The sequence below is a fragment of the Physella acuta genome, unplaced genomic scaffold (assembly GCF_028476545.2).
Source record: "Physella acuta isolate Inbredline_101_S28 unplaced genomic scaffold, ASM2847654v3 ptg000019l, whole genome shotgun sequence".
NCBI lineage: Eukaryota > Metazoa > Mollusca > Gastropoda > Physidae > Physella > Physella acuta.
Window position 1 is genome coordinate 547,611 of NW_026731539.1, and position 277,721 is coordinate 825,331.

General features: G+C 40.1%; 8 protein-coding genes, 1 long non-coding RNA gene and 1 pseudogene across 16 annotated transcripts; 2 read left to right on the top strand and 8 right to left on the bottom strand.

Moving 5' to 3' along the window:
• Positions 1-17,682: 17,682 nt before the first annotated feature.
• On the top strand, positions 17,683-122,512 carry LOC131939734 (uncharacterized). Of its 6 annotated transcripts, none has more exons than XM_059298226.1 (17): positions 17,683-17,777; positions 19,250-19,497; positions 66,640-67,593; positions 67,999-68,106; positions 69,145-69,336; positions 70,242-70,355; positions 70,964-70,984; positions 72,102-72,399; positions 73,424-74,049; positions 110,601-110,796; positions 112,118-112,267; positions 113,392-113,518; positions 114,008-114,113; positions 114,693-114,784; positions 115,651-115,797; positions 116,158-116,248; positions 116,923-122,512. In XM_059298226.1, exons 3-17 carry the CDS (start codon positions 66,675-66,677, stop codon positions 117,141-117,143), a joined length of 3,408 nt encoding a protein of 1,135 aa, XP_059154209.1. In that variant the 5' UTR covers positions 17,683-17,777; positions 19,250-19,497; positions 66,640-66,674; the 3' UTR covers positions 117,144-122,512. The 6 variants fall into 6 exon arrangements, with proteins under 6 accessions (XP_059154209.1, XP_059154204.1, XP_059154241.1 ...); XM_059298221.1 differs by having other exon boundaries at positions 19,340-19,497; XM_059298258.1 differs by lacking the exon at positions 70,964-70,984 and having other exon boundaries at positions 19,340-19,497.
• Positions 122,513-123,592: 1,080 nt separating this feature from the next.
• LOC131939769 (uncharacterized) lies at positions 123,593-127,777 on the bottom strand. The gene is made up of 2 exons (XM_059298272.1): positions 127,716-127,777; positions 123,593-126,289 (listed from the first exon to the last, which is right to left on the bottom strand). Exon 2 carries the CDS (start codon positions 126,277-126,279, stop codon positions 123,595-123,597), a length of 2,685 nt encoding a protein of 894 aa, XP_059154255.1. The 5' UTR covers positions 126,280-126,289; positions 127,716-127,777; the 3' UTR covers positions 123,593-123,594.
• A 4,648-nt stretch (positions 127,778-132,425) lies between these two features.
• On the bottom strand, positions 132,426-135,365 carry LOC131939780 (uncharacterized). The gene is made up of 2 exons (XM_059298276.1): positions 135,153-135,365; positions 132,426-133,634 (listed from the first exon to the last, which is right to left on the bottom strand). The coding sequence occupies exons 1-2, from the start codon at positions 135,330-135,332 to the stop codon at positions 132,462-132,464; spliced, it is 1,353 nt and encodes a 450-aa protein (XP_059154259.1). The 5' UTR covers positions 135,333-135,365; the 3' UTR covers positions 132,426-132,461.
• Positions 135,366-140,940: 5,575 nt separating this feature from the next.
• LOC131939789 (uncharacterized) lies at positions 140,941-144,259 on the bottom strand. Of its 2 annotated transcripts, none has more exons than XM_059298290.1 (3): positions 144,138-144,259; positions 143,734-143,818; positions 140,941-141,300 (listed from the first exon to the last, which is right to left on the bottom strand). In XM_059298290.1, exons 2-3 carry the CDS (start codon positions 143,785-143,787, stop codon positions 140,998-141,000), a joined length of 357 nt encoding a protein of 118 aa, XP_059154273.1. In that variant the 5' UTR covers positions 143,788-143,818; positions 144,138-144,259; the 3' UTR covers positions 140,941-140,997. The 2 variants fall into 2 exon arrangements, with proteins under 2 accessions (XP_059154273.1, XP_059154282.1); XM_059298299.1 differs by having other exon boundaries at positions 144,134-144,196.
• A 3,122-nt stretch (positions 144,260-147,381) lies between these two features.
• LOC131939583 (uncharacterized) lies at positions 147,382-149,159 on the bottom strand. The gene is made up of 3 exons (XM_059297991.1): positions 149,130-149,159; positions 148,676-148,761; positions 147,382-147,702 (listed from the first exon to the last, which is right to left on the bottom strand). Exons 2-3 carry the CDS (start codon positions 148,727-148,729, stop codon positions 147,382-147,384), a joined length of 375 nt encoding a protein of 124 aa, XP_059153974.1. The 5' UTR covers positions 148,730-148,761; positions 149,130-149,159.
• Positions 149,160-156,019: 6,860 nt separating this feature from the next.
• Positions 156,020-157,833, bottom strand: LOC131939800 (uncharacterized). Its single transcript, XM_059298310.1, has 3 exons — positions 157,714-157,833; positions 157,342-157,408; positions 156,020-156,433 (listed from the first exon to the last, which is right to left on the bottom strand). The coding sequence occupies exons 2-3, from the start codon at positions 157,393-157,395 to the stop codon at positions 156,107-156,109; spliced, it is 381 nt and encodes a 126-aa protein (XP_059154293.1). The 5' UTR covers positions 157,396-157,408; positions 157,714-157,833; the 3' UTR covers positions 156,020-156,106.
• Positions 157,834-216,689: 58,856 nt separating this feature from the next.
• Positions 216,690-223,699, bottom strand: LOC131939595 (mucin-2-like). The gene is made up of 3 exons (XM_059298002.1): positions 223,575-223,699; positions 221,376-222,378; positions 216,690-217,145 (listed from the first exon to the last, which is right to left on the bottom strand). The coding sequence occupies exons 1-3, from the start codon at positions 223,694-223,696 to the stop codon at positions 216,690-216,692; spliced, it is 1,581 nt and encodes a 526-aa protein (XP_059153985.1). The 5' UTR covers positions 223,697-223,699.
• Positions 223,700-230,422: 6,723 nt separating this feature from the next.
• Positions 230,423-234,076, bottom strand: LOC131939484 (mucin-2). Of its 2 annotated transcripts, none has more exons than XM_059297811.1 (3): positions 234,017-234,076; positions 233,710-233,908; positions 230,423-232,529 (listed from the first exon to the last, which is right to left on the bottom strand). In XM_059297811.1, exons 2-3 carry the CDS (start codon positions 233,829-233,831, stop codon positions 230,930-230,932), a joined length of 1,722 nt encoding a protein of 573 aa, XP_059153794.1. In that variant the 5' UTR covers positions 233,832-233,908; positions 234,017-234,076; the 3' UTR covers positions 230,423-230,929. The 2 variants fall into 2 exon arrangements, with proteins under 2 accessions (XP_059153794.1, XP_059153801.1); XM_059297818.1 differs by having other exon boundaries at positions 234,032-234,075.
• A 6,949-nt stretch (positions 234,077-241,025) lies between these two features.
• LOC131939603 (prefoldin subunit 6-like) lies at positions 241,026-242,306 on the bottom strand (annotated as a pseudogene).
• Positions 242,307-255,344: 13,038 nt separating this feature from the next.
• Positions 255,345-257,051, top strand: LOC131939573 (uncharacterized). Its single transcript, XR_009386439.1, has 3 exons — positions 255,345-255,430; positions 255,996-256,181; positions 256,939-257,051. It is a non-coding gene; the product is annotated as an uncharacterized LOC131939573 (long non-coding RNA).
• Positions 257,052-277,721: the final 20,670 nt, after the last annotated feature.

Genomic DNA, 277,721 nt, shown 5'->3' on the forward strand with positions numbered 1-277,721 from the left:
TGGCCCCTACCCAGAGATCTTTTTGGCACTGGTCAAACCTGCCAGGAGCACTGGACTTAGCTCCATGGGTCACAGGGGCGCTCAAGCCATCCCAAGGTGAGGTGTCTTCATAATGGCCCAGGGCCCACAATCAGGGGCGAGGAGGTCAGCATTGGGTGCTCTGTCCAACCACGCTAACGTTGATCCGTGAAATATTTTAATTTTATTTTAAATTATTTAATACTTTTGATAATAATACTTTTGATTTAATACCTGTTTAAAAGGCAGGGAAATGACTCCAGTAAAATTTATGAAATGAGAATAATAATCAGTTAATTCCCCTTTTAAGGAAAATGTTTTAGGCCTTCTCTTGGTTATTTGTATTTTTAATTGGGTATTACCTACTACAATACCTATTTAAAATAATTAGGCTAATTAAAAGTAAAATTTGATATAGATCTACATCTAATTAAATTTATAGCTGCGTTTCAGAATCAATAAAATAAGATTTATCGGCTTAATCATCCTTTTTTTTTGGCTTACCATATTTTGCCAAATGAAAATATGGAATATCACTACAAATAATGGGATTTCTAAAAAAATAAAAATATCTGTCTTATTTTTTGCAATGTCACTAGATCTATTGACACTTTAAAATATTATTGTTTAAAATAGGGACTAGATCTAGATCTAGATATAGAATCGAGATAATCTAGTTATTTTATTAAAAAAGAATGCAATCTTTTCTTTTGTTTACATATTAAAAAAATTAGATACTGCTGCAAACTGCACTGCTACCAAATATAAATACAACAGGTCGGTTTCGTTTTCTACAGATTGCTAGTATTTGGAACTGTGGTTAGTTTACTAACTTCTAGTTTGGTTATAAATAATAATATAGTACTAGTTATTAGGCTATTTAAGACTTATTAAGTTATTACTATTAGGCCTATTAAAATTTATTTAATGTAGGTCTAAATTAGTAAATAGAGAAAGTAAAAAACAAAACATCAGATGATCAATGATCAACAATCGCAGAGCACAGGCACACAGTAACAGTTACTAGGCTAAGTAAAGTAAAATTTTTAGTAAATGAGTGAACTTACGACTTACAGTTTACAGTAACACTGAAACGACTGAAGCACTAACAGTTTTTAAATTTTTTAATAATGAAATTTTACTTAGAGGTCTAGATTTACTTATGTCCCACCAGTGACCCACCACTCAAACTTAGTGTATTAATATTTAGTTTACTAAAAATTATAATTAATAGACAATAATAGTTTGTGTAGTTGTTAGTAGTTTGTAAACACGCAAGAGGAACTTTACTTTTTACTATAGGATTATAGTGAAGTAGTACTAGAATCTATATCTAGACTAAATTTATTAATCACCTAGGATTGTAGATCTAGTACTTTATTACTGGTACTATTCTAGTAATCTATTCTTCCCTGTGTCATATAGGCCTAATATAATATATGAGTGATCAACATAGGCAGGTGAAATAAAAAGCCATAGATCAGCAAGGTCTGGTGTGCCTTTAAAGGTTGACTTAAAATGTGACATCTATTGCAATATTTGTATTCTGGCACATCTTTACAACAATTTAAGTTTTTTTAATTACTTTACATTTTCAACTTTAAAATTGGAGTTAAAAAAAACCATCGACCTCATTTGGGTGAAAATATTAAATGGCTTCTGAATTGTGTTTTCTTCTGATAAGTTGCATTATTTCTATTCTGCATAAATAGTAATCCAGAATTCGTGTTTTATTAACATTTTGCTGAGACACATACAAACTAATCTGCTCCATAGCCAAATTACTAGGTTTGTGAAGAGGAGACTTAACCTTAGCTCATATAATTTGGACCAGGACCTGTTGGAATACTACTTGAGATTGTACCATGGGGCTATAATAAGTTTTTTTTATTAAGGTATTTGAAGCAAAGTTTCAGACTTAAAATAGTATCAAATTGATAAAAGACAAACATATGTATGGATTGGCTTTGCCAGGTTAGACAATTAAAATTATTGAAAGCAATCAATATAACTTGTTGCCGTTTAATTCCACACATTCATGATAGAAGTAATTTATCGGGTTATTTATACTCCAAAGCAAATTTATGCAATGATTGAATAAGTAAGGTACACTAAACGCTGATGCTGTTAATGTAGTATTAAATTTCTGTTTAGCTCAACTTTGATTTTCATAGACATAAAGTAGAATATAATATCTTCATTATCTCAGTACTGGATTATGTTAAATAATTTAGTTTGGTTCACATTTTTATATTAATTAATATTTTCTAACTTCTTTTGGAATTCAAAGTCTTTTTAAAAGTTGATAAGTGAATGCTAACTCTAAGCTTACATTATAGTCCTAATGCTATTATAGTTTAGGGTTTGTTTAAAGGTTATGTTTCTATATCACTCAGTTCTTTCTCACTCTAGTTATGATATTTACCACACACTAATTCATTTTAAATGAGGAGATATTTACTAAAGGATTTATATATTGTTCATGTTTAATGATATTTGCCTATGTATATTAGTATTTTTTTCACTATTTAACTTAAATAATTAAAAAACAAAACAAACAAAAAAATAAAAATAAAAGTTTACATACAGAGTATGTAAGCTTTGTATAATACATAATTCTAGTGCAAGCTAGTACACAGGTCTACCTTTTCACCTTTTCTTAAGGCTAGCCTACCTGTCATAACCTTGTCATATTTTTATTTGACATTGTAAGCCAAACTTTAAGCTCATAAAAAGTCATCATTAATGGTCGCTGTGTTTTGGCTCTAGTCCAGTTGATCATCAATTCTGTTTGTTTTAATGTTTGTACCTCACTGTGTTAAACTGTACACATCTAATCCCTCTCATAACCCAGACTTGAACTCATCATTCTTTTCTTCCAACTCTGTTTGTTTAGCCATAAAGGACAAGTGTCATCTTGTATGGATGATATAACACAAGGGTGTGACACTAACGCAAGCCATCATACTGGGTAAGTGATCAGTGTGTTTGTTGACCTGTAAGCATTGTTGGAAGCCACACATGACATCATACATTTAAGTGGTTTTAGCTCATACATTCACATTATATTGGCTGTAACTACTCAATGGTGACCAGAGGCACAACGACCCATTTCCGGCGCCCGGGGACAAACTTTCAATTTGACACCCCCCCCCCCCTCCCCGGGACAAACTTGCAAACTTGCAATTTGGCTCTCCCCCCCCACCCCATATATTTTTTATGTTTGTAATGCAAAACTACAACTAAAATTAGCTTTTAGTTTTTTTTCCAACTCATTTTGACGCTCCCCTAGGGTCGGCGCCCGGGGACATATGTACCCCCCCCCCCCCCACTCCCCCCCTCACTACACCCCTGATGGAGACACGACCAACTCAAGTAGCTATTGTGTGTACATTAATTACATTCTCTCTGACTGGCTTTTAGTTTGTTTCACTGGGATTTTATGTTTAGATTATCCTTTACTTTCATGATTAGGTTTGTATAATGATATAACTATCCTACCTTACCACTGGTTTTGTTATTGTTATTAATATGTTAGCTCATAGTTTAGGCTATCTGTTATACATTAGCTCACTATTTAAGCTGGCTGTTATACATTTGCTCATTATATCAGTTGGGTGTTATATATTAGTTCATTATATCAGTTGGGTGTTATATATTAGTTCATTATATCAGTGGGGTGTTATACATTAGCTCATTATGTCAGTTGGGTGTTATATATTGACTCTTTATATCAGCGGGGTGTTAAACATTAGCTCATTATATCAGCTGGGTGGTTGAAAAACCTAGTATGCTACTTTGTATGACCTGGTAACAGCCTAAGTAGTGCTACTGTACAAATGTAACATTCTGTACATTCATTGCCTGTTGGTTTAGGTACACAAAATCAGATACACAAGTTCTGCAATGTTAGTTGACAGTTTCCACAGACACTAATGATGGAGCAGATACAAAAGTTCTGCAACTTTAGTTGACAGTTTCCACAGGCACTAATGATGGAGTAGATACAAAAGTTCTGCAACTTTAGTTGACAGTTTCCACAGGCACTAATGATTTTATTAACTTAACTTCCTGCTTACTGGAATTACACATTAGCCAAGTTACCTGTATGTTTACCTCCAAGTTACCTTTTTGTACACCTCAAAGCTACCTTTGTGTTTACCTCCAGTTTACCTGTATGTTCAACTCCAGATTACCTGTGTGTTTACCTGCAAGTTACCTGTATGTTTACCTCCTAGTTACCTGTATGTTTACCTGCTACCTTGCTCTATTTCTTGGTTTGTTAATTCCTACCAACTATCTTAGGTAAAATAACTTGAAGTTAAAGTTTGGTTTAAATTGAAGTCATTATCACTATATGCTTGTCCTGTATATGCTTGTCCTGTATATGCTTGTCCTGTATATGCTTGTCCTGTATATGTTGTCCTGTATATGCTTGTCCTGTATATGCTTGTCCTGTATATGCTTGTCCTGTATATGCTTGTCCTGTATATGTTGTCCTGTATATGCTTGTCCTGTATATGCTTGTCCTGTATATGTTGTCCTGTATATGCTTGTCCTGTATATGCTTGTCCTGTATATGTTGTCCTGTATATGCTTGTCCTGTATATGCTTGTCCTGTATATGTTGTCCTGTATATGCTTGTCCTGTATATGCTTGTCCTGTATATGTTGTCCTGTATATGCTTGTCCTGTATATGCTTGTCCTGTATATGTTGTCCTGTATATGCTTGTCCTGTATATGCTTGTCCTGTATATGCTTGTCCTGTATATGCTTGTCCTGTATATGCTTGTCCTGTATATGCTTGTCCTATATATGCTTGTCCTGTATATGCTTGTCCTGTATATGTTGTCCTGTATATGCTTGTCCTGTATATGCTTGTCCTGTATATGCTTGTCCTGTATATGCTTGTCCTGTATATGCTTGTCCTGTATATGTTGTCCTGTAAAATGCTTGTCCTGTATATGTTGTCCTGTATATGCTTGTCCTATATATGCTTGTCCTGTATATGCTTGTCCTGTATATGCTTGTCCTGTATATGTTGTCCTGTATATGCTTGTCCTATATATGCTTGTCCTGTATATGCTTGTCCTGTATATGCTTGTCCTGTAAAATGCTTGTCCTATATATGCTTGTCCTATATATGCTTGTCCTGTATATGCTTGTCCTATATATGCTTGTCCTGTATATGCTTGTCCTGTATATGCTTGTCCTGTATATGTTGTCCTGTAAAATGCTTGTCCTATATATGCTTGTCCTGTATATGCTTGTCCTATATATGCTTGTCCTGTATATGTTGTCCTGTATATGTTGTCCTGTAAAATGCTTGTCCTATATATGCTTGTCCTGTATATGCTTGTCCTATATATGCTTGTCCTGTATATGTTGTCCTGTATATGTTGTCCTGTAAAATGCTTGTCCTATATATGCTTGTCCTGTATATGCTTGTCCTATATATGCTTGTCCTGTATTGACTATATTTTTAGTGCTGTGTCAGGGCACAATGCTATTTGTGTAGAGGTATAACCACGACACAATTACATTTATTGTTGTGGCATGAGTTTTATGCATAATGACGTTTGTTGTAGGGGTATAAGTTGGGCATAATGCCATTTGTTGTAGGGGCATGTGTTGGGCATAATGACATTTGTTGTAGGGGCATGTGTTGGGCATAATGACATTTGTTGTAGGGGCATGTGTTGGGCATAATGACATTTGTTGTAGGGGCATGTGTTGGGCATAATGACATTTGTTGTAGGGGCATGTGTTGGGCATAATGACATTTGTTGTAGGGGCATGTGTTGGGCATAATGACATTTGTTGTAGGGGCATGTGTTGGGCATAATGACATTTGTTGTAGGGGCATGTGTTGGGCATAATGACATTTGTTGTAGGAGCATGAGTTGGGCACAATGCCAATGGTTGTAGAGGCATAACCTGGGCACATGCTGTCTTACAGTTAGATGTAACCTCCTCACATCCTCTAACTGGCCACTTCCAGGGAACCTGGATAAAAAGTTGGCAGCTTGTATTTTTACCTGAGAACAACTTGCTCCCCTCCCCCCTCCCCCACCCCTTCATCACCAGTCAGAGCTCAGGCGATGTTTTATTTTTTAAAGTTTGTTCGTTTTTTAAGTGGAAATGTCAAACTAATAATATTTAGGAGATCTTTTTAAAAAAAAAATAATTAAAACTTCGACTAAAAATATGTTAGAAATTTCATTAAATCATTTTTCATGCTGGATATTTGAATCTCAGTCAACAACCAGTTATTCCCACGTTAAGATTGTTCTAAGGCCGACTACTGCTGATGATTTTATCAGTCCATTGAGGTGACCTCCCTTATTTGCGCCTGAAGCTAAAGAGACCGTTTTATTTTGATCTCTCAGCGGTTTGTTATTAATCTCATAGATCTCTCCATTTGAAACCTATTGTAATTCATGCTAATCACTGTGATTTTATTAAGTAAATGATGGCTCACCCAATTAAAAGAAACTTTAATAAAAATCAGTGGGGTTTTTTTTTACATCAAGGGCAAAACTTTATTTACCACACGAAGTCCTGAGCTAACACACAGAAATTGTGTTGAGTTTTTGAATGTTGACGAACATGTAGAGGACGGAAGAAAACATTTCTAAGAAAAAAAAGCACTTGATTACCTACAGGTAGCGATGTTTGCTTCTTCATGTCCGATCAGCTTAACAATTCGTTGTTTTGTGTGCAGTTGAGTTTTTACACGGCGTTTTTTGTGTGTCGTGAGGTGTGTGTACAGGGATGTACATAGTGTACACAAAGGTTTATGTGCTGTGTCTGAAGGCTTGTGAGGTGTGTACATGGATGTACATGTACACGAAGGTTTATATGCTGTGTGTGAAGGTTGTCGGGTTGTGTACAGGGATGTACATGTACTCAAAGGTTTATGTGTTGGCTGAATGTTGACGGTATGTATACATGGATGTACATGTACACACCTATTGTTTACGTGTTGTGTATACTAGTGTACGCAGTACGCCTACGCTGTTACGTCGAACCTGTCAATAAAGTGCTGCTGGAGTTTTCCTTGCCAGCTGTTTTGTTGTATTATTGTGACGGCCAACGTTGACACTGTGGGTGTATACATCATCACAGTGGTCACGTGAGTTAGTCTTAAGCCTGTCTGACCCCTGACCTAAGATGGATGGTGATGATCATTGGTTGACTGCACGCCAGCATTGGTTTCTTTGGTGGTGCCCATGATTGGTTACTTTGGTGATACCCAGCATAAAATGTGGGAAGCACTGGCTTAGTTTGACGTCATTTTTCTGTGTCTTTTACGGCTATACACAGTGTGTTTAGCTAAGTCACATTCAACGAGATCACGTTCAACTAGCTCACGTCCGACGAGATCACGTTCAACTAGTTCACGTTCAACTAGATCACGTTCAACTAGTTCACGTTCAACTGTCTAACGAGATCACGTTCAAGTAGTTCACGTCTAACGAGATCACGTTCAAGTAGTTCACGTCTAACGAGATCACGTTCAAGTAGTTCACGTCTAACGAGATCACGTTCAAGTAGTTCACGTCTAACGAGATCACGTCCAACTAACTCACGATGTGTCCGCCATTGTAGGAGTTATGTGAGCCCTAAACACTGATCACGTGATCTGGTCTATTTTCGGCACGCGTCACGTGACTTGGGTGCACATATCAACTCATCTTTAAACAATGGCTGGCATTGTTCGTCTGCCATCTTTACACGCTTCCTTGTCCCAGTTTTATCTTACAATCGTTAGGTGGGGGGTGGGGGTGTAAGGGCATGGGGGTGGGGGTGGTGGTACGAGGGTAGGGGGAGCTGTGTTAGGTAAACGATATGTGCACTCTGGCTTGGTAACACGCTGAATGGAAAGTTTTTCTGTTGAGTTGCGTCATGTCTTTATTCCTGTTCTGTGAAGTTGACAGGGGCACACAGTTTAGCTGCAGATTGACCGCACGTCTCTGTGTCTTGGAATGGTTTTGGGGGGGGGGGGGGGGAATGGGACGGGACTCCACTGATACAATGGCTGACTTACGATGCTTCCAGTTATTTAGTTATTATTTTACACACTACTAAAACTTTTTTCATCACCTTTATATATTAAATTTCCATATTCACAAATACAACGAATAGACAGCTGTACATATATATTAGCCCTTATCTCTTACGATGTTCTGTTTCTATCATACAACCTTACCTTCTGACTTGTTTGATTGGCTGTATCCCATTTAGTCAGCGTAAACTACTTCAAACATAAACTTTAAGACGGGGGACAAGATACCCCCACCCCTTCCCACCAGCTCATATTCTAGACTCCCCCCCCCCCCCCCCACCAGCACATGTTCTAGACTCCCTGGCATTCAGTAACCGAGTTATTTCCCTGTTCTTATCTGCAAGTGTCCAGGTCATTACCTGCCCCAGACCCCCCTCCCCCCCACACACACACAACTCGTATGACATAAAACTCATGGGATGTACGCTCGTGACTCTAACGTGAGCATATCTTTATTTAAGACATCATCGTGGGGGTGAGTTTAGACTTTATAAGACTTTAGATCTTCTCGTATGTTTCAACCAATATCTTGATGCTTGACAACTAACTTGTTTCTTGACATACGTGCTGTTTCTTATAATCTCTACTCTGTGTCTATGCTACCATCTTGTTTCTTGACATGCTGTGTCTAAGCTACCATCTTGTTTCTTGACATGCTGTGCTATGTTTCTTATACTCTCGACTCTGTGTCTATGCTACCATCTTGTTACTTTCTCGTATATACGAAGTATAGAGAAAGTCTTGTAATCGTGCAAAAAAAAAATCGAGATTTTTGCAAATCTCGACGTTTTACACCTCACTGATACGGAAAAACATAGTTTTGCAATCTTGTTTACAGATGTGAACATAAAGCAGTTAGCTGAGTTCAGTTTGTCTCGGCAATAACAACACTCATCTTAACTCCCGCACTAATCCTAAACCAAATCGTCACTTATCCCCTTAATCTCACATTCAACTTTAATTAACCCACTTCTCACTAAACCCAAATCTCACGAACACACTCGCTCTTATAAATTTAAACAGTACTATTCTCGCTATAATCTTAATCCATACCCAAAAAAAACTATGTGTGGATTTATTAGAAGAAAAAAAAACACGCCAACGAATCAATTGCTAGGTGAAAAACTATAAGCCTTGATACAGGAAACACACGTTTATCTGATATATGTTTATTACAACTGGTTGGGGGGGGGGGGGGGGGGGTTATAGGCTTGTATGTTTATTAACGAACAGACACATCCATTATTTCACTGATTACATCCACTAATTAAAACCGTAGAAACGTGACTGCTAACAAATAAAAATAAGAAAAAAATGGTTGTACTGACTTAAAGCTTTGACTGGGTCCTGTAGCTAGCTTATATAATGAACTAGACACACTGCCCAGCTTTGTACAGGATTACGATAAAGATTCTTTAGCCATTACATAACTAAGTATAACAACAATAATCAGTTTACGATATCCCATACCTTTAATACCGAACTACCCACTAATTATGCATAATACCATGCCTATGCTGAAAATAATTGCTCTTAAAACAACAGCATACAACATAAAGAGTGAATGAAACAACATACACCATAAAGAGTGTAATATTATGTCTCATTCTTTATGAATGAAACAATATTTAATCTTTTAACCATAACCAATATTTTAAACTGTTTAAGAATTATAATTTTTTAATTACAAAGAAGCATTTTAGCTTAATAGTATATAATCTTAAATTGGCGCGAACAATCAAAGCCCCGCTTTCTTTCATAAAGGTAGGACGTGGCCGGGCGATAGAGCTCACGATTGCTACCCAGAAGGTCTTGATTTCATATCCCCCAGTAGGGCGGCCCTGATCTACTTTCTACTTAAACTCTTCAAAGTAGCCAGAGTAAAGCGGTGAGTGGTCAGTTTTGACCTCCATTGATATTTCCCGATCTAGATGCTAGTGGTGTTGTACGTCGAGTATACCGGCTAGAGGGTAGAGAGCTAGACTGCTAACCCGAAAGTCTCGAGTTCGTACCCGGGTCCCTGATCGCTGATGGGTACTAACTCACGTTTGGGAAAGCTGGGTATATTGCTGACCACACTATCCCATCCTATCCCGATTTCTCTGAAACAGATGAGCTCTACTGTATCTACCCCGTGTGTCTTGACCACGAACGGAAAAAGATGAAGCCATGCATAGAGTCCTATAGTTAAAAAAACCTATTATGTTTTTACAGTGACAGTTTAAAAACATTATGTTAAAAAATTCTTGGTTGCTGCTATAAAACATTGAACGTGACGTCATGGTAATGACATCACATAATAGCATTTCACAAAAAAAAAAAATCCGTGAAGCGGATAATGAGCTTAAATGAATTCAGAAATCTGAAATCAATATTCATATTTTATTGAGTAAAAATATTTAATCATTTATAGCTAACCACACGGTGTTTTAAATGGTTTTTAATTTAGCTGATGGAGTTATTTTTCACGTCAGGGGAGGTAACTCTCTCTACAACAGATCTTTTATATTATTTTATAGCAAGGGAAGCTACTCAACTGACACAGCGCAAGTTTTCACTATATCTATTTGGATCGACCCTCACCCTCCCCACCTATAGTTTTCTAAACATTGCTGTTTAAAAATGGAAATGGTAAAATAGCTGCAATCAAGTTTTTTTAGCGTAAGATTTAATTTTTTTTTTTATTTTAATATACAAGCGACGTGACTTAATTTGTTGCCTTTGCTGGACATTATTTGTATGCATTTGTTGAATGTGTTTACTCATACGATATGGGGTAAGGAGCAGGGGTTAAATGATTGAAAAGAGTCACGAGTTCTGATCACGTGCCATTGTCAAGATGAGTTACAGGCTAGTGAAGCTCAGTGTTGACATTAGGTGGAGATAGTAGCAGATATATCATCCAATGTCACGTGTTTACCTAGAGAAAAGACTGGATGACATGTACACCTAACATTTGTTTAAATAACATTTCTCTGTATATTGTGACATGACGTATTGGATCAGAGAGAATTATTGTAAATCTGCTTTTAACATCAATAGATTCGCGACACCTGCTCTGAATATCACTCGCAACCCGAGGTCCACCCATACCCTCTGTTTGAGACCCGCTGATGTTGTGATTGTCCTGCACACACTGTCAAAGCCACACCCATTAACCCCCCCCCCCCCAGATGTAGCCACACCCCCCTGCCACCTTGAACAGATCAACCAATACCCCCCCCCTGATGTAGCCACACCCATTAACCCCCCCCCCCCCCAGATGTAGCCACACCCCCTGCCACCTTGAACAGATCAACCAATACCCCCTCCCCCCTGATGTAGCCACACCCATTAACCCCCCCCAGATGTAGCCACACCCCTGCCACCTTGAACAGATCAACAAATAACCTCCCCCCTGATGTAGCCACACCCATTAACCCCCCCCCCCTGATGTAGCCACACCCCTGCCACCTTGAACAGATCAACAAATACCTCCCCCCCTGATGTAGCCACACCCATTAACCCCCCCCCTGATGTAGCCACACCCCTGCCACCTTGAACAGATCAACAAATACCTCCCCCCTGATGTAGCCACACCCATTAACCCCCCCCCCCCCCCCCTGATGTAGCCACACCCCTGCCACCTTGAACAGATCAACAAATACCTCCCCCCTGATGTAGCCACACCCATTAACCCCCCCCCCCCCCCCCAGATGTAGCCACACCCCCTGCCACCTTGCACAGATTAACCAATACCTCCCCCAGGTGTTATTGGTGATCAGATCGACCCCATGTTTACCCAGGTAATGGAAGTTTCATGTGCCAGCCCGACCCCCCCCCCCCCCCCCCCAATGGTACCCTCTGTGAGCTGACGTCTGCTTGTGCTCATCTCGGCACTCTATCTCCTGTTGTTGTGAACGTGTTTGAAATCAATTACCATTGTCGTGTTGTTTGTTTGTCTCGCAGATATGTCAGGTCCCATAACGTAATATTGTGTTTGCTTGATCTCCACATATTTTCTAAACCTGCCCTTACTCTCGTGTTTATTTACTGTATGTATGCTCTAGGTCAAATGTTTGTTTTTCCGTCAGATGTAGTGTACTTGAGGCGTAGAGGGCAAAGTTGGGGGCGTGAGAATTTGGCACCATTCTTTTATACCATTGTCTGAAGTTCTAGAATGATTCTGCACTTACAAAGGTGCATTTTTGTTGTTGTCAGAGGTCCTCACATTTTTTTGGTCGGTGTTTGAGATTTATTTGTTGTCAGGGATTCTCAAGGGTATCAGTTTATGATGTCAGGGATTCTCAGTTTTTGAAGACGAACTATGACACGAAGGTCAGTGTCCAAAGTTAAAAAAAATGTTTTTTATCCGGGTCGTCTAACTTTTGAGATCCGTTCCTGTCCTGTCGGCCATCATGACAACTGATTTCTTTGGTTCATGTCCTAATCTTCCAGCATCAAGGAACTACAGTTAAATAATCACCGACTCACAGTTTACTGTCTTCTCTAGGGTAGTTCACACCACACCACTCTGTATTTAGATGAATCAGAACAATGCGCAACGATAAACAAACGCAACTGAAAAAGACGCACAAAAACTTCGCAATGAAATCTTGCTCGCATAGAAAACAAGCCAAACATAAAATTTCGCAATTAAATCCTGCTCGCATTGAAAATAAGCCAAATATAAAACTTCGCAACGATATCTTGCTCGCAGAGAAAACAAGCCACATATAAACTTCGCAATGAAACCTTGCTCGCACATAAAACAAGCCAAATATAAAACTTCGCAATGAAATCTTGCTCGCACATAAAACAAGCCAAATATAAAACTTCGCAATGAAACCTTGCTCGCACATAAAACAAGCCAAATATAAAACTTCGCAATGAAACCTTGCTCGCACATAAAACAAGCCAAATATAAAACTTCGCAATGAAACCTTGCTCGCACATAAAACAAGCCAAATATAAAACTTCGCAATGAAACCTTGCTCGCACATAAAACAAGCCAAATATAAAACTTCGCAATGAAACCTTGCTCGCACATAAAACAAGCCAAATATAAAACTTCGCAATGAAACCTTGCTCGCACATAAAACAAGCCAAATATAAAACCGCCCTTCCATACAATTCCACGTTTTTCTATGTGCGGAGATTCTATTGTTGTGGTCGTTCTCCCTGATTAGTTGCCTGGTTTCCCCTTTGTTCTGTGAGCGGAAGTTTATACTTTCGTTCATCTTTTATTTCCGCATTTTCTTTGTACATTTTTGCTGGGAGCCATACGGGATTACGATGCTTAATATCTACATACGGTCTCTTCACAACGTAGAAAAAAATGTGTCTTAATCCTGCGATAAAAACGTGGGAATATTGCAGTTGATTGAGTTGTCTTTGATCGCCCACACACTAGGCACGCCGCAATCAACTTCACCAGCCCATGATCAACACTAGCTGTGCGCATGCGTGAAGGTCCCGTCTAAATATAGAATGATGGCTGCACACCTTGTCTTATTTCTGGAACTTTCCTGCATCCTGGTGTAGAGAAGAATTTGGCAACCACTTAAATACCAACACATTGCTGCAATAATGTTTTTTTTTTTGGCTCATTTGTCGAGTGACCTTGACTGTAGCCTCGGGTTTCCCCGATATTGTCACAACATCGTTAGCCTGGTATCTGATAAGTGAAGTCCTTCCATTGTTTACTCTCGCCGTCTCATTAGACTTTCTACTTGCATACCGGAACCTATGTTTTTGTCTGCTTGTTTTCAAACATCAACTTTCTACTTGCATACCGGAACCTATGTTTTTGTCTGCTTGTTTTCAAACATCAACTTTCTACTTGCATACCGGAACTTATGTTTTTGTCTGCTTGTTTTCAAACATCAACTTTCTACTTGCATACCGGAACTTATGTTTTTGTCTGCTTGTTTTCAAACATCAACTTTCTACTTGCATACCGGAACTTATGTTTTTGTCTGCTTGTTTTCAAACATCAACTTTCTACTTGCATACCGGAACTTATGTTTTTGTCTGCTTGTTTTCAAACATCAACTTTCTACTTGCATACCGGAACCTATGTTTTTGTCTGCTTGTTTTCAAACATCAACTTTCTACTTGCATACCGGAGCTTATGTTTTTGCCTGCTTGTTTTCAAACATCAACTTTCTACTTGCATACCGGAACTTATGTTTTTGCCTGCTTGTTTTCAAACATCAACTTTCTACTTGGTGTAATATGATGCATAGTTAAAATATCAACATTCTAAAAACAACAACATTCTCCTTGGTGCAAAACGGTGCGTGTTTAAACATCAACATTCTACTTTGTGTATATTGGCGCGTATTTAAAACATCAACATTCTACGTTGTGCATATTGGCGGTTATTTAAAACATCAACATTCTATTTTGTGTATATTGGCGCAACATTTTGCTATGAGCAAAACAAGTGTTTTCATTTATTCATGAAGTTGAAAATAACTGTATTATTGATGAATATATAAGCCTACTATCCTTTAACAGAGATATTTTTAACACAACAATATCGAGGGATGAATCACGAGTATTCCGTTGAATCGTTCGTCTTATGGTTCTGTTATAGGTGTTTGTCCAGTACTTTCTCTAACGTGTTTCTGTGTAGTCTGCCAGTTATCTTGACCTGCTCCTATCTCCGGTGTTCGACAAGATTTTATCTACCAGCGACAGCGCTGTGAGGCATAGTAATGCTATCAGATGTATGTGAAATGTATCCTCTTGTGACGTCATGTCTGGAAGTTCTAGAAGTCTGTGACGTCATGTTTGGGTGGAGTATTAACTTTTCATGTCGGGAAATGTTTTTTTTTTCTAGGGTTAGGAAGAACTTCTGTAGTTTTTTTTTAAAAGACTTAGGTTTTTTTTTGTTTTTTTTTTTTTACAGCTGCTTCACGTTAAAAAATCGACTTCGTTAATTAAGTACTCTAACTTTCTTAAAGCTTAATTAATTAGCTAACAAATAAGAAAGTCAGATAATTTAATTTTCTAAAAACTTGATTAGTTGAAATATTTATTAAAAAAACATTTACAGCTCAGCTAATTAATAATCTAACTTTCTTAAGCTTAATTAGTTCTATTTAATTCCAGCAGTATTGAACTAAGTTTTTCTCAGTCCTTAGCAGCAGATTAGTAATGCTAATTAGGATCACGCACCCGCCACACCACACCCACCCCTGACCAGACCCTACCCACCCCTGACCACACCCAACCATCCCCTGACCACACCCCACCCACCCCCTGACCACACCCCACCCACCCCCTGACCACACCCCACCCACCCCCTGACCACACCCCACCCACCCCCTGACCACACCCCACCCACCCCCTGACCACACCCCACCCACCCCCTGACCACACCCCACCCACCCCCTGACCACACCCCACCCACCCCTGACCTATAAGGTAGCCTCTCATGCTCACCAGCACATAAAACATGCATCACGTGATCAAGCATGGCCGCTGGCACGCTCACCTGCCGTCTGCTCACACAAAAGGTCTCGCCATTCAGTTTGTGTTTCCCGCCATGTTTCCGTCGGTTTCCGCCCAATTTAAAGGGCATTGTGTCTGGCTGGCGTGGAACGACACCAGTACTTGTAATCGAACTGTAGTGGGGGAAATAGGAAGGGATCGATATGGTCCGTATCGCTATACTACATTATTAGTTAACGAGCGTAATTTTTAAAGATAGAATAGAACGATACCAATGTGGTGCCGATACAAAGTTTGGGAATGTTTGATTCAACTTGTCTAAAGCAATGTGTAGCTTGTCTCGTCTAATGCGACGTGTACGATTGGTTCTCTATACTAAACTCTCATTACCTCACCAATCCACCTCATATCTACCTCACCCAGCCACCCCCCCCCCCCCATCTACCTCACCTCACCAACCCCTCATCCCATCCACCTCACCAACCCACCTCATCCCATCCCATCCACCTCACCAACGCACCTCATCCCATCCCATCCACACCACCAACACCTCATCCCATCCACCTCCCCAACCCACCTCATCCCATACACACCAGCAACCCCTCATCCCATCCATCTCACCAACCCATGCCCCCCCCCCCTCCCCATCTACCTGTAAACCCACACCACTAACCCATGTGTCGCCCCCCCCCCATCTACCTGTAAACCCACCTGACCAACCAATTACCACCTATTACTTGAGCTATCCCACGCTCCAATACCACACTTTACATGTCTGCTCGAACTGCATTTTTATGCTGGAGTGGAGGAATGCGATGGGAGGGTGGGGGTGGGTACAGGCAGGGGGTGGGGGTGTAAAAAAAATAGCCCACCTGTAACACGTGTTGCCAGGAGAACTGCGCAGTAGCGGTTGGTGCACGTGCACATATACTGGTGCTGTGTAAGCTGTTGTATCATCCATTGGTCAGCTGTTTGTTGTATCATCCATTGGTCAGCTGTTTGTTGTATCATCCATTGGTCAGATGTTGTATCATCCATTGGTCAGATGATTGTTGTATCATCCATTGGTCAGTTGATTGTTGTATCATCCATTGGTCAGTTGATTGTTGTATCATCCATTGGTCAGTTGATTGTTGTATCATCCATTGGTCAGCTGATTGTTGTATCATCCATTGGTCAGCTGATTGTTGTATCATCCATTGGTCAGCTGATTGTTGTATCATCCATTGGTCAGCTGCTTGTTGTATCATCTATTGGTCAGATGATTGTTGTATCATCCATTGGTCAGTTGATTGTTGTATCATCCATTGGTCAGCTGATTGTTGTATCATCCATTGGTCAGCTGATTGTTGTATCATCCATTGGTCAGCTGATTGTTGTATCATCCATTGGTCAGCTGTTTGTTGTATCATCCATTGGTCAGATGATTGTTGTATCGTCCATTGGTCAGCTGATTGTTGTATCATCCGTTGGTCAGATTATTGTTGTATCATCCATTGGTCAGCTGATTGTTGTATCATCCATTGGTCAAGTTTTTGTTGTGTCATCTTTTTGTCAACTTTTGGCAGTATCATCGATTTGTCAACTTTCTGTTAAAGTTTGGAGAATATTCATGTCGCTAATAACCAGCAAATCATTGAAATTACAAAGACCAGAATTTCGTTTTTTGTTTCACATTAAAACAACAAATGAAACATGTTGCTAATATTTAAAAATAATGTGTAGCGTTTTTTAAACTATATGTTTTAATTAGCGTTAATTAGTTCGCTAATCTGATATTATACACTTGAGTAGTATATTTATTTTTACATTGTGATCGATAACTATTTTTTAAATTTTATCATTACAACCAACGTTTATTTCCGCTATTGTTGAGTTTATCTAGCTGTGAGTTGTGTATGCAGTTTTCGATGCTATGTTTTTAATGTTTTAACCTTATATTTTTGTATTCGATTCCGCATATGTCGGTTGAAGCAGAACAAAATATCCTATTGATTAACCGTACACCTCAAACCCCCCCCCCCCTCTCTTTTCCTTCTGACCGGACAATTCACCTCGCGGGGGTTTTTTCCCCCCTCGCCTCAGCGCCTCGCTCACCGCGCAGCTGTTTTGAGCTAGGTCGCCAGGCAGGGGACGGTACTCTGTTTACATTCAGTCTTGAGTCGCGTCCCATCGGGAAGTCTCGTTCAAATATTTTCTGCACTTTGTGGACTATCGCAAATTTTTTTGGATTCCCCCCACATCACACGCTGTGAGTTGACCGGTCGTGTTGCTAGACGTGAAACAAAAAATGAAACGTGTGCCGCTGTGTTTTTTTTTATTTCCGTGTTGTGTGTTGTTTTAGACGAGTTCGATAACACACCTGATAACGTAAGCCTCTGCTAAAAATCTACGGATTAGATTAAAATTTAAGTAGTTTTTTAATGTGTTTATTTTCATTACGAGTAAATACATATAGATCTACATCTACCAACTAATACTAAATCTGTTTATACAATGTCTATTAAAGTCCGAATTTAGTTTACTTTTTCTCTTACTGGTATAGATAAAACGGTTCTGTGAAGCAGCATTCCTTTACAGCCAATATTACCATAGTAACAAGAGGATAGCATCAACATCCGGTTTCGATTTGAACATTCCGATCTTATTGATGGCGAGTTGAAAAGGTCGCGTCTTCACGTCCGGGCGTGTTATACACCTGGATTAGCCAGGTTAGTTTAACCGATCAAATTCTTCCATACCTGGATTAGCCAGGTTAGTTTAACCGATCAAATTCTTCCATACCTGGTTTAGCCAGGTTATTTTAACCGATCAAATTCTTCCATACCTGGATTAGCCAGGTTAGTTTAACCGATCAAATTCTTCCATACCTGGTTTAGCCAGGTTATTTTAACCGATCAAATTCTTCCATACCTGGATTAGCCAGGTTATTTTAACCGATCAAATTCTTCCATACCTGGATTAGCCAGGTTATTTTAACCGATCAAATTCTTCCATACCTGGATTAGCCAGGTTATTTTAACCGATCAAATTCTTCCATACCTGGATTAGCCAGGCTAGTTTAACCGATCAAATTCTTCCATACCTGGATTAGCCAGGTTATTTTAACCGATCAAATTCTTCCATACCTGGATTAGCCAGGCTAGTTTAACCGATCAAATTCTTCCATACCTGGATTAGCCAGGTTATTTTAACCGATCAAATTCTTCCATACCTGGATTAGCCAGGCTAGTTTAACCGATCAAATTCTTCCATACCTGGATTAGCCAGGTTATTTTAACCGATCAAATTCTTCCATACCTGGATTAGCCAGGTTAGTTTAACCGATCAAATTCTTCCATACCTGGTTTAGCCAGGTTATTTTAACCGATCAAATTCTTCCATACCTGGATTTTTTTATCCTTCTACCTCCACACAGCTCTACCTTAAGCTGATTTAGCTCTCACACATTTAGCTTGTCAGTGTTAGACCATGGGGTATTGGTAAAAAACTTGGGTTAGGTTTAGTTTGGTAGAGGGTTATTTTTCATATCGATACCGATCGACATGGGTGTGGTCGACAATCTTCTTTATCTTTGATTATCGATTGGGTCATCGATCAATTTATTCTGGTTCAACTTAATATTCCCTTGGTTGTTTTTCGTGTGATTATATAGCTGTTTAATTTTACGGTGCTTATAAAATACATTGACGTAAGATTCGTTTTTGCTTTAAATTAAAATAGATCGATTGAACATTTAAGTGAAACTTGTACCAACTTGATTTGTAGTAACTAGTGACTTTGTAAATTAATCTTACTTTTACCTCTTTCAAGTGGGTCACCTGTGTTCTGGATTACTCCACCGTGAAGGATACCATCTAAACCAAGTGATCTAACCCTGACAAAAATAACTAACTACCTGGATCAGTTGTGTTCTGGATTACTTTAGTGTGCAGGATACAATCTAATCCAAGTGATCTAACCAGGACAAGGTAAGTTCTTGCAGTATTACTCACGTCTGACATTTTCTAGAACTCCCCAATTACCTGACGTGCCTGCTGTAGCATACAGCACACGCCGGCCTGCACACGGCTGTGGGTTAATGAACTCACCCCACCAGGCTTGTTGTGTGGGTTGTGTGGGTTAATGAACCTCACCCTACCAGGCTTGTTGTGTGGGTTAATGAACCTCACCCCACCAGGCTTGTTGTGTGGGTTGTGTGGGTTGTGTGGGTTAATGAACCTCACCCCACCAGGCTTGTTGTGTGGGTTGTGTGGGTTGTGTGGGTTAATGAACCTCACCCTACCAGGCTTGTTGTGTGGGTTAATGAACCTCACCCCACCAGGCTTGTTGTGTGGGTTGTGTGGGTTGTGTGGGTTAATGAACCTCACCCTACCAGGCTTGTTGTGTGGGTTAATGAACCTCACCCTACCAGGCTTGTTGTGTGGGTTGTGTGGGTTGTGTGGGTTAATGAACCTCACCCCACCAGGCTTGTTGTGTGGGTTAATGAACCTCACCCTACCAGGCTTGTTGTGTGGGTTGTGTGGGTTGTGTGGGTTAATGAACTCACCCCACCAGGCTTGTTGTGTGGGTTAATGAACTCACCCCACCAGGCTTGTTGTGTGGGTTAATGAACTCACCCCACCAGGGTTGTGTGGGTTAATGAACCTCACCCCACCAGGCTTGTTGTGTGGGTTAATGAACCTCACCCCACCAGGCTTGTTGTGTGGGTTAATGAACCTCACCCCACCAGGCTTGTTGTGTGGGTTGTGTGGGTTAATGAACTCACCCCACCAGGCTTGTGTGGGTTAATGAACCTCACCCCACCAGGCTTGTTGTGTGGGTTGTGTGGGTTAATGAACCTCACCCCACCAGTCTTGTGTGGGTTAATGAACCTCACCCCACCAGTCTTGTGTGGGTTAATGAACCTCACCCCACCAGGCTTGTTGTGTGGGTTGTGTGGGTTAATGAACCTCACCCCACCAGGCTTGTTGTGTGGGTTGTGTGGGTTAATGAACTCACCCCACCAGGCTTGTGTGGGTTAATGAACTCACCCCACCAGGCTTGTGTGGGTTAATGAACTCACCCCACCAGGCTTGTTGTGTGGGTTGTGTGGGTTAATGAACCTCACCCCACCAGGCTTGTGTGGGTTAATGAACCTCACCCCACCAGGCTTGTTGTGTGGGTTGTGTGGGTTAATGAACTCACCCCACCAGGCTTGTGTGGGTTAATGAACTCACCCCACCAGGCTTGTGTGGGTTAATGAACCTCACCCCACCAGGCTTGTGTGGGTTAATGAACCTCACCCCACCAGGCTTGTTGTGTGGGTTGTGTGGGTTAATGAACTCACCCCACCAGGCTTGTGTGGGTTAATGAACTCACCCCACCAGGCTTGTTGTGTGGGTTGTGTGGGTTAATGAACTCACCCCACCAGGCTTGTGTGGGTTAATGAACCTCACCCCACCAGGCTTGTTGTGTGGGTTGTGTGGGTAGGCCTAGCTACATACGTTGGAATCTCTCTACGATACAGTTTGTCTACGACCTACTTGTAGACTTACTTAGTACCGAGTGATGGACTATCACAAGCTTGTTGTTCAAGAGGGTAGACTGAAATACAGGGGCTAGAGAAATACATTTGGAATTCTAGTGACTCTAGCCTTGCATTCCATTGATCTAGTGTCTCTTTTTAACAGTTCCGTGACTCTAGTGACTCTATCCCTACAGTCTTGTGACTCTAGTGACTCTACCCCTACAGTTTTGTGACTCTACCCCTACGGTTTTGTGACTCTACCCCTATAGTCCCGTGACTCTAGTGACTCTACCCCTACATCCCCGTGACTAGTGACTCTACCCCTACATCCCCGTGACTCTAACAGAAAGGACACGTCTAGACCTATCGGTTGCCGTGTACTTCAAGTCTCTAGCACCGTGTCACGTGCACGCACGCCGTAACGAGTGAGTACTGGCTGTGCAAACAGAACGCCACTACGAGCGTTGTCTGAGAGCTTGAGTCGACGTGTGCACATGCCACAGACTAGGTACTCACGCTAGACGTTTCAGTCCCCTCCCCCACTAGCTGTAGTATGTTAGTAGCCCCCCCCCCCCCTTTCCCTCCCACTAGCCGGAATGTGTTAATAGTCCCCAGACTAACCGGAGTGTGTTCAAAGTCTCGCTGCCTACAACTAGCCTGGGTAGACTACTCACCCTGTTTCAGTGTGTCAATAGTCCCCTTCACTAGCCGGAGTGTTCCTGCTGTTTAAGTAGCCACATCTAGTGCTAGCCAGCACTTTATTCTCTATTAGTTTACGTCCATACACCAATCACATACAGTCTTTTGTCTATGGAATTTGTATACAAGTTGTTTCTTTCATTAGCACCACCCCACACCATCTACATACTTCTCCTGATGATCAGATCTGTTATAAGCCTAGAATGTAAACAATAGATACCAAATGTATGACAGCCACACTTGTATTTGGTCTCTTCTGCTACGTAAATCGGTTAAATGTATTATAAAAATAGCTTTACCAATCAATCATTCAATGTGTACTTTTACTTTTACCTAGCTATAACAAAATTGACAACAAATTGCATTTACGTTTTTTTATCGTTAACATTTCCAGGGAGGAAAATATTTTTAGAGCAAATTCTAAAAAAAAAAAACGAATTCCTAAACAACTTTTTTTTTACTGTCAATGACTGCACTGCACTTTAAAAATTTCCTTTGTTTTCTTTCAAACCGTTTCATATTCCAGTTATTCAAAGCCACCAATCTTTTTTTTTTAAACAACCAACCTTGAAGTTTGGAACTATTTGCAACCTTACAGTGGCTAAGAGTTGTCGTTCTTGGCCCTTGAAATCCCCCCTAATCCAGCTTGCCAGTCCCAATTCTTTCACAGAATCAAGGCGCCATTAAACAAGGGACTCTACTCTCAAGTTTTTGCCGGCAATAGTTTAATATAGCCCGACGTATCGCCTCTATTGAAATGTCATTGACGTAGGGGTCGGGGTGTTTTGTATAGCACAAAGAGAACTTAATTATTCTCGCAATTATCACATACTTTAACTTAATTAAACCAAGCTATAAAATGCTGAACTGGGAAAAAAAGGCCAAATATATATATGTTTAATACAAACCTTTTAAAAAGATGACTTACAAACATTGTCATTCATATGTACTGGAGATTGCATGGAGATTTTACTTTTAAACATTCAATCATGTATTAGATTAAATGAATGTTATTTTACCATTATTTTTTCCCCCGTTCGTGCTAAGGCAGATGAAGTAGAGTTCATCTGTTTCACATACCTCGTCATATGAACGGATTGTGTGGTCAGCACTAGGCCCAACCACCTTTGCTTTCCTTAATGTTCGGATTCGAACCCAAGACTCACGGGTTAGCAGTCAAGGTATCTACCGCTAGACCACGCCGTCCCTTGAGGTGTTATAGCGATACAACTACCATTTTAAAATTTGACTGGTGTAGAAAACCGTTCATGTCCACTTTTTTTCTTTATGAGTTACTGTGAAAGCAAATGTATATTTACTTTGGTCTAATTAAACAGATTATTTTTCTTAATTACTCTATTCGAGGCCACACTTAGTCCTACTAGCTTTCAGATGGGTATTATTTTGGGAACCCAATTTTCAGCTGATTCTAAAAGTCAACTAATATTAACCCAGATTAATGACACAATAAATAACTGGCTTAGACATTCACAGATCTCAGATCCGTATCTGACGGGTCAAATGATTAGTGCCGGCTAAAAATAGATGATCTGAGTCTGGCATTAGAACATTCTTGAAGGTATCGGAAGTTGAAGTCACGAGATGCAGGTCCTGATATAGAGCTGGATGGAAAGGTCAGCTCAATATCCCCCCCCCCCCCGTCGTCCCCTACACGCCAACCTCGCACGCTAAGTTCGGCCTTCACCTTGGCATCGGTCACACGGGAACCCACAGCCCTCCCCTCCCCTCCCCCATTTAGTGACGTCAGGATGACCACAGATTCCGATGTTATTTTTAGCGCTTTGTGTTCTTCAACCCCCGTGGGTCGTATCGCCCTCCCCGTCCGTCTCCTTGTGTCGTCTGGTGTTGGTCAAGTACCCTGGGGCTCACTAGGGTAGATGCTGTAGGTCATTGTAGGTCATTGTAGGTCCTTGGACTTAGGTCTGTCCAGTGTTCTACCGCTGGGTAACACTTTTTATATCAGTGTTCTACCGCTGGGTAACACTTTTTATATAAATGTTCTACCGCTGGGTAACACTTTTTATATAAATGTTCTACCGCTGGGTAACACTTTTTATATAAATGTTCTACCGCTGGGTAACACTTTTTATATAAATGTTCTACCGCTGGGTAACACTTTTTATATAAATGTTCTACCGCTGGGTAACACTTTTTATATAAATGTTCTACCGCTGGGTAACACTTTTTATATAAATGTTCTACCGCTGGGTAACACTTTTTATATCAATGTTCTACCGCTGGGTAACACTTTTTATATCAATGTTCTACCGCTGGTTAACACTTTTTATATCAGTGTTCTACCGCTGGGTAACACTTTTTATATCAATGTTCTACCGCTGGGTAACACTTTTTATATCAATGTTCTACCGCTGGGTAACACTTTTTATATCAATGTTCTACCGCTGGTTAACACTTTTTATATCAATGTTCTACCGCTGGGTAACACTTTTTATATCAATGTTCTACCGCTGGTTAACACTTTTTATATCAATGTTCTACCGCTGGTTAACACTTTTTATATCAATGTTCTACCGCTGGGTAACACTTTTTATATCAATGTTCTACCGCTGGGTAACACTTTTTATATAAATGTTCTACCGCTGGTTAACACTTTTTATGTAAATGTTCTACCGCTGGGTAACACTTTTTATATAAATGTTCTACCGCTGGGTAACACTTTTTATATCAATGTTCTACCGCTGGTTAACACTTTTTATGTAAATGTTCTACCGCTGGGTAACACTTTTTATATCAGTGTTCTACCGCTGTTAGACACGTTCTGTATCATTATGGAGGTGCTGCTAAATAACACAGAGGTGCTGACTCCAATATAGACACACTAACTCCAATATAGACGTACTGACTCCAATATAGGCGTGCTGACTCCAATATAGACACACTAACTCCAATATAGACGTACTGACTCCAATATAGACGCACTGACTCCAATATAGACGTACTGACTACAATATAGACGTACTGACTCCAATATAGACGTACTGACTCCAATATAGACGTACTGACTCCAATATAGACGCACTGACTCCAATATAGACGCACTGACTCCAATATAGACGTACTGACTCCAATATAGACGTACTGACTCCAATATAGACGTACTGACTCCAATATAGACGTACTGACTCCAATATAGACGTACTGACTCCAATATAGACGCACTGACTCCAATATAGACGTACTGACTACAATATAGACGTACTGACTCCAATATAGACGTACTGACTCCAATATAGACGTACTGACTCCAATATAGGCGTACTGACTACAATATAGACGTACTGACTGCAATATAGACGTACTCTCCAATATAGAAGTACCGACTCTAAAATACATATACCGACTAATATAGATGTGCTTTTTATTTTATTTTAGAGGTACTGATTTAATATAGAGGTTGTGGCTTTAAAATAAAGGGTACTGACACCAAAATACAGATAGCGACTCAAGCATATTTTTTACTGACTTATGCGCATTGTCTATGAAAACAACAACTATAAACGTGATTGGTTACAGCATCCTGTATTTCCTCAATAAATTCAATGCTTGCCACAACTAGTATTGATTCCAATCATCGTGTTAATATCTGCAATATTTGATGGGAATCGATAACTTGTAACATGATATGACGTGATATTACAATTTGTTATCACGATAATAACAGCCATTTTCAGAACCGCGTTATTCATTCCATACCCCTTTCTTTCCACATACTTCACCGACACCCCCCCACGCATATAGTTCGGCTTTTTATTCCAAACTGTTTTATTGAAAGATTCCAACACTTGCACACTTCCGGTTTAATCCAATTTAGATCCTTCCAGAACGCCCGCATCGTCCAGCGTTCTTTTATATGCAGCCCCAATTTTATTCTTTGTTTAACGTCCCGACATTGGCAGGTTCCGACAACATACACCATCACTAGCAGGTTCCCACAACCTACACCATCACTAGCAGGTTTCCACAACCTACACCACCACTAGCAGGTTCCCACAACCTACACCACTAGCAGGTTCTGACAACCTACAACACCACTAGCAGGTTCCCACAACCTACACCACCACTAGCAGGTTCCCACAACCTACACCACCACTAGCAGGTTCCCACAACCTACACCACTAGCAGGTTCTGACAACCTACACCACCACTAGCAGGCTCCCACAACCTACACCACCACTAGCAGGTTCCCACAACCTACACCACCATTAGCAGGTTCCCACAACCTACACCACCACCAGCAGGTTCCCACAACCTACACCACCATTAGCAGGTTCCCACAACCTACACCACCACCAGCAGGTTCCCACAACCTACACCACCATTAGCAGGTTCCCACAACCTACACCACCACCAGCAGGTTCCCACAACCTACACCACCATTAGCAGGTTTCCACAACCTACACCACCACCAGCAGGTTCCCACAACCTACACCACCACTAGCAGGTTCCAGCAGGTTCCCACAACCTACACCACCACTAGCAGGTTCCCACAACCTACACCACCATTAGCAGGTTTCCAACACCTACACCACCACTAGCAGGTTCACACAACTTACACCACCACTAGCAGGTTCACACAACCTACACCATCACTAGCAGGTTCTGACAACCTACACCACCACTTGTAGGTTCCCACAACCTACACCATCACTAGCAGGTTCCCACAACCTACACCACCACTTGTAGGTTCCCACAACCTACACCATCACTATCAGGTTCCCTCAACCTACACCACCATTAGCAGGTTCTGACAACCTACACCACCACTTGTAGGTTCCCACAACCTACACCATCACTAGCAGGTTCTGACAACCTACACCACCACTTGTAGGTTCCCACAACCTACACCATCACTAGCAGGTTCCCACAACCTACACCACCACTTGTAGGTTCCCACAACCTACACCACCACTATCAGGTTCCCTCAACCTACACCACCATTAGCAGGTTCTGACAACCTACACCACCACTTGTAGGTTCCCACAACCTACACCATCACTAGCAGGTTCTGACAACCTACACCACCACTTGTAGGTTCCCACAACCTACACCATCACTAGCAGGTTCCCACAACCTATACCACCACTTGTAGGTTCCCACAACCTACACCATCACTAGCAGGTTCTGACAACCTACACCACCACTTGTAGGTTCCCACAACCTACACCACCACTATCAGGTTCCCACAACGTACACCATCACTAGCAGGTTTCCACAACCTACACCACCAGCAGGTTTCCACAACCTACACCACCCTAAGCAGGTTCCCACAACCTACACCACCACTAGCAGGTTCCCACAACCTACACCATCACTAGCAGGTTTCCACAACCTACACCACTAGCAGGTTTCCACAACCTACACCATCACTAGCAGGTTCCCACAACCTACACCACTAGCAGGTTCCCACAACCTACACCACAACTACCAGGTTCACACAACCTACACCACCACTAGCAGGTTTCCACAACCTACACCACCACTAGCAGGTTCCCACAACCTACACCACCACTAGCAGGTTCTCACAACCTACACCACCACCAGCAGGTTTCCACAACCTACACCACCAGCAGGTTCCCACAACCTACACCACCAGCAGGTTTTGACAACCTACACCACCACTAGCAGGTTCCCACAACCTACACCACCACTAGCAGGTTCCCACAACCTACACCACCACTAGCAGGTTCCCACAACCTACACCACTAGCAGGTTCCCACAACCTACACCACCACTAGCAGGTTCCCACAACCTACACCACCACTAGCAGGTTCTGACAACCTACACCACCACTTGTAGGTTCCCACAACCTACACCACCACTAGCAGGTTCCCACAACCTACACCACTAGCAGGTTCCCACAACCTACACCACCACTAGCAGGTTCCCACAACCTACATCACCACTAGCAGGTTCTGACAACCTACACCACCACTAGCAGGTTCCCACAACCTACACCACTATTAGCAGGTTCCCACAACCTACACCACCAGCAGGTTTTGACAACCTACACCACTAGCAGGTTTCGACAACCTACACCACTAGCAGGTTCCCACAACCTACACCACCAGCAGGTTTTGACAACCTACACCACCACTAGCAGGTTTCCACAACCTACACCACCAGCAGGTTTCCACAACCTACACCACTAGCAGGTTTCGACAACCTACACCACCAGCAGGTTCCCACAACCTACACCACCAGCAGGTTTCCACAACCTACACCACTAGCAGGTTTCGACAACCTACACCACCACTAGCAGGTTCCCACAACCTACACCACAACTAGGTTTTGACAACCTACACCACCAGCAGGTTTTGACAACCTACACCACTAGCAGGTTTTGACAACCTACACCACCAGCAAGTTTTGACAACCTACACCACCAGCAGGTTTTGACAACCTACAACCTATATTGCCATAGCCCATCTATAGCCAGCTGGCCCGCTAATGTATTCCGAAAAGAAATTGAAATTGATCCGAAACTTTTCTCGAATAGTAAAATCTGACCGACGTGAGTCATGAAGAAATATTGGGGATGGGGGTGGGGTGCTAGAAGGGGGTGAGTGCGATGGTTTGATTGTTCGTTTCACATTTGTGGATGTGATGGAATGATCTGTGTGATGGATAGTTTCTGGGGGTGGGCGCTAGGGACGGCCAGGACATGGGGGGGGGGGGGGAGTATTGATTCTTTTTTATGAGAATTTATTCCTCAAGTGTTTGCCGTACAATTTGGCTAGGGCCATTTGGCAGTGCAAGTTTCGTCAAGCACGAGTCACGTGGTTCCCGTATCGATTCGCACGCTAGAGGAAGTGGAACCGTTTTGTGTGGAGGAAGGTCAGGAACTAATCTGGCTATAGCAACCTGGAAATGTGGAACAAACTTAACAAAGCAACAACTCATAGAAACAACAACAGGAGATGTAGAACAAACTTAACAAAGCAAGAACTCATAGAAACAACAACAGGAGATGTAGAACAAACTTAACAAAGCAAGAACTCATAGAAACAACAACAGGAGATGTAAAACAAACTTAACAAAGCAAGAACTCATAGAAACAACAACAGGAGATGTAGAACAAACTTAACAAAGCAAGAACTCATAGAAACAACAACAGGAGATGTAGAACAAACTTAACAAAGCAAGAACTCATAGAAACAACAACAGGAGACGTAGAACAAACTTAACAAAGCAAGAACTCATAGAAACAACAACAGGAGATGTAGAACAAACTTAACAAAGCAAGAACTCATAGAAACAACATCAGGAGATGTAGAACAAACTTAACAAAGCCAGAACTCATAGAAACAACAACAGGAGATGTAGAACAAACTTAACAAAGCAAGAACTCATAGAAACAACAACAGAAGATGTGGAACAAACTTAACAAAGCAAGAACTCATAGAAACAACAACAGGGGTTCCCTGACAAGCAACAGTTAACAAAGCAACAATATAAAGAATCAACACCACCTGACAGACAGACACACCAACAAACTAAGACAATGAGCATGCAAGCCTGCACTTTAAATTATACCAAGTTAGTTGAGCGAGGATAACTTTGATGTCATACTCTACCAGTAGATCTACTTGCAGCAGGACCACACGTTCCCTACCACATTATCAGTGCTGCCCCCTGGTGTTAGCCAATAATAACGGAGATCGGAAGCTGTTTGGCCGCCATGTTGATCTCCCGCTGTATTTAAAAAAAAAATGCTGCTATAATTTGATGTTATGATTACCTACTCTATGCTGTAATAGAATAATTTGTCGGACACCTACATTAGTGTAGATCAGGGGTTCCCAACCTTTTTTTTACTCTAGAGCACATTCTAAAATATCGGTAGGGTGGCGGGCACCACCTATTTTAAATCGACAAACTCCTTCCAGAGGCGTAGCGACCCTTCCCGTCACCCGGGGACAAAACTTTCGATTTGCCCCCCCCCCCCCGCTCAAACTTTCGATTTGCACCCCCCCCCCCCCCTCAAATTTTCGATTTGCAACCCCCCCCCCCTCAAACTTTCGATTTCCATCCCCTTCCACCTTTCAATATTATTTATGAAAAAAATTCTGTCTCTGTCGAATAGTGAGAGGCGGGCACATACGAATCGTTCGGCGGGCGCCATGGAGCCCGCGGGCACGGGGTTGGGAACCCCTGGTGTAGATGTTAGTGTAGTTGCCTATGTAAAGAAAATAACGATCATTGTATAAGGGTATGGCGATCTTTATGTAAAGGACGCACGGCCTATGACTGCTTCAGTCAGCACACGGTCGATGATTGCCGCAGTCATACAGTCAGCACACGGTCGATGACTGCACCAATATACCAAGCTGAGGTCATATGAATAATGAATCCGACAAGATCGTGTCCAGAAGAAACTTGTCCCAACATTTCTCCCACACCAGCGGGGTGTTGGGTCTTAGGGGAAATGTATACAATCATTTCTCCATCGGCTGTATCACTGGGGCTGTCTGCTATAAATGTCATTAGCAGAAGAGGATCTCCACCCCTCAAATGTCATTTGCTGAAGAGGATCTACATCCTACAAATGTCATTTGTTTAAGAGGATCCCATCTTACAAATGTAATTTCCTAAAGAAGATCTTTGTCTTACAAATGTCATTTGTTGAAGAGGATCCCATCTTAAAATGTCAGGTGAATTGATTTTTAATTACGGGAATTAAAAAAAATTGCCAAATTATGTCTAAATGACACCAAGACATTTTTTCCTGATTTACATATGTCATCAAAAAAAGCTTGATCAAGATCTGAACCAGCACGTTCATGTACACGTGAGTGCTAGAGCTAGATCTGAACCATGATGATACATGTCTTAGAATGGACAGCCAGATGTTCATTCAGACAGATTTAACAACTCACAAATCCCAAAGCTCATATCTACATGTCCACATGTTAAGAGATTCATGTTCGATAACCCTCTACCAGATGCTGTTACAATTCTCGTCTAGTCCACTCAATGGTATAGGTAGTCGCTGGTTGGCATGTGTTTCTAGTGTTTCTATGAAAACTACTCATTAGCTTCTCCTATCAATGCTTCTAGCATCAAGTTCAAAGTTTAACTGAAGCAATGAAAGCTGTCCTCATATCTACATAGATGCCTACCCCTGCGACCTAAGCAGGAACAGTCATACCTAAATTGAGGAGTTTCAAGCAAAAAAGAGGAACATGCGCGCAGATGAAACTTTACTAAGCCGAAAATAAATAATTAAAATAAGTCTTTTGACATCATACACAGTAGAAACAAAATGTGTTCCTCTATGTACGCTTCTAGCACCACGTTCAATGTGTTCTTCTATGTATGCTTCTAGCATCAAGTTCAATGTGTTCTCCTATGTAGGTATGCTTCTAGCACCACGTTCAAAGTTCGACCTTAGAAACGAAAGGTGTCCTCCTATATATGCTTCTAGCATCATGTTCAAAGATTGAATGAAGAAACGAAAGCTCATCTATTCTTGAAGCAGCCCTCTGACGAATCAGCCCCTGCATGTACCGTGTTTGTTTTCCCTAGCATTATCTCCAGCCTCTAGCACTGGGCACCAGCCATGTCCCCCACCCATGTCCCCCACCCACAGGAAAACAAATAAACCCCACCAGCTTCTTGTTTCATAGACGACTGTTTCTGGCCTTGAACTTTGACCTACCCATTCATCCTACCCTTGCTTTAAATAGCTCCACGTGTTGTTTTGTTTACGTCTCAGTGAATTCGGTTGGCTTAAACGGCAGGCTAAACGATGCAGGTTTTATGGCTAAACGGCTACACTGCATCACATGACTAAATGGCTATATTCCAGCTACTGCCTGAATAACCATACACCAAACACTGGCTTAATGGCTATATTCCAGCCACTGCCTGAATAACCATACACCAAACACTGGCTTAATGGCTATATTCCAGCCACTGCCTGAATAACCATACACCAAACACTGGCTTAATGGCTATATTCCAGCCACTGCCTGAATAACCATACGCCAAACTCTGGCTAAATGGCTATATTCCAGCTACTGCCTGAATAACCATACGCTAAACCCTGACTAAATGGCTATATTCCAGCTACTGCCTGAATAACCATACGCTAAACCCTGACTAAATGGCTATACAACCATTGGTTAAATGATTATACTTCAATTCCTATCTAAATGCTATATATTCCACCCATTGGCTAAATGACGCTACTCATCTAAGTGGGCCAGGATAAGTGTATGGGCCAGGATTATGGGCCCGGATAAGTGTATGGGCCAGGATAAGTGTATGGGCCAGGATAATTGTATTGGACATAATAAGTGTATTGGCCAGGATTATGGGCCCGGATAAGTGTATGGGCCATGATAAGTGTATGGACCAGGATAAGTGTATGGGCCAGGATAAGTGTATGGGCCAGGATAAGTGTATGAGCCAGGATAAGTGTATGGGCCCGGATAAGTGTATGGGCCATGATAAGTGTATGGGCCAGGATAAGTGTATGGACCAGGATAAGTGTATGGGCCAGGATAAGTGTATGGGCCAGGATAAGTGTATGGGCCAGGATAAGTGTATGGGCCAGGATAAGTGTATGGGCCAGGATAAGTGTATGGGCCAGGATAAGTGTACTGGCCAGGATAAGTGTACGGGCCAGGATAAGTGTACGGGCCAGGATAAGTGTACGGGCCAGGATAAGTGTACGGGCCAGGATAAGTGTACGGGCCAGGATAAGTGTATGGGCCAGGATAAGTGTATGGCCCAGGATAGGTGTATGGGCCAGGATGACTACATCAAACGGAGCCACCAGGTGCTGGCCCAGACAAAATGGCCCTAGAATAAGATTACCCCCGGCATAGACGTCATTGAAAAAATAAATTCAAGTGGATGCTTACATCAAACGGCTTTTGTTTACCTGCCTTTCGAAATGACTTACCTTTTCGTATTTGCCCGTCTTCATAAGTTCAAAGTTCGTTTGATCTGAAATTTGGTTGATGTTTAAATTAACACATTCATTTCAGTTTTCTGGAATAAAAAAAATGTGTATATGGTCTGATTGTATTATATTAGTGATATAAAACATAGTTGGTGTCTAGTTAACCTGCTCGTTTACAACTCTAGTAGCCGTGGGTTCGAATCCCATACGATGAACAAGCTTGTGGGCTTAGAAAATAAACAGGCGTGAACAAGTGTACACTGGAGGCTGGGGGCTGTTCGGTAACACGGTACTTCACACATGGTGAAAGGTCCCATCAAATTGTTAAATGTCCCATCAAATGGTTCAAGGTCCTATCAAATGGTTGACGGTCCTATCAAATTGTTGAAGGTCCCATCAATTGGTTGACGGTCCCATCAAATTGTTGAAGGTCCTATCAAATTGTTATAGGTCCCAGCAACATCTCCTCCCTATTCTAACCACCAGTATCTGGCCAGCTGTCCACCTGATGTGGTCCGTGACTTACCTGACAACTGATCAAGTTGGTTTGTTCTGTCAGGTGACCTCGTGCTATTGTTTGGGTTGTAACCCCTTTATTTACTCTTTAAATTACTTTCAGCCCGCCCTCAACTCAACCATTATTATTAGAATAAAGTGCTAGAATTTTCTAATTCACCGTCCACCCCTTCTTATTTTAATAGTGTTGTGATTACCTCTTCCTCTAGCTTACTCTCACCCCCCTCCACAATCCCACTCACCCAACCCCACACAGCCAACCCCACACATCCAACCCCACACATCCAACCCCACACAGCCAACCCCACACAGCCAACCCCACACATCCAACCCCACACATCCAACCCCACACAGCCAACCCCACACATCCAACCCCACACAGCCAACCCCACACAGCCAACCCCACACATCTAACCCCACACATCTAACCCCACACATCTAACCCCACACAGCCAACCCCACACAGCCAACCCCTCTCAGCCAACCCAACTCAGCCAACCCCTCCAAGCCAACCCCTCCACTGTAACTCCCCTACACCACCAGCGACCACAAAAGCCGTGTTTTTCTGCATAACTATGTACATTTGTATGCAGCCGATCGTGAAACAGCTGTCTGTATACCTCGGAGAGGGGGGTGGGGGGAGAGGTCAACTATACCAGGAGTATGCAAAGCTGGGGGGGGGGGGGGGGGTCAATTATACGAGAGGTATTGATCGCTTACAACTTGGCGAGTACGTTTACGCTACGGTTTACTCACTCGGCTGCTTACGTCTTAGTCAGCTGTAAACACGTACCCAGCATGTGTTGGCGTCAGTGTGTGTGGTGCGGGGGGTGAATATATGTTTTATGTCTCGGTGGTGTTTTGACTGGTATATTTAGCTAGCATGTAACTTGTAAGTTAATGAATGGGCGGGTAGTGTTTTGTTAGTAACACTTGGGCTAGCTTTACAATGTTGGGCAACAACATATGGGGAGAACTGAAGTAACCAAGGGATAGTTGAGTGAACCAGGATATGTATATGAGCTATGATACGTGTACCGTAATTAGTGTATGAGCTAGGATATCTGTATGTTCCAGAATAAGTATATGAGTCAGCATAACAACAGGGTAGTCATATGAGTCAGTAAATGGTATCAGCCAAGTAAAATGTGTGTTTGGTACACCATCGATGATTCACACTTGACCAGCTATAAATTAACAGTTTGAATAAAACGTCGATGATGTATAGAACAGTTGAAGCCCCCCCCCCCTCACCACACCTCCCTTTGAACCATACGATGTGTCTGTGTATTCTGTCTACATGTATGTGTTACCTGTCTGCGTATGTCCCTTTTTCACATGTTTGTCTTTCAGTGTAAACTAATTTGCTGTCTGTAAACTAATTTGCTGTCTGTAAACTTATTATGGTCTGTCTATGTAAACTATTTACACTGTGTCTATATAAATTAATTGTCTATTTCTCTGTCTAAACTGTGTATATGTCTATACTGTCTGTCTGTTTCAACTCTTTATCTGTCTATATAAACTAATTGTATATCTGTCTGTCTAAACTGTGTCTATAAAAATTGTCTTCTCTGTCAGTGTAAACTAATTGCCTCTCCGTATAAACTCTGTGTGTGTAAACTATTAGTCTGTCTCTACTCTCTGCTAAGAACCTTATAGCCTGCTCATCCCGTCCATGCTATAACTGGTCTGTAACTGGTCTATTAACCTCCCAACTCTTAACTCACATACCTGCCCGTCACGAGGCACCGAATGCCGTCATTACTTCCTGTCTTAAACCTCTAGAGACTCACCTGTACCCAGTTCTTTTCTTCCCCTCTAACTCAGATAATTGATGGGAAGAATTCCCACAGCCAACCTGGCACAATCTATAATTACACGTTTGAACCTGGCCAGGATTTTTCCCGCGTGTCGGCCAGGTGTGGTTAGATTAGAAACCAAATCTTCCACCCTCGCGAGTAAATAAATATGTTTAAACCTCGCATTTTTAAGCCCTTGTTCCCACGATATTTTAACTAGAGTAATTCACGACTCAACACTGAGTTTCTTTTTGATGCGTGTAAAAACAAATAATCAGCACATAGAAGGTGTGTTGACTTCAGTTTAGTATTTTATATTGGGTATCATACACTAAAGAGACAAACATGACATTGGTCATTCCAATTATCTTATGTGACTATTGTCACCCCCTGAATGAGTAAACTTAATGAATGCACCCCCTCCCCACCCCTGCTATTTGTTGTGATCTATGTGTTGTGATCTCCCTTGTACCCTGTGTTTCAACAATTGAGTGATCTCCCCTCAGGCCCTATTTACAGACTTACACTACACCACCCTGTAAACATATCCTGTGATGTTGTGGGTGGATTGGGGTGAAGGTGGAGGAGGGATAGGATGGATTTATGTACACACTTACACAAATTACCTCTAGTGCCCCTTTTTGTGTACACACATTAATTATGACGTCACGGCTCTTGTTTCCTGTTGGAAGCACACACACACACACACACACTAAAGCTTATTTGCTTAAAATTACTCATGACGTGTGTGATACAGATAAAACCCATGTTTATGAATCGTCTCCCTCAGCACTGTCCACAATACACCTAGTAAATGACGTCATAACACTCGGTACACCTGGATGACCTCTAACTCAAGAATATATGTCTACAGCTGCACAGACAAGACATATAACACGGATTATGACGTACTAATACTAATACAAGGCTGCACTTAAATAAAACTTCCGGGGTGGGGGGGGGGGGAGTGACGCACATAAAATACCCTGGGACGGACACTGGTTGAAGCATATATTTTCTAGATCTCTATAAGATATTTTTTTATTTCTTTCCATTTCGTGGGTAATGTTGACGATGGACAGTGATCAAATATCGATGAATTGATTAATTGTACAGGGAGCTGTGTGTGGAGGTTGGGTTATTTATGTTTCTCTGTCGCCTGTAGGTACACACTGAAGAGAGCAACACACATACGCGCGCTCGCACACACATACACACAAAGTATATTATATATATATATATATATATATATATATATATATATATATTATATATATCCTGTGCGTATGGAGATACAATTAATTACAGATTCTCTTCAAATAATGTGCGCGACTAAAGACATAAAACGCCTAACGTAAGAACGTATGCAAGATAAAACGAGTATCCCCCCCCCCCCCCTCACACACACACACTCCAAGTTTTAATTTTGCCATGACAACAAACATGGCGGCCCAGTAATTGAATAATGTTGGTGTCTTGTGTAATCAGCTCACACCCGAGTAACCTCCCTTGCCCCCATTTACCCCCAGCTGTAAATCTGTGCAGACAGCTCTGTGATGCTGCTCTCTCTCTGGTTGCCGGCTGTCATTAACACGTTAACCCTTTAACACCCGCTATTGCAGTAGATTCTTGTAGAAACAAAAAAAGACTTTAAAGGATATGGTATGCATCACTACAAATATTCTTCTTCCTGGTCAGTGTATAGGTCTTTGATTCTCTGAGATTTGGAGGTCTCTCAGGTGTCGGCGTGGTGGGGTAGGTAAGGCTCATTAGTTGCTAAACCGAAAACTTCCGAGTTCGAACCGTCAAGGGGGTGGGGGGATAGAGGCTCTATAGCTGTAGAAAGCAAATCCAGAAAGAAAAGCTAGCTAAAATCGGAGTCTATATTGGGCATAACATGTTGCTTAATTGTGCTGGAGGAAATCCCTTCCAATATTACACTCTAGAACAAAGAAGAAGGATGCCTCTGTCCTCTGATAATTATAGCTGTTTTCTTAGATTGTTTGCCGTATGGGTAGTTTTAAAATGTACCAAGTTAGAGTTCCTGTCTGCCAGAAATACTTAAAAAAAGGTTTGAGGTGGAAGAAGATCAGTTTCAAAGTTTCAAGTTTAGTTACTGTTTCTTGTCCAATTGTTTGAATGATCACACGACACATGTATTTACCAGTGCCATTTGCCCATATGTTTTTATTTGTCACATCTAGGCAGGCTTTTGCTCACAATGTGGCTATCTTTTTTTTCTTGTAAAGCTGCGATCCAGTAATAATGGGTAAAACAGTTACCGAGTCCTTATGGGCGTGGCCAAACCTACAGTTAGTGTAATATTCCCTTTTAATTTAGCACACGTACACTCACTGCCAAGTCAACAGCAAACTACAATACTAATTTAAATTAGCACGAGAGTACAGACACATATGTATACAACAATACCGCTTTATGTTTATAACGCTGGATAATTGTTTAGATTAGCCATGTCAATGGTCAACAACTAAAAAATGCATGGTTTACGCATTCTTACCCCCCTTGTTTACTGTCTGAGTACATGGCTGTTATTTCCATCTGTCAACACCTGCGTCCAATTTGTTTTGATCCATTTCTCTCAGGAAAGACCCATTTGATAGAGGGGGTGTCAGGATACGCAGGTACCTATTATCCTGGAGTAATTGGATTATCTGAAAATTGAAACTGTTGAATGGAATATCATTTACCTCCCCCCGCCCCCCGCCCTGATAGCGGGGTGTCGCTGGGCGGCCACGAGATTAAAGTCATTTCTCGCGTCATCAGGCGTGCTGATTGCCGCCCGGGGCGGTGCTGGTGGGGGATCAGAAGACGGGTGTCACGTGACCTGGTTGAACCTACCGCTTGTCGCATACCGAGTCAGCTGTTTTAATTTGTCAGGTAATTGCTGATGTTTTTTTTTGTGATTTTAGATGAGACTTTTTTCGCTTATCCTCTGTGTTTTTAATAGCTGTTTGATTTATTCACATAACACCTGTTTTAATAACTGACGTCACAACTGTGTTATTTATGACGTAACAACTGTTAACCCGAGTGACGTTACAGCTGTTTAATGAGTGACGTAAATGCTGCGTCAAATTGTGACAGTGTAAGGTAGTTGCGTGCCTTACATTGTCAGTGAATCTGATGATTGTTCTACACCCTATCCCATACCACTGTCAGTACTGGAACAAGTACTGGAACAAGTACGGCCTCTGCTGGTGCTATCCGAATTCGCTTGGTATTACAATAATACAGCAGTGCCGGTGCTCAAGGTGAGGCGAATTTGGTCAAGACCCTAAGAAACCTTTCTTTTACCCTAACCAATATTTACGTCCTCCTAACATGCCATAGTTGTATGCATGACTCAGGTTTAGAATCCCCCCCCCCCCCAACACACACCACCCTTCACTCTACGTGCGTGTAAGACAGTCAGAAGTAAACAAGCAATTAGCGCAAGAACTGTCACATGCACCAAATCCTCTAATCAGGTAACAAAATGTACACCCCCCCCCATTAGCCGCCTCTAAACCAACCATACACCAAGACCCAGTGAGTGACGACCCACTAGCCAAAGCAGTGATAACAACACATCTACATCTATACAAGTACGAGAAAAATGGCCCGTTGAGGAAGGATACACCGGGCGCTAGGTTGATAGTGCTGTCTCTTTTCTCTAAACTAAAACCAACCCACCCCCCCCCCCCCACACACACCACCCCCCCACCCCACCCCACCCCACCCCACACACCACCCCCGCCCCAACCCCACCCACCCCACCCCACCCACCCACCCCCACCCCACCCACCCACCCACCCCCACCCCCACCCACCCACCCCCACCCCACCCCCCCCCCACCCCCACCCCCAAAAAAACATGTCTACCGTCCCAATTAAACGAAATATAATTATATACTTTTTCCAGTGTCCGCCCCCTCCCCGAAAATTCTACCCCCGCCCCCGAAAATTTCAAGTACCCCCCACCCCTCTCCGGGGAGGAAAAAGTCTGAAAGAAACACTGGTGTCGCGCTTAGCCACTACGCGAAGAATTGCATTAAAGAAATTGCGAGAAAACCACTTTTTAGATTAGACACATTAATTAGGCGGTAATTTTATTATAGAGTATCGATGAGGAAATTTCTTTTGAGTTGGGGAGGGGGGGGGGGGGGGCTCAGACGTTCTTACGCGGGGGTGGGGCTTCGCCCCTACCCGAAGAATTATATGCAAGAAACTCTTCACGCAAACCATTTAGATTAGACAAAATTTCCTTTTTTTCAATGTTTACGCGAGAATCAATGACGTCATATTACTGTGTGCACTCTCTGGTTTGAGATTATGTTCTACTCTATGCTAAATGTGTCGACGTCATATTTCGTTTTCGTTTTACTGTGAAGGTTTTTAATTTCCTTGTCTTTTCTTTAGAGCGTTCTTGTCAGATAGATAGATAGAGAGACAGCGAAACTATTATTATAGAGATGGAACATGGCCGTAGTAAGCTTTAGCTCAGACCTTTAGTTATATGAGCTTAAAACAGATGTGCTGTTATACCAACGTTGGTTTATGCTATCAGCTGATTCAATTGATCTTGGTAAGTGGGTCAGAAGGTTAAGATGGTCAGTAGGTCACTAGGCTGAGTTGGTCACTGATTAAGTTGGTCACTGATTAAGTTGGTCAGTAGGTTAAGTTGGTCAGTAGGTTAAGATGGTCAGTAGGTCAAGTTGGTCAATAGGTTACTAGGCTGAGTTGGTCAATGATTAAGTTGGTCAGTTGGTTAAGTTAATCGGTAGATTAAGTTGGTCAGTAGATTAGGTTGGTCAGAAGGTTTAGTTCGTCAATGATTAAGTTGGTCAGTTGGTTAAGTTAATCAGTAGGTTACTAGGCTGAGTTGGTCAATGATTAAGTTGGTCAGAAGGTTGAGTTGGTCACTAGGCTGTGTTTGTCAGTGTCTAAGTTGGCCGGTAGATTAAGTTGGTCAGAGTTGGTCAGTGTTTAAATTGGTCCGTAGATTGAGTATTAGCGCCAGACGGCCATGGGGCTCACCCGTACCAAACAAAAAGGTAGAACTCTACTGCGCAGATTGATAGAAACCCAATTAGATTCTGGCACATTGTCTGGGAATCTGGAGAATTTGAAACGACTTCCGACGGGTTTAAAGGTCTGAAAAACGTTTCGTCTGCCAGTTTGTGCGCGTGCTGGTGCTCAGTCTGGCGTGAGCGGAACTTTTCTCAAGGTCACTCGATGTTTACCGGATGTTGGAATTTAAGGCTATTAACAGGGGCGGGGGGGGGGGGGGGAGGGGGGCAGGGGTAGAAGACCAGAGGGGTAGGGGCACAGAGAAAGGTGGTGTTAGAGGCAGGGGCACATAGGTGTAGGGTCAGAGTGGGACAAGGGAGCAGAGGGGCAGGGGCCACAATAGGTGGAGCCAAGGGCACTGAGGGGCAGGGGAACTGAGGGGCAGGGCATCGAAAAAATTGGTCTTAAGAGGTATGGCAAAGAGTAAAATATCTGCACTTGCAGGTACCAGCAGGTATATCTGTACCGTCAGGTATATCTGTACCAGCAGGTATATCTGTACCAGCAGGTATATCTGTACCCCCAGGTATATCTGTACCAGCAGGTATCTGTACCAGCCGTTACACCTTTATCCCCAGGTATATCTGGCCAACCCCCGTCTATTGCTGTTGTTGTCACACCTGGCTAACCGTTTGCCTGCCAGGTCTACCCTACAAACAAATGGCCCTCAGATGGTGGCTGTGATTACATTGTAGGTCTCCAGCTTGTGTTGTTGGTGCTGGTATGGTGATTACATTGTAGGTCTCCAGCTGGTGTTGTTGGTGCTGGTATGGTGATTACATTGTAGGTCTCCAGCTGGTGTTGTTGGTGCTGGTATGGTGATTACATTGTAGGTCTCCAGCTTGTGTTGTTGGTGCTGGTATGGTGATTACATTGTAGGTCTCCAGCTTGTGTTGTTGGTGCTGGTATGGTGATTACATTGTAGGACTCCAGCTGGTGTTGTTGGTGCTGGTATGGTGATTACATTGTAGGTCTCCAGCTTGTGTTGTTGGTGCTGGTATGGTAGCTGAGTCGTGTGACCAGCGCTTCGTTCTCTTCTACAGGTGTTTAGTCAGACACACTGTCATAGACACACCGTCATAGACACACTGTCATAGACACACTGTCATAGACACACTGTCATAGACACACTGTCATAGACACACTGTCATAGACACACCGTCCTAGACACACCATCATAGACACACAACCATGGACTCAATATCTGAAGAAAGAAAGCATTTTGTACATAGTGCTCTTGACACCAACTCTACCAAACAAAACATTCCACACCACACACTCTTGTATTGATATACATTATTAAATGATTACATGACATATTGCATTGTTATGTAAGTGTGGTAATGGTAGACAGTGTGTGGTAATGGTAGGTAGTGTGTGGTAAACCTAGTCAATATGTGGTAAAGCTAGACTATGCTAGATCCTGTGTAGCTAGGCCCAACAAAGCCTTACAGACAAGGACCAGTGTCTGACATCCTATTGTAGCACTTCTTATCTCAGGCCTGTTTTTCGTCTAACTCTACCGATATCTCGCTGTTTCCCGTTTAACATCTCGCAGTTTCCCGTTTAACATCTCGCCGTTTCCCGTTTAACATTTGCCGTTTTCCTGTCATTTCGGCACCCAGATGTAGCCGTCCCGTGCCCCATATCACACAGTACTCACCACATAAACACAGGGAACGTGAGCACGGTACCACCACACGGTACCACCACACGGTACCACCACACGGTACCGCCACACGGTACCACCACATTGTACCACCACACGGTACCACCACACGGTACCACCACATTGTACCACCACACGGTACCACCACACGGTACCACCACACGGTACCACCACATTGTACCACCACACGGTACCACCACACGGTACCACCACACGGTACCACCACATTGTACCACCACATTGTACCACCACACGGTACCACCACATTGTACCACCACACGGTACCACCACACGGTACCACCACACGGTACCACCACATTGTACCACCACACGGTACCACCACACGGTACCACCACACGGTACCACCACACCACCACACGGTACCACCACACGGTACCACCACACGGCTGAGAACAATCAGAGCAACAGCAACGGGCAGGTGCAAGCGTTTAGCTGACGGACAGGTCCGCAGTTAAGTTAAGAGGTCGCCGCTCGTGTGAGTTGTTTGTCTTGTGGTGAGAACTCACCCACTGTTGTAGCACATTCGCTCAGCTCCCATCACTGGTGGGGGGGGGGGGGGGGGGCTAATGTTGTCTCATCTCTGGTGGTGGTGGTGGGGGGGGGGTGTAATGTGGTATCACCTAGTACATTTTATAGTCGTGGTCATTTACCTTAGGTTTATAACAAATGTTTCTTTTTGATAACGACAAATCTCAGTGCACAATTCCTTAAACTTGACCCTTCACACCACACACATATAGAAGTTAGTCGTATATATAGATGTCTACTCACATACTAATAAAATAAAAACCCAATTAAAAAATATTATCATTGCATCGAATGACTCACTTCATGCAATGACCAGGATGGTAATTTCTAGGGAAATGATTGGTTAATTAGATTGGAATGCCCTAGGAAAGAGGAAAGTAGGTAGGCCAAAACGAATTTGGAATAAGTCAGCTGTAGGTGAAGCAGAAGCAACCGGAATATCGTGGGCCCAACTTGGATGAATCGTACAGAACCGAGTACGTTGAAGAGGTGTGGTTGTGTCCTATGCTCCACAAAGTGTCCACAGGAATGATGATGATGACTAGTGGCGTAGCCAGGATCGTCTTAAGGGGGGGGGGGGTTCCAATATTTACCCGGGACAAGCTTTTGATTTGCACCCCCCCTCAAACTTTCGATTTGCCCCCCCCCCCCCTCATACTTTATATATATATATATATATATATATATATATATATATATATATATATATATATATATATATATATATATATATATATATATATATATATACCGAGGGGTCTATGGGTGGGGGTTATGACCCCCCCCCTAACCCCCCCTGCCTACGCCACTGATGATGACAGAGTAATGTGACGACACGATTATGTCGATACTGCAGACACAAAGTGTTGAGACTTCTGTGGTGCTGTGGTCTTGTGTCATGTCGTGTCCGTTTAGCTGAACTGTCTTGAAATACCACCGAATGTTTATATTTGTGTACTGTATCTCACCCTCCTACCACTCTATCAGTGTAATGGGTCTAGAGGTTACAAGACTGACTTACTCCCATCATTTAGTTGTCCTCTATTTGTCTCGCTGCACATTTGATATAGGTTGTTTTTCATTGAACTATTAGAAATATAAATGAAATCAGGAAGAATAAAAACAAATCTCGTTAATGGTAAAAAAAAAAAAAAAAAAAAAAAAAAAAAAAAAAAAAAAAAAAAAAACAAGGCCGTGCAACAAGCGTCTGTAATCTCTGACCTTGGCCAGATAGCTGCTCTCTGACCTTGGCCAGATAGCTGCACGTGCTCGAAGATGCCGTCTGCAACAGGTGTCGGAATGTCTGGGATACAAGTGTGATATTTCAGGACGGGCTGGCATTGGTCCAAGCAGTCAGAGCACCACACTGTGAGGGATCCTCCCTGATAACTTGTTTTTTTTTTCATTAGATGGCGCACACTTAGATAGACGCTTCTACGGTGTTGGTAATGTGTGGTAATGGTGATAGGTTTTGTGTGGATGTGTAGGTTTACCCAGCCTACTGGTGTGTGTGTGTGTGGGTGGTATATGTTAATAGCCCGCTGATGTGTGTATGTGTGGGGGGGGGGGTATGTGTTAATACTCAGGCTACTGCTGTGGGAGTATGATTTAGTACCCAGCCCACGGGGTGTGTGTGTGTGTGGGGGGGGGGTTATGTTTGAGTACCCAGCCCATTGGTGTGTGTGTGGTAGGGGGGTATGTGTGAGTACTCAGTCCACTAGTGTGGAGTGTGAGTGAGTACCCAGCCCACTAGTGTGAGTGAGTACCCAGCCCACTATTGTGAGTACCCAGCCCACTAGTGTGAGTGAGTACCCAGCCCACTAGTGTGGGGTGAGTGAGTACCCAGCCCACTAGTGTGAGTGAGTACCCAGCCCACTAGTGTGAGTGAGTACCCAGCCCACCAGTGTGGGGTGTGAGTGAGTACTCAGCCCACTAGTGTGGTGTGTGATTGAGTACCCAGCCCACTAGTGTGGGGTGTGAGTGAGTACCCAGGCCACTAGTGTGGGGTGTGAGTGAGTACCCAGCCCACTAGTGTGGTGTGTGAGTGAGTACCCAGCCCACTAGTGTGAGTGAGTACCCAGCCCACTAGTGTGAGTGAGTACCCAGCCCACCAGTGTGGGGTGTGAGTGAGTACCCAGCCCACTAGTGTGGAGTGTGAGTGAGTACCCAGCCCACTAGTGTGGAGTGTGAGTGAGTACCCAGCCCACTAGTGTGGAGTGTGAGTACCCAGCCCACTAGTGTGAGTGAGTACCCAGCCCACTAGTGTGGAGTGTGAGTGAGTACCCAGCCCACTAGTGTGGAGTGTGAGTGAGTACCCAGCCCACTAGTGTGGAGTGTGAGTGAGTACCCAGCCCACTAGTGTGGAGTGTGAGTGAGTACCCAGCCCACTAGTGTGGAGTATGAGTGAGTACCCAGCCCACTAGTGTGGAGTGTGAGTGAGTACCCAGCCCACTAGTGTGAAGTGTGAGTGAGTACCCAGCCCACTAGTGTGGAGTGTGAGTGAGTACCCAGCCCACTAGTGTGGAGTGTGAGTGAGTACCCAGCCCACTAGTGTGAGTGAGTACCCAGTTCACTAGTGTGGAGTGTGAGTGAGTACCCAGCCCACTAGTGTAGGGTAATCAGTAAAACTACGTGGACAAGAGTCATGTGTGGGGTCGGCTAGGGATGATGGACGGGTTTGTCCACGAGCTTTTTGCACTACTATGTTTTGAGCATGAGTGTATGTGTGAGTATGTGTGTGTGTCTGTGTGTGTGTGTGGTTGAGGGATGTTATAAATACTCCAGGATCTGTTACAGTGTGATAGCATCAATAAATCCCGCGGTCACGTGATCTGGCATATCCGGTCTAAGGTCACTGGCATCACGTTACGGCATGTTTGTCAGCCTGTAGCACTAATGGGTACTCACACTTTTTTTATGGTCAAGTCTTGCATCAAATGACCAGCCATACCTGGCTTTTATAGCCTAACTCTTGACTCATAAAGATCAGATCTGACTGCCAAAGCTCAGCTATATCAGGCTCCAAGGTCCAGCCCCCTTATGCCCAGTTAAGCCTATCGTTATCCATGTTGATATTGATTTGACATGTGTCTCCATTTGGTCACGCCCCTAAACTTGTCCTTTAGGCTAATCCTGTGTCTGTTAGTGTCATCTATTTATCGATCTATCGGGTCATTAGATCATATTTGTGAGCAGCTTATCGACGCTACTAGACCCGATGTGGAAACCATTCATCGATTTCTACCGGGGATTTTTAATAATGGAACTACTCTACACAGGGGCGTAGCGAGGGGGGGGGGGCGGGGGGTGCGGACCACACCGGGTGACACCATTTAGGGGGGTGACACCAAGGCAAAACATAGCAAAATATATAGAGAAAAACTCGAGGGGGGGTGCAAATCGAAAGTTTGAGGGGGAGGTGCAAATCGAAAACTCGAGGGGGGGGTGCAAATCGAAAGTTTGAGGGGGGGGGGTGCAAATCGAAAACTCGAGGGGGGGGTGCAAATCGAAAGTTTGAGGGGGGGTGCAAATCGAAAATTTGAAAGTTTGTCCCTGGGAAGGGTCTCTATGCCTCTGGGGGGGGGGGGGGTGACACCATTAAGTGCCGCACCGGGTGACACCCGACCTCGCTACGCCACTGACTTTACACCACCTACTTTATACTCTCCCTACATCTCTGTTTCTGCAGTCAGTATCAACTACTTTAAAACAAAACTAGTACAGTTTCATACGACCCCAAAGCCCCTATCCTACCCCATCACCACCCTAAGCCCCTATCCTACACCATCACCACCCCAAGCCCCTATCCTACCCCATCACCACCCTAAGCCCCTATCTTACACCATCACCACCCCAAGCCCCTATCCTACACCATCACCACCCCAAGCCCCTATCCTACACCATCACCACCCTAAGCCCCTATCCTACACCATCACCACCCTAAGCCCCTATCCTACACCATCACCACCATCACCACCCTAAGCCCCTATCCTACACCATCACCACCCCAAGCCCCTATCCTACACCATCACCACCATCACCACCCTAAGCCCCTATCCTACACCATCACCACCCTAAGCCCCTATCCTACACCATCACCACCCTAAGCCCCTATCCTACACCATCACCACCATCACCACCCTAAGCCCCTATCCTACACCATCACCACCCCAAGCCCCTATCCTACACCATCACCACCCTAAACCCCTATCCTACACCATCACCACCCTAAACCCCTATCCTACACCATCACCACCATCACCACCCTAAGCCCCTATCCTACACCATCACCACCCTAAACCCCTATCCTACACCATCACCACCATCACCACCCTAAGCCCCTATCCTACACCATCACCACCCTAAGCCCCTATCCTACGCCATCACCACCCCAAGCCCCTATCCTACACCATCACCACCCTAAGCCCCTATCCTACACCATCACCACCCTAAACCCCTATCCTACACCATCACCACCCTAAACCCCTATCCTACACCATCACCACCATCACCACCCTAAGCCCCTATCCTACACCATCACCACCCTAAGCCCCTATCCTACACCATCACCACCCCAAGCCCCTATCCTACACCATCACCACCCTAAACCCCTATCCTACACCATCACCACCCTAAGCCCCTATCCTACACCATCACCACCCCAAGCCCCTATCCTACACCATCACCACCCTAAACCCCTATCCTACACCATCACCACTCTAAGCCCCTATCCTACACCATCATCACCCTAAGCCCCTATCCTACACCATCACCACCCTAAGCCCCTATCCTACACCATCACCACCCTAAGCCTCTATCCTGTCTCACCTACTTAGCCATAACATCAGACTTTTATTATCCCCTAGCCATAACATCACATTTTGTTCTCCCCTACCTAGCCATAACATCACATTTTGTTCTCCCCTACCTAGCCATAACATCACATTTTGTTCTCCCCTACCTAGCCATAACATCACATTTTGTTCTCCCCTACCTAGCCATAACATCAGATTTTGTTCTATTCAACCATAACATTAGATTGTGTTCTCCCCTACCTAACCATAACATCACATTTTGTTCTCCCCTACCTAGCCATAACATCAGATTTTGTTCTATTCAACCATAACATTAGATTGTGTTCTCCCCTACCTAACCATAACATCACATTTTGTTCTCCCCTACCTAGCCATAACATCAGATTTTGTTCTATTCAACCATAACATTAGATTGTGTTCTCCCCTACCTAGCCATAACATCACATTTTGTTCTCTATACCTAGCCATAACATCAGATTTTGTTCTATTCAACCATAACATTAGATTGTGTTCTCCCCTACCTAACCATAACATCACATTTTGTTCTCCCCTACCTAGCCATAACATCAGATTTTGTTCTATTCAACCATAACATTAGATTGTGTTCTCCCCTACCTAACCATAACATCACATTTTGTTCTCTCTACCTAGCCATAACATCAGATTTTGTTCTATTCAACCATAACATTAGATTGTGTTCTCCCCTACCTAACCATAACATCACATTTTGTTCTCCCCTACCTAGCCATAACATCAGATTTTGTTCTATTCAACCATAACATTAGATTGTGTTCTCCCCTACCTAACCATAACATCACATTTTGTTCTCCCCTACCTAGCCATAACATCAGATTTTGTTCTGTTCAACCATAACATTAGATTGTGTTCTCCCCTACCTAACCATAACATCACATTTTGTTCTCCCCTACCTAGCCATAACATCAGATTTTGTTCTATTCAACCATAACAATAGATTGTGTTCTCCCCTACCTAACCATAACATCACATTTTGTTCTCCCCTACCTAGCCATAACATCAGATTTTGTTCTATTCAACCATAACATTAGATTGTGTTCTCCCCTACCTAGCCATAACATCACATTTTGTTCTCCCCTACCTAGCCATAACATCAGATTTTGTTCTATTCAACCATAACATTAGATTGTGTTCTCCCCTACCTAGCCATAACATCACATTTTGTTCTCCCCTACCTAGCCATAACATCAGATTTTGTTCTATTCAACCATAACATTAGATTGTGTTCTCCCCTACCTAACCATAACATCACATTTTGTTCTCCCCTACCTAGCCATAACATCAGATTTTGTTCTATTCAACCATAACATTAGATTGTGTTCTCCCCTACCTAGCCATAACATCACATTTTGTTCTCTCTACCTAGCCATAACATCAGATTTTGTTCTATTCAACCATAACATTAGATTGTGTTCTCCCCTACCTAACCATAACATCACATTTTGATCTCCCCTACCTAGCCATAACATCAGATTTTGTTCTATTCAACCATAACATTAGATTGTGTTCTCCCCTACCTAACCATAACATCACATTTTGTTCTCCCCTACCTAGCCATAACATCAGATTTTGTTCTATTCAACCATAACATTAGATTGTGTTCTCCCCTACCTAGCCATAACATCACATTTTGTTCTCCCCTACCTAGCCATAACATCAGATTTTGTTCTATTCAACCATAACATTAGATTGTGTTCTCCCCTACCTAACCATAACATCACATTTTGTTCTCCCCTACCTAGCCATAACATCAGATTTTGTTCTATTCAACCATAACATTAGATTGTGTTCTCCCCTACCTAGCCATAACATCACATTTTGTTCTCCCCTACCTAGCCATAACATCAGATTTTGTTCTATTCAACCATAACATTAGATTGTGTTCTCCCCTACCTAACCATAACATCACATTTTGTTCTCTCTACCTAGCCATAACATCAGATTTTGTTCTATTCAACCATAACATTAGATTGTGTTCTCCCCTACCTAACCATAACATCACATTTTGTTCTCCCCTACCTAGCCATAACATCAGATTTTGTTCTATTCAACCATAACATTAGATTGTGTTCTCCCCTACCTAACCATAACATCACATTTTGTTCTCCCCTACCTAGCCATAACATCAGATTTTGTTCTGTTCAACCATAACATTAGATTGTGTTCTCCCCTACCTAACCATAACATCACATTTTGTTCTCCCCTACCTAGCCATAACATCAGATTTTGTTCTATTCAACCATAACATTAGATTGTGTTCTCCCCTACCTAGCCATAACATCACATTTTGTTCTCCCCTACCTAGCCATAACATCAGATTTTGTTCTATTCAACCATAACATTAGATTGTGTTCTCCCCTACCTAACCATAACATCACATTTTGTTCTCCCCTACCTAGCCATAACATCAGATTTTGTTCTATTCAACCATAACATTAGATTGTGTTCTCCCCTACCTAGCCATAACATCACATTGTGTTCTCCCCTACCTAACCATAACATCACATTTTGTTCTCCCCTACCTAGCCATAACATCACATTTTGTTCTCCCCTACCTAGCCATAACATCACATTTTGTTCTCCCCTACCTAGCCATAACATCACATTTTGTTCTCCCCTACCTAGCGCGACATTTCACCACTCTCTCTATCCGGCTATTCCCTGGCCCAATAAAAACTCAATTACTCACCGAACAATCGGCCATCTCGTGACCTTCAGGTGACCTTCACGTTTTGATCGATTGCTGCAATGTGAGTCCAGATAACTGGAGCTGTTATGAATTGGTGGTGGTTGAGGGGGAGGGGGGTGGTACCAAATAACTTGCTCAGCTTTGTTTAGACATGGGGGTGGGGGTGGGGGGGGGAAGAAGAAATGGGTGAGGGAGATAGCAATATCCATCCTACAATTTTTAGAGGGAACATGGAGCAGAATTGGGAACCTGGAAAGGAACTGTGAACATATTTTCACGTTTTTAAAAAAAAAAAAACTTGTGAACTCTTATGAACATAAAAACTGCATTAGACAATATCATTTTATGACCCCCCCCCCAATTATTCATCATTATATGCGATTGCTGCTATGTCTACAAGGGGGGGGGGTGTAAACATCGAATATTCTTAAGAGTTTTGGATGCTTGAATAAACGAATGCTGGCAAAGTTTAGAGTAGGGGTCTGGGTTAGGTCACAAAAGCTATAAATAACACACAGTATGCTTGCAAGATAACTCTTTAAAAAATTATTTTAATTTTAGGGAAATTAATTTTAGGGAAATTTAAGTTTAGGGAAATTAAGTTTAGGGAAATTAAGTTTAGGGAAATTAAGTTTAGGGAAATTAAGTTTAGGGAAATTAAGTTTAGGGAAAAGATATCTGCAGCGTTAAAAAATATCTTCACTCGATCAGCGACCCTAGAAGTTGATGTCACGAGACACTTAATAAATCTGTTGAGTTGTTCTAACTAGGGTTTTAAATCAGAGACCCTACCCCTTCTCTTTGACTTAGCTACAGAACTTGTTATCACATTTTTTTTCTGTTGAAAATTCGGCTTATCCCTTACATGGTAAGAACATAATCAATAAGATAGAATACGTGCTTGCTCTGTTTGAACCGGCAGATTATGTTTCTGATTGTAAGATGGATTTACTGCTCAGATTTATCCTTTTTTCTCCTGATAACTTTGATGCTACAAGATTTCTCTGATAACTTTGATGCTGCAAGATTTCCCTGATAACTTTGATGCTTCAAGATTTCTCTGATAACTTTGATGCTCCAAGATTTCTCTGATAACTTTGATGCTGCAAGATTTCCCTGATAACTTTGATGCTGCAAGATTTCTCTGATAACTTTGATGCTCCAAGATTTCTCTGATAACTTTGATGCTCCAAGATTTCTCTGATAACTTTGATGCTCCAAGATTTCTCTGATAACTTTGATGCTCCAAGATTTCTCTGATAACTTTGATGCTCCAAGATTTCTCTGATAACTTTGATGCTCCAAGATTTCTCTAACTGATGCTGCAAGGTTTTAATGATAACTTTGATGCTCAAAGATTTCTCTAACTGATGCTCTAAGATTTCTATGATAACTTTGATGCTCCAAGATTTCTCTGATAACTTTGATGCTCCAAGATTTCTCTGATAACTTTGATGCTCCATGATTTCTCTAACTGATGCTCCAAGATTTCCCTAACTGATGCTCCTAGATTTCTCTGATAACTTTGATGCTCCAAGATTTCTCTAACTGATGCTCCAAGATTTCTCTAACTGATGCTCCAAGATTTCTCTAACTGATGCTCTAAGATTTCTCTGATAACTTTGATGCTCCAAGATTTCTCTGATAACTTTGATCCTCCAAGATTTCTCTGATAACTTTGATGCTCCAAGATTTATCTGATAACTTTGATGCTCCAAAATTTCTCTGATAACTTTGATGCTCCAAGATTTCTCTGATAACTGATGCTCCAAGATTTCTCTGATAACTTTGATGTTCCAAGATTTCTCTGAAAATTTTCTTGATCCTCCGAGAAGTCAACATCTACCTGACCAAAGATCTGCCTCTATGATACTAGTTGCGCTACCCGTCTATTGCCCTAAAGGAACATCGACAAGATACCAGCTGATGTTGTTTGTTGTATTGATACACTCATAGACTCATGTTTTGCATTACACTCACAGCTTTTCTGTATTAAAGAATATTAAGTTTAGATTTGTAAATTGTATGTTAATGAATATTAAGTTTTTTAAAATATGTTTTTAGCGCAATTTCCATTCTGGAGAATTGCGTTTATTAACTCGTCATTTCTGGATGTATGAATGTATGAATGAATGGATGTGTGTCCGCAGCTTTAAGTCGTATCTCCTCCTCAACGAAGCAACATCGAGGACTAGTTCCAAAAGCAATTATGTTAAGCAAGTTACGAGGATGAACATAGGCCAAAAAAATTCCGGGTTTCTTTCATGGATTTCCCGGAAAAGCCAAAAAACCTCGAAAAAATGCAGTTTTTGGCCCATTTCTCAGCAACCAGACCACTTAGCGACTTGAAACATGTACCAATCGATTCCTGCCATAATTTAGAACAATATTGCCGAAGAAAGTTTTCAAAAATATCCTTTCTTTTGGTCACAAATTTTTTTTTGAATTAATTAAAATTTGGACCGAATTAGTAGGCATTTTTATCCAACCACACCACACGCGTCATCACGTTCAATAGCTGCGCCATCACGTTCAATGGCTGCGCCATCACGTTCGGTAGCTAGGCGCGCAATGGTTTTTAGTCATGTAACTCTATTGTAAATAAAACATGTAAAATACTGAATTTTATTTTAATAAAAAACGTTTTAATAACTAACCAATGGTTTTACTAACCCTGCTCTTGATTTACGCTACGACAGAACTATTTTTAGATAACATAAGGACATTTCGCTTAAATGTCACTAGACTTTTTAATTAACTTGTTTCTTTTTTCAATGCATTTGTATTTTGTATCTTTTATTAGTTTTTTTTTTGTTTTATGTTTCTGAGATGAAATTCAATTTCACGACTAAATAAAATAAATACAATAATCATTTATGATTTTAAATGCACTTATAACAAGAACATAAAACAAACTTGCTTTCGTCCCCCTCCCCCCCCCCCCTCCCCGAAGAGATGCCTGGAAGAAATACTGGTCGCTATTAAATGAAATCTCGTACACCGTATATTTGTATGTCGTAATATATTTTTAAAAATATTGCAATCTCAACCGAAAAGAAATTTCGGATAGAAGGTTTTACTGAGGCATTAAACATAAAATCATATCGATGCAATAATAATAAAGGTGCCCATTTATTATGTTCCATAACTCAATAGCAAAGCACCATTAGATTTATTGGTATAAAGCTCTACTGGATTGCTGGCCTTGTTCATCCGTCATGTCGTATCCCGCCGCTCACCTGAACAATGGACTTCCGCCAGGGGCATTAACTCCGTGGCCGATTCAATCAACAGCACTTGTAAAGTGATCTCCCCTGTTGATATTGGGCTTCATCACCTGCGTGTCAACACGGCAAGTCAATTCTGTTATGGTGCACCAAAAAAAAATCTGGCTCATTGTGACCTACCTATCGGTCAGCTTACGTGATACAATTTATTTAATTAATTGGCTGTTGGGTCGGGGCTCACTTCTGGGAAATGGCCTGGGTGATAGGGGGATGGGCTAGAGTCAAGGTCACATGGGGGAACAAATAGACACTTATTTAGTGTCATAAGGTTTAAAGTGTGACTGGGTCAAGGCCAGTAGTGGACTAGAAGGTCAGTGGTACGTGTGGGAGGGGCTCGAGGGTTAGGGTCACCAGTGGTGTGTGGGGTGGCGTGTGGGGGTGCCGTGTGGGGTGGCGGCTATAATGAGAAACACCAGAGGTCTGTGCTGGTACCCAAACATTTGCCCGCATCAGTGACGACAACTCGTGCCAACACATCATTCAGGGGTGTTGGTTTTTACCCATGTCCCGACAATAGATTCTTCCGAAAATAGGTGTGTTAGGTTGTTAGTAGTAATTAGTATTGTAATCACTGGTTTAGTTTTTGTAATCAGGGTTAGGGCTAAACTAACTTGGGTTAGGGTTTGGGGAAAGGTAAGTTTTCACATTAGCAAGACATTGTCTTTAATTAACTGTCGGTAATCTAACATCCATTTTTCAAGAAGATTCCATTGTTATATTATACAAGCACATACCCACTCTTTAAAAGCTGTGAACAACGTTTAACTATCTTGACAAGACCTAACCCACTGTCTTCGGTTGTTTTTTTCTGGCAAACTTTATTTACATTGCTTGGCTTATGCTACAGAAATTAACAGTGCGTTTAGAATGTCACAAAAGTTTTCACGACAGGACCTATCAGCTTCGTGTCCCTATTTCTACTCCGTCCATCTCAACCAACCCACCCCTACATACGTTCTCTATCCACCTTAACAGCCTTGTCACCATCCACCACACCCGTCCCTACTCACCCTAGCGTCCTTACTCCCCACCCCTTACCAGATATCACCGTGTACCAACATCCGGGTGGTACAGGCCTGTTGAAAAATGACTGACCACAAGACGTCTGGTCAGTTGCTTGGTTATTTCCAGCAAAGAGCACTACAACACATCTGGATGTGACGCAACTTCCGTTCTAACCGTCCCTACACTTGTACTGGCGTGTTCCCGGGTAGGATTTGCAAGCCTTTAAATTACCCAGTGGGCTAGGCTATGGGGTAGCCGGGGTGGCTATGTTAAAATTGTAAAGGTCAGTAAATGGCCTCATCCATTTTGCTGTCACGTAATTTAACCGCCTAGATTATAAAATAGTCTTTTCTACTAGTGGTCTCTGTCTGTTGTCTAAACTTTGACCGATATTTCATGACGCGTCAGTGTCTATTTTTAGATGACCTAACATTTCATAGTAGACGTGACATCATTTTGACAACTTGACGAGTAAAACAATCGAGAGTAACGGCCCCTTAGTTCAGAGGCCGACAGTACATCTAAATATAGAATTGCTTCGTTTTTGGACTAAGATTACATCAGCCAACGTGTATGATGACCCAGTTGTATTAAAACAAAGTTTTGGTTGTTTTGAGTATTTACATTTTTATTTTAGTCCGTCTATAGTTAGATACAAATTATTTTTTTATTATTTCTTAAGCAAATAGAAGAAAAAAATATAAAAAATCAAACACATTTGGTAGGCCGATTCATTCAAATGAATGCAAGTACATGCAATTACTTAACAAGGGACCAAAAATTACATGACTTTAACTGACTAATACACGATTGCTTCCATCGATTACATTCGAGTCGCGATTACATGACCACGACCAACGATTACACCAATGCGACCAACGATTACACGACCGCAGCCAACGATTACATTCGAGTCGTGATTACATGACCACGACCAACGATTCCAATGCGACCAACGATTACATTCTCTAGACGTGATTACATGACCTCGACTAACGATTACACATGCGACCAACGATTACACGACGCCGGCTGTAGATAACAAGACCGAGTCCCACCTTATCGTGTCAACCTGTTCCCCCCCCCCCCCCCCCCCCACCGGCTATTGAACACAAGCCAAGCGAATCTATATGATCCCACCATGAATTGAACCGTGCTTTAGGGCGTTACACGGCTGTGCAGGGGAAGTCACCCACGCTACTGTCGTCCACTGGAGGCCAGTGCTTGCTTCCACCTTGTCATGTTCTACGTTCATTGGGATCGTATGAGTTTCATCAACAGCTGAGGTGAACATTTTCATGTAGGATAAATTCACACACGTCATAAGCTAAGGGTGAGTCTAGTTATAGGCCTAACTACAGTGTAATAATTTCATCTTGTAAATAATAGTGTGGTTTTTATATTAAAAATACAGTGTGAAACTTTTCCTAAAATGACTTTTTTTTGTTATGATCGGGGCTAGGGTTAGAGTTCCCATCAAGTTAGGGCGGAGATAGCTTTACTTTATGAAATTGTTGGGATAGCTTTCAATGTCAATCCAATATTTTAATAGGCCTGCGTATCATTTATTATTTAAAAAAAATCAACAAACAATTACTAGAGATCGAGGGCTGGTTACGGTAGAATTCAGTTTGAGAGAGTTGTGAGGGGAGATCACTTATGTAAGATTGGGTGGCTCATATTTGGGTCACTGAGTCTCGTGTGCCACAACACACCGGTTGTTGTCAACACGCGAGGGCCGTCTGCTGGGGGAGAGTGGCGACACGCTTCGTCTGCGCTGTTGTTGTTGTTGTTGTGGGATTAGGTGATGGATGGACTAGTTCGCCATTTTAACAGGCTGTAAGACTATATATAAGTAAAGTAAGTAGAAATTATTGTCCCTGTTTCGTAGTGTGAATAATTTTTAAACAGGTAGCCTTAAATGTAACGTTCCTGTTATTTATTACTCAAATCAATTGGCCTACATGTTACAATATGCTCAACTGTTCTATGGGCCTGTGACTCACATTCGCTGTGTCGTACGTAATAACACGACTCCACTTTTATTACTTTAGAAGAGTTTAGATCGTAGGCCTAGATTTTTTATATTTACTAGAATGAGTTGCACTTTGTAACGTATCCTAGTGTTGGATACTTTTATATTTTTTTATTTACCGTAGTCATCAATCTGACTGGTGAGGGAACTGTTAAATTAACCTCGGTTTATGTGATGTCAACCTTACATTAGTATCACAAGTATTGGTATCATTGTTTAAACATAGATCCCGGTCTTACCCCGCTATTATAGTTAGCAGTTGTTGAGTTAGTGTTGTGTTATGTTGAACTACTGGTGTGTTTTGATAGAAATGCTATTGTGAGGACTGGAGATAACGTAGCTATACGATAATCAGCTGTGCTATTGACTACAGGGTACGAGAAGCAGTAAAGTACCTTTAATCTCTTTAATCCCCGTTAATCTGGTAAGTTAAGCCAAACCAACAAGGAGCAGTGGCGTGTGTTTATACTCTGATTCTTACACACCGCATGCACCCCCCACCCCCCCACAGCATGCTCCCTCACCGCATGCACCCCCCCCCCGACACACAACATACCCTTAAACCATATTCAAGTTGTCAACATGAAACTATTTGGCACACCATGCTCTATAAACCACTGTAAACAACGTAGGCTTTATTCGCATGCAGTTTGTTGAGCGTGGGAAGAGAAAATCATTCCTAGATCAATAATTAGATCGACATGTCTGCTGGTTTTATTTTATTCTGCTCTTTATTGCAAAATCTTTTTGATGGATATTCTCTAAACATATTCAATAGCACAGTTAATCACATCAACTCTTGAATGCTCGCTCCTTGTCGGCGTCTTATTTTTTTTTATACACTCACAAACTGTATAAATATATAGGCCTACACGTAACATCAGACCCAAGACGGGTCGATACTAATTTATTGATTTTCTATTGATTATATTGAGCTTAGAAACACCAGCTAAAGTATTCATTGAGTTCAGGGTGCCCCTGCACTAATTAGCTACACGTCATTACTTGTTTATTTTTGTATCCTTATTGTTTACAAATGTTTTGATGGTCCGACGGCCGATGGACCACGTGACCTGGATTAACCTTTAAGCTTTTAAATCACCTGCTTAAGGCAATACAGGTGAAGAGGACACGACGAAAAAATAGACTAGGATAGAACATATTTGTAATGAACTACGAACATTGGTATAAATTGTAAACCATATTTAAATCTAACTAGACATATTTTGTAGATCGAATTTGGAGAAAGTATTTGATTGAGATTTAAAGTAAACATAATAGAGAAAAAAAAAACAACCGTTGAAAATAACGAGTATTATTTTTATCAACCGACACAAAATTCAACGATTAACTAAGTACTTTAAATTTAGTCATTCTTAGTCAGCACTAGTTAATAGCGTTCCTTAATTGTCTGGAGATTGGCTTTTCTAGCGGTGATTGAATCTCATATTGCATTAGGACGCTAAAATAATATAATTTAAACTTAAGGTTTAAGGTGTGCTGAAGCGAATAAAGAAAAATAAATGTGGAAGACGTCACGGAAATCGCTATCTCAAACGTGAACATCATCTCCCGCATTAAAATAATTTTAACAGGTGCGATCTTTTTCCCAGTCACCAAGGGTAGGTGGTCACCAAAATGTCGACGTGATTAAGTCACGTGAGTGTATTACTCCGGTCCAACAGGCAGCCATACAGAACGTCTCAATCATTGGGTCCACGCCCCCTTCATGCTACGCTAAGGATATGAATCATATTTTAGCACAAACCTGTTCTACAGCCGTGGACACGTTGGCTTATAGTGCACCTGCACACTGTGGCAGTTATAGACGGTCTTGGGGGGGGGGGCATGGTTTTGTTAGCGGCACGTTCTACACATGCTTTCATACAGGTTCTTCTCATACATGTTCCTGTCTTGTCGTTATACATGTTATTGTCATGATACTTGTTTCTGTCGTCATACATGTTCTTGTCGGCATACATGTTCTTGTCGTCATACATGTTCTTTTCATTCATGATGCTGCCTTTATTGTGTGGACTACAAGTGCTCTGATAGAAGTTGATGTAGTTTGTCTCAATCCCGATACAATAATTTTATGACAAAAGTACACATACATTGACACAAACACCCTCATTGGACCTCATTGGACAGTTTGCCTCATGTGACCTAACACTCTACTGAACTCCATGGACAATTCTTCATTACCTGAGACTTAACATTAGCTCACGCACACCTTAGTTCGGCGTGTCACTAACACAAGCACGTGCACAATGATCAGTCCCTGCCCACAGACCGCCACCTCTGACACCAATCCAATTCTTCCCTCATCTTGTGCTTTTTGTTTTGTCACTTACATTCAACCAGGTTTTAAAACGTGTTTTCTTTTCCATCCGGTAAACATTTCACGTTCATGGACCACAAACACATTTATCCCCCCCCCTCCCCCCACCCAACTTCTCTCAATATCGAACATTTAAATCAAGGTAAATCCGTATACTGGACTGATTGCCTTCCGTTACTTTACTCTCTATCTACGGCTCCTAACATACCCTACACATTAACACCAAGTATTGAACTTGTCTAATTGAAAGCAAACGTGCTCGCCAGTTCTTTCTTAGCCGTCCCACTTTAGACGGCAGTTCTTTACATCAATTCGTCGCCTGTGTCAACACTGTTTGCCGTACGGCACGTGTATGTCAACACGCTTTGCCGTACGGCATGTGGATATCAGCAACGCGTGTAGTACAGCATGGCAGTCAATCGTTCCGTTTCTGATAGCGTCAGTAGGACATTCACACATTAGCGTCAGTACGACATTCACACATTGGCGTCAGTACGACATTCACACAGTAGCGTCAGTACGACATTCACACATTAGCGTCAGTACGACATTCACACATTGGCGTCAGTACGACATTCACACATTGGCGTCAGTACGACATTTACACATTGGCGTCAGTACGACATTCACACATTGGCGTCAGTACGACATTTACACATTGGCGTCAGTACGACATTTACACATTGGCGTCATTACGACATTTACACATTGGCGTCAGTACGACATTCACACATTGGCGTCAGTACGACATTCACACATTGGCGTCAGTACGACATTTACACATTGGCGTCAGTACGACATTCACACATCAGCGTCAGTACGACATTCACACAACGGCGTCAATACGACACACCATTTGAAGTTTGATTCAACGCTATACAATGAATGCGTGCTTGTCCAAAACTCACGGTCCAACATTCACACACCACCTGACCCTAGTCGATTTACATTCATTAGTTATCTTCTCTTTGTTCATTCATGACTAACTGGGACATCTATAGTTGGTTAAAATATTTTCTTACCTGTAAATGGTTTATTTTCTGTTTTCCGTTATTATTATAATTTTTTTTTCAACAACTTTGTGTTCTAGCGAGAAGTTACAGATGTTGTTGAAATAATCTTAATTGAAATCTATACTTGAAGCAAGCAATGTGGAGTTTCAGCCTACATTATTCTATCTTTTTTCTCACATTGTGCTACGTGTAAGGGGCCCGTACTCTAGTTTTAAGACCATAGTGATGTACTGTAAGTTGTGTAAGGGACCCGTACTGTAGTTTTAGGACCAAAGTGATGTACTGTAAGTTGTGTAAGGGACCCGTACTCTAGTTTTAGGACCAAAGTGATGTACTGTAAGTTGTGTAAGGGGCCGGTACTCTAGTTTTAAGACCAAAGTGATGTAGTACATACATCTCTAGGACAACGTAGCTACTGGTACCTGCCTCATGCCAGTAGCTAGTTCGTCAACTGCACACGTGGGAGCAACATAGTACACAGTACACTAACTGTAACTAACCCTCAGCCTATCTGGTAGGGTCTGTGGTAGGGTGTTTGGTAGGGTCTGTCTCGCAGTATCTTTTCTGCCACTCCCTGTATGCCACATCACAACAAAATACTACCTTAGACTCATCAGCTGGTATCAGCAGCACTATGCTGACCCCTCTTACGTGTCACACCCCCCCCCCCCCGTGTTGTTAACCCCAGGTGAGCGAGAACAAATGTTGTATGTGACCCGCCGTCCGTGTTGGTTCTGTACAAATTATGCGCGTTGTAATTGATTCGGTCACGTGACGAGTTTTAATTTTTTTTCAACAATGGTAGCCTGTAGCAGCTTGTGTCAGGTTTCAAGGATGGTTGGTGGAAGTCATTTGACTTCACTAAGTCATTTGACTTCACTAAGTCATTTGACTTCACTAAGTCATTTGACTTCACTAAGTCATCACTGGTTGGTGGAAGTAGAGCTGGAAAAATAACAACAACAAACAGAGAGACAATAAAAAAACACCCGTTGTCTTACTTACTAAACGCATTGTCTTTCTTGATCTAAATGAGATGGCCATCCATAGGTTGTATTCGATATTCGGCCCAGTACACACTTGAAGCACTTTTTCGTGCAACCTTTCCCCCCCCCCCCCCCCCCCCCACCCTCTCCCAAAATTCCACCTAATTCCAAGGAGATGAACACAGTAAATTATGCACATAAAACTTCTATATAAAAGGCCACAACCCAGTACATCAACTGTGTGTAAGTCTATTCTAGGCCCGCTGTTAGTGAAAAGAAGTGTATTGAAAGATTAGAGAAAGTGCAAGTTCATAAGCTTTAGAAACATGTTTGTAACCCTTGAATCAATAGTCAAACACTCAGTTATCGAACCTTACCCAAAGCGCGATAACTCAGCAAAACAAAAGTTGTGTCCGGTATTTTTATAAGATTGAATCAACTATAAATTCTGTCAAGGAAAATACGCACAGGTTTTATCATCAAGGGTTTATCATCAAGTTGGAATAACATTCCATTCCACTGGCCATGCTAAGTCCTTGAATATCCTCCATTATGCAAATTTGTTCCCTTCTAAAATCCTGAACAATTTTTTTGCACATCACATCACACACACGGCTCAGCTGGTTAAAGATGGAGTGAAACATTTCCTCGTTACTCGCTCATGCCGGGCTTAGGGTCGAGAGCCATCACTGGCAAGTCTTCTCACTCGTGTAGGGGGGGGGGGGGGCATATAGGGTAGCCTTGACAATGTGTATGTTGGGGCATTAGGTTAGCTTTGACAATGTTTATGTTGGGGGTGGGTGGGCATTTAGAGTAGCTTTGACAATGTGTTGGGGAGCATTTAGGGTAGCTTTGACAATGTGTTGGGGAGCATTTAGGGTAGCTTTGACACTGTGTATGTTAGGGAGCATTTTGGTAGCTTTGACAATGTGTTGGGGAGCATTTAGGGTAGCTTTGACAATGTGTTGGGGAGCATTTAGGGTAGCTTTGACAATATGTTGGGGAGCATTTAGGGTAGCTTTGACAATGTGTTGGGGAGCATTTAGGGTAGCTTTGACAATGTGTATTAAAATCGGGGCATATAGACTTGTACAAACTAATTAATTTAAGAAAACTTTGCAACTTGCTGGTAATTATAAAATTATAAAATCATCAAATAAATTAATACTTATTTCATATAAATTAAAAAGTATTAATTAGTAATTACGAATCATACAATGTCAGTTAGGAAAATCCTTTTATCCCTTCTATAAAAACCATATATCTGCTTATCTTAGTACGATCGGTCCCTGTATAAGAGGGTGTCTGTCTGTTTTAACGATGTTCACTCATTAAACTCCTGTCATTAGCATTTCACCCACTCTTCACGCCCCCCCCCCCCCCCACTATTTTTTACACATATATAGCACATTACGTTAGGCCTGGCCTGTCGACGTCACAGTTGACCTGGTTGATTGAACTTATCGCTGGTGAGTAATGCCATAGCTATGTGGCTGTATGTTCTGTGTGGCTGTATGCTAGTGGTATGTGGCTGTATGCTAGCGGTATGTGGCTGTATGCTAGCGGTATGTGGCTGTATGCTAGCGGTATGTGGCTGTATGCTAGCGGTATGTGGCTGTATGCTAGTGGTATGTGGCTGTATGTATGTTCTATGTGGCTGTATGCTAGCGGTATGTGGCTGTATGCTAGCGGTATGTGGCTGTATGTTCTGTGTGGCTGTATGCTAGCGGTATGTGGCTGTATGCTAGCGGTATGTGGCTGTATGTATGTTCTATGTGGCTGTATGCTAGCGGTATGTGGCTGTATGCCATCGCTATGTGGCTGTATGCTAGCGGTATGTGGCTGTATGTATGTTCTATGTGGCTGTATGCCATCGCTATGTGGCTGTATGTTCTGTGTGGCTGTATGCTAGTGGTATGTGGCTGTATGCTAGCGGTATGTGGCTGTATGCTAGCGGTATGTGGCTGTATGCTAGCGGTATGTGGCTGTATGCTAGCGGTATGTGGCTGTATGCTAGTGGTATGTGGCTGTATGTATGTTCTATGTGGCTGTATGCTAGCGGTATGTGGCTGTATGCTAGCGGTATGTGGCTGTATGTTCTGTGTGGCTGTATGCTAGCGGTATGTGGCTGTATGCTAGCGGTATGTGGCTGTATGTATGTTCTATGTGGCTGTATGCTAGCGGTATGTGGCTGTATGCCATCGCTATGTGGCTGTATGCTAGCGGTATGTGGCTGTATGTATGTTCTATGTGGCTGTATGCCATCGCTATGTGGCTGTATGTTCTGTGTGGCTGTATGCTAGTGGTATGTGGCTGTATGCTAGCGGTATGTGGCTGTATGCTAGCGGTATGTGGCTGTATGCTAGCGGTATGTGGCTGTATGCTAGCGGTATGTGGCTGTATGCTAGTGGTATGTGGCTGTATGTATGTTCTATGTGGCTGTATGCTAGCGGTATGTGGCTGTATGCTAGCGGTATGTGGCTGTATGTTCTGTGTGGCTGTATGCTAGCGGTATGTGGCTGTATGCTAGCGGTATGTGGCTGTATGTATGTTCTATGTGGCTGTATGCTAGCGGTATGTGGCTGTATGCCATCGCTATGTGGCTGTATGCTAGCGGTATGTGGCTGTATGTATGTTCTATGTGGCTGTATGCCATCGCTATGTGGCTGTATGCTAGCGGTATGTGGCTGTATGCCATCGCTATGTGGCTGTATGCTAGCGGTATGTGGCTGTATGCCATCGCTATGTGGCTGTATGCTAGCGGTATGTGGCTGTATGCTAGCGGTATGTGGCTGTATGCTAGCGGTATGTGGCTGTATGCTAGAGGTATGTGGCTGTATGTATGTTCTATGTGGCTGTATGCTAGCGGTATGTGGCTGTATGCTAGCGGTATGTGGCTGTATGCTAGTGGTATGTGGCTGTATGTATGTTCTATGTGGCTGTATGCTAGCGGTATGTGGCTGTATGCTAGCGGTATGTGGCTGTATGCTAGCGGTATGTGGCTGTATGCTAGCGGTATGTGGCTGTATGCTAGTGGTATGTGGCTGTATGTATGTTCTATGTGGCTGTATGCTAGCGGTATGTGGCTGTATGCCATCGCTATGTGGCTGTATGCTAGGGGTATGTGGCTGTATGCCATCGCTATTTGGCTGTATGCTAGCGGTATGTGGCTGTATGCTAGCGGTATGTGGCTGTATGCTAGCGGTATGCTAGCGGTATGTGGCTGTATGCTAGCGGTATGTGGCTGTATGCTAGCGGTATGTGGCTGTATGCTAGCGGTATGTGGCTGTATGCTAGCTGTATGTGGCTGTACGCTAGCGGTATGTGGCTGTATGCTAGTGGTATGTGGCTGTATGCCATCGCTATGTGGCTGTATGCTAGCGGTATGTTCTGTGTGGCTGTATGTATGTTCTATGTGGCTGTATGTATGTTCTATGTGGCTGTATGTATGTTCTATGTGGCTGTATGTATGTTCTATGTGGCTGTATGCTATCTGTATGCGACTGTGCAGCTGTATGCTGCATGTTTGTGTTGTCCAGCTGTGTTATCGGAATACGCTGTGCCCTAGAATCAGAAAGTTATACCTATCATATTAAATAACATTTGTAATAATAGGACTGACGCAGGTCTTAAATAGCCACAAGCGGCATACTTGCGTGTTGCTCCATGAATGATATGTTGTGATTCCTATTGTTATGCGCTCTACTTGGTCGGCTTTTCTTTTATTTCTGGATTTGCTTTCACAACCTTTGTCGATCCAAGAATGATCTACAACACTTTGTTTGATTTTGGGATTTTATCGCCTTGATGTATTGCCTCATCTGTCCGGGGTCCGAACTCAGGACCTTTGGAGTTATCACTCGTGCACTCTCCGACCCGACCACACCGTTCCTGTCAGTTATGCCTCGATTGGAGCACTCTTTTTAGTTTTACACAAATGTAATGGTTGCCGTAGTTTATTGTTTAGATGTCAATTTATCGTATGCCAGAACCGGCACACTTCTTTTAATATTGTTCAAACTGGTGTAAAAAGACATGTGATTTCCTCACACTTGTATCAGTTGTGTTCGGTCCAATCCATCACGTTTACCACACACGAGTAATGTCCCCTGCGCCGCCACCCAATCTTCAAATTTCCCATCATCTATCACAGGGTGTCATCAGTTCTCTCCCCTACCAAAACAACATTGGCCTTGACGCCATCTTGGTATCCCCCCCCCCCCCCCTCCCACCTCAACCACCACGAACGCTACAGGAAGACAGGTTTTTTTAAAAAAAAAAACCTGAGGTAATACCTGGCTAAACAAACATTTCTCCCTGGGATTTGCGCTTTTATTTTAAGATTAGGGAAGTATTTTTACACTTAGCCCAGGCAGGATATGGCTTGCGAAACATTGAATTAAATATTGGGGAAGTGGTTTCAACTTTGTTGACCTACGGTATTTGTGGCTTTGTGGAGTTGTAATGAAACAAGCAACCAAGCACTACACATGTAGTCGATTTAATTAAAAAATTTATTAACAGCGGTATCTCGAGATTCATTCGCTCCGTAACATTGCTCCTACATCAATTGTTCGTATCTGAAAGCAATTTTCTCCATTGACATTGTATGAAATGCTATTAATCCGTATCAACCTTCTAAATGTTTCGTAATTTTAATCAGAAAAATGTTATTATAAATAACCAACGTTGTATAAGAATATAATACAGGAGAATGTAAAGAAATAATTGGCTTTATAATGTTTATATTCTTTGGGAATCAACCGACTTCCTCGTTACCCTCTTAATACTACATTTTATTAAATACTGCTTAAAATCTATTTATTACTTCCCCTTAATTGTCCTGCCTGCTTTTCTACCTACCGGTCTTTGCCTTTCTCGCCCCACCTATCGTCTCTACAAAATCTCGTATGTCGGGGCACTCGTATGTCGAGGTACTACATAATATATGTATACATCACATAGCTTGTTGGTGTCTGCAGGAGGAGGGATGGGGAGGTTTCTGGCATTTGACCCACCTCTGACATTTGACCCACCTCACAACACATGCAAGAAACAAGTCAATAAACCAGGTGGTAATACAGGTAATGTGAGCCCCGACAGTCAATCAAGTTGATCGATTGAATTCCCCAGACTTTTGATCAGCATCAAGAAATCGATCGCTTCTGTAAATATCCCATTCATCTGTGCCATTCATGTTTTTAATGTTGGCTTCTCGTTTTAGTCCTACATTTTTTTCTAAAATCTTAATTAACTTTGTTATAATCTTTACTTTTTTTGTCGTATATGTTAAACTCATAATAATGGTGTGATTGTTTCCTTACATAACGAAAATATATGTATTGGCATTCACTTTTGAAACATGTGTATTGATATAAACATATCATATAACCATATAGTGGATAATTCCAACATGTTTAGTTCTACTTGAGCTGACATACTCACCGGGTGGGGTGACAGCCGATGGGTTATTCATAGCCACATCCCCATCCACATCGAGGCTAATACAGCAGTTGGCGGGATATTTGCTGATGAATGTAATTAGAGCCTTACCCCCCCCCCCCCCCCTTCCTGGCGACGTGTAGTGATGGGAGGGTGTCGTGTTTTCAAATTGCAGGAATTCGGAGAAGGAAATGGCCAGCGGTCAAAGCCCTGTTGGATAGAGCTGGGAATAAAGGGGGGGGGTGGTCGCAGGGGACTGGCATTGTTTAAAAAAAGAAATCGGAGACATCTGATTGATGGCATGCGACAAAGAGGAGGTAATTAGCATGGACCGGACTAAAAATAGCCATCACTGCCCGTGACGTCAGCGGCTGCCATCAGCATGCCGGGATACAGTAGGAGTGGGGTGGAGGGGGCACGGATCTGACACTTGTTATTTAACTGATTAAAAGCCGAACCCAGCATCAGGGCACAGTGACATTATCTGACGCTGTACCGACATGGGCGCTGGGTGTGTTGGCAGTTCTCTCAACACACACACACAGTTGAAGTAGTTTCAATGTCTAGATCTAGTCATTGCCCAACATTTCCAACATGCTCAGCGGTCGATAAAATTTGTCCTTACAGGATAGTTAATTCGTTGATGTTGCAGTTATCATAGAAGATTTTGAGTAACAGGAATTTTTTTTTTTTATCTTCAGCTTTGTACATAGTAGCTGGACGACCTTGACCTAGAATGGACACAGAAGGACCCGTGTCAGTGCTGGACAGGCGCACCAAGGCCTCCAGTCGGGACAAGGTCATCGCAGACCGCATCACGCGCCAGCGGAGCCCCGGCCCCAGCTTCCGGCACCAGCGCGGCCGGCGGGTCCCGTCCCTCGACGGCAGCTTCAGCGAGGACGAGCAGCATGACGTCATCTACCGGATCTCCCAGCCGTACCGCACCAGCTTCTCGGCCAAGCACTCGGTCACGTGGGGCAAGGCTGACCGCAGCCGCTCCCTCAGCCCCACCTCCAGCCTCAGGAGCGACGCCAGCTACGCCAGCGCGCCCCCCATCTACTACTCCGGGGGAGACAAGAAGCGCCCCAGGGGTCGCTCCAAGAGCCCCAAGCGGGTGACGTACAACAACCGCGTGACGGTCCGGCACTCCGACACCGAGGACAGCATGTTCACGGAGCTCTCCAGTCACGAGGACACGCCCCTGCGCCCCATCGTCTCCCCCTTCAGCCGCGCCCTCATCTCCCCCAGGTACAACGAATTCAGCCAACTCTCCCCCGTCTCCCTCAACCAGTCCCGGGCCTCCCCGCCCGACCAGAGACCCAAGGTCCGAGACGTGACCAACGTCAGGTACCGGCCCGGGGAGACGGGCGAGCTGAGCACCGACTCGGGGCTGGACTACTCCACGGAGCTCAAAGACTTGTCCGACCAGATCACCAGGATGCAGTGGAGCCCCAGGCAGAACCGTGCCACCCACACCCGGCCCCCACAGATACCCTACATCATCCACCAGCCCAACCTGTCGACACGTCCACCCCACGGGCCGCCCAAGTCAGGTAAAATCTCACCCCCGGGGATCCTCAAAGATTCCCAGAATTCCAGGTCGAGTTTGAGGGAAAACCCGTTTCCTGTTATGGCCAATGGAAGCATCAATGGAGGTAATCAGCAAATGTTTTGTTGTGTTCTTACATCCATTTGGTCTTTCTATTAGAACAGCTTGCCTGTTGTAGAAAAAAAAAGGAAGTTTTTATTTCAAAGTTATTTTTACTTTTCATGAACAACAGGTGAAAGCGTAATATATTTGAAATGTAACATTTACCAGGTATAGGCCTACATGTTACAGGTGTATATGTTTTTATTTTACTTATGCATATTTTATAAATATCTATTTTCACACATTTGTAATTTAAAGGTGTATTTTGTACAGGTGTAAATAGGTCAGGTGTATGTTTCACTGGCTTATATTTTACACATGTTTATGCTACGAGTGATTTGTTCTGCAGGTGTCTATTCTACAGGTGTCTATTCTACAGGTGTATATATTACAGGTGTCTATTCTACAGGTGTGTATCCCGTCAACCAGCCGCATGGAACAAGTCCAACATCAGCATCCAATGGTAGTTTGTCTAGAATCAACAAGGGCAAGGAGAACGACCCTCGTGTCTCCCCAGGCAAGCCTTCATGTCCCATCCAATCACATAGACACCCAGCAGATTGTAATCAATGGGAGCCTAGTTTAAACCACAGCCACACATTGCATCCATTAGTTCTGGCACATTTCTTTCTGGATCTCATTTCTCAACCTCATGACATTTCCTTCTGGGTCTCATTTCTCAACTTCATGACATTTCCTTCTGGGTCTCATTTCTCAACCTCATGACATTTCCTTCTGGATCTCATTTCTCAACCTCATGACATTTCCTTCTGGGTCTCATTTCTCAACTTCATGACATTTCCTTCTGGGTCTCATTTCTCAACCTCATGACATTTCCTTCTGGATCTCATTTCTCAACCTCATGACATTTCCTTCTGGATCTCATTTCTCAACCTCATGACATTTCCTTCTGGGTCTCATTTCTCAACTTCATGACATTTCCTTCTGGGTCTCATTTCTCAACCTCATGACATTTCCTTCTGGATCTCATTTCTCAACCTCATGACATTTCCTTCTGGATCTCATTTCTCAACCTCATGACATTTCCTTCTGGATCTCATTTCTCAACCTCATGACATTTCCTATCTATTTTTATTGCGTTTGGACACACATTTATAAAACTAATAACAAAAAAACCATTAGCCAGTTGTTTTCTTGTACATTCATCTTCTAGCTTATATTCTTAAAAAAAAAACAACTTTTTATATTAGAGGGGTGCAACAAAAAGTAATATTGAAGGGAAACAAATCTGCTGAATGCATATAGAGTTACCCTGAACATAGAGGCATAGCAACACCTCCCGGCACCAGGTGATAGACCTTCAATCCTTCAATTTGGTGCCCCCCACCCCTCCCACCCCTATATTTGTTACATTAATAATTCAAAACTGCAGCTAGAATGAGCTTTTAGTTTTTTTTCAACCTATTTTGGCACCCCTACGGTCGGCGCCTGGAAACATATGTACCCCCCCCCCCCTTCGCTACGTCTCTGTCCGAACACTCAAGTAACAACTACCATTGAGTAAAAATCTGACTTTGATATTTTGATTTTCCAGAGAAGTCAGCCGTGACAGATTTTATCGCCAGGGACTACGAACACGAGCGGCCATTCAACTACTCGGCTGCCCTAAAGGGTGACTACGGGGAGGACATCAGCAAACTGGCCCAGGAGGTTTTACTGGACGTCCAGCAAACTGACCTGGCCAATGAGAAGGGCTCTACAGAAAATGGAGGATTGAATCTCTTAAGTAAGTGGCTGGATATCCCAGCTCCTGTGGTCATTCAGCCATGCTTTGAGAACCCTTGCATCTCTGGGTCATTATAAGTTGCTTAGTCTGTCTTGCAGCACTCTCTCTCCTACATATATATATATATATATATATATATAATTCTCTATGTGGGACACCACCACTACTTACACATGCCCACTGGCCCCCCTCCCTCGCTCTCCAGCATGCGCAATAGACCATATCGCTACCACCCCCACCCCCACCAGTCTGGTGAGCTGTGGTTCACGCTGAATATTAGCAATGGTAGAGCTGGTTGAATTAGTGATGGCTATTAGGGGCAATTTAGTTATTAAACAACTTTAAACCAAGGGGAGGTAACAAGTTCTGCTTGATATTTTCATTGTCTGCAAACTGTCGTCACAGACGGCTGCTTTCACAGGGGCGGGGAGAAGGGGGTGGTGAGGATAATCGTCCTTCATGAGCTTCTGATAGTGTTTTAAAGCAAAATATTTTCAGTCATAGCATTGGCTGTGTTGAATTCACAAATTATGAATTACTTAAAAATAGGAAATAAAACAACTAAATAGCGGCGTATATTATGCTGCTGGATGCCGCTGGGTTCGTAAAATAATAACACTCCCAAGCTATGCTCATCATCCAGCTCACACAGCCAGAGGAAGTAGAGTTCAGCATTTCTTGGGTCTGTAGTGCCAGTTGACAGATCTATGGATACTCTTTGGTTGTTACTTCCTCCTTAAACTCTGCCAAGTCGTCATAATGTTTGTGTTAAAAACTTAGATGTTTTATGTAGCCACAGGTGCTGATAGATTTGTTCAACATTTGATTAGGCAGTTAGATCAGTCCTAGTCTAATTACACCAATTATTTCACTTATTTCCTGTTTCACATTTGAAAACTTTTCAGACACAAGTGATCCACAGTTGGCCAACAACGACCCAATCATCGTCAACAACATTGGTCAGCATGATGTGCCGAGCTCATCACCAGCAGACACATCACAGGGTGAAACTAGCCCAGGTAACATCATGATGTTCTTCATGTACACCACTCTGCTCCCTCTACCTGTACACGCTGGAACTGTACCTTCAGTACCTGCTCTCTTTCAATCTCAGACTACTGCTGTAAATCTCAGACTATGGTTGTAAATCTCAGACTATTGCTGTAAATCTTAGACTATTGCTGTAAATCTTAGACTGTTGCTGTAAATCTTAAACTACTGCTGTAAATCTCAGACTATTGCTGTAAATCTCAGACTATTGCTGTAAATTAAATCTAAAATTTGTTATCTATGATTTTTGTTGTAAAGCATTAACTTGGAAATTAATGACTTTTTGTTCCAACCTATATATCTTTTGTTGTAAATCTACAAGCACACAACAATCTTAAAATCAATTTTTTTTTTAAATCTGTAGAAACCCATTAACAGAAATGTTTAAAAAAATATTTAACATGTAAGGTCTACTATAAAAAAAAAAACAAAAAGCAATAACCTTGTCCTAAATGTTCAAAATGTAGATATCAAGTTTTATGTTCCATTTTAGAAGTAAATTAAAAAAAACAAAAACAAGAATCTTTACAAAAAGTGACCCAAACATTGAATTATTACCACTTGTTTCTCTTGCTAGGAGTTAAGAAGCTTAAAAGAGGTATGTACAACAACAACTAAGTCTCCGCTATTGCATCTTATTATCATAGTTCTCCAGTAGAAAATCTTTTATTCAAAAGGTAATGTTTATAAAACTGCTTTCAACATAGCAGTTATCACAGAAAGAATTTCTTTTGTTTAAGAAAGTTAATTAAAAAATAAAGATGTAAAAAAAATCAATAGGCTTGTTTGTTTTTGTTCTGTCAAATGTTAATTAAAAAACATACAAATGATTATCCTCTGATATACATTTAAGAAAATATGTTTCTTCTAACTTTAATTAGTTTATTAAAAGATAGAACAATCTCACATAACTACTTAAATTATCTAAAATTAAAATCTGTCATCAGTTCAGTTTTTTTCTCAAATCCTAATTAAATTAGAAAAAAAAATATTTAAAAGCTATTGGAATATAAAAAAATAATATCCTTTGAATTCCTAAAGCTTTAAAAAATCTTGTTTGTAACTAAATAGATGAAGATTTCCTTATCATAATGAGCAGATAACTCTTGCTTCTGGCTTCTCTCTCTTCTCAATTATACATTTTGACATTCTGCTTGCTAACATTTTTCACCATGTATATTTTTTCACTTTTGTACAAGAAGAGATATGTTAAAACATTTGGTGTATATTTCTATCAACAACTCTGTACTAACTGACAGGTGGAGATGGTGCACTCTATCAGTTTTTATCACTTCTTAAAATATTGAAAACTATATTTTTTATGTTTTGCAAAAGAAAATTTCAAAATATTTATATTTTTTGCAAAACACAAAAAGAATTTAATTTTTATTTCTTTTTTTTTTTTTTACACAACTAACAACTAAGGTTTTTAAATACTACTAAGCTAAGTAGTGTTTTTAGTTAAATATAAGCTAACCATTAAGCTTATTTAACTTTTGGTATATTTGTATATATTGTATATTTACTGATTTAAAAATGTAAACAATGTTGAAATGTTATCACATTTGGAATTGTTCACACAAAGTTGCCTTGTGACACATGAGACTCAAGTGTGAATGTAAACATTGATATTTACCATTACTTATTATTATTTATCATGCTAGCATGTTTTGATGGTACCGTTTAAACATGAACCTCCCCCAAATCTGTTTCAGGGCGTGGCAGTCCAGTAGAGAGTGGACGCTTGACCCCATCCAAACGCTCCTACAGTCTGAGCATCACCAACTTCCTGAAGCGCGTCTCACCCAACTTTGGCCGCAAGCGCTCCAAAGAGAGGGCCACCAAGACCAGGTCGGCTGAAGGCTCGGCCCAGAGCCTGAACAACACAACGTCAGACACGGACAGGGACAGCCCCACCAACACACTATCCGACAAACCTAAAAAATCTGGCAAGTTCTCACGGAGTCAAGTCAGGCAGTCGTTCATGAAGCTTGTCGGCAGATCAGGCTCCAAGTGAGGGATAGGTTTATAATCTAGAGATTTTCTTTCCTTAGGTTTACTACAGGAATGGTTTATAATCTAGAGATTTTCTTTGTTTAGGTTTACTACAGGAATGGTTTATAATCTAGAGATTTTCTTTGCTTAGGTTTACTACAGGGATTGGTTTATAATCTAGGGATTTTTTTCTGTATATTTACTACAGGAATGGTTTATAATCTAGAGATTTTCTTGTTAGGTTTAGAATCAGAAAAATGGTTCATGGTCTAAAATTTTTATCTTCTTGTGTTTAATTTCAGGGAAAGATTTCTAATCTAGAGTTCTTGTAAATTTATTTTTGTTGTTATAAAATGAGAAACCTACAGGTCTAAAGAATCAAATAAAAAAATAAATGACCACTGTACCTTTTTGTATGTAATCAAAATTTGGTTGACCCTTCTTGTTTACCTAACAGATACAGTAAGGGAAGTAACTCTACAATTTATTTCTAATTTCTAAAACACCCAAACTTTCTGTTACAAATTCTTTAATTTTCAAAATCGATAGTTTTATTTAAGTTTACCTTTGAAAGTTTAATTTGAATTGAATCATGGTGTTGCCTTAAGAAGTTTTTTAAGAAAAAGTTTTAATTATTTTGATTGAGAACTTGCATGTTAAGTTGTAAACTAGTGTAATAATATATACATATTTATATATCCAACTTTACACCTATCATCAAAGTAAGCCTATACACTGATATTTTCAAAATATAATATTAATATAATATTATATGTCAATGTATCTGTAATATTAATAAGTAGTTTAGATAAACTACATTTCTTCAGTATGTATGAATTAGCAATGTAGCACTGATGTAATGCAGATATAGCATTTTATGTAATGCTGATGTAGCACTTTATGTATTGCTGATATAGCATTTTTTGTATTGCTGATATAGCACTTTATGTAATGCTGATTTAGCAATTTACGTTATGTAGTATCCATATAATACTGAAGATAAGCTCTGTAAAATCAATACAATGTACACATCTTTCACCAGATTTAAAAAGAAAAAAAACCAGCCTGAGGGTGAACCGATCCCCACCCCCAGTCACTACACCATTGAGCTCCAGGACCCCGAGCGGACCACATCATCGGATGAAGTGGATGAGATCACCTCCAACGGATTTGTTCTAAACGCTTCTGAAAACGGCAACGGCAAATGCCACTTTGACCCCTCGACCCACCGCATGATGAAATCCATTGAACAAAACTCAACTGCTGACCAGGACATCTACCGGCGCTTCAAGGACCGTCACACATCCAAAGACAGCCCCACGTCAGGGGGAGACGACCACACACCCCTGGCCAAACCAGAGCCACTAAGACCAGACACGACAAACTCATCCCACGAAACATCACTTAACGAGTCCTTAGACGGTCCAATGGAATTCTTCACAGAGTCAGACATCAGCGCCATACTCCGACCTGATTTAGACTCTTCCTACCTGAGATCTGTTTACTTTAACACGCCTGAAAAAGTGGCCACGCCCCCACGGGCTGAGCCCCCTAGCACTCTGGACGTTATACCTGTGCGGAGTAAGAAGCTGCTGCAGACATCAATGATGAGCAGTATCTCAGGGGATGAGAGCATAGGGGACTGTTCTCTGGACGCCAACCTCACAGGTCAGTTAATCCATTTCTCTAAATACTTAGGGGTCATTTTATTTTTGGAAGCAACACATTTAAAAAAATTTCCACTCCCATAGACGCATCATTTTTGACATATCATAAGCAAGATTAATTAAGATTTGTTCTATTAACTAAAATTATCATCTTGTTACTAAATCCCCCCCCCCCCCCCCCCCCCCCCCCCCCACTCTCAGCTAATATGTGGCTGTCATAAATGGACGATCTCTTACAGTTTTAGTAGAAAGAAAACAAAAGACCCTTCCTGTTTCAGGCATAAGCTGGTTTGAATCAAAACGTAAAATTTTTTAAAAGGGGAGACAACTATGCATATTATTGCAAATGTTTTGATTTCATAGTTGTCTTTCTTTATGCGCTACTGTAGTCTACAGTAATTTTCTTCTTTTCGGGTATTCACAAAACCGAGTGTTTCTATATTTAGACATAAACCAACACCAGAGCATCATTATTGTCGATCTTATTCTGTATCTATAACACTACATATCTGTTATGCTGTCACTACCTGCCTTCTCTACACGATCTACAACTCTGTACACTGAGACCATGATTCACAATAGATTACCGCCCTTTTTATACAATTAATGATCTTATAATGTCAAACTTGATGGTATTAGTTAGATGGTTTGATTAAAGTTGACCGTATCTTTACTTTAATAGATACGATGTTTAGTTAAGGATGAACATAAAGACACGTTAGATACTGTTATGAAGTAGTCAAATAGATTAATACAATTAAGGGGATTTAAACAATATGAGTAGGATATGAGTAGTGTCCCTTTTAAAATCTGTTTAACTATATTCTGTTTCGGTTATATTTCGCTTAAAACGTCCATAATTGTACTCTTCTGTAGCTATTGGGAGGGAAGTGACATGTATTCAAGTTAGGCTTTGGGAGTATAAAAAGACAGGGAAAGGTTAGACGAGTTAGTCATTCTGTAGTTGTCGTTTGGTTTAGTTATCGAAAGGTCGTAGCGCATGTTAATGTTGTTATCGTCAAGCTAATATGCCAAGTGTTATTAATAACCAAGAATCGATATAATGACTATGTGGTGTTCAATTGGTTCTATATGTATTATATGTATCGTCGCCCCTGTACGACGTACTCACATCACAATACATACATTACAATGTAGAGAAACTCCATAATGTTCATTGTAGTGGTAAGATGAACGTACAGATAGATAAGAGAACGAAGTGGTTAAAGATCAAACTCTGTCACACCAAATGCAGCTAAGTATTGCTCCGTCAAGACCCCTGTTTAACCCCCGTTTACCCCCCCCCCCCTCGTCACCCCTCCCCATGACGTGTTTTCTAATTGGATCAAGTGCGTCATGCCGAGCCAGGCGAATGGTGTGAGAAGGTTTCTTTGTGTCGTCTGCTGTTGACATGCCCCGCCTGCTCCCGTTTGAGACGAATGTGCACACATTTCCTGCTCGGTCTAGCAAACACTTCCCATTCTCCTGATCCGCCCCTGGAATCTGTTCATTGGTGTCGCCTTGTTTTTGTGCTGACATTTGCTTGTTCTGAACATTTTGAATGGGAGTGATGGCGAGTAGTGGAGGCTCGGTGATTACAGTATACAGTTTATTTTTTTAAATGGTTGAATCATATTTTGACCGTAATTTGTGCATGAGCTCTGTTATCTGGACTGAGGGGGGTTTGTGTGACGCTCAACAAAATATGCCGTAAGCGCCAACCACTGAACAGAATTTAGCACTCAACAAAATATGACACATCTCGCAGATATCAAGCAAAATACCTAACAGTGAAATAATACGAGACATATAATAGTGACAGCAACAAAGAACAAAACCTAACCTTTACAAAACAGTAACAGCAACAAAAAATAATTAGACTTAACCATGACAAATATTGAGACGATTTGACCTGTACCTATGTGGCACGGAGCAAAAATGGATCAATCACTTGCAGCGTTTACTTGAAGAAAAGAAAGAAAAGTATCAGTTACTTCAACATTGTAATGAACTATCAAGCCAACGAGTTGGGCGAGTAAGTATTAAATCAACGTGAAGCTGATCTTTGGTAAACCTTTGATCCATGCAGTTAGCCAGCCTACTTAAAACGTTTTATGGTAATCATTTCATTCCCCTTAGGGCTGGGTGACGTCATGGGGATTTCCTACATGTCTGAAGAGTTCAGATGCTTACACAGCGCGTGTATTTATAGACGTTTGAAGGTGCATTTGAAACACATATTGGAAGCAAGGTAGGGCGGGGATTAGTTTAGAAACAATTATCTCGAGTAATGAGTCAATCTAAAAAAAAGTCTAATATTTGTACGGCACATAAAAACAAACTCAACCAAAATATTTTACCTCCCCATATCTTATAACCCCCCCCCCCCACCATTTCCATTGTGACGTCATTGATTGCCCATTTTTTTCCCCTCTCGCTCTTGAGTCAGTCCCGATGTTTTTTTTTACGCACGTTGGTGCGCACGATTTTAGCGCGACCAAGTGTGCAGGTGCAGTCAGTCCACACAGACACGTCCCAATGTTAGCACACCGTCTAGAGGCCCTAAAAAACGTAAGGCTGTCTCTCCGACTTCAAAAGTTGCTTTAAATTGTGAACCATTTTTTGTTTGGTTTAAAAATAATATAACATGTATTTGTGTTCATTGTTTACTAAAAAAACGCGATACCCAGAAACGATACTCACGCACAATTTTTGTTTTGTTTTAAAAATAAAATAACAGGTATTTTTGTGATCTTTATACGAAAAAAAGCGCGATACTTACAAACGATACTCACGCACGATTCTTCGTAACTCTAGGAACGATTCTTGAAAACTGTACTGCCTAAATCTAGGCTACGATGAATTTAGCACTTAAACACGATACATACATACGAAATATACACACTCTACTTGAATACTAATACTGTACTTAAACAAAAGGATATATATAGGGTTTCTGCGGTTCTTTCAGAATTTCTTTTCGTAGGTGGTGGGGGGGGGGGGGCGCTTATAGCTTCCCGGATGGCGGCTTAAAATTTACTTGAGAGGAGGGGGAGACGCCGACTTTATTTTCTAATAATTTTTTATATTTTCTTCTAATTCGTCCAGGAAAGGGGGGGGGGGGCAGTTTTAGCCTCCTCCCGTGGAGAGATGTTAGAAAGAAACACTGCCTATATAACCGCCCTGTTGTCTCACATCAGACGACTTCTACTTCTCTCTGATGTGTTTTCTCGTGCAGGAGTGAGTACACTACAGTCCAGCGAGCTGACTTCAACATGGCCGTTCTCTGTTCTCACCTGCCTTCACATCAACGCTCTCCTCACACCTCTGTTTTATTGTATCGGGACCTGGGGATTTAAGGGAGATGATTCTCATTACTCTTTGTAACAGCACACGATTTGCCCCCCTTGGTTGTGCTACCACAAACAGTAAATTTAAGCTTTGTTTAGTCTGTGAGCCGAAAAAAAATTATTACACCAGGATGTGGTGGTTTTTTTTATTGGAGGAATGAGGAAGGGAGGAGTTGACGTGTAGGAAGAGGGAGGAGATGAGAGGAATACCAGTATTATCTAATTGTCCTTCATGTGAGGTCTCTCCCTCCCTCCCCCCATCCTCAATTTTTATCTCACACGAAAGAAAATATCAGATTTTCAAAAAAATGAAATCGATATTTTTTGTCTGAGAACTTTTAAAAAATAGTTACTAAAGATTCTTGAATTTCAGAGATTTGAAATATTTACCTACCATTGTTCGGTATTTTCATAAGTCGTTAGTTTCTCCTACACGATCGGTATACTCATACTTCGATTGTTTTATTGCTAGGATATTTAGCTTGTTCCAGCAAAACAAAAAGCTTTGGAATCCGATATGTTGTAAGTAATATACATGGGATTACCGGAGTTATCTCATGGGTTGTCTGCAACCAGTCTCTGCTGGTTGTTACAATTTATCTGCTTCTCTGGTCAGATGTTGATATAATAACACACCACAGTTCTCAGTGTTGCCGTCTGGTGATAGAGGGTCGTCCTTGACCTTACCTCGGCCTCAGACAGCAACTTCAACTTCTAGACAGACAAGACACCAACTTATTGGAAACAAGACACCATAAAATTCACGGAAATAAGACGCCATAAACGTCCACACCACAATCTTCCCTACCATTAAGACTCCACCAACTTGAAGAAAGAACCCCCCCCCCCCATCCCTACACCTCACCTCTCAACATGCAGCCTGTCTCCCATCTTGTTGAGTTGTGAAGTGAGCTGTTCCTGACCAGTTGAGTGCTCACGTCATTTTGATTGGCCTACGTGTACAGTTTACCAAATTATTTGGTTCGATACACTCATCCTCGACACTGTGACCTTTGGCAGTGTGACCTCTGACTGTGACCCCTGACTGTGACCTCTGACACTGTGAAACATACTAAAGCCTTCTGTAAGTTTGTTACCACGTACATAAAATCCCGACAGCGGCCAGGCTTATTGGCATGCTGTGTCAAGTTGGTGACATACAACAAATGAAGCTAATTAACACGGAACTAATTTCAACTCAAGAGCACTCTCACAAGCTGGTGGATGTTCAACTTCCTGTTAGCCGTTAGCCGATTACAGTCTGTTGGCTTTGTTTACTAACTTTACTTTCAAATATACTGCACATATATTACCAGAGAATATTATCTCGGTATACATTAGTGACATAGCAGATAGTAAGGGATTTTGGGGTTTTATTTGGTGTGAGATGTGCATGGGCATGATGTTACCTGGGCATGATGTTAATTAGGCATTATGCATGTCATTTGGTGTCCTTGTCATAAAGTATACTTTAGCCGCAAGAAACACCTGACAGACGGCTTTTATTTAAAAAATCAAACCACCCTTCTGTCCAGATTTGACTTCAATATTTGTCCCGACGGCTGTTGTTCAGGTATTTGATACCACGCCCCTGTAAAATGTGTGTGTGTGTGTGGATTCTCGGGGTAGAAACAAAGGTAGCCGCACCATTCACTGCGTGCCAGTTGATTGAAGCAGTCAGTCCCACTTGGTCTGCTAGATCCAGTAGCCACTCCAGTATCTTGTATCTTATCGTCGGCCAGGGGTAGTGTACGCTAGATAATCAGCCCCATCGATCTGTCCTCAATCAGCGATAGATCGAACAATTGATAATCAAGATCACAAACTGTGCTCGCCGGTCTAGTTAGTCGGCTGGCGGTGTGTGGACTAGTCTCGGGGTTTCTCGTCAACATAACAGTTTGTGGCGGTAGCTAGACCGAGTTGTCGGATAATCGTTGGCTGGTGGCGCTGTTTTACAGGTGAGTGGTTTATTGTTTCTGTCTGCGTGTCTCTGTCTCTGTCAATGTCTCCGTGTGTCTCTAGCGCCGGCGACATGATACAAAACCTGATCTAATGTATAGAATATACCTGTCAATATGTCTGTCATCTTGTTAGTGTCGTGTTTAGTTAACACATTTATAATTAACACCGAATCGTGTTGTACAAACATGTTAACTAGTCAGTATAGAATCTAGTTGAGTGTGTACCATCATGTGCTGTCTATATCGTACAGCCAACAATGCTGACGGCAGTTATTGGGTCCATGACTACAACCACTGTACAGATTATAATTTATAATGAGTTTACGAAGATACTCTCTGAGATAATCTTATCAATAATTAACCTTGTATTTGTTCACGATATCACGATAAACATGTTTATTGTTTTATCATCGGTACTGTAACATTAAGGTGTATCAAGGTGTGAGATCGTAAGCGTGTTATGTTGATGTATAGTTGATATATAATCGCTACCTTAATGTAGGCCTATGTAAGCAATCTTGTTACTCTATATAGATGAGCATATTATGTTAAATCTATCGCTAAGAGATATGGATTCCATACATTGCCTGTCCAGTAGACATCTGACGATTTGTCCATTAATCCAGAGACTAATTGTCCGTTTGTTGCGGACGATTTGTCCGTTTGAGGCGGACAAATTGTCCCGTAGACCGGAGAGCAACTACCCCTGGCCTTATGAGGTCCACCTTAGCGTGAAGAGTAGACGTGAAGCCATCACATGTCAGCCGGTACATATAAGGCAATGTCAACAGATGCAGCCACCAACTTCCCTCTCCCGTACACACGGACTGTTTGTTTACATTCGTTACTCTCCTACCGCGTTTAACTGATACTTGATGACGTCTTGCCCCTATCCAGAACACATCTATGTGTGTGTGTGTGTGTGCTCATCTGTAACACATCTATGTGTGTGTGCTCTTCTGTAACACATCTATGTGTGTGTGCTCTAACACATCTATGTGTGTGCTCTACTGTAACACATCTATGTGTGAGTGTGCTCTTCTTTAACACATCTATGTGTGTGTGCTCTTCTGTAACACATCTATGTGTGTGTGCTCTAACACATCTATGTGTGTGCTCTACTGTAACACATCTATGTGTGAGTGTGCTCTTCTTTAACACATCTATGTGTGTGTGCTCTTCTGTAACACATCTATGTGTGTGTGCTCTAACACATCTATGTGTGTGCTCTTTTTAACACATCTATGTGTGTGTGCTCTTCTGTAACACATCTATGTGTGTGTGTGCTCTAACACATCTAGGTGTGTGTGCTCTTCTGTAACACATCTATGTATGTGTGTGCTCTAACACATCTATGTGTGTGCTCTACTGTAACACATCTATGTGTGTGTGCTCTTCTGTAACACACATGTGTGTTCTCTACTGTAACACATAAACTATGTGTGTGCTCTACTGTAACACATCAGCTATGTGTGTGCTCTACTGTAACACATCTATGTGCGTGCTCTACTGTAACACATCATCTATGTGTGTGCTCTACTACAATACATCGCTGCAATACATCTAGCATGTGTGTGCTCTACCATAACACGTATGTGCCATAATACAACACATCTACTATGTTTGTGCACCACTGTAACACACATATGTGTGTGCTCTACTACAACCACATCTGTGTAGTTTACTTTAACTGAACAACTATATGTGTGCCGCACTATAACAAATCTACTATGCACGGGTACCACCATAACACATCTACTCTGTATGTGTACCACCATAACACATCTACTCTGTATGTGTACCACCATAACACATCTACTCTGTATGTGCCACATCCAACACAATAGATTCTATGTGTGCTGGCCGCGTCATGAGTCTTGAGTCGCGTCAATACATCCGGTCTGATCCTGTTGTTTTCACTCCGACTAAAGGACATGTCGTCTGGGCAGGGAAGTAAGTCAGACAGAAGGCATTAGTGACGTCAGAGATGAGGGTTAACGTGGGGATGAGTAGAACAAATAGGCCGGTCCTTGTTGTAAGGCTAGAATACAAATGTCAGGATACACGCAAATAGGAGGCAACAACATGGTCCTTCTCGTACTGATGCTGTTATATGACTCAGTTAATGACGTCAACTAATCATAATTAACCGTGAAATTTAATTAGACAAGCTGTATACTTCCATGATTACAGTAATGTGTAATGGATTGTAGTTATAAGAGCGGTGGGGCAGGGCTGGGTCACAGTTGCTGATGTTGAATGTATGAATACAGCAATAGAGCATACATTGATATGCCTTGTGTTAAAGTCTTGACATGGTGCATGGACCCAGACTCATGACATAGTCCCACATAGACCCAGACTCATGCCCTATCCCCAGATACATGCCATAGACCCAGATATGTGACATAGCGCCCACCCCATACAGAGTGCCATAACCAGCTGATGTTTATACTGAGTGAAGTTTGATGCCAGTGTAAGGAGCTGGAGTTAGCTTATTGAATGAGGCGCTGGTGTTTCAATAAACAAACACATCAACATGACAACATGACATGACGGTGTAATAGGGACTACAGTACATCTCCCGGTATGTGCGTGTTTGATTGGGTCTACAGGTACAGGGGAGGGAGGAAGTTACTAGTCAATATCTGACTCTGGTCAACATGTCTAGTGGTCACTTGTTTAACGTCTTGCCAAGTGGTCACTCGTTAAACACGTGACCAAGTGGTCACATGATATCTTAAACCAGCCAGACCTCCAACTGGTTTCACAAGCTTAGACAAGTACTGGCTCGCGGCCACACAGACCGGCTCTTACAGCCGGACGTACGGCAAGGACCGGTCCCCAGCTAGACGCACGAAGTAGCACCATGCTATGACTTGTTGGTTGTTGTCAGTTGTTCCTCCACGCACCATAAACCGTCCACACCTGACACCGATATTTCAGCTGTCTTCACCCCCCATCCACCTATGAATTCCGTATAGAGCGGTAGTTGACTTGATTGTTTATCGATTTAAAATTATTCCCATTAGCTGATCGGCTTGTCCTCCTACAGTGAGTTATAACGTCTTTGATTTGATCCTACGTCCAGTCAATTGGTAGTTTTCAATATTTTACCTGATGTTGATCCAACGGTTACCTCAGAAATCTGAAAGTTGTATCAGACTCGCAGGAATAAAGGGACGTAATCAGTTCAACCAGCCCGACCTTTAGGGGTTATGGGACTTGGGTAGATCAAGGAGCGTCGTCTTTGTGGCTGTTTCCTGTTGTATGTGCTGTTGATTTACGCATGTGGTGTCATCTTGTATAACACAACGACACATACATCTAAAGACTACAACATCATAGATATTTGATAGGCTACAACACCATCTTCATAGATTTTAACACATGAAGAGATCACATATAAGACCCCAAAAAAGTACAGGCATATATCTAGAACATCACATACGATTTGACAGCGCTTCAACATCTGACTTACTACAGAGACTACAACAACATCAACGTAACGGTTAAAACAACATTACCATACAGACTACAACAACAACAACATCAACATAACGGCTAAAACAACAACTTACCAGCTACAACAACATGACCATACAGACTACAACAACATGACCATACAGACTACAACAACATGACCATACAGACTACAACAACATGACCATACAGACTACAACAACATGACCATACAGACTACAACAACATGACCATACAGACTACAACAACATGACCATACAGACTACAACAACATGACCATACAGACTACAACAACATGACCATACAGACTACAACAACATGACCATACAGACTACAACAACATGAACATACAGACTACAACAACATGACCATACAGACTACAACAACATGACCATACAGACTACAACAACATGACCATACAGACTACAACAACATGACCATACAGACTACAACAACATGACCATACAGACTACAACAACATGACCATACAGACTACAACAACATGACCATACAGACTACAACAACATGACCATACAGACTACAACAACATGACCATACAGACTACAACAACATGACCATACAGACTACAACAACATGACCATACAGACTACAACAACATGACCATACAGACTACAACAACATGACCATACAGACTACAACAACATGAACATACAGACTACAACAACATGACCATACAGACTACAACAACATGACCATACAGACTACAACAACATGACCATACAGACTACAACAACATGACCATACAGACTACAACAACATAACCATACAGACTGCAACAAACCAGACAGACCTGTCTAACAGTAACACAGAAAGACCGAAGAAAGAACGCCAGTACCTCACAAAGAACGCCACCGTGTTAGATTTCTCCATCACCTGTTGAAGTCAGCAACATTTCAGTCATGTCAACATGACTTGATGTTTGTAATTCCACACAGGTGGCCAGATATTTTTTTACCAGGCACAAATTCGTCATTGCCTGTTTGATGTGTGAGGTTTTAGGTTTGTGGGTGATTGTGAACAGCGTTACCATAACACGCTGGTAGGTCTTTATGTTGGCTGTACTGGTAGATGTAGGTGTTGCTGTTAGTTGTACCGGTACATGTAGGTGTTGCTGTTAGCTGTAATGGTAGAGCCATTTAGTCACTTCTATAACTTTACACTGACAGTTGTTGGAACGAAATCTCTCCTGATGCATGTAGCAAAACAAACAAGTCTGGAATGTAAAGTCATTCGGAAGTTACGTCATGCAATTTTTAAAACACCGCCCGCGTCCACCCCCGCGTGGTAGTGTTTGAGGCAAGCCATTTGACTTCTCTGAGTCAAGCCCCTAGATCTAGTTCTACTTTATAACCTATCTCCAACGTACAGACTGCGGCTCTCTAGGTCTTTTGAACTTTGTCACATCAATTTTTTTTTCCTTTTAGTATTTTTAAATATATCAACCAAAAAGTATTTTTATACGATATGAGTTTTGTCTCCCCCTCTACCCCAATCATAACCATTGCTTTGGCTGTTGTATTTTCCAAACGCAAATCATCTCCGCCCCTGCCCATCTTTACACCCCGACTCCCCCATCAACCTCTACCCCCCACAACACATTCTTGTCACCTCTGCACCAACACCCTCCCCTACCCACCTGTTGTTGATATTATCTTGACCGAGCACCTGCTACAGACAGCAAATCGAAACCTGCACACGATCTCTAGCCCGAGTTAGACATTCGATTAGCAATTAAATCTTTCAACTTAACATCACTTGATGAAATCGATGTTGCCTTATTGAACTGATGCACTCTTTATTCCTTTTGTTGTTTACAATTGATGTCAATATTTACCTCGTCTAGCTAGTTTACCCGTGTCAATCTACGCTCACTCGAGTGTCTTAAAGAGCTCTTACTTTTGTATGGAGTGTAACCGTTTATTAATATACAAGTCATTTTGTGTTATATTTTATTCAGTTATATATTCACTTGAAACTTAGTAGTATATAATTTTAAACACACTACCCACACTTTGTGTATTGCTAGTTTCCCCTCCCCCACCGTAGACCCACTGTTTATATATTGTTGATATCCCCTCCCCCACCCCTAGACCCACTGTTTATATATTGTTGGCATCCCCTCCCCCACCCCTAGACCCACTGTTTATATATTGTTGGCATCCCCTCCCCCACCCCTAGACCCACTGTTTATATATTGTTGGCATCCCCTCCCCCACCCCTAGACCCACTGTTTATATATTGTTGGCATCCCCTCCCCCACCCCTAGCCAAACGCTGATCTAGCGGGGGTGAGATCACGTGACCTAGCCTAGACTTCCGCCAATCACAGCACTAGCCGTGCTCCTGACATGTCAGCAGTCAGTCAATAGGTCACAGTGCCGCCTGCCTGACACACTGACACCACAGGTAAACTTTGTTTTGTCAAACTTTATTTTAGACGTGCTATTTAAATGTAGTTACAACACTGAGAATACCACAACAATAACTATTTTAGATGGTTGACTGCACATAAACAAACACTTTTTCTTTGTCGAAATGGTCAGTATTTTTTTTATTGTTATCATAATGGTCAGCTATTGACGCCGGCTTATGTAACGTTCCTATTATATTAAATGTGCATACATAATCTCTCTTGATGCATTTGGTCTTGTCAATGTGATCGTTGCCACTGTTATATCGTTGCCACTGTTGTAGAGAGAAGGTGTCTGGGGCTCTGTTAGCATAGGGCTGTCTGCTCAATCCCTAGTGACATGAGTTCACTGATATCAGTTTTACACTTCAATCAGAAAAACAACTTGTCCTGGCTTTTATCAGTCATTGTCTCCCAAGACATCAGTCAACCAGCCAACAGTCACTTGACAGAAGGAGGTGGCTAAAGATTGTTTTTGTTGTAGATTCTGTTTGATCAGCTTGAGAGGCTCGAGTACCTCGGTTATAGGTCTACCGCTGTGTAACATCTGGGGTTTGTCCTACAGAGGACATTTGTAGCTGGTCCTATTGAGGACATTTGTAGCTGGTCCTATTGAGGACATTTGTAGCTGGTCCTAAAGAGGACATTTGTAGCTGGTCCCATAGAGGACATTTGTAGCTGGTCCAACAGAGGACATTTGTAGCTGGTCCTATAGAGCACATTTGTAGCTGGTCCTACAGAGGACATTTGTAGCTGGTCCTAAAGAGGACATTTGTAGCTGGTCCTAAAGAGGACATTTGTAGCTGGTCCTAAAAAGGACATTTGTAGCTGGTCCTATAAAGGACACTTGTAGCTGGTCCTATAGAGGACATTTGTAGCTGGTCCTATAGAGGACATTTGTAGCTGGTCCTATAGAGGACATTTGTAGCTGGTCATACAGAGGACATTTGTAGCTGGTCCTACAGAGGACATTTGTAGCTGGTCCTATAGAGGACATTTGTAGCTGGTCCCATAGAGGACATTTGCAGCTGGTCCTATAGAGGACATTTGTAGCTGGTCCTACTGAGGACATTTGTAGCTGGTCCTACTGAAGACATTTGTAGCTGGTCCTACTGAGGACATTTGTAGCTGGTCCTATAGAGGACATTTGTAGCTGGTCCAACATAGGACATTTGTAGCTGGTCCTACAGAGGACATTTGTAGCCGGTCCTATAGAGGACATTTGTAGCTGGTCCCATAGAGGACATTTGTAGCTGGTCCTATAGAGGACATTTGTAGCTGGTCCTACAGAGGACATTTGTAGCTGGTCCTATAGAGGACATTTGTAGCTGGTCCCATAGAGGACATTTGCAGCTGGTCCTATAGAGGACATTTGTAGCTGGTCCTACTGAGGACATTTGTAGCTGGTCCTATAGAGGACATTTGTAGCTGGTCCTACTGAGGACATTTGTAGCTGGTCCTACTGAGGACATTTGTAGCTGGTCCTATAGAGGACATTTGTAGCTGGTCCCATAGAGGACATTTGTAGCTGGTCCTACAGAGGACATTTGTAGCTGGTCCTATAGGGAACATTTGTAGCTGGTCATTTAAAGGACATTTGTAGTTTGTCTTATAGAGGACTTTTGTAGTTGGTCCTATAGAGGACATTTGTAGCTGGTCCTACAGAGGACATTTGTAGTTTGTCTTATAGAGGCATTTTGTAGTTTGTCCTACTGGGGACATTTGTAGCTGGTCCCATAGAGGACATTTGTAGCTGGTCCTTTAGAGGACATTTGTAGCTGGTCCTACTGAGGACATTTGTAGCTGGTCCTACTGAGGACATTTGTAGCTGGTCCTATAGAGGACATTTGTAGCTGGTCCAACATCGGACATTTGTAGCTGGTCCTACAGAGGACATTTGTAGCCGGTCCTATAGAGGACATTTGTAGCTGGTCCCATAGAGGACATTTGTAGCTGGTCCTATAGAGGACATTTGTAGCTGGTCCTACAGAGGACATTTGTAGCTGGTCCTATAGGGGACATTTGTAGCTGGTCATTTAAAGGACATTTGTAGTTTGTCTTATAGAGGACTTTTGTAGTTGGTCCTATAGAGGACATTTGTAGCTGGTCCTACAGAGGACATTTGTAGTTTGTCTTATAGAGGCATTTTGTAGTTTGTCCTACTGGGGACATTTGTAGTTTGTCTTATGTCATGGCTGACTTGTTTTGTTGGTCTCTCTCTGTTGCTAGTTGAAGTACGTGAGGGTTGTCTAATGGTGCGGGGAATGAAAGTTACTCTAGGACCTGTTGGACTAGTCAACAGATGAGGGTGGTGATGACAAGGGAGATAATGCACTATATAGAACCAATTAGAATTGGATCAGTTGGGATGTCATGCAGACAGTGTTAACGAGGTGCTTATGGCTTCACATATTGTGTTAGGGGGCGTGGTTGTATAAATTGTTTTGCTACAAAATATGCGGCGTTTTTTTTTTTGTTTGTTCTAGAAATATTTATATCAGACACAAGATCATGTCTTATCGAGGCTGACAGCGTGTACATCTATTATATTTTGTTAGAAAACCCAAGGGAAATTATCCTGTCCACATATTCTCCCCCAATGTAGACGTCCTCAGCTCATTTATCTAACACACATCTCGCCCTCCCCAGCACCACCACCAGTTTTATCTAAGCCTTCTACTACCATTTTTAGTTTTTAAATAGTTCGATAAACCTCTCACCAGCCTAACTCGAGACCTAGCATAGAGCCATTAGGCCTGAGTAATATTATTAGAAGGGAAATAACCGTGCGTGGGGATTTTACTTTTTATTTCAGTGTTATCTTCCCTGGATTTGTAGTTCCCCGTCTCACACCCTCCCATCTGTGTTCACTGGTCGTAAAATAAAATAAATAACATCTTTAAAAAACACCAACTGCATGTATGCATCATTAGGTGTGGTTTGATTTTACTGCACGTATTTTTAACTTTGGCTTTTGATTTTCAAAGAGGTTTGCTTAATAGCATATGGGTGTGTGTATTGGATTAGACATAGCTGGCTGTTTATAGTAAGCATAGCTGCCTCTTTGCTTTAGACATAGCTGGCTGTTTGTTGTAGGCATACCTGTTTGTTGTAGGCATTGCTGCCTGTTTGTTGTAGGCATTGCTGCCTGTTTGTTGTAGGCATTTGCTGCCTGTTACTTGTAGACATAGCTGGCTGTTTGTTGTAGACATAGCTGGCTGTTTGTTGTAGACATAGCTGGCTGTTTATTGTATACATAGCTGGCTGTTTGTTGTAGATATAGCTGGCTGTTTGTTGTAGGCATTGCTACCTGTTTGTTGTAGACATAGCTGGCTGTTTGTTGTAGGCATTGCTACCTGTTTGTTGTAGACATAGCTGGCTGTTTGTTGTAGACATAGCTGGCTGTTTGTTGTAGACATAGCTGGCTGTTTGTTGTAGACATAGCTGGCTGTTTGTTGTAGCCACGGCTCTCTGTTTTTTGCATGTTTGAAGACTACATCTTGCCACAGCCAGACACGTTATATGTTGCGATGTTGGAACGTGACAGTAAATATTTAGTAGCGGTGTGTGTTTGATTATGCGACACACTGACTTAGCTACACATTACACTCGCGTGCTGTTTACATGGCTATCTCCGTGTACACACTACACACCTACCTTGTCTCCGTGCTAAACCATATTAATGCCACTCCTACCCCACCCCTCTCGTCTTGTATTATCTCAGTAGCTACCGGTACTCACGATGGAGTTCATTCACTTAGACAGCAGTGGACCCAAGGGAACTCACTCTCACAGGGAAAACTAATTTAAGTCCATTATTTGAGCCTTATTGACAGTGGCGAACGTTTCTATTAGAAGCATGAATCTAAATCTTGGGAACTACGTTCAACTTTCAGTTAAGTTTAGTATTTGTATCTTAAGAGTGCGTTCTGATTACCGAGTTGCTCTAGTAAAGTCTAAGGAACAAAAGTATCCAGAAGTGATTCTTGGAACTTACGTAGACAGTCAGGTTAGTTGCTCGGCTAGAAAAATGTAGCGACACTTGCGTAACACGTCACACTAATTGCTGTAGTCACGTGCCCGCCAGATCAAGCTGGCGTGTCGTCATTTTTTACCCCCATAGAACCCTTGTGTGTGATGTGCCGCTATCAGCAATCCCATGTTTCCTTTGTGGTCGTCACTCGTCAGCCATAGAATGTCTGTGTTTTAGCCGAACAAAAAAAAGCCCTAAAGTATGTAAGACAAACGTGTTTTGTTCTTTTAGTCCACTAAACACATCTCGATGTCGTTTTGTCTCTGTTGCAGTTTTAATTTTTTACACCTAAGCGAAAACTTTAGTATTTGCAGTGTATACTAATGTTTGAAAATGTTAAGATCCATTTTTTTTTAAAGAAAATAAGTTGTTCGCCTAACACTTCTTATGAAAGTTGGCCGATTCTAAATAAATCGCGTGGTCTAGTGTTGATCTATTTTACTTCATTTCAGAAGTTGATTAAATTTAAAAAAAAAAAAAGAAATGAAACCTCGAATAACAAAATTCCCACCAACATTTTCTCACGACCACCACTGCTACATAGCCTAGCTAACACCCACAACAGTGTAGTCAGTAGCCTGCGCGGTTATCTCTCTTTGATTAGTGGGATTAAACAGAGTGGTCGCGCCTTGCCTACAACCAGCACACACACACACTAGGCGTGTTCTCTCGTCCATTCAGCACACACACTGGGGCTTACCGTTAATAAACGTGTGTGTCGGCAGTCGGTGGCTGATCGTGTTTTCCGGTGGTGTTTCTCATAGGCAGATTGTGCACTTTCTCTTTGAACAAAGAAAACAAAAGTTGGTTTTTATTTTAAAACTTCCATTTTATAGTGTTTAGTGGTGTTAGTGATCTAGGCTGCTAGCAGCTAAGGCCAAGTAGAAAATCTAGTAGTTTTGTGTGCGTTGTTTGAAAATATTTAAATGGAATGTGTCAAAACTCGTTGGCCGGCGGTAACGACTGTCTTTAAAGTTTAAGATGTCTAACTTTTGTTTTTAGCTGGCTCCAAAAATTAAGTTTACACTTTATACGACTCTATGTTGTGTCTATACTGTAGTTATACATGGTAACATGCGCAAGACTATTTGTATTTTTTGGCTTGTTATAAAGATTCGTAGGCTCATCTTTTAATGCATTTTCATACATTCAACTAACGATTAATCAAATCAGTCTATGTGTATGATGCGTGGGTTTTACCGTACTTCATACTAGATCTAGTGTCTTTCTAAATCTATAGATCTAGGTCCAGCCCCCCCCCCCCCCCCCTCCCTTCACTCTTAATATACGCCTGAAAAAAAATTCTGGTAGGCCATGATTTTAAAAAATAAAGCATGTCATTTTGTATACAATAATACAAGTTTAAGTCATCAATTTAGCACAAATTTAGACCTGTAATGTAAACTGTAATTAAATAATTCATGTAAATACACATCACATGAGCCTAAAGTACACACACGAGTATCTTCCCCTACATAGCCCCATTCATTTAGCCGGCTGTGTCACATTGTCAACTTTAAGGATAGCCGCATTTTTGGCTTGCTACTAAATATAGCGCGGTGACGACAGAACTTCGGTATTTTAAAAAGCGGATTATTTCTTTCTTGATCTATTTTCGTCCTAGCTTTAGTGTAGTTTGTATAACTGCCAGCAACTAATAGTACTCAATTATTAACAGTTAGGCCTATAAAGTTCATATTTGAAATAGCAATACTATTCACTTGCCTTAAATCGTTTACTTTAATGATAGAATGATGGAACCAGTGTTTCTTCCAGACTTTTTTCTCCGGGGGGGGGGGGGGGCACTTGAAATTTTCGGGGGGGGGGCGGTAAACTTTCTTCGGGGGGGGGGGGGCGGACACTGTTAAAAGTATATAAATTATATAAATTTCATTCCGTTCGGGGGGGGGGGGGGTAAAAAATTTTCGGGGGGGGGGGGGGGGGCTTGGCCCCCCCCCACCCCCGTAGAGATGCCTGGAAGAAACTCTGGATGGAACTCATAGTTACAGCATAATTAGATTTCATCAATTAAATATTTTATCAAAGTATTTAGTACTACCTTGTATTACTAAATGTTATTAAAAAAATATTATGTAAACAACTATGACACTGTGTTGTGCACAAGTAAGCCGACTAACTTAATTGCCTGAACTTAATTTGTCATTAATTTTTGAACGTTGAATGCGTGTCGAGTTTGTCAGACGTTTACGGTATAATGGTCGCCTTTGTGTGCTGACGTTTGGACACTGGCACCGTTGTATATAGGGCTTTTTTTCATTCATTCACCCAGTCTTTACAGATGTAATTTGTGGTGCTAAATATAAACACGAGTTTTTGTTAGCCAGCAGTTATCTCCCTGTGTAGCCTACAACCGCGGGGGAAATGTATGAATGGCCTTACACTGGCAGTAATGTCGTGTTGTGATTTTCCTGCTTACCGTAGCGTACTGATTTTAACGTGACCGTGTGGCGTTATAGGGATCACGCCGAGGGGTTGATCACGCCATATTAACCGCTGACACAGCATGTCGTGTACAGCCACCTTGACCAACTAATGACCACATTTTCCCACCCATGTTCCCACTGTCAACACTTAGCGTGTTAAGTGTCGCACCAATAGAAGGACTAGGGGAGTCACGTGATACACACTTAGATCGGACAAGAAATCTTGTTGACGTTAAGAACATGACAAGTTATTTCACTGACCTTCACTGACAATTACAAGTGTTTGATGGTTAATTAAATAGAAGCGTTAATTAGGTTTCATTTGCATACGGTATTGCACATACGCATGTGGTGTTGTTTCGACAAGAAAGATAATTATTGCCTACTGCTGTAACGAGATAACTCGTGTTTTCCAACATCAGCTAGATGTAGATAGGCCGAGACAAGTGTATTTATTGTCTACTTGATGTCAAACTTTAACACTCGCACTTATCTGTAACACACAATCAGAGGTCATATAGAACGCTCTGTGTTGGTGGATAATTAACTGGATAGTTTGGTGGATAATTAACTGGATAGTTTGGATAATTTTGTCACTGGATAACGGTTGCTTTCAAAGGTGGAAATGGTGAATCAGGACAGTTTAAAAGGTGAGTTGTTTTATAGCTGAATGTGTTTGTTTTTTAAAAGGTGAGTTGTTTTATACCTTAATGTGTTTGTTTATAACCCCACTCGTGGTGTGTAGATGTTGACACGGTGTGTCGAGATAACACGTATACAACCATGTTCCTGGTCAGCTCTAAGACAAATATTAACATAACGTGGTTACATAGATCTACATCAGATGGGTATTAATCTCTCTTCTAAAATAACATTGTTAGACATAAGTGTACTCGGCTAAACCCTTAGTCAATCTAAAGGCTTGGTGGGTAACTTGTTTTAACTTGGCCAATATATTGCTGTTTTAGGGTAACCTGGTCCATAGGGTAATTTGAATTAAGTAACTTGGCCAATGTACTTGCCTGGTTTTAGGGTAATTTGGCCTATGTATTGCTGTGTTTTAGGGTAATTTGGCCTATGTATTGCTGTGTTTTAGGGTAATTTGGCCTATGTATTGCTGTGTTTTAGGGTAATTTGGCCTATGTATTGCTGTGTTTTAGGGTAATTTGGCCTATGTATTGCTGTGTTTTAGGGTAATTTGGCCTATGTATTGCTGTGTTTTAGGGTAATTTGGCCTATGTATTGCTGTGTTTTAGGGTAATTTGGCCTATGTATTGCTGTGTTTTAGGGTAATTTGGCCTATGTATTGCTGTGTTTTAGGGTAATTTGGCCAATGTATTGCTGTGTTTTAGGGTAACTTGGCCTATGTATTGCTGTGTTTTAGGGTAACTTGGCCCTTATATATTTGTAGATTAATTTGCCCAGATACTATTTGCAGGGTAAGCTTTGCCAAAAACTCTTTGTAATGTAAACGCTACTGTTGGAGAGAAGAAATCTCGTACATAATGTCGGTAGTTTTATCACGTCTCTGTGTACACTCATCAAGTCAGAGGAGGAGCCTCTCGCTGTTTGTTTGGGGGTGGGGGGGGGTGGTTGCTGTTTAATAGTCGAGTGGGGTCGTTGGAGGGAAATGTGTGTGTAGGGGAGGGAGGGGCCGGTGCACCATCTATCATTAGTTAGCAGCTGACAGAAGGTAATTTCCTGCGCGTGGGGGTCAGCTCGACCTTTTCTTTTAATTGGAAGCGCTCGTTAAAGTCCTGACCGCTGCTCCGACCCCTGGCTGTGAGCTGACCAGATGTGAGTCATGCACTGACCGCACGTGAGGGCGTTGCTCCCTCGCTGGGCATTCTGTAACGGTAAACACTGGTCACTGTAAGCACGTGATGTCCGCATCACGATGGTCAACAACTCACTAGATGGTCAAGTTATCATCTAAACATCTCATTTCTGCTTTCAGAATGTATATATATATATATATATATATATATATATATATATATATATATATATATATATATATAATGTGTCTGCACGCGCTGATTAATATGGGCCTACATTAATACTTTTTATGTTTACTTTTATAATATTTTAAACTGTTGAACCTTTTGTGCTTTTGGTACTTTACACATTGTCATGACGTAGATTTGACAGACAATTGGCGCAACATTTCGTACGCACTTGACATTTGGCTGCACGCCGCGGTTATGAAAGGAAATCCCGTTCCTATTTTCGTCCTGTTTGTTTAAGATAATAACCTCATCAGTGCAATTGTCTCCCTCGTCCTATCGTGTTCCCTGCCCGAACCTCTAGCATATTGGACACCACGATACAAACATACAGCCAGTTGGTAGAGCAGGCGACTCGATCTGTGGGATCGTTGGCTCCCGTTCTGCTGGTGCCAGCAAAAACACTGGATACTCCCACTGGTGGGAAGGCTGGCGTGAAGGCTGGCGTGTTTAAAGTTGTATCGTAAGCGTTATCGGTAAAGTGCTGGTGACGTCATCGGTATGCTAAACAGCGGGGTTAAATATTTGTTGTTGATGTGGTATAGTTTATGCTAGTTGATGTGGTGTAGTTTATGGTAGTTGATGTGGTATAGTATATTGTTGTGGTAAACCACTGTGGTGTGGTGTTTCTCTCGTGGTCGAGGGTCATGTCTTCATACAGCTGACGAACGTCTGTGTTTCAAATGTCCATGTGTTGAATGTAATGATAATCAGCTGTCAGTTTTCTGCCAGTTTGGCTGTTTGTTAGCTCCTGGCCACACTCTGACAAAACCAAGTGGCCAGCATCTGATGAGATACAGTGGCCATCGTATGATGTATGTCAAGGGCCACTCTGTTGTAAAACTACCTGGCCACCCTCTGGTTAAACTCAAGGGCCACAATAAGATAAATACCATGGGTATCCTGCACAGACAATAGCTGTATGGGCTGTATGGCTCTAAAATCCTTTTGGGCCGTATGGCTTTAAAACCCTTATGGGCCGTATGGCTCTTAAACCCTTTTGGGCCGTAGGGCTCTTAAACCCTTTTGGGCCGTAGGGCTCTAAAAATCGTTCAGGGTCGTTTGGCTCTGAACCCATTATGTTCGTATGGCCAGTGTGACTCAGCGAATTCCTTCGGCCAACAGACAGGACGCCCATTGTGTCAACAAGGTGGCCCTGAGTACCCCCACATCCGGTAACTTCCCCTTGTTTTCTAACCTCCCCTGACTCACGGGTCATGACCTCCCTTGATGAATACAAGAGGACGTCCCACGTCACGTTTGTTCGGGAAACCCTAGCCAATCACATCCACCGAGTAAACTGGGTCATATATCGAAATCAACTGCTCATTCTCTTTGGATTATTCGCATCGTATTTTCCCCACAACAGTAAATTTTACCTGTTCATACATTGATATTAAAGTTATGGGAATTATGATGACGAATTCACCCCAGTAAAGGGGAAAAAAAAAGGACAATCATGAAGTCCATTTCGTCCGTACTTTGTAGGGTTTTTCTGTGTGCAATATCACGGAATTTTTGTGTAGCTATTTTTATGCGTATGTTGACACGAATATTGATCGACACAACACAAGCAAACCGAGCTTCGCCGAGTGAGCAGAGTGAAATTGATTGGTCCTTGCACGCGAGCCAGCCAGCGGCGAGTTGATAGAAGCCAGTTTCCCTTTCCTAAAGCGACATTTCATAAACACAAGGATGCGACCGGACGCAGCGTTCATACATAGTTAAAGATCTCACGCATTGTTTGACACCGGCTGATAGCCTAGTATGAGCTGTTGGTTTTTTCATGTATTGCTAATCGAAATCTGTTATCATTTTAGTTCATGGACTCTATTTAATCTGTGATTTGAACTTTTTATGTTAATCAACTTTATTGTTGGTGGTGATGTGGTTTATAGGAGGCGTAATAGTTTTTATCTGGTGTTTTCATGAATTAATATTTGGTGATATACGGCTTGTATCTAATTTTGCTAATGGAGATTATTGGATATTTGTATACACATTATTAATGATTCAGGACATGAGGAATATTTTTATAATATTTTGTGATTTGGTTGTGACTACTGTTGTGATTACCGATGTGATTTACAATTCTTCCCAGGCACATGCGTGTCTACCTGACATTTAGAACATGTCATGAATTTTATGACATGTCATTTTACCTTGCTTCTATACACTATCAAGACAGTCCATAGCCGTATGTGTGACATTTATGACATGTAACATAGAAACGGGTACAAAAAAATCATAGAGTGAACGTTTTCCCCTTTAGTTATTCCTCCATGTATATAGGCTTGCCTCTAAACATGAACTACCGTATCTCTTCCAATAACTGCACGTAAAGCCACTGTATAAATGAGATCGTTGTCTATCAGCGATGAATCATGAGATAGGCACTTTTTATCTAGTAGGGGCTTTGGTTGCAACACGTTGGGTTGTCGACCTGTTGATGTTGTGTTTAACTATTGATCGTAGATGGCGTGAGTCTGTTAAGTCACGAAGGTCACTCACTTGTTTGTTAAGTCATGCACGTCACTCACCTGTTTGTTAAGTCATGCACGTCACTCACCTGTTTGTTAAGTCATGCACGTCACTCACCTGTTAAGTCATAAACACCACTCACCTGTATGTTAAGTCATGTACGTCACTCACCTGCCTGTTAAGTCATGCACGTCACTCACCTTTCTGTTAAGTCATGAACACCACTCACCTGTCTGTTAAGTCATGAACACCACTCACCTGTTAAGTCATGCACGTCACTCACCTGTTAAGTCATGAAAACCACTCACCTGTCTGTTAAGTCATGCACGTCACTCACCTGCCTGTTAAGTCATGCACGTCACTCACCTGTTAAGTCATGAACACCACTCACCTGTCTGTTAAGTCATGCACGTCACTCACCTGCCTGTTAAGTCATGCACGTCACTCACCTGTTATGTCATGCACACCACTCACCTGTCTGTTAAGTCATGCACGTCACTCACCTGTCTGTTAAGTCATGCACGTCACTTACCTGTTAAGTCATGAACACCACTTACCTGTTACGTCATGAACACCACTCACCTGCCTGTTAAGTCATGAACACCACTCACCTGTTAAGTCATGAACACCACTTACCTGTTACGTCATGAACACCACTCACCTGCCTGTTAAGTCATGAACACCACTTACCTGTTACGTCATGAACACCACTCACCTGCCTGTTAAGTCATGAACACCACTCACCTGTTAAGTCATGAACACCACTTACCTGTTACGTCATGAACACCACTCACCTGCCTGTTAAGTCATGAACACCACTTACCTGTTACGTCATGAACACCACTCACCTGCCTGTTAAGTCATGAACACCACTCACCTGCGTTAGGTACCCAGCGGGGAGCTCTGATGTCATGAAACCCGTTCCAGGTGTAGTACTATTGTTATAACCTAGCACCAGATGTTGCATGAAGTTGCAGTATTCAAATGTTGTACTATGATAGCTCTTCGTGTTAGGGTGTGAAAATCAACTGACTCGTTAATTCTAGCATCGTAAACAACATCTTCCCCATCTTTCTTTGACATTCTAATGACCAAAATGCTAAACGCTAACATCAATTAATGTGATGTTTTGATCTACCCGTTGTACCCGTGCCACACATAAGACCTCTAGTATATCTACCCGCTGTACTTGAGTTTGGTATTCAAAGCTGATCCACATACTCGGCAACCACCCGCATGGAACATCTAACCTCTGACCCGTGACCTTTGTAGCACTTGTTCGGTACATAATACATAACTTACGTTATTGTTACAGCTACCGTTGTTGTCTTTTAAAATGACAGTTGTTTATGATCCTTTCATTCACCGAGACCAAAATGAACACGGGGACAGTACTAGAGAGTTGTATGTAAACATAGAGACCCACCAGCTGATGCGGCCCGTCCTGTAGTTGACAGACAGGCCACCACAGATACTAGACGTACCATAGATGCTGATGATCTGTTTAGCTAGCGGTCGGGCAAGTTGAGACGACTCTTGCCCTTATATGGTCGGACACAGTTTAGTCGAGTGACAAATAGACGGAATTTGTACCCGATACTTATTTGCAATTCATGGACTCAATGGCTTAAGGTAGTTTTTTAAGTTGCTGAAATTGGTTCTAAAGTTTAAACCCATCTTTGGTGTTGTTTCATTATTTGATAAAGTCGATCCGTGGTTTTTGGTTCTCGGCTAAAGTATGTGTAGGTAGTGAGACGTATGGTTTGTATTTATGTTTGTGTTCGGGCCAGTGTTTCTGCCGTGTTCGCCTTTCTCACGTGTCGGCACATTGTTGACATCTTTCATCAAAGTGCCATGTCAATCAGAACATTTTTAAAGATATTTTATGTCACCGAGAACTGAAAGCAAATTTTTTTATTTTCTAGATGAGAGGTTTTAGGTAAGATTAACGATTAAGATAATCGGCAAGTTTAAGATTTTGAGGAAGTTAGAGTTGATAGAATATTCAAGTTTAGTTTGAAAGTTTAGATAACGTCTTAGTTTAAAGTTAAGATTAACGTTCAAATTGTTGTGAAGATTTGGGCGCAATTTGTTTGTTACGCAGAAGTCAAGTTTGAGGTTAGGATTAGGGTTAAGTTGTGCAGATTAGGACGTGGATTAGTGAATAAGTCAATGTTTAACCGGGCGTCTAGACATGTTGACTGTGACGGTGACGTGTTGTTTACACGTGACCCAACCAAACATCGCAGTGACCAATATTGACCACTGAGTGACGCACATAATCAACATCCCAGTGGGAAGCCGAAGGGCCAGTTTCTGTTCACGTCATGAGTACAGGGGGGGGGGGTGTTTGGGTCTAAGGAAACAACGAGAGTGTTTTAGGGGACTGGGAACACTTTTATTCTGAATCACAGCAACTTCTTAGCTGATTGGTCCATTGTTTCGCTTGGTCAGATGTTATGTGGTTTTATTGATTGGTCCAGTTGATCTAATCGATTGGTCAGATGTTATGTGATTTTATTGATTGGTCCAGTAGATCTAATCGATTGGTCAGATGTTATATGATTTTATTGATTGGTCTAGTAGATCTAATCGATTGGTCAGATGTTATGTGATTTTATTGATTGGTCCAATCGATCTTATCGATTGGTCAGATGTTATGTGATTTTAATGGTTGGTCCAGTAGATCTAATCGATTGGTCAGATGTTGTCGAATACAACACTGCTGTAACCGACATGGCCCCACTTGTAGCTCAACTCCTGTTTGCCTCAGTACGTGATGAGCAAGTGACCCACGCAGATGGCTAGGGTTCAAATATCAGTGGGGACAACCATTTACTCAATGGTATAACATAATACTTGCACCAGTCAACTAAGTACATACAAGGTGTGCCTGAGGCAGTGACGTGAGAGGTAGTGACATCTTACAGTCGTACAGGATGCTGTTATCACGGACTAGACACTCCTGTATTCTGTACCGTGGGTGGTTTCACGTATCTACATACTTTGTCCAGTTCTCCCCATAGTTACCCACGTCATTGTTCGAGCTGTTCCACAGTTACCTGGACGTTTGTCCGGTCCCCCATAGCTACCTGGACCTTAGTCCGCCTCCCCCCCCCTCTGGACTGATGTTTTCACCTGTAGTATTTGACCAGTCCCAGGACTTGTTTACCCTGCACACCTTCGTGTCAAATTCCACACCTCCCAATGACTGTGGACACATGTTAGACAGCCCCACCCCCATGTCGTCCAGGTTCTTTTATTTTACCCCCTCCCTCCCCATTCTACCAAGATTGGTTATGTAACCAACCAACTCTTCCCCCCCCCCCCCCCCAAACCTTGTGTACACCTATGTCCCTTCATGACACTGCGGCTCTGTTGTTCAGATTAAAGCTCAGTTTTAAAGTGATTAGGTCTGGTTGGTTCGACAAAAAAAAAAACGTCTGTCGTATTTCTCATACCAGCTAATTGATATTTTTCCCACTATCAGATTTTGTGTAGCTTGTGTTTTAATTTTCTCGGTGATATATAAAAGCACGTTGTGTTAAATCAATAAACTACTACAATAACTGAAAGACTTAATTGCCGTGAACTGATATAAAAACGTGCATACATTGAAAGAAACAAAAACTACACTTTGACTAGTTAGTTGGATACTATTGTTGTCAACATGAGGAGAGAGAAAGGTAAGTTCACACTGTTTGATATTTCACTTTTTTTACTTTTATAAATACAGGAAATAATATTTTAACCTTTATATCTTTATCTATACACGCAATCAATTAAATCTTTACCTTTATTTCTTCCCACTTTACAAATGGAATTATTTAATATTTAGATTATTAATATCTTTTTTTTTTTTAATTTTGAAACATCAATTTCTCAACTACTTACTTTCCAAAATCTTGATATCATCAACACCCCCCCCTCCCCAACTCTGGTCCAAAATTCCTTCAGTCAAACTTGTCCGTCATTTTTTTGTAAACAAGAAATCTTTTTAAAGACTGCATTACGTCAGCAACTAAACCAGTTCCTCCTCTGTGCTATTTTTAGACCTTGAATACTCAGCATTATCGTTAATCTCGTAGCCATTCAGTTTTCGTACATCCAACCCCCTTCCCTCCACCCCTGTGTATATTTCCAAGATTCGACTATCTAAGCTCTCTCCGTTACATTCAGCTATGATACACGACGTAGATCTACTTTGACCCCGCTGAATGCGAAACTAAGGCGAAGTATTCCTTACTAGCCGGCTTTTGACTCGCTTTGGTTGGCACGCGAGTGTCTCGCCCTGCCGGCACGTGCTGTTATGAATGGGGTGGCTGCTGCCTAGTGAGTTTGGCGGTTCACTCCAAGGTAGAGAACTCAGGACGAACTTTTGTTCTAATTTTAGTCGCATACTTTCTAAAAATCACCGTCTGGAGTACGTGAACAAAATATGGAACCCGCGTAGGAGGGACCATTTTTAGCGGCACCATTGTACAGGTAATTTAATGAATGCACATCGCCTGGTGTTATTAGATGTGCTATTTTCGGATTGTTTCGCTTTAAATAGTTCTTATTGCATTACAAACCTGCTAGGGCGATTCGAGGATTGTCTTGTGCATGATGTAGACAAAACAAAATAGTATAGTTAAAATTAAATGCCATGTCTAAAGCAATATTTACAGTAAAGTTGATATTTGAATGTAGTTTAATTAACATCTGCAGCTGTGGTGTAAGTTGTGTTCTTGACGTGAAACATTATCTGACCCAGTTGTTACCAGCTAACCATAACATTGGTTTTTTTTATACTAAAGTAAATAAAAGCATGAATCATAGAGGGGAAACAACCAAGGGATGATTCACACTGTCAAACTAGGTTAGATCGATAACCCGATTCTCTGCTAGATCCCGTGTTGTGTAACGATTGATTCATCGATAACTTATATGTTGTTTTGTTTTTGTCGTTCTTCAAACCTACAACCATCGTGTGAATTCACCCGTAACAAACATCCGTCTTTAGGTGCGTTTTTCATATATATATATATATATATATATATATATATATATATATATATATATATATATATATATATATATATATATATATATATATATAGAATGCCGATGTAATCAGTAATTACACCTAGACCGCGACTACACACATCTAGCAACACATGTGTAGTACAGGATTCTATCACCCGTGTAGATTGTAATATAGATCTTCACATACCTATCCAACACACCGTGCTAGCTGTATAGTTGTCTACACGCCATCATCATAGCTGTACACAGACGACACGTGTAAATAGTACACACCATGGCTGGGGGAAAACCCGTTGTAAACACTACATCCACCGAGTGTGTACATTCTTTAGATGTGGGTTAATTAAATCCGTACGTTCATCAAATGTGGGTTAATTAAATCGGTGCTTGCACCACGGTTGTCACACTGTGAAGTACAGCCTTACATGCATATAGGCTCACCCCACAATCTTACTCTAGTTTGCTGGTGTATGAGTATGTCATAAGAATATGTGAACCCCGGCTAATCATTCTCATCATCCATTACACATTTACTTACCCGATACAACCCATTCATGTTCACCATCCACCACACTACCAACCCGATACAACCCATTCATGCTCACCATCCACCACATACTACCAACCCGATACAACCCATTCATGCTCACCATCCACCACGCACTACCAACCCGATACAACACATTCATGTTCACCATCCACCACACACTAGCAACCCGATACAACCCATTCATGCTCACCATCCACCACATACTACCAACCCGATACAACACATTCATGTTCACCATCCACCACATACTACCAACCCGATACAACACATTCATGTTCACCATCCACCACATACTACCAACCCGATACAACACATTCATGCTCACCATCCACCACACTACCAACCCGATACAACACATTCATGCTCACCATCCACCACACTACCAACCCGATACAACCCATTCATGCTCACCATCCACCACACACTACCAACCCGATACAACCCATTCATGTTCACCATCCACCACACACTAGCAACCCGATACAACCCATTCATGCTCACCATCCACCACACGCCATCAAAAGTTCCAGCTGTTTGCATGCTTGACTCACACCTTACTTCTTACCTGTCTTTGTTCTCTGAGCCCACCCGCCCCTTCACGAAAATGTTTTTTTTCGAATCTGGATTTCTCACCTGGATGATGTACCCACACACTACTCACCTGGATGTTGTACCCACACACTACTCACCTGGATGTTGTACCTTATCCAACACACTACTCACCTGGATGTTGTACATTATCCCACACACTACTCACCTGGATGTTGTACATTATCCCACACACTACTCACCTGGATGTTGTACATTATCCCACACACTACTCACCTGGATGTTGTACATTATCCCACACACTACTCATCTGGATGTTGTACATTATCCCACACACTACTCACCTGGATGTTGTACATTATCCCACACACTACTCATCTGGATGTTGTACCCACACACTACTCACCTGGATGTTGTACATTATCCCACACACTACTCACCTGGATGTTGTACCCACACACTACTCACCTGGATGTTGTACCCACACACTACTCACCTGGATGTTGTACCTTATCCCACACACTACTCACCTGGATGTTGTACCCACACACTACTCACCTGGATGTTGTACATTATCCCACACACTACTCACCTGGATGTTGTACCCACACACTACTCACCTGGATGTTGTACCCACACACTACTCACCTGGATGTTGTACATTATCCCACACACTACTCACCTGGATGTTGTACCCACACACTACTCACCTGGATGTTGTACCCACACACTACTCACCTGGATGTTGTACCCACACACTACTCACCTGGATGTTGTACCTTATCCCACACACTACTCACCTGGATGTTGTACATTATCCCACACACTACTCACCTGGATGTTGTACCCACACACTACTCACCTGGATGTTGTACCCACACACAACTCACCTGGATGTTGTACATTATCCCACACACTACTCACCTGGATGTTGTACCCACACACTACTCACCTGGATGTTGTACCCACACACTACTCACCTGGATGTTGTACATTATCCCACACACTACTCACCTGGATGTTGTACCCACACACTACTCACCTGGATGTTGTACCCACACACTACTCACCTGGATGTTGTACCCACACACTACTCACCTGGATGTTGTACCCACACACTACTCACCTTGATGTTGTACATTATCCCACACACTACTCACCTGGATGTTGTACCCACACACTACTCACCTGGATGTTGTACCCACACACTACTCACCTGGATGTTGTACATTATCCCACACACTACTCACCTGGATGTTGTACCCACACACTACTCACCTGGATGTTGTACCCACACACTACTCACCTGGATGTTGTACATTATCCCACACACTACTCACCTGGATGTTGTACCCACACACTACTCACCTGGATGTTGTACCCACACACTACTCACCTGGATGTTGTACCCACACACTACTCACCTGGATGTTGTACCCACACACTACTCACCTGGATGTTGTACCTTATCCCACACACTACTCACCTGGATGTTGTACCCACACACTACTCACCTGGATGTTGTACCCACACACTACTCACCTGGATGTTGTACCCACACACTACTCACCTGGATGTTGTACATTATCCCACACACTACTCACCTGGATGTTGTACCTTATCCCACACACTACTCACCTGGATGTTGTACCCACACACTACTCACCTGGATGTTGTACCCACACACTACTCACCTGGATGTTGTACCCACACACTACTCACCTGGATGTTGTACCTTATCCCACACACAACTCACCTGGATGTTGTACCTTATCCCACACACTACTCACCTGGATGTTGTACCCACACACTACTCACCTGGATGTTGTACATTATCCCACACACTACTCACCTGGATGTTGTACCCACACACTACTCACCTGGATGTTGTACATTATCCCACACACTACTCACCTGGATGTTGTACCCACACACTACTCACCTGGATGTTGTACCCACACACTACTCACCTGGATGTTGTACCCACACACTACTCACCTGGATGTTGTACATTATCCCACACACTACTCACCTGGATGTTGTACCCACACACTACTCACCTGGATGTTGTACCCACACACTACTCACCTGGATGTTGTACCCACACACTACTCACCTGGATGTTGTACCTTATCCCACACACTACTCACCTGGATGTTGTACATTATCCCACACACTACTCACCTGGATGTTGTACCCACACACTACTCACCTGGATGTTGTACCCACACACAACTCACCTGGATGTTGTACATTATCCCACACACTACTCACCTGGATGTTGTACCCACACACTACTCACCTGGATGTTGTACCCACACACTACTCACCTGGATGTTGTACATTATCCCACACACTACTCACCTGGATGTTGTACCCACACACTACTCACCTGGATGTTGTACCCACACACTACTCACCTGGATGTTGTACCCACACACTACTCACCTGGATGTTGTACCCACACACTACTCACCTTGATGTTGTACATTATCCCACACACTACTCACCTGGATGTTGTACCCACACACTACTCACCTGGATGTTGTACCCACACACTACTCACCTGGATGTTGTACATTATCCCACACACTACTCACCTGGATGTTGTACCCACACACTACTCACCTGGATGTTGTACCCACACACTACTCACCTGGATGTTGTACATTATCCCACACACTACTCACCTGGATGTTGTACCCACACACTACTCACCTGGATGTTGTACCCACACACTACTCACCTGGATGTTGTACCCACACACTACTCACCTGGATGTTGTACCCACACACTACTCACCTGGATGTTGTACCTTATCCCACACACTACTCACCTGGATGTTGTACCCACACACTACTCACCTGGATGTTGTACCCACACACTACTCACCTGGATGTTGTACCCACACACTACTCACCTGGATGTTGTACATTATCCCACACACTACTCACCTGGATGTTGTACCTTATCCCACACACTACTCACCTGGATGTTGTACCCACACACTACTCACCTGGATGTTGTACCCACACACTACTCACCTGGATGTTGTACCCACACACTACTCACCTGGATGTTGTACCTTATCCCACACACAACTCACCTGGATGTTGTACCTTATCCCACACACTACTCACCTGGATGTTGTACCCACACACTACTCACCTGGATGTTGTACATTATCCCACACACTACTCACCTGGATGTTGTACCCACACACTACTCACCTGGATGTTGTACATTATCCCACACACTACTCACCTGGATGTTGTACCCACACACTACTCACCTGGATGTTGTACCCACACACTACTCACCTGGATGTTGTACCTTATCCCACACACAACTCACCTGGATGTTGTACCTTATCCCACACACTACTCACCTGGATGTTGTACCCACACACTACTCACCTGGATGTTGTACCCACACACTACTCACCTGGATGTTGTACCCACACACTACTCACCTGGATGTTGTACCTTATCCCACACACTACTCACCTGGATGTTGTACCCACACACTACTCACCTGGATGTTGTACCTTATCCCACACACTACTCACCTGGATGTTGTACCCACACACTACTCACCTGGATGTTGTACCCACACACTACTCACCTGGATGTTGTACCTTATCCCACACACTACTCACCTGGATGTTGTACCTTATCCCACACACTACTCACCTGGATGTTGTACCCACACACTACTCACCTGGATGTTGTACATTATCCCACACACTACTCACCTGGATGTTGTACCCACACACTACTCACCTGGATGTTGTACCCACACACTACTCACCTGGATGTTGTACCTTATCCCACACACTACTCACCTGGATGTTGTACCTTATCCCACACACTACTCACCTGGATGTTGTACCCACACACTACTCACCTGGATGTTGTACATTATCCCACACACTACTCACCTGGATGTTGTACCCACACACTACTCACCTGGATGTTGTACCCACACACTACTCACCTGGATGTTGTACCTTATCCCACACACTACTCACCTGGATGTTGTACCCACACACTACTCACCTGGATGTTGTACCCACACACTACTCACCTGGATGTTGTACCCACACACTACTCACCTGGATGTTGTACCTTATCCCACACACTACTCACCTGGATGTTGTACCTTATCCCACACACTACTCACCTGGATGTTGTACCCACACACTACTCACCTGGATGTTGTACATTATCCCACACACTACTCACCTGGATGTTGTACCCACACACTACTCACCTGGATGTTGTACATTATCCCACACACTACTCACCTGGATGTTGTACATTATCCCACACACTACTCACCTGGATGTTGTACATTATCCCACACACAACTCACCTGGATGTTGTACCCACACACTACTCACCTGGATGTTGTACCCACACACTACTCACCTGGATGTTGTACCCACACACTACTCACCTGGATGTTGTACCCACACACTACTCACCTGGATGTTGTACCTTATCCCACACACTACTCACCTGGATGTTGTACCCACACACTACTCACCTGGATGTTGTACCCACACACTACTCACCTGGATGTTGTACCCACACACTACTCACCTGGATGTTGTACCCACACACTACTCACCTGGATGTTGTACCTTATCCCACACACTACTCACCTGGATGTTGTACCCACACACTACTCACCTGGATGTTGTACATTATCCCACACACTACTCACCTGGATGTTGTACCCACACACTACTCACCTGGATGTTGTACCCACACACTACTCACCTGGATGTTGTACATTATCCCACACACTACTCACCTGGATGTTGTACCCACACACTACTCACCTGGATGTTGTACCCACACACTACTCACCTGGATGTTGTACCCACACACTACTCACCTGGATGTTGTACCTTATCCCACACACTACTCACCTGGATGTTGTACATTATCCCACACACTACTCACCTGGATGTTGTACCCACACACTACTCACCTGGATGTTGTACCTTATCCCACACACTACTCACCTGGATGTTGTACCTTATCCCACACACTACTCACCTGGATGTTGTACCCACACACTACTCACCTGGATGTTGTACATTATCCCACACACTACTCACCTGGATGTTGTACCTTATCCCACACACTACTCACCTGGATGTTGTACCCACACACTACTCACCTGGATGTTGTACCCACACACTACTCACCTGGATGTTGTACATTATCCCACACACTACTCATCTGGATGTTGTACCCACACACTACTCACCTGGATGTTGTACCCACACACTACTCACCTGGATGTTGTACCCACACACTACTCACCTGGATGTTGTACCTTATCCCACACACTACTCACCTGGATGTTGTACCTTATCCCACACACTACTCACCTGGATGTTGTACATTATCCCACACACTACTCACCTGGATGTTGTACCCACACACTACTCACCTGGATGTTGTACCCACACACTACTCACCTGGATGTTGTACCCACACACTACTCACCTGGATGTTGTACCCACACACTACTCACCTGGATGTTGTACCTTATCCCACACACTACTCACCTGGATGTTGTACCCACACACTACTCACCTGGATGTTGTACCCACACACTACTCACCTGGATGTTGTACCCACACACTACTCACCTGGATGTTGTACCCACACACTACTCACCTGGATGTTGTACCCACACACTACTCACCTGGATGTTGTACCTTATCCCACACACTACTCACCTGGATGTTGTACCCACACACTACTCACCTGGATGTTGTACCTTATCCCACACACTACTCACCTGGATGTTGTACCCACACACTACTCACCTGGATGTTGTACCCACACACTACTCACCTGGATGTTGTACATTATCCCACACACTACTCACCTGGATGTTGTACCCACACACTACTCACCTGGATGTTGTACCCACACACTACTCACCTGGATGTTGTACCCACACACTACTCACCTGGATGTTGTACCCACACACTACTCACCTGGATGTTGTACCTTATCCCACACACTACTCACCTGGATGTTGTACCCACACACTACTCACCTGGATGTTGTACCCACACACTACTCACCTGGATGTTGTACCTTATCCCACACACTACTCACCTGGATGTTGTACCCACACACTACTCACCTGGATGTTGTACCCACACACTACTCACCTGAGCCTCTACCTTATCACAACTGACATCTCCATAACATACACGATCTCACCTTTCAGTCGATGACGACTGAACATGTAAAAAAAACCAATTAACAACTAGAGTTACACTAATTACATTCAGGGTTCATCTCGGTGTATGCCATTTTCACCTTGTTTCCGTTACAATTGTTCCCAGCTTTGTATCAGAGCTTAGCAATCTTCTCATACATGACATCAGAGCTTAGTTATCTTCTCATACATGACATCAGAGCTTAGCAATCATCTCATACATGACATCAGAGCTTAGTTATCTTCTCATACATGACATCAGAGCTTAGCAATCATCTCATACATGACATCAGAGCTTAGTTATCTTCTCATACATGACATCAGAGCTTCCATTCACGCTAGGATATTATGTGGTAAATCATTGAGCCGTCTCCCTAATACCCCCCCCCCCACTCTGTAATGTTACCCTGGTATACTGTACCCAGCTCACCAACTGGGAACTTGTTCCCCTGTTACACTGTACCCAGCTCACCAACTGGGAACATCCCTGCATCATTGTTTACCTTACTCTCATGTTCACTCCACACTTTTCTTTGAAACACTTGCATGCTGACCTCTCATAAACATATTTAACCTTGAATTCACAGGCCAACTCGTGAGTTCACATGTTAAAACATGAGTTAACACAAGTTAGTGAGTTCACAGTTTTGAGCGTGTGCTCACAACTCGCAGCACAATGTTTGATAGACAGAGAGCCGTCTATAACACCAACAGAGATTAGAATCTACTTGTTTATTTTTTAAGCCGGTTTGTTTTTCTTATAAAGAGTTATTGCTCTTGATTTTAAGCGATGTACTATGGCGTACACATACAATACTTAAATCTTAATCTCCTTTGCGGAAAGGGGATGGGGAGGGGAACAGATTTGTTGAAGTATACATTTTCTATTTCTATAACTTTTTTTGTTTTGTCGGTGGGGGGGGGGTTGTGATGAATGTCTGCTCTCATACATCAGTGTGATGACGTATCCAGGTTCATGTGCTAATACCGACTAGATAAGTAATGCAAAGATTCCACAATTTGCTGCCAGCACCCCCTCACTTGACAGTAATAATTATGTAGGGTCGCAATCTTCACTCAACATTTGAGATCGTTACAGACGTTTCATATCTAGATCTAGCTGGTTTTAAAACCTAGTTTCTATAACACGCTTAGAAACGTATCAAACTTAAAACAAAAATCAAGTTGACCCACATTTAAAAAAAACCTTGACTTAGTCATATCTCCTTGATCTGTTTTCCCATCTCCATTTTTACTTTCCCGCCTTCCTCTTGGGGAAAAAAAACTATCCCTCCCCCCCCCCCCCCCCCCCCGCACCCAACTCGTAGTTTATCACTCATGTGCATGTAACTTCCAGCCCTCCTGCTGCCCCCCCCTTTCCATTTTTTGCATGACCTGATAGTCTCTTACACCACTCGTGTCTGTAAGCGGGGGGGGGGGGGGGGGGGGGGGGGGGGGGGGGGTGTTGGGGTGTGCTCACTACCTCTGGGAGGTTGAGGGGTGTGCTTGCTATCTCCCCACCCCTGCCTTATCTATCAGCACTCGGCAGGCCTGGCCTTGTATTATTGATATTGCAGGCTTTCCCCCACTCCCAGCGGTTCACTTTACTCATCTTTCTACAGCTGGTAATGTAAGTTCATAGTCTCACAGCTTCACTTTCATGTACTCAAAACTTGACATAATGTAAGTTCATAGTCTCATAGCTTCACTTTCATGTACTCAAAACTTGACACAGTTTAACCCAGCCCATTATACAATGGTTAAACCCATCTGTCTATTCCATAGTTAGCCCAGTCTTCTATACAACAGTTTAACCAATATGTCTATATCATGGTTAAACCTACCCTTCTATACCGCGGTTTAACCCAGCCTTCAATACAACAGTTAAACCTACCCTTCTATACCGTGGTTTAACCCAGCCTTCAATACCTCAGTTAAACCCTGTGTTCTGACCTTTGACCTGATGTTATATTTCCCTCTTCCAGCCAGTGAACCCTCCCTGTTGAGTGGGGTCAGCCAGTCCGCAGGCTCTAAACAAGTGGTCATCCCATCCTCCCTGGTCAACTCAGCTGAGGGCAAGCTTCCAGCCGAGTCCGAGGGCATCAAGCTTAGAAGATCTGCCCACAGAGAGGGGCAGTGCAATAAAGAGAATAATGTGCCCTTGAATTCTTCAAACTCCAGGTTTGTTCTAGTTTGACTTGTAATCATCTTGCCATTTTTGTTGTAGTTCAGCTTCATTGTCATCCTTTTTATAATCAGCTAAAGCCAACTTGTCATTTCTCAACTATTCCAAGATTTATATTTTAATTATCCCCAGTTTTTCTTTTGACTAATTTCAATTTTAAACTTAACTCAGTTGGTAGATATAAACCAATATTTTATACCTCTTTTAGAAGTAATAAACACATTTTATTTCAGTTGGTTAAGTTTCACCATGCTAATTTTTAACAATGTATTAATTTTCAAAAATGAGCAAATGTGCATAACATATCAATCTATCACTTTTCAACAATTAGCATAATATATTGATCTATCACTTTTCAACAATTAGCATATTTCAGTCTGTTGGTTTCAATCTATTACTTTCCACTTAAATAAAATAAAATGGCATGAAAATAGTGTAATTAAAATAGGCAATTATCATCCCTCATTAGCAGCTTCCTGTTTGGTGTAATTAAAGGAAGCTGGGCTGTCACTTTTTACCTGACTCCTAATCTCACAACCCACCAATAATCCACTCACACCTTGACACTAAATCCTTACCTCAAATTAGGCAGAAATTATGTACAGGACTAATCAATACACCCATGTGACACCAAAACTGTTTTAATTTAACCTACAAGATAAATTAGTGCATGCTGCTAAGTTGTACTAGTTTTTGGGACTGACATTTTTAAACCAGGAGTTCTATTGTAATAATTTAAACTAATGATGTACTCATAGTTAGTTTTTTTTTTTAAAACAACCCTTAATTGCTCAGTTCTTAACTGGGACATTGAACTTTATACAAATCAAGTCATAGCATTATAGGGACCTGATGTAAACATTGGATGATATCCAGCAGCATACATCTTATCTGAGCTTTGTTAATGACAAATTAATTATTAATGAGGGTAAAAATAAATGATATATTTAAAAAGTGAGCTGACCCCATGTGATAATTTTTTATGAACTACAACCCCCCCCCCCCCCCCCACCTCCCAGCACCACCCCCTTGCTACATTAGTTGTGCCTTGTAATAATGAGTATTTCGGTCTGACCCCCTTATTAATTTGTGTAATTTTTGTTTAGCTCTAACCCTTAAATTAATTTGTGTAATTTTTGTTTAGCTCTAACCCTTGAATTAATTTGTGTAATTTTTGTTTAGCTTGCCTTATACTAATGTATTAACATCTCTGATTATTTCCGACCTCATTTATGCCTTGTATTAATGTATTAATTATCTCTGATTAGCTCCGACCCATTTTTGCCTTGTATTAATGTATTAATTATCTCTGATTAGCTCTGACCCCCCCTCACCTGTTGACCCCAACCACAAGCCATCTTACCTGAAGCTCAGCTGTGCGGTCAGTGGTTATGGCAAATACTGCAGGTACAGCACCTACAAGGATGTAAATAAAAGGTCGCCCTACTCCAGTCAAAGCTCGTTAAGGTAACTCTTATACCTTTTGTCCTACAGTTTAGTGGGCTCAATGTTAAAACCATTTTACATTTAACCAGTACTAGACATGAGTAGCACATAACATCACATTCCAGAGTACACAAAACATAATATTGGCTTACATTCTAAGCTTTTTATAAATTTCACCCATTACATTTTGTAAGGTATTGTAACAAGATATTTTACTGTTTGAGATCTGTCAAATGTTGACCTGTGTGTTCTAGATCTGTCAAATGTTGACCTGTGTGTTCTAGATCTGTCAAATGTTGACCTGTGTGTTCTAGATCTGTCAAATGTTGACCTGTGTGTCCTAGATCTGTCAAATGTTGACCTGTGTGTTCTAGATCTGTCAAATGTCGACCTGTGTGTTCTAGATCTGTCAAATGTTGACCTGTATGTTCTAGATCTATCAAATGTTGACCTGTGTGTTCTAGATCTGTATAATGTTGACCTGTGTCAAATGTTGACCTGTGTGTTCTAGATCTGTCAAATGTTGACCTGCATGTTCTAGATCTGTCAAATGTTGACCTGTGTGTCCTAGATCTGTCAAATGTTGACCTGTGTGTTCTAGATCTGTCAAATGTTGACCTGTGTGTTCTAGATCTGTCAAATGTTGACCTGTGTCAAATGTTGACCTGTGTGTTCTAGATCTGTCAAATGTTGACCTGTGTCAAATGTTGACCTGTGTGTTCTAGATCTGTCAAATGTTGACCTGTGTGTTCTAGATCTGTCAAATGTTGACCTGTGTGTTCTAGATCTGTCAAATGTTGACCTGTGTGTTCTAGATCTGTCAAATGTTGACCTGTGTGTTCTAGATCTGTCAAATGTTGACCTGTGTGTTTCAGATCTGTCAAATGTTGACCTGTGTGTTCTAGATCTGTCAAATGTTGACCTGTGTGTTTGAGATCTGTCAAATGTTGACCTGTGTGTTCTAGATCTGTCTAATGTTGACCTGTGTGTTCTAGATCTGTAAAATGTTGACCTGTGTGTTTGAGATCTGTCAAATGTTGACCTGTGTGTTCTAAATCTGTCAAATGTTGACCTGTGTGTTTGAGATCTGTCAAATGTTGACCTGTGTGTTTGAGATCTATCAAATGTTGACCTGTGTGTTTCAGATCTGACGCTAGTTCATCAGACCCCAACATGCCAGTGGAACAAAAATCAGAGAGCACCCCGGAGCAAACACCCAGGTCAGGGGTCAATGGCCACACCCCCAAGTTTCCTGTGGGTGATGCTGCCAAAGTAAGTTTTGAACTTGGCTAAGACTTTATGTATTCACTGTATTTGGGTGGTAATTGGGATTATGTCACACATGAACCTGTTAAAGTCAGACATGAACCTACTAAAGCCTATGAACCTATGACATGAACCTATGACATGAACCTACTAAAGCCTATGAACCCATGACATGAACCTACTAAAGCCTATGAACCTATGACATGAACCTACTTAAGCCTATGAACCTATGACATGAACCTACTAAAGCCTATGAACCTATGACATGAACCTATGACATGAACCTACTAAAGCCTATAAACCTACTAAAGCCTATGAACCTATGACATGAACCTATGACATGAACCTACTAAAGCTTATGAATCTATGACATGAACCTACTAAAGCCTATGAACCTATGACATGAACCTACTAAAGCCTATGAACCTATGACATGAATCTATGACATGAACCTACTAAAGCCTATGAACCTATGACATGACCTTATCTCCCCAGGACGGAGAGTATTTCCTCCAGCACACAAAGTTTGAAGAGGAGAGGATACAAGGTCTGTGTACCAGGGCAGAGGCACACCTGAGGTCACATGACCTGCCAGAGGAAGGTAGGTCAGAGGTCAATTAGTGGACATGACTGACTGTAGATTACAGTGGACATGACTGACTGAAGGTTACACTGGACCTGACTGAAGATTATACTGGACCTGACTGAAGATTACAGTGGACATGACGGAAGATTACACTGGACCTGACTGAAGATTATACTGGACATGACTGAAGATTACACTGGACATGACGGAAGATTACACTGGACATGACTTAAGATTATACTGGACATGACTGAAGATTACACTGGACATGACTGAAGATTACACTGGACATGACGGAAGATTACACTGGACCTGACTGAAGATTACACTGGACATGACTAAAGATTACACTGGACATGACTAAAGATTACACTGGACATGTGTGAAGATTACACTGGACATGACTGAAGATTACACTGGACATGACTGAAGATTGGACATGACTGAAGATTACACTGGGCATGTGTGAAGATTACACTGGACATGACTGAAGATTACACTGGGCATGACTTAAGATTACACTGGACATGACTAAAGATTACTTTGAACATGACTGAAGATTACACCTGACTGAGCCATGTTGTATCTCCCCAGCCTGTGGTAGGATACGTGCAGCAACTGGTAAAGCCAATCTGTTGATCAGCCAAAAGTTTGTCCAGTTCAGAGATCTGTGTCAGAATCACATGGTAAGTGATCCTTATTGGCTTTCTGTTTCTTGTTGATTGTATCTGCCCACTGAGATCATCCACTAAATTCCATGTTTGGTTTAGTGTTTGACCTGTCCAGCAACTGGTCTAAATATAACCTCATGTGTCCTAGAACCCTGACCCAGAAGGGTTAGGGTTAGGTTTAGTGTTTGACCTGTCCAGTAACTGATCTAACCTTGACCTCCTGTGTCCTAGAACCCTGACCTGTCCAGTCACTGATCTAACCTTGACCTCCTGTGTCCTAGAACCCTGACCTGTCCAGTAACTGATCTAACCTTGACCTCCTGTGTCCTTGAACCCTGACCTGTCCAGTAACTGATCTAACCTTGACCTCATGTGTCCTAGAACCCTGACCTGTCCAGTCACTGATCTAACCTTGACCTCCTGTGTCCTAGAACCCTGACCTGTCCAGTAACTGATCTAACCTTGACCTCCTGTGTCCTAGAACCCTGACCTATCCAGTAACTGATCTAACCTTGACCTCCTGTGTCCTTGAACCCTGACCTGTCCAGTAACTGATCTAACCTTGACCTCCTGTGTCCTTGAACCCTGACCTGTCCAGTAACTGATCTAACCTTGACCTCCTGTGTCCTAGAACCCTGACCTATCCAGTAACTGATCTAACCTTGACCTCCTGTGTCCTTGAACCCTGACCTGTCCAGTAACTGATCTAACCTTGACCTCCTGTGTCCTTGAACCCTGACCTGTCCAGTAACTGATCTAACCTTGACCTCCTGTGTCCTTGAACCCTGACCTGTCCAGTAACTGATCTAACCTTGACCTCCTGTGTCCTAGAACCCTGAACTGTCCAGTAACTGATCTAACCTTGACCTCCTGTTTCCTAGAACCCTGACCCAGAAGAGAGAGAGACCAAATGGGAAGACCTACAAGGATTCTGGGATATGGTGAAGATCCAGGTGGATCATGTGGATGACATGTTTGCAGAGATAGAGCTGATGAAAGATAACGGATGGCAGGAGATCCCTAGACTGGTAACTTTATGTTGATGTTTTGATTCTGTTTCTTGTTGATCTTTTGGGTCTGTTTCATGTTGATAACTTGGATAAGATTTAGCCATTGTGACAATTTTACCTTTAGCTTGCAATTGATACATTTTTTGAAAAATTTAAATTTTACCAAATGTTACTAAACGAATATTTTATCAAATGTGACTAAAAAGAGTATTTTACCAAATGTGACTAAAATGAGTATTTTACTAAATGTGACAAAAAGTACTTTACGAAATGTGACAAATAATATTTTACCAAATGGTGACTAAAAAAAATCCCACCAAATGGGACTAAAATAAAAATCCCACCAAATGTGACTAAAATAAACCACAATGTTTCTAGGCCTCAAGACGCAGCTCAGCCAGTTCCAGCCCCAAGTCTGGCAGCTTATCCCAGGCCAGCACACCTTCAGCTACACCTGCACATACTCCAGGTAGGTCATCTGGTAGGTGGGCATACAACACCTTATGAGGGTGGGCATCAAACACCTTATGAGGGTGGGCATCAAACACCTGATGAGGTCATCTTGTTGGTGGACATCAAACACCTTATGTCACCTTGTAGGTGGGCATCAAACACCTTATGTCACCTTGTTGGTGGGCATCAAACACCTTATGAGGTCACCTTGTAGGTGGGCATCAAACACCTTATGTCACCTTGTAGGTGGGCATCAAACACCTTATGAGGGCACCTTGTTGGTGGGCATCAAACACCTTATGAGGGCACCTTGTTGGTGGGCATACAACACCTTATGAGGGTGGGCATCAAACACCTGATGAGGTCATCTTGTTGGTGGACATCAAACACCTTATGTCACCTTGTAGGTGGGCATCAAACACCTTATGTCACCTTGTAGGTGGGCATCAAACACCTTATGAGGGCACCTTGTTGGTGGGCATCAAACACCTTATGAGGGCACCTTGTTGGTGGGCATACAACACCTTATGAGGGCATTCAAGTATAAAGTATTGCTTACATTTCACACACTTTGGCTGTTATCAAATACTAGTTACATTTCAGTCATTTTGTGACCATAGAATTAAAATGTTACTACTGTAAAATAGGAGTGGCCTGATCCATATAAAATGTGACCTTGCCTGTCCCCAGGTTCCAGACGTAAAAACCTCAAGCCCACCAGTGGGAAGGACACGCCCGACTCCTCCCCTGAGAGAACTCAGAAAGCTCGGCAAGCAGCTAAAGCAAGAGATGAGGCCCGGAAAAAGTTGTTGGCCGAGCGCAGGGCGGCCATGAAACAAGCCACGGCCACGCCCGTCAACAACGGAGAAACAGAGGTGGAGATCTACCTGCCTGAGCCAGGCAAGAAGTGATGACCTGCCGCATGACAGGGCAGTTGGCCTGCGACCTCAGGCAGTCAGCCTGCGACCTCAGGCAGTCAGCCTGCGACCTCAGGCAGTCAGCCTGCGACCTTGAGCAGTTAGCTTACAACTGCAGATGAGAAGAACTCAGCTTCCCAACACAATTGTTGACCAGAACTTGTTGCTGGGACAAATCCCACTTGGGAAGGCGTCTTATTGCCAACAGTTGTTCCCAAATACATCATTTCATTGTTTACCATTCACCTTACCTTCATCCTCATCATCAAGTTTGTTACCACTTACAGCAGTGAATGGAACAACACCCATTTGATTTAGTAGACCATTTATGTCTCTATTTTCTGGGATCCTAAATCTAGATCATACAAGCCATGCATCAGGAATACTAAACATTGTTAGGTCATAATGGAGAAAAGTAGAAGCCCTTCCTTCTTCAGTGTGTGGAGGTCTAGTGATAGAGGGATGCCACTCTCGTGGATTTTGTTTTAAATTATTTTTTCTACAAGTGGATTAGCAATGAGACTTTAATGCCCTATCTTTTTTTTTTATGATTGTTATGTTCGTATATTTCCCCCCATAGTTAAACAGATATGAAGTTTAGTAACTGATCCTCTTAAACCCCGAAGTTGTACGGCTGAATCTCCAGTACAAATAAGTTAGTCAGCAGCAACTTTTATCAAGCAGCTACAGCACCAGGCTATGGTGGCATTTGTGCAATGTCACAAATCATCGAATGACAACATGTCATCACTTATGACATCAGCTAACACATCATCTGATCTAATGACACATCAGCTAACACATCATCTAATGTATTCATGTAACACATCATCAAATACATCATCTAACACATCATCTAATGTATTCATGTAATACATCATCTAACACATCATCTAAAATATTCATGTAACACATCATCTAATACATCAGCTAAAACATCATCTAATTATAATCATCCATCCAATCATCCAATGACATCAACTTCTTGTAACCTGATCTGCTCTTATCAACCTGATGTAGTTGATGTAGTGGCTGTCGCATCATGCAAAAAATATTTCTTGTCATTTTTTTCTCTTGCTGTTGGATGGTGATCTATAAATCAGTCACTTGAATGAAATGGCACTTCACTCTATCTGAGATTTACTTTGCCTTATTTCAACACAATTATTTGATAAAAGTGCTTTCAAATTCCTCTCTGGTTTAAGTGTTTGTGGTGATAACATATGAGACTGTAGAACTATGTGTGCTTGTATCAGTGGGACTATTATAGGACTACGTGTATGTTGCCTAATGATAGTGTCAGTCTGTAGTGTGCTCGTATCTGTAGGAATATAAAACTATGTGTATGTTTCTTAATGATAGTGTCAGTAATGTCACTGACATTCATCTGTTGGATTACATTTTATTATCTGTAACACAAATATGCAAGTTTTTATTTCTAGAATTTAGCATTTTTTTTAGTTATATATTTTTAGTTACGTATTGAATCATGGCTGAAATTTTTATGGCTATTTACATGCTCCAATATATTGGCTATTTTTAAACTGTTACATTTTTAAAACTTTATTTTTATGATGAGGCCATCATATTTTAAACTGTTACATTTTTAAAACTTTATTTTTATGATGAAGCCATCATATTTTAAACTAAAACACTGAGCATTGGGTTTGGTACTGGGCAAGGCTATTTTTAAATGTTTGTGATGATATGATAGTCATAATGTGGGGAGATAACTTTACACAGCTGCTTTTTTTTTTTTCAAGTTTTTTATTTCTGTGTTTGGAGAGAAATTTATTCATGGTAAAACATCTACACATTTTTATCAGCTCTGTATAATTAAGACATTTTGTTTGAATATTTACAATCAGTTTAATTTTACTCTGAGCTAATGAACATTTGTCATTAATTAAATATGTAATTAACTACTTTCTTACCACCTGTTGAGTTAGTTTCCCTTTGTCTTTAGAAAATTGATGTTCACTATGAGAACATTTTAGAGATTGCTTTTTCCATTTATTTTTTAAACCTAGTCATGTCTGATTCTATAGTTCTTGTCTACACAAACTATACCTCCATCAATTTTAGCTTGCAGGATAAAAACATTTATTTTCTCTTCCTAAGTTTTTGATATAAACTACATTTTAAACATATAGAGATATCCTAACCTTCTTGGCTAAAATAAATTTGTTTCTTGGAGACAGTGCAATTCATCCTTACATTATCTTGCCATTACAGGAATGCATGAAAGGTTTTTGGTTGTCATACTTGCATGAGAAGTGTATGATTTCAAAGTTTTTTTTAATGTATGACAAGTTATTTATATGATATCTGGGAAACAATCTAGAAAATATGTCGACTGTACTTTTATGACTTTGTTTTAATGTGAATAATATGTACAATTTGTATAAAGTTTTTTTGCCATTTAAAGCATTTTTACATTATATACTACTTTCATAGGGGACATTATTTAGTAATATTACTATGTAGATTGTTATAAGGTTTCTGATTGAATTGTACCCAATTTTCTGTTTCTCCCATATGCAACGGTCAATGATTTTCTCATAAGGATGTAGATGTCTTTGTGAATTCGTCTAACTTACTAAACAATTTAGGTCTTTGAAGCAAATGAAAAATTCTCCATTTTTTCAAGAGTTCAGCACTATTCAACATTTTTTTCACAACTTGATTCAAATGCAACTGACTGGCCAGAACAATTTTTTACAATTTTCTTTAAAATAAAAATCTACCATACTGGCCAGAACAATTTTTCACAATTTTCTTTAAAATAAAAAAATACTAAAATACTGGCCAGAACAATTTTTCACAATTTTCTTTAAAATAAAAAAAAAATCTACCATACTGACCAGAACAATTTTTCACAACTTAAGCCTTATTCAAATTGATAAGACTGCCCACAACAAAAAAAAAACTCATCATAAATGTATAAAAATACCAGGATATTGTTTGAAACAATATATTGTAGATTTTTATTCAGACCATAGTTTTGTTTTATTGCAGCATTAAACACAACATCAACACTTGAGCAGTACCATGTATTACAGCAGACAAGTAGATCTAACACTGTTATTTAATGAGCCCTTAGTTTTTGATTTGTTTCAGGTTTAAATCATTATTTTATTTAAAGAATGTTTCAGATGAAGATGAGAACAATTTTTTGTCAGTTAAAAAAAAAACTGAAAATAATTTTTCCTCGCACTCATCTGAAGAAGTGTGCTAAAGCCTCCCTAGCATCAGGCTTAAAACTTTGTCACATTGGTTATCTTTCTTGTTGGTTGTATCCCTTGACCCACACAATTTTTTCACATCTCAGTTTTCACATTTGCTCAAAATCTGTGTTATAAGCTACCTTTTCTATAGGCCTATTTAAAAAAAAAAAATAACCCTCTCTAAAACCTAACCAGAATTGGACTCCTGTAAGATTTTGAAGATTATTTTGTTTTGAGAATGAACTGAATTTGTTTGGGTCAAAGTTTTTAAACAACTGGAATGTTTAAAGTTGTGCTTACAGTTTTGTTAAAGACTTTTAAGCTTGGATTGGTGGAACACAGGGGAGTTAATTTGTTTTTTTTAAAATTGTTTTAACTATGTTGGTGAAAATAGTTTTTAAAGTTTAGTTTCTCTTAATTTTTAACTATTTGTATACAATCTATGGAGGGAAAAAAAGTTTTTAAAAATCAAATTTTTTAAATAATTTCAGACCTATTGGACATGCATTCCTTTACTTAAAATTCGCAAATGTTTAAACAGACAAACTAATTAGTTATTGAACTAACGATGAATAGTTTCTGTCAGCTCTGACCTTTATTACTTTAATTTATTGTAACTTTTAGTTCTAGGTCCGAAGTTGAAATTTTCCTTTTCTTTCGTTGGTGTTTTACATCACTACGTTTTCAAGAGCATTTTTTCTAATCCATTTCGCCACAGAAAAAATGTCCCCTTGAACAGAACTGATCTATGTATCTGAAAGCTGAATAAATAATGGCACAAACCGCTATCAGCAACTGTACGCCTATAGGCCCAGTCTCATATCAGAGATAACTCCAAGGAAAATTTCAACCTGTGGATTCTTTCCCTTTTGTTTATACTTCGCTCTTAGTTTCCTCGACTAGACAGAAGACACTGGCTCAACTTCTCTGCCTTGTTCATGTTGTCTTTAATATTGCCTGTTTCTTTAGACTCTAGCACTTCTTCATTCAATCATTTGCTACAGCAGCTCTTGTTAGTATAACATCATTATGTCTGACCAGACTGTTTTAAAGTAAAATTGGTGTAGTGTAGCCAGATGTATGTGTAGTGAGGTAGCATCACATCTATACGTGTTTCTACTCAATGCTGTACATAACTTGATGTATATAAACTTGGGTCTCTCTCAGCATATATTACACAAATGTTCTGTAATAGTTAAGTTGGCCAACAAAGAGGTTGACCAACTTGATTCTTGGCCAATTTGCCAACAATCAAGATGGCCAAATCTTATTCTTGGCCCCAACAGAGGTTGGCTGGCCAACAAACAGGTTAACTGGCCAACCTGATTCTTGTCAGGCCAACAAATAGGTTGGTCAATTTGATTCTTGGCCAACAAATAGGTTGGTCAATTTGATTTTTGTCTAAGAAATGTCAAAACCTTTTTGGTATTTTGATTGGTCAACTTTAATTAGTGTTATAGAAATTAAATGAACATGATGAAATTGATCAACAGGAAAGTTCCACACTGCCCTCAACATGGCATTAGATTACACTGACTTAAAACATAGACTTTGAATTTATTTGAGAAATATTTTTTTTATCCTTAGAGACTTTTTAAATCAGTGAAACTGTTAGTGGCCTTACAGAAGATACAATCAATTTTTGTGTCGTCTGCACAATCTAATCAAAAGTGTAAATATTGCTGGAGATATAGGGACATACAAACTGTAAAATTGTGTAAATTATTGACACATTAGGGACGTACAAACTAAAATTGTGTAAACTATTGATACATTGTTTGAGTTCTACTGTAATCAATATTCTGGTTGTTTAATTACAAAAAATTATATCTTCAATCTAAAAACAAAGTTACTTGTTTTTTTTTTAATAAATTTATGCGACTGTTCTAATGAAACCAATGTCTTTTTACATGCTACAGAAAGCAATTGATCCATTTTTCTACTGCTAATTTGATGACCGGAACACTGTATAACTCCTGCAGTTATGTACCTTGTGTGTGATTACCTCCCATGTTGTAGCTTTCTAGTATTGTATGGAGCTCATGTAACCCTATGTAAATGAGATGTTTTGTTGTCCCTGTATCTGTTACTGCTCTGCTCTCGTGATTAAAACAATGATATTGGTACAGGTATTCACCTCGTCTTCCTGTTTCACTACACCACCTTTGTTGTGCATGTGCTAATGGGATTGTACAGATCCTCTTCAAATAGATGATGGCGGTAATTAGTTTTACCGGACTGTTTCTTTTCAGACTTTTTTCTCGGGGGGGGGGGGGGGGGGCACACAGGTAAAAGCCCCCCCCCCCCCCCCTCATCAGGAGAAGAGGCCTGAAACAAACTCTGTTACCGTAACTTAGGGCTTTACGTCTATTTTACTATAATAGACCCAGTGGTCATGCATAAAATTAAACTGAATTATATTTTATTTGAGATAGTATAAGTAAGAGATTTGATTGAATTGAAATACCGATAAGCTAATAGTAGTTTACCAGTTTTTTCGCCGAGCCATGTAATTATACTAGCCGTCCCGGCTAGGCCCTGCACTGGCCCTGAGAAAATCCTATCTGTAAAGGGCCGTGACTTGTGTGTTTAAAAGAAGCATATACACGGCATTGCTTGGATTTAGGGAATATATTACTTTTCCAATAAATGTCAATATGCAGATAAGGACGTTTGAGAAAATCACACATAACCCTAACTCTAAGCTTAACCCTAATCACAACCAACCACTACCAAAAGTTCAAACAAAAACGCAAACACAAAAGCAACTACAAACGCAAACAATAACGCAGACGGAAACAAAAACACTAACGACATTAAGGACGGCTCCTAATCTGTTATTGATCAAAACTAATAATTAGTTAACTGTACATTCCGTATATAATAAATAAAGGTAGTATTTAGAACATATGTGTTTTACCTACCACATGGCACTTTATCAATCCATGCTAATTAGATAATTGGTTTTTTTTTCAACATCAAACAAACTGAAGGAAAATAATTATTAAATATAAATATTTTACATTTTAACGTTTCGTTTATCAAAACAGACCGGACGACTTAGAATGAGAAAATTTTGCTCTGTACATCTGGTAAAAAAAATGTTCACATACGAACCCATCTAACCAGTAGGCCAACCAAACACACTACAAATATGTAGAACTGCAGATTTACAAGTAACAATGACGAAGAAAAACGTCAGAAAACTGATTGAATTCTTATTTATTTTTAGCGATTTTCGTTTTTCTCTTGACTCGAACGTTTCCTTGTTTACCAGCCACCTCCAGCATCCTGCTGGCGCCATCTTTGACTGGCTTGGTCGGAGAATGCGGTGCAGTTCCCTCCCCTCCCGCTCTAGAACCAGCTGCCAGACCCGATTGTTTCGTGGCCCTGCCTGACGTTAGCCTGGCTGTAGCTGCCCTGACCCGGGGGGTGACACGGGTGTCCCCCACCCCCGGGTTCCAGCTCGGGTCAGCCTCCAGTCGTCTGGTATTTGATGTGCTGCGGTACGATCTGATGTCTATCTCGGATGGAGACATGGTGCTATTCTTATGGAGCTGGGTTAGTTCCTGATGGCTCCGGGGATATGTGTGTTTATTCTGGGTGTCGTGGGGTTCTGTGTGTTTATTCTGGGGGTTATGGGGTTCTGTGTGTTTATTCTGGGGGTTATGGGGTTCTGTGTGTTTATTCTGGGGGTTATGGGGTTCTGTGTGTTTATTCTGGGGGTTATGGGGTTCTGTGTGTTTATTCTGGGGGTTATGGGGTTCTGTGTGTTTATTCTGGGGGTTATGGGGTTCTGTGTGTTTATTCTGGGGGTCATGGGGTTCCGTGTCTTGATTCCATCTTGATGACATGTTCACTGGAAGATTTGGAAGCGACGAGCACTTTTTTGTTGGGGCCTTCACACACTTGCGTGCTCGTTTGTTTAGGACCTCTAAACTTTTGCCCTGCTGATCTTGTTTCTCTAAACTTTTGCCCTGCTGATCCTGTTTCTCTAAACTTTTGCCCCGCTGATCTTGTTTCTCTAAACTTTTGCCCTGTTGATCTTGTTTCTCTAAACTTTTGCCCTGCTGATCTTGTTTCTCTAAACTTTTGCCCTGCTGATCTTGTTTCTCTAAACTTTTGCCCTGCTGATCTTGTTTCTCTAAACTTTTGCCCTGCTGATCTCGTTTCTCTAAACTTTTGCCCTGCTGATCTTGTTTCTCTAAACTTTTGTCCTGCTGATCTGGTTTCTCTAAACTTCTGACTTTCTGGCTTTGTTTCTCTGAGGTCTTCACATGAAGACGAACAGTTGGCCGAGAACGACAGTGCAAGTCAATGACCTTGATGGCCTCAATCAGCACGTTCGTGTTGTGACTGTCTAACTGATGCTCAGACGCCTTGTTCTGGGGCACATCGCTAGCCGCCCCCATCAAGGGCGGGGCGGCCCCCATCAAGGGCGGGGCGGCCCCCAGGTAGGGCGGGGCGGCCAGCGCCCTACAACACGCAATGTTCCTCAATCGCTGCTTGGGAGTCTCGCTCCTTCTCGTCGCCGAGACGTAGCCCGCAGTTCGCGCCTGTGGAGAAAGTCTAGTACGACCAGAACGTTTACCTCGACGTCTTGACTTGAGGGCTGAAGACATGATGGCGTCCCAGAAATCGTGGACCTTTTTCGTAAGTTTGCCTGAAGACGAAGGAGAAGTCTGTTTTGTCTTGGCAGATTTGACTGGCCTGTGTTTGTTTCGCCGCTTTCTCTTCCGCTTGTGCCTGTAGAGGCTTGTGTTGGAACATTCTGAGGACGTCAAAGATCCGCTTCCACTTTCCGACAACGTACCCCACGGAGATATGTATTTATGACTACTTCGCGATGAATTCCTTTTTTCACTCAAACAGATTTCCGAATCTATTTTCTTGTCCGTTGTCTCACAGCCCTCGTCCTTTAGTTTTGGCCTCAGTCGGCGACTGCGCCGCCTAACTTTGCGGGCTGGCGGTGGGATGACGATCCTTGGCCGTGGGACGTGGGTGTTCACTGAGATTTGTTTTAAACAATTATTCTTCGCGATCTTGGTTTGGGTGGTTGGGTTTATAGCGGCTGTGGTGATGGTGTTGGGGTGTTTTGGTTTCGTGGTGTAGGACAAGGACACAAGATGGTGGCTGGGTCTCCTGGGTGTCCTAGCAAACAGCGGGTGGGGTACAACCACCGACGGCCGGGCTGGCTTCTGACGGATGTAGAGAACGGCCGGGCGGCACATGACTAGCGAGCCGGACATCCCCCTCTCTGGGGCGCCGGAGGGGGTGTTGGTCTGGGTGGGCGCCATGCATGTTTTCGGCGCCCGACCTTTGACCCGTGGAACCAGAAACTCAAGGTCAGGGGGCGGCTCGCGCCCAGTCACGTGATCTGTCTGGGCGGCGGAAAAACATTTGCGCCGGTTTTTTCTGGCCAGCCATGGACCTATCGGCTGCTGCAGGTCGGTGTCTGGGACGTCTGCTGGTGGGAGGTAACTGATCTGCTGACAGCTTCTGGCGCAGGTCAACTTTGTGTCTTTGCCTTGATGCCAGTCAGCTTGGTCAGTGGTCAGCAGATCTGGCTCATGCACTGCACGTTGTGTCTCTCCGCCTGGCTGTGTGACGTCACATGTGAATGTTTGTAACCATTGGGGCGGGGAACAACGATCGACAAACACGGAAGTTAGATGGGGTTCAGTGTCTGTCACACGTCTGTCATCCAGCAAGTACGTGTCGTGCTCTGATGATGGATAAGTTGATGGATAGGATGTTGGATCAGCTGTTCTGTGCTGGGTGACTAGTGTGATCAGGTTGTTGGTCCGACTGGCTGGCCTGCTGACTTGTGTGATCAGGTTGTTGGTCCGGCTGGCCGGCCTGCTGACCACAGGATGTGTCCGCGCCATTTCTTTAGTGGACATCTGATGGGCCCTAGCAGCAAATAATAGATTGAGTTGGTACACGATGTTATAAAATACAGAGCTTATTCAAACTCAACATGACGTCATAAGCGTGCACAGGTTTGGATACAGGTGTCTAGCACCCCCCCCCCCCCCCACATACACACACAACACTACCATCCCCACTTCCATTTCCTAGCAAGCCATGTAAAATTATTTGAACAACTTGGAGTAGAATCACATCTTTAATACTGACCAAAGACAAAATATTTTAAAATATTTAAAGCTTCCAAGTTCGAACCCAACGAACCCATGTTGAATCAATTTATTTAGAGATTAATATTTGAAACGTACACAATTCGAACACAAGTGTTTTAAAATATTAGCAGTTTTATAGAAAAATGTTTGTAGTTTTATGGAAAAATATTTGTGGTTTTATAGAAAAATGTTTGTAGTTTTATAGAAAAATATTTATAGTTTTATAGAAAAATATTTGTAGTTTTATAGAAAAATATTTGTAGTTTTATAGAAAAATATTTGTAGTTTTTTAGAAAAATATGTGTAGTTTTATAGAAAAATATTTGTGGTTTTATAGAAAAATGTTTGTAGTTTTATAGAAAAATATTTGTGGTTTTATAGAAAAATGTTTGTAGTTTTATAGAAAAATATTTATAGTTTTATAGAAAAATATTTGTAGTTTTATAGAAAAATATTTGTAGTTTTATAGAAAAATATTTGTAGTTTTTTAGAAAAATATGTGTAGTTTTATAGAAAAATATTTGTAGTTTTATAGAAAAATGTTTGTAGTTTTATAGAAAAATATTTGTAGATTTATAGAAAAATATGTGTAGTTTTATAGAAAAATATTTATAGTTTTATAGAAAAATATTTGTAGTTTTATAGAAAAATATTTGTAGATTTATAGAACAATATGTGTAGTTTTATAGAAAAATATTTATAGTTTTATAGAAAAATATTTGTAGATTTATAGAAAAATATGTGTAGTTTTATTGGAAAAATATTTGTAGTTTTATAGAAAAAACATTTGTAGTTTTAAAGAAAAATATTGTTTTCATTCGCGCAAAATATTTTTTAGTTCACCCTTATTGAAAATTAACAAAAAATGAAAAAATAACAACCCATAAAAATGTAAACCTTACATTATATTTAATAGATTTAACTATGAAATGTAACAGACTTCTAGAGCATAGCAAAACCAACCTATTTCAGTTTAATAGAGCTTATGTTGGGTACATTTTGACAGATCTAAAAGTAAAATATAATAAAAAAATTATTTTATTTTAATCGACTGTACCGTCGCTAACTAAAATAATTAAGCACTGGATATAATTTACATATCCGGTACACTAACGTCACGTTAATCCTCAGCTTAACCTAACCATAGCCCTAACCAGGTGTAGCGGTTAGAGTATTCGTCATACAAGATCTATCAGAACCTGATGAAAAGAACTTGTAGGTGTTCTCTCTGTTTATTTCTCCATGTTCTTGCTCCTGGTTTTTTTACTTCCGGTTTTAAAATGAATGCGTCACATTCGCCGTTTTGGGTTAGAGAGTAAACTATTAATACATTTTAACAGAAGGAATAGGAATCGAAGTAAATGTGAACTGTTTTTACAAGATTTTTACTTTCACGTATACGAAGTATAGAGAAAGTCTTGTAATCGAGCAAAAAAAATTTTTTTTTGCAAATCTCGACGTTTTACACATCCCTGAGTCGGAAAAACATAGGTTTGCAATCTTGTCCGTATATCTATGTATATATGTGTGTGTGTATGTGTCTGTAAACACGATAACCGTTAGAGCAAGGTTGATGAAATTTCATATATAAGAATTATATCACAGTCGTAGATCTGTACCAACTTTTGAGCGATTTCCCATAACCGGAAGTGGTACTTTTTCTACTTTGAATTTTTCAAAAGCCTATAACTTGAGTACTGGTTCAGATAAATAAATGTAGTTTACATGTAAGTAAAAGATCTAATTCTCTGCCTTCTGACAATTTTTTAGTTATTTCCGTTGACCCGAAGTAGTAATTTACGCTATTTCCGATTTCTCAACAAACGCATGTGAATTTATAAATTACTAATAATATTCCGCACTATTATACACATTTTATTTGGCGCTCACTTGGTGTGCAATTCTTTTTTTTACAAGATTCTAATTTAAAAAGTTTAGGTAATTAAAAATAGATTTAAAATACTGTCTATATCCCAAGTTGCCATTCCCCGTAGCGTTATAGAAGACTGTTCGAGAAAGCTTAGGGGAGATCACTCCCAGTTTATTTTATTTAACTTGATTCGTTTGTCTGTCGACAGTCTGTATGTCGTCCACCTATCTGTTGTCATAGATCGAAACGGGCTAGCGAAATTTCGAGCATTTTTAACATAGGTCAAGACTTGAAGACAATGCAATCTTTAAATCAATAAATTTAAAACACACAAAATGGTAGGTTCGGATCTCGTTGGTGTCTGACTGCTAGTCTTTACTGGGACTATTTTCTGTACCTTTGTCTACCCTTGGCGTTGAAATATCACTTTCTGTTTATATTGCTATTTCAGTTACAACGCTTGCTTCCACCCCCCTCTACACTATTATACTCGCGTTATCATGTTCATTTGGTGCGCAATAGTTTTTAGTCATTGCATTAAAAAAAATTTAAGTATTAAAAAAATTCATAAAAAAAAGTTTAAATAACAAGCTTTTAATAATTCACTAAAATGGAGAAAATAAATGATTTTATTTAAAAAATATATAATAACACACTACTTATTTCAATTACCATAAAGAAAAGCGTGGGTCTCTTCGTAAATATTAGTAAAGGTATCCAATAGATACTAAAGTGAGTGACCTACGCTTTTTTTATAGTTATTTGAATAGCAGTGTATTATTATATGTTTAAAAAAAAAAATCAGTTATTTTCTTCTATTTAGTGCCCTACAACATAAAATCTTATTAAAACGTTTTTGTTGGGATTTTTTTTTTGCAATTAAAAAAAATCAGACCATTTTAGCTTTGATTTTTATACATAGGAGGCCTACTTTATGATTCTAAGACAGTGGTTCTTAACTTAGGTTCGATCAGAGTTTCTTCCAGGCATCTCTTAGGGGGGGGGGGGGGGGGTGAAGCCTATCCGTAAAATACCTACAACATTTGCACTTGATCAATCCCCGCTAATTATGTAATTCTTTTTTTTTTTCCCAACACCAAAACAAAGTAATTAAAAAGTAAATTATTTTCGACTAATGCAGTGGTTTTATAAAGGGAAGTAATTTTGTTTTCCTAATTTATCAAAGGGAAGTAAGTGCTATAGGACTAAATAAAGACATAATTAGAATTTTTGTAAAAGATTATATTTTTTTAAAACTTGTGTTTAATGAACATGCCGACAATTATTACTATAATTTGAAAAATGAAAATTATTTCCCAACACTTTCAATAGTAATTTTTTAGCTCATAAATTTAGACAAATGCGCACGATAATTTTCTAACACTTAAATCCATCGATAACCAGCGACAAACAAACATATGCGTTACAGAACTGAGCTTTATATATAAGATTTCAAACACACAGACACATTAATTCGCTTCTCGGCCTTTTGGCACGATCAAGTGGTAAACCTTTACTCAAACGTCCAAACATGTCATCTCCTAGCCTGATGACCTACGCAAAAATAATCAACGTCAACAAAGGGGTTGCGCCCTTGGATGTTCCCCCTGAGCCGAGAGGCTTGGGGAGGAACCTCCCGGACTACGGTCGTGGTCCGGGGGGTTTAATGAAATCCAGGGCCCAACCCTTTTCAGCTACCACCGTCATCCTTTATCTACCTGATGAAGACTGCCCTGAGCTCTTCCCGACCGACTCACCTACCATTCAAGTCATAATTAACTCAGGAGGTCAACCCAATCTAAGAGGTCACATTCTCCGCCAACTAATCAGCGATCAACAGATATTCCTCTTTAACTACGGACGAGCGGATACCTGGTTCTTCACATCTACTGCCTTCGACGTCACTACCCTACACAATACTCACAAATCACACGGCCCCTACACACTCTACTTCACCTTACACGAAAAGAACAAGATTAACGGCACCCTTAGATGGGTCCCACCCACACTCAACGATCGCACACTCATACAAGCACTACAACCCTACAGCAACAAAGAACCATCCATAAACACAATCCCTCACACCACAAACCGCAGCTTCTCCATATACACAGACAACCCATCTACCATCCCACACTACATCCAAATAAACTACAAAAACAAATCACTAAACATCCTAATAGCCATCAACAACAGAAAACAAGCTTGCCAACACTGTTCATCAACAGCACACTGGACCAACCGCTGTCAAACACTCAACCTAGAATCAACGCCCAGTGTTCAAACACCAACTGAATCTACAGTGCCATCCGCTCTACAAGACCCCATGCCAAGCACTCAGCAACACCCATCAATCGAAGTCGCAGCATCTAACCCAAAAACGCCGCCCAAAAAACAGCCTCCATCTCAGAAACCAACGCCACCCGCCCAACCAGCAACAATACCAAGCAGGCCAACTAGCCCCGATACAAAGGCAACGAAACCACCATTCATCAAACCTACTACACCACCAATCGTCATACCTAACTTTGCTTCAATAACCACGCCGCAACCAAGCCCTAAAGGGGTAATACTTACATCCCCAAACATGGCCAGCAAACCAAACAAACCCAGTACAGAGCTAGAAATGGACACATGCACAAGCTCCAAAAGGAAAAAATAAACCGGTAGTGATCTCCCCTAAACTTTCTCGAATATTCTTATATAAAACAACAGGGGATGGTAACTGGGGATATAGTTATGATTTTTAATCCATTTTAAATACTTAAACTTTTAAAAATAGAATATAATCTCATAAAAAAAAACATTGCGCACCAAGCAAACGCCGAATAAAAACGCGTATAATAGTGCGCAATATTATTAGTACTTTAAAAATTTACATTAGTTTTTTGAGAAATCGGAAGTAGCGTAAATTACTACTTCCAGTCAACGGAAATTACTCAAAATTTAACAGAAGGTAGAGAATTAGATCTTTTACTTACATGTGAAATTTCATTTATCTATCTGAAATAGTACTCAAGTTATAGGCTTTTAAAAAATTCAAAGTAGGAAAAGTACCACTTCCGGTTATCGGAAATCGCTCAAAAGTTGATACGGATCTACGATTTTGATAAAATACTTATATATGAAATTTCATCAACCTAGCTGTAACGGTACTCAAGTTATCGTGTTTACACACGGACAGACACACACACAGACACACACACAGACATACGGACAGAATTGCAAAGTCCAGTTTTTCAGACTGGATTACGCATAAAACCTCTTAATTTTGATAAATCTGGATTGATAATTTTTGCCCGATTAAAATAAGTCCTCTATACTTCGGATGTGATGAAGGACTGAGGTGTAATACGGTGAAAATTGTTAAAATTTCAAATGATTTTTGTGCACGATTACAATACTTTCTCTATACTTCGTATATACGAGAAAGTAAAAAGAAGATAGTCCCACAGAAACTAAACAAATAACAAAAAGCCTTAAACCCACAAGGATAACTCACGACAAAACACAGTGCAAATTCTGCACCAAACGCTTCGAAGAAGCATATGAACTGTAGAAGCACGAAAGCATAAAACACGAACGATTCAAGCAGTGCAAAATTTGTAGATACAAAAATCCCATTATGGACATACTTCAACACTACGAAGAAAACCATCCCTGCATACAAATGTACGATTGTAACGTATGCACAGTAACCCTCCCATTAGAGGGAATACAGGAGCATACAAAAAACCTTCATCCGAACGCCCAAGATGCAAAACCAAAGAAACACTAGAATAACTTAAACGGCTCAAGATAATTTTAGACGTTTTGTATTAGAAATGCAACTTGTATAATATGTATAATCATGCAACCTTCTCTTGCTGCCTCCCTGTGCGAACAGGGTAGACAGTAAGTAAGGAATTTTATTAAACACACAAAAAAAAAACAGACACATTAATTACTATTAAAAATTCGCGTGGAATTCACGATACATTTTCTATGATTATTCTCTGCAGACAGGCGCCAGACACAAGAGAAGAAAAGATATTTGGAAATAATTTTATTCGTTTAGCACTAATGACTTTGGACCTTAGTCAGGCTTGACCTTCATAAAGTTAAGTTTTGTCGGCCTCGTCTTCGGCGCTTGGCTTTCCACGGACTTGGAGGATTCGCTGTCCGTTGCGTGAGGGTCAAGCAACACGGGGTAGCTCAGTTGATTCAGTGACTCGAACTCTCCACGGAAAGCTCTGATCGCAAATTCTAGAAACTTGGACGCCTGGCTTTTTGTTTTATGAGGTTTTTTCTTTGGTTTTTTCTTTCGCTTTGTGTTACTTTTATGAACAGGGGTCGGCAAGGAAGCTGGAAGTTTTGGGACTTTTTTATCCTTCTTTATTGTAAGTTTGCCAATTTTTTTCTTGGCAAACTTTTGTTTGATGTCTGTCTTTTTGTTTTTGGCGTCTAGATGAGTGGGGTGCCTCCTGCACACGACGTTTATGTTCTGCTGGGTGGAGCGCTGCAGGTACCCGAGGGTAGCTAGGCTGGAACCTGCCCCACCCACCTGGTGAGCCTCGATGTGACTAACAGTCTCATTCTGAGGTTTGGTCTCGTTTTGTGACCTTGTCTCGATTTGTGACCTTGTCTCGATTTGTGACTTTGTCTCTTTTTGTGACCTTGCCTCAGTTTGTGACCTTATCTCGTTTTGTGACCTTATCTCGCTTCGAGACCTGGTTTCATTTTGTGTGCTGGTCTCATTTTGAACTTTCGTCTCATTTTGTGACCTAGCCTCGATTTGAGGTTTTGCCTCGTGTGGACATTGAGCCTCGTGTTTAGGTTTGGTGTGGTTCTGTGGTTTTGTGTTCTGTGGCCTGGTCCCAGCAACGGCTGTGTACAACTGGAGAGCTATGGAGCTCGTACAGGGGCTGGGGCGGGGCGTGGGGGGACAGAAATCAAAGGCCACCCTGGATGCGTCCATGATGGTGTTGAAGCTGATGTCGTGCTTGTGGACGGGGCAGCGTCTGGCGTCCTCTGTGAGGGCGCGGGTGTTGAGCTTGGCTGGCAACACCTTGACCAGCCCCTCCACCCTGGCCGAGTTGTTGATGTACAGATGAGGGGGGCTGGGGGCCGAGTTGATGTAGGGGTGGGGTGAACTTGGGATGCCTTGCTGCTGGATCACGTGATGCAACAGGCTGCTGCTCTCTGTCGTGTCTGGAATCGATTCCAACCACTCACGTACTCGACTTACAGATGCACATCCACGGCAATACTGGGAGAGAGAAGTAATCGAATACTCGTGAATTTAGGGTGGACAGAAGCCCTATTTTAATGTGGGGTTCTTTTTAATAGCCGAGGTACCCTGTTATTACAGCATTTTTGTAAAGAATTTTTTTTTGCATTTAAAAATACAGTGCAGTTTTAAAATTGAAGAGTATGTATAATTTTGATCTATTGGACGTAGCTGCTATCTATTTATTTAATTTCACTTCAAAGGCTTCTCAGTCAATTTTGAATTCAACTTTTGACTTCAATTCTAATAAAACATCCTTAAAGTAAACGATTCATCATTCAGATACATATTAGCTTTTTAAAAAATTTGTTTTATTAAGCAGCGACCTAGAGAGATAGAGAGGAGGGGGAGAGAGAAATAGAGAGAGAGAGAGAGAGAGAGAGAGAGAGAGAGAGAGAGGGAGAGTTAAGTGGGGTCTCTAGCACCACATGGATCCCCTCCCCATTTAAAATTTTGAAATTACCGATGTTAATCTTTTAAATTCCACTCCCCTTTGCTTAGGTTTATTATAATGGACCACCCCTAAAGCTGATCATATGGATGACCCCTAAAGCTGATCATATGGATGACCCCTAAAGCTGATCATATGGATGATCCCTAAAGCTGCCCATATGGATGACACCTAAAGCTGTCCATATGGATGACCCCTAAAGCTGATCATATGGATGACCCCTAAAGCTGCCCATATGGATGCCCCCTAAAGCTGTCCATATGGATGACCCCTAAAGCTGATCATATGGATGACCCCTAAAGCTGCCCATATGGATGACCCCTAAATCTGATCATATGGATGACCCCTAAAGCTGATCATATAGATGACCCCTAAAGCTTACCTGGATAAGGATGACCCCCAATGCTGACCATATGGATGACCCCTAAAGATGCCCATATGGATGACCCCTAAAGCTGATCATATGGATGACCCCTAAAGCTGATTATATAGATGACCCCTAAAGCTTACCAGGATAAGGATGACCCCCAATGCTGACCATATGGATGCCCCCTAAAGCTGCCCATATGGATGACCCCTAAAGCTGCCCATATGAATGACCCCTAAAGCTGATCATATGGATGACCCCTAAAGCTGATCAAATGGATGACCCCTAAAGCTGATCATATAGATGACCCCTAAAGCTTACCAGGATAAGGATGACCCCCAATGCTGACCATATGGATGACCCCTAAAGCTGCCCATATGGATGACCCCTAAAGCTGATCATATGGATGACCCCTAAAGCTGATCATATGGATGACACCTAAAGCTGATCATATGGATGCCCCCTAAAGCTGATCATATGAATGACCCCTAAAGCTGATCATATGAATGACCCCTAAAGCTGATCAAAATGGATGACCTATAAAGCTGACAATATGTATGACCCATAAAGCTGACCACGACATGGATGGATGACCCCTAAAGTTGACCATACAGATGACCCCCAATGCTGCCCATACGGATGACCCCTAAAGCTGACTATGAAGACAACAAAGTATTACCGTAGAGACCTCGCTGGACAATATATTTTCCATGGTTAGAGGGTACCGGCAGGTGCTAGCCTTGTCGCGGCTCATGTGCATCCTCTGTCGGCTCATCTCCGTCCTCTGATGGCTCATGTCTGTACTCTCATGGCTCACGTCCGTCCTCTCATGGCTCACGTGCGTACTCTGATGGCTCATCGCCGTCTTCTCATGGCTCACGTGCGTACTCTGTCGGCTCATCTCCGTCTTCTCGTGGCTCACGTGCGTACTCTGATGGCTCATCGCCGTCTTCTCATGGCTCACGTGCGTACTCTGATGGCTCCTGTTCGTACTCTGACGGCTCATTTCCGTCATCTCATGGCTCACGTGCGTACTCTGATGGCTCATGTCCGTCCTGTAATGGCTCTTGTCCGCCTTCTCTTGTCGTATGTCATTCGGACTTTTGCTCATGTCCGTTTTAGAATGGGTAAAGTCCGCCATGTAGGCCTTTTCATTTCTCATTGCCATCTTCTGTTGGCTCATGTCCGTTCTAAGTTGCCTCATGTCCGTCTTCTGATCTCTCATGTCCCTTTTCTCATGGCTCATGTCATTCGGACTTTTGCTCATGTCCGTTTTAAGATGTTTTTTATGTTGGCCTGTGTCCCGCCTATGTTGGCCGGTATTTGCCTTGAGTTGGCTGATGCTGTGTGAAATCACTTGGAATCTTCCAGCCTCACACTTGACAAAGCTCGTGTGAGAGGCGCATGTTCTGGGCTGAGTGGGTCTCATACCCTGAGAGCCGGGGAGATCAGGGGGACGCTGGGGGTTGGGCTTGTCCTGGAGGGCAGGCAGCGGGGCAGGCAGCTGGGTGGGCACTGGTGGGGCGACACTGACCACAGGAGCCGCTGGACAGGACAGGTCGTATAAAGATACTTGACTGGAGAAGCCGGAATTTGCGGGTTGACTGGGCAAGCTATGTGGAGCCGGATTGGGCAGGTCATGTGGAGCCGGTTGACTGAGAAAACCGGAAATTTCCGGCTGACTGGTTAAGCCGTATGTAGCTGACCGACTAGGGATTCTGGAAATGGCCGATTGACTGGGTAAGACGTTGAAAGCCGGCTGGCACGGCAAGCATGGAACCGGCAGTTTTTTATTGGGTGTTTCCGTGGGAGTTGGCTGGTGGAACAGCGAGTGACCTACCGGCTGACCTACCGGCTGACCCACCGGCTGAATTACCGGCTGACCCACCGACTGACCTAGCGACTGACCTACCGGCTGACCCAGTGACTGACCCAGTGACTGACCTACCGGCTGACCTACCGGCTGACCCACCGGCTGAATTACCGGCTGACCCACCGACTGACCTAGCGACTGACCTACCGGCTGACCCAGTGACTGACCTAGTGACTGACCAAGTGACTGACCTAATGACTGACCTAGTGACTGACCTACCGACTGACCTAGCGACTGACCTACCGGCTGACCCAGTGACTGACCTAGTGACTGACCTAATAACTGACCTAGTGACAGACCTAGTGACAGACCTAGTGACTGACCCAGTGACTGACCTACCGGCTGACCTACCGGCTGACCTAGTGACAGACCTAGTGACTGACCTACCGGCTGACCTACCGACTGACCTAGTGACTGAGGTGATGTATTGCGGGCATGACACGATTGGCCTCGGCTAGGCCTCTCCTGTATTTTCTCCATCTTCACAGCGTTGAAACCCTCCAGGTTCGAATCCCCCCTGCTCTGCGCGTGTGAGCTCCTACCGTCTTCCGGTCTCTTGTGGAGGTAGGACACGTGATCCGGGTCACCCACCGACGAGATGACGTCACGGCGCAGCTGGTGCTTCTGACGTAGCTTGAGCGGCTGTGACGTGACACGACGCGGGCTGGAGCCCTCCAGGTGGTGGTACTGTGTTCTCCTGTCCGGACATTTTGCCGGCACCGTCAACTGCCGGTCGACTAAACTCCGGCACGCATCAGGCACCTGATCACGTGACGTGATCAGGTGATCCCCTGACCCCGAGCTGTCCTGTCTGTCGTGGCTGAATGCTGTCAGCTTGTGCAGGAGTTCCCTGAGACTGCACCTGTTGCTGTCCGGTGCTGCAGGTACACCTGGCGGGAGGCTGACCACTGACTCAGGTTTGTTCATTCTATCAAAGTCCTCATAAAGTATTCTGATGAAAAATGTTTACAGTTTTACTCCTATAGAAATCTCTAAAATATAAAAACTACTGATCTAACTTTATAAGCAACATCTGATCTTACTGTATGTTAATGTAAACAGTACAGTACATTTAACAATCAATCTTTAACGCTATTTTTCATTCACTTGCAATTTAGGAATGTTGAAAAAAAGTATTTTATTTATAAAGAATACTGAATATATAGGCAAGTCTACAAAAAAGGGAGCCAGAGTTGAGATGGAAAAGAGTTTATCACTTTGTATGAAGTCACTATATACACGGAATGTGCAGTCTAAGTAACAACGCTGACATCACCCGATATAACTATATATATCGACGTACATTTAAAACACACGTCATCGCATTATCCAATAAGGTATGGTTTGATGAGTAAGGCACCAAGTAAACCTAACTACAAGCATTTTATTGGCGACACCACCACCATTATATTACCACTTAGCATTAAGTATTTGCCTGTATCATCAACACCACCATTATGTTACCATTTAGCATTAAGTATTTGCTTGTATTATAAACACCACTACCATGTTACCACTTAGAATGAAGTTTTTGCCTGTAGCGTCAAAACCACTTTGGACTAAATGTAAAATAAAAAAGACAACATATGGTGGACGCTCACAAGTTTTTTACTTGAGCAAGTCTCGCTATTCTAACACTCGTCCCCTCATCTGGCCCATAGACAACATCTGGCACTAACCTTAACTGCCCTTATCTGGCCCATAGACAACATCTAGCACTAACCTTAACTGTCCTCATCTGGCCCATAGACAACATCTAGCACTAACCTTAACTGTCCTCATCTGGCCCATAGACAACATCTGGCACTAACCTTAACTGCCCTTATCTGGCCCATAGACAACATCTGGCACTAACCTTAACTGCCCTTATCTGGCCCATAGACAACATCTAGCACTAACCTTAACTGTCCTCATCTGGCCCATAGACAACATCTAGCACTAACCTTAACTGTCCTCATCTGGCCCATAGACAACATCTAGCACTAACCTTAACTGTCCTCATCTGGCCCATAGACAACATCTAGCACTAACCTTAACTGTCCTCATCTGGCCCATAGACAACATCTGGCACTAACCTTGACTGCCATCATCTGGCCCATAGACAACATCTGGCACTAACCTTAACTGCTCTCATCTGGCCCATAGACAACATCTGGCCCATAGACAACATCTGGCACTAACCTTAACTGCCCTTATCTGGCCCATAGACAACATCTAGCACTAACCTTAACTGTCCTTATCTGGCCCATAGACAACATCTAGCACGAACCTTAACTGCCCTACTTAACCCTTACCTGAACTTAAGCTATAACCATAATGAATGATTATGATAATCCGACCATGTATGAAGCATTGGACGTGATTACATTATTACAATAGTCACTAGGCAGCAGTGTTTCTTCCAGGCTTTTTTCTCCGGGGGAGGGGGGGGGGGGGCGTTCTACATTTTTCGGGGGGGGGGGGGGGGGCGGACACTAGTAAAAGTGTGTGTTTACTATATAAATTCCATCTCGTCCGGGGGGGGGGGGGGTAGACTTTCTTCAATCTCCAGGGTGGGGGGGGGGGGCGGAGGCCGAAGAGATTCCTTGAAGAAACTCTGCTGGGCAGGATATGGAATTTAGTTGTCGGTATAAAGTATGAGTACGTTTAATCGCAAAAGAAACATTTCCTCCATTATTATAAATAACTTAATCGGTAATCTATCGTTTTGGGTACGTAAAATCGCCCGCGATTTGTAATGTGAAAAACAGGTGACTCCTTAAATTTTAATAATTATTTCACATTTTGAGGAGGATTTATGTTTTAAAAAATTCAAAAATGTTTCCTTGATTCATTTATGTACCTGTTTTTAAACAATTGAATTAAAACTTTTCCGTAATAAATGAAGACTAGCGATGTTTCCAACAGATGCAACCATGCTCATTTACTATAGCAGCCATCTTGTCTAAGTTTTATTTTTATAAGCTTTTAGCGCCAGATTCAGGGGGAAGCCACTCTATTTTACAAATGGCTGCTGTTTATATAGTAAATCTTGCTCTCAGACACTGCTGTTTAAAGTTAATTTCTGGCCTATATCGATATATTTAGCGATTGATTTAGGTTTATTATTCATTTATCTAAAATATTTGACACAAACATATGACAATATACTTCTATTAAAGCCTTGACAATGAGGTAACGTTTTCGTACATAAATAGCCGCGGGCGATTTTACGTACCCAAAACGATAGATTACCACTTAATCTGACCTGCAGGAGCCCCATAAATAACTTAATCTGACCTGCAGGAGCCCCATAAAGAGCCGAGCCAACTCCAGCAAAGTCCAAGAGTCTTCTAGAAAAGTCGGGTCTCTGGTGACATGGCCTCCTATCTAGGTCATACCTCAGTCAGTCACCACAAACCAGCTCGCTCTGCTTCTGTCTTACCATGGTCGCTGTGTTTACATTACTTTCAACAATGGCCGACACACAACAATACACAAAGATGGCGTCTACACATTTGGCAAAGAGAGTATAAAAGAAAAACAAAGATTCACGAACACAACTTTAACGAAATAAACATACGCTTTAATGTAATCTAGAATTATATTACTAACATTTCGTAGACGTTTGTCTAAAATGTTTTTTCCTCATTATATAAAAAATCTAAGCTTTAAAATATAATCAGTTTAAATAAAAAAATTCAAAACCTAGACCTTATAGATATTTTGATATTTATAATATTAATTAATTTAAATATTTTAAAGTAGTCTAGAGCTACCGTGCAAGATCTTTTACTTGCATCAAATAGAGACGGATAAAATCTTTAATCTCGATCACGTTTATCTGTATGAAAGAAGTTGTAGAAGTCCGAATGTTGGTGGTAGTGTATCATCTCCTAAGCTAATTATTACATTTTCTTTTAGTTAGTTCTGCTAGAACGTTTCCTGTCTTGTAGTCATAACTGACCCAAACTTCTGCTATTTTCTTGTCATAACTGACCCAAACTTCTGCTATATTCTTGTCATAACTGACCCAAACTTCTGCTATATTCTTGTCATAACTGACCCAAACTTCTGCTATATTCTTGTCATAACTGACCCAAACTTCTGCTATATTCTTGTCACAACTGACCCAAACTTCTGCTATATTCTTGTCATAACTGACCCAAACTTCTGCTATATTCTAGTCATAACTGACCCAAACTTCTGCTATATTCTTGTCACAACTGACCCAAACTTCTGCTATATTCTTGTCATAACTGACCCAAACTTCTGCTATATTCTTGTCATAACTGACCCAAACTTCTGCTATATTCTTGTCATAACTGACCCAAACTTCTGCTATATTCTTGTCATAACTGACCCAAACTTCTGCTATTTTCTTGTCATAACTGACCCAAACTTCTGCTATATTCTTGTCATAAGGTTTGGCTAAATGTTATCCCTGACCTACCCAACTCTCTATACTCAAGTCAATACTATGGTCTTTGCTTGATTACTTTTCCCTAATTAGTGTTGTAATGATTTCCTTTCTATGTCTTCATCCAGAATGATTCATGTGAAATGTTACATTATAAAACGAATATGTTAATGTAAAAACAAAGAAACACAAGAAGATGTTGAAGCACTTTATTGTGAACACAGCATTAGGTGCCGCTCAAGTGTGAATCTTTCACAAAATACAGTTCATGACTGGGAGAGGGTTAAAGGTTATTGGGCAGCCGATCAGCCGCTTACCCCCCACACTGATAGTGACACTGCCAGACACAGGGATCCCAAAGATATCAATGTCCTGCGTGTCTCGACTGTAGATAAGGGGGATATCCTGACCCAGGATGTTGACAAAGGCAGACTGGATGTCTTTCTTGACACTGCAGGAGATGCTGATCGAGGGGAAGGAGGCGGAGCACGTGATGTCCTGGCTGTCTACGTCACGCAGGATGTTGAGTAGAGGTGGGACGTTCAGCACGTCTCTCTAATAGAGGAAACAAACAGTGCTTTTGGACATTTACTTTACAGTCTCAATACAAAACAAATTAGCGAGTATTATTATTTTAAGGGACGACGTGGCCTAGCGATAGAGAGCTACATCGGTAACCCAAGAGTCTCGAATCCGGGTTCAAATAAGTGGAAACGTCATTGAGTCCACCCAGCTCTGATGGGTACCTAACTTAGGGAAACGGCGACTGGGCATAGTGATGACTACACTTTTCCTTCATATGGCGAGGTCAATGAATCAGATGAACTATACTTCAACTGCCCCATGTATCTTTGGCACGAACGGGTTTAAGAAGAAGAGAAGAAGAAGATCACTATTTTAATTGACATATTTCTGAACCAAGGTAGTTCATAAAATAATCGATTATCTGACCAGCGAATACGAATGATTCATTTTTATTACAAGCTTTTATTTAACTCCAGAGGCGTAGCGACCCTTCCCGGCGCCCGGGGACAAATTTTCAATTTGCACCCCCCCCCCCTCAAACTTTCCATTTGCACTCCCCCCCATATATTTTTTTATATTTATAATGACAAACTGCATCTAAAATGAGATTTTAATTTGTTTTTCCAACCCATTTTGGCGCCCCCTAAGGTCGGCGCCCGGGGACATATGTACCCCCCTACCCCCCCTCTGTTTAACTCACTTCCTCGTCAGTCTGTCGTCAGCACGCGCTTCTACTTGATAGATACGGTTCTTAATTTGTACGTGGGTCAAGACATGAAGACAATGCCTCGTGACATTAAATTTGACTTAATTGGATGCTTAATTAATTTTTTATGAATTAATTAAAATGTTGACAAAATTAGTAGGCAGTTCTATCCACACGCGTCATCACGGCAAAAGCGCGTCATCACGTTCAATGGTTTTAAGTCATGAAACTCTATTGCAAATAAAAAACACGTAAAGTACTAAAAAAATGTCATAACTTTAATAACAAGCTTTTATTAGTCATGTAACTCTATTGTAAATAAAAACATGTAAAAACATGGGTCTCTTCCTAAATATTAGTAAAGTGGCCCACGCTTTTCTTTATAATAATTTTAATTGTAGTGTATAATTTATTTTCTACTTTTTTTGTGCATTATTACATAAAAGCTTATTATTAAAACGTTTTTTTATGAAATTGTTGTTAAAGCAATATAGCTTGATTGTTTGATCTATACAATTACTGAAGAGGTTTTGCATTAAGCGATATAGTCATAATATTTGCAAAGCTGGTTGTCAGTAGCGAGTAAATCGAATCATTGGTGGTAGTGTTTGCCAGACAATAAATTGTGTGCTTAGACAAAACCATCACGAGACTTTAGCATAAGATTGTCGAGCTTGCTCGAGACAGCTCGGCCACGAGACTAATCATTTTACTATTTCTTCGTATGCCGGGTATAAAATATCAGAACTAGCTTCAGGGATAAAACTAGTAATTAGTCTTATAATTGAAAATAATGGACAGATAGGAGAAAACGCTTGTGTCACCTGTAGAATCTGAAATTTATTTCAACAGCAGAAGTTTGTCAGACGACTTGTCATCAAACAAGGGATGAAAAAAATTCTTTAAAAATCATGACATAACCCTGAATGTAATTGTCGACTCATAAAACTCACTACAAAAAAACTGCATGTAATGGTGGACTCATAAACTCGCTACATAAACCTGCATGTAATGGTGGACTCATAAACTCGCTACATAAACCTGCATGTAATGGTGGAATCATAAATTCACGACATAAACCTGCATGTAATGGTGGAATCATAAACTCGCTACATAAACCTGCATGTAATGGTGGAATCATAAACTCGCTACATAAACCTGCATGTAATGGTGGAATCATAAATTCACGACATAAACCTGCATGTAATGGTGGAATCATAAACTCGCTACATAAACCTGCATGTAATGGTGGAATCATAAATTCACGACATAAACCTGCATGTAATGGTGGAATCATAAACTCGCTACATAAACCTGCATGTAATGGTGGACTCATAAACTCGCTACATAAACCTGCATGTAATGGTGGACTTATAAACTCGCTACATAAACCTGCATGTAATGGTGGAATCATAAATTCACGACATAAACCTGTAAAGGTGGACTCATAAACTCGCTACATAAACCTACATGTAATGGTGGACTCATAAACTCGCTACATAAACCTGCATGTAATGGTGGAATCATAAACTCGCTACATAAACCTGCATGTAATGGTGGACTTATAAACTCGCTACATAAACCTGCATGTAATGGTGGAATCATAAATTCACGACATAAACCTGCATGTAATGGTGGAATCATAAACTCGCTACATAAACCTGCATGTAATGGTGGAATCATAAATTCACGACATAAACCTGCATGTAATGGTGGAATCATAAATTTACGACATAAACCTGTAAAGGTGGACTCACCTCCACTGCAAAACTTGTGCCGACCAACAGAAAAGCGAGGACCAAGGCAAACATCTTGAGAACCTGTGACTTGTCTGGGCTACAACTGAAAGAAACGCACCATTTCACTTTGTTATTTTAGATTCTACTCTATTTTCCTATAGACCACAGCGTTTAACGTGCTAATGGTTTTATCACGTTAAAAACGGTATGTCACAATAGAATTCTTAAAGTTTCGCAATAGAATATCTCTTAACATCAATTTTTTTTTTTTATGAAGTTTCAACTTTTGAAATTTGTTAGGTTAGACCTGAATTATTGGTCTTTGGGAAAGTAAAATAAAACACTATGTATTTCCTAATTAACTAAATGAAAATAACATTTTTTTTAAATTTTAAACAAGACAAAAGAATGAACTGACTCACTGAAAGAAAGCCAGGTGATGAACGAAAAGCAGATTTAAATGGCGTTATTTATATGTGGTTAGTTTTGTTTCGTGCAATAAAAAGCGTGTTTTTACTTTTTTTATTTTGTGTACAACGGCAACATTTTAAATTATTCACATCAACAACTTCGTGATTACAGTCAGGTCGTTATGTAGTCATATTCCTGATAAGAGATAAGGATGTTTTTTTTTTTTTTAAACAGGTTCAGTTTCTGCCACATACAAGCTAAAATATCTACAGGCAAGGTGTCTGTTACATATTAACTTAAATATATACAGGCAATGTTTCTGTTACATATAAACTTAAATATGTTCAGGGTAGGTGTCTGTTACATATAAACTTAAATATATACAGGCAATGTTTCTGTTACATATAAACTTAAATATGTACAGGGTAGGTGTCTGTTACATATAAACTTAAATATATACAGGCAATGTTTCTGTTACATATACACTTAAATATATACAAGCAATGTTTCTGTTACATATAAACTTAAATATGTACAGGGTAGGTGTCTGTTACATATACACTTAAATATGTATAGGGTAGGTGTCTGTTACATAATATACACATAAATATATACAGGCAATGTTTCTGATACAAATAAATTTAAATGTATACAGGACATGTTTATGTTACAGATAAACTTTAATATATAAAGGCAATGTTTCTGTTTCATATTAGATTAAATAAGTACAGGCTAGATTTCGGCTAAACATTAGATTAGATATGAAAACGCGAGGTTTCTGTTACATTTAAGCTTTTACAAAATGTAAATATTATCAAAATATATAGCACATTTGTGCGGAGATTTATCTTCTCGAATCAAAACATGGGATCAAAATATTTCCCTAAACGTTTTCATACATTTTTTCAAGCAAATAAAAGTCGGGACGACATTTCCAGTGCAATGGAGCAACAGAAATAAGGAAGTTTGTGACAAAACCGCTCATTCTTCGAGAAAATGCCTAGAGGCGAAAAGATCGTAGAGTATTCTTTATGAGAATATTTTAAAATTGTATCAAATTTTGAAGGTTTTTGAGAGATCGGAAAGAGAGTCCTATTTCCGTGTATCGGAGTTACTAAAGCATTCAAAGTAGTTAAGGTATAAAATCATATACTGATAATGAAATGTCGTCTAACTAATACAGTACAAAAAGTCTCGTGTTCACCATGAAAAAGAGTAAAGTACCCATTCCGATAACGGAAAATCGTATATAAAATGAGAGAAACCTTCCGAAAAACAAAACAATATACTTTTTTGTGAGATTTCGTCCACTAAACTCTAACGATACCGAGTTATTGACTTTTGAGATATCTTTAGTTAAAAATTACCACATCAGGTTTCCAGAAACTACTTAAAAGTTGATGGAAATTTATAAATGGGATATAATACTTTTAATTGAGATTTTTTAAATAACCTAACGGAAAAGGTACTCAAGTTATTGTGTTCACACACACACACACACACATACACCCACACACACCCACACAATACTTCACTATACTCTGCATACGAGAAAATAAAAACAAAGCGAATGGTTCTGTTACATACCGTACATATCTGGTCTGTGCAAGAAAGGTAACATGTTACATCACTGTGATAGGTTTAGCGTTGTGTTGTCTTGCTAAAATTTATATCAGAAGCTCTAGCATTTCATGTGATAGTCTTATGATCTAGAACAGGTATGGCAACATGGCAAGGTAACTCCAGCTACATAATTCATATGACGAGGTAACTCTAGCCATAGCAACATAATTCATATGACGAGGTAACTATAGCCATAGCAACATAATTCATATGATGAGGTAACTCTAGCCATAGCAACATAATCGATAAAAAGAGGTAATTCAAGCAAATTAGTCTAACTAGACTACCCGTTATCTAGTTAGATAACTGTGGGTTTCGGGGGGGGGGGTCATCCATAAATGACATCACGTCTGTCACTCAGAGGCGTAGCGACCATTTTCTGCGCCCGGGGACAAACTTTTCAATTTGAACCCCCCCGCCCCCCCCCCCCCCGGCAAGATTTCTATATGCACCCCCTTCAAACTTTTGATGTGCACCCCCCCCCCCCTCAAGATTTCGATTTGCACCCCCCACCCTAAAAAAAAAATAAAAAATATCTATACGCCTTGACCAAACCTAGTTTAGTGTAAAAAATAGCCGTTTAGAAATGTGCACAAAATTACCAAGAGTAATTGATTAATATTTACAGATTGGTCCACTGAATATTTTCACCAAATTGATTTTTGTTGTCTGAATGTAAAACTTGTGCAGCTTGGAAAATCTTCTTCATTCAATATCAGATACAGTGTACTGTGGTGTAATGATACAGTGTACTGTGGTGTAATGATACAGTGTACTGTGGTGTAATGATACAGTGTACTGTGGTGTAATTAATGATACAGTGTACTGTGGTGTAATGTTACAGTGTAATGTGGAGTGATGATACTATGTAATGTTGTATAAATTTAAGTGTGTTTTAGTATTGTTCATTTATACTGCATTGCTTGAATTATAAATGACCATTATTTGTATCGCTCGTCAGTTGTAATTCACTGTTTGTTTCGCATTTGTGACTAAATCGATTATTTGTAATAGTTGTGATGTTTATTACACCCGAGTAATTTAACCTCGAAGCACATGCCTCGAGTATAAGTCAATTAAGTTCCCCTCTCAAACCTGACGATCCATGGATCATATGAGGTAGAATTTTTGTTTCGGGACCTTGGCATACAAAGAGATAGTAAGGTCAGCACTACTCCCATCCGCCTTTACTTTACCTTACGTAAGTCAGGTACCCATTATGGCTGCGTGCACTCAGGGACTTCCTGTCCAGCGCTCTACTACTCAATCACACCGCCTTATACAGAGTATTACCGAGTATTACAGAGTATTACAGAGTATTACAGAGTATTATAGAGTATTACAGAGTATTACAGAGTATTACAGCGTAATAATAGAAATGTTGTAATTAGAAATTAATAATAGATATAAAAGATATAAGAATTTGATGTTTTATTCTATAAAACATATTTAAAGTTATGTGATGATTTTCTGAACGTTTCAATTCATCCTATTATAGGTAATTTAACATTCAATGACATTTCGTACCCACTCTTTAGTCAAATGTCATGTTACAATAAATCTCAACGCGTCTAAAATAACAACAATACATCGTATTTAATTTATTTTATTTATTTGAAAGAGTAATACACTTTAAATAATATTACACAATGGATAGTAGTGGCTACCCAGAGTGATGGTGCAGTTGAACTGACGTCTGCCGATGGTCACTTGAATAGAGCCGGACACTGGCACTCCGAAGATGTCAAATTCCTGCGTCTCCCTCAAGATGGGAGAGAGGATGGGGAAGTCGATGCCGAGGAAGTTGATGCTCTGCTGCTCCGCTTCCCGCTTGAAGTTGCAGCCAATGGTGACCGACTTGACGGTCACGTGACACTCGATATCCTGGACGTCCGCGGCTTCCCTGAGGAGGTCAGTCAGTGGCCAGCCCGGGGGTGGAGAGAAGTCTTGTTGCTGGGGGTCATCACGTGACCAGGTTAGACAAAAGTTGGGCCAAACAAGAATAGTAACAAAATATTACAGAGTTGATATTTTGAAACTGAAGACTGGGGTGGAAAAAATAGGTTGCCATAGCTACGGGGGACACAGTGTTACGTTTCTGAAGATTAGAAGGAAGTTAAAATAGACGAAGAAGTGTAAACCCTTAGTTATATTAACAACAGGACATTCAAAATGATGGCGTGCCATGGCAACCACTGTAAATAAACACTTGCCACACAATGCTTTATCAGATGAAAACAAACTGTGTCAGTGATTAATTAGATTGAATTTAGAATATAGGCAAATACAGCTTTACTGATAGCATGTAACTCACAACATCCCTGCTAGTACACACCTATCATGATACAAAAACCCAGGATAACACTCATATATCATGATACTCTAGCCCAGGATAACTTACGCCTATCATGGTATTCTAACCGAAGATACTACACACTTATCATGATACTTTAAGCTAAATATTACACACCTATCGTGATACTCTAACCTAGGATAACTTACGAATATCTTGATACTCGAACCAAATATACCACACACCTAACATGATACTTTAATTCATGATACCAGACACTTATCATGATACTTTAAGCCAAATATTACACACCTATCGTGATACTCTAACCCAGGATAACTTACGAATATCTTGATACTCGAACCAAATATACCACACACTTATCATGATACTTCAACCCATGATACCACACACTTATCATGATACTTTAACCCATGATACCACACACTTATCATGATACTTTAACCTTGATACAACACACTTATCATGATACTTTAACCCATGACACCACACACTTATCATGATACTTTAACACATGATACCACACACTTATCATGATACTTTAACCAATGACACCGCACACTTATCATGATACTTTAACCCATGACACCACACACTTATCATGATACTCACCTCTATAGTCAAACTGGAGCCGACACACACAAGGGCAAAGATCAAAGGGAGCATCGTGTGGAGCTGAAGGTTTTAGTTCACTGGATCTAACACAAATCACGTGACTTAGTCGTGGGGTATATTTGTGATTAAATAAAACTAGTAATTTAAATTGTTCGCTAATTTAAAATAAACCGTTTATTTTGTAATATATTTGCAAATACAAGTGTTGTATAGAAAAGTGTAAAAGTGTATGCGATTATGATTCTCAATATAATGTAGTCAGCATTAAAACAGCATTTGCTGAAATGGTTTGGTCGTGTGACCCGTGGATTTATTATTGTGCTACCCATTCTTCACTGTGGTCATATTTAACTCAATCATTTTTCAACCTTATTAGTCAAACTAAAAACCCAAGTATGAAACAACAACCAAAAAAAAAAAAACAACAAAGTCACCACACGGTTCGACTCACCAGAAAAAAATAACCAAACGTCTTGTCGTCTGCTGATAAAGTTTACATTTATACTTGACGTCTGCTTTTTAAAATTACTCGTGACCGGTACCAAACAAATCGTGGCTAGTGATAAAACTGATAAGATGTGGCGAAAATTTTAAATGAAACTAGAATACCCGTCATCCGTTGGATAACTGTGGGTTTCGGGGGTCATCCATCAAAAAACATCACGTCTGTCACTCAGAGGCATAGCGACCCTTCCCGGCGCCCGGGGACAAAGTTTTCGATTTGAAACCCCCCCCCCTCAAACTTTTGATGTGCAATTCCCCCCCCCCCCCCCCCACTCAAACTTTCGATTTGAACCCCCCTCAACCTATCAATTTATTTTTCCAAACCATTTTGGCGCCCCAACATATGTCCCCCCCCCCTTCCCCCTCCACCTCCCCACCCCCGCCTCCCCTTCCCCCCCCCCCCCCCCCGCCTCCCCTCCCCACCCCCCGCCTCCCCTCCCCTACCGTCCCCCCCCCCCCTCCTCGGTACGCTACTGCAGTGTCACTTATCGTCACAAAAAACAGACCCCACATTCAAATATATGTTTTTTATCTTTTAAAAACACCGAAAACACCGATTTCGGACTATCCCTTCATAAACTGACGTCACAGGTGACCTACTCAACTCTACTTCACCTGCCCAGTGTCCTGCCAAGTCTCAGACAACATGTTTTTATCGTTTAAAAAACAATTCCAGCCGAGCATGTATCTGACCACACTATCCTTTCATATGCTTAGGACAAAGAAACAGATGAACTCTACTTCACCTGCCCTGTATCTTGCCAAGTTCAGATAGGCAACGTTATCATTCACATCTAAAAAAAAAATTTCATTGACATATTGGTCTAGAACCCGTGCCTCCTGCATGAGAGCTGACTACGCTACCATTTTAGCTATTTACTCGTGACGTCACAAGTGAATTTTTATACTATACTATGTGTCTCCTTATGCAACTTGATTTACGCGTATAGATTCTAGATCTAGATCTAAAAATAAGTCTAGTAGTACTAACTTTCAAATTAAATTTTATCTTAAATAAGCCAAACAAAGATTTATATAAAATAATTAAGGCCTGAAATAGATTCTAGATGTAGAATTTACATTGAATCTAGTGACCTACATCTAGGCTAGATCTAGATCTAGGCTAGATTCATAAATTTCCTTCGATAGCTGATCTTTAGATCTAGAGAAATTTATCGTAAAACTAAATGAAAAAGACAGTTGAAAATTGATATAAGTGTTGGAACGTAATAAATACAGCAAAAGGACGTATTGTTTAAGTTATAGCCGGCAGAAAATTAGCTTTGTAACGCGTTAAACTTTTGAATGGGCCACAAAGTCTATGATGGGGTCCGCCATTTTTATTGTATCAAAAATGTAAACACATCAAGGGACGTCACTATCCCCACAAAGTTTATTCAAAGTATTAACATTTTTAAAAAAATACGGTTAATTTAACTATGAATAAATCAATAAATTAATTAACGTCTTTAAATAAATTTGTGATCAACAGTCTGTCTGCATTAAAAAATTATTCTCTACCTGCATACTATTTTACAGCTTTCCAGATAGAGTCGAACATATCACAATAGTCGATCAGGCAAACAAATAAATATTCAAACATGTAAACAAAGTTGAGTTTTAGTAGTATATAGATGATCGCTTTTATGAAATTTAAAATACGGTCACATGAAAGTTTACCAGAAAGTCTTTTGTTCAAATGATAATGGTCAAAATATCCAACTGCAAGATAAATAGATAAACGCAATTAAATTTTAATTTGTACTTTGTTCATTTTAAAAGAGTATGTAATTTTTTTATGTAAAGAAAGGTGTATATAATTAGTGTATTTATTTATGCAGTCAATAGGCAAACATCATTCAAGCAATCTGTATTCATGACTAATAGCAATTTAAACAATCTGGATTCGTTGCAAATAACATTAAATTAAAGCGATCTTTATTCATTGCAAATAACCAAAAAATATATTCTGTATTCATTTCAAATAGCTGATGGGACATTATGAATGTCAATGCCCAAAGGAATAAAAAAATGTTTACACATTTTCCTTTCTGAACTCAGAAGGCAAGTGACTAGTTTCGCATTTAATTTCGATAAAGACGCTTAAAGCCCAAACAAACTCAAAACAAAAGCCATGTACTATTTTAAAACTATTTCAAATGAAGCATACATCCATGTAATTACATTGTATCGGTCCTTCCTCTAGCATAATACAACGCTAGTTATATTGTATCGGTCCTTCCTCCAGCATAATACATACATTAGTTATATTGTATCGGTCCCCCAGCATAATTCATACACTAGTTATATTGTATCGGTCCTTCCTCTATCATAATACAACGCTAGTTATATTCGATGCGTCACTAATAAAGCGAAAGTTAAAATGCATATTCAACAGATAATTTGTCACTACTTTTAAAATTTAACTAATACTTCATTCTATCAAAAGCATTAAAATTTTCTTTTTTCTTATATTTAAAAACAAACAGAAAGATCAGCAACGGAAATAGTGACACTAATGTACTGGTTTTTTTTGGAGTGGATACTCCCCATACATAGAAGGTGGGGAGTATCATTAGGAGCAAAAGCGCCAACTTTGACTATTTTTACAAGCTTTTATTTAACTCACTTCCTCGTCAGTCGTCAGTCGTCACTCTGTCTAGACCGAAACGCAGGAGTGAAAATTCGGACAGTTCTACTTGACAGATACGATTCACATTTGACACGTGGGTCAAGACATGAAGACAATGCAATCTGAAACTAAATTTGACTTAATCGGATGCCTAATTAATTTTTTATGAATTAATTAAAATTTGGACCGAATTAGTAGGCATTTTATGCAACCACACCACACGCGTCATCACGTTCAATAGCTGCGCCATCACGTTCAATGGCTGCGTTCAAAAACCATTGCGCGCCTACTGAACGTGATGTTCAGTAGGCGCGCAATGGTTTTTAGTCATGTAACTCTATCCTAATATATAAATCCCCACGTTCGCACATCTCTCTCTCTCTCTCTCTCTCTCTCTCTCTCTCTCTCTCTGTCTGTCCGCAAAATATTTTCGCCGGACATCACGTCAGAATCGGCAGCGATATATGAAGAACTTTTTACGGACTTTTGTTGAAAATAATATGTTAGATGTTTTAAATGTATAACCACAATTTTAGTTAAAGAAGAAAAATAAAAATTAAAGGCGTATTCGAATGTAGAGAAACAGTATTATTTATGCAACCGGAAAAGCATTAATATATGTGAAAAAGAACGCATAAAACTGTGACGTCACTATTGCTTATACATTAACTAATGACGTCATCTGCCGTGTTTAGAATGAAAAGAAATGAACTGTTTCATTCAAATTTGATTTAGATCTACGTACACTATGAAATGTATACAATACAATTTTTCCGGCCTAAACTCATAAAATTTATTTTATGTATTTGGATTCTAGATCTAGAGATTCTAGATCTAGACTAAATCTAAATCTAAATCTACGCAATAACTAGATCTAGACGTAGACGCTAAGATCTAGATTTAGACTCTAACTTCTCTAAAATCAATTCCAAAAATAAATTTCTATATTAGGACTAAACTATTTCAAGACTTATTTATTTTATTCAAAATCTTTGTTTGGAACTGGCTAATTTGGGATAAAAAAAATTAATTTGAAAGAATAGGCATATTCGCGTAAGTTAAGATTTTAAAATACGTGTTTCATTCTACTTATTATAAGGTACCTAAATAGCAAAGATGTTAGTGTACATTAAACTACGCAGGTGGTGCGGGTTCGAGACACACCAAGTCAACTTGGTTAATGTATTTTTTTTTATTATGCTCGGGCTAAACTTAAAAAAAAAAATCTTTTAGGAATCTAGATCTAGATCTAGATTGTCGGGTGTCCGATAGGGCACTTCCCGGCGCCGCAGGCGCTTCAAATTTGGCAGGATCTTGCCTTGGGGCGACAGAACACGGGGGCCGGTTGGCCGAAAAGTCTACGATGAGGGGGTCAAAACTGACCTCGACTGACCGGTACCTTATATGAGCTATAAATCGAAAAAAAAAGTGTCCACGGAGGAACCTCTTCATAACTCTTGAGGTCGTAGACCGACGAATTAATTAAGCATTCAAATTCTCAATGTTTTCGAAAGCCTAAGCGAAGCTGGGCAGCATGCCTAGTTGTAAATAAAACATGTAAAGTACTGACAACAAATTTCATAAAAAACGTTTTAATAACAAGCTTTTATGTAATAATGCACTAAAAAGTAGAGAATAAATTATAGACTACTATTTAAATAACTAGAAAGAAAAGCGTGGGTGTCTTCCTAAACATTAGTGTAGGTATCCAATAGATACTAAAGTGACCCACGCTTTTCTTTCTAGTTATTTAAATAGTAGTCTATAATTTATTTTCTACTTTTTAGTTCATTATTACATAAAAGCTTGTTATTAAAACGTTTTTTTTATGAAATTTTTTAAGAGAACGGCGCCTTTTTCGATGGTTAGTTAAAAACATGGAGCTGGCCTAAATATCATCCATTACTTGCTGATGTCAATATTGACCAACATTTCCTGACTTAGAGAGGCCGTGCGTACTTAACTCTATTTCTCAGACAAATGTATCAAAATATTGACCTATAACCCCAGGCAAATGTTTACAATGGTAAATGGAATATACAGGAATATAATTGTAAAGGAACATACAGGAATATAATTGTAAAGGGACATACAGGAATATTATCGTAAAGGGAGATACAGGAATATTATCGTAAAGGGAGATACAGGAATATTATCGTAAAGGGAGATACAGGAATATTATCGTAAAGGGAGATACAGGAATATTATCGTAAAGGGACATACAGGAACATAATTGTAAAGGGACATACATGAATATAATTGTAAAGGGACGAATGAGAATGGAATGCATGAAGTCTTAGTCAAATGTCCGACAGATATTTCCCCAACACCGTATGCCTGAAGGGCCATTTCAGGACATTTGCCCGAATGCTACAAATACCCGAATGGACATTTCCCCAAATGATATTATATTTAAATCAATTTTATTGTTCTTACGTTTAAAAACAATATTTATATTTTATTAAGTCTTAAATATAAAAAAATTAAAATCTCATATCTAATATATAAAGCTCAGTTCTGTATGTAACGCATATGTTTGTCGTTGGTCTTGGATGGATTTAAGTGTTAGACAATTATCGTGCGCATTTGTCTAAATTTATGAGTTAACAAATTACTATTGAAAGTGTTGGGAAATAATTTTCATTTTTCAAATTAAAGTAATAATTGTCGGCATGTTCATTAAACACAAGTTTTAAAAAAATATCATCTTTTACAAAAATTCTAATTATGTCTTTATTTAGTCCTATAGCACGTACTTCCCTTTGATAAATTAGGAAAACACAATTACTTCCCTTTATAAAACCATTGCATTTTGTGGAAAAAAATTTACTTTTTTATTACTTTGTTTTGGTGTTGGGAAAAAAAATAATTACATAATTAGCGGGTATTGATCAAGTGCAAATGTTGTAGGTATTTTACGGATAAGCTTGGAGTATTATAATTGTTCATCAAATTGAAACAGGCGCGTTCGTTTAAGTGAGTGCAAAAGACTATGAATAAGTTGGGGTACTATAGTCGTTCATTAAGCTAAAACAGGTGATTCCGCCCCGGGCGTTTATGTTCGCGTTAGTGTTTTCTTTGTGTTTAGGTGGGTTTGCGTTAGTGGTTGCGTTTTGATTTGGTTCGTTTTTGTTCTTTCTTTTTTCGTTTTTGTTTGTGTTTTTTTGTTTGGGTTTGTATTTGTGTTTTTGGTTGGTTTTGCGTTTGGATTTGGTTTGTTTTCGTTTGCTTTTTCGTTGTTTTTTTTTTGTTGGTATTGGTGTTTGTGGTTGGGTTTGTTGTTAGGTTTTTGTTTTCGTTTGCTTTTTTGTTTGTTTTTTCTTTGTGTTTGTATTGGTGTTTGTGGTTGTGGTTGGGTTTGTTGTTAGGTTTTTGTTTTCGTTTGTATTTGTAATTGTGTTAGCGTTATGTTTGCGTTTTGTTGTTTTGGTTGGTTGTGGTTTGGGTGGGCAATGCCGGGTTTATGATGATTACTAAGCACACAGGTAATGGTCTTTAACAGAAAGGTTTTTCACAGAAGCCAGAGCAGGGCCTGGCCGGGCCGGCTAGTTTGACATAAAATCATTTACTTTATCACTTGATCGATCGAACACGGTGTTTCTTTCAGACTTTTTTTTCCGGGAGGACACTTGAAATTTTCGTACTAAATTTCTAAATTTCCCGGGGAGGGGGGGGGGGGAAATGGAGGATTTATTTTCTGAATAAATTCCATTTCGTTCGGGGAGGGTAGGGTGGGGGATAAGTAAGAGTTCACTTGTTTCTGTGACCTCGGCTTATGAAGAGATAGTGTGGTCAGCACTATGCCCAGCCGCCTTTACTTTCCCTAACGTGAGTTAGGTACCCATCAGAGTTGGGTGGATTCAGGGACGGTCTACTGACATGAACCCGGATTCGAACTCGAGACTTACTGGTTAGCAGTCCAGTTCTTTACCACTCCGTCCCATTTGGGGTGGGGGGGGGGGGGCATGGGGGGGGGGGCAGACTGGAAGAAACTCTCGATACTTATTTTGTTAGATAGAACATGAACTAGGCATCAAATAGACACGATAGAAATCTCTTGACAATGTTCACATGTTTAGTCGTTTCTTCTACCCACATGAAGAACTTTAAAGACACCACCAAGTTAGGGACCCGTTTTAAAAACACAATGGTGGAATCAAGCTACAAAAACAAAGCTACGAAAACAGTGATAAAAAACACTACAATAAATCAACACAGACTTTATTAAAATTTGTTTCGTCATATTATTTGTGTGATTGGTCGTGAGATTAACTTTTGACCTAATTAACATTTTATTTCCTGAAGCAGACAGGGGAGAGGACTGTGCCGGTGTAGGTGGTGGGGCAGATGTAGATACGTTTGCCGACGGTGACGTTGATGGTGCCAGAAATGGGGACTCCGAAAATGGTGAACTCGTCTTGTGTCTCCCTCTTGAGGAGGATGGGGCTGATGATGGGGATGGTGAAGCCGCCGATGTTGATGCTCTGCTGGTCGCCGTCACGCTTGGTGCTACAGCTAATGGTGACTGACCTGCCGCTGACGGTGCACTCGAAATCTTGCACGTCCGCGCGTCTGAGCAGTTGGTTGAGGGAGATGATTGGGGGGATGTAGATGTCACGCTGGAGATACAAGGGCAGTGTCATACAACAGTTTTACAGATCTCAAAATTTTACAGCAGATATTTATATTTCAATACGTATAATATTTAAATGTTATCTAAACTGAGTTGTACATGTCAAACCTATTTTTAAAATGAAAACTTATGTAAGGCGTATTGCCGCGTAATTAAAATACTAAAAACTGTTTCTTTTTAAAACTAATTGTTTTTTTTATATTTAATTTTTTTTTTATCCTAATATATTACTTTCAATTGTGTTTGCTAGCTATACTTTGGGTAATTATAATCCATAGATTTTGATAAAATAATTAAGAAGCTCAGGTAACCTCACGTAAAAATATCAGGAAAAGCTGGTAAACCTAGGTAAAATAATGAACAAATTCTGGTAAACTTGGGTAAAATAATGAACAAATTCTGGTAAACTTGGGTAAAATAATGAACAAATTCTGGTAAACTTGCGAAAAATAATGAACAAATTCAGGTAAACTTGCGAAAAATAATGAACAAATTACGGTAAATTGATAAACTAGCAAATACCGGTAAACATTGGTAAAATAAAAAATTAACTCAGGTAACCTCAGGTAAAGTAACCAAGTAACTCAGGTAACCTCAGGCAGAGTCGTAGCGACCCTTCCCGTCACCCGGGGACAAACTTTCAATTTGCACCCCCCCCCTCAAACTTTCGATTTGCACCCCCCCCTCTCAAACTATTTATAGTGCAAAAATGCAGCTCAAATGACATTTAAATTTGTTTTTACAACCCATTTTGGCGCCCCTTAAGGTCGGCGCCCGGGGACATATGTACCCCCCCCCTGCCCCCCCCCATCGCTACACCTCTGACCTCAGGTAAAGTAACCAAGTAACTCAGGTAACCTCAGGTAAAGTAACCAAGTAACTCTGGCACCTCACCTCAACAGCCAAGCTGGAGCCGACGAAAACAAAGGCGAGGATGAGAGGCAGCATCTTTCAGCAGGACCTGGGTAGACATTGACAGAAGTCATTAAGATAATTAAATGGTCGACCAGTCATTACATTTTTTATAACTAGTACTTTGTATATTTGTTTAACCATGTTATCGAATAGTGTATACAGTTGTATATTCAATGATAATATATTTTACAATATACTGACATTAATTTCTTTAATTTACAATTATACTTAATACAGGGGTACATTTTTAAAATTGATAGTGGTATTAATTTATGTAAGTTAATTATGTCTTTAATTATTTAAAACAAAACTAATTACAACCTAATCATTAACGCGACTGACAAAACTCACCACAAGAAAGTTAATCAACGGAATCAAACAGCTTGCACGTGTAAGGGTTTTTTATATCCACGTTCTGTTCTAGTTTTGTTTTAATTCTTATCTAGTTTTGTTTTTGCTATCATAACTTTTATATAATTTGTTTTCTAAATTACCTTGAAGGCGTTCTACTTAAATCAGATAAGAAATGATCTCATACAAGAAGTAATAACTTAACACAACACAAGATGTTTTATAATAAAATGTTTTGTTGCCATGAAGTTTCTGGTTCTCCTTGCACGTCAGCCGAACATCGCAGTTTTCTTTTATATCCTCCATTTTTATTCTACGCCACTTTGGTCGTTCAAGTCGAAAATAGAAATTAAAAAAAAATGACAACATTCAATGGCTCGGAAAATAATAAAGCGAACCATAAATTTGATGGGAATTCATGGATTAGAGTCATCTAAACTATTACAGTCAATCGAGCTTGAATAGCAACAACCCTTCTCACACCCGACACACATTCTTACCTGTAGCCTATAAACGAAAGACAATACAACAGGATGAAATGTTTTTATCTTGAACTTGCCAAATATGCAGACTTGCTAATATACGATTTCTGTTGTCTTTGTTGACAGGTGAACAATTAATTTAAAAAAAAACACTTACAATTTATTTACCTTTGCTCATATTGACAGCATTTTCAATGTAGTAAAATATTCTCAACTTTCGATCTTGTACTAAGTTGTCAAGTTTCGATCTTGTAGCATATTATGAAGTTTCAATCTTGTTGCATGTTGTCAAGTTTCAGCTTTGTACCATTTTGTCAAGTTTTAATCTTGTAGCATTTTGTCCATGTTGTCAAGTTTTAATCTTGTACCATGTTGTCGAGTTTCAAACTAGTACCATGTTGTCAAGTTTCAATCTTGTACTATGTTGTCAAGTTTCAATCTTGTACCATGTTGTCAAGTTTCAATCTTGTACTATGTTGTCAAGTTTCAATCTTGTACCATGTTGTCAAGTTTCAATCTAGTACCATGTTGTCAAGTTTCAATCTTGCACTATTTTGTCAAGTTTTAATCTTGTAGCATGTTGTCACGTTTCAATCTTGTAGCATGTTGTCAAGTTTCAATCTTGCACTATTTTGTCAAGTTTCAATCTAGTACCATGTTGTCAAGTTTCAATCTTGTACCATGTTGTCAAGTTTCAATCTTGCACTATTTTGTCAAGTTTTAATCTTGTAGCATGTTGTCACGTTTCAATCTTGTAGCATGTTGTCAAGTTTCAATCTTGTACTATGTTATCAAGTTTAAATGTAGTACGATGTTATATCGTTATTAAGTTGAAATCTTATGACACCCACACCAATCTTGTAACAATTTATTAAATATCATTTCCCATCATATTATAAAGTTTCAATCTCAATGCATATTCTCAAGCTTAATCATGTAAAAATTACCAACTTTCAATTTTGTAAATTATCGCTAATTACAATCTTGTAGCCTATATACACTTGACAATCATGTAACAGGTCACGTTTTCAGATCTCCTTTAATTTCCTTATCTCAATTCTCAATTTCTTGAGTTAGAGCATATTTCTTTACATTATAGCTCACCACTTGCTACATAAGGGAAATATATACATGTAGGTTCAAAGTCAAACTTCGCAATAATGGTTCGACATTGATTTTATTAACGAGTAGAGTAAAATATTTAACAAAACCCAACCTCAGACCTAGAACATCAAACCTAGCTTAGATATCAGAATCTAAATGTAAATCTGGGTTATTTTTTGTCCAAATTGACGCCATGAACATAGTACCACCTTTTATGTTAATTACTTAAGTAAAAACATCCTTGTAGAAAAATCAAAAGCCCAAAAATAGTTGGCTATCTACAGTCAGATGGCAAGTTCACGCAAATCATTTTAAAATAATTTTTTCAAGTCTGAATTCATAACAGTGCAACATTTACTAACCGAATGATCTAGAAAAATATATAAAAACTAGGTGTTCTTGCCCGTTGAGCAAAAAATATAACGGGCTCTATGCTGCTAGTGTTTATTTTCTTTTTTACAGAGCGACGATCAAACACGGTTTATATGTGTTTTAGTTTTAATACTATAACATTACTTGATTTTTAATTATTGTTTTTGCATAGTTAAAAGTTTTGCCTTGCTTAGAAGATATTTTGCTGCACACAGCTCTTGTTTAATGCTACCATACTTTAGGTTTGGGCCTTGGTAGAAGTTAATTATCCTTTTCTTTTCTGCAGTGTTAGAGATCTTGATAATTACATTTAATAATGAGTTAAGTCTTAACGTGCTCGTAAAACAATTAGCTTAAATTAGCCAGAACCTAAACCTTAAGCAATACGTAAACCGAAACAGAAAAAAATGTCTGAAAGAAATACTGGGCGCATAACCACACAGACACACATAACCACAAAACACACACAACCACACAACCACACATAACCACACAACCACACATAACCACACAACCACACATAACCACACAACCACACATAACCATACATAACTACAAAACACACCACACAAACATACATAACCACAAAACACACACAACCAAACACACATAACCACACAACCACACATAACCACAAAACACACCACACAAACACACATAACCACAAAACACACACACCCACAACCAAACAAACACACATAACCACACAACCATACATGACAACAAAACACACCACACAAACACATATAACCACAAAACACACACAACCAAACAAACACACATAACTACACAACCACACATAACCACAAAACACACCACACAAACACACATAACCACAAAACACACCACACAAACACACATAACCACAAAACACACCACACAAACACACATAACCACAAAAAACACACAACCAAACAAACACACATAACCACACAACCGCACATAACCACAAAACACATCACACAAACACACATAACCACAAAACACACACAACCACACAAACACACATAACCACAAAACACACACAACCACACAACCACACATAACCACAAAACACATCACACAAACACACATAACCACAAAACACACACAACCACACAAACACACATAACCACAAAACACACACAACCACACAACCACACAAACACACCTCCAATTATTCCGCCTCGTGTGTAAGTTGTCCCCCCCCCCCCTTGATACTGATCTCATAATCACATAATATTTAACAAACAAATAATGGTCCTGCAGTTTTAAACTGGTGCCACGTAAATGATGACCTAACTAACAGATGAGGTCAGTTTGTCGTTAAATTAGATCTAAAAATAATAGTTTTAGCCAAGAATTGAGACCACGAGTGTAGATTTAGCCCTAGTAGAACAAACTGGTCTGACCATACTGATAAGCTATGATAGTGTAACTTGACTCGAGTCAATGGGAATATAACATATGGATGACTGCATAATTCGAATGTTTATTCGAATTTCTCTTACATATGTGTCGAATTTCTCTCAAATGCTCACGCTTAATTTTGAGTCACGAAAAAAACGTGCGCATTTATAAAAGGCTTTATTTGTTTAAAATATTTAAAAAAAATTTCAGTGTCTAGAACACGTTCAACTATTTGTTTACAACTTTGTTGTGTTCATCCATTTCTGATTCGCTAAACAGCCACTGCAGACTTAATAGTAACGACGTTTACCTATAGTGTGTGGTTTGAACTAAGTCTTCTGATATTTAGCACAAAATCTTTTTATTTTATTATAATCTCAGAAAAAAATCACCTTATTTAAGAACAACGACACTCAAAGTTTATAAACACTGTAATAAACTTTGATATCAGCATAAAGGCTTATTAAGCACTGTAGAAGTATATAAATCACATTTATAATTAAAAAAACAATGCCTATAACTGATTTGAACGAAGAGCATCGAATAGAGTATACTTTACACTAAAATCAAAACATTTTTCAAAATCAAGAGTTAACAAGACCTCACCCTACAGTCATCTTTAAGCACATGTTATTCTATTGTTATTGACAAGACCTCACCCTACAGTCATCTTTAAGCACATGTTATTCTATTGTTATTGACAAAACCTCAGCCTACAGTCATCTTTAAGCACATGTTATTCTATTGTTATTGACAAAACTAAACCCTACAGTTATCTTTAAGCACATGTTATTCTATTGTTATTGACAAAACCTCAGCCTACAGTCATCTTTAAGCACATGTTATTCTATTGTTATTGACAAAACCTCACCCTACAGTCATCTTTAAGCACATGTTATTCTATTGTTATTGACAAAACCTCACCTTACAGTCATCTTTAAGCACATGTTATTCTATTGTTATTGACAAAACTAAACCCTACAGTTATCTTTAAGCACATGTTATTCTATTGTTATTGACAAAACCTCAGCCTACAGTCATCTTTAAGCACATGTTATTCTATTGTTATTGACAAAACCTCACCCTACAGTCATCTTTAAGCACATGTTATTCTATTGTTATTGACAAAACCTCACCCTACAGTCATCTTTAAGCACATGCTATTCTATTGTTATTGACAAAACTAAACCCTACAGTCATCTTTAAGCACATGCTATTCTATTGTTATTGACAAAACCTCACCCTACAGTCATCTTTAAGCACATGCTATTCTATTGTTATTGACAAAACCTCACCCTACAGTTATCTTTAAGCACATGTTATTCTATTGTTATTGACAAAACCTCACCCTACAGTCATCTTTAAGCACATGCTATTCTATTGTTATTGACAAAACCTCAGCCTACAGTTATCTTTAAGCACATGTTATTCTATTGTTATTGACAAAACCTCACCCTACAGTTATCTTTAAGCACATGCTATTCTATTGTTATTGACAAAACTAAACCCTACAGTTATCTTTAAGCACATGCTATTCTATTGTTATTGACAAAACCTCAGCCTACAGTTATCTTTAAGCACATGTTATTCTATTGTTATTGACAAAACCTCACCCTACAGTTATCTTTAAGCACATGCTATTCTATTGTTATTGACAAAACTAAACCCTACAGTTATCTTTAAGCACATGTTATTCTATTGTTATTGACAAAACTAAACCCAACTTGTCCGTCTCTCCCCCTCCCCCAATGTGACATTAACATAATTGTCTCCCCTCTGTTTCTTTGATCTGAGGACAGACCTCCCTCGGCCAAACGGTGAGACGGCCCCACCCCCTCCGTCCTCACCGGCCCCACCCACTCCGGCCTCACTGGCCCCACCCCCTCCGTCATTGATGTACTGGTTGTCCTCATCAAACTCTGAACCAAACGACAGGACAGACTCGTCATCGATGTAGTCGTAGACATCGCCCTCTTCACTGGGCGGGTGAGCGGGGGTGATGAGACGACAGTAGCGGGGCGCCTCTGTCAGGGCATCCAGACCTGACATCTGCACCCCCAGACCGTCGGGGGTAGAGGGGGTGGGGAGAGGGGGGACAGGGGCAGCTCTTGTCCTACACGATTTACTTAGAGCGGCTGGACGAAAATTGTTTTGTTGGTTGAAATGAGATTCATTAAGTCCGTTTGAAAAGGATTGGTTAGGCCCATTAAAACCAAATCCACCATGGTTTTTAGAAACAGGCCAATCTGGACCATCTGAATTAAAATTATTTTGTCCATCAAAAGTTGAACCGTTATTGGTATTAAAATGAGATCCATTATGTCTGTTGAGGCTACTAAAATGAGGCACATTTTCAGTACTGAAATTCGGCACATTTCTGTTGAACTGTGAACTGTTATTGACATCAAAATGAGACGTATTTTGTCTGTGAGACGTATTTTGTCTGTTGGTGCTATTAAAATGGGACCTATGTTGTTGAAAATCTGAAGCCGTTGTGTTGCCAACAGGAGACATTGGTAGGCTGTCGAGGCTAGTGAAGTGAGACCCGTGATGATGTTTTGTACGGGGTCCGCCCCAGGTTCCAAAGTTTGGCTCTTGGTGAGATACAAAGTCATTGCCACCTAGGCCATTTAAATTGTTTTTATGTTGGCCATCGTAATGTGGTCGTCTTTGGCCATCCGAATAATTTTCATGCTGGCCATCGTAGTGTGGTCTTCTTTGGCCATCAGAATAGTTTCTATTTTGGCCATCATGTTGTGATTTAGTTTGGCCATCGGAATACGATCTGCTGTATCTATCAGGAAACCTACTCTGGTCTTCAGAACAAGATATACTTTTCTGTAGACCCGGATGTAATGTCTTGGCATCATGACGTAAACGGTTGGCATCGTCAGAAGATTCTGGAACCCCACCTGTGTGACCTTGACGTCCGTCAGACTTGGGTAAAGTGTTGCACGTGAAGGTCACGCTGACCGACTTGTCGCTGGAGTCTACAGACGTGATGGCCTGGATGAGACTAGTGATGCTGAACACTGGCTCGGGGGGAACTCTCTGGCCAGGGGTCACTGGGTCGGGGGCAGCTCTCTGGCCAGTGGTCACTGGTGGGTTAAAGGTCCAGTCGTCCACAGGTGCAGGCAGCGGTCTTCTGCTAGTGGTCTCTGGTCTGTTAGGCCCGCCACTACCTGAGACCTGTGGTTGAGTTGGAATTGAGCTTACAGCATCACTAGTCACATCGCGATCTGAGCCTGTGTCTGCGGGCGTTGTGGTATCTACCTCAGGGGGTGGTAGGGCTGCCCAGCGTATGTTGTTAGATGTCACATCCTGTATTTCTGTTCCCTCTGTCTCCAGATTAGTGTCCAATTTTAGTTCAGAATTTTTTTCACGTTGTGATTTTTTTCTCTTGATGAACACTACAATGATGACGACGATGATATATACAACAAAAACCGCAATCATCGAAACACAAACTTCAGGTTTCCGTACTATATTTGTCACGGCCAATGAGAATAGCAGTCCAAAAATAGACAAGACTAGATCATCTGATTGGTCAGCTTTGGTGGTGTTTGTTGATGGTGTGATGGTGTCTGGGACAAAGGTGTCACTTATTAGTGAAGTGAGGGTCGTGTTTTTGAAATCACCATCAAACAAAGATCCAGGCACGGGTTGTGTGATCTCAGTTTTGTTCGGGAGGTTGAACACACTGGTTGTGTTCGAGAGGTTGAACACACTGGTTGTTGAACTTGATGGGTAGGGGTTTAGGGAGGTGGCGTTCAATGAAGAGCTCATTATACTGAGTTCAAGTTTAGCTCATTCTTTTGAGTTACTTTAAATAATTCTGTTGAGTTCAACTTTAAATCATTTGTTGAGTTTAACATTAACTCATTGTGTTGAGTTCAACAACAACTCATTGTGTTGAGTTCAAAATTAACTCATTGTGTTGAGTTCAGCATTAACTTATCCTGTTTGAGTTCAAAATTAACTCATTGTGTTGAGTTTAACATTATTTTACTGCCCGACGTAGTGTCACATTAAAGTTGTTTGTGTCTATCTCCTTCAGATTGTCGTCAACGTAAAATTTTATCTGTAACTCTTTTATCTGACACGTTTGGAGCACTGTGTGAGATGTTTTGTTGTTACATTTTAAGTTTTTGGACTCGACAATTTACAACGGTAAATGTAATTGTTGAGAAGGGGTAATGATCCTCAGTGGTACATCATTGTGATGACGCCCCGGCATTACATTTGGTGGAGCTGTCAAACGTTCTTGAAAATTTCCCACTGTTGATGCCATTTGATCGGGCTTGTGAAGAATAGCAGCAAAACCTGGCGACAGTAGACACGATTGTAAACATTGAATTTTGGTGGGGGAATAGAGAACGTGTTAGTAAACGGCAGGTACCTCTGTCATACAACTAAAATGTCTGGTAATTAGGCATACAACTAAATGTCAAGTATGAGTGTCATACAATAAATGTCAGGTAATTATGTCATACAACTAAATATCAGTTAATTTTGTCATACAACTAAATGTACTTCTGTCATACAACTAAATGTCATTTTCTTCTGTTATACAATTAAATGTCAGTACACCTGATAGACCTGTTCGCTGGGCAGGTGAAGTAGAGTTGATCAGTGACCACATCGACACACACATCAGCTGACTAGACGTCTGGCTGTAGTAGCCACTACATAGCCTAACCCTGCTGATGATCAGCTACTGTAGTTGTTGCTGGGTATCTACACAGGTTTCATAAGACTAAACTTCACGTCAACTCTGGAGAAAAAAAACATGACCACAAGTTTGGTGATCTAACAAAACCACAACGTGACTAAAACTAGAAGAAAAAAATGTGTAGGATATATTTAGCCTGTAGAGGAATCAGCCTGAACAGGTTTATGTTGCACTTAAACACTAGCTATTATAGGTCGGGGAATACCCGGGGGACGATCTGATCAAATCTTTGGGTAGAAAACTTTTGATTCTACGCTTCGTTGACTAGAGCAGTCGTATATCAACCAGCCGTCTAAAACACAAACAGATAAAGTCTGGTAGTATTCGATTAGCAACTGAAGTCAACCAACCGTTCAAAAAGGCAAGGCTTGGTGGTATTCGATTACCAACTAAAGTTAACCACCCGTCTAAAAGACAAGGCCTGGTAGTATTCGAAAAAAATCCCGATGGGAAATACCAAAACGGGAATACAGCCATAGGTGGATATATACTACATTTTGAAGAACGGGGGTGTACTAGTTCCTAGACAGCGGTACACCCACACCCCCGTACAAATAGTTTCTTTCGAAAAGGCCAACGAGGAAGAAACCCTGATGTTATCCCTCTCCACAAAAGGTTCCAGTCAATAAGGTTTCCAATAAAAGACTCCCATAGTTTTTATATCGACATTGAGCTCATTTTAAATAACGCGACAAAAGCTTATTTCAGTAAGGCTTCTAACAAATAGGCTCCAGAGATGTTAATATCTGACTATTCTCTCGTGAAAATAAGGCACCCCAAGATAGAAACCCCGACGAAAACACCCCCCCCCCGTTAATAGAACCCATACAAGACCCCCCCCCCCCCCACACACACCTTTTGTTACCTCTTGTGAAAGCATATAACACCTAATTGAGTTAGAAAATAACATTTTTGGTGTGTATATAACTATAGATATTTATTGTAAAAATTAGATTTTTAAGATTTTTTTTATGAATGGCCTAATTATAATATAGGATCGTGTTTGGAGATGTAAAACATTTTATATTGACCATAACATCGGGTTTTGATGAGCTGATTCCCTTTTGTGTGGACTTATTTTATTTTCTACTTTCACAATTTTTGAAATATTACACAAATATCTTAATGTCCAAATTTAAGGTAAATAAACCGGGAGTGATCTCCCCTAAACTTTCTCGAATAATCTAATATAAAATTACGAGGGATGGCAACTCAGGACATAGACAATATTTGTAATCCATTTTTAATTACTTAAACTTTTTATAGTAGAATAGAATAAAAAAAAAAGAATTGCACACCAAGTGAATAATAAAATGTGCATAATAGTGCGGGATATTATTAGTACTTTATAAATTTACATGCGTTTTTTGAGAAATCGGAAATAGGTAAATTAGTACTTCCGGTCAACGGAAATTACTCAAAATTTGACAGAAGGTAGAGAATTAGATCTTTTACTTACAAGTGAAATTTCATTTATCTATCTGAAATAGTACTCAAGTAATAGGCTTTTGAAAAATTCAAAGTAGAAAAAGTACCACTTCCGGTTATCGGAAATCGCTCAGAAATTGATCAGGATCTACGATTTTGATAAAATACTTATATATGAAATTTCATCAACCTAGCTGTAACGGTACTCAAGTTATCGTATCTACACACACACACAGACAGACAGACACACACACACACACAGACATACGGACAAGATTGCAAAATTATGTTTTTCCGTAAAGTGAGGTGAAAAACGTTGAGATTTGTAAAAATCTCGATTTTTTTTTTTTGAACGATTACAGGACTTTCTCAATACTTCGTATATACGAGAAAGTAAAAATAAATAGTATTGATTCTTTCCACTCCAATAGCTAATAATTATGCTTCTCTCACATTGTTTTTTCTCCAGTAAATAATTCTCATCCACGAAGTTAATATTTTATCGAAATTTTAAAAATAATTATTTTGATTATGAAATAGCTTGGGCCCAGTGGCGTAGCGAGGTCGCGTGTCACCCGGTGCGGCACTTAATGGTGTCACCGCCCCCCAGAGGCGTAGCGACCCTTACCGGGGACAAACTTTCAAATATTCGATTTGCACCCCCCCCCTCAAGTTTTCGATTTGCACCCCCCTCAAGTTTTCGATTTGCACCCCCCCCCCCCCCTCAAGTTTTCGATTTGCGCCCCCCCCTCAAGTTTTTCTCTATATATTCTGCTATTTTTTGCCTTGGTGTCACCCCCCTAAATGGTGTCACCCGGTGCGGTCCGCACCCCCCGCCCCCCCCCCCTCGCTACGCCCCTGATTGGGCCTTAAGTAGTCTCTAAAGCTTGCTGTATATAAGTTAGATAATCCGTTAAACTACACCAACAGGGTCAATAACACATCAACACCAGAAAACACACCATTGTGTAGTGTATAGAGGCTTGGCCAACATGTAACACACAGCAATAACTCAATGACTCGACCTAAGGTGATACACCGTCCAGTACAATAGCAAACGTATCGATTACATTAATGTTAATAATTTTGTATTGAATATAAGCCGTTGAAAAGCCATTTGAATTATTTTATCAATTGAAATATTTAAAAAAAAACCCATCCACAACCTATCCTTCAAGTCAACCGGAGTGGCCAGGTAAAACAATGAAAATCACAACAATTGTTTACTATGACAAAATACACAATAGTGGTCAATGGGTAAAGCCTAGTAGTTTATTTATTTATATGAAATAATATAACATCCCCTATCACCACAACACCCTGACTCTACTAATCAAAATAAAATAAAAATGTTTGCTAAATTACTATTATATTGTTAGTTATTATTAAGTTATTTTGTACTTATTTCACAGTTATAAAATTTTCAATTTCGGTTGAAAAAATATCCTTTCTGGCAACAACCATTTGGAACCAGCTTTTCATGTCTATAGTAGTAGGCCCCATCACTAAATATTCCATATAGTAAAATCAATGGTCCATTTGTGACCTCAGTATATGAAGGGATAGTGTGGTCCGCACTATGTTCCGCCGCCTTTACTTTCTCTAACTTGCTTTTAAGGTACCCATCAGAGCTGGGTGGACTCAGGGACGTTTACGTACTTTAACCCGGATTAGAGACTTTCGGGATAGCAGTTGTATGCTCTAACATTTGACCACTCCATTACATTAATATTCCAAACCGAGTTGTTAAAATTTGTGTTGAGGTATAACAAAGAAATATAATTAAGTGGATAAAATGACGACCATTTTAATAGAATCACAATAAAAGTAAGCGGTTGTAAAATGCTCTAAAATATGGTTTTAGTTTCATGAAAAAAAGCAAACAAGAAAACAGAGAAAACATAACAATAATGTAGGCCCATAAACCAAAACATTTCATTCCCTCCCCTTGTTATTGATGTACATGAAATGAATGCTTACCTGAGTCCCACCTGTCCCGTAGACATCCTGCCGCCTACACCATCACATCATGCCGCCTACATATGCCTACACCAGCATATCCTGCCACCTACACCAGCATATCCTGCCACCTACACCAGCATATCCTGCCGCCTACATATACCTACACCAGCACCAAACACAAGTAAAACGTTTCCTGCACGTTTACGCTTGTCTCTGTATATCGCCTGTCGCTGTATAACACTTGTTGCTGTATAAAACTTGTTGCTATATAACACTTGTTGCTGTATAAAACTTGTTGCTGTATAACACCTGTATTACTATAGACGGAACATTGAGCTGTAGGTTGTAAGAGAACAAAACCCTGAATACCACAGACCCTCGACCATGTTAATGCACCTTTCACTCGATGCAGGAAGTTTAAATCAAATAAATAAGAAAATCCCAAGTCACAGAGAAATGTTTAAGTTTACCACCCCCCACCTCCCCTCCCCCCCATGATTTCTACCCCCGTTGGTACCCATACACAACCCATGTAGGAAATGACGTGTTTTGACGTGCATATCTCGCCGATAACGATGACAATTTATGACGTTAGGACATCCTAGTCACAGGGTCGCTTCTATTTATATCAAACGTTCGTGTGTACACTCACATGTTTGTATTCACATGTGTATTGTCAGTTATTCTGTTTGTTTTCACATTAACAGAACGTTTCACACGTGCCGTCTATTTTTACCCTTGTTTGTCTGTTTATTTATTTGGTTTTATCGTCACCTACGTGGTGCTCATGTCATTATCTAATTGAGATGCTGTGAATGCGAAATAAGTCTGGTCGAAGTCATTGCCCCCCCCCCCCCCCCCCGACCACTGGTTGCCTGAAAACACAATTCTGGCTAAACACGTGATCATTGGTTGACCACACTAACAGTTTATATGTCGAGGACAGAGAAATAGGTCAACTCTACTTCACCGGCCCATGCACCATAACCCATCCAAACCGAGTCGAATTTTCTGTCTAACGACAGGATAAGGTGGGGGGGGGGGGATATTTACTAGACGGGGCGGGGGGATATTAACTATTTGGACGGCTAACCACTGCTAACCAGAAGGTCTCGAGTTCGAATCCTGGTTCTGAGTCCGTAGAACGTCCATGAGTTGAATGCTACCTGACCTACTGGGACCTACTGGGACCTACTGGGACCTACTGGGACCTACTGGGACCTACTGGGACCTACTGGGACCTACTGGGACCCACGGCGGGACAAGTGCTGATCACATAGTCTCCTCATATGCCGAGGTCACAGAAACAGGTAAACTCTACTTCGTCTGACCATGCACCACCAGGCGTCGATAGGGCCACTTTGACTTGTTAACTAACCTACTAGGTAACTAGACTTACAAATTAATACTAGAAAAGTTAACGTGAACTGTACATAAAGTTTATTTAACCGAAAATTTATTTGACCTAAACTTTATTAGACCTAAAGTTTATTAGACCTAATGTTTATTAGACGTAAAATTTATTAGACGTAAAGTATATTAGATCTAAAATGTTTTTGACCTTAGGGTTATTTGACCTAAAGTTTTCCTTGACTTTAATGCTATAAATATAATTTAAAAAGCCCCACTAGTCAACTAGGTCCTCTGTCACCGAGGAATAAAATTATTAAAATTGTGTTTCCTCAGAAAATGGCCGAGCTTAGAAACTAACCAGGTCTTGCTAAGGTCGGCTTCATGTTAACACATACACTCAGGCGTAGCATCACGTGATGAGGTGAATCTATCAACAATCTATACGTCACATCTTTACCAGATTTCAGGATAAGTTTACAGATATATTTATAGTGCTTGTATTTATAACGAGCCGGCCCGCGGCATAACATACGCCGCTATTTAGTTGTTTCTAATTTTCAATAATTCATAATTTGTGAATTCGACAGTACCAACGCTGACACTGAAAATATTTCTTTAAAACACTATAAGTAGCTCGTTAAGGACCATAACCCCCCCCCCCCCCTTCCTTCCCCCCCCCCTCCCCTCCCCCCCCCCCCTACGTTTAAAATCGTTGGCTCTGCTTGTAAACATTTAGAGTGAACACAGCTCACTAAAACCATGTAGGGGTGGGGAGGTAGGGAGAGCGTTTGCAGCTTGTTTTCTAACAGCTCGAAGAAAAGAATTATATATATAGATTATCTCTAGCCCATATTATAAAACACACAAATATGTATTTAGCCCACCCAGCTCCATATAAAGCTAGAGACATAACATTTCCATGGACACCTACGATGTCATGGAACTTTTATAAAATCTACCGCCATAAACCATGACACAATACGGTCCAACAAACAAAAACACGAACACAACTTGGTATTACAAAACTTTAACACTACTCCCCCCCATTTGTTATGTAATACATGTGCTAAATATTTAAACACAAATGTACTAGAATTTTAATATAATATAACAATACCTTTAAATGCTAATTAAATACAGATTTCAATAAACTTTAATTGATGTCGAGCGGAACATTTTAGATATTCTCAATGAACATGATATAGTTTAAAGGGCTGGAACTTGGGTGGCTTTCTAAATAAACTGTTTTAGATAACTATCGTTTTAAATCCATATTTTGAAAATATTTTAGCAATTTCTAAAAAAAAATATAAATTACTTTCAACTTTATAAAGTTTTTCCCTTCTGACTTCACCACTGAAAGTTCGTTTGTTACGCTTATTGAAGTAGGCAATATACAGTAAATACAAATTAATGGCGTTTTAAAATGGTTTTTTGGCCTTTAAAATTCTTAAATATTGTTCTACACCTTCCTATAATTTTAATTGTCACAATTTCCTTCATACTGTTGTGTCGAGGATTACCATTGGCTTAAAAAAACAACTTTCAGCTCATAAAACAGCTCTCAGCAGACTTGTGTAAATATTTCCACTTCTATCCGACAAAAATTATACTTTACACAAGTTGAGTGGTTAGGTCCTGTATTGCGGGTTCGGTAAATAAAACACAGCGACATTATCTCACGTGGAGAAAGTTAGACGTTGTTACCCCAACACACCAATACCACAATCTTTTCTCTTATCATGGGACGGTGTGGTTGAATGGTAGAGCGATTGGCTGCTAGGCCTGAAGGTTTCGGATCTCGTATCGGACTTGGGACGGTATTACGTCCCTGAGTCTACCCAGCTCTGAAGGGTACCTGACGAGGAAAATAAAGGCGACTGATCATAGTGCCGACCACACTAACCTTTCATATGCCGAGACCAAGAAACATATGAACTCTACTTCCTCTGCCCAATGGATCGCTAAGTCTATGGAGGGATCTCTTTACTTTTTACTCTGATCATAAGAGAGCGGCAAACCCTATCTTACTATAAATACATATAACTTAACACTCATCTAACTTAACACTCATCTAACTTAACACTCATATAATTTAACACTCATATAACTTAACACTCATATAACTTAACACTCATATAATTTAACACTCATATAACATAACACTCATATAATTTAACACTCATATAACATAACACTCATATAACTTAACACTCATATAATTTAACACTCATATAACTTAACACTCATATAATTTAACACTCATATAACAAAACACTCATATAAGTTAACACTCATATAATTTAACACTCATATAAGTTAACACTCATATAATTTAACACTCATATAAGTTAACACTCATATAATTTAACACTCATATAACGAAACACTTTTATACCTAAACATCCATATAACTTAACACTCATATAACGAAACACTATATAACTAAACATCCATATAACTAAACACAAAACACACATGTGACGTGTCTATATTACCAACTTAATGTAGTACTACAACGATGATAGATTTCAGGGGACGCAACTAAAATAATTTTTTCATAAGTTGACTAAACAAGATAACATCCCTTGGTGTAGATCGTGAACATGTCCATATATGAAAGATGGTGTTGGGCAGTTGAGATCTCTCGTCACAGATCACTTCACCATGGTAACGGTTAAACTGGCACATCTAACGGTCAGATTGTTTTCACCCACCTGACGTCAACAAGTGGGTAGTCAGGTACACGAACATTTAGAAAATTGGAACAATTATTGTATTTTGTTCTTTGATATAAAACACAAAACCTGAAGTTCGAATCCCGAATCTTTTACGTACTCCGAGGCATCGTTGATCATATTTTACTCATGCTGTAGCCTCACGTGCCTATTGCAGCATGCGCTAGCATCACCACATCACCACTTCTAGCACTGAGGTACATTACAATATTACAGCAACTAGCAGGTTACACATCCATCCACATTTTCATCAGGCGTTAACTTCCAGTCAACCAGACATCCATCCACATTTTCATCAGGCGTTAACTTCCAGTCAACCAGACATCCATCCACATTTTCATCAGGCGTTAACTTCCAGTCAACCAGACATCCATCCACATTTTCATCAGGCGTTAACTTCCAGTCAACCAGACATCCATCCACATTTTCATCAGGCGCTAATTTCCAGTCAACCAGACATCCATCCACATTTTCATCAGGCGCTAATTTCCACACAACCAGATCTCCGCGTTGATTCCTCTAATTGTAAAAATAGAAACATGCTAGAGTTTCTTCTTCTACGCTGTTCTAGAGCTTTTTCTCCAGTGTTTAGTAAATACTTGAAGGTTCAAATTTAAGCAACATCCAATTTAGGCTGTTAAAAACTTGTCTACAGAAATCTTGGTTTCAATAATTTCTTAGTTGTATTTTCTACCTTGATGTGTCTCTGTATCTAATTATCAGCTATTTATTTGTTGTTAGGCTTCTTAAAATGTCAGAAAAATGATGATGGCTCTTCTCTTCCCACCTTAAAAACTACTGCCTACTTCACCGTTGTTTACATATGTGTCGTCATTTAATATGGCAGTGGGACGGCCGTGTGCCATGTCAGACAGTTGGCAGTTAGTGTAGAGACTGACCAGCTGTCTGTCAGGGTTGTGTACTATAGTGTCAGACAGGTGACAGTTAGTGTAGAGACTGACCAGCTGTCTGTCAGCATTGTGTGCTGTAGTGCCAGACATGATGCTGTCGTTATAAGGATTGACCAGCTCCCTGGTGAGGTCGTGGAGCAGGGAATAAACATTGCCCGCATCTCTTGTGGCCGTGAGTTCACCTGTGAGTTCACCCGTGAGTTCACCCGTGAGTTCACCTGTGAGTTCACCTGTAAGTTCACCTGTGAGTTCACCTGTGAGTTCACCTGTAAGTTCACCTGTGAGTTCACCTGTGAGTTCACCTGTAAGTTCACCTGTGAGTTCACCCGTGAGTTCACCTGTGAGTTCACCTGTGAGTTCACCTGTAAGTTCACCTGTGAGTTCACCTGTGAGTTCACCTGTAAGTTCACCTGTGAGTTCACCTGTGAGTTCACCTGTGAGTTCACCTGTGTTCAGCTTGGTGCGTGTATCGTGGACAATGGCGGCTGTGTTAAAGTCACGTGTGTCACTGAGGTAATGGGCTGTGTTAAAGTCACGTGTGTCACTGAGGTAATGGGCTGTGTTAAGCACAATGTGTGTACCACCACCAGCCAGTGTAGGCTGGCATGACCCACTACGATGACCTGAGTCTTGTACTGCAGGTAAGTTGTTGTAGGTGCTCTGGCTGTCGTTAGGTTGAGAGTTCTGTATGCTGGTCTCTACTATGTTACCTTCAGCCTTGACCTTTGATGTGGGGTTGTGTAGGTGAGTAGTCCTCTCATCCTTGACCTTTGATGTGGGGTTGTGCAGGTGAGTAGTCCTCTCGCCCTTGACCTTTGATGTGGGGTTGTGTAGGTGAGTAGTCCTCTCATCCTTGACCTTTGATGTGGGGTTGTGCAGGTGAGTAGTCCTCTTAGCCTTGACCTTTGATGTGGGGTTGTGTAGGTGAGTAGTCCTCTCATCCTTGACCTTTGATGTGGGGTTGTGCAGGTGAGTAGTCCTCTCAGCCTTGACCTTTGATGTGGGGTTGTGAAGGTGAGTAGTCCTCTCGCCCTTGACCTTTGATGTGGGGTTGTGCAGGTGAGTAGTCCTCTCAGCCTTGACCTTTGATGTGGGGTTGTGCAGGTGAGTAGTCCTCTCAGCCTTGACCTTTGATGTGGGGCTGTAAAGATCTGTGTACTCAGTGCCAACACTAGCACTGTCACAGACAATACAGACGTCATTTCCGGTCTGTGTTTTCAACTTCCGCCTCACACACCACACCCGCCACACACTGACTGTAATGACACAGGCCGCCATCACAGCCACGCCCCCTGCTATCCCACCTATATCAGGGGCAGTTAACTCCGATCTACCGTCAACCGATGAGACATTGTTAGAATACGGAACAGCACAGTGAACACAATCAGTCGGCGATACATCTCCTGTGTCTGAGTTTATTGTTGTTTTGGTGACTGATGACGTCACGGACGGGGTGACAGCTGATGAGTTGAACGTTGTGAGCCCCATTGTTGTGGTTAGATTGTCTTGACATGGCTTCATGGAAAATGTCGTGTTGTCATAGTACATTGCTCTTGCTAGTTGACCAGACGACCAGACAAGTCTGACCACGCCTCCATTGGTGCACGTGAGAGACAGTGTGTACCCACTGCACGTGACACCAGGCACCCTCGGACACGTGACCTTGGTGGGGGAGGTCAGGCTACAGTTGTAGTAGCTGGTGTTGGGGGATGGTGTTCCAGCAACAGTCTGACCAATCACTAGACTGACCAGCTGACCAGTGCTGTTCTGTGCTGTTGATGCTTGTCCTTGAGCTACACAAGTTTTGCTAGCCATACACAAACAGCTGATCAAGCTGTAAACATCAAAATCTCACATCAAATAAATCATCAAGTTTTAAATATTATTCAAGTTAATCATTTCTACATTAGATAAATGTAAACTAATAAAACATTGTGTTCTACAAACTAAAAATTAACACATCAAATAAATCATCAAGTTTTATATATTATTCAACTTAACCATTTCTACATTAGATAAATGTAAAGTAATAAAACATTGTATTCTAAAAACTAATAAACCGGGAGTGATCTCCCCTAAACTTTCTCGAATATTCTTATATAAAACAACAGGGGATGGGAACTCGGGCTATAGACATGATTTTTAATCCATTTTAAATACTTAAAGTTTTAAAAATAGAATAAAATCTCGTAGACAAAAGAAATGCACACCAATTGAACGCCAAATAAAAAAGTGCATAATAGTGCGCAATATTATTAGTACCTTAAAAATTAACATGCGTTTTTTGAGAAAATCGGAAATAGCGTTAATTAGTACTTCTGGTCAACGGAAATTACTCAAAATTTAACAGAAGGTGGAGAATTAGATCTTTTACTTACATGGGAAATTTCATTTATCTATCTGAAATAGTACTCAAATTATAGGCTTTTGAAAAATTCAAAGTAGAAAAAGTACCACTTCCGATTATTGGAAATCGCTCAAAAGTTGATACGGATCTATGATTTTGATAAAATACTTATATATGAAATTTCATCAACCTAGCTGTAACGGTACTCAAGTAATCGTGTTTACACACAGACAGACAGACAGACAGACAGACACACACACAGACATACTGACAAGATTGCAAAATTATGTTTTTCCGTATCAGTGAGGTGTAAAACGTCGAGATTTGTAAAAATCTCGATTTTTGTTTTTTGCACGATTACAAGACTTTCTCTATACTTCGTATATAAGAGAAAGTAAAAAGTATCAGATTCAATAAATAATCAAGTTTTAGATATTCAAGTTAACCATTTCTACATTAGATAAATGTAAACTAATAAAACATTGTAGTCTACGGACTAAAAAGTGGGAAACCCTACCTGATGCAGTTGGTGACTGTTAAACTTCTCGTGTTAGCTGATGAGACAGTGATATTCAAACAGGAAGCAGATTGTGTCACAGGGATTCGAACCTGCACCACCACCACCACGACAGCAAACACCACATGGACGGCACCCAACATCTCACAACACAAACAGCTGATGTAACTTTTGTAAAGGTTTGTGTTGCTGTAGCGGCGTTGTTCACGTGACTAGAAGTTGTTGGATGGTCCAATGTGTTGTACACGTGATCAGTTTTGTTTGATGTAAACAGCTGTTTGATGGTCCATGGTGTAGTTGAAGCTCAGGCCAAGCTTGGAGTACCCAATCTGAATGTTGGCACCATCCCAGGTCAGATAGCGAGAGATCGGATGGTTGACACAGTCTAGCCCCAGCCTCCCTACACTAGCCTGGGTTTCTGGCGGGAGAAACTAAAACTAGCACTCATAAAGGTCAGACATTTGGGTACTTTGAGGTGGAGGGGTAGGTTCAACTCTATTACCAATAGGTTGAGTATTATATATATATATATATATATATATATATATATATATATATATATATATATATATATATATAGGTCTATTTAATATTACATCGAGATTAGAAGAACATTCTTCAGAAAACCTTATTAAATCTACTAAATACAAACACAAGAAAATAAGTACGAGATAACCTTGTTTGAATTTAATGAACTAGGCACATAACAATAAATGCGTACAGCCACTTATAAAGTTGATTAACTAATCATAAATCACATCACATAATTCGAATTGTTTGCACATATTAATGAATGCCACTATCCTCAAATGTAAAACCTACAGTAAAACCTACTGTAAAACGTACAGTAAAATGTACTGTAAAACCTACTTTAAAACCTAATTTAAAACTTACTATAAAATTTACTGTAAAATTTACTGTAAAACCTACTTTAAAACCTACTGTCTTCTCTAGAACCTTCAACACATCCTACCATCGGTTTCTGGCTGGCGTTGACTGTGAACGAAACTACAACTGGTGTGTGTGTGTGAGTGATGACATATTGCGACATGTGTTGTATGTGGCATGACATATTGCGACATGTGTTGTATGTGGCATGACTTGCCAGACGATCTCTCCAGCAGGATTAGCTGCAGTCACAAGTCAGACACCAGATATGCTGTGGCTGACGTCTGCTTCAAGATTTTCTCGTGGGCGGGGAGACGAGTGAAACATTAGACCCCAGCCCCGGACTTTAGAACAGTTTAAGCCGCCTGTCGTCTGACACCAGGTTAGATAACCTATTAGATAATCCAAAGACAAACGACTTAACGTTTTGTCTTCAAACGATTTCCTTCCTCACGGAGGGCAACACGATTTTCCTCGTTTTAAAATATTCCGATAAGATTCTAGAAACTTCTCTGTAGATTGCCCAACATAGGACTAATTTTAATGTTTGTTTCAGGATTATTAAATTCCCAATTTCCTCTAAAATGTAGTGTAGTTAACTTTATTACTCAATTGTGGTTGTACAGGACAAATAAAATGTCCAATACCCCCTCCATTGAGACGGAAGAGATGGTGTCACTTTTAGATCAGGGAGGATTGGCTGTTTCCTAAATGTCTGTGAAATTTTAAAATGGACCCCCAATATATTTTTTCAATGCGCGTTTTTTTTTTCTCTATCAAAACCTGGATTGTACGCCTTGGTACGAAGACTTTGAAATAATAAAACGTAGAAATATCAAAACACATTATTTTGTTTTTAAAAATCTAAACAAAAATAGAACTTCTGCAGCATAGTTCCTAGAGGTCCGCCGACATCGGAATTTTTCCCAGTAGACCTGAGACCAGTCCACCACCCCCCCCCCCCCCCCGCTCCAGACAGTGCGCTATTCGAATTCAAGTATTTCAGTACAGCAAATATTTAGCATATAGGTTTACAATGTTATAAAGGATAATGTATATAACTGCATATTTTAAAATAACTTCTATTTTTTTAAAAGAATCAACATTGTCCGTCAGCGGTGCTAGAGTCGTTTGTTTCTAAAACATCGTATTTCTCCAATATACAGTCCGCTAGTTTACGTAGGTGTGTGTTCTTTTTACAAACATCGTATTACTTCAATATACCGTCCGCTGGTCTACGTAGGTGTGTCTTCCTTTTCATTCAGCCAACACTCAAACCGTGTTGTTGACCACTGAGTAGATGGCATCTTCATCGTTAAAGTACAGGCTAAGGTAAGAGTTATGGTTACTTCCGCAAGAGTTATCGTTACTGTCATTAGAGTTATGGTTACTGCCGTTGTGCGAACTGCCCTCTGGTGGGATGATGTGGTCTGTGCTAGAACAGAACAAGCCCTCTGACAGGATGCTGATGTTGGAGTAATCCTCGTCGTTGTTGTTGGCGAGATCGTGGGTGTCGGGCAGAACCTCATAGCTGCAGGGGGAGCCACGTCCCTCTATGTCGCTGTACACGTCATCCACTGTGGTGCTGTACACGTGATCCACTGTGGTGCTGTACACGTGATCCACTGTCGTGCCGGCCACGCCCACTGCCTGCGTCTCGTATCGTGAAAACGGCGTGGCGTAGTCACACAGCTCAGGCATGTCAATGACTGCGTCAGTCGACGCATGACTCGCATGCCGGTGACTCTCCGTCGGTGCAGTAGAGTTGTCCATGTACAACATTGAAGCGGGTTTTCTCCCCCTGAGCTTGTATTTAACGAGAATGACGATGAAGGCAGCGAGAAAAAGGAACGATAAACTACCAAGTAAACCTGCAGTCAGTGGGCTGATGTATGACTCCTGGTGGTTGGGAGTCACAGATCGGGTGATGTTGCCTGGAGTCATGACGCTGGAGAGGGTGGGGGTGAGATCTCTGGTGGAAGACATCTGCGTCAGTGATGTTGTCGTGAAGTTGGGTGGTGATGATGTTGTGGAGACTGGTGGTGTTGTAGACTTGATCTGTGTTGTACTGACATAAGGCATACTGCTGGATGGGACACGGTTAGACGAGATGGTGGATGGTGTTGTGGTGGATGGTGTTGTGGTGGATGGTGTTGTAGTGGATGGTGTTGTGGTGGATGGTGTTGTGGTGGATGATGTTGTGGTGGATGGTGTTGTGGTGGATGGTGTTGTAGTGGATGGTGTTGTGGTGGATGGTGTTGTGGTGGATGGTGTTGTGGTGGATGGTGTTGTGGTGGATGGTGTTGTGGTGGATGGTGTTGTGGTGGATGATGTTGTGGTGGATGGTGTTGTGGTGGATGGTGTTGTGGTGGATGGTGTTGTGGTGGATGGTGTTGTGGTGGATGGTGTTGTGGTGGATGGTGTTGTGGTGGATGGTGTTGTGGTGGATGGTGCAGTGCTTGCAGTCGAGGCTGATGAAACCTTCCCTGTTGTTTTCTTGGCCATTGAGAGTTACGCTAACTTTGTACCTACAATCTATGTGAAGAAAAAAAAGAATAAGTAGATCATGTATATCGCAATTTACTCACACACCCACTCACCAACAAACATACACATAAATATATACATATAAATGTATAACATCTTCACTCTGTGTATTTACAAATCTCGACGTTTTACACCTCACTGATACGGAAAAACATAATTTTGCAATCTTGTCCGTATGTCTGTGTGTCTGTGTGTCTGTGTGTGTGTGTGTAAACACGATAACTTGAGTACCGTTATAGCTAGGTTGATGAAATTTCATATATAAGTATTTTATCAAAATCGTAGATCCTGGTCAACTTTTGAGCGATTTCCGATAACCGGAAGTGGTACTTTTTCTACTTAGAATTTTTCAAAAGCCTATGACTTGAGTACTATTTCAGATAGATAAATGAAATTTCACATGTAAGTGAAAGATCTAATTCTCTACCTTCTTTCTAATTTTGAGTAATTTCCGTTCACCGGAAGTACTAATTTACGCTATTTCCGATTTCTCAAAAAACGCATGTAAATTTATAAAGTACTAATAATATTGCGCACTATAATGCACATTTTATTTTGGCGCTCGCTTGGTGCGCAATTCTTTTTTCTGTGAGATTCTATTCTATTTTTAAAAGTTTAAGTAATTAAAAATCATGTCTATATTCCAAGTTATATAGGAATATTCGAGAAAGTTTAGGGGAGATCACTCCCTGTTTATTTTGGGTAGTAAACTTTAAACTTTAAGATTAAAACAGTTTTGCTTTTTCTGTCAGATTGTTACACCACATGAAAACAAGTTGACAGTAAAACTGCAGATAAATCACGTGTGATAAATACATAAGTAACAACATTTGTTAATATTGAAGTTACACTACTTAAAAAACGGCGACAGATTTGTTTAGGTAATTTTTTTTAGAACTTTCAAATCTACTTACCGAAATCACGTGACATGAAATCTTTACCTACACCATCAGTCAAGGTTCTAACATCTGTAGGAACATATGGTACGACATAAAACAATTGCAGACATGTGCCAATGTTTAGACTGTGTAGCTGGGTCTCGCGTGTAAACTTGTGCCACCCCAAGAAAACCAAATTTTTAAAAGGACGGGTAACATGCCCATACATGGCTTGCACTAGTCACGGGGTTTCATGAAATTACATCCTCTGTTTACGGCATAACAATCCTATTATTTAAAACAATTGTAACTAGGTTAGGTTTGTAGAATTTTTTTCATCCGCCGTTTAGCAAACAATGAGTAGACTAACGCAGGAAAACTACCCCGCAGGTTGAACTAGCAGGGTGGTCAAGCTGCAGGCATCCTGTCACCTGCGGACTAGTCGTCTGGTCAGTGAACTCCTACAGTATGTGTTCCTACAGCTGTATGTGTACATGCCCCCTACAGATGTATGTGTACGTGCCTCCTACAGCTGTATGTGTACGTGCCCCCTACAGCTGTATGTGTACGTGCTTACAGCTGTATGTGTAGTGTGTACATGCCCCCTTCAGCTGTATGTGTACGTGCCCCCTACAGCTGTATGTGTACGTGCTTACAGCTGTATGTGTACGTGCCCTCTATAGCTGTATGTGTACGTGCCCCTTATAGCTGTATGTGTACGTCCTCTCTACAGATGTATGTGTACGTGCCCCTTATAGCTGTATGTGTACGTGCCCCATACAGATGTATGTGTACGTGCCCTCTATAGCTGTATGTGTACGTTCCCTTATAGCTGTATGTGTACGTGCCTCCTATAGCTGTATGTGTACGTCCTCTCTACAGATGTATGTGTACGTGCCCCCTATAGCTGTATGTGTACGTGCCCCTTATAGCTGTATGTGTACGTGCCCCATACAGATGTATGTGTACGTGCCCCCTATAGCTGTATGTGTAGTGTGTACGTGCCCCCTACAGCTGTATGTGTACGTGCCCCCTACAGCTGTATGTGTACGTGCTTACAGCTGTATGTGTACGTGCCCTCTATAGCTGTATGTGTACGTGCCCCTTATAGCTGTATGTGTACGTCCTCTCTACAGATGTATGTGTACGTGCCCCTTATAGCTGTATGTGTACGTGCCCCCTACAGCTGTATGTGTACGTGCCCCTTATAGCTGTATGTGTACGTGCCCCATACAGATGTATGTGTACGTGCCCTCTATAGCTGTATGTGTACGTTCCTTTATAGCTGTATGTGTACGTGCCTCCTATAGCTGTATGTGTACGTCCTCTCTACAGATGTATGTGTACGTGCCCCCTATAGCTGTATGTGTACGTGCCCCTTATAGCTGTATGTGTACGTGCCCCCTACAGATGTATGTGTACGTGCCCCCTATAGCTGTATGTGTAGTGTGTACGTGCCCCCTACAGCTGTATGTGTACGTGCCCCCTACAGCTGTATGTGTACGTGCTTACAGTTGTATGTGTACGTGCCCCCTACTGCTGTATCTGTACGTGCCTCCTACAGCTGTATGTGTACGTGCCCCCTACAGCTGTATGTGTACGTGCCTCCTATAGCTGTATGTGTACGTGCCCCCTATAGCTGTAGTGTGTACGTGCCCCCTACAGCTGTATGTGTAGTGTGTACGTGCCCCCTACAGCTGTATGTGTAGTGTGTACTTGTCCCCTACAGCTGTGTGTGTAGTGTGTACGTGCCTCCTACAGCTAAATGTGTACAAACCCCCTATAGCTGTATGTGTACGTGCCCCTTACAGCTGTATGTGTACGTGTTTCCTACAGCTGTATGTGTACCTGCCCCCCATAGCTGTATGTGTACGTGCCCCCTACGGCTGTATGTGTATTTGTTTCCTACAGATGTATGTGTACGGGTTCCCAGAAAGATGCACAACGGAAAAAAAGCGCAAACAGAAAAAAACGCAACTAGAAAAAAGCGCTATTTTCTGTTTTCTATTTTCTGTTTTTTCTGCTAGCGCTTTTTTCCGTTGCGCAATTTTTTTTTGCGATTTTTTCCGTTGCGCTTCTTTCTGGTCACCATGTGTTCGTACCCCATACAGTCGTATGTGTACGTGCTGGTACATGCTTAAATCACATGTTATATGAGCCAAAAACTTGGTTTTTAGGTACATTTTCATAGTAGACTGACTTTTTTAAAAACTTTAAATATAGAGTTCAAAATGTTTTACAATTTTAAAATTTTAAGTCTGCAAAAATATTTTGCCAATGTAGAATATTTAAAAACTGTTCCTTAAAGTTATCATTTCGGCTGATTTCTACCATCAAAACGATGAATTGCCTTCTACAACAAGACTAGCAAAACTTTGGTACCACAATTATCTATGGTTTTTGATCGTTTGTCCTTTTTCAGAGTTAAAATGAAAATAGTTTTCAAAATAAATAATTTTTGGTAATTCCAAATTCAAATATTGTTTATCTATCTAAAATTGTAATAATGGAACGTAGGCCTACATCGAATGTGTACAAATATGACAAAAAATATCAAATTCTTATGACACTGATGTGACGCATATTTTGATGAAACACAACAAAGTTTGTTCAAGTACTGAGATTCATACCACAGGGTCCAACCAGTTTACTGTCACCAAAAATCTACGTCACATTTTCAATGGACAGTAACGACAATACACTCAACTAATGGACTCGACCTATGATATTACAAAACGGACATTAACACCTAAGCTATTCCTAATACCAAATTTTCTTAATTAAAATCCTACATTTAATTTGTTTTTAAATAATACAACACGTAAAAAATGTTGCTACACAACCTGTGACCGACAACACACCAGCTATCAGAAACAAAATGTACCTGACACATATATGGGCGTGTAGGCCCTACCTACAGCAAAACATATCAGATTTCTGAACTATCCACGGCTATGTCACTTTATCTAGCCTGTGGTCCCAGTTGTCGTACATTCCACAAATGTCTCAGAAATTAAAGTCATCTTCTGTTTTAACATTGTGTAAACATTAAAGGTACTTACTTAATTAACTAAGCGGCGCTAAATTAATTTAACAATTTTAAAAGCCGTTTCATTATTATAATTTAAGAAATAACTTGATCTAGATAAGCTTATGAGATATGAGATAAGCTACATTGAGATCAGGCAGTTCACTACAAGCTTTAACTAATTACTTGACACTTGTCATTAGGCCTATATCATAACACTCGTGTATGTAGCATCTAAAATGCTTCAAATATTCAAACGCACAACAGACAGTACATATAAGTAAACTTACGCTTTGTTTTGTTGGAGTGTTTTACATCCGTAGCAAGAACCACAATTTTCTTCTCATTGTGGAGAAGAATCGTATCGTTCACACAAATACACAGCACACACACACATACACACGCGCATACACACACACACACCTCCAATTTAACCTAAAACCTTTGACACCTATGAATCCATAGATCTAAAATAACTGAAAATAAAAACGTACAACAGGCATATTGTGTGGGGACAATGACAGAAAATCTTATTCTTTCACATCAGACAATGGGACAGCGGACTGTATGGTTCCCCCCCCCACCCCTTCAGCCAAAATACCATGGGACAAAGGAAATCTTTCAAGCGTTAAGTGAAGAAGGCACGGGTTGTCATCCAGAGGAGACAATAACACACCCATTGTGGGGAGTTAGGGTTAGGGTTAGGGTTAGGGTTAGTAGTGTCGGCATTCAACGGCTCTGACACAAACGATGAACCTGACCAAAAGTAATGCCCTGGTCACGGTGACATTGATTACCTCACACACATGGCAGGTAAAGTGACCTAGCTATACCCCACACACATGGCAGGTAAAGTGACCCAGCTATACCCCACACACACAGGTAAAGTGACCCAGCTATACCCCACACAGGGCAGGTAAAGTGACCTAGCTATATCCCACACAGGTAAAGTGACCTAGCTATACCCCACACACATGGCAGGTAAAGTGACCCAGCTATACCCCACACAGGTAAAGTGACCTAGCTATACCCCACACACAGGGCAGGTAAAGTGACCCAGCTATATCCCACACAGGTAAAGTGACCTAGCTATACCCCACACACAGGGCAGGTAAAGTGACCCAGCTATATCCCACACAGGTAAAGTGACCTAGCTATACCCCACACACAGGGCAGGTAAAGTGACCCAGCTATATCCCACACAGGTAAAGTGACCTAGCTATACCCTACACACAGGGTAAGTAAAGTGACCTAGCTATATCCCACACAGGTAAATTGACCTAGCTATACCCCACACACAGGGTAGGTAAAGTGACCTAGCTATATCCCACACATGTAAATTGACCTAGCTATACCCCACACACAGGGTAGGTAAAGTGACCTAGCTATATCCCACACAGGTAAAGTGACCTAGCTATACCTCACACAGGTAAAGTGACCTAGCTATACCCCACACACAGGGCAGGTAAAGTGACCTAGCTGTACCCCACACAGGTAAAGTGACCTAGCTATACCCCACACATTGGTAAAGTGACCTAGCTATATCCCACACAGGTAAAGTGACCTAGCTATACCCCACACACAGGGTAGGTAAAGTGACCTAGCTATATCCCACACACAGGGTAGGTAAAGTGACCTAGCTATACCCCACACACAGGGTAGGTAAAGTGACCTAGCTATATCCCACACAGGTAAAGTGACCTAGCTATACCCCCCACATAGGGTAGGTAAAGTGACCTAGCTATATCCCACACATAGGCAAAGTGGCTAGCTATATCTCACACACAGGGCAGGTAAAGTGACCTAGCTATACCTCGCCCCCCCACACACAGGTCAGGTAAAGTGACCTAGCTATATCTCACACACAGGGCAGGTAAAGTGACCAGCTATATCACACACATGACACATCTAAAGCTGTTTAAAAAAATTCAAAATCCAGTAAACGACATTTAATAACACTATGTATTGTCAAAACTTTGGTTTATTAAATAACAAATCGAGCATAAATGTACATGTTTATTTCACAAAACAAAAAAAATACACAAGTCACTATACAACAATCAACTGGCGGATTCAGATAAAGTTTACTTTCCCCTATACTTTAATAGTTATAAAACACACAACACCGACAATATGCGTTGTATGACAGATGTCAAATGGAAGTGATACTGTCACACATGTGATATCACACAGCTGTATCGTGTTGAATGAGATATGAATGTAGTTGATACGATGCGTCATGTACACTAGCACCCGGGTGTACTTTATCACCCTGACGTACACTAACACCCTGATAGCCTCTAGCATCCTGGTGTATACTAACACCAAGTGTACACTTTCACCTTCATGAACACTAGAACCCTGATATACACTACCCCCCTTGTGCACACTAGCACCCGAGAGTAAAGTAGCACCCTGGTGTATTAGCCATCTGATGTAAATTAGCACCCTGTATTACATTAGCACCCTGGAGTACACTAACACCCTGACGTATACTAGCACCAGAGTATACGGTAGCACCGTGGTGTACATTAGCACCCCTGGTGTACACAAGCACATTGGTGTATACAAGCACCCCAGCACCATGATGTGTACATATCCCAACGATGACAGGATGTATCCGAGACTAGAGTACCTAGTGCCTGTAAATGTAACGTTTTTGCTACAGTTTTGTCGTGTTCGCTTTATTTAAACAGACTTTGATAGTGATCTATTTCTCCAGCAGAAATACTAGAATAGACACATAGATGTGACGAAATCATGGCTTGTGTATAGTGTGATATGTAGATCTGTATCTGACCGCTAACTATCTGAAATGTAGGTCTCAAGTAAGTCTGTATCTGACATCTGTTTCTGACCTCTGTATCTGACCTGTGATCTGACCTCTGTATCTGATCTCTGTATCTGACCTCTGTATCTGACCTCTGTATCTGACCTCTGTATCTGACCTCTGTATCTGACCGCTAGGCCCAGGTTTCCTCCAAGTCGTCAGTTTCCTTAAAGTGAAAGTACGAGCTGTCTGTGTTCCCATCTGGATATGGGACTTTGTCTCCACTGATAGACCCACTATCCTTCCCTTGAGAAGTTAACATGGCCGCCCCTGGTGAAGTTAACATGGCCGCCCCTGGTGAAGTTAACATGGCGTTGTTGACATACATTTCATCCTCCACAGAATGATCTGGCGGCAGATACTTTACTTCCGGGTCATTGCTGGACACAATGGTCGTTTCACGACCCTGAACGTGACCTTGAGGGTCAAAGGGTGTGTTTTTATTAGTGTTAGCGTAAACATCAGAGGCGAGGGATTGAGCATCGGGCCCAAGGGATTGAGCATCGGGCCCAAGGGATTGAGGATCAGACCCGAGGGATTGAGCATAGGGCCCAAGGGATTGAGCATCGGGCCCAAGGGATTGAGGATCAGACCCGAGGGATTGAGCATCGGGCCCAAGGGATTGAGGATCAGACCCGAGGGATTGAGCATCAGACCCAAGGGATTGAGCATCAGACCCAAGGGATTGAACGTCTGCTTCAGAGAGTGTACACGATGACGCGTTGCTCGCCCTCTCCAGCTCGTAGTACACATTCCTGCTGTGTCCGAGCCTGTCCTCACTAGCTGTGTCAGCGCCGTGCTCTGTGACGTCATGTATCACACACGTCCTCTCTGCCCGCGTGTTCCCGCCCAAATGTATGATATCCACAGTGGCGTATGGGTTGGTTTCGTCAACACCATACACATACCCCTTGCCACTTTCAACATGGCCACTGGTTGATGACGTGTTGTAAACGTGTTCAAAATGGCGGGTAGTTTCTCCAATTTTAGCATACAATGACGCTGGACCAATCTTTGGAATGGGGTCACTAGTTAAGTTGTTTCTTGGTTTATCTGTTTCTGATTGGCTGGTTTCATATGTTCCGCTGTTTGAACTGTTAGGGACATATGTTGTATGAGCAAATGCTGGATTGTCAGTCCCGCAGGTAGGCGTGTGTTGGACACTGTCAGACGACTTTGTCTGACTGTCTTCCGTGTCGTCCAGCATCTGATTTTGGCGGGACTTTTTGCGCGCCCTTCTGCAGGCGCAGTAAATAATGAGTAAGGTAAAGGCTATGAGGACCACGCCCCCCACCACACAGCAAATGATGATGATGTGTATGACGTCCATCGTGCTGTTTCGTCTCTCACGGCTGTACTTCACGGCTGTACTTCACGGCTGTACTTCACAGCTACACCACTTACATTAGCGTGACATTACAGAAACAGCTCGATAAAACAGCTTCATTGAACGGCTACATTGAACGGCTACATTGAACAGCTTCATTGAACAGCTTCATAGAACAGCTAACACGAACTGTTAAAAGACCAACAGAAACAGTAATGGCTACAAGTTTGATATTTAAAAAAGTACAAAATATTAAATTCCATTTTATAATCATTTATATTTCTACTTTTCCACCAATGATGATAATAAAATATTGTGTTTTGAGGTTTATTTCATTCTAAACTAATGATGCAATCAAATTATTTATTGTCGTCATTAAATAATGTTTTGTAGTACCCACTATTCTCAAATTTACTTAAATGATATATTAAAAAGTTTTATCAAATATATTACCAATGTGTAAGCATGCATATGTTGATACTTATTACCTAGAATTGAAATGCAAGTTTTGTCAACAATCTACCTGATCCTTCCTTCCATTCAGCCCGAGAGCTAATGTGATCAGAGCTAACTTTAAGCTTGAGCTTCATCTGTTGTTGTCATTTTCCTGGTACACAGGTCTGGGTAAAACAATGTCAAATGTCACACTTCCTTGAGGTGATCTTGGGGCAGGTGGGGGGGGGGGGCACGTCACCCCACCCTGTCGTCAGGCATGGATGGACGCTGTAGAAGGTAGTTTCACGCCAAATGCCTAGCTGTGACGTAAAGGGTTTCTCAGAGTGATGACGTCACTTCCTTGTTAGATCAGGGATGGTGGTTATATCCTTGATCTATTCGCACTGAAACAATAAACGTGTTGTGTGTTAACAGGTCTGGGTATAGATCAATTGGCTTGGAAAGTGGTTCAAGTCTATATCATCATTCTAAAATAATTGTAAAAAATTCTGCCAAATATAAAAATTATGGTTACATTATTAAAATGTAAAGCCGTTAGTGAACCATCGATTACATTCATTTTTATATTCTTTTGAGGTTTTGAAAATAGTTTTAGTTTTATTTTACAAATTCAACTATTTAAAAAAAACTTAATAAACCAAACATATATTTAAATTTAATATATTTATTAAAACACAATGGAGTGGCGTAGCGAGGTCGGGTGTCACCCGGTGCGGCACTTAATGGTGTCACCCCCCCAAAAAAAACTATATATATATATATATATATATATATATATATATATATATATATATATATACTTATACTTATACTTATACTTATTCTAGGCATATTGCCAAGCTTTGCATAGGTTTTCAAAACAATTGAATTTGAATGATTTATTAATTGGTAATTGGCTGTTATGTGGAGTGCTTAGGGCCTAAGTTTAAACAGTCCCTAGGAGGATATTAAATATTATATCAAATGCACTTTCAAAATTAATTTTTACAATTTTACTGCAATACATAACGTAATTTATAACGAAATATTTATTTAAATGAATGCTATACTTCGTGATATTAAAAAAAATTAAATAATAAAAAAATGATTTAAAAACTATTACTTTAAAAAGTTATCTCCCCTGTACATATAGCAAACTAAGTAGTCTTTACTTTTTCAAAAACAATTGTTTATATAAGAAAATACGGCATCTGGACAAATCTAACGACCCTAAGGGGTTTTGTAAATGTAACTCCCCCCCCCCCCTCCTTCCCCCCACCCCCTCGACGATTGCTTTAAACTGTCATCAGACATAAAACTAACGATTTTTTATCTATAGTCGGTTACAAACACAGCTTGATGTAGCGTGTTTTCACTATCAGTAGCTGGTTTACGTCATGGTATCACCCCCACTCCCCTCCACCCTTCTCGGGATTTGTCAAATTTGCTCTTAAAAGACTATTTAACATTCTAATAATCACTTAATTAAGTGAAATTATCATTTTTTCTGAATATATTTTGCTATTTTTTTGCCTTGCTGTCACCCCCCTAAATGGTGTCACCCGGTGCGGTCCGCACGCCCCCCCCCCCTTGCTACGGCTCTGGTTGAGGGACAGAGTCCATAAGTGCTAACCGTAGGTTTCGATGTCAGTTCCCGGACTGTGATGGGTACCTCTAATTAGGGAAAGTAAGGCCAATTATCCTAAATATTTTTTAGATTGTTTCCTTATTTTAGAACTCGTTCACAATACCCCCGACAAATGGACTATCTATAAAAGAGTCGGTATCATTAGACATCCTTCCAAAACCATTCTCAAAAAATAAGCAAAGAGGTCCTCGACATACTGGATTCTTACAAAGATGCCATCGACAATATAACACCCGTTAATAAGGCTCGCTACCACTGTGTTTCAAATAAAAATGTTCCGGCCAATAGATCCTAGGTGTCAACTTATAGCAGGAACTTGGTTTCAAAGCTAAATGTACCAGCGGGTGTCCTTTTGTCTGGAGTCCACTTGTCGCGTGCTCTTTTGTCAGAACCATTTTGCCACTAGTTTGTTAGAAGCGTTACGGATAAAAGTAACGTATCGCTAGTGAATGGAATAGAACCTTGTCGTGATATTGTAAGCACAGCGGTCCAGGTGTCACGCTGTTCAGGATAAACAGTAATAAACTCGAGCAGGCTGGAGTATTTATTTGATTCATGGTGGTGGTGTGTGATATGTGTTGGTGGTGTTTTAGTAGGTGGTGTTTGTCATTTGTTGGTGATGTTTAAGTTGGTGGTGTATTACATTTATTGATGGTGTGTAACATTTGTTGGTGGTGCTTAAGTTGGTGGTGTGTAACATTTGTTGAAGGTGCTTAAGTTGGTGGTGTGTAACATTTGTTGAAGGTGCTTAAGTTGGTGGTGTGTAACATTTGTTGAAGGTGCTTAAGTTGGTGGTGTGTAACATTTGTTGAAGGTGCTTAAGTTGGTGGTGTGTAACATTTGTTGGTGGTGCTTAAGTTGATGGTGTGTAACATTTGTTGGTGGTGCTTAAGTTGGTGGTGTGTAACATTTGTTGGTGGTGCTTAAGTTGGTGGTGTGTAAGATTTGGTGTTGGTGTTGAAGTTGGTGGTGTGTAACATGAGTTGGTGGTGTTTAAGTTGGTGGTGTGCGACATTTGTTGGTGGTGTTCTAAGTGGTGGTATGTAACATAAATTGGTGGTACCGCTTATATGATAACCTGAACCAAATGGTTACACGTGTGAGCCAGTTGGACAGTTACACAGCTTGAATGTACCACAAAATACACAACTTAACTAGGTCCCTGACTACAGTAAACACAACAACAACAAAAGCTGGTCGTCAAGTACCCATTGTGCCTAGCATAGTGTGTAACACTAGCTTAGCTGAGCTACCATAAATTTGACGTAGCTTTACCGTAATTAGAACACATTTAATTCAGCATAAATATTCTTCCAGTAATCCAAATGTTATTGTAGAACAAAATCACACCACATGTATTTCCTATCAGCAAGCTAAGGTTAGACTCTAAAGAAATAAAAGACAAGAATACACATGCTAACTAGCCGCGTCTAACGTACACAGCGCAATACTTCCACACAAGGTAGGGGTGGGGAGGTGAAGGTAGCCAACCGTAAACACATTTAATACTGTCTAGCTAGCACGTCTTATATACATGGGTCGAAATGTTTTACTTCCTCTTGCAGCTATACATACGTGGATTTATACAAATATACAGGTGTATTCACATAATACCGGTTCAGTCATATATATATATATATATATATATATATATATATATATATATATATATATATATATATATATATATATATATGTATATATATATATATGTATATATATATATATATATATGTATATATATATATATATGTATATATATATATGTATATATATATATATATATATATATATATATATATATATATATATATATATATATTTATAACCCTTATTATGTGAAAACACAAAATACACACACACACACATAAATATATATATATATATATATATATATATATATATATATATATATATATATATATATATATATATATATATATATTTACACATATATACACCTAAAGAAGAAAACTTACGTGCATAAGAGAAGTATTAATAGTGTACTTTACTCTCGCTAAAGTTCCATGTACTGTTGTTCACAGAAGGAAATAGAATGACTTTATCGTGCAGTCATTTATGGAACTGACCAAATAGTGACAAGATTATCTGCATGGATAAACATTATTAGTGACTTGCATAATCCGATATTTCCGTTTGGTGGAGGGTTGGGGGGGGGTATAATGATACAGGATAGAGGGGAAGTCATTCAGTTGATCAATTTCTTTGACAAGCGGTAGCTCTACAATCTTTCTTACCTGTTACAGGTGCACAAATACCTGTGACAGGTGCACAAATACCTGTGACAGGTGCACAAATACATGTGACTGTCACACAAATACCTGTGACAGGTGCACAAATACCTGTGACAAGTGCACACATACCTGTGTTTGTCACACAAATACCTGTGACATATGCACAAATACCTGTGACAAGTGCACACATATCTGTGACTAATACATTGAGCATAAAGCCAGTCAGATGCTTCATGCTTCACATAAATTTACCCTTCGTTTTCTGTCAATATCCAACCTGTGATTAGTACTGTGATTAGCGAAATTTGTGCCTACATAAACAGTGTTTTTTTTATTGTTATATCCCTTTACTAGGGGAGAGAACTCAATTTCTATTAAACGAACAGCAATTTTTACGTGTTAAAGAATACATTTTTGTAATGTTATGAGAGGATATCACCTAAAGGGAATAGAACTTGAACTAAACCAACACAAACCTTTCATGCAGTTGTATTTACCCACCTGTATGTCATGATGCCCACACTATTCACTCAATCGTAGCAGGAATTTGAATGTAACCTGACCAGGAAGTGAATAGAGTTCCTGGTGATAATGTTAGCGGTGTGTCGTAGGTTAGATATAGCACTTTATGGTAATGTTGGCAGTGTGTCGTAGGTTAGATATAGCATTTTATGATACTGTTAGCGGTGTGTCGTAGGTTAGATATAGCACCTTATTATAATGTTGGCTGTGTGTCGTAGGTTAGATATAGCACCTTATTTTAATGTTGGCTGTGTGTGTATGTAAATTTATGTTTGAATTTTATGATGGTCTGTAAGCTAATAGTCTCTATTTATGTATGTATTTAAGTCTGTATGTTGGAATATATGTTGGAATATATGGGAGTCTTTAGTTTTCAAATATTTTATTTTCATACGTGATAAATAATGTAGATGTAAATAGTTATATATATATATATATATATATATATATATATATATATATATATATATATATATATATATATATATATACATATAGTAGACTGAAATACGAGGTATATATGTAAGAATTTAGTCTTTATATGTTCTGTTTGTTTACGTGTAATATAGTATCTTTGTGTGAATCTAAGAGGTATATATTTATGTATGTGGTTTGGTCTGTGCGTTTATATATATATATATATATATATATATATATATATATATATATATATATATATATATATATATATATATATATATTTATATATATATATATATTTACATATTTCATACGTCAGTGTGTTGGTTATGTAATCTGTATGTACTTAGTCTGTAAGAATGTGTGTACAGGTGTAGTGAGTGTATAAACTATGTGTACACTGTAGAAAACACCAGTCTGCGTGCAGTGTTTCTTCCAGATTTTTTTCTCCGGGGGGGGGGGCACTTGAAATTTTCGGGGGGGGGGGGGCGGTAAACTTTCTTCGGGGGGGCGGACACTGTTAAAAGTATATATTTTCTATATAAATTATATAAATTTCATTTCGTTCGGGGGGAGGGCGGTAAAATTTTTTCGGGGGGGGGGCTTTGCCCCCCAGGAAGAGATGCCTGGAAGAAACTCTGTCTGCGTGTAGTCTATAAATATCTAGCCACTACGAATACTGTATGACCGTAGACTTTGTATCCAGTCTTCAAGCCATGGTTGTATAGAGGCTCTAGGCTTTACATCGACAAGAGTTGAGTTATCGCCCCTTAAAATTTTTTACAATTTTATTAGATCGGCAGTAACAACCAAACAAGTCCCACATAATCTTTTCTCACACTGTATGTGTTTGCTAGTTGTGTACAAGTACACTTATATCATCAGGGTGTTACGGTGTCATTAGAGGTGAATACACACATATAAATATCGGTGTGTTTGTTCAAATGTTTGTGTTTCATCATACGATGTGTGTTGAAATAAAAAGCGTCACATTGTTAGCATTCATTGTAACACCAGACTATTACCCTGGTGATCATTGTTCGATCTTTAGCCAGAAGTGAACAGGGAAATGTAATGACCACAGACCAAAGTGGGTGGCGAAATATCCAACAAGAAAAATCTTAAATCTTTTTCTCGGTTAAACTTGTCTGAAAGTAGCAAACCTTACCTTAAGGCAAATCTAAAAAAAAACTTTACCTCAACACAAGTCTAACAAAACCTTACCTAAATACAAATCTAACAAAACCTTACCTAAAGACAAATCTAACAAAACCTTACCTAAAGACAAATCTTACAAAACCTTAGCTTAAGGCAAATCTAGCAAAATCTTACCTCAACACAAATCGAACAAAACCTTACCTCAACACAAATCCAACAAAACCTTACCTCAACACAAATCCAACAAAACCTTACCTCAACACGAATCTAAACTTTACAGCAGTAAATAAAACTAAATATTAAGATAATCAATAAGTTCAATAGAACAAATACATCTACATATCGCCTTCTATTCTTACTCTGTCTTTCTAGTTAAACCAGTTTAGTCGTCTATTCTCTAGTTCTTGCTCTTTCTTTTAGATCCTAAATGTATCGCCAACAATTGCAACTGAATGCTGTAGCTAATTAATTATATAGAAAGACAAGTTTAACAGCATATCACATAAAGTGTGAAAAGCAAAGAGAAACTGATGTGAAGTTCATTAAGACATCCGGGTCATTTGGTTTGAACTAAAACAAATCAACGTATACCCCCTGAAGTTAGGTATGTAACCAGTTCACATGTAATCAATGCATATGTGCTTACATTCAGATGTTTGGTATGCTATTACTTTATATGTACTTACATTCAGATGTTTGATAAGCGATAACTTTATATGTACTTACATTCACTGCTTACATTCTCTGCTTATATTCACTGCTTACATTTTCTGCTTACATTCTCTGCTTACCAGAGCCGGCGTTAGGGGTACGCGGGGCCTATGGCCAACCATCCGCGCGGGGCCTTAAATTTTTTTCATTGGTGTATAATTAAATAAAACATGTACAGTGAGGCGTTTTTTTTTCCTTCTCAACGCTAATTAATATTTTTAACGATATATATGTATTTTTAAGCTGTTTATCAATGTCGTATTAACATTAAGACACTGATTAACAAATAATTTGTTTACTTAGAAGTGCTTTCGAAACGTTGCTTGTTTCTGTTAAGGCTTTTTGTTTGAAAAGTAAAAAATAAAACAGATATAAGTTTGAGACAAGCATCAAAGTGACGATGAACGTCAGCTTCAAACCTGATTTTTTTACATTAATGTTGAAAATCTTACCAGTACGTTCACAAACGAAGATCTACTTTTCTTGCCTTTCGTGAGGAAAATTCCATGATTATATCATCATTGTCCAAACTGGAGGCTATGTCTTTTTCTATTGACAGAATCGACAGGCCGCAAAGCCTGTCTTGGGACATCGTTGATCTCAAATAGTTCTTGATCAACTTCAGTTTGGAGAAACTTCTTTCGACGCTTGCAACTGTGACTGGAACTGTTAGCAAGATTCTGTAGGCGATCGCCGTATTGGGAAAGGAATCCCGAATACTCCAAATGTACTGAAGGCACTGTTTGGCTGACTTAATACCTTCGGGCAAAATTTCTCGAAACATTGTGAGCTCTGTACACAAATCTGCCCCGTTTAAGTCACCTGAGCTCACCGATCGCAACGCTATATCAAGATTTATGCAACTTTTTAACAAATCCTCATTATTTAATTTTCTCATTGTGTTTATGTTGTAGAGAAACCCAAAGAGTGAATCGTATTGTCGTAGTTGTTCAAATCGAGTGTTCATGCCAATAATTGCTTGATCCATTATACATAAGAAATACTCTGTTCTAAACTCATCTTCACCCGATAACGTGCTTTCATCTGGTACTCTCAACAGTGGCATTCAAAGTGTGTGGATGCCGGGAAAAATAGCAAAACATTGATAGATTTCGGAATAAGCTCGAATCGTGAAAAACACTGTTTACAGTTATAGATATCCAAATGAAATGACTCTCAAATGTAATCACGGACGCTCAGTAAGGTGGAACACTGGGGGGGGGGGGGGGGGTGACAGTTGGTGGGGTGAGGTGAAGCCCGTGAAGGATAACTGTACAATCAAATCTATGGGATGCCAAACCCTAAAAAAAATCAGTTTGGGTACTACGTTACTGGATCTCTGACCGCAGCCATTCAAGAGAAGGTGCGTGTTTATAGAGCGTCAGCGTATTACATTACAGATTAAGACCGCGTTCTCACAAGAGAAGGTCCGTGTCTATAGAAAGTGAACCATGTGCTTCATGTTATTTATGAGTTTCGCGATGGCATGCTCGGACTGCCGGTAATTTAGACGTTTGAGAAATCAGGAGAACTTTACCATAAAACAGTCTCGGCCCGATATATCAAACAGTATAGACTTTATAATTTGTTTAGTGTGCCTACACTATTTTAAAACAAGAATCACTATGGCCTTAACTATTATACTGAATATCCCTAAACAGAGGCGTAGCGAGGGGGGGGGGGGTGGGGCGGGGGTGCGGATCGCACCGGGTGACACCATTTAGGGGGTCGACACCAAGGCAAAAAATAGCAAAATATATAGAGAAAAACTTGAGGGGGGGTGTGCAAATCGAAAGTTTGAGGTGGGGGGGGGGGTGTGCAAATCGAAAACTTGATGGGGGGGGGGGTGCAAATCGAAAGTTTGAAAGTTTTTTCCTGGGAAGGGTCGCTACGCCTCTGGGGGGGGGGGGGGGTGACACCATTAAGTGCCGCACCGGGTGACACCCGACCTCGCTACGCCACTGTCCCTACAATTAATTAAAATAAACATGTGCTTAATCACTTTACGAATACCGTTAAAGTTTACCAAAATGAAAATGGACATAATTACTGTATAAATGCCCTTCAAAAATATAAAAATAAATACAAGTATAATGTATTTAAAGATGACCTGACAATATATAAAATAAATATGAACATAATTACCGTATGGATGCCTATAATTACACAAAAGATGCCCATAACGTGTATAAATTGTGATTTTAGGGATAAATACTCTGGATTTCCGGGGCATGTCCCCATCCGCTCCCCTCCCCCCTCCCCCTCCTCCTCTGCAAGCCATCATCAGGTCACTGACTGTTTACTACAGGCACCCCCGCCTGCTCACCAAAAAAAAACGTCTTCAACGGTCCGCAAACAATAGGGTATCTTTTTACGTTTTTCTCGATTTTACCTCCCATGTCAGGTCGGGGGCTAATTCGCGACCGCCATCTCCAGTCACCTCAGGACAATAGTGAGTCGACCGTGCCAGCGATGTGTGACACTAATGTCTTTCTTTAGAATAACGGTCTGTCCCAGTCCATGTAGAGGATAACTCACTAACATCAGCCGTGGCCTCAGTTTTAACATCCAACAATTTCGGCCATTTCGTTGGGTTGTTTTTTTTTAAATTTAATTCAGCAAAGATTATTTAAGTTTACAAACTAATTCAGGCAACAATGGCGCTGCTGAAGCGCGGGGCTCCTTCAAGCGCGGGGCCTGCGGCGACCGCCCCGTTTGCCACCCCCTAACGCCGGCTCTGCTGCTTACATTCTCTGCTTACATTCACCGCTTACATTCGTGCTGAAGACGTCTGTCTTTCATGTAAGCCACGCGTCTAACTGCTGGGTGTGTAAGTTATTTTTAGCTGAAATCGATCGCCACAAATAGTTAATTACAGTTTGTGTAGCTGATAACCAAATCACACGAGACTAGTTGTAAACATGACCTAATCTAGACTACCTGGTGTGTAGACGAGACTAGATGTAAACATGACCTGATCTAGACTACCTGGTGTGTACTACGATCTGTCATAAACTCCAAATACTTTGTATAATCTGTTTTACTTCTCTTCAGCGAAATAAAAAAAAAACTTTTAACATAAACCTGTGGTGCCTCAGTTCCTACCACCTTCCTACCACCCCACTCCCTGACTGATACTAGCAAGGATGACCTAGTTATTAGCCAAACTTCTTAACTCCGGATATCTGGATATCGTCACGGACTTTCACTGTCTAAATCTGCTCAGCTTAACGTTATCTTGGTGTTATGGAGTAATGTAGGTTACCTAGACCATAGGCGGATCTTAAACACGATCAAGGCTACCTAGACCATAGGCAGATCTTAAACACAATGAAGGCTACATGGCCATAGGCGGATCTTAAACACGATCAGGCTACATAGGCCATTAACCACGTCAAAACGCCTATTTGGGTTAGCTCTTTTATCACATGTTCGCATTCGTGGGTTAGCGAAACTCGAACATCATTATAGCTAGTACAGACTATTATCGTCAACTTAACCTAGTCCTTACCAAAGGTATGACGTTCGCAACCCCCCCCCCCCTCCTCCCACAAGATTACTTACACTTTTACAGTGGCAACTGGATCTACATAGACAACTCCACTAAGCCCGCATAAACAACTTGGCCTACATAGAAAGTGGAAAAAAAAATATCGACACATTATTACCTTAATCAACATACAGACAGAATTACCAACACATAATTACTTTAGTCTACATACACACATAATTACCAAACACATTTATTTGAAACAACGCCCTATGCAGAATGATCATAAAACATTTATTTTAAAAAATCACAGGAGCAGATAAAGTATACGCGCTATATTCAAAATAACGTCATTTTACAAATAAAATGAACACTTCTTCAGTTTTGCTTTAGCAGTCAAAATGTTGGCCTGTGACGTGAATATGTTTTTTTATCTAAAGGTGAATACAGGAGTCATAGACGTGAATACACACGTGTGTGGTGGGGGGGGGGGGAATGAAATACATCTGTGTAATGTGGGAAGACAGCTGACACCATGCCGTATGTCACTTGTCATCCACACAATCAAAGAATAAAATATCAAAGAACCGTGACGGCTGAAAAATGTCTAAATATTTTTTTCACAAAACTGACGACTTGCGTATTTTTTTACTGCCATTTGCTAGCAAGGATAATTTATTTTGGGTGTCAAATAACTCAATGTTAATTTATTCAAAGCAGCCATATTCTGCATTAAGTAAACTAAGGGTACAGTACAAACATTTGCTCCGCATATTTTGGAGGACACAGCTTGCACATTTAATGAGTGTTGACATAAAGCAGTCTCGGTTATTATATTTGATCTCCCTATCATGCTGACTTCTGTGGTGTTCGCTGGTTGTCTTGTAGCATCCAATGACTGCCGGGACATTCAACAAACAGGTGCTGGTGGGGTGGGCGAGTGAGATCAACGTGAACACAACGTGAACACAACGTGAACACAACGTGAACACAACATATTTTGTACAAATGGTATTTATAAACTCTGACTTCATATCCATTGGATGCTATCTAGTGGATACAAATCTAATTAATCCCTTTACAACACACATATCCAATAGATACCAATCCAGTGGATACAAATGTGATTGGTTATAAAAATGTTTCAAGTGACGTGGCATCCGACAGATCCAGTTGTATACGGACCGTGTGGTCTGTGGATAGAGGTCGTGACGTCTCCCTCGAGTCTCGTCTGTGACCGTTTGTGACGTCATCGCTGTCGCGTATGACGTCATCCAGACGGCGGTGTCTGGCCTTGGCTAAATGTTCGCCGTCCTCATCTAAACGTCGCACGTCGTCGTCGTTACTGGGGTCGATGATGTCGATGGTGGAAATAAAATGTTTGGCCGCCATGTTATTTCCACTTCCCACATCCGTGTGGGGGCTTAGCTCCCCTGGGGGTGGGCGAACGTTCTGGTTGACGTCATAGGCTGGCGAATGTGTGAACTGTGACGTGTGTTCGCCCGACTCGGATACATCAGCTAGTGAGTTGTCTGTTGGTTCCAATGTACTCATCTCCTGGTTAATCTTTAGCCTGAGACTTTTAGGCAGCACCACAGCGTACTCACATTCCTCCGCCACAGCACTGTGCGCAGGCCCGGTACTGTCGTCTGCTGGCACTGGTGTGACACTGTCGTCTGCTGGCACTGGTGTGACACTGTCTGCTGGCAATGAGGTCTGGACATGTTCTCCAGATGGCCATTTTGTCACATTATTGTCATCATCAATACCGAGCTCAGCGAATTCTGACATTTCCGGTATTACCTCATCTTCTTCATTCGTCTCATAGCAACCACCCCCGTCTGGACCATGTGGTGTGCCATTGCTAGCATCGGCCCTCAGTGCAGAAGATGCCTCCAATGTTTTAAGGGGATCCACGGGTCACGAATATGATAGTTAATTCATAAAAAAATAAAAAAATCGATTATTGCATATTCTGATAGATTATTACCTTATAAATCATTTGGTGATGTTATTTTTTATATAAAATAATGTTTTGAACATGAAAATATGTCAAGAAGGGGGTAGGGGTATTTGTTTTTTATTAAAAGTTGACCAAAATACGCTAATTTGTTGAGTTAATGGTTTCGTTTTACACAATACTATAGTATCGTGTTTGGTATCGCCGGATTGCTCTTTATTTGCTCTATAAGGATTTTCCGGTGTCACTCAGTTCTAAAAATAAGCATTGACCTAAAAAAGGCCTTCTATCACGCATCCCAAGCATGCACAACTATGTACTACTTCTCTCTGATTGGACAAACTGTTGTTAGAAGCTAAACCACGTCTTTTTATTGGCCGGCGTCGGCCATACTGCTGAGCGTCTATGTTACCTCGACCCAGAAAACACTGCGCGTACGTCCACAGTGATAGCGTCTCTCTGAGTGTTTACGTTTTTCACAGATCATTTTTAACATTAATACAGATTTATTCGACATCAAAGGTAAGCCAGTTATATTTTGTATTCATATGCACTATCTGTTATATTGTTTTGTGAGTTTTCAATTAGACTCTAGTCTATTTCTTTATTATTATTACTTCAATACAGTCCGTTTCTAGATCTAGATCTAGACTAAATTCTACTTTCTAGGTCAGGTCAATCTAATTTAGAGTCTAGATCTAGAAATTAGATCTAGAATCTAGATCTAGATCTAGAAGATAGATTCTAGATTTAGATCTAGTAAATCTTGATTCTGGATCTAGAATCTCGATATCTAGATCTAGTCTAGATCTAGATTTATTGTGGACTCTAGCTAGTGATTAGTTTTTAGATCTAAGCCCGAAGCTAAAGTCTGCTAAAGTGAAAGTAAACAACACGAAAGTCTGTATTATTACTAATCTAGATTCTAGATCTACTTACTTAGTATAGATCTAGATCTAGTACTTTTGTTGTGGGATAGCCCATGTCTATCTGCATTTCTCGTGATATGAATGATAACTGATGAATTTTAATTACTAGATCTAGGTATTACTATTACTAGACATAAGAATAAGAGTGTAGATTTGTTTCAATTTTATACTAATCATATGTCTTATGTGCAAACAAAATTTATTTTTGAGATTATTATTCAGTCATCCATAATTGTATTGTTGGGTATTATTTAAAGTTAGCTGTTTGTAAGTCTTGTTCAGTTAGTAATTATCTTATTTCTTACTATTTCAGTGTCATGGCTCCATCTAAAGTTTCATCTAAAAACAGAGTGGCTAGGTCAAAGCTGAGGAGAAAGCGTCAGTCAGCCAAAGCGACAGAGGCCAGACAGAGAAGAAGAGAAGAATCCATGACTACGACCGTTGCTCAAAGTCCAAGTCACAGTGATTCCCCTCTTCTTACACAGGAAAGTACTGTCTTGCCTTCTGTCTCCCCTTCTATCTCAGCTTCTAAACGCAAACTTTCTTTTTTTGATGAAAATGAGCAGTCTCTAAATTCTGATTTGCCATCCACATATGTCTGCCTGGAGACATTACAATCATTATTTACCAACCTGCAGTGCGCCATTTGCCAGACAGTGTCTGCAGCTGCAGCAGGACACATCAAAAAACTGTGGCCTTGCAGTTTATCTGCAAGTATATTGCAGAACTTGTGAGGAGATTAGGTCAGAGACCATTACATCTCCTAAGAGTGAAAAAGTGCACTCTGTAAACAGACAGGCAGTTGCTGCCTCTCTGGCGACTGGAATGGGGTATGGTGGGCTTATGAAGTTTTCAGAGCTGATGAACACTCCGGTTCTCCATCCAAAAACTTACAATCAGCACACGCGAGTAATACATAAAATGGCACTGAGTTACTCTGACAAACTGATGTCAGACAGTGCAAACATTATTCGTGCTGCATACCCCGAACAGTCTGGCAAAGATTACTTTGATATTGATGTTTCGTATGATGGAACATGGCAGACTAGAGGCCACAAGTCAAAGTATGGTGTGGGCTGTGTGATAGAAAACAGAACTGGCCTTGTTGTTGATTATGAGGTAGTCAGCAAATACTGCCACACCTGCAGCACAACAGGTGCTAGACTCAGGGCAGAGAACCAAGCAAAATTTGATGATTGGTATTTATCACACAAGCCCTCATAAAACATATAAACCTGCAAGTTGGCAACAAAACCAAAGAAATAGGAGCTAAGAGGGACATTGTTAGGGTGGGCAATGCTCAGAGGTCTCTTTATAATAATGAAAGTGCTAGGAGGAAAATTAGGCGCGTCGCAGAGGAGCGGGAGAATAAAAGAATAGAGTTTGAGAAGGGGGGGGCCACAGTACATACCAGGAGGGGCTGACATTTAATTTTTTAATATACTGTTTTGTTACTTTCTTTTTTTCTAAATGGCATTTGTTTTTACTATTAGAATTAACTTTTATCTCAGTACTGTGGCAAAAATAAGTTTCGGTTAAGTTTCGGCTGATTTTTAATAGGGGGTAGGGCTTACATAAATATTTGTGAAAAATTTAATATTGTTCCATTTGAATTTTCATGTGACTTCATGAAGTCACTTATGAATAACCTACTTTATGAAAGTGTCATTTTTAGTTTTGTTATCATTTTGTTCTTTTACCATTGTAATCAATCTTATTTTGCTGTTTTTCTCAAAATAAATTTTTATTAAGCATACCTGTTGTTATGTTTCATTTTTTTCAAAATTCGTTTGTTGGATTGTTTTGAACTTTTGTATGTGTGTTTACAAATGGTGTATATACAGAATGAAGTAGCATTTATTGGTTAATAATACCACTGGACTGAGTTATGAGTTGTATAAGTGGACAACATAACAAAAAGTGTGTCATATCGAATGCGGCCTACAGTACCATCACATGGACAGGTACAGAGAAAAAACTATGCCTTATTCATCCAAACTCTACACGTCAGTGCATAAAATACATGTATGGGCACCAAAATGCAGAAGATGAGATGTGAAACCACTGTAGTTATTTAACAATTTGTGACAAGAGGTTGCTCATATTTTAGAACCTAGACCCCTAAACACATCCGGATTATGAGAAATAGGTGAACTAATTTGAAAAAATTAATAAATATAGCTTGTCTTAGCCTATCTTGATAAATTTAAAGTAGTTCAATAGTAAAACAACTGATTTTAGGCAAAGTAGATTCAAAAGCAGTTGACCCCCTTAAGTTTGTGAGTCTCACTCTTCTCGATAGTTAGCGATTTAGGTTTTCTAGTGACAGATAATTTCTTGATAAAATTAAATTTAGTTTTATTTTTTGATTCTGGTATATCAGATGTACTGTGAGTCGTGTGTGTGTCTAGATCAACTTCATCTTTAGCTGTACCATCGGTACAATCTTTAACATCGGTACCATCTTTACCATCGGTACCATCTTTATTAGCTGTATCAGTTACACCATCTGTATCAGCGTCAGGTCTTGAAGCGCTCACGTAACTGGGTAGGCTGTCATTGCTGCTTGCTGATTGGCTGATCAGCGAGCCCACGTGCATGCTGTGTTTCCGCCGTCGTCTGACGATACACACCATCACCACAGCTCCAACCAGCAACAGCGCCGCACCCAGCAGTAGACCGACAGTCAGGCCGATGTCCCGGTCCTCCATTGACGTCAGTGCTGGGGACACAAGCAAATAGATGTGATATGGATACAAGTAAATACATGTGATATGGATACAAGCACATACATGTGATATGGATACAAGCAAATAGATGTGATATGGATACAAGCAAATACATGTGAAATGGATACAGGCAAATACATGTGATATGGATACAAGCAAATACATGTGATATGGATACAAGCAAATACATGTGATATGGATACAAGCAAATACATGTGATATGGATACAAGCAAATAAATGTGATGTGGATACAAGCAAATACATGTTAAATGGATACAAGCAAATACATGTGATATGGATACAAGCAAATACATGTGATATGGATACAAGCAAATACATGTGATATGGATACAAGCAAATAAATGTGATGTGGATACAAGCAAATACATGTGTTATGGATACAAGCAAATACATGTGATATGGATACAAGCAAAAACATGTGATATGGATACAAGCAAATACATGTGATATGGATACAAGCAAATACATGTGATATGGATACAAGCAAATACATGTGATATGGATACAAGCAAATACATGTGATATGGATACAAGCAAATATATGTGATATGGATACAATCAAATAAATGTGATATGGTTACAAGCAAATACATGTGATATGGATACAAGCAAATACATGTGATATGGATACAAGCAAATACATGTGATATGGATACAAGCAAATACATGTGATATGGATACAAGCAAATACATGCGATATGGATACAAGCAAATACATGTGATATGGATACAAGCAAATACATGTGATATGGTTACAAGCAAATACATGTGATATGGATACAATCAAATAAATGTGATATGGTTACAAGCAAATACATGTGATATGGATACAATCAAATACATGTGATATGGATACAAGCAAGTAAATGTGATATGGATACAATCAAATACATGTGATATGGATACAAGCAAATACATGTGATATGGATACAAGCAAATACATGTGATATGGATACAAACAAATAAATGTGATATGGTTACAAGCAAATACATGTGATATGGATACAAGCAAATACATGTGATATGGATACAAGCAAAAATGTGATATAGATACAAGCACACGTTTTGTGGATACAAGTACACATAGTATATGAATACACGCACACATTATATGGATACAAGCACACTTTATATGGATACAAGTACACACGATATATAGATACAAGTACACATGTTATATGTATACAAGCACACATGCTATCTGAATACAAGCACACATACAAGAACACATGTTATATGGAGAAAAGTAAACACATGTTATATGTTGAAAAAAGCAAATGCTCATCATTTGTTGATATAAATACACATCTTATGTTGATACAACCACACAATATAGTGTTGATAAATATGTTGGTAAAATACACAGCTCGACACGACAACGCAACAAACATTATATGTGTATGCTTTTTCAACACATCGAATGTTGATACAATCACAGACTATTATGTTGACTTAAGCAATCCCATATTTAATTATTCTTTTCTCACACTAAATCGGCTCGTCAAGATTTCTCAAAATATTTTTTGAGTAGGGTTATGGTCGGATTGTTTAAATAATCAAATTCAAAAGATTTTTAAAATAGGGCTATGGCCGGATTGCTAAAATAAACAAACTCAAAAGGATACAAATATTGCTGGCTCTTGTTTTAATTTTGTTACACACGGTGTGCGCACCAGGGAAAATATTGTAATCGTGCAAAAAATCGAAATTGACTTTTCAATAAATATCAAGTTTATAAACCTTCCTCTGTCTGAAAAACCACTCTTTAAATCGTGTCTGAATGTGGGTTTATGTGTGTGTGTAAATGTGTGTAATTATGTGTGTAAGTATGTGTAAGAGTGTGAACACGAAAACTTGAGTAACCTTTCAGTTAAGTGGACGAAATGTTAATATATATAAGATCTTATGCGTAAGTTTTCTAAGAACTTGAGCGACTTCTGGCCATCAAAGTGGTATCCGGTTTCTTGAAATCCGATAACGTGAGTACCGTATCAGTAAGCTGGGCATAATTTTATATAAAAGTATTGAAACCTACATGTAGTTCTCTTTCGACGTTTAAGTGATTTCCAGTTAACCGAAAGTGGTACTTAATTTTAATTTTCTCAAAAAACCGTCAGAATTGGAAAATGTTCTAGCCATACTATCCCGAAGCTTTATATTAAGAATTTTTTGCCTCGATGTGATTTGTAAAGCACCGGCTATTTTGTACCTACCATTTCAATAGCCCCACCCCGCTGTTCGAATTGTCCCAACACTTACTATGATATACTAATGGGGTGGGGGAGTGATATACTAATGGGGTGGGGGAGTGATATACTAATGGGGGAGTGATGTACTAATGGGGTGGGGGAGTGATATACTAATGGGGTAGGGGGAATGATATACTAATGGGGTGGGGGGGTCATATACTATTAGAGGGAGAGTGATATGCTAATGGGGTGGGGGGAGTGATATACTAATGGGGTGGGGTGATATACAAATAGTGGGGAGTGATATACTAATAGGGTGGGAGGAGTGATATACTAATGGGGTGGGGGTGATATATTAATGGGGTGGGGGTGATATACTAATGGGGTGGGGGTGATATACTAATGGGGTGGGGGTGATATACTAATGGGGTGGGGGTGATATATTAATGGGGTGGGGTGATATACTAATGGGGTGGGGGTGATATACTTATGGGGGAGTGATATGCTAATTGGGTGGGGGAGTGATATACTAATGGGGTGGGGGTGATATACTAATTGGGTGGAAGGAGGGATATACTAATGGGGTGGGGGTGATATACTTATGGGGGAGTGATATACTAATGAGGGGGGTGATATTCTAATGGCATGGGGGTGGTATACTAATGGGGTGGGGGTGATATACTAATGGGGGAGTGATATACTAATAGGGTGGGGGGAGTAATATATTAATGGGGGGAGTGATATACTAATAGGGTGGGGGTGATATACTAATAGGGTGGAAGGAGTGATATACTAATGGGGTGGGGGTGATATACTAATGGGGTGGGGGTGATATACTAATGGGGTGGGGGTGATATACTAATGCGGTGGGGGTGATATACTAATGGGGTGGGGGTGATATACTAATGGGGTGGGGGTGATATACTAATGGGGTGGGGGTGATATACTAATGGGGTGGGGGTGATATACTAATGGGGTGGGGGTGATATACTAATGGGGTGGGGGTGATATACTAATGGGGTGGGGGTGATATACTAATGGGGTGTGATATACTAATGGGGTGGGAGAGTGATATACTAATGGGGTGGGGGGACTGATAAACTAATGGTGGGGGGGGGGAGATCACTCCGCTTAAATACAATTTGTCATTAATCTTTCATTACACAAAAGGTGTAAACAAGTTTCCTACATCATGTAATAAGAATCATTTCGTATCTAATAACATATCTCTCAACTTTAGCCGTCTGACGTAAAACATAATGTGACACCTAACTCGTATCTCAATTCACTTTAAAATAATGTTTTCAATATTTAATGCACATGATTAAATCAACATTAGGCAACAGATTAGACTCAGTAATTAATCCAGTCTTGTTACTTTATTTTTTCGTAAACCTTTGAAACCACAAACATAGGTGGGTTATCCAAGTTGATCTACAACATTGAAAATACAAGGAAAGAAGGTTAGTTGTCTAAGGCAGAAGAACGGTACATTGTGCAACAAGAAATAACGCCATAAAAGTATCACTTACCTGCCTGTCAAAGTAATAAGGCAAGCACATGTCAAGCTAAATGACATCAGTCATCTTAATACTATCTAGACATCAGGATGTCATTAGGATTTACCAACAGTAACTAAATATTAGACGGATTAGTTAAATCTGATATGAACGATCACAGATTATTTAGCAGCGGTGTAGCAAGTTGCTGTAGTGTGCAAGTATTGACCCAAGACATTCACTGACACAAGACATTCACTTCCCTGTGTTACGACTATAGAACGTATGGGCTGTGTTGTCTATGCTCTAGATACTGTACAAACATTCAGTCACCCATGGGGCTTGTGTTCCATTTAAACCAATGGGAAAAGGCAGATCATATTGGCAAATATTGCAGTCAATGCTTTCTGTCTTGACGTTTTTTAACTGGCACAAAAACCTACAAACATTAGTATTTTAAAAACTTTGCAACCTTTTTACTTTCTCGTACACAGATTATAGAGGAAGTATTATAATAGAACGAAAAACTGAAATCTCAGTTGAATTTTTTTGTATATTTTGTCTATCCGTGTGTCTGTTTGTGAACACGATAACTTTCTGTTGAACACGACAACTTTCTGTTGAACACGATAACTTTCTGGTGAACACGATAACTTTCTGTTGAACACGATAACTTTCTGTTGAACACGATAACTTTCTGTTGAACACGATAACTTTAGCCAATAACTTGAGTGCGTGTGCCTCAAGGGTTATTCAATTGCCTATGCAGCGTTGGTCATTGAGTAAATGTGTTTTTAGTTACCTGGATATGACCTGGATATGACCTGGAAATGACCTGGATATGACCTAAATATGACCTGGATATGACCTGGATATGACCTGGATATGACCTGGATATGACCTGGATATGACCTGGATATGACCTAGATATGACCTGGATATGACCTGGATATGACCTACTGCATTCACCTCAATAAATAATATAACATAGCCAAGCTAGCTTTACATTTTTGTAAATTGAAGTTAGTTAAAATACGTACAGGTCTAAAGCACAAGACGTTGAATACATTAAAACCATTCTATTATTTTAAATAACTTGCAATTAAGGCACTTAAATAAAAAAGTTAATTGGGGATAATTTCACCTTTTACTGTAAAAGTGTTGTTTACTTTAAAAAATATTGTAAACTTTTTTAAAACATTGTAAACTTAGTATGATAAGTGTGGTCAAAAAAAACTTTTAAACTTTTTAAAACATTGTAAACTATAGTATGATAAGTGTGGTCTAAAAACTTTTAAACTTTTTAAAAACATTTTAAACTATAGTATGATAAGTATGGTCTAAAAACTTTTAAACTTTTTAAAAACATTTTAAACTATAGTATGTAAAGTGTGGTCTAAAAACTTTTAAACTTTTTAAAACATTTTAAACTATAGTATGTAAAGTGTGGTCTAAAACTTTTAAACTTTTTAAAACATTTTAAACTATAGTATGATAAGTGTGGTCTAAAAACTCCAGCATAAGAAACGAACTCTAGTCTTGCAGATTAGTGGGTTTAGCATTACGTTCCGACCAAACAATTTCATTGGATACTTTTACTAATATTTAGGAAGCGACATAGGCTTTTCTTTATAGTTATATAAATAGTAGCGTATTATATTGTTATATATTTAAAGAAACTCAATTATTTTCTACTTTTTAGTGCATTATAACAAAAGCTTGTTATTAAAACGTTTTTTTATGAATTTTTTAATTAAATGTAGTTGCAAATGAGTTTGCATATCAAATGTTTTAACTCAAGGTGTAAACACACTACAGAGTGGAATTTATGTCTCAATTTTAATACAAGTTGACAATGAAGTGTTATCATTTTAATTGTATATTTTAATGTGTTCCGTACATTTTTTCCAAACTACTAATAATTTACTTATGGAAAAATTTCATCGTTCGTATAATGTTTAAATTTGGATTTTATTATCAGAAGAAACATGTAGCTTATGCAGTCAATGGTACAAAACACTCGTTCAAATAAAGGATTATTTTTTATATAAACGTATGGTTTAAATTATAAGATAGAGTGACCTGTGGTTTTAAAGGGATGGTATACCCAGCCTTTTACCATCCCAAACTTATCTTGGGTATCCATTATAGCTGGCTGGACGAAAGGATTTTCTACTGATATGAACTCTTATCTTGGGTAACCATCATAGCTGGATGGACTAAAGGATTTTCTACTGATATGAACTCTTATCTTGGGTAACCATCATAGCTGGATGGACTAAAGGATTTTCTACTGATATGAACTCTTATCTTGGGTAACCATCATAGCTAGATGGACTAAAGGATTTTCTACTGATATGAACTCTTATCTTGGGTAACCATCATAGCTGGATGGACTAAAGGATTTTCTACTGATATGAACTCTTATCTTGGGTAACCATCATAGCTGGATGGACTAAAGGATTTTCTACTGATATGAACTCTTATCTTGGGTAACCATCATAGCTGGCTGGACTAAAGGATTTTCTACTAGTGTTTCTTCCAGAGTTTTTTCTCCGCGGGGGGGGGGGGGGGGCGGTAGACTTTCTTCGGGGGGGGGGGGGGGGCGCACACTGTTAAAAGTATATATTTTCTATATAAATTATATACATTTCATTTCGTTCGGAGGGGCGGTAAAAAATTTTCGGGGGAGCTCCCCCGAAGAGATGCCTGGAAGAAACTCTGTTTTCTACTGATATGAACTCTTATCTTGGGTAACCATCATAGCTGGCTGGACGAAAGGATTTTCTACTGATATGAACTCGGATCCGAGCTAGAGACTTTCGAGGTAGCAGTCATATGCTCTATTATCAGACCACGTCGTCTGACAAAAGAAATAATCTCACCAGTATTAAACGAATGTATTTAGAATGTATTTCAAAAGAGCATGCACGCTTTATGTATCATTTCATTTAAATGTAACATTTGTAACATGTTAGCTAATTTCTTAATTTGAAAATTAAATGTAAAACCTATAATGATACGTTTTTAGAATAACAAATTTTAAATTCTTAAGTGTTTTCCCGTCTTTTAAAGAAAAATATGTCTTATAACTCTTTATAATAGCAAAATCGCGTATTCGTGAATTATATTAAATAAATCTATTATTAATTTAGATTCGGTAGATTTTAGAAACAATATGTACAACTATAATGTTTCTATTTTACATTACTTAATACATTTTACTTGTATATGGTGTTACCCTTTGTAATATTACTAATAAAAGCTTTTATTTTCCATTGACAAATACTTTAATAATTTTTTCAATTAAAAATTTATTAAATGTTTAAATTCATTCGAAAATCTTTAAACGTTATTACATTGTACAGAGTCAACAATAAAGAAACTTTAAAACACTATGACAGTCATCAGACTTCGTATTTTTCAGCACCATTGGGCTAAAACAAAAGTGGTGAAATAGAAAATTTTGAAGTAGGGACGAATAAAGTTGATACAATAACCAGCTGGAGTAAGAGATGCTAGGGATAAGGGAAAGCACTCAGCTTTATTGGAGGAATAATAAAAATCGATTATTTACCTTGACTTGATATTGGGACGTTTGTATTTGCTTCTTATAAGATACAGTTTTTTTTAATGACTTTTCTTTTACCTAAAATGTATAAATGTGATTGGGCTTCTTTCTTGAGTTATCTTTTTTCACGGATATAGTGAAACGGATCTTGTACAAGTTCTCATTTCAAGTGGTGTTTATATGAGTATGGTTTTTAAGTGGGTTTTTTTAAAGTTCTGTTTTTTAAAGTAAAGCAACTACATCCTTAAAGACTATTTTTACAAGCTTTTATTTAACTCACTTCCTCTGTCTGTCGTCAGTCGTCAGTCGTCAGTCGTCAGTCTGTCTAGGTCGAAACGCTCGAGCGAAAATTCGGACACTTCTAACTGACAGATTCGGTTCACAGTTGGCACGTGAGACAAGACATGAAGACAATGCAATCTGAAATTAAGACGGCTACAGGCTACATGTTTATGGCTACACAGGAAATGCTGAAAATTGTTTCGAGAATGTGGGCAACAATTGGAGGTTTACAACTTTTGACCGCAATAATGAGGGTTACATTTACCAAAACTTTGCAGTTGTTTATAGCGGAGCGTGGTGGTTTGCAACATGCGCAGATTGTCGTCTCAACGCCGAATGGGGAGGGGGGGTAGTTACGGTTTATTCTGGAGATGCATTCATAATCCAAAATTAAATGAAATGAAATTTAAATGCAGTTTAACTGTAATAGAAATGTTAATATTTAATTGATACGTTACAGTGCTTTTAACTTTTCTGTATCTAATATACTTATATAGGCTATTGAAAGCTTTGTAATTTTTACTTTCTTGTACACAGAGTGTAGAGAAATAATTGTAATAGTGAACAAAATCACATGAAATTTTGACAGTTTTAACCGTTTTACAACACCGTACTTCATCAGATACAGAGTAGGGAGAATTATTTTAATCAAGCTGAAATTGTAAACCCAGATTTATCAAAATCTCCGCATTTTACGCGTCATCAATTCAATTTTTGTTGTTGCAATTTCGTCTGTGGGAATGAGTGTCTGTGAACACGTTTACTTGAGTACCGTTAAAGCTAGGTAGGTTGATAAACATTCTAATATAAGTTTTAAATCAAATTTGTAGTTCTGTATCAACTTTTCAGAGATTTCCGGTAAACGGATGTGAAACTTATTGTACTTAAATTTTTCTTCAAGAGCCTATAACTTGAGTACTGTTTCTGGTAGACGAAATTTTACAAAAAAAAAAAAAAAAAAAAAAAAAAAAAAAAAAAAAAAAAAATCCAATTTACTACTTTCTGTCAAATTTTGAGTCATTTTAGGTGACCGGAAGTAGCACTTTACTCCATTTGAGAGCGTGTGTGTTTTTTTTGGTTGCACCCCCTTTTATGCACTAAAATTGACGGTGTGTCACGTAAACAATCTAGCCAACTAAAGAAGAGTCAGTGAGGGGGACGAAAGATAAGAATGTACGTAGCTGATGAGGGGGAGGAGAGTAATGGCGCAGGTAGAGTGTGGTGGAAGAACAAAATGGAGGTAGGCCTAAACGGTTTTCCGTCACAACCGTGACTTGTGTGTTTAGTAATCAGCATATACCCGGCATCGTTCGGGTTTAGGAAATATATTACTTTTCGAATTAACCCTAACCACAACCAACCAAAACCAAACACAAAAAAGCAAATATAACACAAACGCAAATCACAAATACCAACAAAAACAAAAACGAAAACACAAACCAAACCACAAACACAAAGAAAACACAAACATAAACACAACAAAAAAACCCACAAAAAAACGAAAACAAATATACATGCAAACCACAAACCCAAACACAAAGAAGCACAAACGCAAACAAAAAAACAAACCCAAATTTTAAAACAAAAAACAACCGCAAACCTAAACGCAAACAATAACTCAAAATAATGAAAACAAAACGCAAACATAAACACAAACTTAAATGCAAACATAAAAGCATCCTGGTCATATTCCAGCCCGGGGCGCCAAATTGCCACATGCTGGACACCGGCGGAACCGCCTGATTCAACTTAGTAAACGACTATAGTACCACAACTTATTCTTTGTCTTATGCGCTCACTTAAACGAACGTAGGCGCCACAGCGAACACGGGAAGGCCTGGGCGCCAAATAGCACCCTGTAGGATGTGCCGGAGGACGCCCGGATTCGATTCAGTTAAAGACTATAGTAACCTTTCTATTGCACTGTTTAAAAAAATATGCACCATAGCGTTCATAAGATAGCTCAGGGCGTCAAATCGAACCCTGCAGGGGTGCCGGTGGACGCGCCTGATTCAATTTAGTGAACGACTACACTAACCCAAGCTTATCCGCAAACGGAAAGAGAAAAGTAAAAATAAACGGCATTTAGGAGCTGCCTTCTAAACTGTTATTGATTTTAAAAAATAATTGCGATGCAAAGCAATGTCATCTGATAGAAACTTTGAAGCTATAAAACATAAACATAGCTCTCGGCGTGGTCGAGTCGGGAAAGCTCATGGTTGCTGAACCGAACAGTCTCGAGTTCGAACTCTCGGGCTAATGACAACTCCAAAATCAAACAACTGCTGTCCTGTAGTTTGTTCTTGGTTGGACAAAGACTATGGAAGCAAATCAAAAAAGAAAAGCAGGCTGAAATCGGGGTCAATGGCCTCAATGGCGCATAACCAGTTGACACGTATACTTAATTGTGACCACGCTTTTCTTTATAGTTATTTAAATAGTAGTCTTTAATTTATATTCTACTTTTTAGTGCATTAGTACATAAAAGCTTGTTATTAACCTAACCTAACCTAACCTAACCTAACCTAACCTAACCTAACCTAACCTAACCTAACCTAACCTAACCTAACCTAACCTAACCTAACCTAACCTAACCTAACCTAACCTAACCTAACCTAACCTAACCTAACCTAACCTAACCTAACCTAACCTAACCTTGTTTTTATACAAATTTATGCATGCTATAGATTCGACATTTTAGTCTTTATTGTGCAATATTAAAAATATAGAAGTGTTTCTACTAAGTTATTGATTGCTATCTACATTTATTTGGTTTATTACAACTATCAAACTTTACTATAGATATTTTTTTTTAAAATACAATAAATAATTGTATTGTACGCCTACTAGAGTTCTTGTTTGGGGAAAATCAATACTGACTAAAAAAATTTATAAACATTCGGATAGTGCAAGAGATGAAGTCAAAGCAAACAAAAACCAACTAAACAATGCTCGAAATACTTATATTATAAGTTTTATTTTTCTATAAAAATTTACAAAATACATTTTTTTAAACTTTATTTTATACAATAATACTTTAAGTTATCTAAAAATTGTCCATCTCTTCAACATCTGTCTGGTTCAAACAATGTTTGCTATGTCTCAGTTTTAATGTGTTTGAGGAGTGAACTAAAAACTACTCACCAACCAACGCGCTGTTAAATGCAAACAAGTGAGAACAGTTGGTGATATTTTCATTGAAAAAAAAATACAAATTATTACACTTTTGAAATTGCCTTTTAAAAAATGTGGACATGTAATTAAGTAGACTACATGTGATAAGTGGTATTCAATAATTAAAATGCGATTTTGATTTCAAGATTATTTTATAATATAAATCCCCGTCGATCGTTTGTTGTTCTGCATTGTAAAATAATGTAATACTTCTAATCAGTTGTCATTCAATGGGTTATAACAATCTATTAAGGTAAAAAAAAGCTTCATTTCAGAGTGACTTGTCGAACCTACCTACATTAGTGGCGGAACTAGAAAAAAAGTGCCACCCCACAAAATATTTTTAGCCCCACGGGTTTTTTTTAAAATATGTTTTTTTTTCCAATTAAAACAATATGCAACAACTTGTCATGTATGTAATTGCATTAGTATGTTTGAAAATAAATTTTATTTTATCTCTGCTATAAGACCTGTTAACCTCTAAAGTCTGAACGGTCAAAACAGTATAAACCATGAAAGCTTTGTATAAATAATGGTGTCTCGTGTTATGTTTATTTTTTGTTGTTTTTTTTGTGTATTTATATTATTAATTTTAAATACATTTTGTTTTTATACAATATCATTCTTGAGTAAGTACTTTATAAAAAAAAATAATTAAGATAAGTAATTGCTTTTTAATTTGTTTAGTACAAATCTATTAAAGGGAGCTTATGACTATTTAAAAAAGGGAAATAAGTCATGTAAGCGGTTTGAACGTTTGCTTATCTTTGATAATTTTGATTGTAGGAGAAAGAGGACTCGGCTTTCACAGTGGTTAAAAACAAAGGAAAAAAATAAAGATCATCCAACCGCAGCTACGGTAATCTTTTTTTACAAAACAACCATCAAGTCAAAAAGACAAGAACATTTAAAAAAATTTTAAGTATTAAAAAAATTATTATGGTCGGCTGAGGGCCCCTATATGGCGTGCCACCCCCCTCCCCCCAGCATTGCGGGGTCTGGCGGCACTGTAGTTCCGCCCCTGACCTACATATGAAACTGATACATGGAACGTACATGTGGAACTGATATACGGAAGTGACTTATGGAACCGACCAAAGGAAAATGACATATAGAAATGACATAAGAAAAAGACATACGAAACTGATATCAAACAAACGTGACGCTAGAGACGGGAGTTATGGGTAGAGATGTGTTCTTGAACTCTGTCTGGCCAGATTTGTGGGACAGGCATCGGCGCCGAACGGCAAGGGAAATAACCGTGAGAATACACCCAGCTATCGTGACGACAAGAGTTACTGTTACAATATAGGTCACTTCCTCGCTAGATAATTCTTGACTGTTGTCATGGTAACCGCGTGGTGTGGTGACACTGAGAGAGATGGCTGAGACATCACGTGATGAGGGTTGGATCAGAGAGTGGGTCTCGTCATTATAATCTGCACTGGCGCCAGAAGACTGGGTGTAGCTTGAGCTAAACGTCCAGGAACCGCCGAGCAGTTCTGTAGACGGTGATCTGTTTGTTGTGTTTGGCATCCAGGCCTCAGCAGTGGCATGAGAAGCAACGCTAGAAAAATCAAGGTACTGTTCAGTGCTGTAGGTAGTCTGGAAAATATTCAGAGTTGACTTTTGTACAAATGTTGGTGGTGAATGCACTGATGGTTCAAAATGTAAACCAGTTGCCTCTACCAATGAACTTTGTAAACCAGTTGGCTCTACCTCTACCAATGAACTTTGTACACCAGTTGGCTCTACCTCTACCAATGAACTTTGTAAACCAGTTGCCTCTACCAATGAACTTTGTAAACCAGTTGCCTCTACCTCTCCCAATGAACTTTGTAAACCAGTTGCTTCTACCTCTACCAATGAACTTTGTAAACCAGTTGCCTCTACCAATGAACTTTGTAAACCCTTTACCTCTACCAATGAACTTTGTAAACCAGTTGCCTCTACCTCCACCAATGAACTTTGTAAACCAGTTGCCTCTACCAATGAACTTTGTAAACCAGTTGCATCTACCTCTACCAATGAACTTTGTAAACCAGTTGCCTCTACCTCTACCAATGAAATTTGTAAACCAGTTGTCTCTACCAATGAACTTTGTAAATCAGTTGCCTCTACCTCTACCAATGAACTTTGTAAACCAGTTAACTCTACCTCTACCAATGAACTTTGTAAACCAGTTGCCTCTACCAATGAACTTTCTAAACCAGTTGCCTCTACCAATGAACTTTGTAAACCAGTTGCCTCTACCTCTACCAATGAACTTTGTAAACCAGTTGCCTCTACCTCTACCAATGAACTTTGTAAACCAGTTGCCTCTACCAATGAACTTTGTAAACCAGTTGCCTCTACCTCTACCAATGAACTTTGTAAACCAGTTGCCTCTACCTCTACCAATGAACTTTGTAAACCAGTTGCCTCTACCAATGAACTTTGTAAACCAGTTGTCTCTACCTCTACCAATGAACTTTGTAAACCAGTTGCCTCTACCTCTACCAATGAACTTTGTAAACCAGTTGCCTCTACCTCTACCAATGAACTTTGTAAACCAGTTGCCTCTACCTCTACCAATGAACTTTGTAAACCAGTTGCCTCTACCTCTACCAATGAACTTTGTAAACCAGTTGCCTCTACCTCTACCAATGAACTTTGTAAACCAGTTGCCTCTACCTCTACCAATGAACTTTGTAAACCAGTTGTCTCTACCAATGAACTTTGTAAACCAGTTGCCTCTACCAATGAACTTTGTAAATCAGTTGCCTCTACCAATGAACTTTGTAAACCAGTTACCTCTACCAATGAACTTTGTAAACCAGTTGCCTCTACCTCTACCAATGAACTTTGTAAACCAGTTGTCTCTACCAATGAACTTTGTAAACCAGTTACCTCTACCAATGAACTTTGTAAACCAGTTGCCTCTACCTCTACCAATGAACTTTGTAAACCAGTTGCCTCTACCTCTACCAATGAACTTTGTAAACCAGTTGCCTCTACCTCTACCAATGAACTTTGTAAACCAGTTGCCTCTACCTCTACCAATGAACTTTGTAAACCAGTTGCCTCTACCTCTACCAATGAACTTTGTAAACCAGTTGCCTCTACCAATGAACTTTGTAAACCAGTTGCCTCTACCTCTACCAATGAACTTTGTAAACCAGTTGCCTCTACCTCTACCAATGAACTTTGTAAACCAGTTGTCTCTACCAATGAACTTTGTAAATCAGTTGCCTCTACCTCTACCAATGAACTTTGTAAACCAGTTAACTCTACCTCTACCAATGAACTTTGTAAACCAGTTGCCTCTACCAATGAACTTTGTAAACCAGTTGCCTCTACCAATGAACTTTGTAAACCAGTTGCCTCTACCTCTACCAATGAACTTTGTAAACCAGTTGCCTCTACCAATGAACTTTGTAAACCAGTTGCCTCTACCTCTACCAATGAACTTTGTAAACCAGTTGCCTCTACCTCTACCAATGAACTTTGTAAACCAGTTGCCTCTACCAATGAACTTTGTAAACCAGTTGTCTCTACCTCTACCAATGAACTTTGTAAACCAGTTGCCTCTACCTCTACCAATGAACTTTGTAAACCAGTTGCCTCTACCTCTACCAATGAACTTTGTAAACCAGTTGCCTCTACCTCTACCAATGAACTTTGTAAACCAGTTGCCTCTACATCTACCAATGAACTTTGTAAACCAGTTGCCTCTACCAATGAACTTTGTAAACCAGTTGCCTCTACCTCTACCAATGAACTTTGTAAACCAGTTGCCTCTACCTCTACCAATGAACTTTGTAAACCAGTTGCCCCTTCCTCTACCAATGAACTTTGTAAACCAGTTGCCTCTACCTCTACCAATGAACTTTGTAAACCAGTTGCCTCTACATCTACCAATGAACTTTGTAAACCAGTTGCCTCTACCAATGAACTTTGTAAACCAGTTGCCTCTACCTCTACCAATGAACTTTGTAAACCAGTTGCCTCTACCTCTACCAATGAACTTTGTAAACCAGTTGCCTCTACCATTGAACTTTGTAAACCAGTTGCCTCTACCTCTACCAATGAACTTTGTAAACCAGTTGCCTCTACCTCTACCAATGAACTTTGTAAACCAGTTGCCTCTACCTCTACCATTGAACTTTGTAAACCAGTTGCCTCTACCTCTACCAATGAACTTTGTAAACCAGTTGCCTCTACATCTACCAATGAACTTTGTAAACCATTTGTCTCTACCAATGAACTTTGTAAACCAGTTGCCTCTACCTCTACCAATGAACTTTGTAAACCAGTTGCCTCTACCTCTACCAATGAACTTTGTAAACCAGTTGCCTCTACCATTGAACTTTGTAAACCAGTTGCCTCTACCTCTACCAATGAACTTTGTAAACCAGTTGCCTCTACCTCTACCAATGAACTTTGTAAACCAGTTGCCTCTACCTCTACCATTGAACTTTGTAAACCAGTTGCCTCTACCTCTACCAATGAACTTTGTAAACCAGTTGCCTCTACCTCTACCAATGAACTTTGTAAACCATTTGTCTCTACCAATGAACTTTGTAAACCAGTTGCCTCTACCATTGAACTTTGTAAACCAGTTGCCTCTACCTCTACCAATGAACTTTGTAAACCAGTTGCCTCTACCAATGAACTTTGTAAACCAGTTGCCTCTACCTCTACCAATGAACTTTGTAAACCAGTTGCCTCTACCTCTACCAATAAACTTTGTAAACCAGTTGCCTCTACCTCTACCAATGAACTTTGTAAACCAGTAGCCTCTACCAATGAACTTTGTAAACCAGTTGCCTCTACCTCTACCAATGAACTTTGTAAACCAGTTGCCTCTACCTCTACCAATGAACTTTGTAAACCAGTTGCCTCTACCTCTACCAATGAACTTTGTAAACCAGTTGCCTCTACCTCTACCAATGAACTTTGTAAACCAGTTGCCTCTACCAATGAACTTTGTAAACCAGTTGCCTCTACCAATAAACTTTGTAAACCAGTTGCCTCTACCAATGAACTTTGTAAACCAGTTGCTTCTACCAATGAACTTTGTAAACCAGTTGTAGGTCCAGCTGATAAGGTGTTCTGTATTGAAGTTGAAGGTGAAACATATGGGGTGTACTGAACAGATGTAGAGTGTAACACCCCAAAGGTGTACTGTTGAGAAGCTGATGGTGACACAGCAAGTGTGTACTGTGCAGGTGTTGATGGTGACACATCTAAGGTGTACTGTAAAGAGGTTAGTGGTGACACATCTTTGATATACTGTGCAGATGTTAATGGTGACACATCTAAGGTGTACTGTAAAGAGGTTAGTGGTGATACATCTTTGATATACTGTGCAGATGTTAATGGTGACACATCTATGTTTAAGTTTGTTTCAGTTTTAATGGTTGGTTTCGTTGTTAAACTTGTCAGGTCTATTAAATTACCGGTTGTAGCGTTGCCTTCAAGCGATAAACGAAGAACTGTAGTTATTGCCCATGTTTATACAGTTGTTGATTGAGGTGTAGTTGGTTGATATATTGATACAATAGTTGATTCAGATGTTGGTACAGTGGTTGATTCAGATGTTGGTACAGTAATTGATTGAGGTGTTGGTACAGTAGTTGATTGAGATATTGATACATTAGTTAATTCAGGTGTAGTTGATTCAGATTTTGTTACAATAGTTGATTGAGATGTTAGTACAGTGGTTGATTCAGATGTTGGTACAGTCGTTGATTGAGATGTTGGTACAGTAGTTGATTGAGATGATGGTACAGTAGTTGATTGAGATGTAGTTGATTGAGATGTTGGTACAGTCGATGATTGAGATATTGATACATTAGTTAATTCAGGTGGAGTTAATTCAGATGTTGTTACAATAGTTGATTGAGATGTTGGTACAGTAGTTGATTGAGGTGTTGTTATGGTAGTTGATTGAGATGTTGGTAGAGTGGTTGATTGAGATGTTGGTACAGTAGTTGATTGAGATGTAGTTGATTTATATGTTGTTACAGTCGATGATACAGATGTTGGTACAGTAGTTGATTCAAATGTTGGTAGAGTAGTTGATTGAGATGTTGGTACAGTAGTTGATTGATATGTAAGTAATTGAGATGTTGGTACAGTAGTTGATTGGGATGTTGGTACAGTAGCTAATTCAGATGTTGGTACATTCGTTGATAGAGATGTTGGTACAGTAGTTGATTGAGATGTTGGTACAGTAGTTAATTCAGATGTTGATATAGTAGTTGATTGAGATGTTGGTACAGTAGTAGATTCAGGTGTTGGTACAGTAGTTGATTCAGATGTTGATATAGTAGTAGATTCAGATGTTGGTACAGTAGTTAATTCAGATGTTGGTACAGTGGTTGATGCAGTCGTTAAAACAGATGTTGATTGATATGCTGAAACTGTTGTTGAAATATTGGTTGATCTTATGGTAGTGTCTGTGTCTAGTGCTGGTGTCATGTCACATGGTTCCACATTGATCACACTGTTGTCCATCTCTGAAAGCGTGTAATCGATGACGTCAGAACTCTGCGACCACAAAATGGCGTACGTTGAGGAATTTCCGCGAACGGATGTGACGTAAAACTGACGGCACTTGGACGTCATGACGTAATCAGCCTGCACGTCACTGATGACCAGCGTGCACCAGAGACTCTGTGACGAAGCGTTGCTAGGCGACGTGCACATGTAGACGTTGCTGAAGTTCCAGTCCTGCCGAACGTTGGATGGTTCAGCTGTCGTGTTGTAGACGTCATAGCGTTGCTGGATGACGGACGCTGGACGTATCCTGATGACGCAGTAGATGCTGGACTCAGCAAAACATGCGAACAACCTGTAGATAAAAGTTAGTGTCAGAACCTAATGTCACACTCTAGCGATACGATTCATGTTCAGTAGAATTACATAGGGAGTGTTTGGGGCCAAATTCAGAACAAAAAATTCTACCGACCCCACTATGTGTGCATACATAGAGTGCACTAACAAATTAAGGTTCGTACTTATGATCAACACATCTTTTTTTTTTGCATGAAAATTTTAACACTGGTGATAAACAAACATTTGTGTATTTAGCTGAAACTCGAGAAATTAACAAATGTATAGATAGCACGATACAGTTTATATGAAGTCTAATTTCATCAAACGTATAAAAAGGTGCTTATTTCAACAAACGTAGGGCCTGTAAACATGTGCTTATTTTAACAAACGTATAAACATGTACTTATTTCAACAAACGTAGGGCCTGTAAACATGTGCTTATTTCAACAAACGTATAAACATGTGCTTATTTCAACAAACGTATAAACATGTGCTTATTTCCATAAACGTATAAACATGTGCTTATTTCCATAGACGTATAAACATATACTTATTTTCCTTGATATATATGTACAGGGTATTTAAATAGTTGTTTTGTACGTCACGGATCAATGATTCCTTACGCTGTGAACAGAAGATGTCGCTAATGTATTCAGGTACGACCCAACTTCAACACATTTAACACAGGGACGACCAAACTCTAGCAGGCGGCTGATCAGATAAGATGGCTCTTGTCTAGAATATGGAATCTATTTTTGTCAAGAGATTCTGTCGCGTTCTCTAAAGTTTAAAAGTTTGTGGATTATATAAAATCTGTGTATATGCGTGTATATGTGTGTATGAAAGGTGCACACTTTTAACATATAATCAATTTGTAGGAATGAGGATCAAAGGCAATCATTGTTAGTTTGACCACACGCAGTTTATGTTTAGTTCTTTGGTGTACATGGAACACTTGAGGAAGGCGGTGGGGAATATGAATATAGTTACCGTGTGGGTAATGACAGTGGGTAGTTATCATGCGGGGATAAAGATATTGGTATAAAAAGCGCAGTCACGATTCACAGAAAGGGTCAGAATTTATAGGGAACTATTGGGACCACATCGCGGAGACTGACCAGTATACTTGACCGTCACATTGGCTGAGTGGAAGTCTTATCAGCTACACCTGAGAGGTCAATATAGCTATTTCAAGGAACGTGAAGCACTCACCTGACAATGTTGAGTGAGTCAAAGACGATGCTGAAGCCGTTAACGTGAAATGTTATAGCCGTATCTGACCAGACACTGACCATGACAAGTGAGACACAGATCCAACACAGAACAGCATGCATGACCACAGCACTCTTCTAGTCCGTCAAGACGTCATTGTGTGATGATTTAACTTGACTTACACAATAAAAAAATAAATGTTAGCAGGAAAAAAAACCACTATTGTAAAAAACAGTCGCACCCCTATTTTCGTACAGAAAAAAATAGTTCTAAAACATACCTGTAGCTTTCGTACCTTAACACCGAACAAAGGAAGAAAAATGACAGACTCGTTGTGTTTATAAACTAAATCTAGCAGAACACGGTACTGGTTCAATGAACACGATACACGGCGTCTAAGACATGGAACTCTTGATTTTGTCAACTATAATAAAACTGAATAAAAGTAAAACCCGGCTCCGACCCGGCTCCGACCCGACCCGGCTCCGACCCGACCCGACCCGACTCCGACCCGACCCGGCTCCGACCCGACCCGGCTCCGACCCGACCCGACCCGGCTCCGACCCGACCCGGCTCCGACCCGACCCGGCTCCGACCCGACCCGGCTCCGACCCGACCCGGCTCCGACCCGACCCGGCTCCGACCCGACCCGGCTCCGACCCGACCCGGCTCCGACCCGACCCGGCCCCGACCCGACCCGGCCCCGACCCGACCCGGCCCCGACCCGACCCGGCCCCGACCCGACCCGGCCCCGACCCGACCCGGCCCCGACCCGACCCGGCCCCGACCCGACCCGGCCCCGACCCGACCCGGCCCCGACCCGACCCGGCCCCGACCCGACCCGGCCCCGACCCGACCCGGCCCCGACCCGACCCGGCCCCGACCCGGCCCCGACCCGACCCCGACCCGGCCCCGACCCGGCCCCGACCCGACCCCGACCCGACCCCGACCCGACCCCGACCCGACCCGGCCCCGACCCGGCCCCGGCCCCGACCCGGCCCCCGACCCGGCCCCGACCCGGCCCCGGCCCCGGCCCCGACCCGGCCCCGACCCGACCCGGCCCCGACCCGACCCGGCCCCGACCCGACCCGGCCCCGACCCGACCCGGCCCCGACCCGGCCCCGACCCGACCCGACCCGGCCCCGACCCGACCCGGCCCCGACCCGACCCGGCCCCGACCCGACCCGGCCCCGACCCGACCCGGCCCCGACCCGACCCGGCCCCGACCCGACCCGGCCCCGACCCCACCCGGCCCCGACCCCACCCGGCCCCGACCCGACCCGGCCCCGACCCGACCCGGCCCCGACCCGACCCGGCCCCGACCCGACCCGGCCCCGACGACCCGGCCCCGACCCGACCCGACCCGGCCCCGACCCGACCCCGACCCGACCCGGCCCCGACCCGACCCGGACCCGGACCCGACCCGACCCCGACCCGACCCGGCCCCGACCCGACCCGGCCCCGACCCGACCCGACCCCGACCCGACCCGGCCCCGACCCGACCCGGCCCCGACCCGACCCGACCCCGACCCGACCCGGCCCCGACCCGACCCGGCCCCGACCCGACCCGGCCCCGACCCGACCCGGCTCCGACCCGACCCGGCCCCGACCCGACCCGGCTCCGACCCGACCCGGCTCCGACCCGACCCTAATCCAACCCTAATCCAACCCTAATCCAACCCTAATCCAACCCTAATCCAACCCTAATCCAACCCTAATCCAACCCTAATCCAACCCTAATCCAACCCTAATCCAACCCTAATCCAACCCTAATCCAACCCTAATCCAACCCTAATCCAACCCTAATCCAACCCTAATCCAACCCTAATCCAACCCTAATCCAACCCTAATCCAACCCTAATCCAACCCTAATCCAACCCTAATCCAACCCTAATCCAACCCTAATCCAACCCTAATCCAACCCTAATCCAACCCTAATCCAACCCTAATCCAACCCTAATCCAACCCTAATCCAACCCTAATCCAACCCTAATCCAACCCTAATCCAACCCTAATCCAACCCTAATCCAACCCTAATCCAACCCTAATCCAACCCTAATCCAACCCTAATCCAACCCTAATCCAACCCTAATCCAACCCTAATCCAACCCTAATCCAACCCTAATCCAACCCTAATCCAACCCTAATCCAACCCTAATCCAACCCTAATCCAACCCTAATCCAACCCTAATCCAACCCTAATCCAACCCTAATCCAACCCTAATCCAACCCTAATCCAACCCTAATCCAACCCTAATCCAACCCTAATCCAACCCTAATCCAACCCTAATCCAACCCTAATCCAACCCTAATCCAACCCTAATCCAACCCTAATCCAACCCTAATCCAACCCTAATCCAACCCTAATCCAACCCTAATCCAACCCTAATCCAACCCTAATCCAACCCTAATCCAACCCTAATCCAACCCTAATCCAACCCTAATCCAACCCTAATCCAACCCTAATCCAACCCTAATCCAACCCTAATCCAACCCTAATCCAACCCTAATCCAACCCTAATCCAACCCTAATCCAACCCTAATCCAACCCTAATCCAACCCTAATCCAACCCTAATCCAACCCTAATCCAACCCTAATCCAACCCTAATCCAACCCTAATCCAAATTGTCGCACATTTTTCAGTTCCCCTAATTATTATTTTAAATGTTATTCCCCACTATTTTTTTTAACTTACAATTACATTTTAACCATTAGAGCCCAGGATTTGAACCCAGCCTTACAAGCAGAGAGAGAGAGTTAACTGAATAACTGACACCTAGTCCTCTCTGCCATCCCGTTCCATGCAATATTACTAAAATGTATTATTATAAGTGAACTGTTCTTACATTCTTACATTTTGCCAGTTTGGGCAGCAGATCGCAATATAATTGAACATTTAAAAAGGTATAATCGATTTCAATTTTAATTGACTAATCCAATACAAATGGTGCATACATCATTTTATAAAGAGTTTTGGTAGATTATATTATGGTAAATCCCTTCATTTGTATGTGAAAAATAATTCTTAAATAATTTGGCCTGATGTAAACAACGCTTAACTTCTCAAACATTGTGTATCGTCCAAGAGTCCTAGGGACGTTAAATTAATCATCTTATTTCTCCAATAGTTTGAGGGTAGAGTACAATGTCTGACAAGCTAATTAAAGTGTTTTTGTTACTTGGTGGTCATTAAACTCATTCCTTTTGGTCTATAACCTAGTTATGTAGATTTAGGAACACTTTGTATTTTACAACCAACCGTCTATGTCTGCCCTAAATTTCTTCAACCCTCATATTCTTTCCTCGATTAATCTTAATATGTAAAACAGAATTAATATAAAAAGTGCAGACACGATACACAGAAAGGGCATAATGAAATTAATATGCTCCCAGCTTATGTGCCTTCGACATCCTACCTCACCGTATGTATTGACTGTCTCACTTTTCCTTCACTAATATAATAATAGCCTTTGTGCACGTGTTTTGGTCTAAATATTCTGTCTACACATTCTGACGTATGCACCTTTTTATTAAATGCACATTTAAATAAGCTTGTTTTTAAATATTATTCGGTTGCATCATTCATTAACCTGTCTTGTCTGAAAATATATTAGGTTCCACCTATTATTAGCATGTCTTGTTTTAAATATTTTTAGAATGAACCTATCATTAGTCTGTCTTGTTTTAAAATATTTTAGGTTGCACCTATCATTAGAGGTTTTTTTTTATATTTTAGGCTGCACATATCTTAGCCTGTCTTGTTTTAAAATATTTCAGGTTGCACCTATTATTAGGCTGTCTTGTTTTAAAATATGTTAGGTTGCACCTATAATAGGCCTGTCTTGTTTTAAAATATTTTAGGTTGCATCTATTATTAGCCTGTCTTGTTTTAAAATATTTTAGGTTGCACCTATCATTAGCCTGTCTTGTTTTAAAATATTTTAGGTTGCACCTATCATTAGCCTGTCTTGTTTTAAAATATTTTAGGTTGCACCTATCATTAGCCTGTCTTGTTATAAAATATTTTAGGTTGCACCTATCATTAGCCTGTCTTGTTTTAAAATATTTTAGGTTGCACCTATTATTAGCCTGTCTTGTTTTAAAATATTTTAGGTTGCACCTATTATTAGCCTGTCTTGTTTTAAAATATTTTAGGTTGCACCTATCATTAGCCTGTCTTGTTATAAAATATTTTAGGTTGCACCTATCATTAGCCTGTCTTGTTTTAAAATATTTTAGGTTGCATCTATTATTAGCCTGTCTTGTTTTAAAATATTTTAGGTTGCACCTATCATTAGCCTGTCTTGTTTTAAAATATTTTAGGTTGCACCTATCATTAGCCTGTCTTGTTTTAAAATATTTTAGGTTGCACCTATCATTAGCCTGTCTTGTTTTAAAATATTTTAGGTTGCACCTATCATTAGCCTGTCTTGTTTTAAAATATTTTAGGTTGCACTTATCATTAGCCTGTCTTGTTTTAAAATATTTTAGGTTGCACCTATCATTAGCCTGTCTTGTTTTAAAATATTTTAGGTTGCACCTATCATTAGCCTGTCTTGTTTTAAAATATTTTAGGTTGCACCTATCATTAGCCTGTCTTGTTTTAAAATATTTTAGGTTGCACCTATCATTAGCCTGTCTTGTTTTAAAATATTTTAGGTTGCACCTATTATTAGCCTGTCTTGTTTTAAAATATTTTAGGTTGCACCTATTATTAGCCTGTCTTGTTTTAAAATATTTTAGGTTGCACCTATCATTAGCCTGTCTTGTTTTAAAATATTTTAGGTTGCACCTATTATTAGCCTGTCTTGTTTTAAAATATTTTAGGTTGCACCTATTATTAGCCTGTCTTGTTTTAAAATATTTTAGGTTGCACCTATCATTAGCCTTTGTCTCTGACATAGGTCTGTTGACAACTCTCGTCAAGCAATCATGTTTTACCCAGTTATTTCCCTTTGCAGCAGCAGCAAATTATGGTCAGTGTGGAACACATAAACCAAACAGTTGCACCTTGTGTTGCTAGAAAGCCTCTAAAAAGGTAAAACTGCGGTAGGTTATATTGATCTTAAAATATTTTGACAGTTAAGTGTAGCAGACAATGTGTGAAAGGTATTAAGCAGGCTGTTTTAAATTATATAATAACCAAGACACTATTACACGTTATGTGGATTTAGTTCAGTGAATTTTTACAAGCATTTATTTAACTCATTTCCTCTGTCGTCAGTCGTCAGTCAGTCTGCGTGTCTGTCTAGATCGAAACGCCCGTGTGAAATTGCAGGCACGTTTAACTGACAGATACGGTTCGTAGTTGGTAATTGGGTCAAGACATAAAGACACTGCATCGTGACATTCAATTTGACTTAATTGGTCGCCTAATTAATTTTTTATGAATTAATTAATATTTTGACCGAATTAGTAGGCAGTTCTATCCACACGCGTCATCACGGATGTCTTGGTCGTGGAGCGAGGGCTGGGGGGGGGGGGGGAGAATGGGGCTCTACGACAAAAGCGCGTCGTCACGTTCAGTAGGCGCGCAATGGTTTTTAGTCGGGTCAGCAGTCTAGTTCTTTACCACTAGACTACACCATCCCAAAATAATTTTTGCCACACGCTTCATCAATGACCTCTTAGGCGTGGAGTGAGGAGGGCTCTACGATAAAACAGGGCAGAGAAAGGCATTAAAACGCGTCATCACGTTTAATAAGCGCGCGATGATTTTTAGTCATGTAATTCTATTATAAATAAAACATGTTAAGTGCTGAAAAAAAATCGTTTTAATAACAAGCTTTTATGTAATAATGCACTAAAAAGTAGAAAATAAATTATACGCTACTATTTAAATAACTATAACGAAAAGCATGGGTCTCTTCCTAAATTTTAGACACTACTATTTAAATTAATATAAATAAAAGCGTGGGTCTCTTCCTCAAAAATTAGTAAAGGTATCCAATAGATACTAAAGTGACCCACGCTTCTCTTTATAGTAATTTAAATAGTAGTGTCTAATATTTAGGAAGAGACCCACGCTTTTCTTTATAGTTACTTAAATAGTAGTGTATCATTTATTTTCTACTTTTTAGTGCATTATTACATAAAAGTTTGTTATTAAAACGTTTTTTATGAAGTTTTTTTTACAAGCTTTTATTTAACTCACTTCCTCTGTCTTCAGTCTGTCGTTAGTCTGTCTAGATCGAAACGCCCGTGCGAAATTGCAGGCACTTCTAACTGACAGATACGGTTCGTAATTGGTACGTGTGTCAAGACATGAAGACAATGCATCGTGACATTCAATGTAACTTAATTGGTCGCCTAATTAATTTTGTATTAATTAATTCATATTTTGACCGAATTAGTAGGCAGTTCTATCCACACGCGTCATCACGGCCGTCTTGGGGGGGGGGGGGGGGGGGGGGGCTCTACGACAAAAGCACGTCATCACGTTCAATAGGCGCGCAATGGTTTTTTAGTCGGGTCAGCAGTCTAGTTATTTACCACTAGACTACGCCATCCCATAATACTTTATTGAAACTTTAGCTATAAACATGACCACAGACTGACCAGTATTAATGTCTTCGGTTAAAGAAGAATTAAAGATTAGTGTTCTATGATGTGTTCAGTTAATTGTGACAATTTTCGGATTGTAACTTAAACATCAGTCAAAGTGACACGTATAGTAAACTAATTATATTATTAAAGCAAAACTGGTTTTCAAATTGTGTATCATATATTTGTTGCTACACTATATTGCCTTAACATGCGTATAACTCATTAACGCTAAGAAAGTACAAAAATAATAAATACATAATAACGTTTATAATTACAAGCTTTTATAAATACACTAAAAAGAAGAAAATAATACAATTTTTATTAAATGTAAAATAATTTTTAAAAATATAATAAATCTGCAGCTACTTTTAATATAAAAAAATACTTTCTTTAAATATATTAATGCACTACTATTTATATCACTTTAAATAAAAGCGTGTGCCGCTATAATAATAAGTATTTAAACAAACGACCCACGCTTTTATTTATTTCTTTTTATTTCAACAGTAGTTGGCTGAGATGTTGGTACAGTGGTTGATTCAGGTGTTGGTACATTAGTTGATTGAATTGTTGGTACAGTAGTTTATTGATATGTTGGTACAGTAGATAATTCAGATTTAGTTGATTGAGAAGTTGGTACAGTAGTTGATTGAAATGTTGGTACAGTAGTAGATTTATATGATGGTACAGTAGATAATTTAGATTTAGTTGATTAAGATGTAGGTCCAGTAGTTGGTTGAGATGTTAGTACAATAGTTGATTGAGATGTTGATACAGTGGTTGATTGAGATGTTGGTACAGTAGTTGATTAAGATGTAGGTCCAGTAGTTGATTGAGATGTTGGCACAGTACTTGATTGAGATGTTGATACAGTACTTGATTGAGATGTAGGTCCAGTAGTTGATTGAGAAGTTGAAACAGTTGTAGATTGATATGTTGGTACAGTAGATAATTTAGAGTTACTTGATTGAGATGTTGGTACAGTAGTTGATTGAGATATTGGTACTGTACTTGATTGAGATGTTGGCACAGTACTTGATTGAGATGTTGATACAGTACTTGATTGAGATGTAGGTCCAGTACTTGATTGAGATGTAAGTCCAGTAGTTGATTGAGAAGTTGAAACAGTACTAGATTGATATGTTGGTACAGTAGATAATTCAGAGTTACTTGATTGAGATGTTGGTACAGTAGATGATTGAGATATTGGTACTGTACTTGATTGAGATGTTTGCACAGTACTTGATTGAGATGTTGATACAGTACTTGATTGAGATGTAGGTCCAGTAGTTGATTGAGAAGTTGAAACAGTACTAGATTGATATGTTGATACAGTAGATAATTCAGAGTTACTTGATTGAGATGTTGGTACAGTAGATGATTGAGATATTGGTACTGTACTTGATTGAGATGTTGGCACAGTACTTGATTGAGATGTTGATACAGTACTTGATTGAGATGTAGGTCCAGTAGTTGATTGAGAAGTTGAAACAGTACTAGATTGATATGTTGGTACAGTAGATAATTCAGAGTTAGTTGATTGAGATGTTGGTACAGTAGATGATTGAGATATTGGTACTGTACTTGATTGAGATGTTGGCACAGTACTTGATTGAGATGTTGATACAGTACTTGATTGAGATGTAGGTCCAGTACTTGATTGAGATGTAGGTCCAGTAGTTGATTGAGAAGTTGAAACAGTACTAGATTGATATGTTGGTACAGTAGATAATTCAGAGTAACTTGATTGAGATGTTGGTACAGTAGATGATTGAGATATTGGTACTGTACTTGATTGATATGTTGGCACAGTACTTGATTGAGATGTTGATACAGTACTTGATTGAGATGTAGGTGCAGTAGATGATTGAGAAGTTGGTACAATGGTTGATTGAGATGTTGGTGCAGTAGTTGATTGAGATTGCGGTACAGCAGTTGATTGAGAATTTGGTTCAGTAGTTGATTGAGATGTAGGTCCAGTAGTTGAAATATTGGTTGATCTTATGGTAGTGTCAGTGTCTAGTGCTGGTGTCATGTCACATGGTTCCCCATTGATCACACTGGTGTCCATCTCTGACAGCGTATAATCGATGAGGTCAGAACTCTGCGACCACAAAATGGCGTAAGTTGAGGAATTCTGGCGACCGGATGTGACGTAAAACTGACGGCACTTGGACGTCATGACGTAATCAGCCTGCACGTCTATGATGGCCAGCGAGCACCAGAGACTCTGTGACGAAGCGTTGCTAGGCGACGTGCACATGTAGACGTTGCTGAATTTCCAGTCCTGCCGAACGTTGGATGGTTCAGCTGTCGTGTTGTAGACGTCATAGCGTTGCTGGATGACGGACGCCGGGCGTATCCTGATGACGCAGTAGATGCTGGACTCAGCAAAACATGCGAACAACCTGAAGATAAAAGTTAGTGTCAGAACATAGTGTCACACTCTAGCGATACGATTCGTGTTCTGTAGAATTACATAGAGAGTGTTTGGGGCACAATTCAGAAAAAAAATTCTACCGACCCCAATATGTGTGAATACACAGAGTACACTAACAAATTACGGTTCGTACTTATGATCAACACATCTTTACAAAGTTTCTTTTTTTGCATGAAAAGTTTAACATGGGTGATAAACAAACATTTGTGTATTTAGCTGAAACCCGGGTAAATTAACAAAAGTATACATAGCACGATACAGTTTATATGAAGTCTAATTACCTTAAACGTATAAAAAGGTGCTTATTTCAACAAACGTAGGGCCTATAAACATGTGCTTACTTCAACAAACGTATAAATATGTACTTACTTCAACAAACGTATAAACATGTACTTATTTCAACATAGGTATAAACATGTACTTAATTCCACAAACGTATAAACATGTACTTATTTCAACAAACGTATATACATGTACTTATTTCAACAAACGTATAAACATGTACTTATTTTCCTTGATATATATGTACACGGTATTTAAATCGTTGTTTTGTACGTCACGGATCAATGATTCCTTATGCTGTGTACAGAAGATGTCGCTAATGTATTCAGGTACGTCCCAGCATCAACACATTAACACAGGGACCACTAAAGTCTAACAGACGGCCGATCAGATAAGATGGCTCTCGTCTAGCATGGGGAATCTATTTTTGTCAAGAGATTCTGTCCCGTTCTCTAAAGTTAAAAAGCTTGTGGATTATATAAAATCTGTGTATATGCATGTATATGTGTGTATGAAAGGTGCACACTTTTAACATATAATCAATATGTAGGAATGAGGATGCAATCATTGTTAGTTTGACCACACGCAGTTTATGTTTAGTTATTTGATGTAAAATGGAACACTTGAGGAGGGGGGGGGGTAATAGGAATGTAGTTACCATGTGGGTAATGATAGTTTGTAGTTATTATGCAGGGATAAAGAGATGGGTTTAATTTATAGGGAACTATTGGGGCCACATAGAAGAGACTGACCAGTATACTTGACCGTCACAGTAGCTGAGTGGAAGTCTTATCAGCTACATCTGAGAGGTCAATAAAACGATTTGAAGAAACATGAGATCATCTAAGACTAATTGAAGTACTCACCTGAGAATGTTGACCCCGTCAAACACAATATTGAAGCCGTTAACGTGAAATGTTATAGCCGTATCTGACCAGACACTGACCATGACAAGTGAGACAACGATCCAACACAGGACAGCATGCATGACCACAGCACTCTTCTAGTCCGTCAAGACGTCATTGTGTGATGATTTATTCTTACTAAGTTTTTTTTATATTTACTCTATGAAAAATAAATTTTATTAGGAACAAACATTTTTTTAAAATCCCACCAATGCACACACCAGTCGCCCCCTATTTTCGTACAGAAAAAAAATATTCTTAAACATACCTGTAGCTTTCGTACCTTAACACCGATCAAACGAAGAAAAATGACTGTGTGTTTATAAACAGGCACTAAATCTAGTAGAACACGGTAATGGTTCAATGAACACGATACACGGTAACAGGAAAAATTATGTCAGACATGGAAACTGAATAAAAGTAAAACCCTAATCCAACCCTAATCTAACCCTAATCCAACCCTAATCCAACCCTAATCCAACCCTAATCCAACCCTAATCCAACCCTAATCCAACCCAAATTCAACCCTAATCCAACCATAATCCAACCCTAATCCAACCCTAATCGAACCCTAATCCAACCCTAATCCAACCCTAATCCAACCCTAATCCAACCCTAATCCAACCCTAATCCAACCCTAATTCAACCCTAATCCAACCCTAATCCAACCCTAATCCAACCCTAATTCAACCCTAATTCAACCCTAATCCAACCCTAATCCAACCCTAATCCAACCCTAATCCAACCCTAATCCAACCCTAAACCAACCCTAATCCAACCCAACTCTAATCCAACCCAACTCTAATCCAACCCTAATCCAAATTATCGTACATTTTTTCAGATCCCCTAATTATTATTTTAATTATCATTTCCCGCTATTTTTTTAAACTTACAATGACTTTTTAACCAATAGAGCCCAGGATTTGAACCCATCCTTACAAGCAGAGAGAAAGAGAGAGAGAGAGAGAGAGAGTGAACTGAATAGGCCATTATTGACTAATCCACTACAAATGGTGCATACATATTTTTATAAAGAGTTTTTGGGACATATTTTTTTGCCTAACACTTTATTTGTATTTTTAAAATAATTCTCAAATAATTTGGCACGATGTAAACAACGCTTCTCAGACCAATTTGTGTGTAGCATTGTGTGCCTTCCTAGAGACGTGGGACAGATTATAATTGTACCGATAACTTAACCATCTTATTTCTCCAATAGTTTGAGGGTAGAGTATATATTATTAAAGTGTTTTTGTTACTTGGTGCTCATTAAACATATTCCTTAAATTTGGTCTACCACCTTCTAATGTAGATTTAGGAGCCTGGACATTTTGTATTTTACAACCAACCGTCTGTGTCTGCCCTAAATTTCTTCAGCCCTCATATTATTTCCTTGATTAATCTTAATATGTAAAACAGAATTAATATAAAAAGTGCAGACACGATATAAAGAAAGGGCAGAAGAAAATTAACATGATTCCCGTTTTGTTATTAAATGCACATTTAAATAAGCTTGTTTTCAAATATTAATCGGTTGCATCTTTCATTAACCTGTCTTGTCTGAAAATATTTTTAGCCTGTCTTGTTTTAAAATATTTTAAGTTGCACCTATTATTAGCCTGTCTTGTTTTAAAATATTTTAAGTTGCACCTATTATTAGCCTGTCTTGTTTTAAAATATTTTAAGTTGCACCTATTATTAGCCTGTCTTGTTTTAAAATATTTTAAGTTGCACCTATTATTAGCCTGTCTTGTTTTAAAATATTTTAGGTTGCACCTATTATTAGCCTGTCTTGTTTTAAAATATTTTAAGTTGCACCTATTATTAGCCTGTCTTGTTTTAAAATATTTTAGGTTGCACCTATTATTAGCCTGTCTTGTTTTAAAATATTTTAGGTTGCAACTATTATAAGCCTGTCTTGTTTTAAAATATTTTAGGTTGCACCTATTATTAGCCTGTCTTGTTTTAAAATATTTTAGGTTGCACCTATTATTAGCCTGTCTTGTTTTAAAATATTTTAAGTTGCACCTATTATTAGCCTGTCTTGTTTTAAAATATTTTAGGTTGCACCTATTATTAGCCTGTCTTGTTTTAAAATATTTTAAGTTGCACCTATTATTAGCCTGTCTTGTTTTAAAATATTTTAGGTTGCACCTATTATTAGCCTGTCTTGTTTTAAAATATTTTAGGTTGCAACTATTATAAGCCTGTCTTGTTTTAAAATATTTTAGGTTGCACCTATTATTAGCCTGTCTTGTTTTAAAATATTTTAGGTTGCACCTATTATTAGCCTGTCTTGTTTTAAAATATTTTAAGTTGCACCTATTATTAGCCTGTCTTGTTTTAAAATATTTTAGGTTGCACCTATTATTAGCCTGTCTTGTTTTAAAATATTTTAAGTTGCACCTATTATTAGCCTGTCTTGTTTTAAAATATTTTAGGTTGCACCTATTATTAGCCTGTCTTGTTTTAAAATATTTTAAGTTGCACCTATTATTAGCCTGTCTTGTTTTAAAATATTTTAGGTTGCACCTATTATTAGCCTGTCTTGTTTTAAAATATTTTAGGTTGCACATATTATTAGCCTAGGTCTGTTGACAACTCTTGGCAAGCAATCATGTTTTACCCAGTTATTTCCCTTTCCATCAGCTGCATTGATAAAATACATACAAATTATGTTCAATGTGCAACACATAAACCAACCAGTTGCACCTTGTGTTCCTAGAAAGCCTCTGAAACGGTAAAAATGCGGTAGTTTATATTGATTTTAAAATATTTTGACAGTTTAATTTAGCAGACAATGTGTGAAAGGTTCCAAGGTATCAAGCAGGCTTTTTAAAAATTGTATAATAACCAAGATACTATCACACGTTATGTCGATTTAGTTCAGTGAATTTTTTATACTAGAACTATATCTATTAATGTTCAGTGTGTGTCTTAAACTAGAACTATCTCTATTATAATGAAGTGAATGTCTTACACCAGAACCATTACTACTTCATTGGTTGAAACATTAAAATCTTTCTAGTCAGGTGCTGAGATTAACGTTTTTACATATTGCTCTCAATAATTGAAATTAAATATAGAAGGAAGTAGTACCATAAGAATAATTGTCACGTCAGATTTGTTATCATTAAAACCCAGTTGCGTCGCTATGTCGGGTGTCGCCCTGTGCGGCACCTAATGGTGTCACCACTCCCCTCCCCCGAAAAAATTATATGATATATTTTATACATTGTTCGATCTTTTATTGTGGTACCAGCAAAACCAAATATCAACTAAAAACTATAAACCCAACAGACCTCCAAAGTCTGTAAATAAATTGACAATAAAAAAGGTTAATCATCGCAATAAGCTATTCTGTCACTACAATGACCTATTAACCTACCAACGGACATGCATACACCACATTCCCAAGATATCAACTAACAACGTACTTAAGACACAACATGCACAATTCATACACAACATTCACAACGTATCAACTAACAATGACAGCGAAGCACAATCTTACTCACTCCTAAGTCTGGTCACAGAAAACACTTCCGTTCTAGTTACTTCGAGCTTGGTTTGGATTTATGCTTTGCACCAGAACCAAAGTCTAATCTACCGTCTCTTTGTGTTTTCTGGTCGTACTCGCCTGTCGTGTTTCGTTGGGTCCGTATATATAGGCTGCCCCTAGAATCTTAGAATGTTCCCGAAGGTCGATGAGTCATATCCTAACTGTAAAAGTGACAGTCCGTCTTCCCAGTAAGTTACCTGTTGCTGCTTTTCCCGGCCCCACACCCTATTGTCAAGACCTGGTCAGTTCCAGAAAGTTTATAATGTCGTAAACAGTAAGCTATCCTGTAGTTCGCGAGCATGTTTTTGTATAATTAAATGGCCTATCCAGTACAATGATGTCTGCCCCAGCGTTAGCAATTCGTCTTCTTGGTTTAAGGGCGTAAGGCCACAGCAGTTACGGTCACTCCGGCTACGCCCGGGTTGACGAACGGGTACAGGTGATTCGATAAAACCCCGCGGGTGGTCACGCTGTCCCCCACCCCTAAAACAGAAGGGCCACTATTGTCGTAACTTGCCCTAATTACACACATATATTATATATATATATATATATATATATATATATATATATATATATATATATATATATATATATATATATATATATATATATATATATGTAATATCTAAAAAAAATAAACCATTAGTTACGCGTTGAAGATACACTTATAAACTGTATCGTCACTCCGGTGTTTAGGACTAGGTTGCAGCAATGCACGTCTGGTAAGCTAGTTTAATTTGAAAATATTTTATAATTGACTGGTCATCGGGAAGCTGAGTTGGGTTATGATGAAGTTATTAAACAAATTGTAGATATGCCGTTTGTGTCAGTAACATGGCCATCATAAGTATCAAACTTACAGAAGCAGATAGAATGGAGCTCATGGAATCTATTAATCGTTTTGATCATTTTGCAAATTTAAAAGCAGGAAAAAAAAACAGATGTAAATAAATCATGAGCAACTTTTTAAATTTTTTGCTTAGTGATTTGTGTTACTAGGTTTAGTACCACCCGATGTGTTTTCTTAGGGTGTCACCAGGTTCTAGACTGTGGGTGTCACCACGTGCAGAAGGACAGGCAGATGACAAAATAAAATAAAAACCTCGACATGATCGCCATTAATATTTTTTTTAAAGTTATTTTTGTACAAATATCTAAATGGATATCTAAAAAAATAAATATTGATGGTTTTGTAAAAAAAAAAAAAACACTTTCATTTTCCAAACTTATCCGTTTAATTCAATCAATGTCCAAAGAACAAAATCAAATTTGATGTACATCACCTTTCACAAAAATTCTAATGGTGTCTAAAAATAATTTACTAATTACTTCCCTTAGTACCAATTACTTTCCTTGATAGATCACTAATCAAACAAAAACCATTACATCGGGGGAAAAATACTTTTTATTAGTTTGTTTTTTATTTTGGAAAACTATAATTATATAATTAGCATGAGCTGAGAAAGAGCTATGTGGTAGGTAAATCACGGATATTTTAAATACTGCCTTTAATTTATTTTATACATTGCATGCACTGTTTACTAATTAATTTGTTTAATCAATAACAATCTAGAAGCCGCTCCTAAATGTCCTCAATGCTAACTTTTGTCTTTCCAATTGCGGATAAGATGGGGTACTATATTAATTCAATATATTGAATAAGGCGCGTCCGCTGGCGCCCGGCAGGGTGCGATTTGGCGCCCCGGGCTATCCTGTGATTGCTATGGTGCAAACGTTCGTTTTAAAGTGTGCGATAGGCTGCGGATTAAAAAGATTACAATAATAGTACACATAATCGAATGCAGTGCGTCCTTTGGCGCCCCGAGAGGGTGTTGTTTGGCGAACCATGTCTTACTCTGAGATCTATTGGCGCCTACCTTCGTGTTAAATAGAGCAACAAACTGTTGATAAGACAGGACATTTAGTCGTTTATTTGATTGAAACAGGCGCCCAGAGGTATCATGTGAGCGCTATGGTGCATACGTTCATTTTACAGAGTGCATTCCGCTGATGATTGAAAAGATTACTATAGTTGTACATTAAATCAGATCCAGAGCATCCTCTGTTGCCCATAGATAGCGCCATCTGGCGCAACGGATCTTCCCCAGAGGCGTAGCGACCCTTCCCGGCGCCCGGGGACAAACTTTTCGATTTGCACCCCCCCCCTCAAGGTTTCGATTTGCACCCCCACCCATCAAACTTTCAATTTGCACCCCCCTCAACCTTTCAATTTATTTTTCCAACCCATTTTGGCGCCCCCTAAGGTCGGCGCCCGGGGACTTATGTCCCCCCCCCCGCCCCCCCCCCCTCGCTACCCTACTGATCTTCCCGTGAGCACTATGGCACATACCTCCAATTTAAATAGAGCAACAAACTGTGGATAAGATAGAGTATTTACTCGTTTATTAAATTGAATCAGGCGCATCCGCTGGCGCCGCGGTAGGATGCGATATGGTACCTCGAGCTAAACTGTAAGTACTATGCGTTTAAGTTTGCGTTTTACGTTGGTGTTGTGGTTAAAGTTTGTGTTTATGTATTCGTTCATATTTGCGTTTGAGTAATTTGGTTTTATGTTTGAGTATATATTTGCGTTTCAGTTTGTTGCGTATAATGTTTTGCAATGTTTTCTGCGTTATTCTTTTCATTATCGCTTATGTTTACGTTTGCGTTTATTTTAGCGTTTCTGTTTCCCCTTATGTACGTGTTTGTGTTTCCGATTAAGTTTGCGTTTATGTTTGCGTTAATGATTATGATTGTGCTTGCACTTGTATTTGTGGTTGCGTTTGTGTTTAAGTTTGCTTTTGCTTTTGTGTTTCTGATTGTGTTTGCGTTTATGTTTGTGTTTGCAGTTTTGTCGTGTTCGCGCTACGTTTGCGATTTGTAATTGTGTATGTGTTTGTGTTTGATGTTGACATTGCGATTTGTGTTTGTTTGCTTTTGTATTTGTGTTTTTGTTTGCGGTTTTGTTTGTGTTTGCTTCTGCTTTTACGCTTGCTTTTGTCTTTGCATTGCATTACGTTTGCATTTGTGTTTTGGTTGTGGGTAATGTGTTATTTTCTCAAACGTCCATTTTGGCATATACACATTTAATTGGAAAAGTAATGTATTTCCTAAACCCGGGCAATGCCAGTATATGCTGCTTTACAGAAGGGTTTTAACAGAAACCAGTAGGCCTATATTATAAAAGTCTTGACATCAAAGTTTCAGTGCAATAATAAATTACTTTAACATAATTCTCGAAAAATGAATAAATAAATTAATTTTTTTGAAGTTAATTATTATGAACTAATGAATCTAATCAAACATAAGTCAAAAATATAATGACTCAAATGTCAAATCTATGACACACACGTAGGCCTACTTTTTTTAAAAATACAAAATAATGTCCCATTTATTTATAAAAAAAACTTCAAGCTATTGTTTTATACGTACATCAGGCACCCATTTTGTATACAAACACTTAAGATATCAGCACACACACATTTAACTAGCACACGGCTGATAGGAGGAAACAACATTTTTAAAACAAGCAATTAAACATTTTAACCCAATTCTTCTTCAGAATTTTAACCACATCACTGGTCATATTACAGAGCCAAAAATTAATTAGTAAAATCAATCATTTTTACTGAAATTCCTGAAATAAACAATTTGTTTTTGCTTGTTGTCAAAATAAAAAAATGCCTAGCCAAAATTTGTCAATTGTCTTTAGTCTATGCTGAGCCACTGCAGAAAATGTTAAAATATCTAAAAAAAAACTTGAACAACTATGACTTGACAGCTGCCTTCACTTGTGCCTGCTGGAACTGGTGCTGGAGTTTGTTCAAAGTCTCTCTGTGGGCATCAGCTTTCTTTTCCAAATCTTTGATGAGGTTCTCGTGCCGTTTCATTTCACTGTTGATATAGTCAATACGCTTCTGTACATTCTGCTTGGCTTCTGTGAGATGTTGTTTGATTAAAGCAGGTCCAACCATCTTGAACTACCAGCTCCATCTTCCAACCAGTCAAGTTCCTCTTTGACTAGAGTATTTTCATTCTGCTGTCCTTCTAGCTGTTGATACAAACCGATGTGATTTGCCACATCTTTTTGGACACTCGTAGGCCTACATGGCGAGATTGGCGCAATTCTCGTCATCCAGCTGGGTGTAAGCTGGGAAGAAGGTGACACAGTCTTGGTTGTTGTTTGAGTTTCTGGGTTTTCACAGTCTTGGTTGTTGTTTGCGTTGCTGGGTTTTCACAATCTTGGTTGTTGTTTGTTTGAGTTGCTGGGTTTTCACAGTCTTGGTTGTTGTTTGCGTTGCTGGGTTTTCACAGTCTTGGTTGTTGTTTGAGTTGCTGGGTTTTCACAGTCTTGGTTGTTGTTTGAGTTGCTGGGTTTTCACAGTCTTGGTTGTTGTTTGAGTTGCTGGGTTTTCAGTGTTGGTTGTTGTTTGAGTTGCTGGGTTTTCACAGTCTTGGTTGTTGTTTGAGTTGCTGGGTTTTCACAGTCTTGGTTGTTGTTTGAGTTGCTGGGTTTTCACAGTCTTGGTTGTTGCATGAGTTGCTGGGTTTTCACAGTCTTGGTTGTCGTATGAGTTGCTGGGTTGTCCTGATGGGAAAACAGAATGGCTACGTTGTTGTACAGACACGAAGGCAAATGTGAAGAAATACAGTGTACACAAATTAAGACAAATATAATGTACATAAATGTAGACAAAAAAAGACATATGTTATGTTCTTGTGCTAGAAGTGTTTACTTAGGTATGGAGCATGAAGTTGTCTCCAATTATGTTTTAACTGTAAGCGAAATTTTAAATAAATACCAAAACACGAAAATTAGCTAATGGACGGAGATTAGTAAAGGAAAAAAAATTAGCAGATTTAATTTTCAGATTTAAAGTAATTTTACGAACATAAGATTTTTTACAAGTAAAAAATATATTTAAAGAAACGAATCTCCATTGTATACAGTAAAAACACAGCAGTTTCTTAAACACTTACCTGGTTCAAACATGGCCGACCACTAGGTCTTAGCGATGATGCTGCCATCATCCTCCCATCTTAACACAATCTCACTCGCAATGTCGTTGGCCCCACACCACAAAGATTGATTGTTCCCAAGTGTCAAGAAAATATTCAACTTATCTCCGATTTTCTGGGTATAGCTTGACATAAAATATTATCAAAATCAATAATCCAAATTGATATACCTGCTGAAAAATTGAAATTAGTTTTTAATAAAATCCCTAATGAAACCCAACCCTATCCAATCCAGCCTTATCGAAGCCCATCGAACCCTATCCAATCCAGCCTTATCGAAGCCCATCGAACCCTATCCAATCCAGCCTTATCGAAGCCCATCGAACCCTATCCAATCCAGCCTTATCGAAGCCCATCGAACCCTATCCAATCCAGCCTTATCGAAGCCCATCGAACCCTATCCAATCCAGCCTTATCGAAGCCCATCGAACCCTATCCAATCCAGCCTTATCGAAGCCCATCGAACCCTATCCAATCCAGCCTTATCGAAGCCCATCGAACCCTATCCAATCCAGCCTTATCGAAGGCCATCGAACCCTATCCAATCCAGCCTTATCGAAGCCCATCGAACCCTATCCAATCCAGCCTTATCGAAGCCCATCGAACCCTATCCAATCCAGCCTTATCGAAGCCCATCGAACCCTATCCAATCCAGCCTTATCGAAGCCCATCGAACCCTATCCAATCCAGCCTTATCGAAGCCCATCGAACCCTATCCAATCCAGCCTTATCGAAGCCCATCGAACCCTATCCAATCCAGCCTTATCGAAGCCCATCGAACCCTATCCAATCCAGCCTTATCGAAGCCCATCGAACCCTATCCAATCCAGCCTTATCGAAGCCCATCGAACCCTATCCAATCCAGCCTTATCGAAGCCCATCGAACCCTATCCAATCCAGCCTTATCGAAGCCCATCGAACCCTATCCAATCCAGCCTTATCGAAGCCCATCGAACCCTATCCAATCCAGCCTTATCGAAGCCCATCGAACCCTATCCAATCCAGCCTTATCGAAGCCCATCGAACCCTATCCAATCCAGCCTTATCGAAGCCCATCGAACCCTATCCAATCCAGCCTTATCGAAGCCCATCGAACCCTATCCAATCCAGCCTTATCGAAGCCCATCGAACCCTATCCAATCCAGCCTTATCGAAGCCCATCGAACCCTATCCAATCCAGCCTTGTCGAAGCCCATCGAACCCTATCCAATCCAGCCTTATCGAAGCCCATCGAACCCTATCCAATCCAGCTTTATCCAACCCAACCCCATCGAACCCTATCCAATCCAGCCTTATCCAACCCAACCCCATCGAACCCTATCCAATCCAGCCTTATCCAACCCAACCCCATCGAACCCTATCCAATCCAGCCTTATCCAACCCAACCCCATCCAACCCTATCCAATCCAGCCTTATCCAACCCAACCCCATCCAACCCCATCCAACCCAGCCTTATCCAACCCAACCCCATCCAACCCCATCCAACCCAGCCTTATCCAACCCAACCCCATCCAACCCCATCCAACCCAGCCTTATCCAACCCAACCCCATCCAACCCCATCCAACCCAGCCTTATCCAACCCAACCCCATCCAACCCCATCCAACCCAGCCTTATCCAACCCAACCCCATCCAACCCCATCCAACCCAGCCTTATCCAACCCAACCCCATCCAACCCCATCCAACCCAGCCTTATCCAACCCAACCCCATCCAACCCCATCCAACCCAGCCTTATCCAACCCAACCCCATCCAACCCCATCCAACCCAGCCTTATCCAACCCAACCCCATCCAACCCCATCCAACCCAGCCTTATCCAACCCAACCCCATCCAACCCCATCCAACCCTACTCCAACCCTATTCCAACCCTATTCCAACCCTATTCCAACCCTATTCCAACCCTATTCCAACCCTATTCCAACCCTATTCCAACCCTATTCCAACCCTATTCCAACCCTATTCCAACCCTATTCCAACCCATTTTCCATTTATATCTTCATTTAATGACCCTAATTATTCATTTCCGATAATTTTGTATTTCCCACAATTATTATTCACTTTTAAACCAATTTGCACTTATTTGACTTTAATTATTACACTAATACCGCCCAGGATTTGAACCCAGCTACACAAGCATGACAGAGAGAGAGTTAACTGAATAACTGACACCTAGTCCTCTCTGCCATCCCGTTCCATACAAAACTACTGTAATTTATTATTATAAGTGAACTGTTCTTACATTCTTACATTTTGCCAGTTTCGGCATCAGGTCGCAATATAATCGAACATAACGAAAAGAATAATTATGTCATTTTAATTGACTGATCCACCTCAAATGATACATACATCGTTTTATAAAGAGTTTTGGGGCATATTTTTTTGCTTAACACTTTATTTGTATTTTTAAAATAATTCTTAAATAATTTGGCATGATGTAAACAACGTTTCTCTTCTCAGACCAATTTGTGTGTAGCAAACATTGTGTACCGTCATAGAGTCCTAGAGACGTGGGAAAGGTTTTAAATGTACAGTTAACTTAACCATCTTATTTCTCCAATATTATTATTTATTTTTTTTTCATGAAAAAATAATTCTCCAATATTATGAAACGTTCATAAAATAAACTGTAAATAAGTTTATTTTAAAATATGTTTAGAAATCACCTATCATCAAACTGTCTTTTATTAAAATATTTTAGGTTGCCTCCATCTCTGACATAGGTCTGTTGACCCATTATTAACTTGTCTAGTTTTAGAATATTTTAGGTTGTACCTATCATTAGCCTTTGTTATTTCCCTTTGCAGCTTTATCATAGCTATTTCCCTTTACAAAATGATCATTGATAAAATACATATAAATTATGGTCAATGTTGTACACATCAAATATACGGTTGCACCGTGTGCTTGATAGATCATTTTTAAAAAAGAAAAAGTATTTTATATTGATTTTTAAATATTTTACAATATAGTGAAGCTGGCAATGTATGAAAGGTATGAAATAGGTTTTATTTAAATTGTATATTAATTAAGGGGTCATCCATAAATGACGTCACGCTTTCTTGACGATTTTACCTCCCCCTCCCCTCCGTCACACGTCGTCACAAAAAGTCAGACCTCCCCCCCCCTAAAATGACGTCACACCTCAACCTACAACCCCCCCCCCTCAAAATTACAGTTGAATATTTTTTTAAACATCGATATTTTTCTAAAATCTTGTCTAAACTATTACAATTTATTAAAACACTAAACGCGAAATAACGTCTAAAATATTCGTTTTCTAACATTGCTTTTTTATAATGCAAAAGTGTGACGTCGCAACATTTAACCCCCCCCCCCCCCCTCATCACACATCGTCACAAAATTACGGACCCCCCCTCCCCCCTACGAGTGTGACGTCATTTATGGATGACCCCTAAGGCACTATCACGCGTTGTGGGAATATAGTTCAGTAATTGTTTTACACTAGAAATGTATCTATTAAAGCTCAGTGTATATCTTATAAAAGAAACATCTCTATTATTATACAGTGAATATCTTACATCAGATCTGTTTCTACTACATTGGTTGAAGCATTAAAATCTTTCTAATGCTGTGATTGACGTTTTTACAGATTGCTGGTAATATTGGAATAAAATATAGAAGGAAATAGTACCATGAGAATCATTGTCATGTCATGTTTGCTATTATTAAAACCTTCCCAGTGTACTGGATTTAAGTATATAAAGACATTCTTTTTTTACTCAGTGGTTGTAGAAAATAAGAGAGAAAAGTTAAGTTAAACATTAAACATTAAACAAATACTAAAGCACTAAAACAGGTAAATACTATCAATCTATAATATAAAAAATCAATCAACAAACAACTGTATTTTATCTTGTTTATTGTAACATTAAATTAAATTTAAAATTATTGTACAAAAACAACTACTGATTACATTAAACCCACATGTGCTATGAATTTTTCTCTATCACATTGACAGTAAGTGATATTTGTGATATTCAATATGTAGCCAAAAGCAAGATGTAAGTTTTATTGTTGACGCATAGATTTCTTAGATAGTGCGGTTAAGTGCACTAAAACTCGAACGTCTCGAGTTCTGTTAGTAGATTTATCTGTTTAGGTAATTATGAATATAGAATCTCTAATAACCCAAGTCCAGCTTCAGTCATATAAACGATTATTTTATAAATAAGTGAAGGATCGTATACTTTGATTGCTCTAAATTTTTAGTGACCTTCGACATCCGGAAGTTGGGCTATATTTCCCGCGCCCATACAACAAAGATCAGAGAAATATAGCGCCAAACGTTACTTACATTTAAATAACTCAGATTTAGAAAACCAGGTCACACATCTAAAAATAAAATATCATTACGCGTTGATGAAACCTTTATAAACTGTATCACCACTCCGGTGCTTAGGACTAGATCGCAGCAATACACGTCGGGTACGCTAGTTCCGTTTAAATATTCTTTAGCATTACCTGGTCAACGGGAACGAGATTTTGTCGTCTATACTATGATAGCTTTTTTATCGTATTATTTGCTCAATAAGTGATGTACTGAAACAAATTGTAGATATGCCGTTTGGTCAGTTACATGACCATCCTAAGTATTAAACTTACAGGAGCAGAAAAAAAAATCTCAAGGAACTTATCAATCATTTTGCAAACTTAAAAGTAGGAAACAAAACAGATCTTAGTAAATCATGAGTAGCTGTTACAAAATTATGTTTGGTTAATGGTGTTACTAGGTCTGGTGTAACTTTATGCGTTGACTAAGGGTGTCAGTATGTTCGGGGACTGTGGGTGTAATTAGTTGTCACCATTTAATTAGTGTCACCATTTAATTAGTGTCACCCTTTAATTAGTGTCACCCGCTGTTGTCCGCACCCTGCCTCCCCCCACCCCAACGCTGTGACGCTTTGTAAAACGAGATAATCTTAGCGTAGCCTCAAAAGTTAATAAAAATACATGTAAATCAATGGATTATAAAAGTCTTGGCATCAAATTTTCAGTTCAATAATAAATAAAAACTACTACTTTAACATAAATCTCTTAAAATGTAGGAACAAATTAATTTTGTTTAAGTTAATTATTATGAACTAATTAATCTAATGAAACATAAGTAAAAAATATTATGACTGTCTAATTTATCTCACACACGAACATGGCGAGATTGGCGCAATTCTCGTCGTCCAGCAGTGTGTAAACTGGGAAGTAGGTGACACAGTCTTGGTTGTTGTTAGAGTTGCTGGGTTGTCCTGGTGGGGAAAAAAATAATGGGTCGTTTTTTGTACAGACAAGAATGCTAATGTGTAGAAATACAGTCTACACCATCGTGGACAAACACACGGTACACAAATATGGACACATATTGCACAATAATATGGACAAGTACAGGGTACATAAATTAAGACAAATATAATGTACACAACTGTGGACAAAAATAGTCACTTGTTCCATTGAGTTATTTTCTTAAGTCTTGAAGTGTTGACTTAGAAATTAAAAATGGTATAAGTAATAAAGCTGTCTCACATTATAATATGTCAAATATGTCGGCTTATAACTCCAAGTGAAACAAACAAAATAACCCAATACAAAAATAAGATGAGGGACATAAATCAGTATTGGGAATACATCAACGTATTTAATTTTGAAATTTAAAGTAATTTTTTTATCATAAAATTTGATACAAGTTTAAAAACAACAACACATTTACCAATCGGATTTACGACTGTTAAAAAACACAGATCAGTTTCTTAAAGACGTCCTGATTACCTGGTTCAAACATGGCCGACCTCCAGGTCTGAGTGATGATGGTGCCATCATCCTCCCACCTAAACACATTCTCACTCGCAATGTCGTTGGCACCACACCACAAAGACTGATTGTATGTTTTCCCAAGTGTCAAGAAAATATTCAACTTATCTCCATTTTTTGGTGTGTACAATTGGGCTTTCCTTGCTAAAATAATCAATTTAAGCTCAACATATAATATTATTAAAATCAATAATTCAAAAAGATATACCTGCTCAATGCTAAAAATTGAAATCAGTTTGTAATTTAAACCAAACTTCAATGTCAAATAAACACGATAACAATAATAACAATTTACACAGCCGAAGCTACAGGAACAGGCACAAAAAGAATATAAAACTATAAACCGTTTTAAGACAGGTGTTCTTGCTCTCAATAATCCTGCCAAGCGGCGGATCAAGGAGAGGGCTGAGAGGGCAGCAGCTCAGGGCCCTTCTCAAACTTTATCCACCAAGGGTCATGTCGGACAAGTCTCCGAGGATACGTTTATTCTCTTCGTCTTGTCCTAATTATACTTTTTATAAAATGTGCCAAAACATGTAAGATAAAAATTGGTCATTTCTGCCCAAAATTTCTGTCTGTCAAAGTTACTTAATTATTGACACCTCATGTAAATATCACTTAGACCAACATAGACAGGTTAAAACTAAGCCACCAGAGAAAACAAAGTCATGTAGAACGGAAACTACCTTGACAATCCTTCCTGGCATCCGTGTAGTTTTTTAACCAGGTCGAGATGTAAACACATACGCTGACGTCACCGCTAGAGATCACACGAAAACCGTTGCTAGAGTTACAGAGAGCGCCATAGGAATACAGCACGCCACCTGGTGGTGGAGCAGCTACCTGTTGTTGGACAGGTACCAGCCATCTACCTGTAGGAATATATCAGAGAAAATGTGCAGGTAAACATTCTGGCCATCGACGTCAGCTAATCAATCTGTAAAACATGTCGTTCACTTCAAACTATAGATATAAAGCCAAATTCACTTCAAACTATAGATATAAAGCCAAGTTCACTTCAAACTATAGATATAAAGCCAAGTTCACTTCAATCTGTAGATAATAAATAAAGTTTTTTGCCTCTGAACGGAGTGGTCTAGCAGTATAGAGCTGGACTGCTAACCCGTAAGTCTCGAGTTCGAATCCGGGTTCAAGTCAGTAGAAAGTCCCTGAGTTCACCCAGCTCTGATGGGTACCTAACTCACGTCAGGGAAAGTAAAGGCGGCTGGGCGTAGTGCTGATCACACTATCTCTTCATATGCCGCGGTCACAGAAACAAGTGAACTCTACTTCACTTGCCCCATAGACCGTCAGGTTTGAAAAGGGAACTTTACTTCACTGATTATGTTTAGGGCACTTGCCGGTGCCGCAGGCGATTCAATTTGCCAAGCACATGCATCTGTGAGTAGAATACGGGGAAAAGTATTGATCATACTCTAGGGCCTCGCCGAGACCTAAACTGGAAGCGCGGGTGACCTTTTCATCATATTTAAAGAGCTATATATATTTAAAAACACGGCCGATTCCGGTCCCTGATATCGTAGAACGATCCCATGGTTAACAAAAAAGGGTATTTCCATAGGGAAAACATTGTAAAACAGTTGTAAACGAGAAAATTTATTTCCATAGATGATTGTTTTAATATATATTTTGACAAACAGACGAATTTTGAAAATATTTTAGGGTGCTTATTAGGCTACATGCATCGGACTCATTTTTTTGCTAGGACCTAGGTAATTGACTCGCCCATATGGAAAATCAAGACTCAACTTAATTAAACACACAAAACTGTACACAACTCACTTCAACTAAGCAAACAAACCTGTACACAACTCACTTCAACTAAACACACGAACCTGTACACAACTCACTTCAACTAAAAACAAAAACCTGTACACAACTCACCTAATCCGCAGTAGCCAGTAGAGTTTAGAAAATAAAATCCACCATACGAACTCGAGTCTAAACATCGGGAAGCACAAGACGATAGGCTGCGTGTATAGAAGACCTGCCCAAATGTCTGTAGAGATACCAGGGGATCTGTTTGACGAAGGAAATCTCTAGACCTCACCTCCGTATAGATGAATCCTGTGTAATAAATGACACAGACATTTCTTTTATTATCACTGACATTATTAACTAAATGTGATCAGTACTTAAGACTTTCTTAATAAAGCAAAGTAAGAAATGGCATATCAATTTCGTTTGAACTAATGTACTGCATAACTAGTCAAACAAATTAAGTGATAATATTCTTTAATGTATAATATTTTTGTAGATATACCTGTAAGGAAACACAAGATTATAAATTGTACTGTCGCCATCATTCAACCTTCAGACATAACTAGAGAGAAAGTGAAAACAACACAGACCTGAAACAGTTTACTTTGATCATTTGAAAACACGCAGGCCATCAATATTTCGTTTAATCATCGGTACCCAGTCAGATGGAAAAGTCTCGTGTTACATAATTAACTTCCCAGATTGTATCTCCTGTCGATATCAGATCAGAATGACAGGGAAATAAAAGAACGGTTTGGACACCCGTAGCTTGAAGACACTACTAGACTTGTGTGAGTTATAAAAGAAACATAAACGGATCAGTTAGTTGGGTGAATCAACCCAAAGCCGAGAGAAAAATCAGGTAAATCTACCGACGGTATAAAATCTATCTTGTAGGTAGGTGAATCTACCCAGAGATTTTATCTGTTGCGTGGGTGCGAGTGAGGGCAATCAGTTTCGTTTGGTTTTCTAAGGTAAATGGAATAACCTATCCAGAGATTTGAGGCAGAAAGATGTAGTTGGGTAGTGTATAACGTTAGAGGGCTGAGACTTGTCGGAAACTGGACAGGAAAATAAAAATATGAAGAGGCTGAGACGTAGCAGAAAATAATAGAATCGTGCAGAGAAGGTGGCAGAGACACGGTAGAGAATCACATGAGGTGTGGGGGAGGGGGGGGGGGAGATAATGATTTGATACGGGGGGGACAGAGACGGGATGAGAGAATACTATGATAGAACAAATAATATTATTATGGGGCAGAGACAGTGCAAACAATTATATGACGGGATGAGAGAATACTATGATGGAACAAATAATACTATGATGGAACAAATAATATCATTATGGGGCAGAGACAGTGCAAACAATTATATGACGGGTTGAGAGAATACTATGATGGAACAAATAATACTATGATGGAACAAATAATATCATTATGGGGCAGAGACAGTGCAAACAATTATATGACGGGATGAGAGAATACTATGATGGAACAAATAATACTATGATGGAACAAATAATATCATTATGGGGCAGAGACAGTGCAAACAATTATATGACGGGTTGAGAGAATACTATGATGGAACAAATAATACTATGATGGAACAAATAATACTATGATGGAACAAATAATATTCTTATGGGGCAGAGACAGTGCAAACAATTGTGTTACTGGAACCACGTGGGAACAGATAACGACACATTGTGGCAGAGACGGGTAGATAATTTTATGATTCGACTGAGACAAAGAATAATAAAAAGGAACAGAGATGATGCATGGAATGGATGATAACAGTGACGACAATGTTGGTCAGTGACCGGTTTACCTAATGATAGATTGAGGCAGAGACCGGTTTAGCGAATGATAGATTGAGGCAGAGACCGGTTTAGCGAATGATAGATTGAGGCAGAGACCGGTTTACCTAATGATAGATTGAGGCAGAGACCGGTTTAGCGAATGATAGATTGAGGCAGAGACCGGTTTAGCGAATGATAGATTGAGGCAGAGACCGGTTTAGCGAATGATAGATTAAGGCAGAGACCGGTTTAGCGAATGATAGATTGAGGCAGAGACCGGTTTAGCGAATGATAGATTAAGGCAGAGACCGGTTTAGCGAATGGTAGAATGAGGCAGAGACTGGAGTTAAATGATGCCAGTATCTGATGTAACCTTCGTTATTATTGAGAATCTAATATTATTATAAAGATATTTCAGAAGCGTGTCAATGGGGAGGTGGTGGTAGGAGGGCGCGGATTGAATCGTGTGCTACCATTTACAGACTATACGGATTTTCGACAGTTTAATTAATGATTAATGTAAGTTGAATAGTACTTTAAGTTCAATCCCCCTAACTATAGAGAAAATTATGCTGTATTAATGACCGACTATGGATTAACGTCTTTGCTCATAAATGTGCACAGAATAGAGGCAGTTATACCGCGCAAAACGTGTATAACTCAAAAAAATTAAATACACACAGAAGAAAAATAATCTAAAAATACATATACACATGCTTATATATATACACCTGTATTGTGCATATATTTAAATTTAGACCTATATTGGCTTATATATATATATATATATATATATATATATATATATATATATATATATATATATATACAGTGGGTTGTTTCCCTTGAAGTGACCTAGGTGTATGTTTCTCATCACAACAATCATACATACGACATTATGTAATCACGTGCCACTACACGTGGTAATATTTGAAGCAATGCCAGACTATCCACTGCTCTAGCATCTACGCTTGATTCTCTAACGTCTACTTCATTAATTATAAATGTTGGTGTTGTTCAGGGGAAACTATAGACCGTTTTAAAACGGTTAAGATCATATCATGGCCTCCAATATGTCGCTAATTATGTGTAACATCTCATTAAAGCAGTCTTGTGCGACTAGAGCAGGGCTTCCCAACCCTGTGCCCGCGGGCTCCATGGCGCCAGCTGAACGATTCGTATGTGCCCGCCTCTCACTATTCGACAGAGACAGAATTTTTTTCATAAACATTGTTTTAAAATATGATTTATTTTTATTCATTTGTTACAGTTTTAAATTTTTTTGACTGCCTAGGTTTATTAAATATGTTCGATACTTGTCCCAACTTGTCTAGTGGCGAGCCAGACTGCACTATTTACGTTTTGTAAATACATTTCTCTGTGTGTATGCAATTTGAAAAAAATGCCAAATAATTTTATTATTTTAAAACATTTTTATTTATTATTTATTAATACATTATGACTATAAGAAAATAAGAAAATAAGAAAATAAATTATGGGAAAATGACAAGTTAAGGAAGGAGTTTGTCGATTTAAAATAGGTGGTGCCCGCCATCCTACCGATATTTTAGAATGTGCTCTAGAGTAAAAAAAAAGGTTGGGAACCCCTGGACTAGAGGCATTTTAAATAAGATGATGTCAGCATACTAAAATACGATTGTTATACAAATCAATTACACAGAAACAAGAAACAAAGGTATTTTAAAAATCATTTTATGTTATTTATTTTGTTGCTTTGGTGTGGCGAATTTTCAATTTTATAAATTTTATAATGGTTATCAAAAGAGCATTTATTTTCTTGATTAGGTCTAAATTTGCTATTATTTCTTAAATCTGTCTAAGCATCAATATACCAAATTCTCTCTCTTTTCTGGGTTGATTTACCAACCCACCAAATTCTCTCTCTACCTTGGGTTGATTTACCAACCCACCAAATTCTCTCTCTACCTTGGGTAGATTCATCCAACTAGCTGATCCGTTCACCAGTAAAGCGAATGTTTGTTTTATCACCCACAAGAGTCCTATAAAGTCTTTCAGCTACCGATGGCTAACGGTGTCCTAGACGTTCTGTTAATGCCTTTTCAGGAATTCATTATAGATCAGATTCGCACATTTGATACAATCTGGACAGTTAATTATGTAACACTTAGGGCATAGATGATTAAACAAAATAATTATGGCGTTCACATTTTCCAATGATCAAAGTAAAATAATGTTTCATGTCTGTGGGGTTTTAGTTTCTGTCTAGTTATGTCTGAATTCTGAATAATGTTAGCAATACACTTTATAATCTTGTGTTTCTTCACAGGTACAAAAAAAATTCATTTGAAGAAAATTATTCAATTAATCATATGGCTAATTATACATTCAATTAGTATAGTTTAGACAAGGTAGACAGCGATGTCATTTCTTATATATAACTTGTTTTTGTTGTATTATTATATTTCATATTTTTCTAACAATGTCAGTGATAATATAATAAATCTCTGTGACATTTATTACACAGGATCCATCTATACGGAGGTGAGGTCTAGAGATTTCCTTCGTCAAACAGATCCCCTGGTATCTCTACAGACCTTTGGGCAGGTCTTCTATACACGCAGCATATCGTCTTGTGCTAGCCGATGTTTAGACTCGAGTTCATGTGCTGGATTTTATTTTCTAAACTCTACTGGCTATTGCGGATTAGGTGAGTTGTGTGGAGGTTTGTTTGCTTAATTAAGGTGAGTTGTGTAGAATTTGGTATGTCTAGTTCAGTTCAGTTGAGTCGTGTAGAGTTTGGTATGTCTAGCTCAATTGAGTTGTGTAGAGTTTGGTATGTCTAGTTCAATTGAGTTGTGTAGAGTTTGGTATGTCTAGTTCAGTTCAGTTGAATTGTGTAGAGTTTGGTATGTCTAGTTCAGTTCAGTTGTGTCGTGTAGAGTTTGGTATGTCTAGTTTAGTTAAGTCGTGTAGAGTTTGGTATGTCTAGTTTAGTTCAGTCGTGTAGAGTTTGGTATGTCTAGTTCAGTTCAGTTGAGTCGTGTAGAGTTTGGTATGTCTAGTTCAATTCAGTCGTGTAGAGTTTGGTATGTCTAGCTCAGTTGAGCTGTGTAGAAGTTTATATAAATTTATTATAAAATATAGAAATGTAAATTATATGCAAGTAAACACTAATTAGGTTTGTGATAAGAAAACATAATGAAATTTATCGTATGTTATATTGTGTATTCAGCGTTTGGTTTTCATTAATGTGAGACATTGGATATACTCTCATGTGTCTATTTATATATTTTATAAGTAATCTGCCAGAGAGAGCGTATTGTATAAAATATGAATAAAGACTAGCATTGACACAGATATTTAGATAAGTAACTCAAATTTGTAGACACTAAATTTTAAAAATATTTTCATGTGACAAAAAACGTCATTCTATAGGTTATTAAAGTGAGAAGCTTGTTTTACAGATTGATTAGCTGAAGGCGTTGACCAGAATGTTTACCTGTACATTTTCTCTGATATATTCCTACAGGTAGATGGCTGGTACCTGTCCAACAACAGGTAGCTGCTCCACCATCAGGTGGCGTGCTGTATTCCTATGGCGCTCTCTGTAACTCTAGCAACGGTTTTCGTGTGATCTCTAGCGGTGACGTCAGCGTATGTGTTTACATCTCGACTGTGTTAAAAAACTACACGGATGCCAGGAAGGATTGTCAAGGTAGTTTCCATTCTACATGACTTTGTTTTCCCTGGTGGTTTAGTTTTAAGGTGTCAATGTTGGTGTAAGTGATATTTATATAATGTGTCAATGATTAAGTAACTTTGACAGACATAAATTTTGGGCAGAAATGACCGATATTTATCTTACATGTTTTGGCACATTGTATAAGTGTAATTTTATAAAAAGTGTAATTGCGACAAAATGAAGAGAGTAAACGTATCCTCGGAGAATGTCCGACATGACCCTTGGTGGATAAAGTTTGAGAAGGGCCCTGAGCTGCTGCCCTCTCAGCCGTCCACTTGATCCGCCGCTTGGCAGGATTATTGAGAGCAAGAACACCTGTGTTAAAACGGTTTATTGTTTTGTAATTCTTTTTGTGCCTGATCCTGTAGCGTCGGCTGTGTAAATTGTTATTATTTTTATATTGTTTATTTGGTATTGAAGTTTGTTTTTATATTACAAGCTGATTTACATTTGTAGCATTGTGCAGCTGTATCTAGTACATGTATTAAGATTAATTATTTTTACATTTTATATATTACGCCTAAGTTCATCATTACAGATAGAAAAACCCATTTGTATACCCCAAAAAACGAAGATTAGTTGAATATTTTCTTGACACTTGGGAAAACATACAATCAATCTATATGGTGTGGTGCCAACGACATTGCGAGTGAGAATGTGTTTAGGTGGGAGGATGATGGCAGCATCATCACTCAGACCTGGAGGTCGGCCATGTTTGAACCAGGTAAGCAAGACGTCTTTAAGAAACTGATCTGTGTTTTTACTGTAAGCAGTCGTAAATCCGATTGGTAAATGTGTTTTATTTAAAAAACGGGTATCAAATTCTTAGTTAAAAAAAAATTACCTTAAATCTGAAAAAAATCAAATCAGTTGATTTATTCCCTTTACTCACGTGTGTCACTTTTCTTGTTTTGTGTGCACTATATGTTTTCTTGAAACATTTTATATACATACTATACATGTCTACATTACCATTTAGATATTGCTATAAATGGTAGTAGCCTAGCCGATAAGACCTACTATATTTGTCCACAATAGTATGCACTATCTTCTTCTTCTTCGTTCTTAATTTTTACTGTTGGAAGGGATCAAGCCTTATCTGCCAGAGGGTTCGAACTCGGGACTTTTTTTTAGAATTTATCAACCATGAGCTTTTTGCCGACTCGACAACTGGTCATTGAGGCCATTGACTCCGATTTTAGCCGCTTTTCTTTTTGGCTTTGCTTCCATAGCCTACGTCCAACAAAGAACAAACTACAAAGCAGTAGTTATTTAATTTTGGAGTTGTCTCTCCTAGGAGACTCATCTGCCCGAGGGTTCGAACTCGAGACTTTCGGTTTAGCAACCATGAGCTTTACCGACTCGACCACGCCAACCCTGTGAACACTATTACTGTGTACATTTATGAACATTGTATTTCTCCACATTAGCATGTATGTCTGTACAAAAAAAAACCCACACCCCTTATTTATTTCCACCAGGACAACCCAGCAACACAAACGGCAGACAAAACTGTGTTGGTTACACCAAGTATAGCCTGCTAGATGACGACTTCTGCGACCTGCTCGCCATGTACGTGTGTGAGCTGGCTTAGACATTGGCTCTTGGACAAATGTTTTAGGAGTTCACTTTGTTCACAGAAATAAACCTAAGGAAAATTATTGTGTTCCTCAATTTTTAGAATACTATTAAACCACCCGTTATCTTTGATCAATGTTGAGGTAATTATAACTGAAATAAAACTTTGATGCCTAAACTTGTATAAAGCATTGTTTTACATGTATTCAAATAAATCCTTTTGCCCAAAGCGTTACGGGGTTCGTAGGGGAGGGGGGGGGGGGCAGTCATTAGCGGGTGACACTATTTAGGGGGTGTACCATTTAGGTGGTGACACCATTTAAGGGGTGAGACCAGATCGAAAAAGTTGTATAACGTACTTTAAAAACAATGTTTTATTTAGTTATGCTAAGGTAGGACAGTGGAGCAATAAAAGAGGGGCAACATGAGAGGGGCAACATGAGAGGGGCAACATGAGAGGGGCAACATGAGAGGGAAAACATGAGAGGGGCAAAATGAGAGGGGCAACAAGAGAGGGGAAACATGAGAGGGGAAACATGAGAGGGCAACATGAGAGGGCAACATGAGAGGGGCAACATGAGAGGGGCAAAATGAGAGGGGCAACAAGAGAGGGGCAACATGAGAGGGGCAACATGAGAGGGGCAACATGAGAGGGGCAACATGAGAGGGAAAACATGAGAGGGGCAAAATGAGAGGGGCAACAAGAGAGGGGAAACATGAGAGGGGAAACATGAGAGGGCAACATGAGAGGGCAACATGAGAGGGGCAACATGAGAGGGGCAAAATGAGAGGGGCAACAAGAGAGGGGCAACATGAGAGGGATAACATGAGAGGGGAAACATGAGAGGGGTAACAGCGAACCAGAAATACAATATCGTAGGAGGAGGAAGGGGTGACACCATCTGTTACCACACCTACTGACACCATCTGTTACCACACCTAGTGACACCATCTGTTACCACACCTAGTGACACCATCTGTTACCACACCTAGTGACACCATCTGTTACCACACCTACTGACACCATCTGTTACCACACCTACTGACACCATCTGTTACCACACCTAGTGACACCATCTGTTACCACACCTAGTGACACCATCTGTTACCACACCTAGTGACACCATCTGTTACCACACCTAGTGACACTCTCTGTTACCACACCTAGTGACACCCTCTGTTACCACACATAGTGACACTCTCTGTTACCACACCTAGTGACACCCTCTGTTACCACACCTAGTGACACCCTCTGTTACCACACCTAGTGACACCAGACAAGGTGAGGCAACTGATTGATATACGGTTTATACAAAGAGCCTCTTCATTATTGTATTATGATATAGATATCAAGCCGAGATTAACACTTAGAAATAAAGTTTATTTTAACGTAAAATAACCACTTTATAATTTAATAAACAACACTCTCCGACTAGTCGGTCACTGTAGTAGATAAAAAGTTCAACAGTTTGTGTAACTTCAATACATGCAGGGGTAAATGGATCAGTTATATATCCAGCTGCCTAACTATAATTAGGCAAGTAGAGTACCCTTTCAAACATAAAGGTGCATTGGGCAGGTAAAGTTGAGTTCTCCTGTTTTTATGACCTCGGCATATGAAGTAATTGTGTGGTCAGCATTATGTCAAGTCGCCTTCACCTTCGTCAGTTGGAGTCAGGTACTCATCTCAGCTGGGTGAACTCAGGGACTTCCTCTCAACACAAACCCGGGACTCAAGATTTATCTAGCAATCCTGTTCTCTACCACCCGACTATGACGTCAGCTACAAGCAGGTGGACACTATCAGACACAAATCTTGTAACAGAACTCGAGACTTTGGTCTTTTAGTGAACATGACCAGAAGATCCTATAAGTCTATGTTTCAACACACAAATTTAGATCTAGCTGAACATATTTAACATCACGAACAACACAAGCCGCAATTGTAACTGTAATAGCAAAAACAATTCATGTTACATGGGGGTTCTAGGGTAGCATCTAGTTTTATACATGTCGTCGTTTTTAGCCATGGCTCGATGTTTTTATTGCATCCACACAAGAAGGTGACTGTTTCTGAACTTCACAAAGTGTTGGTCTCTTGTGTTTTCATTGTGCCCGACAGATATGCTTCAGAACAGTATTCGTCAGGATGAGTTATCAGTTGCTTTTTCATTATATCAATATTCCGACCAAAGTTTTCTGTAATACAATATGAAAATAAACCAATAACATAAGGGTTCAATATAAAAGTGACGCCTCAAAACAACGTTTGTTACAGAACGTATAATCTAAACAGAAAATAATTTTCACCAATCAGTTATTACAACGGATTATCCTTGCATGACTTGGATTAAAGATTAGGAACAGCCAGCTGAACACAGTGTAACGAGAACTGGCCAGTGGTGACACTTCAGGATCATGAACAAACCTAGATGGGTCATGAAGATGAATCTCCCTCACACACTTTTATTCCAACAGTGGCGGAGGTTTAATTTTATATATATATATATATATATACACATATATATATATATATATATATATATATATATATATATATATATATATATATATATATATATATACTCCAGAAATTAGACTTAAAACAGAAGCAGCAGCTATTTGATTTCTATTACCTGTCCTGACATTTAAATTCCATCTAAATGTAATTGTTTTTACAAATTATTTGTAAGATAAAAAAAAAATCCTTACTTACATTATGTAACAAGCACCATACCAGCCATGCCTACATTTGAGACGTTCTTTTGGTTGCTTGTGAGATAGTAGAATTTTCATACACACGACGGTGTTGTCCACATTATGAGTCAGTTTGGTTGATACCCACCAGGAAATATGAACGTATTTTCCTCTAGATATATCTGCCGACGAGACAATTGTGCTATAAGTATATTACGTTAAAATTTTATTGAGTAATTTAAATATTGAATAAAGTATAGATTTAAACAGCAAAATTTAAAGCTAGATTTTTAAAATACATTACTTAATGCAAACGCATTACAATATTCAGTTCAATCAATATGAAACACACTATACATTTGCATACAATCTATAGATCATAACATAACTGAAACGTTCTATGCTTCCATAAATTTCAAACAAAATATCTAAAAGAAATATTTTTTGTCCTTCAATGGTGTAACACTGAACATGTAAGATTTCAGGACGTTGACTGGTGCTAGCTAATACAGCAAAGAAAGAATTCTCTCCAGCCGGACGGTCTAAGGGGCAGATAAAGCAACTGAGTCAAAGAGTTTTGTCTGTCGAGAGTTGTCGTCAGACCTAACGAAAGAGAAAAAAATCATTTTAAAACAAACGTATTTAACGATGTATTTTATGATAATTTAATATAAAATTACTGATATAATCTAGGTGAGAATGTGTAGACAGAACATTTAGACAAACGTGGGTCTGTGTGTAGGTAGGTGGCTATTTGAATTAGTGAAGGAAATGTGTGGCAGTCAATACACATGGTGAGGGAAGCAGTCAAGGACAAGCTGGGTGAATGAAACAAACACCTTGCCACTTTTGTATATCGTGATCGTGTATGTGCTTTTTTATAACAATTATGTTGTACATATAAAGCGCAGACGTGGTACATATGAGTGTTCTAGAAAAATAGGGCAGGCAGGGAACATATTAGACTAGTATAAATTAAGGGCATATAGTAAACATATTATGGTGGTATAAATTAAGGACATATAGTAAACATATTATGGTGGTATAAATTAAGGACATATAGCAAACATATTATGGTGGTATAAATTAAGGACATATAGTAAACATATTATTGTGGTATAAATTAAGGACATATAGTAAACAAATTATGGTGGTATAAATTAAGGGCATATAGTAAACATATTATGGTGGTATAAATTAAGGACATATAGTAAACAAATTATGGTGGTATAAATTAATGGCACATAGTTAACATATTAGAGTGGTATAAATTAAGGGCATATAGTAAACATATTATGGTGGTATAAATTAAGGACATATAGTAAACAAATTATGGTGGTATAAATTAATGGCATATAGTTAACATATTAGAGTGGTATAAATTAAGGGCATATAGTAAACATATTATGGTGGTATAAATTAAGGGCATATAGTAAACATATTATGGTGGTATAAATTAAGGGCATATAGTTAACATATTAGAGTTGTATAAATTAAGTGCAGATAGTAAACATATTATGGTGGTATAGATTAAGGACAGACAGGGAATATATGCGGGTTGGTTGTTAACAACAAAATGTCCAGACACCTACTTTTACAAGGTGGTGGGCCCTAAAAAAGAATAAATTAAGGGCATATAGTAAACATATTATGGTGGTATAAATTAAGGACATATAGTAAACAAATTATGGTGGTATAAATTAATGGCATATAGTTAACATATTAGAGTGGTATAAATTAAGGGCATATAGTAAACATATTATGGTGGTATAAATTAAGGGCATATAGTAAACATATTATGGTGGTATAAATTAAGGGCATATAGTTAACATATTAGAGTTGTATAAATTAAGTGCAGATAGTAAACATATTATGGTGGTATAGATTAAGGACAGACAGGGAATATATGCGGGTTGGTTGTTAACAACAAAATGTCCAGACACCTACTTTTACAAGGTGGTGGGCCCTAAAAAAGAATACATTCAATAACTTTATCAGATATCGAAAACACTTTAGTAAGATTGTCAGAAAATTTACTCTATCCCCTAGCTATTGGAGACTCTACACTTCAAACCTTTCCCACATCTCTAGGTCTCTAGGACGGCACACAATGTTTGCTACACACACATTGGTCTGAGAAGCGTTGTTTACATCAGGCCAAATTATTTAAGAATTATTTTTCACATATAAATGAAGGGATTAACCACAACATAATCTACCAAAACTCTTTATAAAATTATGTATGCACCATTTGTAGTAGATTACTCAATAAAAATGATACAATTATTCCTATATTTATGTTCAATTATATTGCGATCTGCTGCCGAAACTGGCAAAATGTAAGAATGTAAGAACAGTTCACTTATAATATTAAATTATAATATTATTGTATGGAACGGGATGGCAGAGAGGACTAGGTGTCAGTTATTCAGTTAACTCTCACTCTGCTCGTAAGGCTGGGTTCAAATCCTGGGCTCTATCGGGTAAAAGTCATTGTAAGTTCTTTAAAAAGGGGCATTCTTACAATAGTGCTAATGGTAGGCAATGATAATTTAAATGAAGTTGGGCTGCATAGGGTTGCATAGGGTTGCATAGGGTTGCATAGGGTTGCATAGGGTTGCATAGGGTTGCATAGGGTTGCATAGGGTTGCATAGGGTTGCATAGGGTTGCATAGGGTTGCATAGGGTTGCATAGGGTTGCATAGGGTTGCATAGGGTTGCATAGGGTTGCATAGGGTTGCATAGGGTTGCATAGGGTTGCATAGGGTTGCATAGGGTTGCATAGGGTTGCATAGGGTTGCATAGGGTTGCATAGGGTTGCATAGGGTTGCATAGGGTTGCATAGGGTTGCATAGGGTTGCATAGGGTTGCATAGGGTTGCATAGGGTTGCATAGGGTTGCATAGGGTTGCATAGGGTTGCATAGGGTTGCATAGGGTTGCATAGGGTTGCATAGGGTTGCATAGGGTTGCATAGGGTTGCATAGGGTTGCATAGGGTTGCATAGGGTTGCATAGGGTTGCATAGGGTTGCATAGGGTTGCATAGGGTTGCATAGGGTTGCATAGGGTTGCATAGGGTTGCATAGGGTTGCATAGGGTTGCATAGGGTTGCATAGGGTTGCATAGGGTTGCATAGGGTTGCATAGGGTTGCATAGGGTTGCATAGGGTTGCATAGGGTTGCATAGGGTTGCATAGGGTTGCATAGGGTTGCATAGGGTTGCATAGGGTTGCATAGGGTTGCATAGGGTTGCATAGGGTTGCATAGGGTTGCATAGGGTTGCATAGGGTTGCATAGGGTTGCATAGGGTTGCATAGGGTTGCATAGGGTTGCATAGGGTTGCATAGGGTTGCATAGGGTTGCATAGGGTTGCATAGGGTTGCATAGGGTTGCATAGGGTTGCATAGGGTTGCATAGGGTTGCATAGGGTTGCATAGGGTTGCATAGGGTTGCATAGGGTTGCATAGGGTTGCATAGGGTTGCATAGGGTTGCATAGGGTTGCATAGGGTTGCATAGGGTTGCATAGGGTTGCATAGGGTTGCATAGGGTTGCATAGGGTTGCATAGGGTTGCATAGGGTTGCATAGGGTTGCATAGGGTTGCATAGGGTTGCATAGGGTTGCATAGGGTTGCATAGGGTTGCATAGGGTTGCATAGGGTTGCATAGGGTTGCATAGGGTTGCATAGGGTTGCATAGGGTTGCATAGGGTTGCATAGGGTTGCATAGGGTTGCATAGGGTTGCATAGGGTTGCATAGGGTTGCATAGGGTTGCATAGGGTTGCATAGGGTTGCATAGGGTTGCATAGGGTTGCATAGGGTTGCATAGGGTTGCATAGGGTTGCATAGGGTTGCATAGGGTTGCATAGGGTTGCATAGGGTTGCATAGGGTTGCATAGGGTTGCATAGGGTTGCATAGGGTTGCATAGGGTTGCATAGGGTTGCATAGGGTTGCATAGGGTTGCATAGGGTTGCATAGGGTTGCATAGGGTTGCATAGGGTTGCATAGGGTTGCATAGGGTTGCATAGGGTTGCATAGGGTTGCATAGGGTTGCATAGGGTTGCATAGGGTTGCATAGGGTTGCATAGGGTTGCATAGGGTTGCATAGGGTTGCATAACACATACTCCTTTTTCTGTCTTCACTCCTAGATTATTTTTTTTTATATTTAGGTCTAATTATTAAGATTATTTTAAATAATTGTATTAAATCATTAGTTTACGCACCGTGTGGTTGGCTTGAAGGTGTCTTCACGTTTGAACCAAACTGCACCTCTTCTAGAAGATCACCTAATTGGACAAGCAGTTCACGAATGATGGTGCAACTTGAATGAGCCTGTGATTTCATTCTCAATATTCGGATTGCCTTCACTTTATCCAGCGACCTCAATACGACATTTTTCGCTATAACTAAGTCTAATTTTTTTTTTCAAGAAGAAAAGATGGCACAGCATTTGGTATCTGTAGAATTGAAGTGTGTAGGCCTACACTAATTGCGGACTAATATTTCCTTTATTAACGAAATATTGATAACTTTTAAATAGTTAAATAAACATCGAATTAACTCACATTCATTGCCATCGAGTCTTCACCTACAAGAAACAGTTTGAAGAAAAACGGTAGTGGTTTTTTTTTTTTTTGTTGTTGAGAAATTTGAGATGGTGTACATAATTACTTTCAGTCACCTAAAGTCACTGAGTGCGGCTCAGTCAAGAGAATACGATCTTATAGCTATGTATACAATTTAGTCCACATTAGTCAAACGGTACTCACATTAGCTTTATTTAAAAACCAGAAACGTGGTCAAGTACCACCAGATTTTTGGATTTTACTCAACAGTACTCACGTTATCGTGTTCACAGTGGAATAGAGGCCAGAAATTGTTTAAAAATTATTAAAACCTCCTCATATACCTGTTAAATGGTACTCATATTATCGTATTTATATACATACAGACAGACAGATTGACAGGGTTGTAACATTAAGTTTTTTCCGGTTTCGGAAAGTTACGTAACATTGAAATTTGTGAAAAACTTATTTAGATTTTTCGTACAATGACAATGAATTCCGTATACTATAAAGTATACGGGGGGGGGGGGGGGATAGCAAAAACTTTCAAACTATCTGTCGATTGTTCATTGCGCCTACCCTGCTTTCTGTTAACGGGAAAGTAATAAGTACAAGTAGATGTCCTGAACATTTATTATAACTAAAACGGAATTAAACAAAGCATAAACATAAACATAAACATAAAAAATCAAAAACACGAATCCTTCACAAAATAATGCAACCATTTTGTTTTTATTTTGTTTTATTACATTTAATTACGTTCTGAATGTTATGTAACTGTTTTATTAACTGTTTTACAATATAAATCAAATTTTATTTAAAAGAACGAAATTTTACAAATGTACACAACAGACTGTTATAGCAACCTAACACACATTTCAGTACGACCATGATATTGATACTACTGCTATTTGTACTGGAAGCGTTGGCATGGGACACGCAAAAGTGTTCTCCAGTATTAGAATCAATGGAGATATTAATAGACCGAAAAAATAAAGAGACGTGAGTAGAACAGCGCCATAAGTTATTGTTTTTTTTTTTTTAAATAAACATATACCATTGCAACTCCTCATTTAAATAATACATGTTCATTTTTTCAAAGCTAAGTTTTGATTGCATATGATTTGCAAAATATTTTTTTTTGAAACAAGTTTCAACATTTTCTTCTTCACCATGCAAGTGCTCTTTTGGTATTTTCCCAGCAAATAAAAAAAAATATAGTCTAGTGTGACACCCAGCATTGTGATTGTACAACCTACAACCATCCAATTCTACATCACCAGCTTTTTCTGTTATATTCTATATATCCAGTCTGTTCTACAATATCATATATCACCAACGAATTCTACTATATTCTACATCACCAGATTGCTCAACTGCTTCTGTACATCTAGCTACGAGTGTTCCTTTGATCTCAAGTCGATCAGAGCAAACATTTATTCGCCCCACAACATCGAGATCACCCAGATGGCCCAGACACCCGAGCAGCTAGAGGAGATAGAAATCCACAACCAAATCGATTTCTTATGCAGCAAGGTCTGCATGGAGGAGCGCTCGCACGTCAAGTGCTACAGACAGCACTTCCACATCCGGTACCCGGTGGCTCTACCCTGTGTCCGGCTAGACAACCTGGACCGGCTCAACTGCACGGCTGGCAGCATCGAGATACGCTGGGACACGGACGGTGGCAACATCACGCTGCCCGGCACTGGCCTACAGGTGGGCATATGCCCCGCCCACGCCTACTACGCGAACCGGGACTATGCCAACGAGAACAACCGGAAGTACAACGTTCTTCTGGGTCTGGTCTCCGTGCTGATGGTCGTCGTCCTGCTGGTCACGTGTGCACTGGTCATTGCTAGAGATGAGCCTGAGGGCGACTCACGGGATGCGAATCGTTTCATGGAGAAAAATAGGCATTAGTATTAAGTAGAGTTATAATGAAAAACTATCGTTTCATGGAGAAAAATAGGCGTCTGATGCTTGCGTTATTGTTTAACTTGTCTGAATGGTTGAACAGTCCAGTTTGCTGCTTAGAAACTATCGTTATATAATTTAATGCTCATTAATGTTACTAAATATTATAATTCTTCCAGAAATAAAACACGAACACATTCTTGATTTGGCGAATATTTCTTGAAATGTATCAACCAATGGCATACCTCGTCAGTACGTTTGATGTTTGTGTTATGTGTGGGGGTGGCCTGATTTGTAATGTGTGGGCTATATGTGGGTTGGATTGGTTTGTAATGTGTGGGTTATGTGTGGTGGTGGCAGAGTTTGTAATGTGTGGCTTGTGTTTTTGTGTGACAAGATTTGTTACGTTCGAGTTAAATGCCTCTGTGTGTTTGACTTCACCAGTCAGCTTGTTGGCTAGAGAGTCTCCATAGCTTGGTGCTGTTCTCACCTGTCTAGCTGGTTTCGGTTTAACATATCTGAGTTTGTTTTTGATGTTGTTTTCTAGCCCTGCCATCAGCACATGTTGATCTAGTCTCAAGTTTTTTCTACACGGCTGTTCTTTTCCTATTGGGATTTCTACAAGGCTTTCACATTTCGGTGTCACGTTGTTTATTTCATTACCTACAACACCATGTGCGTCATCCTTTAAATCATTAGTTCCAAGAGTATTTTTATCTTCTTTTATATCAAGAGCTCCACGAATATTTTTATCTTCCATTATATCAAAAGCTCCAGGAATATTTTTATCTTCCTTTATATCAAGATCTCCACGAATATTTTTGTCTTCCTGTATATAAGACGGCCCAAGAATATTTTTATCTTCTTTTATATCAAGAGCTCTAAGAATACTTTTGTTTTCCTTTATATCAAGAGCTCCACGAATATTTTTATCTTCCTTTATATCAAGAGCTCCACAAATATTTTTATCTTCCTTTATATCAAGAGCTCCACGAATATTTTTGTCTTCCTTTATATCAAGACCACTACGTCTGTCCTTATCTGGGATTCTGCCCCCACCACCAGGATGCTCCCTGCCCCGGGTCCCCTGGGTCCCACCTGCAGCGATATCAGCTGTCGTCGTACCCACCTCACCCTCGATCACTACCACGTGACCTAGTCCCAGCCCACGGTCTCTGGCCTCCATGAACTGGTCTTGTACCTCTACATCAGCGTAGACCTTCAGCTTCAGATTATCGTAACGTTGGCGACGCTTTTCCATATTTCTTCGTTTGCGGACCCTGAAATACAGGCATCCCAGCAAGACCAAAAGTGACATGGTTAATGTGCCTACCGTACTTCCTACAATAACTGCAAACAGCTGTGATTCATGTATGATAGGCGAGTTGCCGTCTCGTGGATTGAACAAGGTGACATTTGATGAAGTGATATTTATAGAATGTGACAATGTTGGATAGCGTGATACAACTGATACTGATGGTGATACTATATCACTGCTTTCTGTTGAAGATGGTGATATTGTTGAAGATGGTGATACTATATCACTGCTTTCTGTTGAGAATGGTGATATTGTTGAAGATGGTGATATTGTTGAAGATGGTGACATTGTTGAAGATGGTGATACTATATCACTGCTTTCTGTTGAAGATGGTGATATTGTTGAACATGGTGATATTGTTGAAAATAGTGATAATAAAATATAATAGCTTTCTGTTGAAGATGGTGACATTGTTGAAGATGGTGACATTGTTGAAGATGGTGATACTATATCACTGCTTTCTGTTGAAGATGGTGACATTGTTGAAGATGGTGACATTGTTGAAGATGGTGATACTATATCACTGCTTTCTGTTGAAGATGGTGATATTGTTGAACATGGTGATATTGTTGAAAATGGTGATAATAAAATATAATAGCTTTCTGTTGAAGATGGTGACATTGTTGAAGATGGTGACATTGTTGAAGATGGTAATACTATATCACTTCTTTCTGTTGAAGATGGTGACATTGTTGAAGATGGTGACATTGTTGAAGATGGTGATACTATATCACTGCTTTCTGTTGAAGATGGTGACATTGTTGAAGATGGTGACATTGTTGAAGATGGTGATACTATATCACTTCTTTCTGTTGAAGATGGTGACATTGTTGAAGATGGTGACATTGTTGAAGATGGTGATACTATATCACTGCTTTCTGTTGAAGATGGTGACATTGTTGAAGATGGTGATACTATATCACTGCTTTCTGTTGAAGATGGTGACATTGTTGAAGATGGTGACATTGTTGAAGATGGTGATACTATATCACTTCTTTCTGTTGAAGATGGTGACATTGTTGAAGATGGTGATACTATATCACTGCTTTCTGTTGAAGATGGTGACATTGTTGAAGATGGTGACATTGTTGAAAATGGTGATACTATATCACTGCTTTTTGTTGGAGATGGTGATATTGTTGAACATGGTGATATTGTTGAAAATGGTGATAATAAAATATAATAGCTTTCTGTTGAAGATGGTGACATTGTTGAAGATGGTGACATTGTTGAAGATGGTGATACTATATCACTTCTTTCTGTTGAAGATGGTGACATTGTTGAAGATGGTGACATTGTTGAAGATGGTGATACTATATCACTGCTTTCTGTTGAAGATAGTGACATTGTTGAAGATGGTGATACTATATCACTGCTTTCTGTTGAAGATGGTGACATTGTTGAAGATGGTGACATTGTTGAAGATGGTGATACTATATCACTTCTTTCTTGTTGAAGATGGTGACATTGTTGAAGATGGTGATACTATATCACTGCTTTCTGTTGAAGATGGTGACATTGTTGAAGATGGTGACATTGTTGAAGATGGTGATACTATATCACTGCTTTTTGTTGGAGATGGTGATATTGTTAAACATGGTGATATTGTTGAAAATGGTGATAATAAAATATAATAGCTTTCTGTTGAAGATGGTGACATTGTTGAAGATGGTGACATTGTTGAAGATGATGATACTATATCACTTCTTTCTGTTGAAGATGGTGACATTGTTGAAGATGGTGATACTATGTCACTGCTTTCTGTTGAAGATGGTGACATTGTTGAAGATGGTGATACTATATCACTGCTTTCTGTTGAAGATGATGATATTGTTGAAGATGGCGATATTGTTGAAGATGGTGATATTGTTGAAAATGGTGATAATAAAATATAATAGCTTTCTGTTGAAGATTTTGATATTGTTGAAGATGGTGATATTGTTGAAAATGGTGATAATAAAATATAATAGCTTTCTGTTGAAGATTGTGACATTGTTGATGATGGTGATACCATACCACTGCTTTCTGTTGAAAATGGTGACATTGTTGAAAAAGGTGACATTGTTAAAGATGGTGATACCATATCACTGCTTTCTGTTGAAGATGGTGATATTATTGAAGATGGCGATACTAAAATATCACTGCTTTCTGTTGAAGATGGTGACATTGTTGCAGATGGTGATACTAATATACCGATGCTTTCTGTTGAAGATGGTGACATTGTTGAAGATGGTGATACTATACCACTGCTTTCTGTTGAAGATGGTGACGTTTCATATTCATTTGTTGGCGCCATCCCATCTTTTGTCGGAAACCAAATAGTTGATGTTGGGTCAGCCACTAGTGAGTGGGGAACTGTTGCACTTGTTGGTGGTGATGTGGTATCGAGTGGCGAATATGCTGCTTCATTACCTACTGTCTGCAGGTTAGCAGTAGTCGTTGCCTGAAGGCTAGCAGTAGTCATTGCCTGCAGGCTACCAGTGGTCATTGCCTGCAGGCTACCAGTAGTCATTGCCTGAAGGCGACCAGCAGTCATTGCCTGCATGTTATCTATAGTCCAAGCTACCAGACAATAAACACACACAATGAAATAAAGAGCGCTAGTCGAGCACATATTTCTTCAGAAATCACTTCAGTAACTCTCAACACAAACAAACTCAGGTCAGTAACTCTCAACACAAACAAACTCAGGTCAGTAACTCTTAACACAAAAGCAATTTACCAAAACAAAAGGCCTTTTATTCTCCTCAACAGGAGACTTAAATTTCGCCATGTCGGAAAAAAACCTATTGCATTGATGTGCATATTGAAATGTTCACAAGTTAAGAAAACTTTGAAAATATGAACACAAACGTCTAGGTTGGTGTTAATAGTTAAAGGATGTTGGAATAATTCGCATTAGATTGCAAGCAACTCTAGTCACGATAACGAAAGTAGGCGTGTCGTAAACACCTAACGCGGAAATAGAACTATTTTGCTGGAAATAACAGAATCTATATCTGACCCGTAGTTAGGCTCTGGAAAACAATTGGTCTTCTGTTTAGCTAACATATGGGTTGTTGTGTTTAGGCAACATATGGGATGTTGTGTTTAGTGAAAATATGGGATGTTGTGTTTAGGCAACTCAGTTACTCTTTGGACTTTGTTAAAAGTATATATTTTCTACATAAATTCCATTTCGTTGGGGAGATATGACTGGAAAAAAGAAACACTGACAGAAAAACTCGGGGGGTGGGTGAAGATTTTGATTTCATCTTTTTTGTCCGATTACAATACTTCCTCTGTAGGCTACTTCGTATACGAGAAAGTAAAAGTAAAAAGTCGATTTGACTACATGAAGGACGGGTTCGAGTTTCAGCCATACACACCATATCGGCTAATGTTTGATTACCACGCCTGATTAAATACATTTTATCAACAACAAAATGATATGAATTAGGGAAGTTTCAAAATGCGTCTAGTCTTTATTCAGTTGTTAGTTTGACTTTATGGTTAGCGCAATACGTTCAATTGTTATTAAAGAGGAATCTTATAAGGAAATTAAAAAGTATAAACTCCACTGAAAATTTAAATAAAGAAAGTATAAAAATGATGTTCATGTTACATTTGTGTAGGCTATGAATGTGTGAATGTGTGTATATTACTCGGGGTATTTGTAAAGGTAACTAAGGTATAAAGTACATGTACTGTCTACATTTTAGTCACTGGGATTTTAAAAATAATAACACAGGAAGTCTGTGCTAAAATTGTAAAAAAAAATATAACCTGTCGATTATTTATTCCATTTCTTTTAAACGTGATCAAGTGGAGACAACTAAGGACTAAAATATTTACTTTAAAATCCTGATTAGTAGCTTGTGATTTTAACTACAATTAGCTAATGTCTGCCTCATGTCAGAGGTCAACTCCTCTCAGGTGGGATACAGATGTGACCACGTGACCTGACTAACTCAGACACCTGGCTGTTCCAGTGGTCGGTAATATTTGACCACGTTATCTAGAATTTCATACTAGCTTATTAAATATTGTAAGATCTTGGAGGGCTAGCCAGCAAGTCCTGAGTTCAAATCCCATGCTAGAGTCCTTAGATCGTCCTTAGATAGTCCTCGAGAACCAGCTCTAATGAAACTTAACATAGGTTGGCGCAAGCTAAGGTCGACTGGGCATAGAATTGACCAGAGGCGTATCGAGGGTGGGGGCGGGGGGTGCGGACCGCACCGGGTGACACCATTTAGTGGGGTGACACCAAGGCAAAAAATAGCAAAATATGTGGAACAAAACTGCAGGAACCCCAAACACTTGTTGGTTGGTTGAAGACTGCTCTTGCCTTGCCCGTCCTTATTTTTATGTCTGCTTCTGTTCAGCCCTGCTTATCAACAATACTTCCAAGGTAGGTGAATCTATCCACTTCCTCTAGGACTTCGTTACAAGAGTGCAACAATACAATAAGTCCGGTAGAAGCGTTCAAAATTTTTCTCGCAAGTTTCCGATCATGGCGGACGAAAGTTTAAAAAAAATAAATTCTTATGCGTTTTTTTTAGATGTCGGAAATAGCTTAAAGTTGTACTTCCGGTCACCGGAAATTACCCAAAATTTGACAGAAAACAGAATCAGACGAAATTTCACATGTAAAAGATCTATTTAACTGAAACAGTACTCAAGTTATTCAACTTTCGGTTTTTCATAAGCCTTTAAGTTTCCGGTTACCGGAAAATTTTATACAGAACTCCACATTTTATATAATTATTTTATATGAAATTTCGTCAGCTGTAACGGTACTCAGCTATCGTGTTCACAGACAGACAGACAGACAGACACACACACACACACACGCACACCCACACACACAGATACACGTGTAAAATTCCGTATACTGAGTTGTAAAACTGTGAAAACTTTCAACATTTCATGTGATTTTTGTGCACGTTTACAATACTTTACTTTCTCGTATACATAGTATAGAAACAAATCGGCAAATGCGACAAGTGGGCTCAGAGGCGTAGCGATGGGGGGAGGGGGGGGGGGCAGGGGGGCATATGTCCCCGGGCGCCGACATTAGGGGGCACCAAAATGGGTTGTAAAAACAAATTAAAATGTCAAGTTAGCTGCATTTTTGCAGTTTGAGGGGGGGGGGGGTGCAAATCGAAAGTTTAAGGGGGGGGGTGCAAATCGAAATGTTGAGGGGGTGGTATGCAAATTGAAAATTTGCTCCCGAGGGGGGCGCCAAATTGATAGTGTCCCCGGGCGCCGGGAATGGTCGCTCGCCTCTGAGTGGGCTATAGCATTCTGCTTGTATCCTGGCAAAATATCACTCTCCCGACGGTTGTCGACTGTCGAGGACAGTGTTTCTTCCAGACTTTTTTCTCCGGGGGGGGGGGGGCACTTGAAATTTTCGGGGGGCGGTAGACTTTCTTCGTGGGGGCGGACACTGTTAAAAGTATATATTTTCCATATAACTTATATAAATTTCATTTCGTTGGGGGGGGGGGGGGGGGCGGTAAAATTTTTTCGAGGGGGCTTTGCCCCTCCCCCCCCCCCCCCCCCTCCCCGAAGAGATGCCTGGAAGAAACTCTGGTCGAGGAAGCACTGTAACTTTAAATACAGGTTCATAAATTAATTTTTTAAAAAAGAGCCCCACAAAGAAAGTCTACCCCCCTCCCCGAGCGAAATAGAATTTATATTAACAACATAACTTTACCAATGTCCGCCCCCCTCCCCCCGGAAAATGAATTCGCACCTCCCCCCGCCCACTAAAAATATTAAGTGCCACCCTCCCCCTCCCCCTGACGAGAGGAAGCAAGCTAAGCTTGTAAAAATCAAACATTCCCAAGTGATAGGAGTTCACCACAGTTTAGTGAACGTTCTGTTGTTGTGTTTATTTACACTATATTTATGTCAAAGTTGACTCGTCAAAAAAACATAACTCACTTGTAAAATGGTAAGTCCTTTTTAAAATAGCATCAATAAATGTTTACAACGTTAAACGAAGTAATGCTGGCTGCGTGGTCTAGAGGTAGAGTGCGCGCCAACTCATTTTGGTAACGAGTTCAAATCCAAAGTGGAAAGCATGTTAATTTTATATGCCACACTCTGACAAATTTATCAGGCTGGCATAAAATGGGCCACACTCTGACAAAAATGTCAGGCTGGCTTAAAATGGGCCACACTATGACAAACATGTCGTGTGTTGTCTTCTGAAGTAGATTTATTTGGAGTAGCTGCTTTAGTAGTAAGTCAAAAGGAACTTCCATTTAGGATCAAAAGTCCACCACCACAGAGAGAGAGAGAGACAGACAATGTGACCAGTAAAAACTTGTAGAAAGGAACTTGTCTACAAATAATTATTTAATTATCTGCAACTGTGTTAAACAATCCACAGTGTGATGTGTTAAGAGCAGTTAAAACCACATACATGAAAAATATTTTTTTAACAGTGACATCTGTCTCACATGAAACTGACATCTGTCTCGCATGACACTGACATCTGTCTCACATGACACTGACATCTGTCTTACATGACCACTGACATCTGTCTCACATAACACTGACATCTGTCTCACATAACACTAACATCTGTCTCGCATGACACTGACATCTGTCTCACATGACACTGACATCTGTCTCACATAACACTGACATCTGTCTCACATGACACTAACATCTGTCTCGCATGACACTGACATCTGTCTCACATGACACTGACATCTGTCTCACATAACACTGACATCTGTCTCACATAACACTGACATCTGTCTCACATAACACTGACATCTGTCTCACATGACACTGACATCTGTCTCACATAACACTGACATCTGTCTCACATGACACTGACATCTGTCTCACATGACACTGACATCTGCCTCACATGACACTGACATCTGCCTCATAAGAACACTGACATCTGTCTTACATGACACTGACATATGTCTTACATGACCACTGACATCTGTCTCACATAACACTAGCATCTGTCTCACATGACACTGACATCTGCCTCACATGACACTGACATCTGCCTCATAAGAACACTGACATCTGTCTTACATGACACTGACATCTGTCTCACATAACACTAGCATCTGTCTCACATGACACTGACATCTGCCTCACATGACACTGACATCTGCCTCATAAGAACACTGACATCTGTCTTACATGACACTGACATATGTCTTACATGACCACTGACATCTGTCTCACATAACACTGACATCTGTCTCACATAACACTGACATCTGTCTCACATGACACTAACATCTGTCTCACATAACACTGACATCTGTCTCACATGACACTGACAACTGTCTCACATAACACTGACATCTGTCTCACATAACACTAACATCTGTCTCACATAACACTGACATCTGTCTCACATGACACTAACATCTGTCTCGCATGACACTGACATCTGTCTCACATGACACTGACATCTGTCTGACATAACACTGACATCTGTCTCACATAACACTAACATCTGTCTCACATGACACTGACATCTGGCTCACATGACACTGACATCTGTCTCACATGACACTGACATCTGTCTCACATAACACTGACATCTGTCTCACATGACACTGACATATGTCTCACATAACACTAACATCTGTCTCACATGACACTGACATCTGTCTCACATAACACTGACATCTGTCTCACATGACACTGACATCTGTCTCACATGACACTGACATCTGCCTCACATGACACTGACATCTGCCTCATAAGAACACTGACATCTGTCTTACATGACACTGACATATGTCTTACATGACCACTGACATCTGTCTCACATAACACTGACATCTGTCTCACATAACACTAGCATCTGTCTCAAATGACACTGACATCTGCCTCACATGACACTGACATCTGCTTCATAAGAACACTGACATCTGTCTCACATGACACTGACATCTGTCTCACATAACACTGACATCTGTCTCACATAACACTGACATCTTTCTCACACGACACTAACATCTGTCTCACATGACACTGACATCTGTCTTACATGACCACTGACATATGTCTCATAAGAACACTGAGAGACACGTTAAAACTTAACCAAGTCAGACATGCATGTTAGTATTTTATTTTAGCAAACTTAATTTTAAACTGTAGTGCTCGGGTGCTAACTCAACATCCTGTCGATGTACCCTCACTAAATCTCCCACACATGTGCTGTCTACCCTCACTAAATCTCCCACACATGTGCTGTCTACCCTCACTAAATCTCCCACACATGTGCTGTCTACCCTCACTAAATCTCCCACACATGTGCTGTCTACACTCACTAAATCTCCCACACATGTGCTGTCTACCCTCACTAAATCTCCCACACATGTGCTGTCTACCCTCACTAAATCTCCCACACATGTGCTGTCTACCCTCACTAAATCTCCCACACATGTGCTGTCTACCCTCACTAAATCTCCCACACATGTGCTGTCTACCCTCACTAAATCTACCACACATGTGCTGTCTACCCTCACTAAATCTCCCACACATGTGCTGTCTATCCTCACTAAATCTCCCACACACCTGCTGTCTACCCTCACTAAATCTACCACACATGTGCTGTCTACCCTCACTAAATCTACCACAAACGTGCTGTCTACCCTCACTAAATCTACCACACATGTGCTGTCTACCCTCACTTAATCTCCCACACACGTGCTGTCTACCCTCACTAAATCTCCCACACACGTGCTGTCTACCCTCACTAAATCTCCCACACATGTGCTGTCTACCCTCACTAAATCTCCCACACATGTGCTGTCTACCCTCACTAAATCTCCCACAAACGTGCTGTCTATCCTCACTAAATCTCCCATACACGTGCTGTCTACCCTCACTAAATCTCCCACACACCTGCTGTCTACCCTCACTAAATCTCCCACAAACGTGCTGTCTATCCTCACTAAATCTCCCACAAACGTGCTGTCTACCCTCACTAAATCTCCCAAAAACATGCTGTCTACCCTCACTAAATCTCCCACACATGTGCTGTCTACCCTCACTAAATCTCCCACACACCTGCTGTCTATCCTCACTAAATCTCCCACACACGTGCTGTCTACCCTCACTAAATCTCCCACACACCTGCTGTCTACCCTCACTAAATCTCCCACAAACGTGCTGTCTACCCTCACTAAATCTCCCACACATGTGCTGTCTACCCTCACTAAATCTACCACAAACGTGCTGTCTACCCTCACTAAATCTCCCACACACCTGCTGTCTACCCTCACTAAATCTACCACAAACGTGCTGTCTACCCTCACTAAATCTACCACACATGTGCTGTCTACCCTCACTAAATCTACCACACATGTGCTGTCTACCCTCACTAAATCTCCCATACATGTGCTGTCTACCCTCACTAAATCTCCCACACATGTGCTGTCTATCCTCACTAAATCTCCCACACACCTGCTGTCTACCCTCACTAAATCTACCACACATGTGCTGTCTACCCTCACTAAATCTCCCACACAAGTGCTGTCTACCCTCACTAAATCTACCACACATGTGCTGTCTACCCTCACTAAATCTCCCACACACCTGCTGTCTACCCTCACTAAATCTCCCACAAACGTGCTGTCTACCCTCACTAAATCTCCCACACATGTGCTGTCTACCCTCACTAAATCTACCACAAACGTGCTGTCTACCCTCACTAAATCTCCCACACACCTGCTGTCTACCCTCACTAAATCTACCACAAACGTGCTGTCTACCCTCACTAAATCTACCACACATGTGCTGTCTACCCTCACTAAATCTACCACACATGTGCTGTCTACCCTCACTAAATCTCTTATACATGTGCTGTCTACCCTCACTAAATCTCCCACACATGTGCTTTCTATCCTCACTAAATCTCCCACACACCTGCTGTCTACCCTCACTAAATCTACCACACATGTGCTGTCTACCCTCACTAAATCTCCCACACAAGTGCTGTCTACCCTCACTAAATCTACCACACATGTGCTGTCTACCCTCACTAAATCTCCCACACATGTGCTGTATACCCTCACTAAATCTCCCACACACGTGCTGTCTATCCTCACTAAATCTCCCACACACCTGCTGTCTACCCTCACTAAATCTACCACACATGTGCTGTCTACCCTCACTAAATCTACCACAAACGTGCTGTCTACCCTCACTAAATCT

What these genes read in the sequence shown, in the direction of transcription:
- LOC131939734 (XM_059298226.1), top strand. Translation starts at nt 66,675, where the DNA reads ATGGACACAGAAGGACCCGTGTCAGTGCTGGACAGGCGCACCAAGGCC. An exon ending in ATCTGTGTCAGAATCACATG is followed by an intron (nt 114,785 to 115,650) that starts GTAAGTGATCCT and finishes CCTGTTTCCTAG; the next exon opens with AACCCTGACCCAGAAGAGAG. An exon ending in GGCAGGAGATCCCTAGACTG is followed by an intron (nt 115,798 to 116,157) that starts GTAACTTTATGT and finishes CAATGTTTCTAG; the next exon opens with GCCTCAAGACGCAGCTCAGC.
- LOC131939484 (XM_059297811.1), bottom strand. Translation starts at nt 233,831, where the DNA reads ATGCATGCTGTCCTGTGTTGGATCGTTGTCTCACTTGTCATGGTCAGT. An exon ending in GACGGGGTCAACATTCTCAG is followed by an intron (nt 232,530 to 233,709) that starts GTGAGTACTTCA and finishes TTTTATCTTCAG; the next exon opens with GTTGTTCGCATGTTTTGCTG.
- LOC131939780 (XM_059298276.1), bottom strand. Translation starts at nt 135,332, where the DNA reads ATGAGCCATCAGAGTACGCACGTGAGCCATGAGAGGACGGACGTGAGC. An exon ending in TGTCCAGCGAGGTCTCTACG is followed by an intron (nt 133,635 to 135,152) that starts GTAATACTTTGT and finishes TCTCTCTCCCAG; the next exon opens with TATTGCCGTGGATGTGCATC.
- LOC131939800 (XM_059298310.1), bottom strand. Translation starts at nt 157,395, where the DNA reads ATGCTGCCTCTCATCCTCGCCTTTGTTTTCGTCGGCTCCAGCTTGGCT. An exon ending in GCTCCAGCTTGGCTGTTGAG is followed by an intron (nt 156,434 to 157,341) that starts GTGAGGTGCCAG and finishes TTGTATCTCCAG; the next exon opens with CGTGACATCTACATCCCCCC.
- LOC131939595 (XM_059298002.1), bottom strand. Translation starts at nt 223,696, where the DNA reads ATGCATGCTGTTCTGTGTTGGATCTGTGTCTCACTTGTCATGGTCAGT. An exon ending in GACTCACTCAACATTGTCAG is followed by an intron (nt 222,379 to 223,574) that starts GTGAGTGCTTCA and finishes TTTTATCTACAG; the next exon opens with GTTGTTCGCATGTTTTGCTG. An exon ending in CTCCACCTGAATTAACTAAT is followed by an intron (nt 217,146 to 221,375) that starts GTATCAATATCT and finishes AATATTTTCCAG; the next exon opens with ACTACCTACAGCACTGAACA.
- LOC131939583 (XM_059297991.1), bottom strand. Translation starts at nt 148,729, where the DNA reads ATGCTCCCTTTGATCTTTGCCCTTGTGTGTGTCGGCTCCAGTTTGACT. An exon ending in GCTCCAGTTTGACTATAGAG is followed by an intron (nt 147,703 to 148,675) that starts GTGAGTATCATG and finishes GATGACCCCCAG; the next exon opens with CAACAAGACTTCTCTCCACC.
- LOC131939769 (XM_059298272.1), bottom strand. Translation starts at nt 126,279, where the DNA reads ATGTCCACTAAAGAAATGGCGCGGACACATCCTGTGGTCAGCAGGCCG.
- LOC131939789 (XM_059298290.1), bottom strand. Translation starts at nt 143,787, where the DNA reads ATGTTTGCCTTGGTCCTCGCTTTTCTGTTGGTCGGCACAAGTTTTGCA. An exon ending in GCACAAGTTTTGCAGTGGAG is followed by an intron (nt 141,301 to 143,733) that starts GTGAGTCCACCT and finishes TTCCTCTATTAG; the next exon opens with AGAGACGTGCTGAACGTCCC.